Source organism: Besnoitia besnoiti (assembly GCF_002563875.1).
Source record: "Besnoitia besnoiti strain Bb-Ger1 chromosome Unknown contig00007, whole genome shotgun sequence".
NCBI lineage: Eukaryota > Apicomplexa > Conoidasida > Eucoccidiorida > Sarcocystidae > Besnoitia > Besnoitia besnoiti.
Window position 1 is genome coordinate 2,223,050 of NW_021703915.1, and position 273,919 is coordinate 2,496,968.

Sequence of the window (273,919 nt, forward strand, 5' to 3'; positions counted from 1 at the left end):
ACCGGGTGCTCGTCGTCCGGTGACGGTAGAAAGCAAGAGCCACGCGCGCCTGTGTACAACGGCCGCTCCAGAGCGTTAGCTGTTCTTCATTAATTGAGCCTTATCCGTCGTTATTGGCCAAGTGGACCTGATTTCTTCACTTTCCGGAATGGACCCAAGTAGGAATTTTGGAAAAGAAGGAGTGAAGGCGGGTGAAAGTTTTTTTTCACCCCGTAAAAGGAAAGCTGGTGGCGGTGCAATGGTTTGACTCGCCCCCGATTGTGTCATCTTCGAGGTAACCCCGCCGCGCTGCCATCGTCGCCCTTTCCTTTTATTTCACACACCGATTCCGCCTCGTCTTTCGCCAGGTTTTCTTATTTTTGTGCTTCCCGAACCAGACCTCTGCAGGTGCTTATCACTTCCTGGTTCGTTTTTGTCCTTATGAGCCTCGCGGATGACCCCGTCCCCCGGTAATCCCCTTCTCAACAGACTCGCGGTATCCGCAGCCCTTGTGTGGGCACGCAGCCTCTTCCTTAAAGTTTAGGTAGTAAAACCGTTTTGTCGACGTCTGCCTTTGGCCGCCGGCTCTTCTCGTCCGTTACTCCCTGTTCTCTTTGACGCAGCGATCCTTGGCGTGGAGCCTGATCTTCAACAGAACAGGGAAGCATGGAGGAGCTAAAGAAGCAGGCAGCCGATTTGCCCCGTCTCTTCCGAGACAGATGGGCGACAGGCCTCGGAGACTACTGTAGCCAGCGTCCTCTGTTAGTCGCTGGATTCCTCCTCCTCACTCTTGCGCAGGTTTTTGTGACTTTTTGGTTCCTTAAGCTTTTTCCCGCGCCCGTTCTGCTCACGTGGTGGCAACTCACTTCATCCCTGCTCTGCGCCTATATTCTTGGGGAGTTCGGTGATGCCTTCCACAAGTTCCGCTACTTCCCTCGCCTTGGCGCTCCGGACAAAGACACCTTCGTCCGCTTCCTGCCGTATTCTCTGTCGTACTGTCTGTTTCTGGTATTCTCGAACGCCCTTGTCGCGCACCTCCCGAACCCAATCTACCTTCCTCTAGCCGCGGCGTTTGCCGTGGGAACAAACCAGATCTTCCGCTTCTGTGGCTGCTCCGCGATTCAGGATGCGTCGCCTCTTCGCTGGGTTTCCACTTGTCTCTTGGTGCTTCCTCCCTTTGTCTGCTGTGCGGTATGGGGTTCGTCCTTCATCGTCTACGTCATTCTGTCCGCTTTTTCAACTATTCTCTTTAGATCGTGTTTCCTTCCCAAGGCTCTCCACCTTGCTGGCGGCCACGGGTCTGAATTGAACTTCTACCACAATCTCACAGGCGCGGCAGTTCTTCTCCTTCCTGCCTGGTTCCTCGGTGAGCTCTCTCCGGCTTTGTCATTCTCCTTCTTGCTGCAGTGGAGAAACTGGCAAATAGGAGGCTGCTGGGTGACTGTCTCTGTCCTCGCGTTTCTTCGAAACGTAGTCGGGAACCGCGTCATGCGCGAAGGGGGGGCAGAGGTGTGGCGCGCCACAGAGATCGTGGCTCTCGTCCTTGTTGGCTGTCTCTCCCCGTTCCTCGTCGAGCCTGTTCCCGGCTTTGCTGTCGTGGTCTCCTACGTGTGCGTGCTCTCTGGGCGGCTTCTCGGCAACCTCGAAGGGCTCGCAGAGGAGGAAAAACGAAGCCAGTTCCACCGCGCCCTCATCCACGGCGGCTCCTCGATCTGCCCAGGAGGAAAAGACAAACACCTGACCGATGAACCCGTCCTCTTTGTCCACTCCGATGGGCCGGCGACTTCGTTTGCGCAGGGCTCGCCGTCTGACGTCTGGCCTGATGACGAGGATCCGGAGGCCTACAGGGAGCGGCGCATGCGCTTGACGGATATTGTGCACGCCTACGTGACTCGTGTGAACCACGAGGATATCGACCTCATCCAAGACTTGGGCGGTGTTCAGACGATCTGTCACGGCCTCGGCTCCGACCTGTGCGATGGCCTTGCAATCGTCAAGGGTCTCACGTCCCGCGCACGGGGCTCGTTCGACAGCACCAGCACTGGCTCTCCGCGGTTCAGGTCTAGCCTCTTCTCACGAGACGGACGTGGAAACTGGAGACTCCTAGGGTCAGGTGCGTTCGGCGCGGGGTCATCGTCGGATGCTCTGGTGCACGGGCAGAGTGCTCGAGGGTCAGAGCAAGAAGAAGACGGAGGCATTCTCGCAGCTGCGAGCCGACAGTCGTGGCTCGGAGGCCTTCTCGGGCTGGGCTCCAAGGCTCCAGAGGATGGCGACCTCCTTCGGACCCAACAACGACGATACGGTGTCAACCGCCTCCCTCATCGTCCTCTCTCGTCTTTCTGGACACTGGTTTTGGAGGCAGCCAGCGACGCCACACTCAGGATCCTCATGGTCTGTGGGCTTCTGTCGATCGTGTTGGCGTTGCTTTTCTCGAGCGAACCAGAAATTGAAATGCTTGAGGGCGTGGCGATTTGGGTGGCTGTTCTTGTTGTTGTCATCGTTACTGCCGGGAACGACTGGATGAAGGAGCAACAGTTTGCTCAGCTGTCAGTGGTGAAGGACGACAAACGGTGCACGGTCATTCGCAACGGCCGAAAGGAACAGATCTCTGTCTTCCAGCTGGTCGTCGGCGATCTTATTCATTTGGAGGCTGGAGACGAGATTCCTGCAGACGCCATCGTCACCCAGTCCAACGAACTGAAGGTGGACGAAAGCTCGCTGACGGGAGAAAGCGACATGATCAGGAAAGAGGCCTTCAAACGGTGCCTAGAAGAAGCGGCTGTTGCCGATCGCAAGTCTGCGGCCCGCGGGACGCCGAAATGCGCCCGAGAGGAAGAGGCGCGAGCGGGATCTCCCGTGCCGCCGCTCCAACTGGACGAAGCAAAGGCAACCTCGCCTGCGGGAACCAGCCGCTCAGGAGGACCCGCGCCCCCATGGCACGACACTGAAGCTGCGAGCCATCACGAGGTTGCGTCTCCTGTTGTTCTTTCCGGCACGACCATCAGCACGGGAAGTGGCACGGCGCTTGTCATCGCCGTCGGACACTACTCGCAAGTTGGCCAGATGTTCCAGAAGCTGGCTTACGACGCAGAGCCCACGCCACTTCAGCGGAAGCTGAATGCGCTGGCGGAAGACATCGGCAACTTTGGCTTGATCAGCGCCATCCTCGCCTTCTTCGTTCTTCTCGCAGAGTTCTGGGTGATGTTCTTCCTGCAGGACTCTGCGAAACGCGAATCCGCCCTCGACGTCATCAACGACCATGTGGAGTTCTTCGTCACCGCCATCACCATGCTCGTCGTCGCGGTCCCCGAGGGCCTGCCTCTCGCCGTCACCATTTCCCTTGCCTACTCCATAGGCCAGATGCTGAGAGACCAGAACTACGTCAGGCGGCTGGCTGCGTGCGAGATTATGGGAGGCGCCAACGAGATCTGCAGCGACAAGACAGGAACTCTGACGAAGAACCAAATGACCGTCACGCAGTTCTGGAATGGCCAAAGTATCCTGCAGGTCCCCTCCTTCTCAGCCGCTTCTGCAGAGGGGTCTGCAGATTCGACGTCTCCGCGCGCCTTCCGGGAGATACTTGGCGACGGCAACGAGCACGAGGCTTCGACAACGCTTGCGTCTCTGCCGCCGTCTGCCGATTCCGTGACGGCTGCCTCATCTGTGCCTTCTCACCCGGCGAATGTCGCAGGCGCAGGGGGTTCAGCGAACGACCAGGAGGCCTTGGCGTGCCTCCAACACCACGATCTGAAGTGGGAAATTCTGATGCAAGCGATTGCATTGAACAGCACAGCGTTCTTAGTGTCTGAGGAAGTCCTCATCGCCGAGGGCACGGAGGAAGAATCCAAGAGAGTGACGCTCAAACACATTGGTTCCCCGACGGAATGCGCTCTGCTGGCCTTCCAGGATCAGCCTTGTGGCGGCGACTACGCCGCAACTCGCAGACAGTTGTTGGGCGAAGGTGAAACGCAGCTGGTTCAGCGCGAAGACTTCTCCAGTGACAGGAAAATGATGACGTCTGTAGTTCGTATTCCCCGGTCGTCTGCAGGGGGAGCTGACGACGCTAGCGGGTCGCGCGACATTCTACGAATATTCGTCAAGGGAGCCGGTGAGAGAGTGCTGCAGCAGTGCACGTCTTTGATGGTTGCCAACGGGGAGATCGAGCGGCTGACACCCGACAGGAAGGCTGAGATCGAGAAGACCGTCATCAACACCATGGCGTCCCAGGCTCTGCGCACCATCTGCCTGGCCTACCGAGATATTGATCCGGAGCTCGAGCCAGACTGGAAGGAGCGCTGCGCGCCTCCACAGCAATTTTTTCTCAAGGCAGAGACAAACTTGACGTGTTTAGGCATTGCAGGTATTGAGGACCCCGTGCGAGACGAAGTCCCAGGCGCCGTCTCGCAGTGCCAGAGAGCAGGCATCAAAGTGCGCATGGTCACTGGAGACAACATTATCACGGCGAAGGCCATCGCGAAGAGATGCCACATCTACCATGAGGACGCTGGCGGCATTGCCATGCTGGGGCCTGACTTCACTCGCGCCGTCGGCGGTGTCGTCTGTCAGTCGTGCCAGACTGAGATTTGCGGGTGCGCCACGGACGCGAAGACTGCTGAGGAGCAGAATCTGCCTTTGCGGGTTGATGTGATCCGCGACCTGGAAGCGTTCGATAAGATCTGGTCACGCCTGGAGGTCCTCGCCCGATCCCAGCCGAGCGACAAATACGCACTAGTCACGGCGTTGAAGCAGAAGGGCAGAGTTGTCGCCGTGACGGGCGATGGAACGAACGACGCCCCTGCGCTCAAAAAGGCCGATGTCGGTTTCGCTATGGGTCTGTCTGGAAAGGAGGTTGCGAAGCAGGCAGCAGATATCGTGATGCTCGACGACAACTTCACATGCATCGTCAAGGCTGTCAAGTGGGGTCGGAACATCTATGACAATATCCGCCGCTTCCTCCAGTTCCAGCTTACTGTGAACGCAGTGGCTGTCGTCCTGACTGTCGTCTGTGCTGCGGTCGAGAGAGAGGCGCCGCTCTCCGCTGTGCAAATGCTGTGGGTAAACCTTATCATGGATTCCTTCGCGTCCTTGGCCCTCGCCACCGAACGCCCTACAGAGGACCTCCTCAACAGAAAGCCGCAAGGCAGAGACAGCTACCTCATTTCGAGGTCGATGCTAACGAGTATAGTCGCGTCCGCCGTGTACCAACTCACCGTCATGCTCTCTCTCATTTTCTACGGCGAGCACTTCCTTCCTGAAACCAAGTGGGGTTTCCTCTCCGACGAGGAGCGGACGAACCTGGGCTTCTGCGAGTTCTCCGATTGCAATACGACTACATGTAAGACACCGCGAGCGACGAGAACTCGCCGCGCTAGAGGCTGAGATGCATCGTAGCCTGAGGGAAAGCTGACACTGGGGGAAAGGGCTCGCCAACTGTTCACGGTACAAGTAGGGGAAGGACGAGTCACGTGAGCATCACACCTGAGCCCCGTCCAGTGAATCGAAGGTGTTGGAGACTAGAACACACACCCAACAGCTTACAGGGGTTGGCCGTCAAACAGGGACCCGTAGACGAGACCTGGCTATCCCTGACGGGGCATCGTCTGCGTCCATTTCGGCTCTGCCCGTGCCCCTCTGTCTGTCAGGCCTCCTCTTCAATGCGAGATTGTCCTGACATTCTCGTTCCTCGTTCTGTCTCCTCGCCTGGAACTGGTGTGTCTCCGTTTTGCACAAGTGGCTTTCTCGCTCGAACATCGGAGACGCTTCTTTCTGGGTCGCGTGTGTTTCGTCTGCAGTTACGGGCACGCGAATGCTCTCAGGACGGCGGTACAAACTGTTTTCTACGGAGGACGACTACAAGCCCGAATGGCTACGCGAAGTGGGCCCCTCTCGCCACGGTACTTTCGTCTTCAACACCTTCGTCTTCATGCAGATTTTCAACATGGTCAACGCGAGAGACGTAGATGACAGCCAAATTGACAAGGGCACGTCGCTCCTGGGATCGATCGTCATGATGGTGAAGAACCCCCTTGGACTCGGCATCTGGCTGTTCATTCTCTTCGGGCAGATTCTGATGACCGAGTACGGCGGCCGACTTCTTGGCTGCAACGTTGAGGTAGGCAGTCACGGTTCGCCCCTAGTAGGAGCTCTGCCGCGTGTCTGGATTCCCTCAGGATGCGGGAGTACTGAAAGAGGCGAGCCGACGGAGCGTGCACCGCTGCGTGTTGCAACGCCACTGATGAACCAGCCAGCGATACGTGAAATCTAGCGTGCCGTGCCACTCTGTCTGAGTTGTGTTTCCTGATTTGGCGCATTAGAGCAGCATGACGTGCTGAAGAGCTGATCGTCGATTTATCTATAGAAATTCAAGAAATGCAGACTTCCGCGCGCACGTTTCCCAAGTAGTCTACGTCTCCCGTCGATACCGCAGTGAACGTCTAGTGGTGATGCACATCGGTGTTGAATTTTGGTGTTTTGATCACTTCTGGGTGGCGTTTCTTTTTTATAGGGTCTGAACGGTGAGCAATGGCTTCTCAGTCTGCTCATTGCCGTGGGCGGTCTGCTCTGGGGACGGTTGCCGCGGATATTTCCTGGGCTGTATAAACTCGCGCCCGAGCTGGGAAGTCGCGAGGAGACGCTTGAGGACACGCGCAGCATCGCCCTGGAGCTGAGAGGTCGCACGCCAGACAGAATCAATGAGAGACTCGGTCTGGCAAGCTACACGTTCGCGAAGAAATACGCTAAGAAGGCGCGGCTGATGACACTGAGCAGGCTCCGAAGAAGAAACCTGCAGTCCAGAGCGGGCGGCGGATCAAGAAGCATTTCGCCACCTTCAAGTGCGACACGCAGGGGCGAGAACGAGTCCGCGTGGCGCCAGCGAACCACGTCAGTCGCCTCTCCGGGGGCCGACCCCTGTCAGGGGGGCTCTGCCCTCATCGAGTTGCCGGTGTCTTCGCTGTAAAGTCACGAAAGTGAGGTGGTCTCTGAAGAGCGTGCCGTGCCCGTGGGCATGCGCAGCCGACCGGCACCAACGCCGTGATCTAAAAAGACGCGGGACAGGCGAGGAGCCGATGACGAGAACGGAAAACCAAACGCAAGGCGAGTATACAGGACACAACACGCAGTGGGAAGACGGATAGACTAGCGGTTAGGTCACAGAACCGTTGGCACTCCACGTTGTAAAGCCTTTTGTAGGTTTTGGAGGAAACTTGTTCACGGCCGTGTGAGTGTATGGCGTAAACGTATTTCTGGGTGTGTTTTTTGAGGCGGTCTAAGTGGTCAGACGCGATTCATCCCAGGCCACATATAGATGTGTACATATATTTTCACATTTTTTAGTAATACAGTGCATATGTGTGTAAGTAGATAGACAACGATGGGACCCTGTTTGCCTCTCGGTAGGAACTCAGGGGGCACTGCTCGACGAGGGCTAGCAACTGCGGAAGCGACAGCGAAACTCGTAGATATCCATAGCGATCTATATTTGTTTCGTTGTGCATACACTGGTAAAAGCTGAGGTTCAGTCTTTTTGCTGGCAAACGGGGCGACTTCTTTGCTGTATGACCTGAAGTGTTCTAGCGTTCTTCTCTGTCTCGATTATGCGAATTACCTGCCTAGCAGGGCGGTCCGGTGCCCTATCGATCGCGTCTCAGTTTCTCCGTTTTTTCGTCGGACGCGCGGCGAATAGCCGACGCCTCCCGTTTCATCTCGGCAAAATCTTTTTTTCGTTTTTATATTGTGTTGCAAAACTTCCCGTATCTACTGCATGGACAAAGAACAGCGATATCCGCGACGTTTCTCGTTTCTGGCGCCCCCCGCGGCGGCATCCGGGGGCACCGTTCCACTGTTCCCTGTTGAGTTGCTTACGGCAGCCACAATGCGCTGAAGCAAAACGCGCTAGCTACCGCTCCGCGAGCCGTTTGCACATGCACGTTTGCGCGGTCGACTTCGTGCTCGAATGTTTTCCCCTGTCTGCGTTCCTGTCCGCCAGCTACCCACATGTGTTCCCGAGAGCCCATGTGGTCCCGTTATATATGTGAACCCTGCTGTACATAATATATATATATATATACATACACATATATATATCGAAAGAGGGAGGAACGAATCTAGTATCCATCACAGTCAAACACCCAAAGTGTAGGGCACCCACACATAGGTAGCCACATCAGTAGTCGGCGCACTGCTTCGAGGCAAGCGAAATGAAGCGGCAGACATGGAAACATGGGGCAGGCTGCACGGCGAGGCGACGAACATCAAATTCTTTGCGAAGCTCCGGTTTTTAGGGGCGGCTTGCGTTCTGAAGCCGACACACACAGACATAGCCGGTCCACGGCGACAAGCGAAGACAACGGGTCTGACAGCCGGGAAACACAGGACAGAGGAAGTCTCGAAGAGAGAGGAAAAGACAGGAAATCAAGAAAATGGCGGCAGCCCAGATCTGGGAGGTAGGCATAGGGCTGCTTTCCAGAGTTGGTCTCTCAACCGTCAGTGAATGCCGCCCCACGGCGGCGCCACACTCGCCCCTCCCCACACTGATATACATGTATATATATATATATATATATATATATATTTATATATGTATATGATTCGTCAGTGACTCGATATGGGCACTGCGGGCACAAAGGCTTGAATCCGGCAGAGTAGTTCGCATGCGTCTTGAGAGCCTTCAGCTTGTATATGTCGCTATGTACAGCACATGGACGCAGCAGGACTACACACAAATCGCCCACTCGCCGCATCCTGGCCACGCGGGACCACAGATGCACTATGCAGGTAAGTGGATATTTTCATGTAGGCAAGCATTCTGTTGCAGATGTGCAGGCAATCCTGACTCAGGACGCGCTTCTTGTCGGTGGTGCACCCCGCATCACACGAGACGAGTTAAAACTTCTTGCTCATGTCTCTCAGCTGGCCGCCAGCTCGAGTGGTCTCCCCTCTACTCTGGAACTGAGAGCGGGTTGCGCTGCAGTTCTTCCTTGCGGAACTGCTTAATGAAGTTTACGATCTCCTCGGCCGTCAAGATTTTGCCCCCTGCGCTCTCGCCCTGCGACGGGTACACGTAGTAGCTCTGGTCGATCAGGTCCAGAATCGTCTGCGAGAGATAAGAAAGGAGACTTGCGACCTTCTGTTGGCACTTTCGCTTGCGGCGGCCGCTTTCGACAGCGGAAAGCTACTTCTCTGCATGCATATGCAACGCTGTTTTCAGGACTTCAGCCCCAACCCTGAATGTCTGGAACTTGCGCCCACGTGGAGGTACACCAAGACGTGCAGACGCGAGCAGCGGTTGCACCCACTCCTCAGCTATACGGCAAGCGTGCGCGCGTGGCCTGCGGCTATATATATATATATATATATATATATATATATAGTTATATATATAAATATATGTTCGTCTAGCCTTGTTGAAAAACGAGTAGCATGCATACCAGAATCGGGCGTTCTACACTTTGTTCTTTGCCGGCGGAAGCGGGGTCTTGGCGGCAAATTCTTCGAAGCGCGATCGAGCGCGGCGAGAGCTTTTTCGCCGTGAATAGACGAGGCAGCGGAGGGACGCTGCCATCGTTTTTCTGGCTCTGCACCACCTTCAGAGCTTCTTGAAGCGCCTGCGCAACAGATAACAGACTCGAAACGCCGCGCGTGCCCCAAGAGCGAGGGTGCAACTCGAAGCGTTTGATATTCGGGGTTCGCCGCTCCTCTCCACGAGGGGCCTCTCCTTTTTTCCCCGTCGGCCGAGGACGGAACAAAAGAACAAAGCCACATAACTTCGGCGTTTGCCCTCCATCCCCCGCTCGCTTGCGTTGACACAGCGATACCGGCGTTGTTCGCTTGCTGCGACGTGCGCCTTGGCGTTCGCGCTCTTCTCGCTTGACAAACCGCTCTCACCTGCTCTTGAGCCTCCTTTTCTTTGTCATCCAAATACTCCATGAAGAGAATCAGAGCAGGCTCATCCGCGATACCCTCGACGGTCTCACCCACGTCGTTGATCTCCTTCTCTTTCCACGGGAAGTCTCTGCCCTCAAGGTCTTCCATCAGGCTCGGCACGCCCCGTCGGGTCAAGACTTCGCCGTCCTTGGAAATCCAGACCAAAGTCGGAAGCGACCGGATATTCAGAGCTTCCTGAGTCGCCACACGCATAAACAGACCCCCAAAACATCTTCTTTCACCCGCGAGAGTGCCTTCGAGCACGCCATGCGTCCAAGAGTTGTGCGCATTAGTCTTCCACTATACACACATGTGGATGAAGCCGCACCATCGGCGTGCCACTTCAGTATCCGTAAACAACAGGGTGGAGAAAACTATGTCGCCGTCTCGATAACGTGCTTCGTCGCAGAATTTACGTACAACGACGTGCAAGGATACACGTGAGCACATGCAGGCACCCTACACGACAGAGGCCTTGACGATGCCAAATATACGTCCAAGCCTCCCGAGCCCCGAACACCGTTTCGTTGCTGCATGAAACACGAGTTCGACAAGCGGCATCTTGTCTCTCCAGCCCCGCGTGTCTCTTGCCTGGAGCATGGCCCGGCGGCTGGTGTCAGCGAAGGGAATGGCCAAGAAGCCCTCCATTTTCTTGAAATACTCCTCGAAGCTTTTCTCGTCGCGGTCGTTGCTGACAAACACCACCTCGACGTCCTTGCCTTGCTCTTTCAGAAGCTTCACGGAGTCGACCAACTTGGGCGTGAACGCCTGGCACGGGGGGCACCAGGAGGCGCTAAAGTAGATTCCGACGACTTTGTTGTCAAGTGCGTCCTGCGAACAGATAATCACCGAGGGCCATCGGGTGGCGTTCAACCTCCGGTTAGACGCGCGAGATCAGGATATCCCCAGAGAGTCTCCGCCCTTCTCGAACTCGAGATCTCCTCCTCCTCTCCCCCCGGCCCCCGCCCCCCGGCCCCCCCCCCCCCCCAAAAAAAACCGGAGAATGAGTTGGTTACAAAGCATTTTTTGAGACGTCTGACATCGTCTCGAAGGCGCTATCCCGTGAACCGGCTCCTGCTTGTCGTACCCCGCTGGCTTTGTTGCCTTCTCCGTCGACGAAGTCGTCACCGAGAAGCTCCCTCGGCGTCTGCTTTCTCCAGGGGAAGTCGCCGGGCCTCATAACCATGGACGCGTAGGCATGGGGATTCAAAACTCTCGCATCTTCGTCAAGCAGAACGACGTGAGGCAGCGTCGAGACGCGGAACTTCCGGTAAAGCTTCTGAATCACAGACTGCCCTGCCGCGTCGTCAAAAGGGAGAGCATACCTGCAGCCAGTTGCACGGAAACACGAAACACCCAACTGAAGGCCACAAAAACAAACTGGCAAAGACGCGAGTGCGGCGCGGGAGGCACACACGCCTTCCACCTGCGGCGATGCCCTCCACACAAAATCTCGCCCGCAGGCGGAAGCGACGAATGACCAGGCCCATACATACAAGCACGCGTGCTGTGCGCGCGATTCGCGGCGGCGTGCATGAAGAAAACAGAGTTCCTGCCGAGCATTCTGTGCGAGTGCATCGGTGTCTCATCCCCCCCCTTCTGTGCCGTCACTTCAGCCCAGAAGGTCACCGTAGCGGCGTCGGGCCTCGCGTCGACGCCCCTGTGTGCGTCTCGTACCACGGCATTTCTTTGAAGTGCTTGTCTGCATCACTGGGGTCTGCGTCGGCGGAGAGATAGACGACGTTCAGCTCTTGGCCGCGGTCTCGGCATCCCTCGACAATGGCCTCGAGGCGAGGCGTAAAGGGCTGGTATCCTCGCGCCTGAGCGGAACAACAGAAACGCGGTCACGCGGGAACACATATAAAAACCGCCTGAAAAATTCATATAAACACGCAGCTGCGAGCCGCCTCTGGCGGCAAATCAACTTTGAATCAAAGCCGCGTTGCGCGTACGTATATATGTACATCGACATGACGCAGCGACACAAACCGGGGCGATCCGCAGACAGCGCGGCACAAGTGAGCGATCCTCCGAGCATGGAAACGGAGTGGCAACAGATACGAACGGCATCGCAAGACACCAGAGAAATGTCAAACCGCGCGAGGAACTGCGAGGCAGCACCTAGCAACAGGTAGCGGACAGGCATCAGCAGAGATATCTGCACAACCCAATAACAGCGCGGGCACGAAGCGGCAGGATGAAGTAAAGACGTGAGAGATGAAGGGGTAGGTAGGAAGCGTGAAGAAGCGTCAGAGGCCAAAGGGCGTCACGCCCGGAATCTCTGAGCATAACACTGACGGGAAAAGGGCATGATAAGAGCGGCAAAGCGGCAGGCACTCCGGTGGTGGAAACACACACATTGGCACAACGAAGATACGGGCAGTTTCGTTGCGGGCGCAGCGCTTTGTTCGGATCAAAAAGGCCACACCTGGCGGAAATGCAAATCAGCTACAACAAAATCTGTATCGTGCAGGGCAGTATCCATACCCGCGTGACCCATGACTACTCCTTTAGCACCACCTAGAGTAAACAGTAGGATAAAACTAAAAGCACACGCATCCTCGGTTCCAGACCTTCAACGAGGCGCGGCAAAGCCTGCTCCAGCCATTCTTCGCCTCGCTCTCTACTCGCCGCGTACGCCCCGTTCTGCATGGGCGGTCCCCTTGCGGGCTCCGCTCGCCTCACCTGCAGCATCTCCTCGACGCCGCGACCCGAGAAGTAGAGAGCCGTCACGCTCCCAGGCTTGCCCAGCACGTCGCCCGTTGCGTCCTCCGTCACAGGCCCCACAGTCGACGACGGCGAAGACGCGGACGGCGAGACAGGCTCGTGGACACGCTCGCGCTTCAAGAGCACGTGGCCTAGCAGCTCTGTGAAGGGCGTCGGCGGGCGCTCCAGGCGCTGGCGACGACGGCGGCGCAGCACGTCGCGCGTGTATTTGAAGCCGAGAGTTCCTGACAACGGAACGCACGCGCCAGTCCGAGCATGGCGCCATCTGGCATGCGACACTGAGGACAGCCAACGCCATTGGATCGATCGCGAGGGAGGCCTCCGCGAGCGGAGCAAGGCGCCTCCAGACAGCGCGTTCGAAGCGGCACTGCCAAATCCTGAACGCGTCAATGCTGACAAGGAATAGAAGTGCGCAGCTGCTTTTACGCGCACGCCAGGCTGACACATACGCGTACAGATGTTCCAGCTGCGCGTACATATGTACACGAGACATGCACGTCCAGGGGTGGATACCATCCGCGTGGAGAAATTGGCAAAATGCAGCAGGCAAACAACCGGCGTGTCGCTCACCCAGGGCGACGACGCCGCTGAGACCGAGGATGATCTTGGCAGCGGGACAAGTCACTGCGGCCTTCATGCGTTGCCCGAAGCGGAGAGATCCTCCGTCGTCGCTGTCTTCGTCGTCGAAGGGAGAGTACGAGGAGGCGAACGACTTCTGGGAAGAGGCGAACGCCACGTCGCGAGGGGACGTCTCACTGGGAAACGAGAAACACACACCAGACGCAAGGCAAACGAAAGTGGAAATTGTCAGCAAACGAGCGCCGTCCACGTGGACGGCTCGCGCGGCGGGAGGTGTCCTCGTAACCAGGCATATGCATACACATATGCTAGTAAACGAATACACGTATCTATGTGCATGAGCAGGCTGTATCCGTAGATGCGCCCGCATTTCTGTCTCTGAAACCGCGTTCTCTGAACTTCTCCCATCTGCGCTGCCCGTGCGGAATCCAAGGATACAACGAGTGTCGACTGAGAGCACACCGGAAGGTCAGACTGTCGTTGAACACTTTCTGGATCATCCCGAGGGGAACGCAAAGCCTAAGGCGAAGCCAACGTGGCTGTGGATTTCTGTGGCCTCCATCTGGCGAACGGCAACACGCGGGCGAGCTCGATGCATGCGAAGGCTTACTGCCGATGCCGCTGAATGGCTCTCTCGACCGTTCTTTCCTCGCGGGCACTATCGCAAACCGGCTCTCCGTGCCTGCCAGTCGCGCAGGTCCTGAGCTCCTTCGCAGGCGCGCGGCCATGGCGTGCGCCTGGAGCAGACAGAGAAGAGGGCTGGGGTGCCGCGGGCGCAGACGCGGAGGAGGGGCTCGGCGCCACAGACGAGAAGAAGTGAGTCTCCTCGTCGTGCTCCCGCCAGCCCCGACCGTCGCGCTCGCCCTCGCCGCCCACGCGGAGGGCCTCGCGCCCCGCCTCCTCGCCTCGGCTCTCCTCGTTCTCAAAGAAGGACGAAAATGACGAAGAGGGCTCGAGCTGTGCAGATAGAGGCGCGCAGGCAAACAGAAACGGTGGTCAGGGAATTTCGCTCGCTGAGCAGGCGCGCTTGTTTTGGAAGACAGAAGACAGCGCTCGGTACAACAAGGGGGGGGGGGGGGGCAGAAAACACGCAAGAAAGCGAACTCGTTGCTACGTTCGCGTGCGCGCCTTAAAAGATGCACAAACAAAGGAAACTTGAGGAAAGCGAAAAATAAACGCACAAAGAGACACGAAGAGGGAGAGAGCCCCAGCACACACCACACGCAAAGGCGACTGTCTCGCACGGTCCCGGGTGAAGCGAGGGAGCGTCGCGCGTGGACGGAGCCAAGGAAGAGAGGAAAGAGATTGCCAGACGGCGGGAGAGGACAGAAGGAAGACGCGGAAGCCGAAACAGATAAGCAAAACAATCCATGGCGAGGGACAAAACACCAGAAAGAAGGATGGCAGGCGCGAACACAGCAGCCGAAGAAGCCAAAGTACATAAAGGGTCGCTGAGGTGAAGGAGCTAGGAAAGCTTAGCAAATCCGTGGGGGCGTAGGTTGTTTAGCGTGCAGTGATCGACAAAGCTGACCGAGGCAAGGGCAAGGATACGAAAGAATCCACGTGCTGGGAGCATGGGCAGGGAGAGGGCACAGGATGGGCTGCAGGACGTTTACGCACGAAAAAGACGAAGGGAAGGCGCCGGTGAAGGTACGGAGCAGACGCGAGAGCTGCAAGAGAGTTGGGTATTCAGATGCGTGTGGCTGTATGGAGTGTTCCTGCTGAAGGCGGGCGAACCTACCGCGACGGCTGACGCTGCGCAAAGACGAGGGAGGCTCTGTGGCACGAGCGAGTGTCGAGCCGCGGGCGTCAGAGAGAGAAGAGTGAGCAACAGGTAGACCGAGAACAGAGGCGAAGACATGGTCCTCGAAGAGGCAAGAAATGAAAACGAATGCGCAGACAGAGAGGGAGCTGCTCGCCGTGTGCAAGCCCCCACGGACGAAGCGGCTGGAAGGCGCGGCATGGTGAGAGAAGGGACGGGCAAGAGGAAGACAAGCTGAGGGGGAAACACAGACGATGGAAAACGCGGACACGCGCCGCCGAAAAGGAAAGGAGAGTGCGAGAAGACACGCGTGTGGAGAGACTGCGGACGCCGAGGTCAGGAAAAAGGCAAAGACAATCGACCGGACGGTCTCGACACTACGCGGCTACTCGTCCCTTGCAGAAGTGTCTTCTTTTTCCCGGGAAAAGTGTGTACAAACTAGGCGCGGGACGAATCGAGGTCTTAGAAGGGAGAGAAAGTCAAGAAGAGTTAGGCCCGCGAAAAGAAAAACGAGAAGACGCACACACCGTGTGCGCCGGCCTCCACCGGACAACGGTGCGTTGACGCTTGGAATTTTGCCGTAAACGCGGAAAACGCGCTCACACGCGGACATCCCCTCTGCGTTGCAGTAATCCGTGTGGTGGTGTCTCTCTTCGTCTCTCGTTGTCTCTTCCGCACGTTGTCTCTTCAGGGACTGCGGACGAGGCTGGGGGGTGGGATGCAGGAGCGACTGCGGGAGGGCGTGACGAGGAGACACCCGAGACGCGGAGCGCTCTCATCGAGAACTGTGTAGTCTCCAGTCTCTTCAAGTGGACTTGATCCGGAAAAAGCGAGGCAGTCTCGAATAGAGGAATGCAGACCACTTCGGTGGACGGAGCTTGCTTCGTCCAGAAAAGAGAGGAGGCGCGCGCTGTATTCGCAGCCGCGGTGCGAGGACGCGAGACAACCGAATTCCCGCACAAAGGGGGGCGCCTGCGCTTGCAATAATCGTCCCGACTGCTCTACTTTCTCCAAACTGGGGCTTCAATTTGTCATTTCCAACTCGTTCACACAGGCTCGATTTCACTCGAACGCGAGGCGGAGCCTAGAGAGAGACAGAGAGGCGATCCGCGTGGAGGGACACGGGTCATTTTTTTGAATCGCGGCAAGGTGGCAAGTCGGTCTCTGTCTGTCGTCTCGTGCACCTCCCTCAGAGACTTTTATTTATTTGGCCCCAGCGGGGGATAGTAGAAAACGCAGCTGCTGCGGTGCCGGCACAATCTCTGTAGCTCCTTCGTCGAAGAGATATCACACCCCCATTAGAGTCTCGGCATCGGTTCTCGAACGGACAGTTTCGGAACTGCTAGACGCCCCAGCTACGTTCCTTATCCTAAAAACGCTCTACACAGCGGTTTCATTCGTGTCTTCTTTCTCTCTTTCGACTCTACGAGTCTTCTCCGTCCCTGTTGCTATCGGCTTCGGCGTCTCGAAGCTCTCCGCCCCTCGACCTGCGCCGGAAAGCCTCCGGCCGAACGATATCCTTGCAGTGAGCCGTAAAAAACAAGAGCAGCGCAGCTTTGTCTTAGCCACCCCACGAGAAATGCACTCTCGGCGTCTGCATTCTATGGACAATCAATGCATGTGGCAGGGGCGCGGCGTTTCGCACGCGAAAAGAAACCGGAGCAATCCAACGTGGTGATCGGTTTCTTGAAAGTCTCCGTACAAGGCAGTGAACTCAGACTGCTTCATTCGAGGCTAAACACGCACAGCACGGGCGAGTTAAGACGAAAGGGGTGAGAAGAACGGCGTACCAGTGTGGATTCCACACTTCGCGAGCCTGCATTCCACAGCAAGGCTCCTCCACTCTGTTGAAGCGCGGAGCTCCACACTCAAGTAGCTGTGACTTAGCACTGGCTGAGTTGTACGCGGGCATTTAGCAGGCAGTGGAGGCGCCCGAAACCCTCTCGAGCTATGAATTTCTGTCTCGGCGTCAGTGAACGGTGGCTGCGAAGCGTGGGTGACAGATCCATAGTTTTGCGAGAATTCGTCGACAACACAAGTCGTCTGCTGGGGTTCCTGCGATCGCCGCGTGCCGCCCACACGTCTCTTCATTTATAAAAAGTCTCGAGTCGAATTGCAAGAGGGGGGCGTGGGCGTCCTCCTAGCAAGAACAGAAACAATACAAAAACGTAGTTCTCCACAGGCAGCGGAGCATTATTTCCTGCACGGTCGACTCACGGTTCCTTCGAAAACTCTTCCACCGGTAGTGCTAAGAGTAGCGCTTCGGTTCCCGTCGTTCCTGTCGTTTCCTGAGCCTGTCGGCTCAGTCAGAGATAGGTGAAGTCAAAAACGATTCCTTCTCCTCATAAAAAAGAAAACACGCAGTGGAGAAGCAACGCACGACCGAAGGAAGACACAGGCGATAACTCAGAAAAGGCTCCGCCCAGGCGCTAGGAAGAGACGACAGCAAGTCCGAAGACGACAGAGCAGCGAGCACAGAGAGGAGGCGTAGAGCTGAAGCGCAAGACGTCTTCACCGGAGTAAACAGCGATGCAAACGAAATCTGTTCCTGTTCGATTACTGCGCGACCACGACTTGGCCGCCTCGGGCGAGAATTTTCCTATTATTTCTTCGGTCCAGCAGAAGAATAGGAGGCAGCGGATGCAGCCCGCTGCGAGTCGCGAGAAACTGCAAATACACCGACTGGCTCCCTCCCGGCGCGATTCGACTGCAAACAAACACGCATACAAGCGTACATACATAGGCATCGAAACGCACGCGTCAACCGCGACTGTGACGCTGAAAATACGCTGCCCGTCCTCTGCGGTGCGAGGCGCTTTGCCAGTGGAGGCCAGTCGCTCCGCGAGGGGACGCACTGGCAAACATCAAGCGGTCTCCTCAGAGAGCTGTGATACAGGAGTTGTCTTGCATCAATCCCCCTCTCTGCGCAAGGCGCATGGACACTTGCCGCAAGTCTCTGCGCGTCTGTGCGCTGCTCCCTCTCCCTACTCCGGGTTGCGGCGTGCGGCTTACGTCGCCTGCACGACGGGCGCGCGTGGAAGGAGACAGAAGGGACGAAGGCGAGACCGCAGACATCCGCAGCGAGACAGACTGGTCGCAGAGAGGCAGAGAGGTGGCACGACTAATACGAAGAAAGCGAGATGCATGAGTGCCTACGCGGGCAGATGCATGGACGCGTACGTCGAGAGGAGCGCGTGACCGCCGCAGGGGAGGTCGCGATGAGGCGCCACACAAATGGAGCGGTGCGAAAACACGAGGCAGAGGGAGAAAAGGCAGCGATAAGAAGGACAGTCTGATGAAGCGCTAAAAAGAAAGCGTGGAAGGCCCTTACCCTAGTTCCTTCTTCGAACTGAGGGGAATGAGCGCCGGCGGCTCGTCGGCGGCGGTCTGGGCCTCGCGGTCTCCGGATGGAACCGCGTTGGGCGCCGCGTGGCTGTACATCCGCTGCGTTTGCTGCTGGTACTGGACGTCTCGCGGTAGGAGCGCGAGGAGGTCGACGTCAAAGTTCTCGTTGTTCACGACGGAGAGCACCGCCGTCACGAGGTTTTGGAGGCCTGGCGGCTCGGCGAAGCAGCTCAGCGTCACGTGCAGCGGCGTGCGCGTCGACAGCTGACACTCCGCACCGAACTGCGACCAGACGGCGGGACCGGAGGAGTCTTCGATGCGCCTGCAAAACAGTGCAGGCGAGAAAAAAGGAGCGCCACGCGAGGAGAGGCGGGAATCGCGCCGCAGTGCGGGTCACGCCGCGGTGCAAAAGGAAGGCGCACGCTTCCAGCGCGCCGCAAGAGGGACGCCGCGACCGGCAGCGCCCGCGCGGAGAAAAACTGAAAAAGCGGCGCTTCTCTGCACCAATGGACACTGCTCCCTGTCTGCAGAGAGCCGACGCAAAGCCCCCCCGAGAAAGATGGCGCGCCATTCAAACATCCGCTCCACATGTCCAGACGGGATGACGTGTGCGAGACTCAGCCGCCGCGTCTGCGTCGACGGACACGCTGAAAGTTGCGTGTCATCGCCAGCACTAGGGAACTGGATCACAACCTCGTAGCCGCCGCGACGTACCATTTTAGACAGAGCGGGAGGACAGTTTTGCCACTCTGGCCGTAGCGACTGTCTCGGCGTCCGGCGCCAGGGCCGCTCGTCCGCTGACTCCGACCCGCGCCCCCGTCGTGGCTGTCGCGCGCAGGGTCCCACTTGGGCGTTTGGTGAGAGAGAAAGGAGTCGTCGAGACGCAGGAGCACGCTGTACTGCTCGCCGGCGTGAAGGGTGACTGGCAGCTCTCCCTGTCGCAGGGGGAGCCAGCAGACAGAGGCGCATGCAGATTTGCACACGCATGGAGGCGCACTTTCAGACAGACGCTGAGTTCTCATTACCCGCGTAACGAGGGGTGCGTGGAGACCCCCTCCGTACGTGCTTCTGTGTCTTTCAAAATGCGCGACATACCTGGGCATGCGAGTTGACGCTGCGGAGAATGACGTTCTCAATCGTCAGCGGGACGTCGTCTGCGAAAACAGAGAGAAGTTTCTATTCGTAACAGGACACCCGTTCCATCATCGTGCAGAGTGGCTCGCCACAGCGGGAGAATACGCAAGATTTCGAAAAGGGCCTTTCCACGATTAGCACCCTCCAAACCGACAGTCAGTATGACTATTCATGCATTCATGCATAGACACATACACACACACATACGCGTATATATATATATATATATATATATATGTATGTATACGTATATGTATACCCGAAGAGGCAGGGATGGACGTGTGGTCTTCTCCACGTGACAAGTGGATAAAAACGACGGAGACTGTCGTATGTCATCGCGCACTCCACGGAACCTGCGCACATTTGTCTCCGTCCTTGGCTTCCCTCAAGACACACCGGCGGGACGTCAAGCTCAAGATGGCAGTCCGGACCCCGCAGAGCATGCGCAACATCCCGCACGCCCTGCGACAGAGACTAAGCCGAGGGAGGACACGAAACGTACCTGTGCTGTTTTCAATTTGAACATACATGAAGGAATCCATCAGGGCCGTGGTCACTTGGAGAGGACGATGGACGCTCAGCGGACAGAGGACGCGGTGCTCCACAGCGGTTCTCTGCAGCTTCGTTCTCGATGTGGGGTCCTGTTGAGGATGTCACAAAAAACTCGCGGCCATGAAAATCCGTCTTTGCATGCTTTTACCCCACCTGGCCACGTCCCAGTGCATGCACAGCTCCCCCTTTCCCTCCGTCTCCTTCTCGTCGCAAGCGCCGAAGAGCGCGCCCCGAGCGCGAGGCGAGACTTCGCATCTGCAGCGCTCGTTTTCTTCCCTCCACATCGGAAAACTCCTTCTCAGCTGCGGAAGACTCTGCAAGTCTAGATGCACATGTCTGGCTGCGAGAGAACGCTGCGCGACTCCCCCCTTCGCCGCGTCTCGGCTCGCGGCGACCTCCTGACTTACCCCGGCGGCTAGGGACGCGAGGGAGTGCACAAGCATCTCCATGGAGCGTCCGACGCGGTCGCCGAGCCCGTCGTCGCGGCTCGGTTTCTCGTCGGCCCCCACGGGCGGCGCCCACCAGGACTCAGTTCCTTCTTGCGTTCGACCGCTGCACGCGAAGCGCGCGCCGGTAAACGCCGAGGAGAACGGCAGACTGAGCAGGTCGAGCGTCGGCGCCGCCAGCTCGCTCTGCAGCGCCACCGTCGAGGCGGCGGTGAGACCTGAAGAGCCGAAAAAAAAGCGGAAAACGCGGCTTTGAGACCCACCTAACCCTCCTACAGACCGCACACTGGGACACAGAACTCCGGATACCGGAGCGAAAAGGTAGCGACGAAAAAGCGCAGCATCCATCTACGGGCGCGCCCCGTCGTCTGGGGCCGTACGGAGCCGTCGAAGTCGAGGAAGCACATCTCTGGCCGTCTCTTTTTTTCTCTGAAGCTCGCTCGGCCGTCCACGCAGCCCCAACAAGGGCGCCCCTGGCGGGGCAGCAGGCCCGCGTGGCTAGCTTCCGAGGCGAGCGTAGATGTTGGGCGGCCGGCGTGACGCCTTCATGCGTCGATGTGCACTCGAGAACCCGCCAAAGCGAGTGGACTTCCTGCGACTCACCGTGAGCTGCCGCCCACGCGCTGAAGGGAACTTGGATCGACTCGCGCATCGAGTCAATGAGGGAGAGCGGCGAAGGATCCACAGGCACGACGGAGAAGGACAGTTCGAGTGAAAGAGGCTTGCCCAGGTACTGCGGATTCACAGCTGCAGACATGAAAGAGCGAGGCGAGACGGCAATGCACAGCGGAGGCGCTGACGCCGCGCAAAAGAAAGAGCAAAAGGTTGTTGAATCGATACGAAAACATAAGAGCACCGCGGCCTGGGGGGGACGACCGCGGCCTCTCAAGCGGCAGGCGCGAGAGCGAACTCGACAAGCCCGAGGAGGTACTGGAAGAGACACGTAAATACACTAATATCCGCGAGGGCGCGAATCGAGCGGTGTTTGTGTTTGTTTTGCGTCCGCTTTCAACACTCGATCCTCGCGTAGCTCTGCTTTCAGGCTACGATTCGCCTCAGCATCCACCGATGCGTAGGCTCCCTTCTCTCCTGGTCCTTCTCTAAAGCTGCGCTCCGCCTCACAGTTTCCCCTTCTCCGTGCCTCGCGTGTCCGGTGTCGCTTCTCTCGTGCAGGCTGTCACCTCTGGCCCTGTCATGTGCGGCGGGCGGGCCTTCGCGTCTACCTCCTGTTTGACAGATGCGCGCAACTTACTCATGGGGATGCGAATGTCCACGATGAAGCAGAGGCGCTCGGCGCCAACTTGCCTAAGAACATCCTCGGAGATGTCAGCTCGTCCGAGCAGGGCAGTATCGATCCGCGAGAGCGAACTGGCGTCCCCTCCCGTCGACGCTGGGTCTGTTTCTTCTCGTTGTCGCTGTCGCTGCTCCCCTCCGTCCCTGTCTCGTGCGTGTGCCGACGTGGCAAATGCACTGGGAGAGAGGTGACACGCCCCTTTGGCATGCACGCGCGAAGGGGATCCCCGACGCTGTGCGGCAGGTCTTCCCGCCTCGAGGGGTTTTCCAGGCGCGGCGTCGACGTCCGCGGGCTCCTCGTAGGTGAACGGCACGATCTCGACGCTCACGGACTCCTGAGTGTCGATGGGGAACGCCTGGGCCTCCCAGAACTGGCACGAGAGCGCGGAGGGCTTGTTTTTTGCCGCCTGTGCAGATAAGGGTCGAAACCCGCGACCCGCAGGTGAACGAGAGCGGGCGGCGGAGAACACTGACGCAGAGAGGCTAGACAGCAGACAAAGAAGAGGGTTCTGTGCCCTCGAAGCAGCGACGCCCATTCGGCGTCCACGACACAGAAATCGACCTCAAGCAAACTGGAAAGCGCCGCGGAGCCTCGAGGAAAGGCCGAGGCAGGAGCCGCAAAAGAAAAGCCCAGCTGGGTATCACGGGAGAGATTACGGAAGGTGCCAGGGAAGGGGATCACGAACGCGGAAAGTACAGGAACAGATTGTCAAGAGCCGCGAAAAGGCAAAGGACACGCACAGCTGCCGGCACCCCCAGGCTTCACCTCTCGCTCGTTTCTTTTTTTCTCTGACCGGCTTCAGGTTGTCATCTGAATACGTACTCAGCTACCCCCACGCAAAAATAGGTGACCCCCGAGGCGCGTGTCAGGTCAACCGCGCAAAGGGCGGCGAGACCCGATTCCCACTTGCCTTTCCGCTAGAGCCTTTGGCATCGGCAGAGACGAGGTCGACAGTGGCTGAGAGAGAAGAGAACTTGCGGATCCATTCTTCCAGAGCAACGGGCCCAGCTCGGACGACGGCGTCTGTGGGCAGAACGACGGCCGCGAGGTGCAGGAGTTGGCCCTGAAGCACTTCTTGCGGCCTCCACTCCGGCACCTCTTTCAGTCGCCCTGTTCCGATAAGGTACTTGCACGCGGCGAGCACCTCGTCAGCGTCATCCTCTTCAGCGAAGCCGTCCGCCTTGCAGCCTTCGAGAAGCCAACGGCCCTCGCTGCCTTCGGGCCTGACGCCCGGCTCGCCCGAGGCCCGCCGGAACTCCCCTCGGCATCCGGGCTCGCAGTGCGCATCGGCGTCGCACCGTCTCGACAGCGGCGAAGCCGATCGTGCGCCGCCGTAACAAGGCGAGTGCGGCGAATACAGTTTGCGCCGCCGGCGAATGAGCCTGGCGGCAAGCAAGTCAGGGAGATAGATGACATACACGTCTGCGTCCTCGAAGCCAGAGCCTTTCCCCAGCCCGGGCTCGCGATCGGCGGACTCGGGCGCTGCTCCGCTGTCCTTCTGAAGATCCCCTGGAGTGGCGGCCGCAGCACTCGCTGCGGCGGGCCCGGCCCCGGCCCCCACCGCCCCAGCCCTGTGTCGCTCGGGCTCCACGTCCCGCTGGCCGCCCGCCGCCCCCGTCTCCGAGCCCTTGAGTGTCGGGCGGGGCGACGAACGGGGGGGCTGGCAAGGCGCGCGTTCTGGTCCGACGCCGCGGGCTCTCCTCGCCGCGGCGTCAACGCAGGAGAGGACTCCTCCCCCGGAGTCTGCCGCACGCTGCGAGGCGAGGACCGTGAAGACGTCACAGGACTTCTGGGACAGTGAGGAGACGTTGCTTGGCTGCTGAGCGGTGGTGACGTGGACGGGCGCTGGGGAGTTGACGAGGCACTTGGAGATGTTCTGCGGACGCAAACGGGCACAAAAGAGAGAGCCAGAATAGAGTGTATACGCGAGAACAGACAGAAACAGGGAGTATCTGTGGACGTAGTGTCTGGCCCCGCGTGCAGTGGAAGACCAGACAGCGGAGCACCCCGAGAGCAATGTTGAGCGTCGGTCTCCCCGCGTTTTTAGCAGGTCGATGAGAGCAAGCACGCTAACGCACGTCTCGAGAGAAAGTGAATCATTCATCGGCGCACACAGAGCCGCGGCGAGCCATCAGGCCTGAAAATACCTCAGTGCACGAACCGCCTACAGGGGCAGCCACACCGCGGAGGGGTATGTCGCCTCCACCTTTTTTGCCTCCTCACGGCGCTCATCTTAACACGTTTTCGGGATTTTGCGTATGTGCTCCGCGCGTGTCCCGTGAGTACGCGGTGTGTAACGGGCAGAAGGCCTACACGGGGGCCGTCTGAAGGTGAACACTGGAAAGAAGAGCCCACCGGACCAGAGAAACCACACGAGAGGGGAAGGAGCTCCAATGACGGCAACCGCGATGAAGAAGACGTGGAAGAAGCTCAACGAAGGCTTTGAATCGGCTTACCCTGCAGCGTTGCCTCTATTGTGTCCTGGAACAACTAGCGACCGATTTCTGTCCGCGTGAAATCCGCCTCCGCCGCTCGTTCCCTCGGGAAACGCGGGATATGCCATTGGGCAGACGGAAAAAGTCGAAGAAAAGACAGACGAGTTAGTCCTCAAAAATATGAAGCACTCCAAGGCATCTGAGATGCACACACAGAAGCACCTAGCTATGTACCTGTGCGGTGGACACGCGCTTAAAACTCTTGGAAGATGAGGAAGAACGCAGAATGTGATAGTGAGTCAAATTAGGTAGAGCCCCGCCAGTGCCGCTTGACGTTGCTCACAGACGGCTAATCGAGTGGCAAAAGTGGGGCTTCTACCCCGAATACAGAAGCGCAGTTGAGAAAAATCATGTCAGAAAAATGTAGAAGGACGAAAATCACGCTGACTGACTGATTTCATGTAATGACTTGATAGGCGCCGGGTGACAAGGAAAACCGCCTCCTAATGGCAGACGAAGCCAATGCGGCCACAAGCGAAAAATGAAGAACGCAGCGCGAACGCGTCAGCACAGGTCTGCGACATCATGTGCGTCAATGACGGCATAGCGATGGCTTTCGTGTGAAAGGTGCCTTATAGCGTCGTACGGCCAGCGCCGCAGCGATGAAGACACAGCATTAGTATCCATTTAGCTTGTTTTCCGCCACAGAGCAAGCGGCCTGTACCATCTCGAGGTGCGACTCCGTGGAGACGCAATTGAAAGAAGGGCAACAGAGGTGGGCATTGGCGTAGTCAAAGGGTCATTGTGGCATCGCCAAAAAGCACGGGCAACCGACAGTTCTGACGCTGACACGAAGTCTAAGCTGTCTCCGCATGCATGCATGCATGAGAAAACAGCCCAGACCCGAGCGCACGGCTGGAACAACAGAACCGAGCCGCCACGAGTTCATGGTACTCTTCCTCGTTCCCCCGCCTAGGGGAGCCTCTGTATCAAGCGCGTCGCATGTCTAGATCCCTTGGAGCGACAAATCCGTGAGGGTACAGGCAAAGCTTTTTCATCGCTGTCTTCACCGTAGATCGCCGGCACCCGCGGGCGGCAGTCCAGCCCCTTCCAAAGCACTAAAGACCTTCCGGTGACCTTCCCGTGTCCACTACATGGTTCCGCGATGAGCTCACAGGAAACCTGCGAGGTATGAGAGCGAGGACTTCCCTGAAACATATGGTGGCCTGCGCGGTGGCCGCTGACCGGGTATTCTGCGGTGGCTGAACCTGAGATTCCTGGTAAAATAAACGACACTGCGGGATAAACCAGCCGAAAATTCAGCCTGCTACGACTGTAATCAGGCTTCCAGGAGCCACGCAGTAGGTTTGCACACATAAACGTCTGCGTGTCTCGCCGTTCCTACAGATTAGTGCGAGCACATGTCACACCTAGCATGTCCAACCCGGAAGTCATTCGGTACGCTTGCGTTTTTGTGGACTCAACCTCCCTCCAGAGCGCGGGGAGATGGAACTCACTGTGGTGGTGTTCCGCGGTCGAGCGACAGACACACTGGTAGAGGTGCAAATCACGCAACTCCGTTTCAACACCCAGTCATCGCTCGGTTGCTCATGGCTGCACCACCTTGTGCTCAACATCGGTGCCCGAGTCAGCATAGCCGGCTCTGCTGTCCCTGTTTGGCCCTCGTGTCCTTCAGGGTGCCCGCATTGATAAGCTGAGCAGGCCTGAAACACTCTAGCGTTTTTCTGTTGCGCTCGGAGTGAACAGGCAGACCTTGGGGTCATCTCCGTGTCACCTGTGTGATGTGGACGGACTTTGTAGACAACGACGTGAAGGAGACGCAACACAGCCTAGGCTTGTCGACCTGTGTTACTGCCAAGTATTTTTAGGTTGCTGTGGGAGTGGACACCTCAGACGTGCCCCCGTTCCGGACTTTTGCAACATATCAAGCCGGGCAAGAAAGGGCCTAGGGTTACAGGGGAAATACCTATGCGGCAGAGCAGTGTTCCTCAATAAATGAGGACGGAGCTGAAAAAAGGAGTAGATATCGAACGAGCAGGTATTTCTGAGCGTCTTTGAAACATCCTATTCCCTGTGTGGCCCTTTCGACAGCGAGCTAGTCCAATCACGGCTGCACATGCCCCCCCCTTGACGGCCCAACGGCAGAGCAGGACGGAATGTCCGGCGCAGAGCCAGCGTATCGCACTTGAGCGCAGGTAGTTACAGAGTCATCTTGAGAGGCGAGCACTCCATTTCTTTCTGTTGTTCGCCTAGTGTGTTTCTCCGCCATTACTGATTCGTGTGAATCACGGGCGTGCCTCGTCTGCCGCGGTGGAGTGTTGTGCGATCGCAGATGCGGCACGGAGGGCAGCGTTCCGTAAGCATTCGATTCAGAAGCTAAATCGCGTTTGTGGGTCCAGTCCCATTTTTGTGCAGATGGCCTGACTTTCAAGTCATCGGTTAGTTGGCGTATGCGGCCGCGAACTAAATGAGCAATGAGAAAGCGTGGCCTGCATTCTGGCTTGGTGGGGCAAACGTGCGCCGTATCGAACATCCCGTTGATAAGAAAGATCAGTGCGGGAATATAGGTTTGAGCTGTAGCGTTTTGCGTGTCTTGCCTCATTATTCGTAGTTCCCCTTTGTATTTTGCCAGATACAGCGAATGCATACTGCAGAACAATACATCCGGACTCGCGGCTTCCCTCCCGTGTACTGGCTTCCATTCCCTGTTGTTGCAAGGATTATTCTTTGGTCAAATGTTTTATTTGTGGGACTCCTTGGTTGGTGCTTCTGAAACAAACTTCGAAATGAAAACTCTTTACGTTGCGGTTGGACTATCGTTGACTAGGGCGTCCGCCTACGTGCATGCTGATGATGACGCCGCACCTGTTTCGCAGTCCTCTCCACGTTTTACAAGCGACCTCACCGAAGATGCGCATGACGCGGAGGACGGACGGATCACCAGAAAGAACTCCATCATCTGCAAGTTTCTTCGGGTGCTGAGGGCAGGTGGTCTGCCGGCGGCGACATCCAACAGACTAGAAGATGGTGACGAGCTCGGTCCGGAGTTGGAGACCGTCTATGCCGCAGAGAGTGGACTCCCGCCTAGTGGCTACGGCGCAATCAAAGGTGCAGTTGAGGTTGCAATTGAGGCAATCGGTCCCCTCGGGGCCGCGGCTCTCAGTGGCACCATATGATGAAGAAACGCATTCCGGGCGAAGATGTGTCTCCCCATAAGCCTTCGACACGAGCGCTCGTCGACGCCTGGCTTCCTAGCTCACCTCGTGGGCTTCCCTGCAGCCAGCGGCGGCCCAGAATCGTTCATCTCATTCACACTGTCAATATCCATGACGTGCTGTGCCTCTCCTGTGCATTCGAGCTCATCTTCGGAGAGGGGCCTGAGTCGGAATCTTGGCGGAATGGCACTAACTGGCTGGTGTGCTATACCAGTTGGCAGACCGTGGCTGTATTCGCCTCTGCAGGGCACACTGTTATGATTGTCGCTTGCGCCCAACCGGACGTCGAGACTACAGCTCTTCCCCTCCCTTAAAGCAGTGGATTGGCTTTCAGAGCCATACACCTTCGAGGGTGCCTGCCTGCAAGTGTCCGTCCGTCCCCGCACGCCCATCCAGTTGTCCCGGTTTTGCAGCTAGGCACAACGATGCTGAATTTTATGAACACGAGGGCCATCACGCCTGCTTGCTCATGTGGGTTGCCCGTCTCAAGTATTGGTCCGTTTGCAGATTAAGGCGGCACGTGAGTTGCATCCAGAACGTCGTGAGACTGTTCGGGTGCCTGGTGGTGCCTGTGTTGTGGTGTGCAGCCTTTACGCCAGCGTATGCGGAACTGCCGGGAAGCTCAACTCTTGATGAATTTGAAACGCTCCAAAGGCGCTTCAACCCCAGTGAGAGGACTTTTTTTCGAATGGACTCACTGGAAGCTGGGGAGCGGTTAAAGTCGAAAGGCCAGCCGAGCCAATACCAGGCCCACCAGAATTTGTTAGTTTCGGGAGCTCTGAAGAACCACAGCGTGCCAGGCCTCCGAGGTGGCGGTGGGTAGGTTCTGGGCTTGCACACCTAAGCACGCTCGTTGTGCTCAGCGGCATACTCTGGTTCGCTGTGAAAGGCAGCAAAAGGTCAGGCATTATACAAAGCACCGGCGCGGCCTGGGATAAGAGGACGTGCGCTGTATCCGTAGGCGTCACGAGCGTGCGTGCGATAAAGCAAATCCTTGGAGCCGTCTCGCCGGGCTCCGAAAGGGTGAAAGTGATAGTCGAAACAGGGACTGGCGTCCTCGCATACATGGAGAAACCCCCGTTTATCGGCAGTGTGGTCCACCGCGTCCTTGGACGACATTTGGCAAGACGAGAACTCTTCGTCATTCCAGCAGGGAAGTGTGTCGTCAAACTTGACTCCGATGCACGCTACCTAGGCAAGATATCTCAGGATTCTGGTAAGGCAGCTTCCACGCGTAGTCGGAATATGAAGTCTTCCGCCTTTGTCGAAGACATCCTGCACCCCGTCCGCGGTGATGTCGTCTGCATTATTGTTCAGCAGATATATGTCCGGAGTGGGAAATCCTTCGTTCTGAGCCTCCTCTCGTGCTCTCTCTACAGCGATTCGTACTCGGTATGCGGCAAGGAAAGGCAGGGCTGAAGCAACTAGCACTTTCAGGGGACGCGCAGAGTTGAGGTTTGGGGTCGGATTCCTTCGTTCGCCATCCCCTCAACTCCAATGGCGCTTGGCGTGTCCTGGTTTCTCCCCCAGCGCTAGGCCCACACAGTGATGAGGTGATGATCCATCAGGCGATGAAGCAGACGCGTGCTGCAGCTAGACTTGATGGGGAGGAAGATACTTCAGAAATCACAGTCCAAGAACGGGTGAACACTCAGGGGGTCGATACATTTGGCATTGTTGGGGAAACACGCGGGGAGCGAGATGAGCTCTCCTATGGCTAGTCTCTCGTACAAAAACTGCGCCGTTTCGTTTGGACATCTAGTGAAGGTTCAGTATCTCCGGCTCCGTCTCGACACATGGTTTTGCCGTTGAGGATGTTTATTTGGGCATTGAGAGTGTCCGATCTGACAGCTGACAAACTGCGTGACTGTGTCCGTGACCGTCTCAGTTCTCTAGTGACGCGTTCTGCTGCGGAAACCATATTTTGAGAGTACGATGGAAGTGGGTATCATGTTGCCACCTGACTTACCGCGCCGTGTCGGTAGCCATAATCTGCACAGCCAACCGTCCGCCTCCGCGTCGCGCCACAAGACATGATATTGCAATTTTGACAAGGTATATCTAGCAGGCTGATGAACCAACCGTCCGCCTCCGCGTCGCGCCACAAGACATGATATTGCAATTTTGACAAGGTATATCTAGCAGGCTGATGAATACAGAAGTGTGGTCAGGCGGCCTACCAGAGGGATAGTATGACAACGCCAATCAAGCACTGTTTCACCAGAACGAATGTAGCGGGAGACGCTAAGTGTTAATGCAGGTGGCTGTCAAAGAGCTCTTGATGTCACGGAACCCGGCACTCGCACCTACAAAACTCTTTCTCCCAAGCCGCACGTGCGCCTCGGTTTTCAGTGGATATCGGGCACATGATGCTGCGGCCACTGTGTTGGGTGCCTTCTAGCCGACTGCCCCATGTCTATGATTGATCACAGTTAGCCGCCATCAGGGGCAAGTCCCGCCTCAGAAAGGAGGGCGTCAGCGTTCTCTGCGGGAGCCGACGGACGCGCTCTAGTGCGTACAGGAAATTGTGTAGCGTGCGTCTCTGCCGCGTCTCTGCCGCGTCGCGCGTGAGTTCGTCAGACGCTCACTGATTCTGGCCACGGGTCCCGCACCATGGTAGCAACACTCGTTATCGCTGCCCTTTTTGTGAGTCAATGCTATCGTGTTCCACGCGCGTCCAGTCGGGGAGATTCTGATGGAGACCGCTCGTGGTCAGCATGTACATGGCGTGAGTTTTGTTACATCGCTGGAATGGCAAGATCATCTGCGCCCTCTGTAGTCTGAAGGCGGCGCTTCGCCGTCTCCCGTTTATTTCGAATGTGTGAAGCGTTCGCATCGGTCAGAGCCCTCAGTGGTTACTCCGGCGAGACGGACGACACAATGCAGTTACAGCTGCCTCTCCGTTGCGGGCAGGCTGTCTTGGCTCTTGCCATTCTGCACGCTTGCAGAGATTGCGATGGTGCTCATGATCTGTTGCGAGTCCCCAGCACCGAGACACCACTGGGCGTTTCCAGCTCGACGGTACTTGAAGAAGACAAAGAGATTGCACAAAATCACGGTTTGGCGCACAAGTTTCGGCGTTATGTTAAAGAGGAGCATGTGACGAACAAAAGTGCTCCGTCGGATGCTGACGCTGAGGACGAAGGTGCTATCTATGATGCATTGCCGCTTCAGATCAAGCGCAGAGCCCCAAGCAACCATTCTCCAAGTCTACTGCATCTGGCAGTACCCCTCGGTACTGCGTTCTTTTCGGGAGCTGCCTTGAAGAGTAGCATTGTCGGAGATTCCCACCGTAAGAACGATGCCCTTTATTTATGGTTAAATACAATCGTAGCTGGTTAGCAGTATCTCCTGCGCACCGGGCGAGAAGGTAGCGTACTCAGTTTGTGTAAGATCCGCCGTGTCCCATACGGTGCGTTCAGATGCGTGGCCCTCCTTGCCTGGCACATTTTCCGGCGGGCCGGACTCAGGTGCCGACGGATGCGGTCTCTTGTGCCTCATGTCTGATACCGACATGACGGACGTACCGCAGGAACACAACGAACAAGAGGTTACGACAGGTGGAAGCCAAGGCCGCCAGTCAGGAAGTACTCGTTCTACATCCTCTTCGAGCACCGGTGAATCGACAGGAGCAAGCGCAGACAGCTTCGACTACGACTCTCCCTCTGTCAGCGTGTCTCCGGAATCAGCAGCTCAGGGCTTGTGGCGATTTGGCAGCGTGGCATTGAAATCAGCATCACTGGCTACTGGCTTCCTCGCGTTTGCCCTCGCAGCTGCGGCGGTTGGCCTGGGTGTGAGGCGTTCAAGTCTAGAGCGCCACCGGCATGGTCTGATTGGCCGCGGCACAGCAGCCTGGCATTCCAGGACCTGCTTCGTGTTCATTGACATCGACGCTGCCAGAACAACTGGTAGAATTTCCGGTAGGATTGTGCCAGGCTCCGCGCGTATCTCAGTAAGCAGGCTGTCCAACAGAGCGATCCTGCGATACCTGGAGAAACCTCATTTATTCGACAATGGCTTGCAAGGCATACTGAGACGAAGTATTAAGAGAGTTGAGGCATTTCAGATACCAAGTCAGTGTTACGCAGAGGCGAGCTTGTCTCCCGTCCCCAAGCGTAGAGGCAATCCACAGCCCGTAGTCACGACGAAGTCCGCTTACTTTCGGGAAATTGTAGCCAGGAATAACGCGCAGAAAGGCTCTGTTGTCGGAATGCTGATCCACTTGGATCGGTGCCCTGGATGGCAGTCGATCCCCAGGGATCCATCCATCGACGGCGATGAGGCACTTTTCATGAAGATCTTTTCTTCTCATCCGTTTTGTGCCGCCGGTTGGTGTGACGGCGTCCTGAAAGCTGCCGGGCCTCCGCATCCTGGAGTCCCACCTAGGGGCACGGTTCCGTGGATCATTTCGGTGGACACGTTCGGTCACGGCATACGACTTCTGGCGTCGGTAGGTGCAGTGGAAAACGGTAGCCGAAGTCGTCTGTACTTTCTTGTATCGGCCCCGCATATTGATAGGATTCGTTTGTTTATAGCCATTGGGAGCGGCCACCTGGCCATCACTGAAAACATCCCCACGGTTGAGGATTCTTGTAGCGCCGCTGGTGCTTTCTTCTCTGGAACTGAGCTGATGAGATACTCGATCATTCCTTTCGCAGACGCCGGGCAGCCAGCGCCATCCCACCCGACAGTATCTCGTGCAGACGTGGGTGACAGTAGCAGCCCTGATCTCAGCAACAACTCTGACGTTCATCAGTCTACAGTAGTAAGAGAGAACTGGTGGCGTAAGTGGCTGGCGGCTCTACAGGAGGCACAGGAACCGCATCCGTCGGAAGCCGAGGCGCAGCTGGCCGGCATCATTATTGAAATGCACCTGCAAAACATCGCGCGATTGCCAAAGGAAGTGCCATTAAGGAAAGAGGATACTCTTTTCGGCAATAGCAACTAAGTGTTACATAAATGATGCTGCATTCCGATCGCTCGATGTGTGCTCCCATCTGTATTTTTAAACGCAGTCGCCCCGATATCAACCACCCCAGGTTTGCCAATGTATTCGTGTTGCACAGAGACCATTATAGTTGTAATAAAGCTTTCGACGGCAAGCAAATTCGGCCAGCGGCTTGTTCATTTGTTCACAGCTTTGAATAATCGCAGGAATGAGAGAACAAAGTGACAACGTGTCGCATTAGCAATGGCGTTTAGCCGTTCCGGTGAGCAGTGCCGCCTGACGCGTACAACGTAGAGTAGACAGGCCACTGAACAGTGTCGTCGCAGACTGACAGCCAGTAATCAAAAAGAGTAGAAATACAAATCCAGAAGCGAGAGGTAGTGGCGACAAGTCAATTATCGCCACAAACCAAGTTTTGTGCTGCGTTGGCTGATGTGCCACCTGTTGTACTAGTTGCCGAGCATCAAAGCTCCTCGTCACAGTTCAAAGCCAAGTAATAACATTAGCTTTGTAGTCTGGGGTATTCGCGTCATGGCGAGACCGTTGTGGCAGCACACTACGTCCTACCATTCATGATATCTGAGTACGCGGCCAACTCGCTGCAGTCGACAAAGCGGTCTCTGCCGCGAGTTGACAGGATATCCGAGGGGTGGTCCCAGCAGCATCCATGCATCTCCTCTCAATGGACTCATATTCATTACGACGCCTCGTTGTGCGCTGAGTAAAAGATAATGTGTTTCTGAACGACTACAAGCGTACCGTCGAGGGTTCGCCAGTACCTCTAGTGCACCGTTTTGACGTAGCAACCCACATGCGGAACTCGCAGAACAAGGCGCTGCGATGAGAGTCGACGGCAAGCATCAGTGTGAAGGCAAATTGTTGCAAGAACTAGTTGGTGCTGAAAGTCCGTATAGAAAGCCGTCATGCATGTTTCCCGTCGCATAGCAGCGGCACCTGTACGGGTAGCAACTTACCTATTTCTTTCCCAGCTGGAGAGCTCTGCGCCCCGCTTGCTGCTGTTTTTGCGCCCCACAAAAAAGACAGCGTGTCCAGGCAAACTACAGAGAACTGCCGTCATTCGAACAGTCTTCGCAATACTGTGTGGCACATGGAGCAATTCTGGGGATTAAATACGGAGGTTGCAAGAGCGCCGTCGGGGTGAGCAGTTGCCCCTCGAGCTCTACCTGGCTGAACGTCACAGCAGCGAAGAGAAAGGCGGAAGTCCTTCTTCACAATTAGGGAGTAACGTGCTCGAATTTGTGGATTTTGGGGACGAAAATACTAGTGCATCAAAGCGGTCTATGTCTCCCTAGCTCTGACGTTGTGTTTTCGAGTCTGTGTGGTTCCTTGCATGCCGAAGAGGTGACGTTTTCAAGACACGGTGCTCCCGCTGTCGCCGGCGGCCCAGCGATCTACAAGCCGCCCGTGCCGAATCGGCAAACTGGCCCGTGGCAGCGCAAGAGCAAACCGTCAGGCTGGCTGCCACCTTTTCGCAAGTTACCATCTTTCCCAGAAGCCGTGTGGTGTCGTCTCGCAGAACATCCTTCCGGCAAATACCAGCTTCGCCAACTTGCTTTTGAAAGTGTCTGGCCGGCAACAGCCATTATGCCGCTGCTGCCGTCAGGCGCGAGAGGGCTCTGAGTCTCCTCATTGTCTCGTGGCGCATTGGTGAGTGCTGTTTTCGCTCTCTAAAATGTATAATCCCATCTTCATTTCCTTGTTTTTGTGGTGCGAAAAATGACAGTCCGATTGCGCCGAACGCTGCGCTCGAGCAGATCGAGCGCCCCTCTCTCCGGCCAGCCACTTGGCCAGCACATGAGCCGCTGCGTTTCGTTCAAGTCGCAGTGTCTCCTCCCTTCTTATGTTTATTTGCGTCGCTGCAGTCATCCACAGACCATCATTTTCGTTACTCTGGTTGTTTCGCCTCTTCTGGTGGCATTCTTCCTCCCTGAAAGCGCTTCGTATCTGGGAGCGGGGGCTAGCCCTACACGATCTCGGTTCCGACAAAGCACGGGACGCCTTGAGTCGTCTTTGTTTAGCGAGCGTTTCGGCCGGGCTTTCATCGAGCGCTCGGGAAGCTCTGAATCCGCGAGAGATAATCTCACGCCACCAGGAGATGTTGCGGAGACTACCCCGCTGACTGACGAGGGTGCCGATGCTGGTTCGTTGTTCAGCAGCCTTCAGGGGGACCGCCGGTCAGGTAATGCGGGAGCGGCGCTAGGTAGCGACAGTGCATCTCTTCGCCTTGGCTACGCACTTAGATTTATGCGTTGCAGCTTTCAATGGTGGAAGGATACTCCTGGAACAGAGAGGAAACAGGCTAAGTGTGATTGTTATTTGATATTGATAGTTGCTGTGACGGTTAACCGCCGCCCGTCATACGTTGGGTCCGTCGTTTTCGATTGCAGGCGTGATGACGCTCTTACAGCTATCTTGTTGCATGCACCTATTTTGCTCATCGCGTCTGTGCTCCATGCAGATGCGGACAACACGGAGGCACAAGTCGGCGTAGGGCCGAGAGCCCCTAGTCGCCGCTCAGTGATGAAGTCCCACATTGCTCTTGATCCAACCGCCAGTGGGAGAATACTCATGAGCGAAGAGATAGCGCGTGTAGCAGCTGAGGGACTGACTCGCCGCAAAGGCATAACGTTTTCTGCTGCATCTGTGGAGAGCCTCACCGGCGGAGCAGCTGTGGTGGACGCCGAGCCGGAGAGCGTCGTTCGTCAGGTGGAAGAGAGGGTGAAAACAAGCATCGCAGTGGAAAAAGAGGCTCCTTTATCTGAGGCAGCTGAGGGGTCGCCCTGCACGAAGGCAGCAGTGGAGGCTCGGCTTAAAGAAATCGGGTGTCCTTTACAGCTGTCGAACAGGCACTTCGCGCTTGACTACAAGTTGTAAGTGGGACACACATAGTCAACTCCCTATAGCGCTTCTGTAGTCTTCTGATATGTCATTTCTTGGTTTGGCCCCAAATCAGGCGCCGTGTTCCTGAATCGTGCGTAGGAGGAGGAGTTAGAATGTCTCTTTTCGCTGTTGGCTCGCTGTCACTTTAGGCTGGCCTCCCACGTCTTCTCTCAGGTAGAATCAGATTGAGGCCCTAAATCAGCGTGACGGTTTCCCGTGTAACACAGGAGTATAAGCGAATGTCCACGTCAGTATGTGGCAGTTGAGACAAGACTGCGGTCCCTGATGGCACTCGTGCGCCGTCAACGAAGTTCTCATGACGTATAATTTTGTCCTTTTCCTTGCCACGCTGGCCCCAATTTTTTTCCTGTTTCAGCGGCGTCCGCATCAAGGGCCGAGAGTTTAAAGAGGAGAAGGCGTCAAAATTTGCGTACCTGCCCCGAGCTGTTTCTGAAGCGCCGTCATACGAGCCTCTTCCAGGCCTCGTCCTTCTCGCGGACATAGATGAACCGGGAATCGGGTCTGACGTGCGTCTTCTCCACATTGTTGTTCGTCCTAGCGTATGCGAAGAGAAGGGAGCGAAGCGCTGCACTATCCCTTATCTTCTTCCACCAGTCCCCCTAGGTGAGTTTGTGCCGGCGAAAATCGGACTCATAGCATACTGTAAGAAAGTTGCTAGCACTGTCGCGTCCTGTGCGTGTGACTGAGGGGCCCTGAGCTCGATTGTGGGCGCTGTGGCTCAAGCGGGCAGAATCTCACCAATTTGGATTCAGCCAAGCTCTAGTTTGTGGTTCTTTGCCGATCCTCTGCCCGAAACTCCGCGTAAAGATGCCTATCAAGCGAGTCACGTGAAAATATAAAAAGCAAAAGCTTTTGGAAACATCAAAGCGCGCACCCAGACCATTAACAAATCTAAGAATATAACGGAAGTTTCCCGTCTTTTTCGCGTTTTTTGATACCGAGCGATTGAACGCGCCCCACACGAACTTCTACGGCGTTGCATTGCTTTCAGCGGAACCAGCGCATCGTATCTTGGCGTTAGGTTTCGACTCGCCGACAGGGAAGACTTTTAAAATTACCGAGGTGTTGAAGCTCATCCAAGAAAAACCCTTGGACCTCGATTTGCGGCGTAAGCGGTGACCCTGCTGGCGAACGTTGGTACCCGTAACGCGCCAAGTTTCGCCATCCACCTTGTGTTGTTCGTCAAGCCTAGCTTATTGTCGACAGCTTGCTGTGCCAACAGACTGGGAACACCGCTCGGCCATGCTGTACTTGCTCCTCTGTCAGCCCTGGCTGGGTTACTACCTCGCTTCTGGGTGTGCCAGTGCTACGAAAAGCGTTGCGAGTGGAATGATACACCTTCGTGGTCTGCAGTGGAGTAGTGCGCGATTCTCTTGTAGCAGCCCTGCAGTCTGATATGATGTGTGGCACAGAAGCGCCTGGTAATGGTAGCGTGCTTCCTCCTTGATTCCCAAGTCGAAACGGTAATCCGTGCTTGGATGGTGACATCCTACGCAAGTTGGATCCTTTTCCGCCTAGGTATATCTCTGTCTCGCCTTATTGAGGACAACCACGAGTTTTTTCAAGTCAAGAAGGGGATGATCGCGTCTCCCTCCTGGAATGTCTTCAAGGTAAGGTGGTCAATTCCGGAAAAGGAGTTGTGACGGCCAGTATGTGCCCGTGTGCTCGGCTCCAGGTTTTCTAGATATATTTGATACAAGCAACGCCCAGTAAAAACCTGCGTTTCGCATCCCCGATGTGTAGCCAGTGTCAAATGGGTTGTCAGATCAGCTGTGAAAACGTTGGCTACTGTTGATATAGACGACAGCTTCGAAACAAAGAACATATTCTGTGGATGGATGTGCGGTTTAGGTTTACAATGTCGGGCAGGCCGCTTCTTCTGGAGAAGCGACACAACGACTCCTCGACGTAGGAACGCCACTTATCGAAGTTCCTAAGAACGCTAGTCCTGCCGAGAAGCAAGCAGCAGCGGAGCTCGCAAAGATCCAGAATGCTGAAGTTGACGGCGTCTCAACCCCGGAGTTTGGCGGCTACTCTCCGGGGTCTGGCGGCCAACTCAAGCCCTCGACGATTTTCGGTTATGTGCTGGGAAGTCTACTCGTTATCGCTGTCTTCGTCGGGATTGTTGTTGTTACAGCTGACTGTGTGTCGGGAGCCACGAAAGCTTGATCGCGCGTTTCGCCTCTTCGGATAGTCGGTGTAACTTCAAATCTGTTTCGAAACGTTTAGTGCATAATGCTCATGTTTTTTGTTTTTTGCCAGTTAGACAGGCGACCGCATTGCCATGGGCAATTCTAGATCTCACAAGGGTATGCCCTGACAGAGGAGGACTCGCACACCCGGTTCGTCTTATTAAATTAGATATGTCTGAGGTGATGCGCTTCTCAGGAGACCCCGGAGTGTGTCTGATAGCACTGTCCTACAATTGGGAACGTTTCCGGGCGGTACTACACCGAGGCGTAATGCTTCTGTTCATCCTTCAAGAGCTTGCTAGCACAGTAATGCCTACCATCGATGTGGTTTCGCCTCCATTTAACTGTTGCAGTACGTCTTGTGACTGCAAAATCACAGGTCACCGACGGATAAAGGGGCGGGGCTATATAAAGATACTACTACTGTTGCTGTGGCTTCCTGCATGAATAGGTGAGTCGTAGAGATAGCCTGCTGCATGCTTTGGAAGGTCATTTTATAGTCCTACCCGCACGATGTAGACGAGTTACCACTGCAAACAAGAACTATCGGAAGGTGTTTCGACTACGTCGACGCCAATGCATCGTGCATGGCCCAGACATCTAGGCCCGGGCGTCGGCTTGCAGTTTCCTTCTTCTTGCATGCGGAGGTTCCGCATCTTCCAGTGGCAGTGGCAACAGTCCCCCTAGTAGGGCTTCCAGACAAAGCAGCTATTGTCGAACCTATGTAGCAGGGTGAGTAAGGCTGACGCGGAGGAGTGCCCCTTACAGCCGCTGCACAACCGTCCCGGGGGTTCGTGAGCCTGCTCGACAGCTGGCGTTGCCAGGGACACGTAAGAGTATCATTTGGAACAAAATGCTTCAGTGTCTAGCCTCTTGTGGCTTGTGGGGGTTCCTTTCACCGAATGGGAATCCAAAGTGGGCCAGAGATATGGCGCGCGGTCACTGGTTTTTGCCAGTTCGAAAAACAGCACAGGACATGACTGCAGTGGGCTTGCTCTGGCAGCAAAATCCAAGGTATACGCAGACGTGCCGCATGACATAGTGGTGTATGTTGGTTCGACTCTCCGATTGGTGACGGACGCGGGTTGCCAGCGCATCCTGCAGGATGCGCTGGCAACCCGCTGATATAATTTTCCAATGGCGCACACGCATACAAAAGGTTTAATATGGTTTTGGTCAGTTACTTCGGAGGCGAAAAATATGTCTAGCCTTCGGTAACGTGTGCATGCAAAGGGAGGTACGAACCTAAAGCAAGGTAAAACGTTGCTTAGCGAGAAATACTCGTGAGCGCAAAGACGGCGAAGCAGCGTACGCTACACACGCTGCTGCTGCACATGCGTTTTAAGACCATGCCTTCATCATGCAGCAATACTTTTTTACTCAGCAATACATCGCCGAGTAGTTAGAGTCACGACGCGGCGTGTGCGAAATGCGGAGGGTTGCTGCACTGGTGGCGCGCAATGCATCGCGAACTGTAGAATAAATGGTAGCAAAGGTTTTGCTCAAACGAACGGCGGAGCGCGTTTGCCAAGAACGTCGCCCTCTTTTCGAGATCTTGTCCACAATGCCAGGGAAGAAGAACCAAAGCGGTGTGATCGCTCGTCAGTCTGCACCTCTCAAGGCATCCCGGAAGAAGCGCGCGCACCCGTCATTGATGTTGAGTGTGCGTTGTATTGGCCTACTCTTGCAATTGACGAGGTTGCTGTCTGTCTGCGAGGCATCGGGAACCACGTGAGATTCAATGATCTGGCATCTGTCGTCTCTGCGCTGGGTTTGGTACCATACACACTTCCAAAGAACAAAGCGCGAGGAATCAGTAACTGATAGTTGTCTTTACAAGTTTCATGACACGTAACACAAAGGCTTGCCAAAGTGGGATCGCGTAGAGGTTTCGACTACTGGTTCACCACGTCATGCTTTATCGCCAGCCGTTCAGTGTCACAGCCGTGACGGGCGGCTCCGCGATCCGCTCAATCACCATGCGCCATTTGCATCCCTGCTCCATGAAGTTCCATTCATACAGCCGTCGACCGATAGCCTGGTTGGATGCGGCTTAAAAAATGAAAAAAAAGGCCGCCAGATACACGGATTGGGATTCTTCTGTCCACACAAAAGCTCGGGTTCCGCCGTCCCTGGGGTGTCCCCTTTGCTTTTTCGTAGGCTCGAACAACAAGGAACTTCTCGAAGCACGTCTCCGTCTGGAGAAACCGTCGCAGTCTTGATTGTTATGCTGATGGGTACGGCTCTCGCGACGTGGTGTAACTGGCAGCTGTGGTTTACTCGAAGACTCTACGCTGTTCCGAGGACCGAAGGTTCGCGTATTACTCGCCTCACGGGAGAATGGGCAGTCCAATAAACGAGACGCAACTACATAACCCTTTCCAAATCGGGGGGGGGGGGGGGGGGGGCGAAGGCATCAGAAGTTACGCCTTTTGTCGATAAATAAGACAGGCTCTTGCGAAGACCATGTCCCACTGTGGTCAACACAGGCACAACCATCGCCCTCACCGTTCCCTAGGAGCCCTCGCCGCTGGATCGGTCACGCAACTGCGTACAAAACCGCCAGTTTCGTTTTCCTTCGTTTGTGAAGCCCTGCTGACATGCGGGGGAGGTGTGGACCCGCGCCGCTCCTGCCAAATGCCCTGCACCACTGGGGGTGATCGCCTTGCCGACGGGCAGGACCGCAAGAGCACATCACAAGGCTAGCTCATGTGCGACAGACTACTAGCTATCACTACGCCTGGAAGCCGTAGCGACACCGGGGATTCACTCCAGCCTAGAAAAGGTGAAATGAAGTCTATATTCGAGAATACTAGAAAAAGCCCGCCGACGGCTCTGTATCTGACACGGGCGTGATGCGACGTGCCTACGACAAGAAACAAGTAGTAGACACCTCAGGGAGAGAAACCAGCTACACTGTGAGCGCCTCGATAGCGAGGCACTACCCCGAGGTGCCGGCTAATGCGAGCGGCTCGCGTCTGGCCTCTTTTCCACCCACACCACGCTCAACACTCTGTCTATTAGGTTCACCGTATGGGCGAGGCCCCGTCATCACGTGGGCTCCGTCCCGTTTTCCCTCCGCGCTATTTCCACATACACGATGGAGACGCATCGTGACTTAGTTGTTATTACTCGCACGTATTCTTCCCACCTGTGTCAATGCTCGCTACGGGCTAAGCTTTCTCGTGCGCGAAACGAACTACCCTGGCTCGTGCGGGTCACTGCATTACGGATTTACTCAAGGCAATGCCCCTCCGCCCTCCACCTTGCAGGGCAGCCCGTGCGGCGACCACCCGTGCATCACTTCAAGCCAAGCGACTGGAAGCAGCAGGTCTGCCAACAGAACGCCCTACGAGCATATCCAACTTGCTCTGCAAAGGTTATGCGCGTGCCTGTCCAAGTTTCGCTCACGGCCTTGCCGGAAGGCACGTGGGACGCGTGTGTCAGTGCTCGCTTTTACTTCTCTTCGTCGCCTTGCCTCGGAAAACGGCATGGCGCGGTACAGTTTGCCTTCGCAAGCGTGCCACGAATGCGCCTGCGGGAGGCCCGCGAGGAAAGGCCCAGCTTCCCAGAGTTGCTCGCAACCGCCAGCCACGTTGCCAGCTGGCCGTCAGGGTACACGGCACGCCGTCGCGCGCGAGCCTTGCCCAAGGACGCAGTGGAGCAGGTTTCCGGCAGTGCAGGGGAACGAATGTTACACGAGGAAGAAGACGGATAAGACCTTTCCTTGACGCAGTCCCAGTTGCTTTGCTCACACGAGTCTGTCTTTAAAGACAACACACAGGGAACGGCTCCCTCGGGCAGGGAGCATCTCGTCGGCTACACGCGGGCACGCCCAGCCAGTCAGAAAGGGGATCAGGTACTGCCGACACGGGACGCGGGCCACGCGAACGGGGGATGGACCCAGCATGCTTTCAAAAGAAGCCCTCATGACCTCTGGGCAAAGCTCCATGCAAGTCTTTGCTCTACGACAGGTATGTGTTCTTCGCAGGGTGGTAGTGGTGGAGGCTCCAGCCATTCTGGTACAGGTGACCGTTCTGCAGACAACATACAAAGGCGGCACGCACATGAAGCACGCCCTCACGACATTGTGCAACTCGCCAGTGCTGCGCGCGGATGCTCATCAGAGTGGTAGTCGGCCCAGTCCCCCGAGTTGCGCCCAGGTCTCTCTGGGAGTTCGGGGGGGGGCGGGGCGGTGGGCGGTCTCGGTTTTCGATGGCTGGTGCGCAGCAGCGAGCTCCTCTGCTCTCGAGCAAACGACACACGCTGAGTTCCGCTGCCCAGTTCCCCTTTCCGGCTCCCCCCCTCCCCCCCCTGTTCCCAGAGAACGCCTTCCATTCCGCACCGGCAAACGTGCGCCTGAAGGCGTTACTGTCTTCTGTCTTCTGCTTCACTGGAGTGCGCGCGCTGCACGCTCGCCGCACGACCCGTCCCTCCCAACCTTGACCAAGGCTCCGCGTTCGCACCCGAATCGTGAAGACCGAACGACAGGAGAAGAGCACACGGCGGTGGCGGCGCACTTCCCCAGTCACGAAAAAAAAGTCAGTACTTGCGTGTGCAAGTCACGGGAACCTCCCCGGCTCCGCCACACCACGAGAAGACCAGAAGCGCCGCTTGCTCAGCTTCAATGTTTTCGCGGGCGGCTACTGCCTGCCTCCCCGATATCCACATCATCCAGGTCGACGGGGAACGCGGCGCAGAGAGGGACCCGGAGGCTTCGGCGCATGGAAGCCAAGCGGGTCTCCGTTTCGGCGACTTGCCCACTTACTTCACTGTAGTATTTGTTGAGTTCCATCCTCGTGTGGATGATGGGGATGCCGACGAGCAGCGCGCACGTGGCAATCAGTGCCTTGGTCGGGTTCTTCTCAACTCCGGGCTTCACGTTCGTCGCTTGGTTGCAGATTTCCGTTTGATACTGGGTCGGCCGCGGGTTTTCCACCAGCATCTGGACAGTGCCGTCCGCGCCGGCCTTGCTGCTGAAAAAACGGCTTCTCAGAGCCGGGAATGAAGACGAAACGCCACTCCGAGCAGATCCAGAGACGCAGGGACGCATGAGCGCCCGGGCGGAAGCTGCCGCGACACCAGACAGCATTCTGTTTTACAAGTGGCAAAAACGAAACGTGGAATTGCAGCGAAAAGCGAAACTCCTCAGAGCTTCCCTTGCATGGACGCCCGAAACGACAACAGTTGGCGCGAGTCGAACTCACGCCGAATGCGCAGAATGACTGAGGATTCTTAACATGATACGAAACAAGAATGTGCTCCAAGTTTTCCGTGAGGACTGTCTAAACGCAAACTGGCTTTTCAAACAAAATGTGCCTGCATGCGCGAGAAAAAACCGCCTCAGAGGCCGTGGAACGTGCATTGTATGTCTCGCTTCTGTCGGCGTTTATTCGGCGCTGTTTTCTCTGCAGAACTAGACGTGCAGCGGCGGGCACGCCAGCGTCCAGCACCCAAGCTGCAACGACGACGTCGCTCCTTACTATTTTCCCATGCGAAATTTGCGTCTTTCACATTCATTTTCATTCGCTTTGGCACGGAGCGCCTCACAGTTCACTGAGCATCCTCTGGTCGTCAGATACCCACCTCGCTCCCTCGAAGGTGTTGCTAAGCTGCGCGTGCGTTTCGCGGCAGTGCCACGATGAAAACCGTAGATTTCCAGGGCTACGCATTTCGGAGAAGAGCAGGGGACATACAAGGCCTGAGAAGGGATACAGCACCTGATGTAAATAGAGGAGGAGGCGCACCCCCATAATGTGAAGACACTCCCTGGCGAGCCGCGCACAGCTGCCCTCAGTATTGTCACTGCCTGGCAGCGCATTCCTTGTCTACCGCTCGTCCTTTTCTTCTCTCTGTAGCCAGCCCGGCGGGACTGAAGATTCAGCATCACTCCGCTTTAGGACCCGTACAAGAAACAAGTCTCAGCTCAGCTGCAGCCTCTCCAGCGGCCCGAGTGAGAAAGTTGGGTCTGCGACTCTTTAGCAGAGTGTCACCGTACAAAGTCGACAAGGAAGCAGGAGGCAGTAGTCGATTTTCCTCCTGACGCCGAATAAGCACCCTGCTGCCACTGCGTAGCCGAGCTGGCTTTCTCTGCTGTGACAACCCGCCACACACGTTCTGAGCCCGCCCGCTGCTCTGCATTCCCACGCACACTCTCACGCACTGCTATGGCACGCTCACTTCTGACCTGGTGCACCGTAGAGCTCATAATGTCTGTGAGCGCGCCACCACAGAGATTCGCCTGAACCCCGCGCAGCTGGGTGAGTGACCAGTCTTCGCCGCCCTGCCCGCTCCGCGTCAATTTCTTTCTGAACCGCCTGCTTCTTCAAAGAGCGTGCTGTGTCTTCGCTGATGATGGCGTCATCCAGCGCTGAGACTGACCACCCGATGCGTTGAGTGGCTCGCGTGAATCGCAAGCAAACCCCGAAACCACAGGTGGCTCGCCCTCGGTCTCGCGGCGAAGCGAGCAGAACACTCGAGTCGTCGCTCTCAACGAAGCGGCTGGCGGACAGAGGTGACAGCGCAGCGTGTGTAGCTGAGTGTGAAAGTGTGTGGCGTCCTCGTGTGGCGCGCCGCGTGCGTCGTTGCCCCCGAGTTCCTCGCGTTCTCTGCGTGCCTCTTCTTAAGGGCCGACACGGCTTGACGTTTTACAACACCTGTCAAGAAGTTCTGCAGACTGCGGGCGTGAATGCGCTCGAGTGCAAGTCGCCACCACTGTTTCGCACTTTTCCCCGCCACTCTCCCAGCAGGCACCTTCCTCAAGTCATTCCCTCCTGAGCCTGCCCTCGCTACGGGCGAGAGCTCTTCGACGCGTCCACCTCTCAGGCAGACGCGCCAGGCCATCTAACGCAAGCGCAACAGAACCGCTCAGGGGCACTCGAGATCCAGATCTCACCGACGAGAGAGTGACCCTCCCTTCCACTGGCACACCCTTGCGCGTGCGTACATGTATCTAGAAGAAGAGAAAAGCGAGCGGTCTGCCTGAGACGTGCTCTTCGGCAGAGTCACCTCTTATCTGTGGAATGCTTTCAATTTGCAAGGACTCACCAGCCCTACTCGCTACACTGGCTCAGGCTGATACGCGCTCCACCGCCATACATCTGCTCTGGGCACGCACGGACCGTGTGCCGCAGCGGAGACTTGGCTGCTTCGCTCTCTCCCTATTCGTTTCGATGCGGAAGCGCTTTCGGCGTTCCTCTCTGGCGTCGCCGCTTGATCAGCTCGACAGCAGCCGCCAGCTTCGCGTTGGCCTCCTTCATCTGCCGCAGCACTGGCGACTTTGTTGCCGCTTCATTCCTGAATTTCCGCAGCACTTCCATGTCAATAATTCCTCCATTTGCGTTTCGGAGGGTCTGGAAGAGAGCCTGGGGCGAGAATGTGCCACCCGGAGGCTTCTCGTTTCTCTGTTCGGCCTCGAAAATCGCCGAGGGACCCGTGGAGTGCTCGGGCGGCACAGGCGCAGACGCCCGCTTCGCTGATTCATCATCATCGTCGTCGGAGATAGCGATTTCTTCCGGCTCGTCGTCCACGTAGATCGGCGCCGCGGAAGTTGTCTTTCTGCGTTTCTCTTCCGTGCGAGGCACGGTACTGGGCGGGAGGCGCCTTTTACCAGAGGCACCCGAGGGGGCTAGACCTCCTCGGTCGACCCGCCGAAGAGGCTCGGCAGACGAGGCAGACCTTGTGGCCTCTTCCGCGGGGGACGGCGACGGGCGCGGAGACGAACTCGCAGAGGAAGAGGAGGCGCGCGAGGCAGAGGCGGCGGACGGAGACACAGAGGAGGCGGAGGCTGAGGACGCCTGCGAAAGAACGGCCAAGGGAGACTGCGTGTGATCGGGCGGCCCAGAAGACGACGAAACAGAAGGCGGCGGCTGAGAGGCGGACGACCTCTGAGACGTCAGGCTCGCCTCGAGAGGCACCGTCACCTGCGTGTCCCCAGACGCGTTGCTGCGGGAAGAAAGAGATCCCGCAGAACCCCAGAGCGAGAGAGCCTGCGTTGCCGCGGATGGCAAGGAGACGTCCGAGCCAAGCTGAGATGCGTCGTGTTCGTCTCCGCGCCCTCGAGCTACCGTGCCCTCCCCAACTGAAGGGCCTGACACACGGCCGGGTTCGCCGCGCTCGTTCTCTTGAACCTGTCCATCAGGAGGGCCTCTTTCCTCGCTGCAGCTTCCTTTGGCTCGCGCTTCGCACGCTTCGCCTTCCGCTCGCCCTGCTCCTTTGAAGCCGCGTGCTTCTTCCTGGGACGCCCGCGCTTCGGCTGGAGCGTCCTCCGCGGCATTTCTGCTAGAACCCGCAGAGAGGCTGTCATAGGCACTCGGCGGACTGCCTTCCTCTCCGCTTGCGGCAGCTGCGGCACGCGCCGAGTCCGCTCCTCGGAGCAGGTCGAGGTTCGAGGCACTGCCGGCTTCGCGGTTTTTGCCGTCGCTTTGTTTCGTCGTCGCTACACTTGGCAACTCCGCGTCTCCTTCCCCATTTTCGCGGAGGTTCATGCTGCGCGCATCTTGGCAGAGGACGCTTCGCGCGGCTTCGCCGCCAGCCCCGTCTCGCAGTGCCTCATCCTTCTCTTCTCCGCTGCCACCCCCCTCGGTTGCCCGGGCGCTGTGTCCTACATGCTCGCTTCGCCAAGCCGCCAGCTCCCGTTCTTTTCCGCTGACGCTCGTCTGTGCCTCTGTGGCGCGGCCTCGCGCGCAACCCTGGCGCAGCGCGTCTTCACGCCTGGAAGAAGCAAACGAGGGGCTCGGCGAACAATCAGAGGAGAGCGACGATGAAAATCCACAGGCAGCGCGAGAGGTGGAAGAAGACTCAGGGAGGGGAGAGGAGCCAGACGGAGGAACCGCAGAGGAGAAAGAGGAAGGAGAAGACGACCACGGCAAAAAACCACGAGGCGCCGTGGCGCGCGACACCGCTGTCGGAGAGGAAGAAGGAGGACCAAGAGAAGGAGCGCCGCCAGACTCGGGCTCCTGCCGCGTTGGAAGGGACGAAGGCGCGCCGAACCGAGCCGCGGCGGCTGGGGCTGCGACAGGCCGGACAGCGGACGCCGCCCGAAGAGAGGAGACAGCAGTAACGCGAGCCGGGCTCGAGGAGACGGCGCTTGGAACTCCAGGCGACGCGGACGAAGCCGACCGAAACGAGGAGCAGGGCCGCAGCTGGCTTCTCGGGGCGTGGAGTGAGAAACCCCCAGCGTGGGCGAGAGAGCCTGAAAGAGTCGTCGGTTTAATCGCTGGCGTCCCGGCAGACATACGAAGCGAACTTCTCGCTGCGCCGAGCGGAGGCGAAGGCCCAAGAGGCGGCGGAAGCGACAGGGCGAGGCTCTGTTGCGGCAGCGGCGTGGAGACAAGAGGGTAGATGGCTGTGAGGAGGAGACAGGGAAGGGAAGAGGACAGCCCGCGCGCGATCCGTGGAGCCAGAAGGACTTCAAAGTAGCCCGCTGCAAACACACGCGTGCCGCACCGACAGGACAAAGGGGGCCGCTTAGAGAGCAAATGCACAGAGTGCCAGCCTGTGAAAGGTGCGCACGAAAACTGAAGGGGAGACACGCCGGAAGAGGAAGGGAAAACAGAACAGGAGAGGAGAGAGAAGAGCGCCAGCAGAAAAGAAAGTCGAGCCACAAGCACGCGACCACACACGGACGCGGAGAAGGTGCACGCTCTCCTTCCTCAACGTACATCTCAAGTTTCTCAGCTCGGCAAACAGATCGTCGATGTCCTCGGATGAGTAGAAGTCCCACGGAGCCCCAGTGCCCTTCCAGTTTCTCGCGATTAGCCACGACCAGAGGTCTTCGGTCTCCTGAGCCCTCGTTTTCCTTCTTCCCGCTTCGCCTTTCTTCTGCGCCTTATGGCGGCTCGAGCGCTCCAGGAGGACGCCGGAAGATGCGCTGTTCCCTTCTTCGTTCCTGCAGCTCCTCTCTCTAGCGTTCTCTCTTCCCTCCGTTGTGCCTGCACGGGCCTCTCCGCCAGGTCTTGCGGCAGACTCTGATCGGAGCGCGCAGCCCGTGGCCTCCTCTCCGAGTCGTCTCGCTTTCCTCTCTTTATCGCCTGTGACGCCCGCGCTGCCGGCGCCTCCTCCGTGGCGTCCGGCCCGTCTCACGTCCTCCGCGCCCCCCGCAGCTGCACCTTCTCCCACGGAGCGCCACGGCGGCGCTCGCAAAGGAAGCCGAGCTTCGCGGTAGCGACGACGCCCGACGCTCCGACGCGTCCGGCAAGACTTCCCGGTGCGCGCGGGCGGGGTCGGAGTAGGAGTCGGAGTCTGAGTCGGAGTCTGAGTCGGGGCGGCTTCACATGCCGAAGAACTGGAGCCCAGCGGCCACGGAGACTCAGCAGGAGACGGAGCCGCGCGCGGAGGCGGCGACGGGGACGCGCAGCCCCGTGAGGGGCGCGAAGTGGCGACACAAGCAGACGCAGAAGGTGGAGAGGGCGCACCAGAGACCGAGGCGCGAGAAGACGGGGGCTTGAGAGCTGCGAGAGCCGTGGACGCCCCGTCAGAGAGGAGAAGCAGAAGAATGTCGGGACGTAACTCGTGTCTGCAAACCTCCAAGAGGCGACACGGCAGGAATTCCGTGGGTCGAGACTGGACAGAAAAAGAAGTTGCTGGAAACGCGCGGACGCGCGAGCGCGACAGACTCAGAGCCGACGAAGAAGCAGAGGGAGCAGACGACGCGAAGCCAAAGGGAGAGTAGAACGAGACAGCCGAGGAGGCGGCGCAGAAAGGTGAAGCGCGAGACGAGAACGCAGGAGGCGCAGGAACAGGCGCCTCAGCGTACGAAGAAGGGACGGCGGTCAACGAACTCAGGGGAGGAGACGAGGACGCCGCCGCCGAAGAGGCTCGGAAGTCAGCGGACGACGCGCGGGGAGCGCCAGGAGAGACAGAAAGCGGGCGCCGCGTGGCGGAGTCCGCAGACGCGGGAGGAGCTGAGGAGGGCGGTGAGACGGACGCGACGGAGGCGAGGGACACCAAAGAGGAAGCCCTCAGAGGAGCCGAGGAAGAAGGACACGAAGGACACGAGCTACCAGAGGAGGGGTCGGAGGCGTTTTTCTCTGCATGCGAAGAGACAGGCAAGAGACTCAGTCGAGGTTCGAGTAAGGTCCTTGTCGGCGCGGCGCTCCGGCAGGCCAGAGGAGAAGAGAGATGCCTTCCTTCCTTCCTTCCTCGCTCTCCGTCGCACTGGACCGTCGCATCTCTGCCTCCTCCTCCTTCTCTTCCTCCCCCTCCTCTTGGGTTTGCCTCAGCGTCTGCTTCGTGTCTGCCTGCTTCTGCTCGACCTGCAGGCGGTGGGTCCTCTCTTTCTTCTTCCGCCGTGTATTTTGGGTCGGGTTCGTCTTCTGCCGAGGCGAACGCGTGCTCGCTCTCGAGGAGAAGCCTGTCTCGCAGTTCAATCAAGAGAAGGTCTTCGATCGCCTCTCGTATCCAGCCGCTCGTCGCCTTTCTCTCTTCCATCCTGTACGCGCGTTACCCGGCTCTGTACAGAAGGAATGACGAGGAGGAGCGCGCATCTTCCCTGGTGCCCAAGCCCCTGCTCATGCTTCATTCCCTTAGCCTCGAAGAGAGCGCCTATCCTTTGCCTTGTCTGCGCACGCCGGCGGTTTTGCACCCTCGCCTTCTTCGTTCGTCCTTCACAAAAACAGTCACAGCGTTAGTTTTCCAGTCTACATACCCCTCAAGAGCTTCGCTCTCAGCGCGACCCCTAAAGCCCCGCGCTTCCTCCTAGCCGCCGCTCTCTCTGTGCCGATTATTTCGCCGCTTCCAGTATGAATGCGACTTCCCCCCAAACAAGGAATGGAGGCCAGAATGGATGTAAGCGTTCCTGTCGCACCCAGGTGGTCTTCGAGAGAGCGGCTCTTCCCACGCCGCGGGTTGTCGCCCGCTCTTCGCAGCGCGCACACCACTGTCTCGCCCTTTCCATCGAAGTTCTCCTCGCCGTCGCAGCCCTGATTCAGGTGTTTGCGGTGAGCTCTTTGCTGAGAAAATGGACAGAACCTCGGCGCTGAGTGACAAGGCACACGAGTGGAGACTCCAAGGCGCCTCCGCTGCAGCAAGACACGCAACACCCGCCGCCCTGCGCGTCTGTTAGCCGCCGCATCTCCCTTCCGGGCCTGAGACCCCGATGAAGATTTCTCGACTGAGAGAAGATGAGCTCTTTCGTCGTTTACTTTGGAAGAAAAGCCGCTTCGCTCCAGGAACCAGGAGATGTGTGTCGCGGCTGGTGTGTCGCGGCTGGCTTCTTTGCTTTTCGGGCGTCCGCGAAAAGTGCTGGCCTCCGGAGGGGGGTGAGACTCGCCTGCTGAGTTGAGCCTTCACTCCGCGGCGTCTCTCTCGCCTCAGTTAGTAGAGCAGAGAAAACTTAAGAGCATGCAGCTCTCGACCTCTGGGTGCGAGACGAAGGAGGCGACCGCTGGAAGGATCGCAGCAAAACAGCGACAACGGCAAGCATCGCTGAGAGCGCGGCTGCGACGAGCACCGTTCCTTCTGCCTCGCAGTGACCTAGCGCAGCTGCTGTGCCGAGTCCGTCGCCTCGCGATCTCCACACGCGAGGTCCACGAGGCCGGAGAGAGGGAAATCTGTTTGACTCTGGGGAAAAATTGCAAAAACCTCGCCAATGCACGCCGGGCTCCTGGTTTCAGGGACTCTCTTTCTCTCCCCGGTGTGGCGGCACCCGCCAGCGGCCTTCTCCCACGCGGCAGCGAACGCGCGCTTCGTACGCTGTTCGGCGCAACCGATCCAGATGCGCAGGCAGCAGAGGCCGCCGCAGAGGCCGCCGCAGAGGCCGCCGCAGAGGCCGCCGCAGAGGCCTGCCCCTGGAGGAGTGCGAAAGCGTGAGTTTCGCTGGCAGAACGCGTAACTCGATGGAGTCTAGAGGCGTAAATCGGGGCAGAGGAACGCTGCAGCGAAGACGAGAGTCGCGCCCCTCGTCGTCTCTTCGCTCCCAGAGCGACACGCCGCACACTGGGGGTTGGAGAGCCAGCGAATCCGGGGAGAGAAAGAAAGCGAAAGTGTGTGGCACACAGGTGGGCACGTCAAGCGAGCGGAAGATCGGTGCCAGGAGAAGACGTGCGGCGAGTCTTCCTTTTCTGTTGTGTTCGTCTGCTGAGTGAATGGGCCGCTCAACGCCGATCACGGCTTCGCGCCAGTCTCGTGTGTCTTCTCTCTGCACGGGCGAAGAACTTGGGTTTTCTGTGACTTCTCTCCGGTGCCACACTTTCCCCGTGTTTGCTTTCTCGCCGTTTCGCCCCTTCGTGGTCGCTCTCCATCCGCCATCGGAGCCCCTCACCCGCACGTTTCCCCTCCGTTGCCTGCGTCCTCTTCTTGTCTCCACACCGTCGTCCGTCCTCCTCGTGTCTCTCGCAGCTCCGCGTTCGCCAAGCGTCTCCCTTCCTCTCTTTGACCCTTTCTCTGATTCTCCTCGTCTGGAGCTTCTGTCAGGCGCCTCGTCTCTTTCCGCCGTTCTGCCGGTCGCCCTGTTTTCTCCCTGCCTGTCTGTTTCGCCGCAGCATGGAGCCGCCGCGGAACTCCGGCGGGCAGGAAGGCTCGAGGCGGCGCACGACACCCTGCGGCGGCCGCGGAAGGCCCTCGAAGAGGCGGGAAGAGGACTCGGACTCCGTCGCGTCACTCGCCTCTACGCCCGGCTCGCCCCGAGGAGGCCGTGGCGCGTGGGTCGAGGCTCGCGCTGAGGCTCCGCGCTCCGCGTCGCCCTCGTCTCCGACCGCGGGCGAGACTCGCCGCCAGGCGCAGCCTGCCACGAAGGCACGGGGAGAGCGAGCGGCTGCGAGGGGGGACGAGCAGCTGTCGACCGCGGGCGCGAAGAGCAGGGCCGCGCGCGATCCAAGCCGGTCTGCAGGCAGCAGAGGCGCGGCGACCGCTGCCAGGCGCGGGAAGCCCGATTCGCAGTCTTTTGCCTCTGAGGACGACGAGGCAGGCAGCGAGGCAGGGGAGGACGACGAGGACGCGCGGAGCGCGACAGGCGAGAGAGCCAAGCTCGCCACGCGGGGCGATTCGCCGTCTGCACGCAGCTCCGACGCCGAGCACGCCTCCTCACTCTCCCTGCCAGCCGATGACAGGTTCCCCTCCCCGTATCCCTTCAAGCCTCCTGCCTCCTCCGCGCGGCGCGGCGCGCCTCCTCGCGCGCGCGCGTCCTCCGCGTCCAAGCCACCGGCGTCTCGGCGCATGCGTCAGCCTGCAGAAGACCGCGAGGCGAGCGTTGCGGCGGAGCGCGCGGAGAGCGAAACTCCGCGCTCCAGCTCTGCTGCGTCTTCTTCGACTCGGACGTCGCGCCGCACCCCCCCTGCAAGTGCCTCGGGCTCTGCGAGATCCGCGCCCGATGCAGCCGGGCTGTCCTCCGCCGCTGCAGCGGCCGCGTTTTCGTTTCCCGCCCCCCCTGAGGCGCCGCGCGGCTCCGAGACCCCACGGCTGCCTTCCTGGGTGGAGCACTACGTGTCGGTCTACTGGCGCTTCGCCTCGAGGGACTTGTCGCTCTCTGCGGCGCTGTCAAACATTCGCGGGCTGCTGCTGCAGGCCGCCGACGCCGCGGCGAGCGGCGAGCCACGCGACAGCGGAGACGCCAGCGAGGCGGCGGGCGCGGAGGGGGAGAGGCGCCGCGGCAAGAAAGGCCAAAAGGGAGCGGCGCGCAGCGCGCGAAAGGCGGAGGAAAGGAAGGAAGAGAAAGAAGAGGAAGAAAAAGAAACGGAGTGGACCGATTCGGCAGACGTCACGCCAGAGAGGCTGTTGGAAGTCGTCTTCCGCCAGGCCCTGCACCTGTGTCTGTCGCTACCGAAGCTGCCTGAGCGCGAGGGCGGGCGGCTGTGCGCCTTTTTCTACCGCACGCTGGCAAAGCTCGACGAGATGACCTTCGAAGAGCGACGGAAACGCGCCCACGGACTCGCGAGCCGAAGCGCGGCGGCTGGAAGGCCGAGCGAGCGCGACGGAGAGGGGGGGAACGGGGGGGAGACCCCGCGCACCTCGGGGGAGGAAGAAGAAGATCCGCGAGCCGCGCAGGAAGAGGCAGACAAAGCCACGCGGTACAGATTCGTCGAGGTAAGCAGGCGCAGCGCTGCAGTCTGACCCGGTTTGGCGTGATCAGAGTCGCCCGGCTGTTGGCCTGTCTTCTCGCTGTGCGGCACGGATCCCGTTTCTCGCGCGGTGCGCCCTGGATGGGGTCGCTCCTTCTTTCCTTGTTTTGGCGCCCTGTCTGCGGTTTCTCCTCTCTCCGGTCTGTCTGTCTGTGGTGCTCTTCTGCGGTCCAAGCGATCCACGTTCCCTGTGTTTTTCGCCTTGTTCTTCCTGCCGTCTGCCGCTACGCTCGCGTGCGCCTCCGCGCTCGACGCCGCGTCTGTCAGCTTCGTCGCCCCTCGCGCGGCCGGCAACCGCCGTTTGGCACCCCTCCGTCTGTTGCTTTCCTGCGGGTGAAGTTCATAAGTTGCGGCTCGTTCTTACCGTGACCTCACGCTTCCCTGCGTCAGCAGCTCGTCTGTCGGCTTCCGCACCGGCCGCTTGCGCAGAGGGCGCAGGCGGGCTGCGTCGCCTGCGCCACTCCTCCGCGAGGAGCCGTTTTAGGGCCTCGCGACTCACGCAGTCTGGTTTTTCGGCTCTGCGGACTTTCAGGCTCTGTGGTGTCGGCTGCTGCCTCAACTCCTCTGTCGCTCGCGCGCGGCGCGCGTCGGCGTGTGCTGCTTCCTGCTTCAACTCGTCGGTTGGGGCAGCGGCGTGGGCATCGAGGTTGCCGAGAGTCTCCAGCAGATGCACAGACAGATTCTTCTTCAGCTGCTCGGAAGAAGCAGAGAAGCTGCGACCCGGCGCATGGCGCTCCTTCTGCTCGAACACTTCCAAACACCGCAGGTCCGGCGCCGCAACGCCAACTCCTAGATGCATCTGTATACGTGTATGTATGTGCTTGTGTAGTTGTATTTACGTATGCAGATGCAGATGGATTGAGAAGACAGCCTTGCGTGTTCGCTTTTTGCTTCAGTGTGCCGCCTTTTTCTATGGAGTGCGCACAACGACCGTGTATACGGGACAGCATGCAGGAGGTGTCTCGAGCGGCCTCCGTCTGGCTGTTTCGCCTGTAATGCATGCTTCATACATGCGGCGATGTTCGTCTTCAAATGTCTCTCGGTGTTCACAGCTTGGCCTGCCCAGAGTTGTCACAGACTGTCTGTTGCGAGAGGGGTTCGTTTCCCAGCGGGGCAAGCTGTAGAGTCCTTTGCGGTCGTCTGCGTTGCTTCTGTTTTCAGCCGTCCTGCGTGGTGTGGCGCGCCTTCTTGGGGCACCTGACGGACGAGGCTCCGGCCGTGCGTCGCGCGGCAGTCTCTCGCGTTCTCCTTCTGCCTCTCTCTTCATTCGCCGAGTCTGAAAATCACTCGCCAGAGACGCTGGAGTTCGCGGCCTCGGTCGCGCAGCTTCTCGCGCGACGGGCGTTCGACGCTTCCGCCGACGTGCGCGCAGCGGTCTACCGCAGAGCTGCAAAGTGAGTCTGAAGTTCGTTCCTTCCTCCTTCACCTTCTCTCTGCTCTCGCGCGGACGAAGCAGAGATCTAAGCGAGGGAGAGAGCTTCTCGAGGCGCGTCGAGATGCCTTTGAAGGTCCATTCTGCCGCACATGCGCTGCAGGATGCCATTCTAGCGTATCTCACTGCGGACTCCCGGGGGGAGGGGGGGGGGAAGGGACGGGGGAGGAGAGAGAGAGAGAGTCGCCGTCAGCTTTTTTCATTTTTTATGGAGGAGGCACGGAGGGCAGAGCGTTCGCGCTTCCCGGGTCGCCGATGTTTGCGTGTTTTCGCAGCAATGACAACTCGTTCTCCGTCGAGCAGAAGAGCCTGTTGATCCTCACGGGCTTGAACGACAAGGCGAAGGGCGTTCGCGAGTTGTGCAGTCGCGCGCTGCGGCGCTGGGTGCAGCTTCGGCAGCCTCAGGAGGACGCTGAGAAGGAAAAGCCAGGCGATGGAGTCGAGGCGAAGCGCGCTGAGGGAGACGAGAAGGCGCGGGCGGCCCCAGCGCAAGCGGCGCTCCCGTCGTCGCCCGCCGGGGCGGAGGGCGAGAGCCGGGCGGCCTGCGATAAGGCGCCGGAAGGCGTCGGCAGCGGAGACGGCGCGGAGAGGGAGAGCGAGGCGAAGAGCGAAGGCGACGCGGAGTTCGTGGCGTTCGCTGAGTGCGGACTGCATCTTCTCGTTGACCAGCTCATGGACGGCATGCCCTTCAACGAAACGGCAATTGAAGTCCTCGTTAAAGAGCTCCTCGTGCGCTATCCTCTCGACTGCCGACTGGATCTCCTGCGCGCGATTCAGAGAGACGGCGGGAAAAACCTCTCCAAGCTGAGTGCATCCGGCCTCCTCATCCTCAGGGTATACATGCAGACAGTCGCGTCGGAAGAAGAGAGGTGAGGCAGAAAGTCATACACAGAATAAACACGAAAAAACTCGCGCATGCAGGCTTGTGAAACGCTGCGCCCTCGAGCCGCTATGCGCCGCATGATTGCCCCCTTCCCCGCCTTCTTTGAGACTGCGGAGCACGTGTCTATCCTCCGGCGTTTTTCTTCGTGCCCAAGCGCCTCTCCACTTGCGCGAGTCCTCTCTGTCGCCACCTCCGGTCCGTGTGGATACTGTTGGGCTGCGCTTTCCAAAGCTTCTCACGCTGCCGACGGGATCTTCTGCATCTCGAGGGCGCCGCCGTCAGCCTTGCCTCGCTTCGCCACGCTGTCTGCTTGCGGCCGCAGGTTTCGCGTTTGCTTGTTGACCAACTACGCGCCGCTGAGCTGCAGCACCAGAAAGCATCCATCCTCGAATTGGTAGCACAGCGTTGCAAAACATATTTCTTTAGGGTGTGCGGCTCTGCGCAGAGGTAACCTGGACGTTCCCGAGCTTCAGCAGTTGCTCGTCAAGCTGCTAGCCGCGTGCAGACATCGAGAAGCAGAGCAGAAGAAAGAGGCTTCTCACCTCGCAGCCTTCGCGCACAGCGACCCCGAAAAGGCGGCCAAGCTTGACCTCTTCCTGCAAGACAGCGACAAGGTGAGTGAAAGACGAACTCGTGCAAAAAGCGGCATTGCGCGATGTGGGCTTTCTTCTCAGTAGTTCGCTTGCACCGTCCCTTCTGGCGTGTCTGTGGCATCTCGCCTCGTTTCCTTCCTCCTGGCTCTCTCTCCTTTCTCTCTGTCTGCCGTTCGCAAAGCTCGACCCCCTTCGATAGAGTCTGCATGTCTCTCGCTCTCTCTGTCTCTGTGTCTTCCTATCTCCCTCTCTCGCGCTTGCACACACACCTGACACGCGTCCCTCCCTTCCAGCGTTTCCTTTCTCTCTCGTAGCTAGCGTGACCTGCTCAACTGATTTCGCTTCCGCCTTTTTTCTTTTTTCTTTTCTTTTCAGCACCTGCTGACGCTGAACGTGTGCTTGCGTCAGCTCCTTCTTCTCGCGTGCTTCGTGGACATCGCAGAGCAGCAGCAGGCGAGACTCCTCGACGAGGCATGCGAGCAGATTCTTCTCAAAGTCCCTCTCGGTGAGAATCGAAAAAAGTAATTGTGGTCGTAGCTCTCATACGCAAGCGTTCCCAGCTTTCCTCACCGAAATCGAACAACTAGGACACGCTCCGTGCAACGATATTCCCCCATGTATCTGTATCTGTATATCTGTATACATATATATATATATATATATATATATATATATATATATGTACATATCTATATATTGATATATATCTACATATACTGATAGATAGATATGAAATCAAATGCATATGCGTATTTGCGCGTGGGTACACGTGGGGCGTGCCTTCTTTCGGGCATGGTTTTCTAGAATAATTCATGTGTGTATGTGTAGATCGAATGAAGCCATTCTGGGGGTGCTGGCATGCATGCGTTCAAGTCTTTTTTTGACAGCTTTTCGGTCTACTTTTTTGTTTGTTTAGTCGACTGCGCACGCCTTTTGGCATTCAATCTGGATCCGTTGGAGACGCGCATCGCGCCGCTGTCCCCCGGCTTCGGCGGCTCGGCCTCGACGCCGAATTGCCTCTCGTCCTCCATCGGCAGTGCGCTTTGGCCAGGTAGGCGTTCGCTCGCGTGTCTCTGCCCTGGCGTCGTGTCTCTCCCGCTTGCCTAGTAGGAGCTGCGCAGGCAGACGGGCGCAGCTGGCTCCGCCTGCGCTTCTAAACCCTCACTTCGCCGTCTGCGGTTTGCGCGCTGCTCCCGCTCACGACCGTCGTGTCCAGTGCACTACCAGAGCGTAGTTAAGACTATAACTATTGTGGATGTAGAACCAGTTGAACACCACGTATTAACAAAACACAGCCAAACAGGGTAATCTGGTATCCTTCTGGGCGTGACGCTGGAACCGCGGTTTCGTGGCTTTCCACGCGAAACCCTACATCCGAATCCTGCGTGTGTGCTTCGCAGGCTACTGGCTGCGCTGCTCGGCGCTCGGGCCTGCGTACAGCTGCTCCGACGGCTTCAGCGCCTTCTGGAGGGCCGTGGCTTCACGCCGCAAAGCAAAGAGGCGCTTGCGCGGTCGCAAGAGCACGAAAGCGCTTTCTCAGCCCGAGTCTGCACGCTGATCGCCGAAGTCCGCGAACCGCTCGATGGTAACAGTTCAATCGGCAGCTGTGCAAAGCCCTGACCGCGTGATGCAGAGACACACGTGGCGCGGCCCTCGCGACAACCTCGCGGCTCTCGGCGTTAGTCTCTGTGACTCCGCGTGCGCCTTGGTTTCGAATTTCACCCCTTCAAGTCTCGGTTTCGGCTCCTCTTTGTGCCTTTATCTGCTCGTCCAAAGTGCATGTGCAAACATCGACGGGTATGCCCGCCTAGAAATCTCTCTCCGAATGATTGCTGTAAGGATCTCCCGGTGTGTTTTAGCATTCGTGTATCGCAGAAACCGTCTGCATGCCTCTCGTCCCGCTCCGTGGCTGCGTCGTTTTCCGCTTTACAGTTTCCTGCGAGGACGCGAACGTCATGGCGTCGCTGTGGACGAATGCGGAGGAGTTGGATCCGCTGACGCTTCCAGTGGGCGCCTCGACGATGCTGACGCTGCAGGAGCAACACGCAGCGCTGCTTCAGGAGCTCGCAGGTTTGCAGCAGAAGGCGCGGGACCTCTTTGAAGTGTCTTCGTCGTTCCGCGCGTCTCAGGACGCTGCCCTCGAGAACGACGGCAAAGGAAAAAAAAACGCGCGCGAAGAAGGCCAGGAAGGCCGCGCCCACATGGCGCAGGCTGTTCAACAACAAATCAGACTCACGCAAAAACAGTTCCAAAAGACTGCGGAACTCGCTCTTGTCCTCAACAACGAGCTGCACACAGTAGGGAACGGCACACGCAGCCGACTAGAAGGCCAGCGCGGCTCACGAGCCCATAAACCGGACCCCGATGCTTACATCCATAGATACATCTACATATATCTTATCTATATATATGTATCTGTGAAATGTTTCTGTCTTTTGTGTGTGTCTGTAGATTTTGTGTTCACGTGCGCGCTAAAATGCGATGCACCTATATGCGTATGTATGTACGTGCATATACCCATGTATAGTGTTGTGTATAAGGATACGCATGCGGTGCAAGTAAGGGGCGGGTTGGGCAGTTCTCGTACCATCTGTCTACGGGCTCCGCGTCACTTTTTTCTCTCGTGAGTTTTTCTTGGAGTCCTTCCCCTGCGTCGCGGCGCCTCCTTTGCTCTGCCCCTCTCTCTCTGCTTCGCTGCCTTCTCGCGGGGTGTGTATCTTGCTGGCGTGTTGTTTTTTCTGACTTTTTTTCTTAAGATCCGGGTGGTTTCGCTCTCGGCGGGCGGCCCTTTGGTCTCGGTTTTCATCTGCGTCTGTGTGCGGCTGCGGGCTCGTTGTTTCAGCGCTGGTTTCGAATTTCGTGCGTACTGGACGCGTTCTTCGCGCGGTCGCAGAGCAACTGCACCGTGGATCCTGCGCTTTCTGACATACCTTCCTCGACGCTGCTCCCGGCACTCGAGTTTTACTGCAACGGGGCGGAGGCCTTCTCCTTCTGCGTGACCGCTTGCTGCTGCGAGGCCTGCTGCTCCGCGGGCGGCGCGAGCCCCGCGCGCAAAGCTGAAGAAGAGGAAGACGAGGGGGAGAGCTTTTCCACGTGCTGGAAGGCTCGCGACCCCCGCCTGCAGGAGGCCGCGCTGCAGATTCGCGGGCGCGCGGCGCTCCACAGCGACCTCTGCGAGGTGGTAAGTCAGCGAGCGAGCAGCGCGAGCAGTCGCGCGTCGGAACAACGCAGACGAAACGAACGCGAAGCTGCGCCGCAGCAGCACGGACGGGCGCAGGGCGAGTGCCCATGGAAAGACAGGCTTTGCGAGTTTCCCGCAGGCAGGCTCACAGAGGACTACTGCGCGGCAATCGACGGGCAGGTGCACACATTAATCCCATCTCCGGCGGGGCTTCAGTGACAAGCGAGCCCTGAAGAAGTTATATTCATCGATCTCTCCGTCACGCCAGACCTATATACATACATACAAACATACATACATACATACATACATACATACATACGTACATACATACATACATACGTATACACACATACATAAATATATACATACATATACATACATATGTATGTATATGTATGTTTCCTGGCTTTTGGGCTTGGACTATGCGGCATGAGGCTCTTCTGTTCACTTCACGTGCGTCGTCGGGATGTGCGGACGCCTGTGTTCAGCTCGTGACCAAGTCGCTGGGCTGTTTCTGCCTCCTGAGCACGCGGCATTCCGAGGTTGCGAAGCAGCTCAAGGCCTATCACGTGTCCCTCCTCGCGAGTCTCGGCGAGCTGCAGGCGACGTCCTCCTTCCTGCATCAGCAGATTTCGCTGCAGCAGGCATGGCTCTTGGAGAGCCGCGAACGCCAGGAGAGACTCGCCCGACGCGAGCGCCGCCTGCTCCAACTCCTCTCTGAAGACGACGAGGCGCGCGCGCGCGAGGAGGAAGAAAAGATGAGGCCGAAGGAGGGTCGCCGGAGAAAACGCGAAAAGACGCAGGAGGAGCGATCGCGGGAACTCGACGAGGCCCGACGGGGGGTTGCCGAGGCAGCCGCAGCCAGCAGCGAGGTCTCAGAAGAATGCGAAAAAATCGCTGCGCAGATCCAAGAAGTGAGCCACACAGGCCTCGGCATTAACTCGCCCTGAAATGATTGGTTTCGCTCTACGGAAGGATGGCGACGGGCTCTCGTCGCCATGCATGTGGACAGGGGCACGCACCTCTCCCGCGGAGTGCGCGTTTCCCGTTTTCGCGTCGTCGTTCAGCAGTTTGTAGCGGTCCTGTCTGGCGTGATCTGGAGTGCGATGTGCTCTCCTGTTGCGTGTGTGGCGCTTCCTTCTTTTTTCGAGTCAACGAGCGTCGCCTCGCTTTGTATTTACATTGCCCCGTTGCTGCGTTTTTTGCTTTTCAGCTGGAGAGCGCCTTCACGTCGCACATGCTGCGCTGCGAGCTCTACGTCTGCTTCCTGGGCGACTTGCTGCTGTCGCACCCCGCGCTGCTTCAGAGTGAGGCCGCGCGCCAGGCGCCTCCCGCGTCGCAGGGCGAGGGCGCCGAAAAGTCTGCCTCTCTGCTGAATCTGCTTTGGCACATCGCGACGGGCGAGGAGGCCTCCACGAAGCAGCTGCAGAGCATGACCCTCGCGGTGCTGCTGAAGCTCCTCGTCCTCCCTTTGGCAGAGGATGAGCGCGACGCGGGCGGCGCGGAGCGAAATGAAGACAAGGCGCAGGTCGACGCGGCGCTCACGCAGCTGCAGCGCGTCGCGGCGGATCGCCTCAGAGTCCTGATGGAAGTCGTCTACCTGCAGCCGACTCTCGAGAGCGGCACGCGAGAAGTCATGAATTACGTAAGAGAGCGCCGCCGTCTGAGGGGGGGGAGGGAGGGAGGGAAGAGGTGGGAGGGGGGGGGGTGCGCATCCTCGCATGGACGCCTTCACGTGTGAGCGCCCCTGCACGCAGAAGAGCGAAAAATGCAGCTTCGGGCTGTTCAGCCACCCAGGCGCCTCGAACCAACGACGCGCGAGAGCCGCGCTCAGAATGGATTCTGACCTCTCGGTCGCCAGTGGCGTCGGCGACGCAGCGCATGCAGGAAACGCGGTCCCTGCAGGAACGCGCGAAAAGAGGAAGTCTAGCAAGTTTTCGCCGCCAGAGTTTCGCCGAGCAGCTCACGGGACTTGAGAGAGCGTGGTCGCCTCTGTCGATTCCAAAGCTGTGCATGCGTCTGCTAATATATACGTAGGCATTGTGCGTGCGAGTGCCTGATTCGGATCTCGTTTTGCGAGATTCTAAGTGACACAAACGAGAATGGAGAAGCTTTATGGCGGCGAAGACCCCAGTTTTCTCGCGGCAGACGAGCATCTCCTGCGTTTGAGGCACGCCAGCGCGTTAAGAGAAGGCGCTGCGTCTCGCAGTGCACCTGTAGACCTCAGTTCTCGTTGCCACCCTCCCTACCTCCCTCCCCCCCCCCCCCCCCGCCCCCCACCCTGCCCCTGCCTGGATGCCGCCCTTGTCGGGTCACGCGCTTGACGCGTGTTCAGTCGTTAGGTTTTCGTGTGTGATCCTTGCATCTGCCTCTGCGGTCTGTGGTGTTCGCAGGTTCATTCTTCGTCCGTGTGGGGTTACTCGGCAGACACGAAGTTGTTGTGCTTCACGATTTTGCAGTGCTTTGCGTCGCCACTTCTGCCCGCCCCGAGCGCGCGGACAGCCTTCGGCGCGCTCTTCGGGGCCTGTCGCCACCTTGCGGCTCACGGGCTTCGCGGAGTGTTTTCGCTGCACCTCACGCTGCAGCAAGAGCGACGGAAGACGCGCGACGTGGTCTCGGGCGCGGTCGCCGTCGCGGGGGGCGAAGAGGAGCTTCTTCGCTTCCTCGAGGAAGTGGCGGGCACGTCGCTCGCCTCGACTGCGTTCTGCCCCGACAGCGGCGCCCTCCTCCCTCCCCTAGCCAAGATGGGCAAAGACCTCAAGAAGCTCCTCCTCTTCATCGTCCGCGTCTTCCGCCACGCCTGCTTCGCGTTCGCCGTCGCCAGTCTCGGCGGGGACTGCGGCCTCGCGAGGAAGCGGCGCGACGCCGAGCGCCTTTCTTCCGCGCCGGCTGAGAGTGAAGCCGAGAAGGCTGGGGCGAGCGCGACGCGCGAGACGACCGAGGACGAAGGCACCCGAGAGGCGGGTGCGGAGAAGGAAGCCTGGAATCAAGCGAAGGAGTACGTCACACGGTACCTGGAGCTCTTGATTGTGCTTCTTCTCGTGGCGGAGGAGTACCGACGGCCTCTTCTCCTGCTGCAGGCGTCTTGGCGCTTCTTTGACCTGGTCAGCTTCGCGATCTCGGGATGGGTGGAGGCCCCTGGCGGGGCGGCCGAGCACGCTGGGCGCGCAGATGAACCGAAAGCCGAGAAGTTCAAGTCCCTTGTCGAGATTCACGCCGCGTGCGACGCACCAGGATGTCTCACGCTTCTCGTTGTCGTTCACCGCCTTCTCCGTAAGTGCTGGAGGCGCAGCCTTGTCCTCTAAGGTTGCGGAGTCTCTCGTGTTTCCTTCCTGGCGTTTGTGGGTCGATTCGCTCAAATGCGAGAATGCGTTGTGCAGGCGAGAATCTTTCTTGCCGTCTTCGTCTTGCGGTGGTGTCCCTCCCTCATTCCTTCTGTCGTTGCTCTGCAGCGCCCTCGCATCCGTTCTGCTCCGACCTTGCATTCGTGCGCCTGCGCCTCCTCTTGGAAGGCTAATGCGCGGGCCCTGAAGCGTAGCTGACACCGGGGGAGCGTGTGTGTGTGTGTCGCGGTTTCAGGCGATCTGCTTGAGTCCGTGCGCAGCGCCTCATGCGAGGCGTCGCTGCGCAGCGCGTCGAGCTGCCGGCAAGTCGAGAAGACTTTGTTTGACAGCCTTGAGAAGCTGCGCGCGACGCTCTTGGCTCTCGCAGCTGAGCACGCCGCGGAGCTCTCCCCCCTCGCTTGCGAATGCGAGGAGGCCGAGAGGCGCGCGCAGACGGACGACGAGGCGCCAGGCGCCGGCGAGCTCGAAGGCGCGGCGAAGAAGCGGAAGGAGGAGAAGATTGCGCGGCTAGTCAAGAGTCTCCTCGAGCGAGAGAGCTGCGCAGATCTCGCACAGAGAATGAAGGAAAGCCATCACTACGCGGTGCAGGAGCAAATAGCTGCAGAGAGCGAAACTGTAAGTCCCTGTCTGCTCCCGACTGTCTTATCTCTCAACCGGAGTCACCTTCAGAGTTCAAAGAACTATAGTGTCTTCGTTCATTCGCTTTCAGTTATACAGTTCTGGATCGTAATGCATGTGTATGGAGGCGATAGCTACTTATAGTGTGAAAATACGAGAAATTGCGTAGCCATGGTCTTGATGTTTTCAACGTCTGCCTTGCACGGAGCGACGCCTGGTTCTGCTTGTCCTGACTGTCAGGACGACATCTGTTTCTACCTGTCCTCAGGCTTTCGTATCTCCGTCTGCTTCGCGTTTCTTTCTGGCGTCGTTCCCTCCGCTTCCCTCCGGTCTCGCCTCTTGTCGTTTGTGAGTTCGCCTGAGTGTATCTCTCCCCTTCGCGTGCCGTTTTCCCTCGCTCGTGCCGCGGCATTGCGTCTGCTCCTCTCTCGCTCTTCAGTTTTGTGTCCATTTCGCTTGCGTCTACAGTGCCTCCGCCGTTTTGCCGCCTGTCTCTCACGCGTTGACGCCAGCTACGCTGTTTTTTTCGCGTCCTCAGTTCTCGTCCCCGTTTCTCACTTTCCCATTCGCGGCGCTCGACGCGCAGCTCGCCGCGCTGGCTGCGCAGGAGACGCTGCAGACGCGTCAGCGGAAGGTGGCGGCCCGCGAGCGACGTCTCGAGGAAGGCGACCTCGAGAGCTCGGAGGACGAAATCGAGGACGCGCCGGCGCGGAGAGTCTCCGCGCCGCGCAGATGCAAACAGGAGCCTAAGCCAACGCTCTCTGCGCACCCCCGGAGGCGAGGGAGACGCGAAAGCGAGGACGAAAGCGAGGCGACGTCGAGCGAAGACGAGGGATACCAAGAAGGCAGCGCCAGCAGCGGAGAGAGCCAGGAGGACGGGCGACGCCGAGACCGGCGAGCTGTGAGGGAGAAATCGCCGGCAAAAAAGCACAGCAAAAAGGCCAAGTAAGTGCACGATCGACGGAAAAAGAAGACGCAGACGTGCTTGCAAAACTGTTTGTCTAGCAGGGACCCTTAAAAAGGCCCCCGCGTATTTCTCGACACATATATGTACATATATAGATGTAGGTAGTGAGGCAGACTACAGGCGGCGAGACACGCTCGTCTGAGCTCTCTGTGTGCTTGGTAGGTCTCGCACTATTCGCCTGTCTAAAAGTATACAATCGAGTAGGCGTTTTCTCTTGAGGTTCGATCACGTTTGCGCCAGGCAGCAGAGACTCAGTGCACTGACGGGGGAACAGGCCGCGATCGACGGGCGTTTCTAGCTTTTCTACTGTCGGTGGACTCAGGAGAGACGGCGGGCGAACCGCGGCAGACGACAGCGAAGGGGCAAAGCGAACAGCAGCTGCGCGGCGAGTGAAGCTCGAGAGGCTGTAAGCGAAATGAAGCGTCGTTTCGGCTCACGTTGGCTCAGAAGAGCGGTGCGTATGCCCCTGGCTGAGGCGCCTAGGTCTCTCTGTGTGCTGCGATTCCTTATGTCAACGCCTCGTAGGCAAACACACGGAGACGAGGGCAGGACATCAATGCCGCCGCGTCTCCGACCCTGTGCACATATGCTGTCGCTCGATGTGACGCCCTAACTGGCTCTCTCTTCTCTCCTATCCCTCTGTGTAGAGGTCTGTCGTTCTTCGGGGGGAGGGGGAGGGGGGAAACACAACGGATGCCCTGATGACTTGCCCTTGGCTGTCGGTGCACCTGTGAGGCTTCACTGCGTCTTACCTACTCCCGCGCGCGCCTCGGGACGGATAGCCGCGATGAGTTTTTTTTTCGTTTTAAGTAGGTTTTGTCTGTCGGTATCTCCGTCGACTTCACTCGTCCCGTGTGGCGTCATGGCTCTTCAGGGTTCATTCTCTTGCGAACGGTCTTTCTTTTTTTTTGAGTGTTCGTTTCGTCTGCGCAAGCGTACATCGTAGTCGAGTCGCTGCTTTTTTCGCTGTTTTGCGCAGGTCCAGTTCATCGGCGGAGAGTGCGAGTGGCGCACGTCTGCGGAGAGGCAGGAAGCGGGAAGGTGAGAAAGGGCGCAAATAGAAAGCTTGGTTTCGTGTTTCATGTTTATTACACGCCTATCTCTGCGCTGGCAAAGAGGAGACTCTGAGCGGTGCTTGCGCGACGATCAAACCATCTTAGTCGCTAGAGACTGTGAATTCAGTCTTCAGATCGAGGAGAACCGATGCTCTGTGTGCTGCAGTCCTGGTAGCCCGCGTCCGCGAGCACTCACTACGAGCTTCCCGAATAAAGCGTGTGGTACTGTCAGTTTCTCGATGCCCGCACGTGACTGCGTATCGGCGCATATTTCGTCGACTCTTCATTATTATCGCAAACGGGCCGCTTCCGGGGAAAGGGGGGGGGGGGGGGTTGGGGAAGGAAGCGCTGTGATCGCCTTGTAGAAACCTGGATGCAGAAGCAAACAGGTGTGAGTTGGAAAAGTTATATTTTGTTCCGTATAGCGTTGCAGAAGTCGCGTTTTGTCGAAGTTTTCTGTCGCAGAGGACGAAGAGAGCTTCCGCTCGGCCTATTCGTGGAGGAACGACGGCGACGACAGCGTCTCGGAGCGCGAGTGAGGCGAGCGAGAGCGCGCAAAAGCTGATGCAGAGCGGACGCCGCGGAGGCGAAGCAGGCAAGAGAGACGAGGCAATGAGCATCCGAAGATAGAAAAGCAGAGAGAATCGCAAGAGAGCTGTGAAATCCTGCGCAGAATGCTGATGCGACGGGGGCGGGTTGGTAGAGGATGCACGAGTTCCGAGGAGAAAAGTGAAGAGAAAATGAAGTTATGGAGTGTGGCTCCTGTCCTCGGGGGTTTTCGGAGGCGCATGCCAGCCGCCGGGGTTCCGTTCAGTTTTAGTAGCTTTATGTGAAAGTTTGCAGTGTTACCGCCTACACTTGAGCTTGCGCGTGATAGCTGTGGGCGGCAACATGATGCAAGTGGGCGGCGGGGTGGCGCACCACTGTCAGCAGGGTATTTTCACCACAGGTTTTCATATATCACGTAAATTTAAGAAAAACATGCACATTTTGTGCAGGCGTGTCCGCGAGCATGTCCTTGCTATGCAATCTTGGCACCGACTGGACGAACCGCTTGGTAAATCTACTTGTGGGCTCTCGGGTCGCTCATGCGACCCAGAGTTAGCAGCGGAGGACAAAAGGGAGAAAGGCCCGAGCTCGTAGAGCTCGCTTCTTGCCTCACTCTGAGCCAAGGCGTACACAGATTCTGGTGCTTCACTCGCCAATCCAGCTGCCTGACCAGCCTAGAAAAACGTCACTTCAAGCATCAAGCTGTTAGCGGCCAATTGCCTCTCAGACGTTGCGGGCGCGCGCGAAACGTTGGTCCTCCCCCCACCCCTCCCCATACAAAAAAGTGTACGATATCGCTTCCTGATAGTTAGGCAACTGTGCAGACTGCATGCGCGAGATACTCCTGGGCCGTGGCTTCTACTGTGCTGTGCCTCTACGCGAAGGAGTTTAGGGCTCTCCTCCACGGCCCCGCATCCGCGTTCCCACGTGCAAACTAGACGGAATATTTACTGCATGTATTTCTTACGCACTTCTGCGTGGGGGTGAAGCAGGCAGCACTTGCGGGCGTGCAAAAGCGGCTCGCCTGCTTCCCAGGTGTTTCCTTTTCTCAACTTCCACTCTTTGAACAAAACAAATGCATCCGTGTTTACATATATATATATATATATATATATATATATATATAAGGCCGTGCAATGCGCGCGTATGTGTCCATATATATACATGTAGAGAGAGAGCGAGATGTCTGTTTGCTTTGTGTTCTCAGTGTGTGTAAGTGGCTCGGGCGTGGTATTGAGCGGTCTCAACCCAGAGTAGAGGCTGAGAAGGCAAAGCCTGCGAATGAGGCCGATCCAGAAAGCTAACGTCGCAGATTTGCCGCTGTCTCCTCCAAACTGTGTTGCCACAGCAGAAGAGAAGTCGAAGCAGGGGAAGAGGACGAGGACCCGAAGACAAGAGTCGCGAAAAAGGAGCAAAAACGCAGAGAACGAGACGCCAGGAAATTGAATGGAGCCCAGAAAACGTGGTGTACAGACGATACAAGAGAGGCACATCCCGACGAGAACAGATAGAGAAGGCGAAAGAGAAGTAACGATACATGGCGCATTAAAAATGAATTGCGCCTCACGAAGCGCCAGTGCGTACGGAGTCAACAGAGACAGCAGACCACGGTATCGAGACGGATAGAGACTGGTCGGAAGAATTCTTACAGAAATATACATTTCCAGGGAGAGGAAAGGAGACGCTCGGGCATTTGACGCGGAAGAGAGAGAGGAGCACCCAAGAAACGAGCTGATTCCCTTCAAACGCACTGCAGCACACGGGAATCTGCAAGCACCCCGCATGCACACAAAAGGTCAAAATCGATTTGTCTGCTTCATTTCTTCACGCAGAACCCGCCTTCATCAAAAAAGGGCATGCAAAGACGCTATGCAATTACACGCAGAGAGGCGCGGACCCCGACGGGCATGCATATATGCATGCGCATGAATATACGTCGTCCTTCCCAATACAACGTAGACGCACATGCGTGTATCTACATACATGTACATGTATGCACGTATGTATATATACATGCACGTATCAATATGTGCGCTGCAGAGCTCTCTACTCCCACTAGTCTTGTATTTGCGAGTTTTAGTTCCCACTCGGCTTGTGGAGGCGTCGCTGGCCGCCTGCATAGGAGAACTCCACGTGCTGGTGCAGGTAGAGACTGGAGAGAACGAGGGAATGCAAAAACATCTAGCAAAAGCAGAAGAGAAGGCAAGTGGCAAGAGTGAGGTACGCACCGAGAAGGATCGCAGGGAACTCCAAAAGCCAGATAAGCCACGCAGCGAAACAACACAACACAGACACGACCGCCGGTAGTCACATGAAGCTGAGCATCGGGTTGGCATACTGCATCGGCCGCGTAGCGGGATGCGGTACGGCGTCGAACTGTGTGTACTGGGGGGTTAGTGTCTTGCCATCGAGCCTGAAAAACAAAACCAAACGATGTCCAAAAGCATCACGTTTCATAAGTATATACAAATATATATATATATATATGTGAATATATATATATATGTGCATGAATGAGATAGGAGGCACCTACCGCCAGATGGCTGAACTGCAATCTGCGATGCCTGCAGTGGCTCCGCGGAGGCGAAGCACATAGCAGAGAGGCACCCGGGCCTGCGGCTTTATGCGTCGCATCAAAGCAAAGCGCGTGTGCATGTATGGACTGAGAGAGCCTCGCATGATGGAATGCACAGATGAATCCCTTTGCGCGCTGAGCAGCTGCATACAGTGAACGCAGCTATGCAAGTTTTGAATACGGGACGCATGCGCAGCTTTGCATGCGGCGTATGCTTCTGCATCGTGGAAAGGAGCTTGACACTTCGCTGCTCACTTGATGAAAGCCCCCTTGTTTTTCATCTGGTCGCAGTAGTTCGGCGCGCTAAAGACAGTCACCTGCAGGGTAAGCATCAACACGGAGCCTCGGACGTCGGCCCCGTTCACTCATCGCGTAAAATGTAACGACGGGCGAACCTCAAAAAAACCAAAAGACGTGATGCGTCAACGTTTTCCCTTTATGCCTCGTGCCCCTTGACATGCTGCTCTCTCCGCGTTCTTTCGAAGCCCGCGCGCAGGCCCCCCCCCCCCCCCCCTCCCCTCCCCCTTCCCCCCACCCCGACGCGGTGCTTGACAACTCGCATGCCGACACCCCCACAGAGGAGAAAGACCTGTCTACATCTGCACAGCTATATATATATATATATGGATATACGTAGAAGAATACGCAAGCAGGCGCCCAATCCATCACAGAGGCCGTCTGGTCTCGGGATGTGCATGTAGAGTGGAGTCTGGTCTGCAAGCAGCGTGCGCAGGACGTGGAGAGCGGTGGCGGCGAGCCGATCCGGAGTGAACCGTAGAACGCACCAGCTGTCCGCCGTGGCAGACTTCGTAGCCCTCATCCTTCATCTCGTGGGAGCGGATGACCAACTTCAAGTTGTTCTGCTTCAAAAACGCCGCTGTCACGTCGGGGCCGAACTGGCAGGCGACGCCGCGCTTCGACGGCGAGCGCCCAGGCACGGGCGACGGGTCAGACCACAGCAGATCTGTCATCAAACCTGAACGCGCTCAGCCAACCCGCAGAACGACAGACTGCGCGACCGACACTAGTCAACAAACACGCACATGTCAAAACGCCTTGCTTGCCGCCACAAATCCAGAGTCCCATATGCATATAGATATGAATGTATAGATATGTATATATATACCTAAACCCTAATATATGCATATATATATATACATATCTGTACATGCATATCTATATGCATACATGCCTATCAAGATATGTATCTACGTATCTATCTATATACATACATATATATATATATATATATACGTATATATGCTGAAACGAGGGCCCTGACATGGTTGGGGAGACTTTCCTGAGGGAGCGGCTGCGCTTTGCAGCCGTCCTGCCGCCCGCTCGGCGATCCCATCGCGCACGGCCAGGTGAACTCCTGTGCATCTGTCTGCACAGCTAGCGCCTTGCGCATCTCTGCGTCTGCGTCCACGCACAATCTCTCGCGCGTGTGCAGACTACGTGGGCAGAGGTGAGAAAGGGATGGCGAGCTTCGCGTACCTCCATCAGGGGGCTCGCGGTCTCGGTCGATCTTTTGGATGTCGTCGAGAGTGATGTTGTCGCTGCTGAGCAAACCTCCGTGGACGACAAAGACGGCATCGTTCAGCACAAACGCCAGAGGCAGGAGGCGGAAAGACTGAAGAGAGCAGGCAGACACGCTTGCCGTCACGCGTACAGACGCGGCATCGACTCAGCCTCTACAGGCGGATGTGGAGGCGTCTGCGGCCGCGGGCGAGTCTTGATATCCATGGAAGTTCCGCTGCTTCACCCACGCATGCGGTCAGGCATGAATCGCTGCTTTGGGCAACATAGAAAATATATTCACGCGCAGACGCTCGCGCCGCCTGTAGAGACAACCCTGTCACATCGTTTCCTTGGCAGGACAAGCCCTTGGTGCGCAGTCGCCTCCGCGCGCGCGGAGTTCGCGGAGGGGCAAAAGGGCCTTCGGGCCCCTGCGCTGGCGTCCTCCGTACCTCGCAGAACAGATTGTAGAGGCGCTCATCATACTTGGCGATGACCTCTCCGCGGAAGCCGTAGAGTCTGTTCATCTCGAAGGTTTCATGGTTGCCTCGCGTCAGGTGGAAGTGTTGCGGGTAGGCCAGCTTCGCGGCGTAGAGAAGCAAGATGCACTGAGTAAAGCGCAGCAAAAAAAGAGAGAAGGAATCGTCCGTGCGTCCTCAGTGCGCTTCTCTAAAAAAACCAGCCGGCAAGGGGGGAGCCACGCGTGCAGCCCCTCCTGCCGCGACGGTCGTCAGAACGGACAGCGAAAACCATTGCATAGTGAGAGCGAAAGGAACGCCTGGGGGGCGACACTGCGCACGAGCTCCGATCACACGCCGAGCCGCCGGCACTCAGAGAAGGAGAGGCCTGCGCATGCAAAGCCCTCCACCGAAGACGCGACACCGACGCGAAGAACGATGACTCTTCCTTCAGGGTTTGAACCTGCGGTAGATAAATACATCCTGAATGACTGTAGCTTAGCGGCTAAATGTCAACGGGTCGCTAGGGTGCGTAAGACGCGAATCAAGAGGGGGGTTTTTAAGCTGCTGCGCGATACCTCGACGGAAAAAGATCCGCGGTCGACGAAGTCGCCGTTGAAGAGGTACGGGTTGTCTTTCGACGGCATCCCGTTGATGTCGAAAATGTTGCACAAGTCGTAGTACTGTCCGTGGATATCCCCACAAACTGTGATGCGCTCGTCTTCGGGAATAGTGATGCGCTCGAGGCTCTGCAGCTTGCTCAGCATCGAGATCACGTCCAACACAATGCGGTAGGCGAACTGCTTGTGCAGGCGCTTCCCAGTGTCCTTCAGGTACTCCTTCAGAGACGCGACGAACTCTGAAAGGTCCGCCCCCCCCGCGCTGCTCGGTTCTTCCTTCGAGCTGTACACGGGGCCGTCGTAGCTCTTCTCCACCGGGAAGAGAGACTCGACGCCTTCCTTCCGCACCGCTTCCGACGCGCGCATCGTCTTCTCCGTCTCAATTGCCGCCGCGAAAGCCTCCAGACGAATCTGTTTCTTGCACTCGTTCAAACGACTTATTGCACTCGGATCAGGACTCGCCGACAAAGCAATCACCCGCTCGAAATCTAAAACACGCAGCGAAAGCCAGACACCAGCAGAGACGCCTCTCATGCGCAGACGCATGAGAGCCAGAGGGCTGGTCGCACCGCCACCGCAAGCTGACGAAGCTCCAAAGAAAACAGTTGAGCGTTTACGGTTTGCGCGGAACCGATTACAGCGCAGGCACAGGAACAAATTCCCAAAAGGCTCCCAATGTCCCACAAGCGCTGGTCTAGACGAGACGCTCGCGGGAGCCCTCGCGAGAGAGACGCTCAGCCTCGAAAGAGAAGGGCGTGGTCGCAGAGGCGTTCGCACAGGAAGATGGAAACTGCAAACAGGTCGGAGGCCCCCACGACGGTTGCCGGCAACAGGGCAGCCTAGTCTGTGCACAGTAGAAGGCGCCTCCTAGTTAGATGCATGGCAGGGGAATTTGAGGCTGGTCTTGCAGTTGAGGCACGACGGCCAGTTCTGTCTTCCGGTGAAAACGCCCCGAGTAGCAGGCTTCTCGTCTGGATCTGAGAGAGCAGTCCGCCTGAGAGGCGAAGCTCCACGGACGGGGCATCGTCTTTTCGAAGCGCTGGCGCTCCCTGCCTCGACGCCAAAGAGCTGAGATTTACCTTTCTGCGCCTTCTTATAGCGAGAGAGACAGCAGTACGCGCAGCCGCGTCTGTAGTACGCCTTCGCAAAGAGCGGATTCATCTGAATCACGCGCTCCGCGTCAACCACAGCAGAGCCTGACAAGCACGCAGCGCACAAAGCCGAAGATGAGCGAGCCGCAGTTGCACGTGCATGCGCCGATGCGCCTAGAGATCCTGCAGGCCGGAATGAGTCTGAGCACTTAGGAATGCATGTATATGTATGTAGACCGCGGACCGAGCTGTGGATGCGCCTTCGCAAATCGCACGTATGTCAGCAGCTGCGCAGGATCGCACATTTCATTCCTTCCTTCCGCAATCGGATGTTCAGAGACAAGTGTCATAAAAAGTTAGAATAGATTTATGGGTGGGAACATATATCTATATATATGGAATGACGGAGATCTACCTGATGGTGCAACCACAATTACGAGGCTTCCCGAAGCCCTACTTTTCCTGGGACTGGCCTTTCCAGTTTTCTTGCTGTCGGTTTCTTTTCAGCTGCGACGCATTGCTCTCTTGCCCAGCCCTACATGCCTTCCCCCCCTCTCTGCCCCGGTACCGCCTCCGGGACGCCCTGTGTGCAGGCCCCGTCTTTCAGGTCTTCACCTTCCACTCTTCGCGTGCTTCGCTTTCTTCTGTTCATGTCTCCCGAGCTCCCTTACGCACATGCCGACGAGCCCTCCCCCTTCCCCTCCTCCCCCGCGCCCCCCCCCTTACATACATATATACATATACATATATGCATGTATAGACATCCACGCGTATAGGCATAAAAGCATACATATATATACATATACATGCAGATGTGCAGATACATGCATGGGAAGTCAGCACATATACGGCCCACGCACACGGCGTTTCGTGCACTGGTAGTTTGGCGGCCGGCGCCGCGCTCTCTTCCGCTCTCGCAGGGCCCTCGGTCCGTCGCTCGGCTTTTCTCTGTCGCAGACTTACCGTAGTTCTCGAGTTTGATTTGGCAGAAGGCTCGGTTGCAGAGGAGCACCTGGAGTGCCTGTTTCGCGTCGGCGGTGAGCGTGTTGTCGCAGAGGAGGTCGATGGCCGCGGTGTATTTTTCGACTGCAAGGTGGAAGAGCTGGTTTTTGAAGTGTGTGTTTCCCTCCGCCTTCAGTTTTTCTGCTTCCTGGAGCATGTCATCGTAGCACTCCTCCATGGCGGCCTCTTCCTCCTGAGTCTGGCTCTCCTCTCGCCGCGCCCGCTCCAGCACGAGTGTCTTCTGCTGGTCAAGCTTCGTCACCTCGCGCGCCGACGGCAGCGCGCCCTTTCCCGTCTTGACGTCCGCCGCTTCTCCCGCGGCGCCCGCAGAGACGCGCGGCTCGACCTCCGCGGCTGTGCGGCTTGTGTCGTCCTCCATCTTGCCTGACTTACCTCGCTCCTCGGCGCTAGGGTCTAGCTCTGCTCAAAGTAAAACACGCGGAAGCAGCCTCTCCAGCGCCTTGATTGCAGGCCGAAAGAGGAGACAACGGGTCTAGTCAAGAGACCAACGAAGAGACACGCGTCGTGAGAAGCTGAAGGGCACCGCCTGTACCCCACACGCTCTGCCCAGTCGCCGGTAGACTCGAAGACACACGTGACAAGTCGGAAAGCTAGCAGGCCCGAGTTCCAGGCAAGCCAAGACCCGTGCGATCTCCGCGGACGCCTCACACGTCTCGGTTAGGAAAGCCGCCACCGAGCGCAGAGCCTGGCTCGAGAGCAACAGAAGTGCGAAGGGCGGCAAAAGTGAGCCGCGAAGCGTCGCCTTGAACAAGCGAGGAGAAACACGAGACGCACAGACGCGGACTCAGAAATCACACGAAACAGAAGAGAAAAAAGGGGGAAAACACTGGTGGAAAGACGGAAGAGGCCGACGGCTACCCTGGACGCCGCGGGTCCAGGTCAGGCTCGGGGAGACAGCAGGAAAGAGATGCAAGCCCTCAACTAGGCGCCTGTAAGCGAGCATCGGCGTAGCGGACAGGAGAAGACAATGAAGCAGGAGCAACGCTTGGCAGTTCGCACCAAACTTCCCGCAGTCCCACGCAGAAGAGACAGTCGTGACGACGAGTGGCACGCACCGGCGGTCGAGGCTCACCCTCACACGAAAAGAGCCAACGCAGAGCCCGCGAGAGGTTGGCAGCAAGGGAAAAAACAGGAGAAAGTGGATGTGAGGACGCGTGTTCGGCGGGGAACGCTGAGCTCAGAGCAGAAGGGAAAGGACCGCGTGTGGAGAAAACGGGGCGTGACGAAATTCGATGTATTTACTTCGACCCCCACACCGCGAAGGCAAAATCCGTTATTCTCCTCGCTGGAGGGAAAATGTGCAAAGTCCACCAGCCCCTGTTGATATCTTTGAGTTTTTGTCGCCTGTGCGATTCCTGCAGAAGGAAATGGACCGCAGCAAGTGGAGAAAAGAGCAACAGAGACAGAAGAAGAAAACGCGCATGCGTGCTTGGCGGAGCGAGAGGCCCTGCTGGACAGGGAAGAGAAGGGAAGTGCTCCAAAGGAAAACAGAGAAGGGCGACGGAAAAAGCAAGAAGGATCGGAAAGGAAAGACGGCAGATAGGCACGCAGGCGCCCGGCAAAGTGCTTCACTCGCTCTCTTTTTTCTCCTCTCGCCTACTTCTTTTGTACTCTTTTCGCTTTGTTGGACCAGCGACAGCGAGACACGCTGGCAACTCCTTCGTCTCCCACCTACTTTTCTCGGTGCAGAGCGACAACGTCTGCATCCAGCTTCTAATGGGAATGCCGCGCTCTGAAATCCGAAGGTATAGCCAACAAGGTATAAGTACTCGTCGAGTGCCCGGTAGAGGACGCCAGAAAAACGCACGACACTCACGAATCATGAGCCCAACTAGGTGATCACTCGCCCGTGTTGGTATCACGGAGAGACACCGGGACCGTGGTGGTACGCAGATGCATCTGCATTAAGGAAGAGTCACATCCGGGCTTTCTCGTTTGAGGGACGTAGCCTTACGCGATCTGGCAATTTGATTTTTCAAAGGCGTTTGCACCTCGGAATTTAGGAGCATGCCCTCGCTGGAACTCCAGCAGCTGGTTGCCGTAGAAGAAGCTCCCGGGCATGAGCTCCTTCATGTGAAAGGAGTAATCTTCTCTTGCGCCAACCTCACGTTCGTCTGCACGTCGTTAATGTACCCCGCCATGCCATCGAGGGTTGTCGGTCCATTCAAGGGAGCAGTCATGGATAAGGCGACACTCCGCCAGAAGAATGGAGCTGTGCGTGTTGCTGGTGGGGAGCGCGGCCACAAACACGGGAGAGTGGAAGTGTACCTGTGTATAGCTGCATCGATTCAAGCGGTAATCTCCCTGTCTCCGTTGTACCGCATGGCCAGTACGCCTACTACGGCGTGCAGTCCTCTACGGTGTGGGTGCAGTCACTCGACGCAGAACAACACCGGGAGAAACGCTGACGCCCGCTTCATCCCTCGGTCGCGAGGCTGATACACTGTTGTTAATCGTCGCGATGGAAGCGCTTTTTCGGTGTACGGATACCTCGAGTCGGCAGCTGCAGGAGATACGAAGACAGCATCGGACGGACATACCCTCTAACTGAACCCTGGATGCGGACTTGCCACCGCTAACCCAATTTTCGGCACGGGGCACAAGTGCTATGTGTGGGCAGGCCAGAAAAGTCATGACCACACTATAGGATGACAGCAGGAGGAACTCCTTTTTATACAGTGGCTCATGAACGCACTGACACCCCCCGCAGCTGCCGCTGTACGCACTTAGCTTGTCAAGTAGTCTACGCGCATGGCTCCTGCCCTCGTCTGCGATGTCCTCTCAGGTCTTTACACGTTTGCGGGCACTCGCACCGCGTACACGCTGGGGTCTGTGGAAGCTCCCGCCAGGTACGAAGGTACGGAATTCAGCTGGGAGAGGTGACCAGATGCACACACGAGACGATGCGCGATGTGCGCATTCCGACACGGTTGCCACGCACCGTTCGGTAAATAGGGATACGTACGACACCATTTCGTCGACGATAAATGGTATAGCAGCTGCATGTTGAGTTAACCAAGTTGCCTTGTCGACGTCTCGTCTGTGCTCAACTCTACGCAGAGTGCCGTAGCAATATTATGAAAACCGCTAGAACGAACTATGAAAGCGGCCTGCCGGTTGTACGGTGGAAACAACGGCTAGAAATGCAACTGAGCGCATCACGAACGCGAGGCGGAGCCCATGTGGCTGCTGGCAGCATCTTCGGCGGAATCCTACAGCTCGCCGTCACAGCCTCTCTCTGAACGCAGACCACCTCCACTGATGCTTCCTCCTCTGAGAGCTTCCAATGGCTCCACAGTTACAGCAATAGGGCAGATTAAACCAGCCTACGTTCGCTCCCGAATGTCACAAAGTGGGGGGAGGGGCGCGGCGGACGCTTTGGTTTGAATAACAGCTCGGAAGTCTGTACAATGGATCTGCCTGACAGGAGCATCCAAAAATATCGGCCGCCGCGGTGCCGACTGCGGGGCGTCGCTTGTGCTGTCGGCGCATCCTTCTGTGCTACCTGGTGTCGACTCTAGACGCCGAAGCTCAGTGTATTGAGTGCGGGTATGTCCCCGGGTTAGTGCTCCGATTTCTATGGTGAATACCTCTGGCATGTGTTGCATGACACGTCTCTTTTTTGCTGGTTGATGGCGGCAGGCGTGGCGCGTTTTACTGGGCAGAATGATTGAGTTGGCTGTCCTCCCTGCGAAGGCGAGGAAACGTCCGTCATTTTGGCTGCATCGCGTGAGGAAGGGCTTCCAGAGGCATGCAGGCTCTTTCCGTCGAGCCTTGAACAGACAGGATGACACCTTGAGCGGGGGTTTCGAGGCCTGCGATCTGCCCCTCCATCTCTCGATAAGAATCTCTTGGTCCCCCCCGTGGAGGCCAGTCAGTCTGTTCAGCACTGCAACGGGATGCAAAACTCATCGCGGCGCAGTGGCGTTTTTGCTCGCCTGACTACTACAGGAGAGCGAAGTGTGGGAGCGGGTGCAACTGTCGGTGTGGACGGGTGACCCGCGTCCGCAGCGGACGAGGCAACCGCGCAGCTCCACCGCATGGTGATGGAGTCTCCATTGCTCCCACCCGTAATAGACTTCTGTGTTCCCAGTCGACCCGTCGTGAATAGTTTCCGACAATTTTGGTTTGCTCCAGGTGAGCTACCCACACAGTCGAGGAGGTGTCCGCTGCCTTCTAGGCCGAAGCTGCTGATTCTCATAGCGTCTCGTATGCCTCGCTGAAGCAGGCTGAGGAATCCCGGAAAGTTGCTGAGAACGCAGACCCAAGCGCCTCATTCAGCACACGACGTCGTCAGTAGCTTGCCCTGCGCCGCGGCCACGTATGGGCGGCCTGGCTCTTGCTTCCTTACCCCTCTTCGTGGCATCTTTGCACAAATACCCGGGTTGCCTTGAGGCTCCCGAACAACGGGAGAACTATCAACACAGGAGCCTTCGACGCAGACTCGCTGATGCGGCCAACAGGACCCCAATGCGCTCTGCGCAGGTTCCCTCGCTGCAGACTTCCACGACGACGCAGATTCACATCACAGTTCTGAGACACTCAGCAACCTTGCCGCGTTTTATAAATTAAAATGTAAAGAACTGTCTAAAAATTACAAAGGATTCCTTCTCAAATGTTAAAAAAATGCACTGTTCGATGTAAACATTTTGAAACATATTATTTAATCCAATTAAATAGGAAAAAGTGAAACAATTATATTTAGGTGATCCAAAAACTAATAGATTTCTAGTAAAAGTTTCATTTGTCTTTGAATTTGAAAATTTGAGTGGTAAAAAAATCGTCCCTTGAGTCCTACCTTTCAGGGGACGGGCCAACGCGGAACCTGCAGCGACGTCTCCAAACAGTAAACGTCGTCAACGAGGCCATCGTATCGATGAGGAACATCGAGGAGTCGTTGCGTAGTCCGACTTATTCAGGACCTGGTCATCCTCCAGAGAGCATTCAAGCGCTCTTTGGAGAGGACGAGGCTCACCTTGGACAGACTCTTCAAAACATGCAGCAAGCTTTCGCAGACATGGAGGCCACCTCTGTTCTCATCAGATCTCCGGCCTACTGGGGCCAAATGCGAAAAACGGTGTTCGGGGACGTTGCTCACGAAGGTTCATCAAGCCCTGTGTTCAGTTGAAAATGCACTCGAAGACGGTTCATCTCCTTCAGGTGAATTGAAGGACGCCGGTGTGCAGGTTGAGATTACGCAGGTCGGTGAGAAGCTCGGAAGTCTGCTCAGTGACGACGAAGGATTCGGTTTCCTCGACTCTGATGATTAGACGAACAATCCACCCAAGAAAGAACTATTTGTTGGTTCACTTCCAACACGTTTTTGCAAGTATACGGCACTTCGACTCTGGCCTTTGTTTTTGATCGTCCACATTGATATTTCTTTTTCGATTCGATCGGTTCCGCTTTGGTTGGTCATGGAAAGTTTCCTCGAGATATTTGAAGTGGGTGTCTGATCAATTTTTGTCCCTCTTTCGAGTGTCCTAGATGCGATGGCAGCATAATCCATTCCTGGTTCGATGGCCTGCGGTGGCATCATTTCGTTTCTAGGAGTCCTCGCTCATTTTGCGGTATCTTGCAAACACCCCCAATTAAAGAAAGAGACAGCGCTAGAGAGGAGAAAGGACTCGAGTGGAGCCGGTCCAACAGCATGGCTTTTCCGCTTGTATAGGCGGCGTTTTTTTGTGATTTTGGGATGATTGGTTTTACAGTTACGTTGACAAGGCCTTGGATTCGTGGTCCCGTGCTGGCATCGATCAAGGTTTTTTTTGTTGTTCCGTGTGACCTGAATATGGTATCCGGTCTGCGTCTGGGTTTACATTTTCCTTGTTTTCAACTACTATTCTGGCATTTGGTTCACCTTTAAACGTCTCATTTCAATTTTTGGACTGCACCCGAACTCACAGCTTCCCGACAGACAAAAAAACTACCCCACGCGACCAACTTCACTTTGTTGCTCTAGCCACGTAGATTTGTAGTAAAGCAGGTTTTCACATAAATATTGATCTAATATAAATGGATTATAAGCTAAAGTTATATATATGATTTAAACAATCGAAGACGCCGTCCTTGTTTCCTAGATTCAACAACACCCTTCGTGATAAAAGATCATGAGCTTTCATTTGGAAAGTTTTGCTATTCGATAGCGTTAGACGCATTTATTTTATTGGACTATCAAATGCGGGGAATGTTAGAAGTAACTTGTCTATGCATATTCATTGAAGCCATGACGAGGAATGCCCCGATTTCACTGTATCTTCAGTTGTATGACATTCCCTGATTAATGGAGCCTTCGTGGAACCACTATTTCCTCAGCGCTCTTGTCGTTTACGGCCCAATGTGTTCTCTTTTAGCATGGGGCTTCTGAGGCGTGTATTGTTCTGCTGGCACGAATTGAGTTCTGTGATGAGCCAGACGCGTAGCGATGATGGTGTTCACTGTGCACCGTACTGGGACGAAGGCACGCATCACCACAGAGGACTTTCTGCGGCTTCGCCGTGGTGCAGCGACGGGAAAAGCGGATTCGGCGTCGTTATGGGGGTTGAGCAACTCGCGTCTGTGCCCCAGTGTCTTGCTCAGAAACCCGCGATGTGGACCACGTCGCTTCTCTCTGATGCAGGGGTGCGCGCGGTTCTGAGGGGGCTCTCGTAGAAGCCCGCCATGCAGAGGAAAACTGACGGCGGTGTGGGTGTTTTAGTGCCTCTCTGTGCACGTGCTAATTTTCGAATTCATGAGGTTTCAGAACTCACAAAGGTCCCCACGAGTGAAAAGGCGCATCAAACCCTGAAACGGACGACACCGCATCAGCGCTCGTGCCCAAATTTGTCGCGAGAACGATGTGGCTTGGACGCGGCGTGAGCTCGACTCGCCCTCCAGCCTGTGGAGCTGGCGTTTGCTGCTGGAGTGCTTGTGTTTTGTATTTCTGCGTCATTCTAACGTCAGTCCTGTGTGAATCAGACCAGCATGAATCACCCCATCCCACCGTTCCAGCGAAGGTGCAGCCGCTTTCAGAGCCCGCCGCCGGCGCCGCCATCAAAGAAGATTCCTTGGCGGACTCCAGCGCTTCAACACTGAAGCCGGTGCCGGGCGGGTATGAGGAGCGTCGACGATCTATTCGAATCGGTGCAGCTATACAGTCTAGCAAGGTCTTGAAGCTCTTTCTCGCTTGCATATGTCTCTTTGCTGCTTCGTTGTTGCGGTTTTCGAAGTGCGTAGCGGGAGCTGGCAATGGTGCCGACGGACCGTTAACTCAGGGCAGTAGGCGACGAAGACTTGCAGCTGGCGGGCCACCCGATGGCCACGAACATTCGCTCGAGGAAGAGTGTAAACAACTCACTACTGGTGGTCTGTCTGGAGGTGCGCAGTCCACAGCTTCAAATGCAACAGGCGGAGAGCCATCCTCGACGTCAGAGGGTGGTACGCCGATATATTCTGCAGGCGAGCAGGGAGCTGGTTCGGTTGCCCTTCCCGACCTCGACAACGATGAACCGACTAGGGAGATGCTTGACTTGCTCGAGGACGCAGAAAAGGCAGCAGATGTGGTGGGTGATTTGACAAATATCACCCAAGCCTTACAGAGCGTACTGTACGGACCTGAAGATATACCTCTGGATTTGGTTCTATCCACTTCGGCAGAGCAAGCAGGTTTGCTGAGAGACGCGCTTAATCGACTTTCTGCCCTGCTTCCCTCTCTGCAACGTATTTTCACATTGCTCGCTGACCCCGGCAACAGGGGCCATCCAAGAGAGAAGCTGTTCGCCCGGGCTGAATTCGACATGAAGCTGCTCTCAAGGGCGCTGTACGATGCACTCGCGGATGCACGCGTGTATACACATCTAGCTCGTCCGCCACTCGGCACCCCGGGAGTAAACACTCTTTCCGAAACGCTTCAGGAGGTTGAGATGTTGGACCGGGCCACGGAGACTCTCTCTACCCTTTTGCATCTCGCCGCTTCTGGCTTCGGATCGGCACCATCGGATCATTCTGACAACGAGTGACCCAGTCAGTCAGTTCACGAACTTGTACCTTCGCGAAGCAGCCGAAGCCTGAGCTACTCGGTCGCTCTCCTGGAGACCTCATGCTCTCGTGGCTCGCCGGAGGGCGTTCACCACGGATCTTCTTTTAGCGCGGCTCAGCTGCATTTACAGTCGTACAACTAACTGCCTTGTCGCGACGCATTCTGTCACCGAAGACACTAAGCTGTGCGCCACGTGGGCGATCCCGACCTCGGCAGTTTTGGCGTGCTGGTTCGCCTGGCTTCCTCGTAGCTGGCTTCCACGTCTTCTGGAAGGCCAACGGCAAACCACCGACTTTGAGGACTATAGCGGGGTTGCATGCGGTGGTCGCTGCGACTTGGCGACGGATGAATTGTCGTCAGTCGTGCTGCACCACACACTCTCGCCACCCGTCCCCTCCCCCCAACCTCCACCCCCAGTCCCCGCCCGGAGAGAGGGGTCTCTCCCAGCGCAGATGTCACTCCCCCTTCCACCGTGCACGCTCCCGCCTCCAGCCGCGCGCGGTTGCGTGACACGGAGATGGGACAGCGTTGCACACTGGAGCACCCAATCCATCTTGCCGAAGACAGCCAGCCATTGGGCTGGGGTGATACTGCGTGCTGGGGAGTTGCGCCATGCTTTCCCTGATATTACTACCCCCTCAGAGAGGCATACCGACGAGCCCTTTTTTTTTTTGATTGCTGTAGCGATTTGGTTCCCGGAATGGCATGGCCCGCGAGCCACGCCCCGTCGCCCCATGCGTTCGACAGACGGCGAGCCACGCACTTTTCCAACGGTTTGGGCATGTGTCTTTTTTTTGTGAGTTGGCTGGCGGTATGTCCGCTGGTGTTTTCACAGGGATCCCTTGTCCCTGCTAATTCTGGTGATAAGCAGGTCGCGGTTGAGGGGGCTGGTGGTGTTCATGTCTCGGAGGAAGTTCCCGTCGCCGGGACAGATGCGTCGGAGGGGTCGCGGGTTTCTGTCCATGAAAAGCAGCAGACAGCTGCTGCGGGCGTCGTCGGCCGCCGGAAGGTTTTTGTGGCGGCTGCGTTGGTTGCGTCGATTTCTTTCATGGCAGCTGTTCTTCTGTACAAGTATGTGAGGTGCGTGAAGGACCGGAAGGCGCGGCGAGCGTCGGGGTTGTTGCGGCGTCGCCTCGCGGCGGCGGGCGAAGGGGAGAGTCCTGATGACGATGATGTGAAGAAGGCTTGTGCAGCGGCCGTAGTTTGGGGCTTCGGTAGTGAGGAAGAGGCGGGTGCGGCCGGGGGAGGTGAAGAGGATGATGGCGGAGATGGGAGTACTGCGACTCTGGTGAAACGTGTAGAGTTGGTCCGAGTAGCACTAGAGAGCACGTTACCGGACGGCGAGTCCCCTATGTCGCCGGCAGCTGCAGTCGAGGCACTTGAGGCACTAGTACTAAATATGGAAGATATTGTGGAAGCTCTCGAGCAGCTAGTTTATCTGCTGGAGGCTGGGGTTTCGCAAGTTGCTGCTGGCGGCGGCAGCCACGATTGGTCAGAGGGTGCCAGCGGCCCTACTGCTGATTTGGCGGCCAACATCAGTGAGCTGACCGGGGCACTTACAAGACTTGCCGAAGTATATGACCGCTGCCGCGACACGTATGCGGAAATAACTGGCCTCACACTTCGAAGCTTTCCACTTTTCGAGCACCGAGCCAGCCTTCTTAACGGGGCCCGCCAGCTGCACATTACAGTATACCAAGGCTCTGGTGACGCGGGTTCTACCTCCGACGCCGAGTAGCAACGCTTGTGAATTTTCCCGCAAGACGCGGATACAAGGACAGAAGCGAGAGTTGGGAGTGTGGGCCGATTTCTTTTGCCTGGCATCCGAGTTGCGCCCAAATGCCTCAGTCCAGGCGGTGTGCCAACGGTGAACGAGAGAGCCGCGACCCTTCGGCGGCGACTGACACCGGGACGGCTTTCCTCGGGATGCTCGGATGAGCGATAGGCATGCCTCTTCCGACGGTGGAAGGAAGCCCCCTCTTGGGTGGCTGTGCGCGCCATACCGATTGGTAAATGCATTTTGCTGAAGAAACACGCGAGGCGACCGGCTGCCACGACTCTGCTTTGACTGCCTTATATCGGCTTTTTACATCGGTCCAGTCTCGCCCGCGACGGTGAAGCGTGTGGGGCTTGACCGGCGGAGGTTTGGGAGGGCCAGGCGTCGTTTTTGAAAAGGCGCGTGTTCTGTTGCGGCGCGGACATCAGGAACAAGCAATCCCTGCAGAAGCAGTTTGTTGTGCGGTGTACCGGAGTCTGCTCCGAGGTCGTTGAGCGAGGCGCAAGTGTCGCCAGCGACCTAGGCGGAGAACACCGTCACGGCGCTGAACGAAGGTTGTCCTCGACCTGTTTCTGAGTGTCCGAGTTGGATGCGATTTGTCAGGGCGTGTGCTGGAGCCCGCTGTTTCAGGAGCCAGTGTGCTGTATTTTGTTTTTTTGGTGACTGACCAGCGATGCGTCAATCTTGCTCGCCGCCGGTTTGAGCAACCATGTGTTTGTGGGCATGCCTCTGGTGGCAGGCAGGAAATGTTGCTTGGTGGTTTCACTCCACTTGGTGCGTGAAACTGACAACGCCTGCTGCATAGCAGATGTGTGACTCTGATTCCGAGCTCTGTGAGGCGCTCTGTTTCTGGGAGATAAGCAGTTGATTTGATTGGCTGTGGCATGGGACCGGCGCTGCGGTTGCAGCCGCAGGCGTTGAGCGACCAGTGACACTTTGCCGTTCTTTGCCTGGAGGTTTGTTACGTTCCGTACAGTTGTAGGTAGAAGGTATGTTAGAGACTTGGGCAGCAAGTATGCAATGTTCGAGGTCAGCCTAGTATAGGTGCAGCCAGCGACGGCCGGCGTCGGGCGTGTATCATACTGGGGAGGTCGATTGGAGCGCGCGGCTGCGATGGCAGGCCAGCTACTCGTGAGGACGCTGAGGCGGAAGATGGTGCATCGGATTTTTTGTGGCACACAGATATGTGTAGCGACGGCACGCTGCTACAATAGGCTAGGCACGATGCACGAGATCTGTAGATGCTGCGTGGAGAGGATGCGGGCACTTGTGCTTGAGGGGGCGGACTCTCTCGCGCGATTCAGGATTTGTGTATGGATTCGAGCGCTTGCGACACCTGAGGAAGAGACATACCGTTCAAGAGCGTCCGGATATTCTCCGTTTTTCATGGAGGTAGGCTATAGGGCTTTGCCAGAGGGCAGCAACCTCATGCTTTCTAGATTTCCAACGGCTAGCGGTGAATGTGCGGGCTTCGTGACATGGATTGAGATGTAGCAGCGTCTAGGGACTGCAGCCACCACGTCTTCCGACGTTTATGTTGATAGGGCTTTTGTCCTTTCCAGAGATATCCTTTGTCGCGTGTTCAAGGGCCCACGAGTGCTCGTCGCTGAGTCTGCTGGAACCTCAGACTCGTTGAGTAATATTTCAGGACTGCGGGCCAGCTCGGCCGTTAGCCTTGCACGGGATCGCGAGCCTTGCAGGGCCTACGGAGCTTCCACGCTACGCCAGACCATGTCGCACATGCACCTGGCTGAAAAAGCTCGACGCCTGAACATGCGCACACGTCAAAGAAGTGACGTTTATGTGAAACTGTTCTTAGGAACGTGAACAGACAGGTGAGGATTGACGGCAACAGCGAAAGTATATGCAGCGACTACTGGAGAGGTGGCTAAAACGTGTGTGCTCCGCCACATATTCTTACGTAAACAGTACGACAGACAGGCTCACGCAGCTCAACCCCCACCGGAGCTGGTCTTGTGAGGTGCGCGAAGGCTGAGCCCGATTTGTGTTCAGTCTGCCCATCCGCTACTCAACTCCCAACCGTGTGAACATGGGAACTGTTGCAGCGGAGAATGAGCAGCGGTCTTGTGCTGCGACCAGGTGGCGGAGAAATGACTGTCAGTCATGCCGTGCTGCCCCCGCCGGCGTCCCCGTCCTGGTGCGCGGTTCCGATGCCGATGGGGTATCACAATTCATCTCCCGGAAGACAGCCGGTGATTGGGCTGGGGTGATACTGCGTGCTGGGGAGTTGCGCCATGCTTTCCCTGATATTACTACCCCCTCAGAGAGGCATACCGACGAGCCCTTTTTTTTTTTTTTGATTGCTGTAGCGATTTGGTTCCCGGAATGGCATGGCCCGCGAGCCACGCCCCGTCGCCCCATGCGTTCGACAGACGGCGAGCCACGCACTTTTCCAACGGTTTGGGCATGTGTCTTTTTTTTGTGAGTTGGCTGGCGGTATGTCCGCTGGTGTTTTCACAGGGATCCCTTGTCCCTGCTAATTCTGGTGATAAGCAGGTCGCAGTTGAGTGGGCTGATGGTGTTCATGTCTCGGAGGAAGTTCCCGTCGCCGGGACAGATGCGACGGGGGGGTCGCGGGTTTCTGTCCATGGAAAGCAGCAGACAGCTGCTGCGGGCGTCGTCGGCCGCCGGAAGGTTTTTGTGGCGGCTGCGTTGGTTGCGTCGATTTCTCTCGTGGCAGCTGTTCTTCTGTACAAGTATGTGAGGTGCGTGAAGGACCGGAAGGCGCGGCGAGCGTCGGGGTTGTTGCGGGATCGCCTCGCGGCGGCGGGCGAAGGGGAGAGTCTTGATGACGATGATGTGAAGAAGGCTTGTGCAGCGGCCGTAGTTTGGGGCTTCGGTAGTGGGGAGGACGAGGGTCTCGATGAAGGTGCATCGCATGCTTATAAGTCTTCACTGCAAGGAGCTGAATCGCCCGAGGCTCCAGCGGGCGGCTCCTTGTCGACTGGGCCAACTTGGGACTGGAAGCCGCATCCAGAGTCTGAGGACGAACCCGAAGGCCCTGAGGAACCGCCTGACGCCTCGGAAGCCCTACACGGAGGGGGAAACGGCGGAAAACATGTGAAGTCCCCCGGCAAGCCGGATCCGGAGGAGCCTCCCGAAGGTGCAGAGGGGGGGCAGGGAACCCCTGTCGGAGAGGGTGAGGGCGGTGCCACAGATGGTGAAGGAGAATTGCATATTTTGGCTATAGACGACGAGCCGAAGAACATCCGCAATGTTGTAGAGGATTTGAAGGTTATCAGAACTGCGCTAGAAAACGTTATGCCTCGCCAGGGGAGGGCCTTTTCAAGTGAGCTGTTCACGAGTGTGTTTGAAAAACAAATGGGCCTTCTGACTAAAGTTGTGGACCATGCGACGGAATTGGCCCTTTCGCTGGAAGAAGCGTTTATATTTTCGACTGAGGTTATAGTTGTAGGCGACGACTCCGGAGTGAGGCTTGGGAAAGCTAGAGCCGCCCTGATGAACCTTGTTGAGATGCTGTACGACGCGCTCAATTTGACGGGTCGGGTTTTCCAGAGGGCGAGCATGGTGCGACAGCATGTAGCGCACGACGAGTTCATTGTTGGGGGATTCCTGTTGTCTCGTATCAGTAACCTGGGGAGAGGATTATGGTCTTTGCAATACAGCGATAGTGAAGGAGAGAGCTCAGATGAGGAGAGCAATGACAATGACTGATTCCGTCGATGAAGTTTGACGGGGCTAGGGCTTGCGTTTGAATTCAGCAGATTATGTTCCATATATGGCGCACCTGGTCCTCACTGTGAGCGAGGGTGTCGGCCTCATGGTTTCGTGAATGCCTAACGGAGTCTCGGGAAGTTCCTTTGCTTCCAGACGGGTTTTCGCGTCGGGAGGTTCGTGCGTAGCGGAGCCTAACAAGTGGCATTCAGCAGTTGCTCTGTCTGAGAGCCTCAAGACGGCACCAGTAAACTATCCTGCGAAATGAATTGCCGTCGTGCTGCAGGTTTTGAGGTCAGCGGTGTAGCACCGCCGTCCGCAGAAGACACCCTACCACGATGATACCGGGTCGGGACGACGCAAACTCAATCGATGACGAATGACCATATGCAGAAGAAAGCTTCAGGATTATGACGAAGGATTTCGGCGATGTGAGACTCACGCGCGCGCTATTGCCTCACAGTTGACGCATTAGCCGCTGCCGCACCGTCAAGCAAGAGGTTCAGGGCCACCGCACCTGCTACCCCCGCCCCTTCGCCCCCTGTCGCGGACCTCTGTCCGCAACCGGGCCCCCAAGAGATTGACGCTGATGTGTGCGCAGCCATGGCTCATGTGAGTTAGTAGATTTGACATGGCGCGGGCCACACTGAGGTGGCTAACTGTGCTCGGTACGATGTACTCTCCGTTCTGTCGAAGTCACCGTGGACAGTTCAAAGTCCGTGTCGACGTATTGTCCGTTCATTCAACACCGTCCTCACGGTACCGGACAGTTAACTGTGGAGAGAGCGGCTTCCGAGCGTTTAGATTACGTGATCAGGTGTTTTTGCGAAACATGATGAAACGCATGCTCAACTGCACTCCGGGCGTCGCCGCTTTAACCTGGGCGCGGTGAGCCAGGCACTGCATAGCTGATAGAAGCTACCAACAGACGGAGGTTGGAAAGCCCTGCGGTTCGCAAGGAGAGCGTTTTCTTCAACACACCTGACATGATGCGGTTGGAACACAGACAGCAGCAATGCTCTACAGGAAATCGTAGCTACCACAGAGTGAGAGAGAGGGCTGGGTACGGGCCACGCGACAACTATTAGCTTCGAGGTCCCGTTCTTCTAGCACAGGCATCATAGAGAGCCCACGTGTCCGTGTTGCTACATTGTTGCCTACAAGACACATACGGTAGAGAAAAAAAAGCGGTAGTTCGCTCATCAGCTCTGTCTTGTGTCAGTCAAGTAATGCCTGGAGCTTCAGCACATCTGTATCCTGTGCCTGGAAACATCCCTGGCCATGTCATGGCACTTCAAATGGAGTTCTCTGCTTGCGGTTTCACGGACAAGTGCTCCGTCAGGGACAAACTCTTTTGTGGACCTGTGCGTGCCACCAGCGGCGCCTAGTCGTCCGGCACCTACCTCACCTGTACCCTTTGCATACACACGAGGGGACACACGGAGATTTCGATTACTCCACGAAACAGAACAGATGCAAGTCTACCAGCATAGCTTTGTGTTCCGTACGGCCGTAGGCTTCCATCTTCAGCGACATCTGTCTAGCAGATTTAATTAATTGCGTCTACAGCTGAGCAGTTCGACAAAAGAGAGAGAACTGAACGTTCTCTATAAGGAGTACTTCGCCGCATGCGTGTGGCGAACGGAGTAGCGGATTCCGTGGAGCCAGCAATACTAACAAGACGCGCAGCTGGAGGGTACAAGCCACGACCAGTTAGAAGCTTGTCTGCGCTCTTTGCAGTGTAGTGCCCTGAGTACTCACTTCCAGGGCGACGATCGCACATATTGAACTCTCATGTATTTGTGACGCACACGTGCGCCGTCATGTACCCTCGGAACAATATCGCAAATACTTGAGTAGGGATATGCAAGCAGCTGTCAGTCGAGGGAGTTGGCGAGAGACTCCTTTCCCAAGAGGGCCTCACTGAACAGTCGACAGACGCATTTTCGCGCCGGACAATCTATTAATGCAGCACGCGCTCCGCGGCGTGGCTTTCCTTCGGAACCTACGCTTTTCAGCCTTATGTACCACTAATTGTATGGCTGTGCCATTGATTCTCTTCTGGTGTAGCTGCTGTGTGTGTGAAAGTCTCGGCGACGTCAAAAGGAACCAGCGCTGGTGGTGCCCTCCCGCCGCAGAAGCCCTTTTTTTTGAAGGCGAGTATAAAAAGAGAAGTGGGGAGCGGCAAATGGACGAGGGAAGGAAGTGGGGGGAGCCCGGGTAGGATGCCGCCGCAGCAGCGTATCCAGGCCCGAAGACATTATCGGCGACGGCGATCCCCCCCTCAACGAGCGGACGGCAGCGTCGCTTGCTTGCATACTCCCAGGAAAGTGAACCTTAGTAAAATAAGCTTTTAAAAGCCATGCAAGCCCTGTACCCAGTCGTGATGTCTTTGCAGCCAGCCAGTGCCACGGAGAGAATGTGACCCGGTAGGGGCGTGCCTTCACGGAAACTACCGGGCAAGACACGATGGGGAAACATCGGCAACGCCTTCTATCTGACCGCTATTTTTGCATGCTGCTCTGCTGCATCTCCTTTGATTCTGTCGAGAGCGACACGAGATGGGATCCTCGGGTCGGTGAGGCAAAGGAAACCTACAGACGTTCGCTCTCGCTGTGGGCCGCGCCTGTCGTACAGACACGAAAGACAGGTTGCAAAGCCGGAACCCTCAGCTGAGGCGGCGCCCGTAGCAGTCAAGACCGATGTCTCGCAACTCAGGTGCATTTGACTGACATGACCGTCTGGGGGCGTCTGTCTTCGTAAGGCAGGTTTCCTGGCCCTTCCCTGTTCCAGTCGTGCCGTGCTCGTAGCACTGCCGGCCCTCGCCGGCCTGCTGAGAGGCAACGCTGCATGAAGAAGGATCGTATCCGCGACTTCGTTCAGGAACCCGGGCGAGGCTGGCGGGCTGCGTGCGTCGAGCTATTGCGATTCCAGACGCGCTGTGGGACCGTGAATATAGCGGATGTAACATAAGACAAGGAAGGTCGCAGGGTTCCGGCCTAAAAGTGCGTGTACCGTTATGACGTCTCAGCTAGAAAAGTAGCACTGGAGGTACGCGCGCGCCCATGCTGCCCCCCTAGGAGGAATTCCAAATGCTTTTCACTCTCAGAGTTCGCAAGTCATGTGGAATATGTTGCAGGGTCCTTTTAATTAAGTTTGGCGGGAAGGGGTGCCGAAATGCCCTGTTTCGGGGCGGCAGAGCGGTTTGCAAAGACCCACAGGTATTGCTACAGGTCGGTCAGCTGCGCGGCCCTCCGGCCTGTGTGGATGCCCCCTAACGGCAAGCTCTGCCGAAACTGTGAATGCCGGTTACTGCGGTCGTGTTCCGGTCAGTAAATATTCAGACGTATACCAGGAGCTTGTCAGTTGCATCTGTGCGGCGGAAGAAAGCCCTCCCTGAGTCCAAGTCACGCTGGCTACTTGTGGTTTTTTGGTTTTTTACCGTGCTGGTGTCACGAACTTCCCCATGACATACCACACGAACATCGATGGCTCCACGATTGCTCATCCGGCGACTGCATGGAGATAAATATCTTCTCATGCCAGTTAATGCGTACCTGTAATATATTGTGCGTGCATGGGGACGGTTGTTTTGTATACTGTACCTCACTTCGCCCGCTTGGGCCAGCGGGTGACGAGGGTTCGAGAACACCTTGACTCGCCACCGCTTCAATCCTGAGAAGACGGCGGTAAACTGATAAAGCTTCCGTGGAATGCGTTTTGACACGCGAAGAGATACACAGACACACTGCACTCTGGACGTTGTGGCACCGCCTTGGCCTGTCCGATTCACCACGCAACGGACCTATCGGCTACGCAACGTCACTCACGCCGCTGCTCTGGTCGCTGTGTGGAGAATGACTCGAGCCGCGGTAGCCAGCAACGTCAGAGCGAATCACTTGGGAGGGGGGGATGGCGGCAGCGAAAGTTTGGAATCTCAGATGCGCGTCCGTTTATTATCGTCTGCTCTGTTCTTCATCTACTTTGGACAGCGCCAGTTTTCCCAAGAACTAACGCGATCTCCTATTTTCTAGTACCATTAGGTTCTGTGTTGTTAACTCAAAGTTTGTCGCCTTCTTAATGTTACTCTACGGAATACACGGATCGGATTCTTGTTGGCCTGGCACCTGTTTAGTAACTGGATGAACGCTTTTTACGCCTGGTATGCATGGATAATACTCGACTCTTCTATAGTTTAACCGCTACTGCTGATGGCATCATATCGTGTATCGGTTTCTACAGTCTCTTATACATGGAGAAACGCGGGATAATATGCAACCGTGAGTGTGTAGAGGAACTTACATGATAGGTTGTCTCCGTTCGCCAAAGTGCAATAACGCTGTCTTCCGTACCACGTTGGTGGACACCGGGGGTGGCATGCAGTCGCACCTTGACATCGGAAAAAGGTGGCAAGAATTAGCAAAGGTGAATTTGCGCGCGAATACGTAGACATGCAGCCGTACTCCTCGCTCCCCACACCGTGGAACCCGCGACGCTCAACAGGGACCGGTGGAACACTGTCTCCATGGACATGATGGCTGGACGATACTTCCCTGTTTCCGAGGTGTTTCAACGCGCGTGCCGGCAGAACACGACCCTAGACGTCTGGAGAGTCTGTCGTGCAAGCCAACGATGTGGCTTCGGCACGAGCTTTGTCTCGGTCCTGAATGATGGCTGCCAAGTTGACAACACACGCGGCACTAACTTGCGAGCAATGCAGGCCGTCATGCAGCCGAGCCGCAAGGTTTCTCTCAGGGCTGACGAGCTGGAGGAACGGATTGGCGCCGCCGGGTGCGAGGTGATGCAAGAGACACGTGCAGACACTAGCACCGTTGTTGGCATCGCGGCGCCTGCAGCTTTCCACGCGCCCCGGTTCACGAGGTCGGCGCCCCAGCCGACCCGCGGAGATCCCCCTGAGCTCTGACCGCACCGGTGCACCCGCCCTTCGCTCTCTGCAGGACTGGTCGCAAGGGGTGGCGGCAGGGGGAACCCGTGGACGCAGACGTGTCACTTATACGTATACTGACTCATACATGAAACTTCCAAGTTTTTTCAACGCCCAGGAATGCGCTGCAGCTGGCTGGTAGTCAGTAGTATGTTTCGTCGTGGATGTCTGTGCGCTACGCTGCAAGAATGGGGCATACCCCATTCTTGCAGCATACCGTTCCGTTTGTCCTTCCACATCCCGTACACCAAGTCGGGTGCGGGGTCGCAGAGTGTCTTGTTGCTCTGTGTCACCGCCAGTGGGACGCAAAGAGGTTTCTGATCCGCCGACGCCAGACCCTTTTGAGTATCCTGCTGCCTTCTGTCGTTCTGCTGGTATTTCCGCTCTGCAAGTTTTCGCAGAGCGTAGGTGCGCGGACTGGTAGAAGCACGGGGCGCGCTGAACAGAGCCATCTGCGACGGAGACTCGCCGCTGGTGGTGCAAACGACGGCCGTCCGGAGGACCCCATCGCCACTTGTGCAGATTTACTCCGTGGTGGCTACGAAGGTGCGTCTGAGCCTCCGTCTGGAGAGGAGCAAAATCCCGAGTCGCCATCCAATCCTGTGGACTCGGAAGACACTCCGGAGGCTCCACAACCAAAGACGGAGGAGGACCCACCCACCGTTCAGCTGGATGCCGTCACGGATGAGCTTCCTGGCGTGCCAGGGCTCGTCGATCAGTTGGAGGACACCAAAGCGCGGCTGAAAAGGGAGTTGCAGGGCAGCTACCCTATTCTGGAAACACTGGTGATCTGGGAAATCATCGAGACGCAGGCCACAAGGTTACCGACCCTTTTGAAAGAGGTTGGCTTGACGGTGAGCCCCCTTGAACAGGGTCTTTCGCTTGTGACCGACCCCTCCGCTGTCGCTGCCGCGCGAGAGGCCCGAATCGCTCGCAGCAAAGCCCTCATTCTCTCTCGGATAAAGAGATTGTATTCCTCGTGCTCTGAGCTCCCCAACATTCTCCGGAAAGCTCGCCTGCTTCACCATATCGGGGGCCGCGACGAATTCCCAGAAGTGCCGGAGGGAGCTATTTCCCAAGATACCATGAAGGAGATGACGGATGTCCTCAAGAAGCTGCTCGTCGCCGGGTCGCGTTCGAAGCCCATGCAATCTGGCGACTCCCACTGGATTTGTGGAGTTTTTTTTTGAATCTTTCGTGCTACACAAGAGGTAGACAACGGCTTGGTGCCACGTCCAGCCACTCTTCCGAGGTAGCACGACGAAGCTGTGCACCACTTCAGATTTCTCATGACGACCTGCCCTACCCTTCAAATCGACGACGGCGTCACGTGTCCGGTGCACTTTTCAACGGTGATAACTACATAAGGGTTGCGTGGAGGCCAAAACTTGAGCAGTCTCATTCTGTGCATGTGATGTTAGACCCACGTTCCGGCGCAGTGGGATCTACATTGAAGCGGTGCCTGTGGGAGCGTCGGCAGGCATGCCTGCCAATCTAATACCTTTGTTTTTCTCCGACGGCGATGCGAGGGCTCACGCGTGTGGACCGACGCTCGGGTAAGTCCCGTCTCGGTTTGTGAAGGGATTTTCTCTTGAATGTGATCTTCGGCGTGAGAGTGTGATTCACTTCTCGTCTCCTCGCGGAATATTACGTTTCAACATGAGGTTGAGATTGTGCACGAAATCGAATGCGCAAGCTGTTACGCTCCTCCCCTGACTGTGTGGGTAAAGAACAATCATCAGGTGCCTTTACACCGTCTTTTTCCCGGGAGTTGGAGAGAAATAATTTTCCCTTTCGTCCGGGCTTCAAAGCACAAGCGATTATTTTTTTTTCTAACGCGCCAGTGAAGACAGGCCGCAAGGCGCTGCGTGCCGGATCCTCTTCTCAACGTGATGCTGGTTCCGAAGTGCTTCGCACGGAGATGACTGCGAAGCGTGGCAACGAAGGCATCTGCCTCCGTTGAAAGCATTTCGTTTGAGGAACGGGCATGCTCCACCGCGTAGAATCGAGCGCCACATCACCTGAGCAGAGCGAGCAACCGCAGCTGAACTTCTTGAGTCTCGACGTTTGCCTTTTGTGTGACGCACACATCCGTAATTTGCTACATCCGTGAGCGCCAGCTGCCTCCGACTAACCCACTGCCGCCGTCACCATTTAAAGTTCCCCTGTGCCCGAGTCGCACAAGTAGCAGTCTCGCCGCAATTCCCTCGTTCAGGTTCAGTGTGTATGCAGGATTTCACCAGACACACTCACGATGAGCATCTCGCAGGCCGGGCCGTCCCGCTTCAGTCTCCGCACACACACAAGGGAGGGGGTGGAGGGGTAGAGTTCGACCGAGATGAGATGCAAGGAAAAGAGTCTGGGAAAATGCAGTTGACGCCATACAGCTTCAACTTTTGCTAGACGGAGAGACTTCCGACCCGTACAAACATCGGCTTATCACTGCGCTTTGACGCCCAGGTACAGCGCGACCCGTTTCCGCACTCCTTCCCATTGTGTTGCCACGCATTTCGGTATGCCGTTGAGTGTTGTTAGCGCCTTTCGTCAACTCTCTGGCTTCTCTGCATCCTCCAGCGGTGGCTGAGCAGTTTCACACGACCTCGGTAGCCTTGCGCATGCATGCTTCGCGGAAACGACTCCGACACGACAGACGGATGTCGCCGTGAGCGGCAAAGCGCATCTCTACTTGGAGAGGGCGTGGGCGTGCTCATGCATGCGAACGGCGGTTTTCGTTTTTGCAGGTCGTCTCTCTCGCCTCCGCCGCATCCACTGGCGTTCGCGTTTTTCCTGAGCCCACGTCGTTTCCCGACAGTTCTTCTCGGCGCAAACGAAACCCCGACATCCCCTCCGGTTCGACTTCTGTGGCCCCCCACTCCTCGCTGATTTTCTTGGTGCCGTCGCTGGTTGCCCTTTGAGGTTACCCGTCCCGCACAACGTCTCACCCTTTCGTTTGCTTCTGCTTGTTCACTTTCCAGTTTGTTCCAGCTTTCGTCGCCCCGTGAGCGCCGTTTTCCTGCATGTGGCCTCGTGTCTCGTTTTCGCCGCCAGGCGCGTCTCCTCGTCGCCCCTCATTGGCCGTCAGATTGTCTTTCTCATTGCAAGGTCCCTCTCCGCCGACTCCGAGTATTTTGACCGGACCTCTCGTTATAGGTTCTTTTACACCTCGAACTTCCGTACAGACATCTGCGCCGCTGTTTAATTCGCTAAGACTGGACGCCGCGCGGTCTCCCCGCCTGTTTTTCTCTGGGCCAAAGAACTCTGCGAGCGACGACGCACGAAGCACAGACGAAAAAGTCGACGCCGCGCCTTGCGTAGTGTGTATATACACCGCAGCTGCCTGCTCGTTGTGCGAAAAAGCGGTCTTCCACGTTCGTCGCATTCTGCGTGGATTGTCGATCCCTTTTGTCTTCATCGACGCTCGGTCCTCGAACGCGAAAGCTGCTTCCCCTCCTCTCTCCGGCGGCGCAGACGTTCCAAGTTTCCTTTCTGTCGGTTTTTCTTCTTCTGAACCTGGCACTGAGGTGCTTTCCGGTGGACTCGCGAAGGCCCAGGAGACCGCGAACTGCTCACTTTTTTCTGCGTTGTCTTCCACGGACAGGAACTGGGTGCCGCCCACTTTTGCGTGTTGTCGTGTCGCCTCACAGGGAGACTGCCCACCAGCTGTGGCGTCCGCGTCGGGGAGTGGGCTTCCCACGGTCGTAGGCCTCGTGATCAGTTTAGACTGCCTTCCGTTCTTTTTTACGGCGTGTCTCAAGCGCGCCGGAGGACCTACTACCACTGCGTGTCGCTGTTTGGACGCACACACGTTTCCGCATCTCAGAGGCGAAGGCCTTCGCCTTCGAGAGCTTCTTCCTGTGATTGCCGTCGACGGACGCGTGGTGTCATCGCTTCAGCTGGACGCGCGGGCGATCCGCACCGCCATCGAGGCTTCGGTCGCTGGGCAAGCGAGCTCTTCGTCGCCAGAGGCGCCTCCGAGTGTGTGACGTCTCCACCCCTCGCCCCAGGAGGCGTTTTACTGCCTCTTCTCGACTCCTGCGGAATTCGCCTGCTTTCCGTGGGAGCCTGACGGAGCCGCCACTGGGGTCATCCGCACCCGTCTTTCTCGAGGCGGGCGTTGGAGGCCTTGTCTTTGCTTCACAGAGCCCGCAGACAACCTCTCTCCTCTTGGGTTGCGCGCCTTCTGTGGGGACCCCTTGGGGCGTCCTTCTCGGCTTCGCGCGCTGGTCTCTCTCGTTTGCGCCGAGGGTGTGCCCTGGGCTGTGCTCGCCCTGTGCCGCACTCTTCTTCTCAGACGACCTTCCCGCTGTTGCGTTGTTTCCTCTCTCCTTTTTCTCGCAATCCCGCTCGAGGCCGTCGGCGCCTTTCGCGAGTCTGTCTCGCGGCTCGCCTTCATTTTTTCTTTTTGTGAACCGAGTTTCCGCCATGCCGCCCAGGCACGACGTCACTCGCGAGCCCTGCCCCGGGCGCATCTTGGAGGATCTCGGCGGCGCGTTCGGGATGGGCGCGCTTGGTGGGTTCCTCTGGCATTTTGCGAAGGGATGGCGCAACTCGCCCAAGTACGAGAAGTTCGCGGGGGGGATGCTCTCCGGCTCGATGAAGTCGCCCCTCGTCGGCTCGTCCTTCGCCGTGTGGGGCGGCCTCTACGCGACATTTGACTGCTCGCTCATCTACCTCCGCGGCGGAAAAGAAGACAGCTGGAATCCCGTCCTTAGCGGCGCGCTCACTGGTGGCGCACTGAGCATGCGAAGCGGATGGCGCAGCTGCATGAAAAACGCGGCGATCGGCGGCGTTCTCCTCGGCATCATTGAAGTCGTACAACTGGTAAGAAAACTATGCTTTCCCGCTCAGTTAGACGCCCCCCCGCTTACACTTGAGAGGAAACACTCCTACCGCGCCTGCGTCCGCATGGACGCATGCAAGGCTCTCTGTGTGCGCAGGAGCCTTGCTCTTCCGCAGCGACGCGGACATGCGCCTGGTTCACGTGCGTGGGCGGATTTCCTCTGGCGAATCCATCCAAGGGGCATTAGCGCGTCGTCTCTACGGGGAGATGTGCAGCACAGGGCATACCAGTATCCATCTTTTGGAGTCTGCCGCGCATATGCATCGGGAAAGGAGCAATGTAAGCTGGACTGCCACAGTTTACACGTGGGCAGTAGCGGCACTGAGCGCTCAGTTTTAGTGTTCTATCCTCCTTCGGCTTTTTTCTCCCGCACCGTGGGGCACCTGCCTGCTCTGCCTGTGTTGCATTCCGCGTGGCGTGGGGTCTGTGCTGTCTCTGCGCGGTCAGGCCTTTCAGCGTTCCACGGGCGAAGGCCCGACGCCCCGTCAGCAGTATCGCCAGTACTTGGAGATGGAGCAGGCGGAGCGACGCGCAGCGGAGGCGGGCTCGAGGTCGCCGTCTTTCTTTGGCGGACTCTTCTCTCCTTCCTCGTCTTCGTCCTCATCGTCGTCTTCATCCTCTTCTTCATCGTCATCCTCTTCTTCGGCCGCTGCTTCATCGTCGTCTCCCGCGTCAGGTGGCAGCTTGCGGTCCTCGGAGTTCCTCACGGAGCGCACGGGCGTCTCCTCCGCGTAGGCGAGCATGGCGGGGGGAGGGAGGGGGGCGGGCGGGGCTGGCGCAAGCAGAGGCAGAGGATCCTGTGAGCAGAAGAGCCGGAGCGACCGGCCTGTTTTGTGCGTGGCTTCGCGAGGGCGGCAAGGCAGCGGAGAACTGGGCGATAGAGACGGCACACGCGACGCGCGATGACACGCCAGAGCGAACCTGGACACAAGCAAAAACGAGACGGAAGTCGTTCCGCCCCCCACAGACAGCCTATGCCTGCTCCTGTCTTCTCTGGAGAGCGTGGGACTGCGGGCGAACTGACTTTTAACGCCGCACGCACCTCCGCCAGCGCAGGATTCTTTGCGGGGCCTCGTCTCCCCTCTCGCCTACGAGACGTGCCGTGAGGCCGACAGTAGACGCGGAACGCGCTCGCGATTCGTCCTGGGGGACGGGCGACTGTCTCCGTACGCTGCTGGCGCAGTTGCCCAGAAGCGTGTTTGCGTTTTGTTTGTCTGTGAGCAGGTGTGCTTACGTACGCACGCCTGAATTGATGCGTACTATCCAGCGCAGTGTATGCAGATGGCTGCGCATTCCGGCTGTTGAGTACGGAATCGTTTTCCTTTTTGAGTAGAACTGCTCTTCTCACTTTTTGCTTTTTTTTTCAATTCCTGGAACTCGTCGCACTCAGCAGGCCGGTACGACGCTGTCTTCAGACCGAATTGTATTCCGAAACAACGGAGCGAGAGCCTGCGTGCGTCTACCTAGCCTATATATACATGTATATGCCTATATATAAATATGCATACATTTCTATATATACAGTATGTTTAAGGTGAAGGTAGAGGAGACTGCCAGAGAGGACGAACAGCTGTGCTTCTCTGGCCTGCTTGGCAGCGCAAGTAGATGGGTCAGACTCGCGGAAGAGGAAGCTCTGAACTAAGAATCTGTCCTCCTGGACGCATCTTTACACATATTGAGCTTCCCAGCACACTAAATCGGTCTATCTGTAGCTACCACTCTATGTCACATATCGGTTTTGGCAGATTCGGACTCCTTTTACGGACAACAGAAGACCCGGAGCACCAGCGGTCGACTCGAGAGTTTAAGGGATTCCCACACACATGCATCAGCGCACCTGCCAAACATAGACTTTGTCGCTATCTGACTTCGCCGACGCATGCTGCAAGGGCCGCCGCCAGGGGCGTGCTTCCGTTGCCCTCTCTGTTGAAGAGGAGGGAAACAAATGGCAGCCGGCTGCACCATGCGCGAAGCGTTCACACACTCGGTGAACAGACTTCGCAGTCAATATGCATACACGTCGCCGCCGATGGGCCTCCTCTCAGGGCGCTAGGAGAGCCCACGTGATTACGGCTGATTAGTCTAGTATTATTTTTCGCTTAGGGTGCGAGAGGCCCCGGGTTCAATTCCCGAAACAGGCCATTTGCCCCGCTACGCAGTTAACCTGCTTTGACGGCCGCCAGAGAATGTCGCCAACTCCCAGCCCGCCTCAACGCTGAAATTGCACTGGAACCCCTGATGGCGTCGCCGATGGCGCTGAGGCGCACACGCGGCTACTGGACTATCTGCACGCTCACAAATGCATCCCGTCACATACACGCCACGAGCCTAGGTGACTAATATACATATATATATATGTATATCTATATATATCTATATATATATATAGCAAAAGTAATTCAGCATTAGAGCAAATTCAAGTATATCTCGGTCAGTGCTGTCGTCTTGTCGGAGCCGTTCGTCCAGGGCTGCCTTCCACAGCTGTCATTAGCGCGGCCGGCTACGGAGGCGACGTTCGGAAGCGGCGGGGGGAGCAGCTGCCCTGCAGACAGCGCGCTTCGCTTTGAGAGGCGTGGCAAAGCAACAGGATCAAGCTAAGCTCCGTCAGAGTCAGAGTGCATGTGCACAGGAAGCTGACAGAGTTCAGAAGAGCGACCCTGACTTCCTCCTCGACAAGAACCGCCAAAGACGAACACCGCGGACACGCGTGGAAACACCCGCGCCATTTGACAAACCCTTGCATCCTCTCACTGTCAAAACTTTCTCCCTCACTCTCCAAGCGCAGAGCGCTCCGCACGGGGCCGCGCACGCAGAGTCAAAGACTGCATTATGAACAACGCCCGATCCCCACCCCCCAAACAGCCCGCGCCATCCTGACCCTGCCCCGCTTCACCAAACGTACCACGCGCGTGCACAGAGAATCTCAGTTTGAACAGCCGTGTGCATATCGCTGCGGAGTAAGAATCAGACGCTTTGCTGTCGCAAAATGCCCCACGCGCAGGCCATACAGAAATAAGTTCGTTGCCGCCTGGCGAACTCTTTTCTTCCCGGGTACAAATAAATAAATGTATGCATGCGTTTAGTTGTGCAACGCACACAGTGAATTCATTCGTCGTCCTCGGCGCTGTCGATTGAGGCGTCTGACTCGGTGTCTTCTTCGCTTGAGTCCGAAATGGCATATTTCCTCGGCGTCGCAGCTGCGCGTCTCTGCGGCCTACTGGAAGAGAGGGGCGACGCTACGCTGCTGTTCTCTGCGGACAAAATAGCCACGAGCGAAGAGTGGAGACAGAACGCGAACAGGCAGAAGCACAAACTACAAACTTGAAGACGAAATATATATATATATATATATATATATATACATGCGTACACGTGGAAATGTGTGTCAACAAGCGGAGGCCCGCAATACACAGATACATATATATACATATAAATACGTGTATATGTACTTTTTTACTTTATGTGAAGTTTTATCTACTCGACATGCGGCCTCAGAGGAGGCTCGAGCAAGAACGGTATGAGAACGAGAAAAGTTCGTTGTGACCAGGCGCGTGCGTAAAGGGTATTTCTGAGCCTCGGGCGGATTGCTTACCTGATTTTTCATCGTCGCTGCTTGCTCTCTTCTTCTTGGACGCGGCTCGTTGCTTCGCAGCTGGCTTTCGCGGAGTTGACGACTTCTTTTTCGCAGGCGAGTCCACTTCGCTTTTCGCGTCGTCGTCAGAGGAGAGAACAAGCGCCTTCTTGCGGGTGCGCTCGCCTTTTCGGCTGTCCTCTTCGGAGTCTGAAGCGACTTTCTTTCGCTTCTTCTCCCGCACACTCTCCTGACTCGCCAACGCGCTCTGACGTCCGCTCTCCGCGGCCGCCGCGGCCGCTGAGGACGCGGAGCCCCCTGCAGATTTCGCAGGCGACGCGTCGTCCTCGGAAGCCAGAAAGAGCGACTTTCCTGCTTGGCTGCGGCTGCTGCAGGCAGGAAAAGACATCCGGAAAGCAGACAACGTCGTGCGTGACGCGGTGCGCGCGAGGCACCGAACTGCCCAAAGCCTCTGCTTCCCATGCACGCAGAAGCCGACGCCTGTTGCAGCCAGTGCAATCCCCACTCCACCCGCTGCCTCCCTCGCTCTCCACCTCTCGCTGGCTCCCCCTCTCGCTGGCTCCCCCTCTCTCGCAGAATCGACGCACCTTGCAGAGGTCGCTCCGCCGGCGGCGACGTTCTCGCAGTTTGTCGCCAGCGCGTCCGGCTTCTCAGACGCGCTCGCGGGCTTTGCGATCTTCGACCCAAAGATCTCTTCCAGAGTGAGTTGCTTCTTCGTCCCTCCGACGCTCAAGAGAGAGCTCGTTGACGAACCCAGCTTCAGCCGCTCCAGCAGCGAGAGAGGCTTCGCGATGACAGGCGCCGGGACCGGCGCAGAGACTGACGAAGACCGGGGCGGGTCTGAACAGCAGAGAGCATGCATCAACTAGAGACGGGTGTCCGCGTGAACCCTCTCACAGTATCGACTGGATATACATATGCATACATACGTCCATATCTGCATTCTCATAACCGCATACGAACGCCGAGCCGTCGGGAACGCCCGCCTCAATCTCGGCTTTGAGAGGACATGCGTAGTCCTGGACCTCTGCAGGCCGGAACGAGAAAGAGCTTCAGCCACGCGTCTACCTCTATCTATATAAGAAGATAGAAAGCTCTACATATACATACATATACATATATATACAAGTATTTGTTGGCCGGGGCAGGTTCACGCTTTGACTGGCGGCTGCGCGTCCTTTTTCCTCTTGTAGCGGGACTCCCCGCCGCGCACCTTTCCTTCGATTACCTTCTTTCATCGTCTCTGCCTTCCACGTCGCAGGGACGTTGCCGCTCTCGCTCGCGCGGAGACTGCCTGCCTCGGTCTTTTGGCCTTCCGCTTTCTCGTCTTTCTTGTTGAGATCGGCTGTCGCCGAGGAGGCCGTGTCCAGCTCGTTGTGTCGCGTTGACGCGGGCGTATTGACGCCGCTGGGAGACCTGCTTGCAGCGCTCGACACGCCCCGGTTCGGAGGACTCACTTTGCTGCCGCCCTTCGCCTTCTTGGGCGGCGTGTACGTGTCTTCGTCGCTCTCTTCGCCGCTATCATCCGCGCTCTCCTCTTCGCTCGAGGACTCAGACGAGATGCTTTCTTCACTCGAGTCACTCTGCACACGGGCGCGCCGCGAGATGCACCAAAATTAAGCTCTAACGAGATGTTGAATACCAGCAATGCAAGAAGCCACACCGGCGCAGGGAGCACAAGAGCCACGCGAAACGGGAACGGAACGCCCGGCGAGACTCGAAGAATGAGAAAACGAAAAAAATCGGTGGAAGCCAATGCCGCGACTTGCACTGGCAGCGCAGACGCCTCCACGGAACATGGCGGCAAGCGACTTGACACAGGATCTCAGGTGAAAAAAAAGGAGCTCCGCAGAGCCCAAAGAGAGGGCTTCGGAACGGCAGTCTCTCGTCTGGTTTCTGCTCCCTCCTCTCCAACCCACCCTAACCCCCCCCTTCCCCCCGCCTCCACCCCGTCCCCTCACTGCCTTCTTTGCCCTCAGCGCCCCTGTTGGATCTTTTCCGCTTACGTGTCTCTTTTTCTTTCTCGGCGCTGCCTTGCCGCCTCGAGGCGCCGCCTTTCCTTTCTTCTTCGCCATCAGCGCCGCCTGGCCCCCGCGCGCCTTCTTCTGGAACTTTCTGCCTTCTTGCAACAACATCTCGTCGATTTCGTCCTGAGCAGAAAATAAAAAAAGGCGTCTCTCCAAGACTTCGCCTTGCCAGCGGGCACGACACGACCCTAGGGTCGGCGTCCTCATTCGGAAAAAACTAAAAAAAAGAGCCACAGGCCGGGAAGCTGGTCCTGAGCAGTCAGCAGCCAAAGAACATCTTTGACACGATCGAAACAAGAAGAAAAATCAGAGGTGACCCAGGATACAGGAAGAGCAGACGCCCGCCGCACAGCCCGAAGTCGAGAAGCTGAACCCCATCGAAAAAAACCAAAGTGCGCCGCATGCAGTACCTGCTTATCCAGCGCCACAAGCAACGCATCGAGGTCGCGCTTCCAGAGCGTCTGCACCGAGGTTCGCTTCAAATCCTCGAGCTCCACTTCCTTCTCCCGCATCTCTCCACGCAGGTCCTCCACCTGAAAAAGCCGCGAGGAGCGACGCGACAAAATGCATGACAATGACAGGCCGACAACGATGCTGATGCTAGGAGAGCGACAAAACGAGCGCGGCGGGTTCACACGCCGAAAAGCAGCCAGAAAAGCACTCGAGACGGATCGCTCACTTTCTCCAAGGTGAGACTCCACAGCGCCATTCCGAGGAGGTAGTCGTAGTCCTTCGCAGTGCAGCCCGCGACTATTTCCTCCTCACCCTCTTCGTCGGCGCCCTCCTAAGGAAAAACCGCAAAAATAAACGACCGTAGTTAACGCCGTCTGTCTTAAATTGAGCGCTGGCGTGCGTCTCGACGGGCTACGGCAAAGGGTGACCGCCAAACGACGAGACTCCGATGACTAAAAAAAGACAGACGCGACTCGAAGCGCACAAAACACCATGGACAGAAACGGAGCTCATCACAGACAGAGGCATCAGACCTCCGCCGGTAGCATCCGCGTTTCTGCATACATTTTTCAACGACGTGAAACACAAACGAATGCCCAGAGCCACATTCCGAGATACGCCGAGCAGCTGAAAGACGAACGCGGAAAACCGCAAAGAGACACACCGCGAGAGCCTCGTCGTCGATAGTGGCGTCTCGCTTCAGCGCTGCGCGGATCTCGGCCTCCGCCGCGTCCTCGATTTCCTTCATTGGATCGTAGCCCTGAAAAAAAAGGAAAAACTCTAGGAAGCACTTGCCGCGGCACAGCGACAGAGCACGGGCCGGCTGCAGGCCACCAGGCGAAGCACAGCTGTCAAACGCGAGTCTGTACGTGCGCGTCGATACCGCCACGGGATCTCGCTCTGTACTTTTCGAGAACGCGTTTTTCACCGATAGATATAATGCAGATGTGAGTGAGGCGTTGCATTCTGCAGGATGTCAGACTTGAGAGGGCGCGCGAAAGAAAGAAAACGGCTTCTCGCGTTGCTCTCTTCAAGACTCCGCCGCGCACAGGGACTACATGAAACAGAGCGCGCGTCTGTCTCGTGCATCCGCGCGTAAACAGATATTTGTTCCGTGACTATAATCACGGCGACATCGACTGCTCATGGATTTAGGGTCGAAGACTGCCTGGCGTGCACACCGTTTTAGATTCGGTGATCTTATTGCTCACTCAAATTGACTAAACAGAGACATTATAGTTTCTGAAATGCTGAGATGACCGGACGTGGAAATCGTGTCACATCCTTGCCGCTGCAGGCGTCTTTTTTTGTGAGCGAGTTCATGCCACTCTTACCTTGGAGAAGAGCTCCTCAACAAGCACGTTCTTCCTCTTGTTGCTGACAACCAACTCGCCGCTGATGACGGCGAGGATGAAGCGCAGACGATTGCTCAGGATGCGCCGCGCCTTCTCCAGCATCGCCAGACAATACGCTTTGCGACGCTGCGAAAAGAAAGAAAACAGGAAACGTGAGAGACTCCTCGAACGTATGTTGGCTGACATGACACTCAGCCAACAAACTTGTGCTTCCCTATTCTTGCGTATCAGACACACGAGTAGGCAGCAGTGCATGCGCGAACACACACAGAAACGCACCTACTTACACATATATATACATATATGTATGCGTAACTGTGTGTGGGAAGCGTGAAGATCTGGCACGCACCGGCAGAGAAAAAATACTGGAGATCGCGGCAGCCTGCAGCCCCGGGGTCTAGGCGCCTTCTTTTGAGAGGCGGGGCGCGGGTTCAGGCACTACGCAGTTGATACAGAATTGAGCTTCAGGTTCCTTTGGCGATGCAGCTGAACATAATTTATCCCTTCAGTAGAACAGCACAGCTCAGCGGCATCGCCGCTTACATTGTAGAACTCGAGCCGCACGGGGGCGAACTCCTTGATGATTTCGAGCTCGTTCGCGTATCGCTGCACGCGGCCGAGGGGATCGAAGAGCGTCAGGTTGGTTGTGCTCAGCGAAGTCTTCAGCTTGAAGTACTTTTCGAGGCCCTCTCGCACGGGCCGGTCCAGGCGATCTGAGCAGCAAGCAAAGAAAAAGGAGTCAAACCCTAAATCCTCGAGAGCGAGAGGGCGAGAAAAGAGAGAAGTGCGCAGAGGCGCCATGCGCCTCTTCCTTCTCCCTCTGCGCCTCCCCCGCTGCAAAGGACCAACGCTCGCTCGCCCCGTCAATGCATGCAACTGACCTCTGGCGACCGCTCAGAAAAAAAGAGCCCGAACGACTTTTTCTCGCCAGAAAAAACGCGGCGTAAAACACACAGGAAAGGCCACCCCGGCGCAAGCTGCCAGTCAAAAATATAGAAGTAAATATCTGACAAAAAAACAAAAAGGGGTGCGAGGCGCTTCGAAGAGGTCGCCTACCCTCCGAAACTTTGACGGTGAAGTGTATTTCCTCGTGCGAGCTGCAGTCGCGGTAGTCCGCAATCAGCGTGTCTCTCTTCTCAGCCGTCGGCAGTTGCTCCTCCAGCCATTCCTTGTAATCCTGAAAAACACAGGACACGTGCGCGAACGAGGCGGGTCGAGGGTATTCCAGGCGAAACCGCCATCCAAAACTACGCACAGCCAAGATATACTCACAGATATATAAATATATATTTATGCATGCATGCGTAGACATACATGCGTCATACGTTTTCAGGGCACGGATCGCGGCCCCCAGTTGCACAGAGTTGCTTGACCTCTCGATAGCCTGCTCTGCACTCTGAGGCGCACCGCGCTCGCCACCCTCCTCCGAGTGTCGTTGTCCACCTCTCTATAAATGTAAATGTGTATATATTCATATTTTTGTAAATAGATATGTCGACTATACAGCAGGCATTGAAAAAGCCAGTATTCTCGTCCCACCTACATATATATGTATATAAATGTAAGTAGTATATTTATCCACATATATGCAGATATATATGTCGATTATGCAGCAGGCATTGAGAATATCAGCGCGCGAAAGTACCTGCGTCCAGCGCTTGATGGGGAGTTCAGTGATCTGATACGCGTCGTCGGCGCATTTTTCAATGAGGCCGCTGGTTTCGAACCCCGTTCCTGCAGCGTTCGCCTCGATGCGGCCTTTGAAGCCTCTATACCACGGCGACATGCGCTGCATCTCTTCGCCGTCGATGTACCTGAACGCCGCGCGACACAGCACGCCACACGCCCTCCTTTGAATGCCGAAAAGGAAACGCGAGAGGCGGCGGGGCGCGCCGTCGCCGATGCCCAAAGGCAACAGGAAGCGAAGGAAGAAAGCTTGACAACAAGAGCGAACACGCCCTCCACAAGCTCGCTCAAGCGACGTCATATATATATATATATAAGTATGAATATGAATATGCACGCAAGCCGAGCCGAAAGGACTGGACGGGGAACAAGCTCATATATATATATATATATATATATTTGTATAGACATGTGTACGAGAGAGGTTGCGTTCTTCTCGGCAGGCTTTTTTCTTTGTGTACGCTTTTACCTCTTCAAGTTTGCGATGATGTCTCGAGGATTGTAGTTGGGCACGAAGGACGACCAACCCGTTCCGATGCCTTCGCTGCCGTTGACCAAGACTGTGGGAATGACTGGCACGTACATTTTCGGCTCGATTCGCTGCCCCTCTTCGTACTCGTACTCTAGCTAAAAAAATGGAAAACAGAAGAAGCGAAACCGCGTGAGCGCAGCGAGCCGAGCGAGGAAGCCACTCGCTGCAAGGCCGTGGAGGCGCGCCCGCTGGATATCCTCCTTCCAGGAGCGTTAGACGAGCAAAGAGAAGAGGCGGGCTGTGGAGCCGCGAAAGAAGGCGGTGCACCCGCCTCCGCCGCCCTGACTCTGAGGAGAAGAGCGAGTGGAACCCGCGCAGCGCGCGTTTTCCACCTTTTTCGAAAAAAAGGTAGATCGCAGACTTACAATGGGGTCGTCGGCCTCGTGGAAGACAAGGCGCGTGTAGAAGGCAAGCTTCGTGAAGATGTAACGTGCCGCTGAAGCGTCCTTCCCGCCTTCTTTGCGCGAGCCGAACTGGCCTGAGGAGACCGCATGCAGATGCAAAAACGTGGAGGCGCTGCGGAAGGAAACTTGCGCTTCCGCCTCTTCGAGGCCGCGCCCAGAAGCCCGCGCTCCAGCGATGCATGCAGACCCATCTATTGAGCGACACGACAGCGACGCAGTTCAGCGCCGAAACAACGCAGCCCGAGGCTGCAGCTGAATGCCTCGCGATGCATCGCCCACGGCGCTGTCTACAACCCCCGCGCAACGAGGAGAGGCCTCACCGTTCACGGGAACTCCACTCGCCGCAAACGCGCCTGCCGCCGAAGCACCGAGTTCCCAGTAACGCTTCCACCCCACATATATATAAAATTTCAGAGAGATAGATAGGTACGTGTACGTACGCAAGTGTGCACACATCTGTTTACGTATATATATATATATATATACACATCCGTAGCATATATATACATATATCCACGTATAGCTACTTATATACATGTGGGATGCAAGGATGGGCGAGGCGGTGGATTTTCGCGCGTTTCTAGACTGACCAACGGGTTCAAGGAAGTTCAGGTTGTTGCTGCCGACGAAGCGCTGCGCCATCGTGACGATCGTCTGCTGCAAGCTAGCTTCGCCGTGGTGATACGCGCTGACTTCAGACACGTATCCGGCGAGCTGCGCAACTTTCAGTTCGTGTTTCATGTTCTTCTTGATGCACGCGAACAAAACTTTCCGCTGCCCTGGCTTCCAGCCATCAACCTGCACCACACGCAGGCCACAGCGGGTCGTGGGCGTCAAAGAGGCCCTCGGCGCCGCCAACGAGGCTACCGCCGAGAAAAAAAAAGCAAGCACACACACAGCGTCTGCAACCCAAAGGGGACTGGAAAGCGAGGAAACCCGCTGCCGGTCTGCGCAGAGAGAGAGACGCCATTGCCTCCGGAAAAAACCCGCTCTGTGCGAAAAAACCAGAGAGCACGAGACGCGCTCCTGTGCATCGCCACAACCCCAAATTGACGCACACACAATATCCGCACACTCATGTATATGCATATATATATGTATATATATATGTATGTCTTAACATGTATATTTATATGTATGAATAGCAGAGTGCGGAGAAGAGGCGCTCCTTTTGCAGCGGTCCCGTGGCACTGCGTCCCGCGAACTGGCGGACGCGCGAAGGCAACGTGTGCTCTTGGATTTTATGCAAAAAATTTGGAAAAATATGGACAAAACGTGGAACTACCAGACGTCCTCTACGCGCGGGCATGTGCATGTCTGCGGTGGGCACTGGAGACTGGCGTCACCCGACCCGTCGTTCGCGGTCCTACCAGCTGTGGAATCGATCGCTCGGTGTCGTAGCGCGAGAAAAGAATGAGTTCCTTATTCACAAAGTCCGCGTAGGACAGACTCGAGGCGTTGTGGTCGACATACGTGCCCTCGCGGTAGCTTTGCAGCCAGCGCTTGCGGTCCTCCGCGCGGCGCTTGTTGAACGCCATGTCGATCAACTCGCCGTCGTGTTGCCCTGAGACCGCGTTCGCAGCAACGACGCGCGCGCAGAAATCGGCGACGCAGCTAAAGAACGAAAGCAGAGAAGGCCGCGGGCCTGCGCCTCGGGGCTGACGGCCGTCCGCCTCGGGCACGGTTTCGCGCGGGTCAAAAATCGAAAAAAACAGAGACACTCGCGACCGCCGTGAGACCCCGACAGCACCCCCGCAACATGCCTGCCGGCGCGCACGCAAATGACGACAGCAGGAAGACACACTCCGAGAGAAAACGGGAGTGAAGGGGGAGAGACAGAAGTGTCGGAGGCGAAATGTGGAGGCTGCGGAGGCAAGGGGTAGGAGACTGGAAAAGAAAACTCACCTGACCAGACGAAGTCGATCTGATGCTTCGCCAAGTCGTTGAAATACTCCTTGAACTCGCGATCCGTGGAAGTACCCAGACCCTGAGAAAAATCGAAAATCTCATCTGCAGAGCGACACATGTGCCACCGGCTGCGCGCTAAGCACCAGAGCCGACTAGGCGCCCGCCGAAGGCAGAGTTTAACCAGAGTGTGGGATGACGCGGATAGGGACAAGGATTCAGGCAGAGGCATAAAAAGCAGGCGATGACTCGAGAAGCACACAGACATACATGTCCGTATATATATACATATATACCGACGCTTGCACTCGCCAGCTCGTGACCCCCGCGTGGACGTCTACAGCGGCCAGCTAGAGCCAAAGAGGAAAATAAGTATTGAAAGCGGCACTCGACACGAGCTTCGATATCGACCTTCACCAAATGCCCCGTTTCCTTTTAATCGGAGTCGAGGCGCCTTTGTCAAACGAGACTTGGTCGCAAATGTCCCTCTTCGTCCGGTGCAAAACTGTGGTGCGGCTGCTCATGTGATATTGATGGCATCGTTGCTCTTTTACAGCAAAAACTGGTGTCTGCATGCAAATGAAATGGAGTCTCTTTCTCTGCAGGGAAAGCACGCGAGACTCACTTTGTAGTACTTAATCTTCCAGCCGGTCGTGTTGCAGGATCGCTTCCACTGCTCGTACTCGGGAATCGTATAGAAAGCTTTTTCCACGTTGTTTTTCGAAACCTGCAGAGCAAGGAGCGCGAAGCGTTTTTGAAACAAAAGGCGAAACAGCACAGGGACAGGCAGCTGAAAGCCACTGCAACAGAGAAAAAATGCGAACCCAAGAAAGGGAGCGGCATACACAGGCGAAGGCCGAAGGCACTGAAGGGCGGCGAAAGAACAAGGGAAAAACTAGCGATCAAAGAACTCACGAAAGCCGCATGCAGCTGGGAGAAAGAACGCTGTGGAAGACCCAGAACTCAAACTCGCTGATGGAACACAACCCGACGAGCGAAAACGTTGAAAACTCGAAAGAGGCTGCGGCCAGAGCGGACGGCGCCTAGGAAACCCCAACAGGAAAAGGTGAGATGAAGGCAGCGCGCTGCCGAAGCAAGAAGGGGAAAAAGGACACGTTTTTTACATTTTCGAGTCTGATTTTTTTCTCTATACCTTCACGATGGGTGTCACGAATTCCTTGAGAAAGCCGCGACACTTGAGCAGCTGCGGCCAGTAGTGATGCATCATGTTGATCAGCAGCCCCTTAATATGGGAGCCGTCGTGGTCCTGAAAAAGCAAAAAAACAACAATGCTCCATTTCTCCCTGCCGCCATGTGCACGCATAACCATTCGTAGACATATATACAGACAGACACATAAATAGATACATGCAGTTATTCCTTTCAGCCTTTCTTTGTTTCATCTGTTTGCATGTAAACAAAAAAAAGACAAACCGCATCTCTCGTTCGGCCTCCACTCCCGCTCATCGCCGTCACCATGCAGCTGAGATGTTTCTTCTTCTACCTCCGAGACAGGCAGTTGCACGTACGGCTCATCATCACTGCTTGTCGATTATTCTCGCTCTCTGACTTCATCCGCCTCGCATCCTTCCCGTTCTTCAGTGTCTCTTCGATATTGGCTGTCGGTGTGTCGTTGCGTTTTTTTTTTCGCGTTTCGCGTTTCAGTCGCCTCTAGTCACCTGATCAGTCATGATCATCAGCGAGCCGTAGCGGAGGCCGCGCGCGTCTTCCGTGCGGTCGTTCACTTGGAGCCCGACGATCTTCAAAATATTCTGAATTTCTTTGTTCTCCGCGAGTTGCTTGAACGAGGCGTCGCGAACGTTTAAGAGCTTTCCCTGTACAAGAAAAAGAGAGGCAGCGCCTATTAGCAGCAGAATGCGAGCCCAGAGGAGAATTCTGCATCTCACAGGCGATGCATTTCCAAGCGGGTGGTTTCATACTCATCGGGGTGAGACGCACACGCGGCCGCCCCCCCAAAAACAGAGACAGCACCAGACAGGCGAAGCCTTGTTATCCACACACACCCCCGCAGCTTTACACGTATACAACTCTAGCTGTCTATCTTCCTATATAGAAATGCATACAGCAGCGCGAGGGATAGAGAGGGGGTTATTTGACTTGACATCAGGGTCGATGTCGATGCCTCGAAGTGTATGCGGGCTTCGGGGGTAGGCACGATGGCGGGGATGCCAACCAGATTTCTTCCCCTCGTCTGCGTGGTGGCCTTCAGGGCCAGCGCATGCGCGGAGGAAGAAAATTCAAATTGACGGCGCAGAAAGTCCAGGGTCCCCTTACTCTGAGAGGAAAGACTCCGAATCGGTCTCGGCCGACGACTGACAGCCCCGCCAGGCAGGACGTTTTGGCACTGTCTCCCTCGGTGAGAATCAGAGTGCACTCCTGCGAGTGCCTCCCGCCTGCATCGTTCGCGTCTTCGAGCTTCGGAATGCCCGCGAGGCGCTCGCGACCCTTCGTCTTCCCCACCTTCATCTGCTTGCGCAGCTCCACCTGAGGCGCCCACGCAACGTAGACAGGAGCGCGTGCGCCGCCAGAAAGAGAGCGAGGCCTGGGGCCGAAGCGCCGCCAGGAAAGAGCGAGGACCCAAGATGGAGGATCTGAGATTCGTGTGAGGCGCGCTCGCAGGCAGCGAACCGCAGAGAGCATGCACACAAGAAGAGAAAGAAATCGCCGGAAAATCGAGGCGGACGCAGAGCAGAGACAGAAGGCTTCAAAGGCCTTCTCCCCGCCGAGGCGCGCAGGTGACTCACTTGTTGCTTCGTCTGTGCCCACATGACTACGTTCTCTACGATTGCGGATTTGACGACGCCGCTGATCGTCTTGTCCGCGAGGGCGCATTTGCTGCCAAACCTCGCGGGCTTGGTTGTGAGCGTCTCCTTCGTCTGGGAATCGAACGCGGGATTGACGATCAAGCACGAGACGAAGATCCACAGGTGCTGCCTGAACGCGCGCGCCCGCAACGCCTACACAGCGTGGAGCAAAACCCACCAGAGGCCTCCAGGCACGCAGAAAACCCGTCCTCCCTCTGGACGGGCGCCATCAGGAGCCCCCAAGCGATAGACTATGCGCATGCATCCAAGGGCCATCCACGCCTGCATACGTACGCGCACGTGATGCATGTACAAAAACAGATATACTTATGCACATGCGTATGCGTGTTGTTTTCGGTGTGAGACTGCAGCGGCTTGACCAATGGAGGACGAAGCTATGACGCAATGCCGCACTTGACGTGAGCAGATTTGATTTCCATCCCTCCACGGTTTTTCGCGTTCGCCTTCTTCACAATCGCCGCGAGGAGCGGCTCGAGGACGTGAGACACGTGGGTGCCGCCCTTCGTCGTGCAGATGCTGTTGACGAACGAAACCTGTTGGAACTGGCCGCCGTCTAAAAAAGATAATAAAGAAATAGGCAGCAGAGACCCCCCTGAAGTGGAGCAAAAGGAAAGGAGAGGCGAGACGCGGCGGAGGAACGGAGTCGTGTCTCGCTCTGGGCGACGACGCGGCCGCGGTGCCCGCCTCCAACTATCAGTGCCTCTTCGAAGCGAATCCGCATCCCTTCCCCGACCGCAGGTCCTAAGCTGTAAGCAGCCTCTTTTTGCTTTTGAACTCCGCGATGCGTTTTTCGAGATGCGTTTGTTGAAATGATATCGACGGACAGGCTGTGGAGCCGGGCGGACGCTCTTGCCTCTCGAGCCCTGCGCCCGCAGAGGAAGGCTGCAGCCTTCCACGGTCTCTTCGCACTCCCTCCGGCAGGTGAAGAGAGGCGCGCGCATGCGTATGCGGGACCGCACCTGTTGAGGAGATGACGACCTCCCAGCGCCACTGTTTGTCGTGGATTTTGATGACTTTTTTCTCGACGCCGTTTTCGCCGTTCCCTTCGTTGTCCTCGCCTGCACCTGCGTCGTCTCCGCCCTTCTTGGTGCGTTTCTTCGTAGCCTTGCCGCGTTTTTTCTTCTTTTCTCCGCCCCACTCTCCGTCGTCGTCGTCCGAGTCCACGTCGTAGTCTTCCTCGTCGCTCTTGTTCGCCTCCTCGGCGCGACTCCCCTTCTTCCCGCCGGTGCCGAGATACAAATCGACGTATTCGGTAAACGAGTTGATGCCAATTCGCGTGCCGTTCAGGAAGACCTTGACGCCCGATGTTCCCGCTAGATCGTACGCGCGCTTCCGCAGCAGACACAGCACGTCGTCGTCCAGTCTGAAAGGAAAAGAATGCAGAAAAACACTCGCAGTTTGTGTTCAAACGTCCACACATGCGCACATATACACACACATAGACAACAGCCGCGTAAGGCATGGAGCTGGGGCGGAGCGAAAGGAATGCAGACGCGGATGAGAACGCCTCGCGAAACAAGCGAAAACTGAGGAACGAAAAAAAGGAGGACGCACCCAGTCATGCCGAACTTGGTGAAGTCGGGGACGAAGGAAATCTTGACAAAGTCTGTGCCGCTGAAGGCGGAAATCTCTGGCTCGCTCTTCTGCCCCATATTCCGCGTCCAAGTCATCTTGAACTTCCTGAAAAAAACACGCACGCGCGTAGGGGCGACTCCTTCGCACATACACCTACATATACATACATCAAAATAAGTAAACATATGAATGTAGATGCTAATAGGTGGATCTGTAGGTATGACTTTACGGACACATGTCTGTTGTGCATGCGTAGAGAATGGCTGAAGTAGCGACACTTCAGATGCCCCTGATGACGAGGCGCGTGTATATATATATATATATATATATATATGCATACAAATATATTCAGATCAAGCACTGCTGATACACACGAACTCCTGCAGAGACACCCCGCGGAAGGTGCGTCACGAGGTTTCTCCTCGGCTTGGAAGAGATCTTCGCTTCACAGCGAAACGAAAACATACAACGATACCACAACTCTGCTGACACAGATACGAGGCATACCCATGTCGATACATCCATGGCGCGAGTGAGACAGACAGAGATCCCCACCTGGGTAACACGCTGTCGGAGCGTGCTTGACAGACACAGATACACACGCTCAGAAATGCATGCGAATGCTTGACTCGATTCGACAGCTTCGCTTGGACGCGGAGTCACAAGGCGGAAGAGTCTGCGTCCACGGCGCTCACTTTTTCCTCTCTCCGTCTCCGCACTCGACTGAGAACTCGCGGCTGAAGATGTTAGTCAGCTTGGCACCGTAGCCGTTGCGCCCGCCCGTCACTCTGCACTCGCTGTCGTCGTAGTTGTCACTCGTGAGCAGCTGCCCAAAAATCATCTCAGGGACGTAAACTTGGTGCTCCTGGTGAATCGCTACCGGAATCCCTGAACGAAACCGCGCGCCGCATCCACAACCAGCACATACATACATTTGCACACATACATACATATATTTACAGAGGGCATACATACATACATACATACACTCGTCCTTCGATATATTTTCAAAAATGATACTTGCATGTATATATATACATGCATACATATATCTACGAAGTGCCTACATACACATACATACATATATACATTCTAACATGCATACACACACATCCGTGTATTTACATATATGCATATGCATACATACATTCGTGCCTCCATGTGTATTTACAAAAAACTATATACATATATATCGGTGTGCATGGGAACGTGTTGCCGCGTCGGCGGGTCAGGAGCGCCGCGCTGTTATTGGCGCACGACGTGGCTCGCGCCTGAGTGGAGTTTTCGCTGCAGCGGCTCCGCGCAGTTGGGGCGTTCGCCGACCGCTGTCGCCTGCGGGGCCTCACCTTCGCCATCGTTCCAAATGGAAATGCGTCCTGTGGCTTTATTGATGTCGATTTTGATCGCCGACATGCGCCGCGCGCCGGGCTTGAGCGTCTTGCCCTGATGCTCTTCGGACTCGCGCGCCTTCACGTCCGCGGCGTTAACCAGAATTTCATCTGCAGCGGAAAACAGCCACCGCGCGAAAAGGGCGGCAAAACGTCAGATGCGACCACAACGAAAGACTCTCAGCTTGAGCAGAACTGAAGTTTCTTGCACTGAAGTCAGCATACTCAATAGAGAGGTGTGTTCAGCGCCGCGGTCCTGTCCCGCGGCCGCCGCCGCCGCAGGGACAAGACGCCGAACGCAGACAAGCAGCGAGCGCAGGAATCCGACGCCAAGGACGCGCCTTCATATATAGATACGTACAAACATGCATGCATACATATACACCTACATATATATATATATATATATTTGCATACACACGTGCATAGAGACGTACAGTTACACACAAATATACTCACATACCCACATGCATTTGTCCTTTCAAACATGCTGGACATGCGCAAACCAGAAAGCGGAAGCGAATGCTAGCACGCATCTGTTGGTACAGGGACGCTGTGCATCAGTCGAGAAGCACGCAGGTCTTGCGATGCGCAGGAACCTACAGGCCCCACTGCGATGGCGCAGAGGGGACACAACAGCGCTATATCCACATAAATATATATATATATATATATATATATATATATATATATATATATATATATATATATGCATGCAGGTTTTTGAGGCTTTCGCAGAGAGCGGTCGAAGAAGCGTTTCCTGCAGGAGACGAGGCCCCGCACGACTCGCAGGCAGGGGAGGAGAGGACGTTGACATACCGACGATTTTATACAAGCCTGGGACGTAGTTGATGGTTTTGTACGTCATGCGCTCCTGGCCTTCCTCCATCACCCAGAGCGCCTGCGTGTGGACTTCTGTGCTGCCGATGTAGGTGTCAGGCCGCAGCAGAATATGCTCGAGCTGCGACTTCTTTTGGTACCTCTGCAAACACGCGAAAAAGGCGACAGAAAAAACGACTCCTCCATCCCGAGGATTCTGCCGCGGAACGCTTTCCAAGGCACCCAAGACGCGGCCCCGCACGCGAAAGGTGCCAGTCGAAGAGAAGTTTCTGCCCGTCGGCGCGCAAAGAGAGAAACAAGTTTTCTGCGACGAGTCGCAGAGCGTGCGAGGTGCATGGAACGAGGAGTGCGCATGCCGACGACAGACGCACTGCGAGGAGAGGAAACAGCGGAGAAGTGCGCCGAGGCCGAAAAAACACGTAGAGCAGCGATGCAGCGAGCCGAATTGAGAGACGCGGCGGGGCTCGGCGCTGCTCTGCGTACCTGCTCGATAGTTTTGTTTTTGGCGCCTCCCCCCGCCTTCTTCCCATTCGCGCGCTTCGGGGACGGCGAGCGCGAAGGCGAGGACTGGAAATCCTCATCTTCCGAAGAGGACATGGTGACGCGAGGTGGATACCGGAAACGAGAAGAAAAGGAGCGGCGGTCTCAGAGCAACGCAGCTCAAGCGGCTCCTCCGCGTCTCGCGAGAGAAACCGAACTCTCCAGAAAGGGACACAGAAACAGAGGCTACTCTTGACAAGAAGCATTCGCCAGCGGGCTAGCGATATCCACTCTGAAGCAAAGAAAGAACTCTGCAGACCGATGAGATCGAGTTCGGCGGTCCGCCACGCGCCACTGCGCAGACAAGACGCGGCCTGGTTGCCCGCGTGCGCCTTCGAGGCTGGCGCGCCGCACCGAGCACTCAGGAACGATTATAGACAGAAGCGAACGAGGCGACTAAGAGGGAGTGGCGAGCGTGGACTGAAGAAAGAAAAAAGCGCAGTTGAAGCGGAAGAGGCACGCGTCCCCAGCGCTCCGCCGCGGGTGAATCGCTTTCACCGGCGGCGCTGAGGCCTCAGCGCTCGAGTGCGCAGGAACAGCTGCTCGCTAACAAACAAAAAGGATTCTTGGGAAAACGCGTTAGGAGACGCGACGGAAGTGCGGACGAAGAGAGCCGGGGCGGTTCCACGGTTTGGGTCTGTCCGCCGCCACGTGAGACCGACTCGAGACGTCGCGGAGTACGCACACTGCCTATCGAAAGGAAAGTACCTCCGACTCCAAAAGACAGAACGACAACCTGAGGACTCTGAAAAGAGGAAGACGTCAGACGCCGACGCGGTGGTCGGAACGGATACAGAGACGTGAAGCGGTTTCCGACCGCAGCGAGCCGCTGCGCAGACCTTGAGTTTTGTCCACGTCCGCTGCGAGGTGGCTCAAGAGCCGCTTAGTTTCCTTCAGCATGACTGAACGATACTCGATGGAGGAAACCGGAGCAGACATGCAATGCAAACGCCCCTGAAAACGCGTACGCGCTTCGGCTGGCTCTTGCGAGTCTCGCCGAGTCAAGCAGCTGCGCACTACGGAGGAGTACGGCTTTCCGTCGACGTGAAATTGCCTCGCACACGACAGTATTTCTTGCTCCAACAAGCGGAGGAAGCTCTGCCTGAGGGGAAGGGAATGGCGGGAAGAAAAAAAAATCGTGGCGGGGACGCCTTTCTTCGGTTCGGTCGCGTTCGGGCTGACGATAAAATGCCAATGCCCCCGATGTCGCATGCACACTAGGAAGGAGGGGGGGTGGACGAAGGCGGGAAGGCAGCAGAAGCATGAAGACAGGGTGTCTCGATGGCTGCTCAGCCGCCAGAGCCGCAGCGGCGACACTCGAAGCAATTTTCTTCCCATTCTCCCGCTGCCGCCCCCCCGGTAGCCGGGCTGCATCGCCACGATGTGACAGAACTTGGGAAATTTGTCTTCACTCCCGCTGGATTCCATTTTTTCCTCTTCCAGACCTGGCGAGACATCCACACAGCCCCGCCAACTCTTCTGGGATATCGCCGAGCAGAAAGCACAGAACGGACTCAAAGACGACGCACACAGAGGCTGCACAGCTGCACTGGTAAATAGAGGCAGCCGGAATTGCTGCCTCAGAATGTAGCCAGACCGCAGATTTCGCTCGCAAAGTGTCAGCGCGCGTGTGCGCCTGCCATGATCGTGGCAACGCGGAGATGAACATGGGTTTCGCGCCGACGTAGTCCCTTTGGCTCACGGGGAATTTTCATATATACCATTTTACGTCTCCAGCTTCATGTGTGGCGCTTCTGTGTGTGGGGAAACGCCTAGGTGTCCTCCCTAGCGTTTTCGTTGGCGGCAGGCCATCTGGCTATTTCCTGTATCAGCTAAGCCAGCACTGCGGCGCGTCACATAGCGGCGGTCAGGACGCTCGGCAGAGAAAGGCGAGGTTACATAGGTGTACCCAAGGAAGGCAACTCGAGAACGTCCTACAACAGCCTCAGCATTCCGAGCGGCACTGCACCAACCCGAAAACTCAAAAAACGGGCACTCGGCGCTTCCACACCCCGTCCAACCCGCACCGGCAAAAACGGCTGCCAGTATCAAAGGCGTAGCCTGAACAGGATGACCGCGCTGCGATAGCGGGCCGTCAGTTGCGGCAGAACTCAACGTCTCAGATGGCTGTGCATGCTGCCTTGCCTGCGTGCTGCAGCTACAGCAGGCGCTGGCGGAGGATTATCTTCTGCACACGGAGGTTAGCTCCACTGTTCCGATGTCCGCACATGACTCGCACAGCGGTCAACCTGCTGCAGAGCCCGCCCTATTCTTTCTTGTACTAACCGGAGTGTCTCTCCGCTGTATGCATAAGCGCTTTAGTTCTGTGCTCTTCCCTCTAACCCATTCGCCCCCCCCCCTCTCTTCCCTGCAGCCACTGCGGCGCTATCGGGTGATGCAGGCTGCACAGATGGGTGCTCTCTCGGAATTGAACCTTCGGCCCGCCTCCGCTTCATCTGCTCGTGAAAAACGGGGCACACGTGCAGGTCCTGCTTCGCGTAGGTAGCGGTAGCACTATTAAGAACGGATGCACAGACAGCCGCGGAAGTATCTCGCGCTCGTTCGTAGTCCCTACCTTTACGTGCAAGATCGTGCATTTACGGAAGCCGCTATTGATTTCTCTGCGTCTGGTGCCTGTAATCGCCCCCGCTCTAAAAATAGCCTATCCGTTACTGGCGCCTCAGTAGAATTCTCTTTTTATTCCACCACCTCTAGCTCGGCATGGAGTAGTGCCCAAAGTATTTCTACCAAAGGCTTTTACATGTCATTCTATATTTTTATGTTAGTACGCGTTATTGTCAATTGTAGAAAAAAATTAAACGAACACAAATATATACTTAAACGAAAGCAATTCAGAACATGCAAGTTGCCTGTGCCTGATCAGTGCGGCCGGCAAGGCAACCATGATCCCACCTTTCAAGATTTGGGACTACGTGAAATAGACTGCTTGTCTTTGTACGGATAACTAGCTGCTGCAGCACACACAGGCAAATCGAACTCACGTGTGCATGCAGCGAGCAGCATGACGCTCTGTGATCCAGAAGAAATCTGCAGACAGCCTCTGTGTAGCGGTGTGCAGTTGGCATACAACCGGTAAGTGCTACTGTAACGACCCTTCATGTCTTATGTACTTCCTCTCGTGCCGCCACAGTGTCTCATTTTGGTCTACGAATCGAGTCTGTGGTGTGGCAACAGTTATCAATGGTGCCAGACAGGTTTGCCAGCGAGCCGTCTAAAGCCGTGTACGTCTCGGACGTTTTTATAGAAAGGGAGTCTATGGTATATCCTGAGTAGACACTTCGTCGGACGAGCGGTGGACTCCACAGTTATCCCGCCGGGCTCTAACATCACGGCATACACCGACACCTGTTGTACTTTTTACATTCGCTGCAGTAGCAAGGCCTGTGGCTCACTCACATGCCCGCCACGAACACTGCACACACGTAAACGCACTGCGCACTGATCTGCGGATCTGGGGCGCAACTGCCCGAAAAACCGTAAAATCACTATGGGATACCAGTAGGACACACCGACGTACAGTCCACGTACGAGATGAGTCGGCACTCCCCCACACGGGAACAGCCGACTGCGGAGTGCGTATCTCAAGGGGAAAGTGCAAGCGCCAGGGTGGCGGCTTCGAGCGCCTGCTCAGCCTGGCCAATCGTCCTAGCTGCCAAAACGCGCTCCTCCTCGGACTTGGGAGACTCCTCTAGGACGCTGATCCTGTTTCTTTGATCTTCCGAGATGGCCGCAATAAGGATGGCGGACTGCTGAAACCTGTCGCTGAGGTCCGTGAGTTGCTCGGCGACGGTTTTGAAGTGGTGCAGCTCCCCGACGGTCTGAACCATTTCTGCTACAAGTTCAGAAGTTGCCTCGATGCGGGCGCTCAATCGGCTGACGAGCAGGGACTGCTTCGTTAGCTCCTCGGTCCCGCCTTGGAGCAGCGTAATGAGTTGGCCGACATTGCGAGGCCTGGCCTCCGCCGTCAGCATTCGGCCTGGCGCTGCCGCGTGGACTGGGACCCAGCGCGCGAGTGAAAGTACTACAACGAAGATCGACAAGGCGCTCCTCATTGTGTGCAGTTGAGCCTTGAGAGACACGAACACTGTGTGAAGGGCAGACAAAGATCCAATCTCCTCACGCAGGGATGCAAAGACAAAGCGCAGAAACATAGATTCTGTCTAGTGCCTACTCGTGTTTCGCGTCCGCCACTGTTCTGGACAGAAGGCAACACTGTTCACAAATTATGCGGGCAACTTCCAGTCGCTCGCGTCTCCAAGGCGTGTGGGCTCCGCAGCCATGATGGAGGGAGTGTCCACCGCGCAAGCGCTGCGCGTCTCAGCCATCGAAGCGCCCCGGACTAGGCACTCCGCGCCAGAGGGTCAGTGGACCTGCGCTCAAGCGTTTGCCTCCCAGAAGCCTAACACACAGAACTGGAGGGATGGGCCTTCGGCGACCATTTACAAGGCGAAGATGCCGGTCCCCGGCGGTCACCCGAAATACCGCGAGTGGACTCAACCCTACCTGCGAGTGGCAGACACGTGTGCACTCCGCCTTCCATCCAGCTCGGATGTCTCTTGTGTCATGTGGGGTTCGCACATTTGAGAGCTACGTCGGTTCCAAGTCGGCACTAAAGCACCTGTCAGCTACGATGCGTCCGTCGGCGCAAGCTCAACGAAATGTATTGTCTACGCCAACTGCGCTGGCGAGTTGGCGACTCACTTCGCCTACTTGACGCTAGACACAGGAAACATTCACTCACCCTGTGCACCCCCCTTCATTTCTTACGGAGGTTGACAGTGTGCTGCATCATTTGCGGGTAGCCTGCTACTGTACCACCCAACGAAGAATAGGCTAGTCCCGCGGCTCCCACGTCAACTAACGCATGCATCACCTCGACTGTGCAAGAGGGCAACCGCGCTTCGCACCAGCTTTGGCCCCGCCGCCACACCGGTTCCCAGAACTCGTGAATGGCTACCGACAACGGTTGTGTCCAAATTCTTGCACACACGTTTTTCCAGTTAGGAGTACCCCCCACGTTCGGCTCTCGAGGAGTTTGGCGCCAAATGCATCAAGCTTGACCGGCAGCGCCGGCCGCTTCAACCCCACTGCATTGCGACACCTGAGCGCCGCGTTCACACTCTTGCCGTCTGCGTCAGAAACCGCTCTGGAACGAACGCTTCAAGCAGTGGGCACAACAGCGAGAGTGGGACGATGGTGGCGGTGCTTTACAACACAGACTCGTTCAGTTCCTGGAGTTGTGTCTACGTGCCACAGGCTCTGCAAGGAGCTCCACGCAAGGGTGGTCTGATCCTAAGTACGCAGTGAGCTAACTAGATACAAGGAACTTGACAAGCCCGATGATGTGCATCTTCTAGAGAAGGGGAAGAGATACGGACGATAGACAGACGATAGCGAGGATAGACAAACGGCGCGCTGTTCAGTTATAACATAGCAACCTTCGATTTCAACTCGCGTGGAATAGGGCCACTGGTTCGTGCGGCAGGGACTCGGACCAGCAAGCCGTTAGACGACGTTGCGGGGACCGAGCACTTCACAGTTCTGAGACATTTGCCGCCACACAAACCACTGCGTACGAAAACAGCATGCCCGCCTGCTTGCTCCTCATTAATGAGATACGCAGGTCTCGTATGCGGCGCTTGGGGTCAGGCATTTCTCCGCGCTGCGCATTTATGGAAGTAGACCCGCGCGCACTGCATATTAATCCTTACTAGGCACCGATGCGACGAAACACCGCCCATTCTTTAGAAACCTGTATCGCAAAACGTGTCACGCTCTGGCTGCCAGGCGCATTCAACGTAGTAACTCTCTGCGAGGGCATCTCGCCAGTCACGCTGTAGCATTAGAACCAGACAGGGGCCGCTCCGACCATTCTGGTTCGAGCCCCGTAAGGGGCGCAGTGCGCGTCGGTTCGTCGTTTCACCCAATGTTGTCGATGTACGTCTTCCCCAGAATCGGGCAGCTGTTCGGAAGGTGGGAATAGCGGAGGTCCGCAACATTTGTGAGGACCGAACCTGCGCGGCTTGTTCATCTTTACCATGTCGCTGTGTGACCGCGGTGTGAACGTGTTCACTGGCGGCGATGACGCGACATATAGACCATCTAAGTCATTCGCGTTGCACGCGCGTCCTGCCCGAAGAAAACGGTCGAATGCGTTTCACCTGACAAGCAACTGTCTGCGTGGATGACAGTTCCCGTCCCGGCGATGTCGCGGGTTCGTAAAGATCCAAGATTCACACTCAACAACTACGTTTTCTGCTACTTGCGACACATGGCGTGAAAGAGTCCGTAGATACTACTGGACGCACCATGCGGACAGAGCCAACAAGCGAGAAAGCACACGACCTGACTCTTTACTTGCGGCGTGTTTCCCAGCACGTCCCGCCTGGTGCTCCGCTAAACACGGCATTCCCCTCTTGCCCACTATCGCATTCCGGCCGATCACATCGCCAAGACGCGTCACGAGGTCTCTCGCAGCGAAACGCGCTGTGCGGCATGCACGAAGACAAGTTTGCGTCTGCGTGTATGGTGAACCGATGGAAGTCCCTCTTGAGCAAGCCGCGGGAAGCGGATCCCCGCAGCCGGCGGCGCAGAGCTGCGCTTCTCAGCCGTGAAAACCGGGTACCCCCCTTCAAATGAAACTGTGCTCTTAGACTGCCGCAGACTCACCTGCGCGCCCCTCGGAGGTCTCTTCACCGGCATTTCGAAGCCTGTCGCTCAGTAGCAATTCTGTTTCATGGGACTCCACTGCCTGCTGGCCTCAAGAGCAGCTGGCATGGTAGTGCGACCCCCAGGATGTCGAGAAGAAAGACGCACGCCAGGGGTGGACCTTCGGGCCACCGCGGCGGCCGGGGCCTGGGCGCGGCTTTGCGCGAGCCTTCCGCTCTGCCGCGGAGAACACAGAGAAGGCGAAAGAGGCGGCGACGCCGCTTTCTGGCTCACACACAAGAGCTGAACTAGGTGCCGAACCCTGTCGTCGCGCTCTGAGCAGCCCGCGACCAATTGCTGCAGAGGACAGACGCACACACACGACAAACCGCATGTGAAGCTTCGCCTCTGCCTCCGCGGTCTCCAGGCCTTGCTGCAGACCTCGGGACGTGGCGTGCTCATGCCGCATGCGAGTGCATACCTACAGCTGTCTAACAAAGAGCCGTGAGGGCCTGCAATCCCCCGCGTTTTTCCGCCACGCGCAACGGCATTGCATTGGCTTTCTCCTTAAGAGTCTCCACAGCCCCTCAGCTCCGCCCCCGCCCACCCCGCGGCCCCCTTGCCCGCGACCTGTGGCGGCCTGCCGTCCAGGCGTCAGACGCACAGAATCGCGCCGGAGAGAGCGACCGCGCGGCAGACGGGACGCCCATCCATCGAATGGGGAGTCGACGGGACGCCCATCCACCGGAGGGGGAGTAGACGGGACGCACCTCCACGAGACTCTGGAGCTTCGCTTGTACAGGCAAAAGCGTCGGCGCGGACCGCCCCAGCTCGTGCTGCATCCGCTGCAGCAGCTTCTTCGCATTCTTTTCCACGGCGTTCATCGACACCTGCGAGAAAAAAGGAAGGGATCAAAGCCAACGCACGGGGCGGAGCTCGCGCGATAAAGACAAACCGCGCGCTGCCGTGTCACTCCACTGGCTCCAGCCGGTCGGGCAGCGGTGAGGGAGACCGCAGTGTCGCCGGGGGCAGCCGCGGGAGAGGAGAAGCGCGGCGGGAACCCCAGGGAGGGCAACAGAGGCTCAGAAGACGACGCCGCCGGAGAGTGCGCCGAGGCGCGCGCACTAGGCCGCCCGACGACCCCAGAAAAGCCCCTGGGAATGCCACAGCCCCGATAAAGCCGACGTCCGAAGGGAGAGACGGAGACCTCGTCCATCAACGCATCGTTACGAGAACGCCAGATCCTCGGCTGCCTCGGCACATAAGCTCCTTCATTCTAAACACCGATTCCGGGTGCCGCCGACGCCACATCACGCAGGCCGAAACAAAGTCCGCGGGCTGAGATTCGGTGTAGGCACTGTGTTTTTCGCACTTTGCCTCGCTGTCTCTGGCCTGCCGGCATGCTTACAGGTGACTGCAACGCGCGCGTCACTGCCTCAGCTTGCTTCTTGTCTGTTGCGCCCTCACGGCGGCTCCGCGCGCTGCTTCCGTCTCGCAGGAGTCTGCCTCCGCTCTCTGTTCCTCTACCCGCTCTCCGCGTTTCAGCACCGCAGAGTTTTCCAGCCCTGGCGCCTCGAGGAGGCGACCCCGCTCTGCATGTCCACTGCAGACCGCCCTGAGAGAAACACCAGACACGCCCATACGCGCCAAGGTTTCAGACACACGTGAAAAACATGAGAAAAACATGAATCCACAAAGGCGCAAACTCGGCGGGTTCCTCTTGCGAAAAACGCGAGGATGCGCCGCTGTCCGAACGAAGCCTAACGCCGGCCGATACAGTTCTGTGCATGCAAGTATATATGCGGTCGCGCTCCCCAAATGTATTGCATGGGCAAATACAATGCCTTGCATACATATTTATATGCATATTCATGCATCGGGACAACTATCCCGATGGCTGGAAGTGAGGCGTGTTGCGTCGCCGCTGTGATTAAGCTTCTTCACGCAGAAGTTTCCTGACGTGCTCGCCTGGGCGGGCTCTAGCGACGTGTCAAGCTCAACTGCGAGAGCGTCTCCGCACACACTGAAGTCCAGAACCTACGCACTGTTCACAACGCGCTACATGACTCCACGCCGCGAAAAGTACTTTTCTACATGTTGCATTCGTCGCTGCGACACGAGGCATCCATCCACGATTCGCTTCAAGGAACAGCGAACCATTTGGCGCTGGCGTTGTAGCCGCGCAGCAACTCAAAATGTATTCAACTGAGGGCGAACAGCGGGACCCTTCGTGGCAAACACACATGCGATTACGCAGAGAGGCCCTTTCTATCCTGACTCGCCTCCATATTGACGGCTTTTCTTTGCGACGTACGCGCGTCGCCGTCATCGCTCTCAAGAAATCCGTTTTCCCTGGAGATGCCTCCCACTGTGCTTCGGCGCGTCTTTTCGTTTTTTCCCTGCCTCTGCTTACTGCCTCTCCACTCAGACGCGTCTGGGCGCTGTGGCAACTCGCTTCCAGATGGCGCTGGGCTGTCGGCCTGCTTCCCTGGCGTGTCGCTGCGAGGGCGCCTGTCCGCGGACACAGCGACAGCGGCCTGCCTGCGGTTCTCATCGCGAGAAGTCTAGCACGATGAGTTCCGTCCTCTGCGGGCGTCGTGACGCGCCTCGCACGCGGCGAAGAAGATAGCGAGCGCGCGCGCGAGAGAGACGTCTCCGGTCTCACTGAGGCGACTGGCTTCTCGACTTCGCAGCTTCGTCTTCTCTCAAACAAAGTGACAGCCCCCGAGCCCCCGTAGCGCAGAGGCGAGGCGTGTCGGCAGTTTTGCCTCCCTGTCTCGCGAAGCTTCTCAGCTTTCAAAACGCCTCTCGGCGTGCGCAGAGAGTCCTCAGTCTCTTCGGCCTCCTCGCCCCCGGCCGCCCTCGAGGTCGACCCCGCCGCCGGTTGTGCCTTCCGGAGACTCGGCGAGACCGCAGCCTCCCTCGTGTCTTCTCGCGCCGCACACCTGACTGAAGGAACGTAGGAGGCGGCCTCTGCAGTCGCCGTCTCCGCCGAGGCCGCCCCATTACGCCGCGCCATCGACTTGTAAAGCAGCAACAGGTTTTGAGGCATGTGCTTGTAGAGTCTCCTCTCGTCTTCCTGAGAGAGGCCTGTCAACGCCGTTGGTCTCTGGCCTGCGTCCTGGCTCGTCCCCTCCGAGGCGAAGCCTTGCGAGACTCGCCCTCGCCCCAGAGACAGCCGCGGCGGCTCGGTGTCTCCGCATGTTATCTCTGGTCTGCCCTCCAACGCGTTTGCCTCCATTCGCGAGGGCGCGAGAGACTGCTGGGCGTCCCGCCGGCGTTTCAGCTCGCCGGCGCGGACTTCTCTGCGTCGCACAGCCTCTGCGCGCTCTGCCGCTGCGGTCGCTTCGCGGACGTCTCTCGCCCGCGTCGGCGAGACGCGCCTGGAGTCTGCGCCGTCCTCGTGCCGCCTGCGGCGCGCGGAGGGGCTGCAGGCGAGGCAGCCGTCCAGGCGGGTCGAGTACGCGTAGGGCGAGGAAGGACTCGCCGACGACGACGCCGATGCCAATGCAAGAGACGTCGTGTGGGTGGCCTCGCGGAACGGCCGAAGTCTCTCATGCGACAACGCCGCGGGCGAGGCTTGCACCGGCGAGTCCGAGGGGGTGCTGGGGAGGCAGGCGACGCACTGAGAGTGCGGAGGGCCGTGTCGCGAGAGGAAGGCGGCTAGCGCTGCGAACTCGCTCGGGTCCCGCCGCCGGGGAGTCGCTCCGGCGTCGTGCGCCGCCTGCAGACTGCGCAGCCGCCCCTCTCGCGCCTGGCGGAGGTCTCTGCAGCAGGCGCGCTCGCGCGGGGGGCGTTTACGGCTGAGGGTGGGAGGAGGCGAACCGGGACCTTGGAGCGACCGCGCCTCGGACGAGCCGCCTGCAGGGAGAGACTGCGAGCGTCGGACTCGCCCTCGTCTGGCGGCGTCGCCCCCCGCGCCTGCCTTGTCGCGTTCGCGTGAGTTGCCGCCTTTGCGCGGTGTTTCCGCAGTGGCGGAGCCGTGTCCGGAGGCCGCCCCACACGAGGAGGCCGCGGAGGCTGGGGGAGCTCCGCGCCGCAGCCCACGGGACAGGTCGCGCGCCGCCGTGCGCGGCGCAACGAGGAGCGTCTTCACAGCCGGACGGGCGTCACGCGCAAGGGCAGCCACGGCCGACGACGGCGTCCGCGGCGACTCGCGCGACGCCTTCCCCGCCTGCGGCCCTGCCGGCGCCACCTGGCGCCCCGCGCGTTCTGCGGGGGCGCGCGCGCGCAGTGGAGACGGATCCGGCGAACGGGAAAGGCCGCGCGAAGGAGACACGCGGGAGGGACGAAGCGCAAGCGTCGCCGAGGGCGTCCGCGGGGAAGGAAGCGCAGAAGGGGAGAGACAGCCGGGCGAAGCGACCGGAGGGTTCCTTGAGGGCGTGCATCGCTGCCGCAGCGCCCGCAGAGCATCTCGGCTCTGAAGGCCGAAATGAGCACAAAGCGCGAAGAAGAGACACACAAGAAAGGGCGAAATGAAGCACCGTCCGCGCGACATGCGGACACGGGCGCAGGGGTACTAATTAAAAATGCAAAAAAGTCTTCGTGCATTCAGCAGTTCAAAAAACGGGTACCTACGTGCCCGCCTCAGCCTGTCTGCAACGCGAAAGGAAGCCGCGGTAGCAGTCCTCCTCATCACCTGTTTTGCCGTCCTGTCTGCCTGGGCGGAGGGTGCCGCGTCTAGAGTGGTCGATCGGAGGGCTAAACCCTAGGCCCTAAGCAAGCCATTGACGCAAACATGAGGCGCAGCACACCGGAGAACCGTCCCCGTTTCTGCCAGTACCTGCTCGAGAGCTTGCTCGTATCCGTCGATCTGTTCCATTCTCTGAAACGCATCTTCTTCGCCTGCTTCGCTCTGCGACGTCTCGCGGCTCTGGCTGTGACCAGCGAGGGCACGCCGAAGCAGCCCGCGAAGGCGAACGATCTCTAGCTGAAGGTCAGCCTCTCGCACCCGCAGCAGCGTCTCCTCTTCTCGAAGAATGTCTGCTTGCCCCCGCCCGCGCGCTCGTCCCGTCCTGCGCGGATCGCTGGCGAGTCTCGGGTGAGACGCCTCGGCGTCTTCTTTCGCTCTGAGACCCCGCCCCGGTGTCTCCTTCTCCGCAAACGCTGCCGCGAGTCTCCTGCCACCCGCTTGTCCGCGGCTCCACTCACTCGCTTCCGCGGGCTCGCGACGCGCGCGTGCTCGCTTCTCTGAAGTCGCGCCGCGCAGCTTTCCCTCCTTTTGGCCGCGCGTTCGCCTGCCGGTCGCCGCGTCCGACGCTTCGTGAGCGCGACCCTCCTCGAAGGCGTCGGCGGCGAGCCTGGCGCCCTTCGCGGCTCTCGCGAGCCGCTCAGAAGGCGAGACCCAGGGCTGGACGTCCTCGGCTGCCGGAGCCAGGTCCCTTTGCGCAGCGTAGAAAGAGGAGGAACGCAATGCGAGCGGATCTATACAGCCAGCTCCTGCAAGATGCGCGAGTGGCGACGACAAACGCCTTCCTCGTCCGTGGCGTCCTCTCTCAAAAAGCTCGCCGGCAGCTCGCGGCCGCGCTGGGGAGTCTTCCACAGAGCCGAGGGCGTCTGCAGGAGGCCGCGCGAGTTCGACCCGCTGAGGTGTACGTACGCCGCGAAGCGCGCGACTCTGCGGGGACTGATGCCGAGGAATCGGCGAACGAGTCAGCCCTTCACGCGACGCAGTGCAAGACGAGGACGAAAGCGAGGCAGAAGACGACGAGACAGAGGAACACAGCGCCGAGTCGAGTCCCGCCGGCGCGGCTCGAGGTCGCGCTCCGCAGGGCAAGAGGGGCTTCGCAGAGAGGTACTTAGGCAGGATTTGACTCTTGTTTTCCTGTCTGTCTGCGTTGGCTGCTTTCCTTTCCTCTTCCGGAACCGTCTCCTCTGTGTAGGGAGACGACAACGTAGACTTGCGCCTCCTCGTTCGGCGTCTCTCCGCGCCCTCTTCGCCCAACGCACTTTCGTCCTCTGCGGCACTTTGCGATCCCGCGCGCTCTCTCCTCTCGCCGTTTCTCGAGGCACCGGTGCCTGGCGGCGTCTCAGAGTCTGCTTCTCTCTCGCCATTCTGCAGCTGCATCACCAGCTCGCGCTTCCGCTGCGAGGAGGCGACTGAGAGAAACACTCGCCAGCGCCCGCCGTCTGCGGCGGCGCAGAGTCTCTCTGCCCCTGCTTCCCCTCCATTCGCGTTGTGCGCTTCAAGCCTGGCTGCCTCTGCCACGCATTCACTCACCGCCGGCGAGTGTAGGCGCCTGTGAAGTTCCTCCGAGACAGCTGTGGGTTCCTTTCCGCGCTCGCGAGAGGCGGCTGCCTGAGGCTGGTCGCGAGCGGAAGCGTGAAAAGAAATCGAGGGAGACGCGGAAGAGGACGCGAAGCGAGCCACGCAGGCAGAGGAAGAGGGACCCAGCAGCTCGCGGTGCAGCGGAGACGCGGAGGCCTGCTGAGGCCGCAGGGGGCGAGCGGGGGCAGACGAAGCTGAAGCCGCGAGCAGGCGGCGCTGCGTCTCAGATCGAGAGGAAGGATAGAACGGAGAAGGCAGACGAGAGCGCGAAAGAGACTTCGACGCGGTCGCGAGGCCGGGGCCCGCGGCGACCCCCTGCACGGCCTGCGACTGAGCCGAGGCTGCAGGAGCTTCGCGCCGCGGCCGGCCTGGCGCGGCGGATCCCTCTCGACGTGCGCCAACAGACGAACGCGTAGATGGATCGAGAGGCGAGACCGCGCCGGAGGACGCAGACGAACCGACAGAAGAGGAGGCGCCGGCGCGCGGAGACGAGACGTGCGTCTTCCCCCGTGAGGCTGCCAGGCTTGAGGAGGCGGCACGCCTAACGGCGGAGGATCTCTGCGCGCGGCTCTCCTTGAGACTGCCTTCTCCACAGCGCGGCGGCGAGAGGCGCCTCGGGGTTCGCCCAAGACGCGCGAGGCGCTCGCTGATCCAAGTGCCCTTCTCGGCAGCTTGCGCGCGAGGGCGGGGAAGAGGACGCAGAGACAGCGAGGCGCGCAAGGCGACGGCGCTCGACGGCCTCGACGCCGAGGCCGCCGAAGCCGATGACCCTCCAGCGGCCGGCAGCCTTCCTCGCCTGCGGCTGCTGCGCGCGGCGAGGGGCGCCGCCGAGACCAGCTCGCCCCGCTGAAGGGAGGCGAGAGGCGAAGAGGCGGACTTCCTAAGTGCCGCGGCCAGCACTTCTCTGTTTGAGTCACTGGCAGGTTGCCCCCCCGCGGAGGAGGAAGCAGGCGTCGGCGCGCGCCGGCGCGAAGCGGCAGGAAGCGCGGAGGCGGACGGCGCGGCGGAGGTCTCTTCGTTCACAGCCACTGCGTGCACAGAAGTCCAGGAAGGTGGCGCCAGCGCCGAAGCGGCTCCGCGCGCGGACACGAAGGAAGTCCACGGCGGAACTCGGTGCCGCGCTTCGCGCAGGAAGCACCGCGTTGGAGCCCCGCGGCACGGCTGCCCTTTCGCCGCCTCGTCACGTTCCTTCGCAGAGAGAGGCTGCCACGGCCCGCGCGAACCCAGCGAAGAGGAAAGAGACGAGAGCGTGCGAGGTGCCAGTCCGGTCTGCTTGACGACCGAATGCGAAGGCGGGTGGGAGTGGCGAGCTGCGTCCGCCGCGGCGGCTGCCTGGTCGGCGCCTCGGCCTTCTCCTCGGGTTCCCCCGTCTTCCCCAGCGTCGCAGTCTGAGCAGCTGCCGGCGCCTCCCGCATCAGCAACGCAGCTCTGGCGTTCCTCAGGCACGAGCTCGACTCTCTCTCTCTCGTATGCCTGGCGTTCCTTCGCCTCGCGCTTCGCTGTCCGCGCTTCGCGACCCCCCACCCACTCGCGCTCCAGCCCGTTTTCGCCTTCCACCTCTCGCCTTCGCCGCGTCTGCCAGCCGAGGGCGAGCGCCACGCCCTCTCCACTTACGGGTCGCAGCAGCGCCTCACGCGCATCCTCCGCCAGCGGGCGCGTTCCCCGTTCGCCGCCACTCGGGGCTGCCGCCTCGCTTGTCGCGCGGGCGCTTGCGTCTCTTGCGTCAGTCCCCCTCGCGCGCGGCGACTCGGGAGGTCTTCCTCCGCAGCCGCGGCGAGGGCGCAGAGGGGGAGAGGAACGCAGCGCGGACTGTGGAGTGCGGCGCGCTGCAGCGTGTCGAGGAGCGCGACGGTGTCACATGACGGCTCGCAGATGTGAGACGGCAGGACGGCGAGCGCGAAGGTCTTCGCCCGTCGCGCCAGGAGCGGGGCGAGAAGCTCCTCGGCGAAGGACAGACGCCCCGGCGACGCTGCGAGAGCGAGAGACGCGGACGGCGCTGCGGCGGGCGCCTGCGCGCAGCGCGAACTGTGCGCGTAGACCGACGCGGAGGGCGCCGGAGGAGGTTCCGCGGCAAGAGGCAGATCAAGGTAGCGGCGAAGCAGCGCCAGCAGCGCCCGGCTCGCGCGACTAGAAGCGGCCTCAGCGGGCGGACGCGAAGACCAACGAGAAGACGAGCACGTCAGGCGCGCGCAGGAGGCTCCCGCAAGAAGAAAATTTGAGGCGCTCGAAGGCTGGGGCGTCGCGGGTGCAGGCTTGGCGGGAGGCGCGTCCCGTCCAGCGAGCGCAGCTCGCTCCTGGACGTGTTCGCCGGCTACAGGCGCGACCAGATGCAGCAGAGAGAGCGTCGCGTGGGCGGGCGCGGGCGCCGCAGGCTCCGGCAAAGAGACGACTTGCACGCGAACGCATCTGCACACGAGAAAAAGCAAAGCGCCTGCAGACACCGGCTCTCGGAGAGGCTGCAAACGGGACTTTCCCGACGCACAGACAAGTCGCACGTCCGCCCCTTACCCCCCTCTGGGCCTGCTGGTTTGGCACCACGCGAGCATTTAGGCTTAGAAGTCGATTAGAGGACTCAATAAAATCTGAACTGCAAGCAATCTATGCGTCACACCCCGCAACGCAGTGTGTGCAGGGTAACATTTATTCTTTCACACATACGGATGAGAGACGCATCTGCGTCGTCCCTCTCTACCGCGCCGTCGTGTAGTGTTTGTGACCACACCGGCAACTGCGGCTAAGTTCCTTAATTAGTTTCTGCTCATCCTGACTTTCTCGCCTTTTTCGGCTTTTCTGGATTTGAGACGTCTCTCTTCTGGACCCAAACTGCCGGTCTTACAGAAGTGTCTCCCGCTCCTGAGCTTCGTCGCTTTCCTGAGGCACACGGCCTGCCGCATCCGAGCGCCTGTCCGCGGTCCGATCGTGTGGTGCGTCTTCTTGCTCCTTTTGAGAAGACAAACTCTGAGAAAGAAGCGAGCTCAAGCGCCGTCCTGCTCCACGCAGCAAGGTCTTCGCCTCGCGAGACGTCCGGACGAAAGTCGTGAGGAGACGGTTGGAGACACCTCGCCCCTTCGAGGGGCCCTCTGTGGGGTCGCAGTCTGGCTCCGACGCAGGAGAAGAAGAACAGGGCGAGGGCGAGGGCGAGGACGAAGAAGACGCAGCGCCGTGGAGAGACGAGTCGAAGGAGGAAGGCTGAGGGGTCAGCCTCGCAAAGCACGCGAGGCAAGAAGGCCTGACCGCCGCAGAGAGCAGAGACGCGGCCGCAGAAGACGCTCTCAGCGACGAAGGAGCGGCGAGCAGGTCCACGACACGTGTATTCGAAATCAAGAAGATGGAGAGCCCGAAAGCGAGATCTGCGGCGTCCTCTTGAGCGCGCGCCTTCGCTTTAAAGAGCCGCGACACGATTTTCTCAGAGAGCCCCGCTCGCGCGCGCTGCAGCGTGCCTGGTGGAGGGGGACGTTCTGTGCCCTCGCGCGATTCGCGCTCGCAGCCCCCCTTCGCGCCTGCTGTGGACGCGTCGGGTGGCGTGCCTTCGAAGCGGGTCAAGAGCGATGGCAGACACGCATCAGCGTGGCGCCACGAGCGCGGAGGAAACGCCTGCGAAGGTACCCTTGACGCGGAAAGGCTTGAGGAGCCAGAAGAGTCCTCTCTCTGGACTCGGCTCGCCTCTTCGCCTGCGGCCCCCACGGCCCCCAGAGCGCGCGTCTGGCCGTCCAAGCCGGTGTCTCTGTCTCTTCCATCTAGAAGAAAGACAGTGGCGTGGAGGCGGTCGGTCACAAGCCATTCGACGACGCGCTCAATCAACTTTTCTTCTCCTTCGGGTTCTGTCCCAGAGCGAGATCCTTCTTTCCCTTCGGCGGCCGGGACTGGGGCCTGCGACCCTGCTCGCCTGCGCCCCTTCGCCTTTTCCTGCCCTCGCTTCTCTCCGGGGACGCCCCCGTGAGCCACCGAACTGACTCGCCAAGTCCGCAGCGCGCGAAAGACGCTCGCGTGACTCAGCTCTTGCGACGTGCGCCTTTCTGCAGCCATGAGCGCCTCGCCGACTCCGCTCTGCGCGCCGCCTTCGGGGGAGTTCGCGTCAGTTCCCAACCCTGTGCCTAGCGTTTTCTCCGCGCCCGTGGAGCTGGCCTCGACGAGGTGTACGTACACCCGGCGGCGCGCGCGCTGCGTCGACGACGGAGATGCCGCAGAGCACAAGGGAGAGAAGCGATCTGCCGCAGGAAAAGCGGAGAGCGGCGACGCGGAGAAGGCAGACGAAAGAGGAGACCCAGCGGATGAAGCTGAGGGCTCTGCAAGAGGCGGCAAGCAGCGGCTAGGGACGAACGCCAAGAGTGCTGAAGACGGCGGAGGAAAAGAAGAAAAGGGAGATGCTGCCAAAACAGCGTCGCCGCGCATGGGCAGGGCGCTGCGCTCCGGAGGCGGGACCCGCGTCGGGTGTATGTACACGTGGCTCTCGAAGAACCCCAGACGCGCGGAAGATGGAGGCGGGAAACTTTCGAAAGAGGGCGGAAAAGCAGATGGAAGCGCGACCGCGTCGCCGTAAGGCGTGGAGGGAGGACAGGCCCTACCCGCAGGCAGGAGACGCGCGTTCTTCTGTTTCACTGACTGTCTCTCTTCACGGCGAGTCGGCGCGTCTGCTGCCGGAGTCGACGGGAAGTGTGCGGCGTTGGAGAGCGGCTGGCAGCGTAGGGAAGAAGCGCGACAAGAGCGAGAAGAGGAACAGGAGACGTTTCGTGCCTCGCGAGACCCCACGGCCCCATGCTGCTCGCCCGCGTCCGCAGGCACTTTGCCCTCTGCAGAAAGCGCAGAAAGCTCTCGAGAGAGGCCGTCCCCTGGGCGACAGCCTAGGCGTCCAACCGCCACGTGCGGAGACACAGAAGGCGAGGACGACGAGGAGGAACGAGGCGAAGAGAAGCGCGAACGGGGAGTGTCTGACGACAGACACGCCGAAGCGGATCTCGAGCGAGAAGCCAACTCAGGCACGGCCGCGGAACTGGAGGACATACGCCACTCGTGAAGCCCCGAGGAAGCAGAGACACGCGGAGACGACAAACGGCGAGGAACGCCAGACCGCGCACACCAAGAGGGGAGTGCCGGTGGGGGGTCGGCGGAGGGAGACAACAGCGAAGACGAAAACGCCTCCTCCGAAAGATGAGAAGATGGACAGAAGGCCGGAGTTGCGTTTGCGCTTGAACCGAGTCCGCGGAGCAACCTCCTGTCGCGTCTCGAACCAAGCACCTCAGCGGAGGCGTGAGCAGATTCGTGCGTGTCCGCGGTTTCCACTTGCTTCCTTGCTTTCGTCCGCCTTCGCTGAGCCTCCAGCGCCCCGTGCTCACCCCGCGCCACGAGCGAATACGCGGAGGCAGGACGTGAGGCGGACGAAGCAGAGAACGACGGCCCGAAGGCTAAAGACAGCGGCGCCGGGAACGCGACCGGAGTCGACGTAGAAGGCAGACAAAAAGGAGGGCTTGCATCCTCCTCGCTGCCTTGCTCTGGCGGTGGCGGGCTGCCTTCCCCCCCCGTCGCGTGCCCTGAGCCTCCGCGTTCGCTGCTCCTTTCCGTCGCCGTCTCGCTTCCAGAAACGCGCGACTCAGCGGCCGGCCGCGGCGAAGCTCCACTTCTTCTTCTTGTGAGGGAGAAGCATCTGACAGCCGAGATGAAGCGGGGCGCGACGAACACGGAGAGGGCGGAGCCCGCGGAGGCGAGCGGCGTTTGCCCCTTACGTGCTCGTGTCTCCTTTTTTCTCTCTCTCGCGAACGAGGCAGCCCTCGCCACGGCTGCATAGGGGAGGTCGTCGCGTCCTCCGCGCTCGGCTCGTCGGTCCCCAGACGGCAGCTCTTGAGCCGGGCTTCATGCTCTTCCTCGCCCTCCTCATCCTCTCCATCGTCTTCTGCCGCGGGGCGGGATGCGCCTCGCGCTTCAGTCGGTCCGCGGCCTTCCTTCCGGCGAACGCTGAAGCCTTCTTCATGTGTTCCTGAGGTGTTTGATTCCGCAGAAGGCGCAGATCGGGAAGCCAAGAAAGAGAGAGACGGCGTGCACAAGGCGGGGCTGCTTCTGTCGTTCTTTTCCCTGCCTGCGCATGCGTGTGAGGACGCGGAGAAGACTTTTGGCGTGAGGCGGCGACGGCATCGCGCGTGGTCTGCGCTGCGCCTTTCGAGGGAAGAAGCGGAAGAAGACGAAGAAGAAGAGAAAGCGCCGAGAGGCTCGCGCCGCTCTGGAGACCGCACGCGGCTGAGCCACGGCGGCGATGGCCTGCTCATGGCGCAGGTCTCAGGGCTTGAAAAACCGAAAAAAGAACTAAAATTGGGAAAACTCGCTGACACCCCCCCCCCCGACAGAAAAGGAGCCCGCCCTGGATGCCGCTTCCGGAAGAGCGAGGCTGGAAACTAACGGCGAGGAGAGAGATCGATCAAGAATGAGGGGAACGCGAAGACGAGGAATGTGCGACCAGAACGAGGAGATGGGGTACCTCGATTAACGAAGAGGCGAGGAGTCCCGAAGGGAGCCAACGAAACAGAAAATGAAGACTGAGGTGTGCGCAAAAAGCATGAATTAGCCTGTACCTGGATATCCTCTCTATGCATCTGCCTCCTCCTCACATCTGCAGCTGACTAGCATCGCCGCTAGAGTCGAAGTCTCCCTCGGGTAGCTCTCCTTCGGATGCACTTATACTTAAGACTACGCGGGGGAACCCGTTTTTGGCAATGCCGGAGTGACATTTCGCGGAAAAGCTGCAGAGAGAGAAACCGCCTCTCGCCTCTCCCTTCGCGTTTCACGAGAGCTTGAGGCAACGCACGATGGAAGGTTGGATCGCTATTGGTCGCTCGCTTTCCGTGTTCTGCTCTATTCTTTCTCTTGGCTCTCCGCTTTTCCGAACGCAGGCCGCCATGGCCTGGGTCAGCGTTAAAACTTCGGCATCCGCTTTGCTGCCTCGGCCGTCTCCTTGCAGACGGCAACTGGGCGATGCCGTGGAGCCATGCACCCTGCATCTGGTAGAGTTGGGCGCAGTTTTATCCTCCGGCGGGCTTTCTTGCACGCCGCCGAGGCTGCTAACTCCCACAGTGCCTCGCAGGCAGGCGCCTACATGTAAACCTGTTTTGCAGGTCATGCGAGGCCGCCGCCTCGCTCTCGCGCTCCCTGCAGACCGAGGAAAAGTACAAGCTGCTCTAGCCAAGCGTAGAGGAACTGCCTTGCAGAAAAGATGCAGACGTGGGCGCTTCTAGCCACGCTCGGATTTTTCTGTCTATTCGAAGGGAGGCATGCGAACTCATACTGGCGAATGCATCACCAGAAACGAAAGCTGTTAGAGCCTGCACCTCCAGATACAACTACACAGATACAGAGATTTATGGGTTTTACATGCTCACATAGATACCTAGTTTTTTTATATACGTATAGACTGTTTTATATCTATATAAACACATGGCTGCGCTTTGTTTCTTCTGCGGAGTCCGCAAAAGCTACAGGTCACTACTGTCCTGGGCGCCTGCGCTGGCCTCTCAGCTGACAGAAAGGAAGAGACAGAATCTGCATTTGCCGCAACTGGAGTCGCAAGACCACTGTTCATACGCTCCAGCCACTGTGGACTGAGTTTCGTTTGTTTTCTGTGACCGGCGTTTATCTGCATGGCCTTTCTGGTTTTCTGCAGCTTGTGAGAGGGACGTAATAACCGCTCCAAAAGAAAACTGCGGGGAACCGCCTTTCGTGCCGACGCGATTCATGCAGGCCGGAGGCGCGCCTTCGACTTGGAAAAAGATAACGGCGGTGTGCTCAGGCATTCTTGCAGTCGTTTACCGACTTCCGCCTTGCGCGGTGGCCACCGCTTGATCGGAGCAAGGGCGGGGAAAACGGCATTGCGTAAATGTGATTTCTTCCGAGCACGCGACTTTTCACGGGAAAATTCAAAAAAAAGCATAGATGCACAGAGTGCGATGCACACAGACCCGCCGCTGGGGGTTCTTCGCGAAGACAAGGGGGCAACGCGGGCGAGAGCATCGCGCAAGACGAGGAGAATCCAATAGAGCACCGCGGCACATTCGAGGCAGCTCCGCGAGAAGGCGAGATGCGGATCAACTTGCACGGAATACAGAGCGAGTATACAAACGTTTAAGTGGGGAGATCTGAGCAAGATCAGCGTCTTCCTCAGGGAGAAAAATGAGTTTGTGTGGCAGCAGGGCGTTAGTTTCCGGGGCTGACCGCGGTGTATATACACCGGAAATAATGGAGCTAGCTATGGCTCGTTCACTTTTTCGCTCTCTCACCTGAAAGGTATTGCGTAGGGATGCTGGGAAGCGACTCAATTCCGTAACATGCGAGAGCTGCCGGCTTTCTAGAGCGCAGCCAAGCTCTTCTTTCAACTGAGGTATTTTCCGCTCCCGTCGGCTGCGCAACGCTGAGTCGCCCCAGCCTTGCCTCTGCTCACCGCCAGCCTCCTGCCGCTGTTTCCTGTAACCTAGTGCTCCAACATGCAGCTCCCTCACGCACTCATAACTCAAGAGATACAGAGGCTCCGAAATAAACGAGCTGTCTGCCTCCGGAAGCTCAGGATTTTTCGGGGTTGTCTGGGGAACAATCCCGTGGCCGCGGCCTCGTTCTCACGACGCCACGCACGCATGCAATACTTAATTCTGTCGTTAAGATCATTGGTTGAGAATGCCAGGAATTCAAACTTCTCAGAGGGACAACTCTTGAGCCCGTGTGGAAAGACGGAAGAAGATAGACTTGCAGTTGAAGAAGAGGCTTTTTTTCCACCATCGCAATGTGAAGGCGCCTTCACCGGTAGCACTCTGCCCCAGAATCAACGGAATTACATTCTGGAAGAAGGCGAAAGGGGTACAGAATTAAAAGTCTTTTTACTAAGAAACAATGCAGCGGAGGCATCGAATTCCTTTCTCCAGGTCAGCACCTCAAAGGATGACGGCACACAGAGACAAAACGGCTGGCGAGACAGGATTGACTCTCGCGAGACTGAGCGAGGCAACGCTGGCGCGCGGTGCACCGCATCGCACGAAGGGAAGACAGTCAGTCATCGGACTTTTTTCTCGCTGGCCGCCCCCGGGGTTGAAGGCGTTTTTTCCGTTTTTTTCAGGGCAAGACGAAGAGTCACCGGTGAAAGATCAAAGGCAGCTCGTGGAGGGACAGGAAAGGGGACTGGAGATAGACTGGCGACCTTCGCATGTGCTCAGTTTCCGTTTGGATAAGTGAGTGCAGCTTGGCGCTGCACAGAGACACCGACACAGGCGATCTTTTGTTTCGGCGTTCGGCGCGCAAGATCTGACTGTCCCTCTTTTTTACCGGCTCTACGTATTCTAATCTGGTGAACGCGTATCCGCTCCCTTCCTCTCTCTGCATGCCTTTTCACACTCAAGCAACCCTCGGTGAATGAACCTGGTTCGGCGTCGCCTTTTGCAGCCGCTTGGTTTTCCATTCTCGTTCTGAACAGTCTCCTATTTTGTTTCCCTTTCCCCCACTCGTCTGGGGTTGGTCTTTGCTTGCTTTCAGCTTCTTCCTCCGCGCTTTTGCGAGAGCTCCCCTCTGGGGACTCCCGTCGCCCCTCCTCTCATCCCTTGGTTCAGGGCCGCCTCTCGTCTCTTTAGGTTGACTCGTTCTGTCTGAAACCTTCCCCTACACTCTGGATCTTTTTCTTCTCCACTCGTCCTTCAATCTTGATCTCTGGACTCCGCTTCAAGACTCTGCTGCGTCGTCCTTCGCCTTCGTTTGCTATCCGTTTGACCTGCGGCGCCGCTCTGCCTGTGCTCGCCCTTTTGCCGTTTTTCTGCGTAGTTTTTTCCTCTTTTCCTCCTGCAAAATGGCTCTATTCTGTCCCACTTGCCACAACATGCTGCTGGTGCGGCAGGAGCGCACGATGCAGTTCCACTGCCGCACATGCCCCTACGTTTTCAACATCAAGGAAAAACTGACCAGAAAAATGCCCCTAACCCCGAAAAAGGCTGACGAGCCTCTCAACGAACAGCAAGAAGCCGCATTCGGCGCCAAGGCTCCCGGTACGTTCTTCTGTCACTTTGCCGCATTTCCTCACAACGTCTCAAGCTTTGACACTTTGCAGAGGTGGATGATGCATCCATCCGCTCCCTCTGTGTCTTCTTCGTTGTCCGCTGTCTCTTTGGTTTCCTTCACTTCATTCCCCTTTGCCGCGTCCTAGGTAAATCTAATCATATTGCCATGTGAAGCGATGCGGCGGCTGAGGCAGAGTGGCGTTGTTGTCAGTTTTTCCGTCTTTATTTTCGGGCGGTCTGGGGCGGAAGAGGCCGCAATCTACGGCACAGGGGAGAGCAGAGACACTTTGAGACTGTGCATGTTTGTGTCACCCTCTCGTGGCGTTCCCTCTGCGGCCAAATTCGGCCGGCCTCCATTTCTGATTTTTTTTCTTTTTTGTGTTTCCGCAGCATCCTGCCCGAGCTGTTCGCACACTGAGGCGTATTTCTACGAGATTCAGATCCGGTCTGCAGACGAGCCCATGACCGCGTTTTACTGCTGCTGCAGCTGCCGGTTTCGCTGGAGAGAGAATTAAACAAGCCTTAGAAGATGCGAAAAAAAGACAAGGAGACCGCACAGGTAGCTGCCGAGGCCACCGCCATGTGCAGCTAAGAAAAAGAGGACGTCGACCGATTTTATTAGATGTCAGAATCTCATTTTCGCGCTCAGGTGGACTACGGCGGTTCGCGGCAACTGTGGGGTAGTTTTTATTGTTTTTACATTTTGTCTTCGGCCTGCTCCTTGAGTATTTTCTGTCTCTCCCTGAACATCCCCCCTCTGCGCTGACTCTCTCTTGAAGGGGTGCCGGGCGTCGTCTCGTCTCCGGCGCCGCTATTTGCGTCTTGTTTTAGCTTTCGCTTCAGTCTGGGCTGCCTTTCTGTATCATTCTCTCTTGTCTTCTCTTTTACTCGTTTTACCATCCTGAGCTAGCCTTCTGTAACCCGTTGCCCCGAAGGCCTCAAATGTCGATACCGCCTTTGCGCGACGCGATCTTTTCTCACAGGCGTCGTTCTGCGACTGTCCGCGTCGTTTCACGCGTGCTCCTTCACGCTCTCGTTTTTTAGTCAATTCCGTGTCAGGTTCCCAATGAGGTAGGTTTGAGACTGTTTCCTGCTTTGTTCCGGTTTTTCTCTTGTTTCTTAGAAAATGCAATCGCGCAGAGAGCCAACGTGCACAGGTTCGTTTTCATGTCGCTGCAAAAGGAATGTTAAGGTGTGCGCGTGTCCCCCGCAACCTGCTTTCAAACGAAAGTCTGAGGGATGCGCTGCTGTTGCTACATCGAGCCGACCAGCGAGGAAAGGGAGAGGCCTCGTCTCGGCGGAAGAGCAGAGAACGCATTTCGAACTTCGAGGACGTGTTAAGGCACCGCGTACATCAACTGCAACTGCGCGCTGTTGCCCAAGCAGCGGTAGCGCGATTAGCCCAGATTGCTTTAGCCGAAAAAGTATATATATATGAAGGAGTCGTGGCAGTCCACATGACTCCACCTGTTGCGCCTGGTATAGCAGAGCACTTATGTCCGCAGTCACAGATCTCCCAGTCAAACATCTGCACACAGCTGATGTCAACTAGGTTCCAACGGATATGCGCTTCTCTGTTCTTGTCTGTCGGCTAAGGTTTGACTCATTACACCAGCCTGAGATCACAGAACTACTTACGGCAAGGTTGAGCATGGACTCTTGTCGAAACACTTTGCACCAACGCCAGTCGAAGTCTCTACCCTACCTTTTACCAGCAACTGTACGGAACGTAGAAAACCTCCGGGCAGAGAACTTGGTTTTCTGTTTGTGTTTATACACGGCCTGGTATGTCGGCACACTTCAGTATTTACCGGTGAACGTAGAGGAGCTCTTGCAGCTTCCTCATACCTTTTGTCTTGGGGAGAGCATGGAGCAGGGACTGCCTGTCGCATTCACTCTGGCAGAGGTGGCGCGCTGCGCAGCCACTGGCGAAAATTGTTCGTTTTAACTCCAGGTGCGTGAAACTTCGCCTTCATAGTGCCGACTGGAGCGGGATAAAATTAAAGCACTCATCAGATTGAAAGGCAGTTTGAAGAGCAGATGAGCCTCACTGCGTGCACACACTATGCCAGCAAGCACGCAACATTGATGTGAACCCAAATACGAAAAGAAATGTGTATCTATTTATCTACCTATATCTATTCAAATCTATATGTATCTATCTATATTTATCTATCTATGTATACGTATATTTCGCGGCTGGTTAGTGCATATTCCCTTTAAGGCGCGGAGACAAGCGCGCGCGAGAACTTGTTTGCCTGGATGTCTGTTCAGTTGCACACGCGAAGTTCAGGGAAAAGCCTCGACCTGCATGCTAGACGTTTTCGTCCTCGCGTCCGAACGCTTTCTTAATAGAAAAAACACCGCACAGCGGCAGCCCTCCCAGAAGCAACCGCCGCGGCGAAACGCTACGGCAAACAAAACGCCTTGAAGTAGCCTCTGGTGAACTCCGCCTCGCAAACCCATGAATATTGAGATATATTCTTTTTCCCTTTTCTCCCGTGTATCAAGCGATACTAAAGGGATTCTTCAAGCGTCTTAACAACATAACATTTATACCGCATTTATGCTGTACATGCATATTTCTACAAAGATGTATATATATATATATATAGGTATATATGCATGTATGTAATCTCACAAGTCGATAGGCCGCCTCCCTTGTGTCGTCTTGCGTAGCCACGGTGCAGAGACGCATATACAAATACATGTATATATACCAACAAATAAATTAGTATATGTATGCACATGCGCAGCGAGTCCTTCATACCTAAAGACGACTTCTGTGGAGTCTCCTCAGATGTGATCGCGTGTTCATTCATCTCCGAAGAGGTCGTCATCGTCGCCTGCTTCCGGCTCCTGGGCTTCATTTTCACTGAAACAGTCACTGCCTTTGATTTTCTTTGCTGAGGTCGCCTCCGCCCCCTTCTCGGCAACTTCTTCGCTCTTCGCCAGTTCCTCCGTTCTCTCTGCGTAGGGCATCGCCTGGTCTCCGGCGGCTCCTGCAAGCTCCTCTTCTTCAAGCCTCCGCCTCTCCGCCTCCGCCGCCTCAGCCCGTCGCCGTTCCTCCTCGCCGTTCTTTCGCGCCTCCTCTTCTTCGCGCGCGCGCTTTAGCTTGTTCTCTTCGTCGAGTATTCGCCGCGCCTCCTCGCGCCTCAGTTGCTCAGCCGCGGCCTCCGTGCGAACGTAGAGACAGAGGGACTTGTCTGCGGCCAACGAGACGACGAAGACGCCGCAGGCCGACGCCGCCACGCCGCACACAAAGTCGGAGTGCGCGTGGACGCACGAGGCTATTTCGTCGCCCGCCTCGCCGAGTCCCGTCACGCACTTCACCTGATACAAATCCGCGGGCGAGTTGGCCCCTGCCTCTGTCTCCTTCTCGGCAGAGCCCCCCAGCGGAGCCGCGAGCGAGGCGGAAAGATCCGCGCGCGAAGAGCAGAAGGCCGAAGCGAACGAAGACGGGAAGCCAAACGTGTTGCACGCAGCGACCGTCAGGTGGCCGCGACGAGAGAAGGGACGGAGACAGAGAAGCGAGCGGACGTCGGCTGATAAAAAAACAAACGCACAACCAGGCCTTCGACAAACTGTCTGGGCGTGCAAACCCAAAACAAAGTCTCGAAGGCACAGGAAAAACGCCTCGCCAGCAGAGACGCACGCTTCCCTTCCTGCAATGCCACAGCCGCTCTCCTCTATATGGAAAGGGGGGACGCTCATTTGACTCGCTTCTTCAGCTGATCTACAGATGAACTAACTCGCGTTTCTGTCGAAGCAAGCGCTCGCGTTTTTGTTCACGCAGGCACCGCGAAGCCCCGCGTAGCCACAGGGCGACAGAGTCGTCCAGAGACACAAAGCCGCAAATGCAGTTAGGCGCAACCAGATCCGGAGACTCCAACGCGCGATCGAGGCGCCCCTGCGTACAAATCGCGTGTGGACGTGTAGCATGCAGCGCGGAGAAGGCTTCGACGCGCGGGCGAGGTATGCACCCGCGAGAGGTCACACGACAACTGCGCACAGAGATCGCATGGAGGCACCGGAGGCATGTGTCACGAAAGCCTGGTGCGGCCACCGGTCTCGTGCACCGCTTACCGACGCCAGTGCCGCTGGCGACTTTGCAGAGGACGATGCTGCGCATCTGAAGCGTGGGTAGAGGCGCTGGCGCCGAAGACGAAGGGAGGAGGACAGGGTTGAGTTGAACGAGCCGCACGAAACCGTCCACACACCCCACGCAGAGGTGCAGCGGCCCGCGGTGGCCCTGTCGACGTGGTCGCCAAGCCAGCGACGTCATCTACAAAACGCAGAAAAAGAAAAGAGTCCGCACGCAAGGAGGCAGGCATGCACGAGATACCAGAAGAAAACGCTGTATCCATACGTATCTCCCTCTCTATATATATGTATTTATATTCGTATATGTACATATGTACTTATACAGTGATATACTTATTTAGACACCTATGTATACTATACATTTATATACTTATTTATGGATTTATATATATATATATATATTTATATATGATTCAGCTGCTAACGCTCAGACGGCACGCACGTCGGGTGTCGCTTCCAAAAGGGCTGGCTTCGAGCAGGCGCGACAAGCCCGGGCACCCACGAGTCACCGCGGAGGGAGAAGGCGAACGTTTTTAGAAACTCTCACCTCCACGGGAGCGGCCTCGCTGAGTTGGACGACGACCGTCGCGAGGTTCTGCAGGAAGGCGGGATGCACATGCGGCGCAGGCCTTTTCCCGTCATCGCCGTCTTCGTCTCCTTCCTTGTCCTTCAGACTCTCGCCTCCGGCGGCGGCTTTCGCGCGGGCCTCTTGGTAGGCGCGCTCGGCCTCCTCGGCTGCGGCCTTGAGTCTCTGTTTTTCTCGGTCCTTCTCCGCCGCCACGACGTCACCGTCCGGGCGCTGGGCTCCACCGCCGGCGTCTCCCTGCGGCTCCTGGCAAGCAGTCTCTGCAGCCGCGGCGGCTTCGTCCCGCCGGCGCCGCAGGGCCTTGAGCGAGAGCCGCAGTGTCTCCTTCTGGTCCCACGCGTGCAGGTGCGCCTCGTGCTGGCGGCGCAGGTGAATCATCAGCTCGTCGGGAATCAGAATGAGCGCGATACAGCCGCACGCGCCGTCGCCCGCCGCGATCCAGCGGGCCGAAGAGGGCGGGGTGCCCTGTGGCTGAGAGGCGGCTTGCGAGCTCGGGAGAGGCTGCGGAAATCGGTGCGGATCCATGGCGACGGTGGAGATACTCGAGAGGAGAAGCGGCGCGCGCGAGGCGTGCGAAGGATGCGCCGACCGCGACGGCGAGAAAAGCAGAGAGGGAAACTCTGCAAGTCGTTGCCCGCTCTCGCAGTGGTAAAGGCCGAGCGGCGCGCGAGGCGCAGAGGCCTTTTCGCGCCCTAGGACGTCCACAGAGAGCGGCAGGCCGCTCCCCGCCGCGACCATGACACCGTCAGGGAGGAACTCGACGCAGCTCACGTTAGCGGGCGTGTCTGCGCCGCCGAGGACGGCAAGGGGCTTGGGCGTCACGCGCAGAAGCGAGCTGACCGACGCAGGCAGCGAAGGCGACGCAGAGGACGGAGACGCCGCCAGACCCGACGTCGGCGAGACGGCGGGCGTCGCGAACACGTTCGCGAGCCAGGAAGGCAGCGAAGAGGAGGAGCTCAACGAGGCGAAGGGAGCGAGAGACATTTGCGGCGGAAGGCGCTGGGATAGAGACGCCAGGGCGGCAGGACTCACGTCCCAAATGTAGCAAATCCTGAACACACCAAGAGGCAACAAGCACACATCTCACGTGCATGCGCCGATGGAATGCCGATGTGCACACCGTGAACCCTGATTAAAACACTCGATGAATACTCTTATGTGGTGAAGAGCCACATATGCGGACTCGCGAAGCCCCGAGTCTGCAAAACGACAAACAATGCGTGAAACGGAGTGACGAAGCAAGAATCCCGGGTACGGTCAACGGCGGCACGAATGCCACAGACCCGCAGACACACCTTTCTGCTTGGCGGCTCCACACATCTACGTCGACAGGCTCTCGCTCGCGCTTTCACACAGCGACAAAATCGCGCCTGCACCTCCAGTGTGTCAAACGCTCAAGTCATAGAGGCGTGCATCTACCGTCATTCGCAAAAACGGGGGGACACATCTACGCGCATGTGTATACAAAGACTCAGAAAACCTTCTTGCGCCGTGTGTTGGACGGCCGCAGTTCTCCTGGTGTCTAGGGCAGTCTGTATTTCCACGTCGTGTGCTTCTCTAGGCGCGTCGCCGGCCTCCGTTTCTCTGTGCTTTGTACACATTTTCGTGGTTTCGGTGGCTCACGCGAGCGGGCCTCTCACCCGGCTTGTGTGACGGCGGCGAGTCTGTCCTTGGTGCAGTTCAGCTTCACCTGAACGACGGGCAACGCCATCTGCGCGAATACGCCTACGAATTCCCAGGCACTCTCATCGCCGCGCGTTGGGGGCAGCAGCGACGTCGGGAAAGCGGGTTTAGGGCCGCCGTTCTCCTTCTGGGCGACGAGGGCCTTCTCGAAGTCCTGCATGCGCTCTGCGAAGGCCTTCAGCGCGTGCGGCGGGATCTTCCAGACGCAGATCGTCCCCGAGATGCTCCCGCCCCCCACGAAGACGTGAGAGTCTGAGCAGCACACGCTGTGGCATCGCTCCGGGTGGGCGCCCGAAGGGAGGTCGGCAGCGACCACCAGAGGCGGCCAGAGCGAGGAAGAGGCCGAAGAGGGAGAAGCGGAAGACCCCGCATTCTGCGTGGTGACGGCGACGCGAGCTGAGGAAGGAGCGGAACTCTCCGGACGGAGGTCTCCTGCCGCCGGCGCGGCGTGCTGGCCGCTTGGCGCGGTAGCGACTGCGGCGGCTGGAGACATGGGGAGAGCGCCTTCGCGTTTCTCGGCTCCTCACGCCGTTCGCAATGTGCGCCTCTTCTCTTCAAAAGCAAGGAGCGACAAAACACCCCTTGCGAGGCGCAGCCACTTCCTGTCGACCGCGAGTTTACTCTGCCGTCGCTGGGCACAGGTCTGAGAAGGGCAGTCCGACGAAGGACGCGCAGGCTCCGCCGAGTCCGCGGAATCGAAGACACGACTCACGAAAGTGAGACAGACACAGACAAACGGGCGTTTTCGCAGAAGGCCATGAGCAAAGTCCTCCAGAAGACGATACAGCGTGGGGGCGAGGGTACGTCGCTGCTGCTGGCGCCCGAAGGAGAGGACGAAACAGATAAAATGCACCTCTCTCAGATGTCCGCTGATGTTACCACCAAAGAGAGAGAAAAAAAAAGCCGGCGTCTTGTTTACCCGCGATTCGAGCCTCCATATGCAGATTGAGTATGAAGCCGTCAAGCGCAGAGACACTCGACGCATCGTTACCCCGACATATCTGCATGCGAACCAGAAGAGTGAGTCTTTTCTGACAGCTGGAGGGCCTGCTCCGCTGACCCGCTGCCGCTGACAGTGAACAACCCACGCTCATTTAACGTCGAACTGACTTGATATCCTGCTTTTTGACGGAAGGTTCGAGTCCAAAAGTCTCTGTTCTGAGTTCGCAAATCCGTCCATACCTCCTGTCGGCCGTGGCAGACGAGGCTGGCGCCGCCTCCGCTCTTACGCATCCGCGATTCCTCAGTCCGTTGGAGACCAGCGAGGCTGCGGAACCATTTAGGGAGGCCGATTTGCTTGGCTACACGAACAAAGTCGCTGCTGTTCTCGAACTTCCTGACTCTTCGCTTCGTACGCAGTCTCCGGAACCCAATGGGGACAGTCGCGGACCGGGTGACTAAGTCTTGAGAGCTGGTCAGAGTGCGTCGTTCTACGCTAGTGCGCTCGCCCCCCTATGAGAGACTCTGTTTCCGGCGATACAGCCACACTGCCTGAAAGCTTTGCCCCGGGCATGTAGGGACCTACTGGAGAAGCGTGGAGGCATAGATGCGGGTGACTGTCAGATAAATATGGATGTCGCTGCAGCACGAGTTACAAGGCGTCACTGATTGACCTTTCTCACCGCCGCAGGGCGATCGCGGGGGAAACTTGAGACTGTGTTGAGCGAGCAAGAAACAGAAGGTTCATTTCCGTGTCGAAATCACGCTTCCCCCTTGCCTTCCACTACTAAGGCAAGACTACGTGGGTAGCCTCTACAAGGGGCTGTATGCGTCTGCCGTCCCAGCTGTATTGTTTCTCGTCGCCTCCTTACTTGCACGACGCCTCAGCCACCCTGGCCTCCATCGTTTGGAGCAACAAGCAGCCGTGATCCGCTTGACACATCACCGAATACTCAGGACCGTCACAGTTTCAGTTGACATCCCGCATGTTGCTTGGTGGACTCATCACTGCCGCGTGGGTCGGCCGTCGCATTCGACTGGTTCCTCTGCAAATGCTGAGCGGGTGACTAAATGCTGTCGTACACATGTTACGTGAAGTGTAATAGAGGGTACTAAAGCGGGATTCCACAATAAATTCACCACTCACTTCCTAGATGCCCGGAGAGACTCTATCACGTGTGTAGCAAAGGCATGAATGTATAGACTTGCAATCTGGCTTATTTCTCGGCACATCCTCTGGTATTTGCCTGCAAAAGCCTGGTGTAGGTAAGCCGCAAGCTGACGCTGAAGTGCCTGCGGCGCTCGGTCCTTTGGTATTTCCCCTATAGAGCGGCGAATTTCTGCAAGGACGCGGCGGAACAGCTTGCGAATTCCCCAGCGGCAGAGGCGTCGACTGAGACAGCCGATATGAGCGAGCCAGTACTCTATGTTTGATGGTAGTGCGCAAAACGAAACAGACAAGCTCTGTGATGAAGATGGATGCCGCGTGGAGAGCTTCCTTTCCTGCCCTGAAGCCAGGTGTTGAACAATTTGTCGCTTTCTAGGGTGCTGTGCACTCCATCGAGGACAGCGTGCAGCAAGGTCTCATGACTTATGTCGTGAGCTGCACAGCCTTCGAGTTCGCTCATCAGCCCGAATATCAGTGTAACAAGCCATATATCTTCCCCTTGCAGTGCTGGGAGCGCCACCTCAGAAGACCGTGCCGTCAATCTAGCTCAACGGTTAAGAGAACTATCCGTAAGGATGTGAAGTCTTTCTTCTCCAAGATCTTATGAAGCTTACTCTGGCAGTCCGTCTGAGACGAGACAACATGCCCTTGCACAGACGCTCCTCGTCCGGCCCTCGGACCCTGAACTTTTCAGAACACTGGGATACAGCATCATGTTCGCGATTCGACGACTCTACCCCGCAGTGTCCCTCCTTGCGTGCCTGGGCCTCAGCTTCGCGGCGCGTTTGTTCGAGATCCCACTGCTGTTGACGCTGCTGTGCTTCTTTCAGACGTCTCTGCAGAGGGCTGCCTTCATACCGCCAGCACGGGTTGCCGAGGCTCTCGTCAAAGAAAGAAACACGCTGTGGAGATGAGAGCCTGCCGGAGAAGGACCCGCAGTGCAATGTGAGGACAGACAGCTTTCTGTGTTGGCATCGATCACGGTTTTGCGCATGAAGCACCGTGCATTCGTAGGCCGGAACGAACGCACGAAACGAACGCAGCGCATGCAGCCAAGATGAGAGCGGGACGTATTTGACTGTTTTCGTGCATTCTCTGAGAGGCGGCGGTGCGAAAGCCCTCCTCGTAGCACCATGTGGACGTTGCGACACCAGTTTTCGAGGGCTTGGTTAGTCCCGGCGAAGAGCGATGGACAGACGGACAATGCGCCGAGCGGTTGCGCCTCGAATTTAGTCAGTAGGCAGTGATATTCACAGACGCTCCAATTCTCGCACGCATTCGGTGACAGCCGTTGCAGCCGGGGACTTCGACAACGGCTGACGCGCCGGTCACCCTGGCGACACCAGCAGGCGGGGACTGACAAACGCCTGTCTGGCAGCGTCCTCTATGTTCACACGAGTTCGATTTATTCTCTCTCGAGAGGAAACACAGGTTGGAGCAGCGCTCAAACCCGGCGAAAGCGCCGACAGACAAGAAACTTAGTTCAAACTGCATGATCGCGTATGCCAAGGTGATCCGGTGGCTAGATGCTGCAAGACACTGAGCCGGACACACGCCCCCGGCGACTGTAATCTCTGTTGGACTCTGCACACGACACAATGAATGCGTCTCATTGTGTCGTGTGGAGAGTCCACGCTCGCACACGCATGGCGCCACCCAACGTCAGCATTGAGATAGCGGCTTGCGGATACCGTGCTTGCTGCTAGTTTTCAGGTGCCTCCCTGCCCTGCAAAAAAGAAATCACGATGGATCCGCGAAACCGGAAATGGCCTCCAGAGGATACCATGTGTGTATTGGAGAAGGCAGTCTGCTGAAAAAGTTTATGCGCTACAACGAGAAGACATTTCCGTCCTTGCTGGCCGCGTGCCGGTAATGATGTCCAGATAAACAAACGCGGACTCCAGCAGGCAGGAATCTTGAGCTGTCAGAACCCGCCGCCGGTATAACTCGGATGAGAGCCCAGTCATAGCCGGCCTCATTTGAATCATGCAATAGTGCGACGAGTTGTTTATGTTATGCCCTAGGCACGCCACACCCCGTGGCATCAAGTTGCCTTCCCGTTTTAGGAACTCGCCAGTGCACGCGCCGTGGAGGAGGCTAGCGTTTCAGCCACCATCCTCTCCTATAGTTCCACTGATAGTTGTAGCACTGACGACGCTTTTCCGCTCTATCATAGTGAAGGTGCGCAGATCCAGAAACAAAGGGATTCCTGTGTTTCCGGTGCTTTACAGATTGCCTCTGTATACCAGTGGCGTCCAAGGACTTGAGCAGAAGTAGAGTAAGAACTAGCGCACGTTCAAGGTGGCATCTGACGCACTGCACCACCATTCCTCAAAATATGACATTCTGAGGGGCACGGCAAACCCTATCGGATACGAAGCGTGCGTGTATGTAGGGGTCATCCACGCCACCCGAGATACATGAAGACTTGGGTCTACAGAAAGCATGCATCGCAGAGAGACGACTCTGTAGGACACGTGAGGCAAAAACGCGAGAGCTAGAGGACGAAACTCATCACGGGGCCGGAGCCTGGCATGGACGTGAACAATACGGTTTTCTCCTTGAGTCGCCAGCCGCAAGGCACTTCTGTTCGCCCACCTCACAATGAGCTAGAAACCTATTTCATCACCTCCGCCTGACGGCCCTGAGGCGCCCGATTCAGAGACCGTACAAGAGATTTCCTCAAGTCTTTCCCGGCTGTAGTTCCCTCGTCCTGCGGTGGCGACGTCGCACCACGGTTGGTAAACGATGGATGTCCTCAACACGAATGGTGGAATCAACACACGAACACCACTTTCAGGCTCACTGCAGAGAGGGACTTCCGCAGGGCGTGCGTAGGTTCAGGTCACGACAGGGAGTTCGGCAGGCACGCCAAATTTCTCGGGCAAACCATACGCCACAGCGAGGGGTAACATGAAGTAACCGCGAACGCAGTGGGCGCTAAACGTGGACCCCCCCAAGTAAAATGGATTTTAAATTCAGTGTGAGAGAGGGGGGGGGTTCCATATTTCGGTTTTCAGTTCCTACGGATGTCGCAGAACACGCCTACTTGCTTCCTCTTCATCCGCCGTCGGTGCAGTTGGTGGTTCCACTACTTCGTCGACAGGTTCTCACAGACCCCTGGATAGACCTCTTACGATTGTCTGCCTCGGACCAGTGACTACTTCCCAAGTCCTCTTTAAGGTGACATCAGCACCGCTACGGTGTTATCTCCCCGTTCACATCTGCGGCTAGACCCCACGCGGAACACTGCAGACATATTGTTTCTGTACATGTGTGTTCGACGCGCAAGGCCTTCTTTATCCAGTTACGCCTAGCAGGACTTGCTGCTCCCCTCTGGCACCCAGGCAGTCCCCAAATCTTCCTCCTCCTAGGCAAGCCACCTGACATCCACTGCGAACCTATTACGATTATGTAACCTTTCTAACCTCACCGGCTGTCGACCTGCCGAGGCCCCCCCCGGCCCTAAGAGGCAAACGCCGCACAGCGATGAGTAACCCCGACAACTCTGGGCCGAAGGCACCAGGCGCATGGCCACGAAGGCAGAACCAACGTTTCCAGCGCAGAGCGCCTACGGGGTGGAGAAGACGATCTATCGGAGGCGTAGGCCTACAAGGATACTTTCAGTCTCGTGCTGCCATAGAAACGGCGACTGGGCGCCGTTTGAAGAGGAAGCATCAACTACACGAGATACGGAAACCAGAAGTTCGTATAGGAATCAGTGAGCCAGAAGCGGCTTTCTATGCAGGAGAAGGAGCGTTTCAGCACCTAAACTCGAGGCGAACTTCATGGGTGATGTTGCTGCCTCGGCTCCTCGCAGAGTGTAGAATGGAGCCTGAGTGTGCATCGCCGTACGCGCATTTTTTGAAGTAAAGACAACCGACTCAAAACCCGAAATGAAATCCAAGAATTTGTGACAGGCCTCGTGTCTTGTAGCGCCACGTGGTATGTGCTCGCGACAGCTGTGCCGTTGATAATTCGATTTTATGCATGCTCACTTGCATGCTCTTCACGCGAATCGACACAGACGATTGCCCAACGAAAAACGCAACTTTGTCCCACTTGCATGCTAACAAGCCTTTTTTCTAAGGCAAAAACAACCAAGCAGTGAAGCAGAGGGGCACGGGGATCAACAGAAGCGCCATGTTGCGAAGCTCATCAGCACGAAGACTGCGTGCGAGGGAACTGCCGCATGCCTAAGCCTTCGAGGCTTGCCTTTATTAAGTCGTCTGCTGGCTTTCAAAGAGGATGCACCAAACTCTTCACTGTCTTCCACCCGGATTTCCTGCGAGCTTCGCGTTTTAGTGCCCTCTGGCCTGGCCTCAGAGATCTCCGCATCCTCTTTTTTCTGCGCTTGCCGCGCGCAGCTCCTGAGCGGCGGGCTGCGGGCAGTCGGCGGCGCTCTCACGACAGGCTCAGCTGACCATGGCTTTGCAAACGCGAATCCCACAACTTGCATGTCTTCAGCCTCCTCCTTTCTTTCGATTTCCCACCTTGCCCCTCTCCCGACTGCTCAGTGACTTCTCGCTTCAAGCGCAGGCCTTCGCGGAAAATGAGGCAGTCTGGAAGCGGCGCTGCATTAGCGCCGTGCCCTCAAGCGTGCGCGCCTTTGGCGCCACCGTTCCTGCCCCCTTTGCTTCGCGTTCCAACGCCTGAACTCATCTTTCTTCAGGGCTGCTCTCTCGAGAACGAAGACGCCTTTTCTACTCCAACGGCCACAAGCCAAACAGCCGCGGTAGCAGCTGAGCTTCTTCGCTCGTGGCAAGCGCTCTGCGCAGCCACGCCCCAGCCACGTCGAGGCATGTCAAAGAACACAAACGAGACACATCCATCTGCCTCTCGCGAACGCTGCGCGACGGACTCTCCAGCTTCAAGCCTTCCTCCAGCAGCCGCGAGGGGATACGGAGGTGGAAGGAACCCCGAGGAGCGAGGAGACGCGCGCGGCGGCCCTGTAGAGGCTGACGCGCAACCCCCGCAGGGAGATGTAGCTGCGGCAGAAGGCGGAGGCGCGAAGGGAGGATCGAGTGCGAGCGAAGAGAAGATGACCGTCGCGCGACTCTCTCACTCCGTCGCGCGATGCTCAGCCTTTTTCCTTTCGCGGCGATGCACGCCGCGACGGAGAGACGACGTGGACTCGCGAGGGCGCTCTAATGCAGATCTCGCCAATTTGCCGATTCTTTGCGCTGCCCGTCTCGTCATTCCGTCTTCAGAGAAGACCCACCTACGAGTCGACGGCGCGCGCCACGAGTCAGCTGCCTCTCAGACTCTGCCGTCGCCGTCTCCGACCGGGGCCTCGGCGTCTCCACCGGCCTCCTGTCCCACTCGGACCGCGGCGCCGAATCCCTCGGCGCCGAATCTCTTGGCGTTCTCGGCGAGCGCTTCAGGATTCGTGCTCGACGTGCTCCACTGCCGACTCGACGCCTTGTTCGCGACGGCGGACGCGACTGCGATGGCCTCTGCGGACGCAGTCAATAAACCTCTCAAGGAGGCGAACACGGCGTCGGCGGCGTGCGCCGCGGCTCGGCGCGGAGGAGACCCTGTGACGCCCAAGCAGTACCGGCTCGAGCGCCGGTACTGCTTGGGCGCCTCTCTGCTGTCTCGAGCGCTCGCGAACTGTTTTTACCGTCCGCTGCGCATGCAGGGCCTTCGGCTCAGACGCCAGACAGCTCCGCAGGGCGGGGGCTGCGGGGGCTGCGGCGGCTGGGCGGGCGAGGCGCAGGCGGCGGGGCGGCCAGGGGGACGCGGACGAGGCGACGCCGCGCCGCCCGAGGCACCCGCGTCCCTCGCGCTGGGCGACGAGGCGCCGAGCCTCGAAGAACAGACTCAGGCCGCCGCCTGGCGGCGCCCCCACGGGGACCGGGAGGGCGGTGGCACGGTGGCAGGCGAGCCGCGCTTCTGCTACTACGTGCGCGGCCTGCACAACCTGCGCCTGCCTCAGTGGCGGCAGGCTACGGCGGTGCTGGGCTCAGCTCTCGCACACGCAGCGGAAACCGCGGCGAACTGGGGCGGCGTCCGCGACGTGCGAGGCGGGCTGAGAAGCGGAGACGGGGTCTGCCGCCGACAGGCCGCGTGCCACCGCTGCGGCGAGGGAGACGAGGAAGCGAGGCGCGCACTCGGAGGAGAGGCAGAGAAGGAAGACGCAACCGGAGAACGGGAGGACGCGCACCGAGGCAGGGTGGACGAGGCTACCGGCGGCGCAGAAGACGTCAGTGAAGCGCAGCGAGGCGCACACGAGGCGAAAAGCCCGGAGAGCAGAGCCACAGCAGACAGCTTGCGGTTTTTACTGGTGCTCGAGTGGGCGGCGGCAGACGAAAGGGCGCGGCTGGGCGACAGAGACAACCGCAGACTGCCGCGGCCCATGGGGAGACACGCTAGGCAACGGATGAAACTGCTGGAGGAGGTCGAGACTTGGGCGCGCTCGGCAAACGCGGCCTTCCATCCTACTGTTATCGTCAGCCTCGTTTTTGAAGTCGGGGCTTCGAGGGACTCGACCGCAGAGGACTCCAGAAAACGTGAAGATGGAGTTTTGGCTGCGAGTGCCGACGCGGTGCTCGAAGGCGAAGGCGACAACGCCCCCTACCGCGAGCCGAACATACCGGGAAGCCCAGAGAAAGGCGATTCGCTTCTCGTGCGGCTGCCGCGCGGGAGTGACGCGGGGGTCTCACGGCAGACGATGTTATTCGTGTGCGGCCGCGACTTCTTGCCTTGCCCTCCTGCCACTCACGCGGCGCCAACCATCACCTCGGCATCTGCTGCCTCGCCGAGCGTCGGCCTTCTGGGGGGTCCGCTGCGGGACTTCGCACAGCAGGTTGAAGAGCTCGTCTACCTCCCTCTTCTGCTGCGGTCGCGGCTCGCGTCCCCTCCCGCCTCGGGCGACGCGACCGAAAAGTCCCTCGCTCCTGTTCCAGCACAGGAACAGGAGCTCCTGCGAGAGTGCGAGGCGCTGCTTCGCGACACCCGCGGCTTCCTGCCTCCTCCACCTCGCCTTCTGCTGCACAGCTGCGGCCGCTCGAGGCGAGCGAACCCGCTGGTCGGCGCTACCGCCGAGGCACGCATCGGAGCAGCTTCGCCTGGGTCGAGCCTTCGTCATCCCTCGGCGCCGGGACACCAAGCGCCAGCTGCCTCGTCGCACGCGTCTCCGGTCGGCGCGCCGCTCGCGTGCCCAAAGGCGGCGGGTGCGAGCCCGCACCTGTCGCCTCAGGCGCTGCTGCAGCTGGTCGCCGAGAAGTACGCGGCGTCCATCCAGACCTTCCTGATTCCTGTGAGCGCCGTCGCGTCGCCCTACGTCGGGCAAACGGAGGAGAAGCTCCGCAGGCTTCTTCAGACTGCCGCGCGCGCGTCGCCCTCCGTCTTGGTGCTTCTCGGCATCGACCAGTTGGCGCGGAAACGCGGGCGCAAAGAGCCCAAGGCCGCCCCCGGCGCGGGGGCGGGCAGCGACGGCGAGGGCGCGCGAGGCGGCGTCTCTCTTCTAAAGGGACATGCGGCGGCAGACGGGCTCAGGACGGGGGGCGCGGGGGGTCGCGCAGACGGCGGCGGAGGGACGCGCGGCTCCAAAGAGAGCCTCAGGGACGACGGAGGCCGAGAGTCTCCAGCTGTGTCCGCGTCGGGCGAGCAGAGACGCGCCAGAGGGGGCGGAGGAGATCGCGGCGGCGGCGGGAGATCGAGTGCGTTTCAGAGGAGACTGCTCGCGTCCCTGTTGGTCTCCCTCGACGAGATCGAAGACGCGCGGAGACGCCAGGAACAGCGCGCGCGAGACGAGGACGAGGGCGAGGACGCCGCAGGGGACTGGGGGCGCGGCCGCGGAGGCGCAACGTGCGCTGAGCCTGCGAGGGTTCATGCCGCGGGCTGGCTGGAGCTCAGGGACAGGCCAGCGCAGAGCCACGCCAGCAGAGGGCGAGCGGACACCCACGCAGGAATGGCAATCATCGGCGTCGCCGCGGGGCCGCCATGTGCCCTCGATGAAGCGATCGTGCGAGCGGGGAGACTCGACAACTGGCTGGCATGGCCGGCGTGAAGCGGAACAGCCGCGGAGACAGCCAGCCGCGAGAGCGGGGAGTCCGACGCGGAAACGAAGCTAGGGCAGAAGGCTTGCAACGCAGGTCGCGAGGTCTCCGCACGCGAGGCCGTTAACCGCGATTTAGAGACAGAAACAGAATCTGACCATGGGGGGTCCATCGCGAAGCGCGGAAAGGGACACGCGCGCCAGATTCTACAACGCAGTTTTTTTCTTTCTTGCTCACGCGCCCGCAGCTTACAGCAGTTGCAAAAAGACTACAGACTGAGTCACGGGGCTTGGCGCCGCTGCTCAGGCCCGCGGGGACGACCAGCGACTCCTGCCGCAAGCGTTTTCCCACAGCGCACTGAATATTAATTTTGTTATTTGAGCTCAGTGCTACGGCTCGGCGCCCGAAACCGTAATCTTCATGATGATAGGCTCCGCTCTTGACACGCGCATTTCCTCCGCTAGCAACATCACTCTCCCGCTGCGAGCCGAGCCTCTTCGCCATGAGTCGATTCGCCTAACGCGACCTATCTGGTTACCGGCTGAGAACTTTTTGGTTTAGTTACTCTGAGAGTTGTCTAGCTCTTCGGAACATGAGACACATGAAGAGACTACGACGCTATTAGCAGCTGCGAGTGATTCAGAGCGCTGCGAAGCCCGTTGCGTTTGCTGATGACGATTGAGTGCTTGGAAGACACCTCTTGAGAGTAATTCCGTAATTTGAACACCGAGGCGAGCATAGGTCTCTCTGTGAAGCCACGCGCTAAGCCTGTTAAGACGGAAAGTCTGGCACCCAAACAGTGCGGTCTGACAAGGTGAAAGGCATGTGAAGGAGGCCCTGACACACTCTCAGTTGCGTTTCATCGTTTGTTCGTTTGGGTGTGCCGTTCCTGGTCAACGCGGCAAGGGTTGTAGACTGCGGACACCAACGGGCCCTTTCCACACATGCATTGAGATTTGAAGCGCAGTCTCCCTTCAGTACTTGGCAGAGACAGCCGCGTATTCTAGAGTCATAAAACTGCGATGGAACGTTTCCTGCGCACGGTTTTCCTGTGCTTCAGCACATACAGCAGAATCCAGATGGCACCATACGCGCTCGCCAGAGAGCTTCGCCGGCGTCTCAGAGAGGAAGACGACCCTCGCAGAGGCAGCCTAGAGGCGCGGCAGGCTCGCGAGCGCTTTCAACGCATGCCGTGACTCTTTTCCGAGCAGACAGAGGTGACTTTACTCGAGACTCAAACGTCTTCCTGACGCACGTCTGCTAGGCAGCCTGAGGCCGACATGCACACGCAGTGTGCGAGTGACCACCAGCGGGAAACCAGAAGAGAAATCGGACTCACCAGTAGATTTCCACTCGTCAGGCGTATTGGCTGAAGCCGCGAAAATGACCGCAGCGAATCTCGCGCTGCAAGATCGGCACAGCGCATGCATGCTTCCGGACCGCGGCGGACTTTCTCAGGACGGACGCTTGAGGCTCTAGGCAAAAAAAAGAACTCCAACTAACTGAAGGAGCGTTGCTCACCGTGTGTATGCATAGGTGAAAAGAGGTGTCTATTCTGTCTGCTTCATTCCGCAGCGGGCAGGGTGTTTCTGTAAAAAGAAAGTGCATGCACAGCGTCTAAGCGAAATCGAAGCAAAGATGCATCCTGGATACTGACACCGGTTGACAATTCACTCAGCCGAAAGCCACTCTGTAGCCCTCGGCGGAGAGGCGTTTTGTTTTGTGTTCAATCGTGCGAGGCGCATCGACCTCGCGTGTCTCTTTTTTTCGTCGTCAGTCTCCATGTTCACTGAAACACGCGCATGCGTGTCTCCTCTGCGGTCGCCTTCGGCTCTCTCCTTTTCTTCCCTTCCCTTTTCTTCCCTTCCCTTTTCTCCCCTTCCCTTCTCTCTGTCTCTTTTCTTCGCCTCTCTGACTTCGCTCGAGTACTCTCCTGTCGCTTCCTGGCTTTGCGTTCCCTGTATTCTCTTTTACACGCCCCTTTTTCTTCGCTTCGAGGGCCTCGGCTCAGCCCAATCGAGCCTCGCGGCAGTCTGGCGGCCGAGAGCGAGCTTGCCCCAGGTCTGCTTACCTCCTGCTTCCGCACAGCGTACTCCAGCTCTCAACACACTACGCAGCAGTCGCCTTCCTCGTCTTTCAGGCCAATCCCTTCACTCTCGGCGAGCCTTGCTATTTTCTCGCGTTTTTCTTCTCCTGATTCTGGCTGGTCGACCGCCGCAGCGACCTGCGCCCGCCGAAGGCCCTCTTTTTCCGCACCCGCTCGCCACGCTGGCATCCATCGACAGAAGACATTCTTTTTCTTCTGCTCCTTCTGTTCGCCTATCTTTGTCGCCTCCTCCTTCCAGTCCCGGTCTTCGAGCTGGTTGGCGAGGTGCCGCTCTTGTGTCTCCGCGTAGTCGCTGCGGGCCTCGGAGCTGCTCGCTTGCCTGCCTCGGGTCTGACGCGTCGCCCTTCTCTTCTCCTGTCTCGTTTCTTCTTCTGCATCTCTGCGCGACACAACGATTCACTGCCGCTCGGCATCGACTCGCGTGGAGGCGGAAGTCTGTCCTTCTTTCTCCTCACAGCGGGTGTCGCCCTCGGGGTCTGAGGATGACCGCGGCGCGGGCCCTCGCGCCGCGGTCGGAACCCGACGGGCGTCTCTCAGATCCCCAGGTCTCGTCGCAGCCTTCCTCGCTGTCTGCGACAAGCTGCACGCCCCGCGAGGCCCTGCCGACAGGCGACGCTTCCTCATCACTCCGCTCATCTCCACGTTCTCGCGCGAACTTCAGTTTATCTCCTCCCCCGGCCCTCGCTGCATCTGATTCGGCGTCTTTAGCGGCTCCCGCAGAGTTCGCCGCGCCCTCTGCGAGCCCGCCCCCGTCGTCGCTCGTCGTGGAATCCCTGCCAGTCGACGCGGCTGAGGCCGCTGCAGGCCTCCGCCGCTTCCTGCGCGGCTGCTTCGCGCAGGCCCTGGTGGAGGCTCGCCGCGATCGCCAGGCCTCCGCGCCGACTGCCGCCGCCTCCCCAGCCGCTCGGTCTGCGGCGCCCACGGCGGTGTCTCACTCCGCGGCCTCAGGGGCTGCGAGCGACGAGTCACCGAGGCTGCAGACGCCCGCCCCCCGGCAGGCCTTCGAGGAGGATGCCACGCGCGCGCTGGCGGAGTGCGTGTTAGACGCGACGAGCCTCGCGCGTCTGCACGCGAGGCTCCAAAGCTTCGCGCGGGCGCGCGCGAGCGAGACGCTGCGCCAGACCGTCGAGCTGCATCGCGACAGCGTAGTGCAGCGCGTGCGCCAACTGGGCTCGTTGATTGTCGATCTCGGCAGCACCTACGACGAACTTCACATACACGCCGAGGAGGCTGGGCACGAGGCCGCCTCCGCGCGAGACGGGGACGAAGGCGAGGGCGGCGCCGGCGCGACAGCCTGCTGTCAGCGCGACGCGTCTGCTTCTGAAAACGCGGCAGGATCCGAAGGCGTCGCGCGGCTTGGCTGGCCTCGACGCGCCGCAGACGCCGACGCAGACGTTGAGCTGGAAGACGGGGGCGGCTCGGGGGATGCGCCTGCGGAGGGCTCTCCGGCGCGGAAGCACGCGAAGCTGGAGCGTGTCTCCGTTGCGTTCTCCGAGGAGGGCAAGATGTCCCTCGAGGAGGCTGTGGCGCTGCTCGTGGAGCAGCCGTGGTATCTCTGCCGCGAGTTTCGGCTTATATACGAAGACGCGAACCTCCTCATCGTCGCCAAGCCCTTCGACGTGCGCGTCGACGTCCCACTGAGACGCGACGGTGAAGGCAGCTTTTCTGCGGGCGGCGCGACTGGAGGTGAGGGAGACTCAACGACTCTCGCGGAGGCGCAGGGTGCACAGACGCAGGAGACGGTTGCGAAGGAGCAGGCCGGCGGCGCGAGTGCGCAGCTGCCTGGGGCCTGGGAGCGGCGCTTTGGGACGGAGTTTACCGTTGCGGACTGGTACCGCCGCCACTGGGAGAGGCGGCGTGCGCGGGGAGTCGCGCAGGGACACACTGACCAAACGCCTGCCGCGGAAGGCTGCACAGTGCGCCTCTGCCACCAGCTCGGTAAGGCGGCAGAAACTCGCAGTGCGTGCATGCGCCTCTGCATATCCCTGCATTCGACTGCGTACACACACATATATATATGCCGTTTCGCGTCTGTATACACCGGTTGTCCTGGTGACTCTGTATTGCCATATATATATAATTATATGTAGGTGTATGGGCGTTTCAGAATCCGTGTTCATGATGCACATGGATGCTTTTTTGTCTGCGCATATACGTCAGTACACGACATGATGCCGTCACGTAGACTGTCTGCAGTTGTTTGAGTCTGTCTGTGCGCCCCGCCGGTTGTTCGCTCGATCCTCATTCTCAGGAGATTTCCTTTGGGGCCTTCTGCAGACTACGCGACCTCCGGTTTGCTCATGCTCGCGCACAACCAACGAACGGCGCGGATCGTTCAGACGCTGCTGCAGAGGCGGGAAATTCGCAAGGAATACTTGGCGCTGGTGTACGGACACCCGGCGTGGACAGAACTCGAAGTCCACACGATGATCGCGCCGCACGCGACTCACGCGTTCAAAATGATGGTGAGTTGTGCGTCAGAGTTTAGCTCCGCTGTGTCTCGTAGACCTGAACTACGAAAAGTCTCGATGAGGTCGGAGCTGTAATCACCGCAGTCGGCGCCATGCAGAAGAAACGCGCTGCAAGACGAGGGACACGCTTCTTCTAGAGGCAGGAGGGAGTTGAGGATCGTCCGTCCTGTGTGTTGGCATGCCGTCCCGGGTGTGCTGGGACCTGAAATTTACGCTGGCCTCACGCGCGTTTGCGTCGGTTTCGTACTCCTCTGATTTCTGTTCCACAGGCCACCAACGAGCAGGGCGAGGCTCTCAAGCCTCTGGCGCCGGAGGCCTTCTCGCCGTCGAGCTCGGCGTTCATCTGCAGGCACGGAGAGGTCACTCCTGTCTACGTATTGGGCCTCTCGTCGCCGGAAGGCGCGGCGTCGCGCGCCGCGCCTTCGTCTGCCGGCGGCCGCCAGCTGCCGCTTTCCACCGTGCGCGGTGGCGAGGCCGCGACTCGGTCGGGAACGCAGGGGCGGCGCTCCAGCTCTCGCGAGCGTGGAGGCAAATGCGCGGTCAGCCGCATTCGGGTGCTGCGCAAAGGCTATCTCCATAATCTCCCAGGTAGGCTGTTTCCCTCTGGCGAGACTATCCAGTGCCACGCCATGAAGACCTTGCGTCAGAAGAGCTCGTGGCGCCTCCAGTGCGCATCTACACCCCCCCCCCCCTGCGCACCCCTCCTCCCGCGGGTCGCCTGACGAGGGCATTACTCTCGCGCGGCCGGGGATGTGAGAAGGCTACGAAAATTCTCTCTAAGGAGCCGCACAGCGCCGCCGAGCGGCACGCTTGTCCACGCAGAATGGTTCGAGGTCAGTGCGCTGCCTCGGAGGACTCCAGCCTTTTCGGTTCGCTGGGCTGCGGGCGACGGGAACGGCGACAGAGACGCGACTCGAGGTGTGTGCGTGTCTCTCTTGTCTTCAGAGCCGCTGGCAGGGGCTCCAGGCTCTCTTGTGAAACTCTCACTCCTCACAGGTGCGCCCGGAGTGGAGGCAACTCTTCCGGAAAACCTTTTGGCGTTCGCTGTGTTTCGTATCGCGCTTCGACGTCGCCATAAGCCCCGACTTTGTGCCCCTGAGTGCTGCCGCGCACGGCAGTCTGTTTCGCTGTATCGAGTTAGCGTACGGGTTCCTCTGCACACGCTTCGCACTTTCTGCAGCGGCCCCTTCTGCGGCGTTTCCGCCGGCTGTTGCCGCCACGCGTCTGTCTGAATTGCTTTTCTGCGGCTGCTTCAGGGCGCCGTCATCAGCTGCGGGTACACTGCGAACACGTGGGCCACTCCATCGTCGGCGACGCGGCCTACGGCTGCGGAGACCGGACGCCTTTTCGAATGTTCCTGCACGCTACGTCTCTCCAGTTTCGGTCTGGGGCGTCGTGGGCGCCTCTCGCGGCCTCTGCGGGCGCGGAACTTTTTTCAGAGTTCTCCAAGGCGTCGGCGTTTCCCGCTGGACGGACTCCGGTCTCGGCGGACGGCGCGCAGAAGCGCCAAGGCGGGCGGCGAGGCAGACGGGAAGAAGTGGACTTTCTGCAGTCTCTCAAGAGCTCGGTGTTCTTCGACGACCCACAGTTCAGCTTCTTCCTGCGCCCTGAAGAAGCTCCCCCAGGCAGTGAACAGCATGTGGAGCCCGATGCAAGTGGCGGCAGGGGGCAGTGAGGGCCTATTTGATTTCGACTTGACGCGCAGTCGTCGGCGATGTGAGGGGAGGGAACCCTCCGCGTGTGTCAATGAAGCGGCCGTTGCGGGCAAGAACCCGTGAAACGCGGCGGGGGGGAAGGGGGGGACTCGCCGCGGCAATTTTTCTGAATCGTCATGTTTGTGTCAGGCCCTAGTTAGGCGGTGTCAGTGCGGCAGCTTGTGAATAGATGAGTCCAGCTGCGGCATCACCCCTCCAGCAATGAGGACTCTTCCGCTGCCGCACAACACGCGCACTGTGCAGGTAGCCAGCGAGAGTGAGCGCGACACACGAGGGGCTGAACCCAGCAGTTGTATGCAGAAAGAAAACTGTAGGGTATAAACACGTCAAACAGCTTCTCGCGAGCATGTCGAGCGGCGTCTCTGCTGCGCTTTAGGTGCTGCGGCACGTGGCTGCCACCAGCGGCGTCGCCTTTTCGCGGGCGCCGCAGAAGGCGAATGACCTCAAATGGGTTCAGAGTAGAAGCGACAGACTCTGGCTTCGCAGCAGCATGCTGCGTGAGCGCTTAAGCAACGAGCGATTAGCCAAAGCCAAGCTCTCTCCACGAAGAAGATACTGTCTTGTACGACCGCCGCGCCGAGCTTGGCAGCAGAACTCGGTAGTTGACGACCCTCGAAGAGATTACGAAAGCAATCCAAGACGGCGACAGAATATTTAAATAGCCCCGTATGGACGCATATGCAGACTTTCGGCGTAAAATGGCTTCGATTAAGATCTACAACATCTCTACAGACTCCGGCGCTTCTCGCGTAACGAATAATCTGAAACTGAGAGCCCTCTCACACGAGTCCCCGCAAAGGGCACCGCTAACAAGTTTCCACGACACAGTCGCCAGCTTTTTTCTCTCGGCGACTCGTTAAGTGCACAGCGGAAGAGATTTTTCGGTGGAATCTTTTGTTCTCCCAACGGCATGCCTCCTTGTCCGCCCTGATTATTCGCGAAGCGTCTCTTCTCAAGAATTTCTAGGCTCTCCCTTGATTCCAAGCGACACGGACTTACGTACACCGTCTTCGTCCACACAGAGAAGTTGCAGCCGCTACCAGCCTTTGTTCTTTGAGGCCGCACCACTGTTTATCGAAACTGTGGCGACAGCATGCCGCGCCGCTCTAATCCAGACTGCCTCAGAGAGTAAGTGCGCACAGCTGCGACTATGCGCCTTTTGGAAAATCGCTCAGTCTCTGTGCGATTCAGACCGCAAAACGCTTTGGACTCGTGAGATCACTTTGAGGCCCAGTTGCCTCGCTTTCAAACATGCTTTGCCTCTAAACTGCTACGGCCAGGTAACACCCAAGGCTGCGCAAATCCTCCATGTATTTACACACATATTTATATATATATATATCTCTCTCTCTCTATATATATATATCTGTCGCATGTGCGCCGAATTCATCTTCCCTACAGAGAAGAGAGCTAGGTTAATGAGCGAGGAGATAAATACTAACTAACCAGCGGTTTTGGACGGATCAAAACAGAGCACACAAAATTGTGTGCATCTGCACAGCTGAGTCGAAGCGCCTGAGCAGATCCGCGAGTTTCCAGTCCGCAACGCAAGTCGAGAGAGGTGCGGCGCCACTCTCTGCAGCTTCGCCGCGGTCGCTTTGGCGAGTCACGACGGGGCCTATCACGCAAAAGTGACTCAAGGAAAATTCATTGAGAGGTTACGAAAGCTCATCTGTCCATCCACAACAGACCTTGAGAGGCCTGCAACCTTCAACGTATGATCAGCGGCGTCCGCCTGCCGTCTCCTATTTGAGGCAGACTTATTGTTTAAACATTACAAATATGAAGCTGTTCTCGCCTAAAAATCCTCGGAAATACTGGGAAGTCCAATTCTTGAAACTCAGTGAGATTTTCTGATCCATCCGTCCCGACGCCCTCCATAGTTTTTTCTCAGTCCCAACGCATGCAATCGGGGTGAAAATACTTCGACTATCTCGAAACTTTGTCTTGTTTCTTTCGGGTCTCCCCCTTTTTCTCTCCCCTCTCACTCCTTTTCTTGCCTCAGCTCCGCCTATGACTTCTTGCTTGTGAGGAGTTTTGTCCTTCACTTTCTCGTTCACTCTCTCTGCGTCACTGCGCTTCTCAGGTCCATGCTGTGCCTTTCCAACGCAACAACTGCTAAAGGGACTCGTCTTGACGTTTCTTCTGCTCTTCCCCGGTCTTTTTTTTGTTTAGATCCTCCAAAATCACTTGAACTGGACACTCTCTCGTCGAATTAGCCTGGTTCAGTTTTTATTATGTTTGCGCCGCCTCTCGCTTGGATCCCCGGACTCTCTCGTTTTTCTTCCGGTTTTTTCTGTTTTCCGCGCAGAAGCTCGCCTGTGTAAACAGCCGCTAGAGTCGACATTGTATTAATTGCGTAGGGGGACCTTCTTTCCCTTTGTCTTCTGCGTCCGCCTAGCCTCTCCTTGTGCTGCCATCGCCATCGGCAGCCCCTGCGCATGCGCCTATATTTGTACCCGAAACTTGGTCTCTTTTTCACAACAACTAGCGAAGAAAAAGCCTGCAAAAGGCGGCTGCTGGCCGTTCCCCCTGGGGCCTCCTCGTCCACTCACGAACGCGGAAAATGGCTCTGTGGCAGTGAATAACGGTGAAGACGAATGGTGGATAGAACCTCTTCACTAACTCGGGCGGTCTTTCTGATCCGCGTCCAGCTGTCAACGCCTTCTTCGTCTGTCAGTCTCTCAAGTCATCTGTCCGTCTGTCTGTCTCTTTTCCATTTCAACCTCGTCTGATCCTCCACTCGTTTTTCTTTGGCGCCTCCTGGCCTGCCGAGTGTCCTTTGTCTCCCTCGTCGCTCGCCGTCACCTCGCTGGAGTCTCTTCTGTAGGCATTCGTTTTTTTTTCTTCCGTGGCGGTCCTCACGTGCGTCTGCGTCTTCGGTCAAGTCTCCCCATCAGTTTGTTTTTTTTTCTGACTCGTCTCATCCGCCTCTCTGTGCGTCTGGTGCTGTGCACTCTTCGTCTTCTGAGGCGACTACGTCCGCTTGCCCGGTGAGCTCGATCTCCACTTCGCTTTCCTCAAAATGGATGCGCTGGAGCGTTTGAGCGTGATCTCGCGCATCACCACGGAACTCCACAATCACTGGGGTGTCAGCGACCGCGACCTCGCTGAGTTCGTGGTGCATCTCGGCGAAGAGGCCTCGTCGCTTGAGGAGTTCCGTGAGCAGCTCCAGGAGAACGGCGCGGCCGTCTCCTCTTCGCTCGCCGTCTCGCTCTACACTACCATTCAAAAACTCTCGCAAAAGAAACGCGCGACCTCAAAAAACAGCCTCATCGAGCCCCCCGTCGCCGCACGCCCCGTGGCGTCCTCTTCCTCTTCTTCATCCTCCTCCTCGTCTTCTTCTTCCTCTGACGCTTCTTTGCCGAACTTCTCTGCGGTCGGGCCTGACCACGTGCTGACGGAGAAGGAGCAGAAGTTTCCAGGCTTGTGTCGCCCGAACGACTTCTCGCGTCCTGAGCTCCAGCTCGAGCGCCCGGATGAGCATGCGCCGCTCTCTGAACGCGCGCAGCGCCTTCTGCACGCGGAGAAGGATGAGAGGGAACTGCTGAAGGAGCAGAAAGAGGCGCTGAAGCGCGGAAAGGACTCGGGCTTTGCGCCTCTCACCGCAGGAACGGGCGCCAACAGCATTCCCCTCGGTGGCGCGAAGGCCTCCGAGGCTGGCGAGCGGCCTAAAGGCAAGGCGCCGGCGCACTACTACGGCAAGAAAGGACCGATGGTACGCTACGCGATCTACGAGGGCATCGTAGAGAAAGTCGTCGAATTCGGCGCCTTCGTGCGTCTCGAATTCGAAGACGGCCGCCGACAGGGCCTTCTTCATGTCGCCGACATGGTAAAGGCAGATGGAAGATCGATGCAGCCACAGTAAGTCGCACTTCCGCCTCGCTTCCTCTCTGGTGAGGACGCGGGCGTTTGGGTTTGCTTTCGCCTTCCTCCTCTCTCCATCTGAATCCCTTGTTGCAGCTCTTGCGTTCTTCGAATGTGCTGAGACTGCTCGTGTCTTGACTCCTCTCTCTCGGGTTCCTTCTTCGCCGGCTGCGTAGTCTGCGCCCGTCCTCTCTGTCTCCAGCCTTTTCGCTATTCATGCGTTGTTTTTGTCGCGTTTGTTGAAACACTCGCTTCGCTTACCTCGTGTTGGTCATTCGCTGATCTTTGTCTCCCTTTTCCTCGGGGGAGGGGGGGGGGGTCGGTGGGAGGCAGGCGGATCTGCGTGACACACCGCGGCTACTCTGTGCTTTTCACTTTCCTCCCGAACCCATCTTTTTTCCACTCTCTGTCGTCGAGTTTTCTCTCTATTTACACACCTTCGCGCAAATATATATTTATCTATCTATTTCTTATGTATAGTTATGTATATGTGCATTGCTAGGCGCCTGCGTATGTGCGAGCGGAAGCCAGGTTGGCTCTCGGTGGCGTTGCACTTTTGATTTCAGGGATATTGTCAGCCGCAATATGGCCGTCAAGGTGAAGATTTTGGGAATTGCGGGTACAAAGATCTCGCTGTCTATGCGCGAAGTCGATCAAGAGACGGGAGAAGACCTCAAACCGCGGGGCGAATTCGCCAAGCAGGAAGGTAAAGACCCAAGCGAAAAAAAATCCAAAACACCGCTTCTCTCGGGTCGATCTTGCTATACATATTCGTCCTCTACGACTCCGTCTCTTTCAGTTGATATATGAATATATGTATATATATGTGTGACTCACAAATGCATGTAAATGTGTACGTAGCACATCGTGCCGCTCATCTCTATCAAGAGGGCAGTAGCTCGGTATCGTAATCTCGTCGCACTTTGCCTTGATTCGCTTCGCGTTGTGCGCGGGCATGTCGCCATTTTTCGAGTTTGATTTCTGTGCTTTTCCGCCGCAGAGGAAGCTTCAGAGGCGAAGAAGGTCCGCGTTGACGAGGAGGCGGAGGAACGTGAGAGGCAGGGCATTGGCCGCCTGACGGGCATTCGAATCGACTCGAAAGACAACCAAGCGGAGTCGCTGTACTGCCGCAAGCGCAAGTAAGCTCTGCTGCACCGGCAAGACACGCAGGGACAGCTGCATGCGCCTCTCAGGAGCTCGCTCTCGCTTTGGCGCGGCGGCAGCACGGAGCTCGAGAGTTGGCGCCGGCGCGCCTAGGCAACGACGAGCGGCTCTCGCACGCTGCTGCCAGGGGAGTTCAGCCATGCGAAGGCCAGGTAGTGTGCGTCGTTCTGAAGTGAAGCGAGCCGGAGGCGTTGCGCGACTGAGTCTGAGTGTGTGTCGTGAGGCCGGGTTCTCAAGCGCAGGAGATCTGCGCCTTTCCAGTCGCCGGCAGCTCGGATCGCATACTAAGCGTCCACAGTTTTTCCGAGGGGTCGGGCTTCCTCTCATCGCAGAGGTTTTCTCTCCTTTCATGCGGCTGGTCGCGACCCCTGCGTGTACCCCTTAGGCTGATGAGCGACTTCGATAAGTGGGAGGCGCAGCAGCTGCTCCACAGCGGGCTGTTGTCTCGCGAGGAGCATCCTTTGTTCGACGACGAGCTGGGGATTCTGCCGCAGACCGAAGTCGAGGAAGACGTGGAAATTGAGATTCGCGAAGACGAGGCGCTGTTCCTACGCGGGCAGACTACCCGAACCGGTATGCAACTGAGCCCAGTGAAGATCGTCGCCAACCCTGACGGCTCACTCGCGCGCGCAGCAGCCACCGCGACTGCGCTGGCGAAGGAGAGAAGAGAAATCCGCAGCGCGCAGGAGGCGGCAATCCTCGACTCCATCCCCAAGGACATGAGCAGACCGTGGGAAGACCCTGCGCCGGGGCCTGGAGAACGAACAATCGCGCAGGCGCTCAAGGTACAACACACTTTAAGCCCACACACATCTACACATATGCACATATGTATAGATGTATATATCTACGTGTATGTATGCATGCATGTAGGTATGTATATGTGTATGTGTGTATACAGGCAGGATTATGAGCTGTATGTGTGTCGGTGTATAGTTGTCTAAATACGCCTCGTGCCTTGCATGAGTCTGTTTTTTTTCCCTGCGAGGGTTCACGCATTTGCGTAGATGCAGTGTGCAGAGTACCCCTACGTATGCCTTCGAGAGTAAGCATAGATATACCAGTTTTTCTCGCGGGCAACCGGTATCAAGACGACTCGGTTGGATGCTGCGCGGCAGCATCAGAGGTCGTCGCGGCTCCACTTCGAGTTGCACAATGCCGCTTTTTTCCATGTTGGGTATTCGCTGTGGTCAGGGCCTGGGGCAAACGAGCTACGAGATGCCCGAGTGGAAGAAAATGTACATCGGCAAGAGTGTCAGCTTCGGTCAAAAGAGCAACAAAAGCATCGCTGAACAGAGGCAGAGTCTGCCGATCTACCGCCTCAAAGAGCCGCTCATCAAGGCGATCAAAGACAACCAAGTCCTCATCGTCATTGGAGAAACAGGAAGCGGTACGCGCACCCATCCTGAAGACACATTTACCTAGGTTTTTAGAATTCGTGCGTCTTCTTCGTTCCTCGCATCCATCTGCAGGCGAGGGTGTGCCTCGCTGTGCGCGCGGGTCTGTCGCCCGGTTGCTTCCGGCGCTTGCGTCTAGTGTTTGTTCGCGCGCTCACCGCATCGTGTGTTGCTTCTCGCGTTTTCGTTCAGGCAAAACGACGCAGATGACCCAGTACGTGGCGGAGGCGGGATTGATAAGCCCGGGGACGATGATTGGATGCACGCAGCCGCGGCGTGTGGCGGCGATTTCGGTCGCGAAGCGTGTCGCGGAGGAGTTTGGCTGTCGCGTGGGGCAGGAGGTCGGCTACAACATCCGCTTCGAAGACTGCACCAGCGCAGACACCATCATCAAATACATGACAGACGGCATGCTTCTGCGAGAGGCACTGATGGATGCTTCCCTCAAGAGATACTCCATGGTCATGCTCGACGAGGCTCACGAACGCACCATCAGCACAGACGTCCTCTTCGGTCTCCTCAAGGTACGCCGGCAAGAGTCAGCCAGTCCCTGAAGACTAGAAAGAAGCAAGAGCCGAGATGCGTACCCGTCTATATATATATATATATATATATATATATATACATGCATGCATGCGTACATACATATTTGTCTATGGACATATGTAAATATTGTGAGGCGTGGAACTCGACACGCGACTACGCGCTGTGCAAGAAAACCCGGCTCTGATCACGTATATACGTGCATCTATATATGCATGTAGATATACCAATTAGTGTGTATGTGCGGTTTTTTTTACTCGACTGTGAGGGCGTCGCGCGTAGGGACATGATCTATCCTCTTGACGCGGAGGGCGCAACGCCTGAATGAGCGGCGCATTCGTTGTTGATTCATATGAGATATTCCGCCTCGCGTTGGAGTCCAGCGGCTTGGATCCTGGAGCAACGCGCCTCTCGCCGCCTGCGTTTGCGAGAGAGGCTAAGTCGACGCGGGAAAGGAATCTCGCAGGCGGCAGATGACGCAGCGGCGAAAGACTGCTTCTGCGACAGATACCCGCCACACACTCACACGCCCGGATTTGCTTCTGCAGGCATCTGTACTCCACTGCATCCACATATATATATATATATATATATATTTATTGAAATCTTTACAAATGCGCATATATATATTTACGTGCGTACATGTTCACAGCCGGGAGCGTATTGCTTCAGAATAATACGCCGCACGCAGATACGTTCATATATCTGTATACGTGTATATACATGCCTACATATATATATATATATATATATGTATAAGTATATATGAGTGGGTGTGCCTGTTCTTTAGGATTGCTGTCGGCGTCGGCGGGACTTCAAGCTGATTGTTACGTCCGCGACATTAGACGCGGAGAAGTTTTCGAATTACTTTTTCAACTCACACATTTTCACGATTCCAGGGCGCACGTTCCCCGTCGAGATACTGTACACGAAGGAGCCCGAGGCAGACTATGTGGAGGCGTCGCTGATCACGGTGCTGCAGATTCACCTCTGTGAGGCGCCGGGAGACATTTTGCTCTTCTTGACAGGGCAGGAGGAAATCGATACAGCGTGCCAGACGCTGCACGAGCGCATGCAGAAGCTCGAAAGCACCAATCCGCCGCCGCTTATCATTCTGCCGGTCTACTCCGCGCTGCCCTCTGAGATGCAGACGATGATCTTCGACCCCGCCCCCGCCGGATGCCGCAAATGCGTCGTCGCAACCAACATCGCAGAGGCCTCGCTCACCATCGACGGTAAGAAATAGAAAAAAACACCAAGAAACCCCGGAAAGGCGCCGACAGGCGGCGAGACGCAGCAGACAAACAAAGAAAGAACGAAAGAGAGAGAGAGAGAAAGAAAGAAAGAGAGAGAATCGATTCCGCTCGACGGAAGGAGGGGTGCAGAGCGCGCGGAGCCAGGAGCTCGAGGCGAAGGTGAAGATCGGCAGGGCGGCGCGACGCGATACACGCGCGCGCGGCCGGCTGCGGCTCGCTCCCGGCGGTGTTTGGGATGTTGTTCCGCCGTGCTTCGTGCGGCTGTTTAGGAATCTACTTTGTCATCGACCCGGGTTTCGCCAAAATGAAAATGTACAGTCCCAAGACCGGCATGGACAGCCTCGTCGTCGCGCCGATCAGCCAGGCGAACGCGCGACAGAGAGCAGGCCGCGCCGGGCGCACAGGTGCGTCGCTTCTCCACTGCTCCATCACCTGCTTCGTGGGCTGGTCCATCTCTGTCTGTATACATATCTATATCTGTAGGCATATGCATATGCGTGCATGCATGCATGGGTATATATATATATATATATATATATGTATATATGTATTCTGCCTGTGTCTCTGGGGGCATTTGTCCTTTTGGCCTTCGTCTCGCTCGCGGCGGCCTGCGCCTTGTAAAACACGTTTTTCGTTTTTTTCGATCTCTTTGGTCTCCAGGACCCGGGAAATGCTACAGGCTGTACACCGAGCAGGCGTATCGCTGTGAAATGCTGCCGACCGCAGTGCCTGAGATTCAGCGCACGAACTTGGAGAATACTGTGCTGCTTCTGAAGGCCATGGGTGTGAACGACATGCTCAACTTTGACTTCATGGATCCGCCGCCCGTCCAGGTACCTTTTTGAAGAAGTGACGTGTCCACCCGTGCGAGCCGGTAGCCGGAATGAGCGTGTGCCGATGCCTGCTTTAGGCTCTCGGGGCTCGGGCCGGTGTTCACTCTGCATTTGGCACCTCTGCAGATGTACATAGAGATACACACATATAGGGGCATATATATATACCGATATGCACATATAAAAATGCATAGAGACAAAATTCTGTACGATTTTCTCCGCCCTCGCGAGTAATGCTGTTCTATGGCGCTTCTCCCCTTCGCGCAGCGTTTGGCGGCAAAAGGGGCGCTGTCCACACACGCAAGCACTATCCGGCGCATGTAGCCCCGCAGATATGTTTGTTTGCATCTGTATCTGCACCACCTTCATAATTCGCCAGATCTACAGCTATCCATCTCTACATCTGTTGTTTTCTCTTTATATATATATATATATATATATATATATATATATATATATATATATATATCTGCCTCTATGTCTGCGTATCTGCTTCTACATCTATGTGTCATTCCTTACGTCTATGACTATCTCTATGCGTCGATTTATGTATGGGAAACGTTGCATTAATCCAGAAAAGCTAGTGAGGAAGTGTATTAGTGCGTTACACATCAATAATTCTTTGGAATAATCTACACTTAATGGAGAAAATGTTCTTAAAATCTAATGAATTTTAGCAAACTTTGTAGACTTGTCTTTAATATAACTCGATAAAATGATGCGTGCGCGGCTGTGGCCTGGTTCCGTAGACGCTGATCAACGCCCTGGAGAGTCTGTACGAGTTGGGTGCGCTGGACGACGAGGGCCTGTTGACGCGCCTCGGTCGGAAGATGGCGGAGTTCCCGATGGAGCCACAGCTAAGCAAAATGCTTCTCGCGAGCGTAGACCTCAAGTGCAGCGACGAAATCATCACAATCGTTTCCATGCTCAGCGTGCAAAACGTCTTCTACCGACCAAAGGTAACCCGAAGTGCAAACCCTCACTGCATGCATATATATATATATATATATCTGTATATTGTCTGAATATGTATATATATGCATATGTATATGTATATGCATACCTGGAGATTTTCCAGAAAAAAGCCGGTGCGCGTTTGCGGTTGTGTGGCATCACGCAGAGCGAGGCACTTGCGTGCATTTGCATCTCTGGCGTATATGCTTCGGGTGCATCCCCCTCACACGACAGAAAACCTTGCAGACGCTGTGGACACGAGAAGGGCAAATGCGTGTGCATGCACATGTATCTATAAGTCTGAGTGTGCGCGCAATTCCGCGTGTATTTGCCCCGTTTTTGAGACTGGGGACGTGAGGGTGGCGCGCGCGGAGGTGCGGCTGCTGCTCTCAGGACAAGCAAGCTATGTCAGACCAGCGCAAGAGCTGCTTCCATCAGCCCGAAGGCGATCACGTCACATACCTCGAAATCTACAGAGGCTGGCAGCGCAACCGCTTCTCGAACTCTTGGTGCTTCGAAAACTTCGTCCAGGTACGCGAATTTCACACACATACTTATACATATACATCTACTCATTCGCACTTAAATATGTACATATATTCATACATGTATGTATGCCTGCACGGCTGTGCATGCGGCGTGGCACAAATTCGAAGGAATCCTCAAACATCTGCAGATACCGCGTGCATCGTGTACGTATATATTTTCATAAAAAACATGGATGTGTACATAGGTTTATTTGCACAGACACGCTTAGAGCCCAGAGAATAAATCTCCAGGTCTGATCTACGCTTTATAGAGCTGCGATTTGTAGTGCGCGCGCGAAGAAACAACAAGTACGATGAAAGAGGCACGAAGTTCGGCCGTCCCGTCGCATTCGGGTAGCGTGCCCAGGCATCAGATTTGCCTCGAGGTGCTTTCGCTTTTTTGCAGAGTCGAGCGCTGCGACGCGCACAGGACGTCCGCAAACAACTCATCACAATCATGGACAGATACAAACTCGACATCATCTCCGCAGGCAAAGACTACAACCGAATTCGTAGGCGAAGTGCACGAGTCGACTCGCGCAGTTCCCCTCAGCATATACATCTATCTATCTATATCTATCTATATCTATCTATATCTATCTATATCTATCTATATCTATCTGTATCTATCTGTATCTATCTATATCTATCTATATCTATGTATATCTGTCTGTATCTATCTATATCTATCTATATCTACCTATCTGTCTATATCTATCTATATCTATCTCTATCTATGTCTATCTATATCTATCTATATTTATCTATATCTGTCTATATCTATCTATATCTATCTATATCTACCTATCTGTCTATATCTATCTATATCTATCTCTATGTCTATCTATGTGTATCTCTATCTATCTCTATCTATCTATATCCATCTATATATTCATCTATCTATATCTATCTGTGTCTGCGGATATTCATATCTGTATGTATATATCGCGGTAGCCCGAGGTGATGCTTGTACGGAGTGAGCGCGCCGCTCATCGAGCATCGACATAGAGATTTGAGCCATGCCTGCAGAGATGAAAGTGTCTCTGGGCGCCGCGTGTTTGTCTGTACTGTTCTTGCGAGGCGTGGGTGACCGTTGTTTGTCAGTCGTTGGATGGGCTGCCATTCTCCGCGGTCCAGTGCATTTTTTCGTCATCGCCTCGACTCTGTCTCCCGCATCTTCACCGTCTTTTTTCCTTCGTTTCTTCATCTCAGGCCGCTGCATCTGCGCAGGGTACTTCAGACACGCCTGCCGCCGCGACCCGCAAGAGGGATATCGGACGTTGGTGGACCACACGCAGGTCTTCCTGCATCCGTCCAGCGCGCTCTACAACCGACACCCTGAGTGGCTCATCTACCATGAGCTCGTGTTGACAACTAGGGAGTACTTGCGCGACTGCTGCACAATTGAGCCGCAGTGGCTTGTCGAAGTCGCGCCCAAGCTTTTCAAACTCGTACGGACTCCGCATTCGCGACCCCCGCACTCTGCTCGCCATCGCGCGGGCCTGCGCGCACATGCCAGACGCAGGCGTTTCCCGTGCGGAGCGAGCGCTTCCCTAGACACACATGCATGCACACACATATATACCGAAATATATGTAGATTGTACTGTGCTCTATAATTATAGTGTCATATATATATATATATATGTATATATATATATACGTAGTGTTATATATATATATATATATATATATATATATATATAAACGGCGTTATATATATTTAGTGTGATATATGTATGTATAGATGCGTATATGTGCGCATGCGGGAGCTGTTTGTTTAGGCCACGCAGGTTTTCTCGATGCGGCAGGACAGCGTGTTCAGCGTTTAAACGCGACTCACCAGCGCTTCGACGCAACATTGTGCGATGGATTGACCCGTGGACGGGCTAGGCGTCTTGGATGTGCGCGGCGTTACCCCTTTCGTTACGTGTCTGTCTTCGTTTCTCAGGCCGACCAGCAGCGTCTGTCGAGGCGCAAGATGCGCGAGAGAATTGAGCCGCTGTACGATCGCTTCGCCGAGCCTAACGCATGGCGTCTGTCGAAGCGCAAAGGCTGAGCGGCGCCGTCAAGAAGGCAGCCAAATGCTGGAGGAAGGTCACACAGCAAGCAGCACCATGCCGCGAGGAATATGCACGTGGGATCGAAAGGGGAAGAGAGAGAGAGGCGCAGAGGGGGCAGAAGAGAGAAAAAGGAAGCGGAAAAACAGAGAGGCCTCAGACTTTCGTCGAAAAGGCCATGGCGTTCGACTATTTTCCCGTCGTCCCCGGGCGAGGGCGTCGCATGCATATATACATCAGGAGGTGCGGAGGAACTGCATGTGGAGCGGGCTGGAGCGGGTTGCGAGCCTGCAGCGCGTCGCGCACTGCCTTTTTGTTTCGTTTCTCACACAGTGGCTTCCAGTGGACGTCCCGGCGTCCTGCGCGGCTCGTACAGGACGCTCGCGGCGTTCTTCGTATGGCTGTCGCTCCGCTTTCACGTGCGATATTCGTGGCAGTGTTTTCGTGCGTGTGACTGGACTGAAAGCAGCCTGTGGGCCTCTGAGTCCATTCGTCCAACGAAATTGACTCAAAGACGCCTCTGCGGCAGCAGTTGCCGAGCCCGAGCCGATATCAGAAGGCTCGAGGAGATCTAGGGTTTAGGGCTTAGCTGTAGACTGTGGTGATCGCAGAAAGCCATTAGGGAAGATCGATAGGCAGCGCCCAGCTGAGTAAGAGCGACTGACGTCACAAGCTAGCGACTGGCGTCCGGGCCCGGGCGACGACAACTGGCTAAAACTCAGATCCCAGAGGGACGTGCTGAGAGTGGAGAAAACCTGGGAAGAAATCTGTTGCACATAAATTATTCTTCACGGATAAATGCCACAGCACGCTGCAGACGTACGACTCGAGGCGCGCGCACGCAGAGACGCGCGCAAGTCAAGGAACGACACGGACGGTGTTGCAGTATGACTCGATGCGCCTGCGAGGTCTCTGCGCGCGCCTAGATACGGGGAAAAACTCTTTAAAAATACACAGCAGCCAATACGGCGGATGCTCCACAGGCCTTCGCCCGCAGAGAGCGCTCCGCCGGTTGCGGGCGGTGCTCACACACTTCGATCTGTCTCGGCGGCTGGCCCTGTCCCCAGCGACTCCCAGGCGAAGCACACAAGCGCGCTCGCCCACCTGCTGAGGTGCCCGCGAAAAACAGAAAGACGCAGCAGCCGCCCCAATTCTCCACTCCGAAACTATAACTTTTCGCATGGAAGAATTCAGCGCAACTCGGTCGCCACTCCCGCAGAGCCGATGGAGACACACCACTCCGGATCGCTCGACAGGCCACCTGTACGCGATTCACGTGTCACACCACCTTGCAAAATTGAAAAAATTCCCAAAAATTCAGAAAAACATCACATTCATGCACCTACAAAGATACTGTTCTCCCCCCCTCCCTGCGCGGGCCTTGCCGTGCCCTTCAGAGAGACAGGACCGGAATTCGCTTTGAGAAATACAACATTCTGCCGCTCGGTGCCTTTGCGCGATTGCCGCTACGCGTTGACCCTACGCTCGCGTGGCTCAGCCGACCGGTGTGAAACACAAATCCTGCCTAGAGTTCAGAGGCCCTCGCTTTGGAGGCAGCCGCCTGCGCTCATTGCTCAGATAATCCCCCCCTGCAAAGGCCCCCCCCCCCGCCTTCAGATCGCCAGATCTGGTCAGCGCAGTTGTTCGTTCAGAAGACGCTACGCGCCCTCTGCGCTTTGGACTGCTTTCTCCCGAAGCCCGCGAAGGCAATCTAATAGGTAACACAGTCCACGGGAATCAAGAACTTTCACTGATTTATGAAACTGATTCATGAACTGGAAGATCTCCCTGGGCCTCTTTCAGAGGAACCGCACCTCTCCAGCGCGGAGCAAGACGAGAAAAAAAAAAAAAACAGCGCCGCATACGCGACGACATACGCGCCGCTGCTTGGCTTCGCGAGATTCGTCAAGCGACTGACATCGCGCCATCCAGCATTCCCTGCTCCTCTTCTGGCGGGGCGGGGAAGGAAAACACGTCGCGCGGCCGCTGACCGCTACAACGCCCCGTCACGACCTATCCATGCAGCAGCACGTAGATGTCACGTGAACGCATCGCTGAAACACAGGAGATCATGCAGATCGCTTCGCAGCCCTAGGACATTCCTGCTCACTTGCCTGTCTCTTGCCCTCGCGCCTGACACGCCCCGAGAAAAGCGTTGTCGGCCTGCGGGACCTCGCCCTGCAGATCCGAGCTCTACCCGCACGGGAGCGCCCGTCTCCTTGAAAGACGCACCTTCCTTTCTTCACCCAGCGTGTCTTTCGGCACGCAGAGCGGCAGAGGCATCAGCCACTGCAAGGCCCAGATCCCAAGACGATTAAGCCGAGCCGAATGCGCATGCGTGCAGCAGCTCAGCCTTCTCCTCGTTCACGCGCTGACTCGCCAGCCACTGGCTGTACTGCTGCCGGTCGACCGGGCACATTTCCACGCACCTGCACACAAGAAATCGACCAAGCAAGAGCCCAGACGCACAGTGAGAGGCATCGCCAGCCTTCGTTCCATACCAAAAAAGCCGAATTTTAGGGGGTGGACAGACACGCCGAAGGAACTCGGAGCGTTGCAGATGGTCTCTCGCCTCGCCGGCGTGCGGCACTCGCGCGTCAGGCTCCGCTTCGCCTCAGCGACTCCGTCAGGATGTTGAGGACTCCGTCCTCCTGATTACCTCCCCTTTGAGTTTTCGTTTCGTTTCTGAACTCTGTTGAGGACCCCTCGGGGTGCTCTCTGTTGCCCTCTGCTGCGGCTCACCTGAAGAAGCGTTCGCGATCAAACACGCCAGTCTCGTCGTCATCAGGGCGCGCCTTCCGGCTGAGAATCACGAGGCAGCCCTCGAATGAGTTCGCCAGCAGCTCGGCCTCGTAGTACTTGAGCAGCCCAAGCGCGACTTGAAACGTGAAGCCCTACAGGAACGCAATGCAAAGCTCAGGGAGAGGGACTTCGTCACGCGACCGCCAGCGACAAGAAGCGAGTCCTGAAGACGCACTCGCGGTCTTGAAGTGAGCGAGAGTCACCTACGCGCGCGAAGCCGTGAGACCGCTGCGCGGCGAGACACGCGCTGACCCTCGGCTGAAAAGGCTGCTGCCCCAAATGTGCATCCACTCGCATGCGCTGGTCACGACTGAACGCTGAAGACAGAGAGAGCTGACGAGTCAGACTGCGCAAGGAGAGATTCCATCGAGACACATGGCTGCCAGGCCCGCGGACACACCTCGCCGAGGAGAAGAATTGCATCCCACGCGACGCAGAGCGTGTGGAAGGGCAGGGCGTGCGCGAAGAGCGTTTCGAACCACTGGAGCAGATACAAGTCAGGCTGAACCTGGAGGCCCCTGAGGTGGTGATACAGCGGCGGCAGGCGGCAGCGGAGAACCGCTTCGAAGAACTCGAATTTGAACGCGATGGAGCGCCGATTCGCGTGCAGCGCGGGCGCGTAGAAATCCAGCAAATGCAGACTCGGAAGCAGATTCACGAAGGCTGTAAAGGCCGCCGGCAGCCCCATGTAGCACAGCAGTACAGACGCGAGGCAGTCCATCCCGCGAACCACGCCCACGTCGGGCCTGCGGAAAAAAAGACACACACCACACACATGCGCAGCTCGCTGTCATACACCTTTCTCCGCTGTGTCTCTCTCGATGAGAGCTCGTACGCGCGAATGTAAGCAGATGAAGAGACATGCAGATCCCCGCGGACCGGCACCTCTCCTGCGCGCCTGCTGGGAGGGACGTGCACTGCATGCGCCAGAGAACAGCAAAAAAAAGCACAGGCTACGTATTACCTCTCTCTCTTCCATATATATATATATATATGCATACACATACTATATATATGTAGCCTTAGATATATACTCGTATGTGTAATGCTGGCCGCACGTGTAGAAATGAAATCTGTGAAGTGGTGTCGACGGCGCGTTACCTGTAGAGTGCGTAAGCCTGGAGAAGCCGCTCGACGCCTTCTCCGATGGTCAGTGCGTCCTCAGGCGCGACCAGCCGCGCGCGCCGGCGGCTGCTGATCTGCGCCCTTACTCGGCTTCGCTGTCCTTCTCCACTCCGCGCATATCCTCCCCCGCGAGACTCGGGGCCCTCCGCCCCGTTTTCTTCCGCGCGCTCGCTGCGGCGCGCCTTCTCATCCCGCCTGCGTAGCTCCTCGCCCACCGGAGCGTCGGACGCTGCCCCGCACTTCTCTCCTCCATCTTCACCCTCACGCTGAAGGTCGCTGCGAGGCCTTGTCTCCTGGTCGCGGTCGGCGAGCGCCGCGGCGCCAGCTCCTGAGCTCGTGGGGTCTGCCGCTTCTCCGCCAGCCCTGGCCACGCCGTCCCCGCCGCCGTGCGCCTCGCCTTCTTCGAGCGAGCCGGAGGGGTCTCCGCGGGCGCTTCGCAGGCCGCCAGGGATCGCCTTCGTCGCGCGCGGCGTGGGAGGGAAGCTCGAGGTCACAGCAGCTCGCGAGCTGTCCCCACCTCCACACGCCCGCGACCGCGTGGCGTTCGCTTCCGCCGCCACCGCTGCCGGGTCGTCTTCGTCTTCCCCCGCGCATCCCTCGCCTGCGCCCGCGGCGTCCACGGAGGCCTCGAACTGGCAGGAGATGAGCAGCTTGGGGCCTTCGCCGACTTGCTTGTCCGCGAGGTACCAGACGCCTGGTCCAGTATACGCCGAGGCCGCCGGCGCAAAGTGCCCGTAACACGGCTCCGTCTCCCAGGCCGCGCACGGGTCGCCGCACGGCGAGGCGGGCTGCGTCTGGCCCGGCGCGCCCCGTTTGCCGGTCGACGGAGGAGGCGCCGATGAGACAGACGACGCGGCGGAGACCTCAAGAGGCGCAGAGCGGCTCTGGCGAGACTTGCTGTCGGCGGAGGACAGCGTCGAGCTGCTGTTGGCTGTCCACCGGGGGGTCTCGAGCGGATGTGCGCTTTGCGGAGACGCTGTGTCGGCTGGCGGGCTCGAGAGAGGACGGCGGCAAGCCTCCGCTCGCGAGCTCCGCTTGCCGCCGTCCTCTCTCGAGCTCGCCTCGACAGCGCGATGGCAGGGCTCCCTGCGGGCGCCGCTGCCGGCGTTCTCAACGCCTGGATCTGCGCCGAGGTCGCTCGCCTCGATGGCGGGCGGGTCGCGGTGCCTCTCCGCCGGCGAGCAGCTCTGCGCCTGCCGCGCGTCGGCCGGCGCAAGGCCCCCCCAGCTGCCCCTACTTCGCCGGCTGTCTCTGTGCGACCGGTGGTGTCTCCGCGGGTGCGACAGGCGGACGAAAGACGCCAGGAGACCCGGCGAGACGCGCTGCTCGTTCCCAATGGCGAGGCCCCACAGAGTGCCTCGAATTTCGCCTGGGAGGCCCTGGAGCCAGAGGTCGACGAGAGTCGAGGAAACAGCTGTCTCTAGTCTGCGACCGCGGTCGAGCGTGAACCGAGCTCCAAAGAACTGCGGGAGCCACATGCGCCAGAAGCGACGCCCCCGGTGAGGGGTTTCGCCGCGCAGCCCTGCAGTGCCTCTCTGGCTGAGGCTGCGATGCGAAGCGAACGACGAGGCGACAGACGCTTTGTCTGTCACCGCGCGTTTCCACAGGACCCCAACGGTGGGCACCGACCAGCGCCGAAGCTCTGCGCCCGCGAGGGAGTCGATGCCCTTCGACACCAAGGTCTGGGGCGGCTGGCTTCCGGCGCTTCCGCCCGTCTCGTCGGGGCTCCGAACAAAGAGACCCTGAGCAGGGGGTGCTCCGGGGACGCCTGCACATGCGCCGCAGGCTCCGGTGACCACAAACCCCGGGGACAAAAGGCCCGTTTCCAGACTGGGCCCCGCGACGCCGACCGCGGGCCCCTTGGGATCGAAAAAGCCCACGCCGAGCACTGCGGCCCCCGGACCGTCTCCGCTCAGTCCACCGGCGCCCGCGACGGAGTCCTCGTCTAGGTTGCAGGGAGCCCCTGGCGAGGAGGAAGTCGGGCCGAGACACCCCGAGCTGGCTGGCCCGGAGGTCTGTGAGGCCTCGCGCTGGAGAGTCGGCGACAGCTTGCGGAAGATGAACGAGGACGCGGAGAGCGACACGGCGTGGCTGCCTTCACCTCGAGAGTTGCTGGAGCCCGATTTCTCCTTTGTGTGGCGGCCGAATATCCAGGCGAGACCTGAGAAGACGCCGAACGTCTTGTCGTCCTTCACAAACGGCTTCGGCCTCTCATCTCCTCCCCGCTTCCTCCGCTCACTCTTGCCCCCCTCCCCGCCGTCTTGAAGCTGAGAGCTGCTGTCTCTCAGGTTCCGCCCTGGCCACAGCGAGGGCTCCGACCCCAGTCGGCCCGAGAGCCGGCCCGCGAGCAGATAGCGGAAGAAGAAGGACTTGTGAGAAACGCTGGCCCCGCGGCGCGAGCACGGCTCTGACCCTCGCCGCGACCGGGCTCCGCCCGCGCCTGCGCTCTGGGAAGCCCACGAGACTTGCGAGTGCGGCGCGACGTTTTCCTTCTCGAGCGATGCGACGGGCGCCTCCTCGTCAGAGGGCTGGGCGGGCGCCTCTGTCTCCGCGCCGACTGGGGCACAGGCCCCGCCCGCCTGCCACGCCTTGGAGTCCGCTGGAAAACCCTGGGTCGAATTCGCGGCCGCGGTCGCTGGGACGCCAACAGTTGCTGCGTACTCGAGAACGAGGACCTGCGAACAGGCTTCCTCGGAGAAAGGAGGAAGCGTTGAACAGTCTTCTCGCTCGCCTTCACTCCCCTCTTCACGGACTTCCAGATGATGCCGACCACAACACGCAGGAACCCCAGCCTTGCCGTCAGCTGCGCCACACGCGCAGGGGCCTGTTGTGGCGGGCGCGTCGCCGGGGGAGCCGCCGCCGCTCTTCTGTCCCTTCCGGAGGCCTCTACCCTCGGCGCCGGTCTTGGCGCCTGCGCCGCCCACGCCCCACCACGCCCGCAAGGCGGCGAAGAAGGGACCGGGCGCCGCGCGCGAGGCCCTGTTTCCTCCGCTCCACGCGGGGGTGACCGCCGAGTTGTCGCAGCCCCGCAGCCCGTCGCGTCGGGCGTCGGCCGTGCGCCAACGCGCGGCGGGCTCGCTGAGGGCGACGTGCCCCGCGTCCCGAGGCGGCCCACCCAGACCCCTCCCCCAAGCTCCCCCGTCGAGGTCCGCGCCGCCGCCGGGCGCGTAGCCCCGGAGGGCGCTGCTGCCCCCTGATAGCTTCGAGCTGAAGCCTCGCAGTGCGCCATCGCCTCGCAGCGAAACGGGCACATGCCTCCACGAGCCGTGCCGAGAGGAGAGAGACGCGGAGGAGCCAAAGACCGGAACCGCGCTGCGCGCCACCTGCGGAATCGCTTCACACGTCCAGCACTTGTCCCAGTAGGGCAGAATCAGCTCCCGCCAGAGCGCGAGACGGCGCGCGGCCTCGACTTGGCGCTCTTTTCTTCGGCGCGCCGCAGCAGCCTCTGTCTGAGCGAGGGCGTGCTCGCGCTGGAGAAGGAGCTCGCGGCGAATCTGTTGCTCGGCGATTTTCGCATGGAAAAACGAGAGCCAGAGAGAGAGGGGCGCAGCTCCGCCTCCAGGAGCGGACGGGCCGGCTCCGCCAAAGCTGTATGCCCTGCCCGCGAGAGGCGACGAGGAGGCGAAGAGGGAAAACGAGGCGACCTCGGCGGGCGCAACGAGGTCGAGCGAACGCGACACAAAGTGCAGGGAGAAACTGCGCTGCTCCATTTCCTCGGAGAGCTCAAACAACTTGAAGGTCCGGGTGTACGTACACCCCAAGGTGATGTCCAGGAGGTCGTCGAGGTGTAGACAGCGCGCGTCTTTTTTCCTCGGGCCGCCAGTCGCCGCCCCCCGTTTCGGGTCGCACCAGTACAGAATCTTCCGCTCGCTGTCGATCGAGAAGAGCCGCTGCTTCATTCGTCCGTTGCGGCACAACTTCAGGAAGACTGTTCCGGTCTCCAGAGGAGCAAACGCATGCGAGTACGGCGAAGAGCAGAAAATGCCGCGGCAGAGCCCGGCGCTCGCCGGGTCCGCGGTCATCGACCCGAAGGTCGGCAGCGTCGAGACGGCCGACGCCGAGGTGCGAGCCAGTTCAGCAGCGGCCCCCACAGACGCTGGCAGAGACACAGACTCCATGTTCGCGCCTAGATCAGCCGCCTCCGCAGACACGACGCCCTCAGGCTGGGTTGGCGATCCCCGGTGACCCAGCACCACCGCGGGAGTGGCCCCGGTCTCCATCGCCGCGAGAGACATATCTGGCGCGCACCCCCCAGGTGCTGGACTCAGAGGAGGCGCGTCGACACACAGAACATCGAGCGCCTTGAGACGAAAGGAATCTGCGAGGGCAGCGGCGTCCTCTGGCCGCAGCGCCGCGCACGGATCGCGACCTAGAACAGCCATTCCTGCACCCGAAGCAAGGGCCTGGGCAGACCTTGGGCGTGACAGAGGAAGTTGCGCCGCGCCGAGCGCAGGGCTGCAGGCAGCCGACGACACACCCGACGGCGAAGAGCCCGAGCAGCGACCCCTCTGCGACGAGCCCGTTCCGGACGCCGGAGACGGAGGCGGCTGCGGCGATGCAGGGGACGACAGACAGGCCGCGGGCGACCAGGACAAGGCGCCGGGCGACGCCGGCGGTTGCCCCGGCGAGCCCATGACCGGAGAGGGCGAGACTCCACCAGTCAAGGCGGCGGGGCCCTGGGCGCTCTCCGGGGCCTGCGGAGACATGATCCGGCCTGCGGGCGCTCGGGGGACACCAGTCGAGGGTCCTTTTTGCCCACCGCAGCTCTCGCCTGCGTGTGGCGGCCCAGACGGGAAGGAACCGACAGCCAACGTTGCCGTTTCTGCCTCGCGCGCTTCCAGCGCAGCACACCGCGCGTCGCCCTGCTGGGCGAGGGTCTCTTGGGGCAGTCCCCGCCGTCCGCATGCTGCACCCACGCCGTTCACAGGGGAGCCCGTCTGCGGGCTGGGGCAGGTGAGGGGGAAGGCAGCGAAGGACGCGTTCGTAGGACTGGCTGCCGCCGACGCGGAGGAAGGCGAGGCGTCTGTGGGCAACGTCTCGAGAACCGGAAAGAAGGGCATCTCGGCGCACGCCGCGAGCTTGGGCAATCGGCCTTCGTCGCGCCTCTCGCCGGCGTGCGCAGTCGCCCCGGACTCGCGCGACAGCGCCGCAAAGGCGATTTCCCCGTGCTCAGAGACGCGCGGCGACGCAATCTCCGCCGGCACCCGCGACAGCGAATGCCAGGAGAGCGAGTGCGAGCGCGCGACGGAGAGATTCACGCGCCGCCCAGGTGAGGGGAAGAAGGAGCCGACGGAGTACGTCTTGCCGGTCGCGGTGCGCGCGCGGACGGACTCACGGACAGGCAGAAACGCAGGCCCGCCACCCGCCGCGTAGCGCAGCACGCGGGGGTCGCGGCTCAACCGGCGGTACACCTGAGACCCGCAGAAAGACGGCAAGAGGGGAATGCAGCCGGGCGACAGACACGCACGTACCGAAAAAAAGAAAGAACCACAGCTCTCCACCGCAAGGATCACATAGCCACCTCTGCACGTGCCCCGCCGGTGGAAGAAGACCTGACGCGCAACCGTGAGAACAAGGGATACGCCATATTTATATGTAGAGAGACAGAGATAGATTCAGAGATAGAAAAATAGAAACAGACAAATAGATAAGACATAGACAGATAAAAATAGACGGTAGATAGATATAGATAGACAGATGGACATTCATACCCTTTCTGGTGTGCATCCGAAAAGCGCACAGGCGGCTGAAGCTTCGTCGGCGCTTGCTACGAGACGCGTTATTATTTACGGCCGTCTCCCTCACCCCGGCGCCTCCAGCTTTCTTGCTGGATCTTCTCCGTTTTTCTTACTCGGTCGGTGTCAGATATGTGGAGTTTGAACTGCTCGGCGACGACGCGGTCGTAGATCGCATCAAGCATTTTGTCGGTGAGGACGGATGTGTCTGCTTCGCCGCGTCCGCGGGTCATGCGGCGCCACTCCTCCTTTGTGATTTTCTTCTTCACGTTGCTGTTGTGGCGGTCAGTGTGCAGCACGAGGATCGCGTAGGCGAGGAAGTGTGCGGTCTCTGCGTCGATCCGCTGCTCCGGGTTCTGCTGTACGTACACCTCGGCCAGCGGATACAGCACGCGATAGAGCTGCTGAGACTCCCCGGGCGGGATGAAGCGGCTGAAAACCAGCCGCAGCGCCACGTCCAGGCTCAGGCCTTGCACGTCGAAGAGCGAAGAAAACGTACGGAGGATGGCAGCGTTGAACGGTGAAGGATCGCCCAGAACCGCACCGACCTAAACAGAACGACACATCCGCCGCATACTTGCCTTCAGACGCGTCTCCTCTCCTGCACTCGCTATCGAACTACCGAGTCGTCGAACCACATCTACTCATATATACATATATGTTCGTAGAAATATATACGTACACATATGTATAAATATTTATCCCTCGTGGTCCTGCGAGGGAGAGTGGAGACAGGCGAGGAAAGGCTCCGAAGAGTCTGTCGTCTGAGAAGAGGAAAAAATTGATTAAGTGCGCCACACCGGCCTCGGTCTGTGGCTGCAGTCGCGCGCCTCATGCCCGATGAGTTACTCTTGCCCCCTCACATGTTCATAGATATCCTCATTAGCATGTGTATATGTAATATGTGAGTATGCATGACATTATACACAGGACACCTGGCGTCGTGTATCGATAGAGGAGTATCCACCCTCACGGTTCGCGCACTCACTCCTCCTCCTCATCCTCCCCCCCCCCCCCCCCCCTGTCGCAGCATTTGCATTCGTCACCTTTTGCTTGTCGAGCCCCGGGGTTTCGAAGAGGAAGTGCGCAATGGCGTCTGTGTCGGTCGTCTCGAGAAAGCCCTTCTCCTCGAGGGCGGCGAGTGCGGCCTCGAGGCCATGTTGGTTGAACAGCAGCACGGCTTTGTCGAGACAGGCGCGCAGCTGCGCCTCCTGGCGGAGCTTTTCTGTCATGGCGAAGTGGGAAAAGTTTCCGCCGCACGCCTCACTCCCCTCCCCCCCCGCGGCGGTCCTGCCTCGCTTCCAGTGCCGCCGCGCCCCTGCCCTGGTCGGAGCATATTCGGACGCGCTGCACTGCGCGTGTCCCCGCCGACAAGCGGAGGAAGAGATGACTGAGCGCCGCGCGAGGGACTCACTCTTGCTCGCGAACGACGACGATGTCGAAAGCCCGAAGCTGCCGCGACTGACCTTGCGGCTCGCGTACGCGCCTCTCTCCTCGCCCGCAGGAAGGTCCGCGCGCGACGACGCGGCGAACGCGGGCAAAAGCGGTGACGACGACGAGACCGCCAGCGGCCGCGCCGCGGAGGCCGACAGCCAGAACTTCTTTCGCCGCTCGCCTTTACTCGAGGTCCCAAAGAGCGATCCCACCTCCTCGTAAGGCCAGCCCTGCTCAAACAAGGGGCGCGACGCCGCGAACCGCGGCGCACAGGAAGGAGGAAACACAGCAGTAGGCGAGCAGGCGTCGCAGTCCTCGTCGTCCTCGAAGGAAGACGAGAACGAATCTTCCTCCTCCAGGCGACCGGAGACGATTTGACTGCGGAAGGGACCCGGACGGCGGTCGCTGCGCCAGCCGACGACCTCGCGTTTCCGCGCGCGCGAGACACCCACGCGCAGCGAGCCAGCCGCCGCAGCCTGCTTGCCTGACACACCGCCCGACCGCAGGCGCCGAGGGAGGCGCGCACGCGTTTTTGCGCGCTCAGGAGAGGACTCGAAGGACGACGATGAACAGGCGCGAGACGAAGGCGTGCGCGATCGTCGCGACTCTCGCCGCGAGGAGCGGCGCTTCTTCGCGCTCGCGTCGCGGAAGTGCGACACCGCCTCCGAGGCCGCGGGCCCCGTCACGGAGCCTGAAAAGGCCGGCCGCGACGAGCTGCGCTGCCGCGAGAGGGAACGGACCTCGCGCAAGCTGCGCGTTCGCTCTCGGCTGCGCGCGCGTTGCGCCTCGCGAATCGCTTCCTCGCGCGCGCCCGCCGCTCGATTGCGTCGGCTTTCATCCTGAGAGCTTTCGCCGCCGCAGGCGCCGCTCCGCCGCCTCTGCGTCTCCCTCCTCTCCCTCTTGCCGTCCCCCCCCCGCGCCGACCCCCCGCTGTCTTCTCTGCTTCTCTCAGTGTCTCCGTCTCTCTCTTCGGCGGGCCAGCCCCCGCGCGCAGGCGCAACCAGCGCGTCGAGGTCGTCGGCGCCAGCCAGCCAGTCAACCCGCGCCTCTGCGGAGCTCCCTTCGCACGGTCTTGGGCTGGCTGCGCCCGCGCCGGCAAAATCCTGCGACGCAGATCGGTACGCCGCACGGAGGCCTCTAGAGTGTCGCCGCCTTGCGCTCGCGCGTCTTTGCTCGTCGCCGGCGAGTCCAGCCCCGTCACTTCGCCGCTCGGAGGAAGACTGGCGACTCCACATCGAGAGCCGCGAAGGAAGGCGAGCATGCACGCGCCGGCCTCCGCCGTCCTCCCCCGCGCAGGAGGCGGCGACCCGTTCTGAACCTCGCTCGTTCGATGACGAAGCCAAGCCGCCACGCGAAGAACAAGAGCGGTGGCGCCAAGAGGACGCCGTCTGCAGACGGGCCTGCGGCGGCGAAGAGCCCCCGTAGCTTCTCCGCACAGTGGGCGCCGCTGCAGAGACGCGAGCAGACGTCCGCGACGAGACAGACTGGACTGAGTACGCGGAGGATACAGACGAAAGGCGAGAGAGGGGCGAGGACGACCAGCAAGCGCCGCTCTGTCGCGAAGAATGGCCTGAGCGGCGGCTGTCTCTTTGGCGTCCGGAAGCCGCGAGCTGCTCGCCCTCGGCGTGCCGAGAGGCCCGCGTTCCGGCGGCATGAGAGCGACCTCCTGCGGAATCCCCCCCTTCCGCGCGCCTCAAGTCGCGAAATGAAGAGACAGAAGACTGCCGCTTAGCAGTTCCTCGCGAGCGTGCGCCGTAGTGCCCGTCTCCGCGAGAACAGTCTGCGTGCGCGTCAGTCTCTCCGTCGGAGGAAGTCAGGAAAACTTCTCTTCTGTCGCTCTTGCCGCGCGACACGCTCGCGGGCGCGCGCTCCGATCCAGCCGGGACTCGCGCATCCTGGTCCGCGCGCCAGGGGCCCAAATAAGAAACCCCCGGCTCGGCGGCCTCAGGGAAGTTCTCGTCGCAGCTGCCGCCTGTGCTGCTGCGCTTGTGGCGCTGCATGCCACAGGCGCCTCCCGCGCGCGCCGCAGACGCAAGGAAGGCAGGATCTCGCTCGGCGCCGGCGGCCCCCGCGAGGCCGTCCCCGCCTCCGCTCTCGCCGCCAACAAAGCTCCGCGGAGATGCAGAGGAGGCAAGCCCAGCTGGCGGCGACGGAGAGGGGGGGAGCGAGGCGGCCGCGAGGGCGGGCTGCTTCGCGCCCAGAGGAGGTAAAATGCTGGAGGTTTTTCGCGCTGTCTGCTTCAGAGAATCCTGAGAGATCCCGAGAGGCTCCGCGACGCGACCTGGCGAAACAGACGACCTGCCCGGCGAGCCCCGACGGCGATGAAAGCGCGCTGCGTAGGGAGCCATCGCAGCCGAGGCGACAAGGGGGTGCGGTTGACGAGAGGAAGCAGAGGACGCTCAAAAAAGACAAAAAAGGCTCAACAAAGCATGCTTGTTCGTTGAGAGTGATGACGCTGAGGAAGATAAGCAGAGAACAGGAGAGCGCGCCCCGGATAGGGGCGAGAGTCGACCGACCTGGTGCCGCGGAGGTGGATGCTTCAGAGGAACTCGGATCTAAAGGATCCTGTGAGACGCCGCCACCTCATTCTGCAGGCGTCCACTGAGACTCTCGCGTCGCAGTCCGCTCCCCCCTCGCTCGCCTCCTCAGAGTAGCCTTCAAATTCGAGACGAGAAAGTCTTTTTCTTTTTAACGGAACTTAGGAGCGGAGGCAGAAGCGCACCACCAGTTTTACACGTACCTAGAAACTACTGTGCATCGACCTCAGCCCCGGGGCCACACGCAGAGAAGGGCTGCAGATGGATTCAGCAACCTGCCTCTGGAGTTTCGCGGTATGAGCCTTGATAGGAGAGCGGTTCTGGGAGCGAAAGGCCAAGAGCATGGATGACAAACACTCAACGGGTGCGCACAGAAAACGTGTCCGCTACAACATCCAACTCGTGAACCGCCCTTGAGGTGTACATACACCGGAAATCTACACGTACACCCGGCGGCTTGCGCACACCGGCGAATGAATGGAAAAATAATCCGAGGAAGACTCTTAGGGCGGAAAGAAAGGGCAGATTTACGGCTTCCTGGGAGATGCGCGGGATCAACCGCTCCTTCCCCTATTCCTTCAGGGCCTTGGCAAGATATAGTCTCAGTCCGTGGTCAGAAAGGCGTCGAGATTGTCCGTTATGCGCGGTAACCCCGCCCCAGACTGACGAAAAAGCTACACATACGCATCGAGTCCCAGAGGCACAAATCACGCGTCCAGGACCAGGCCCGGGTCAAGCAAACGCGAGTCATGGTGAAGAAGACAAGAAGTCGCCCCCTTTTGCCATTGGACATCGAAGTTCTTTCCAGAATGTCCGGTTCTCTTTCGGCGCATTGCCGCACCCTGCTGTCACCGCTCGTAAAAAACGAGCGCTTTCTCCCGTACCTTCGTCAAATAACGGGGGAGAGAGCGGTGGAAGGGAGGCGACTGAACAGTTACGGAAAAAGAAAAAAACGACACGAAAGCTGCGCAAAAAATTCACAGAATTGCCATTCTCGGAACCAACTCGAGAACCTCCGGAGCGGACGGTGTCCTCGTCCCGGCGAGCATGCTGAGAGGATTGTCTTCGGGAAGACAGAAACATAGGCTCTGGTCAAGCTTGGATTCAGACAGACGCACGAACCGTGCGGACGAAGGAGAAAGACGACGTAGAAGAGCCTGGGAGAAGAGGAGAAAGCGGATGAACCTTTGCAGCGAAAATCGCGAGCGAAAAGAAGCGGGCCTGCCGAGGAGGCGTACGCTGGGCAACCGCGCGGTTTGGATGTCGCCGACACCTTACTGCTGGCTCGCTGGAAATTGCAAAAGAAAAATCGCCACAGAAAACACGTAAGAAGACTTCCTTACCCTTACACACACTTCACTTTAGGCTCCCTGCCTCCAGGACGCCGTCTCCTCCGCCATGCCCGACTCTCCACGAAAATGCTCCACAGCCTCTGACGCCTGCGCGACTCTTGCGCAATTGTTAGCACTCTCGCTGACCAGTCCCGCTCACGGCCGCAGCAAGCGAAGCGACGCAAGGACTCCGACGCCTGCAGAGCCCTTTTTTCTACGCGCGTCTGCCCTCTCAGAATGTGAACAGATCCGCCTTCGAGAGGATTATCTCCTCATTGGGCGCACAAGCTGTTGATTTCTTGCTCGCCGCGTCCACGGGCGATGCATCGTCGATCCTTCACGAAGACGCCTCAGTACGCCGTGCGATGCGTCTACGCACGCTGCAGCACGATTCTCTTCAACAATTCACTCTTGACAGATAATTGGTGAGATGCGACGCCGCAGGACCCAGAGAGCAGAGTATCCTTGACCGAACCTAGGAAATTCCACCAGCGACACTTGACACGCCCGAGAGGTTCCACCACATGAGCTCTTGACCGATGCACGGCGGGCGCACGGGCGGTCGCATGCGCGCCTCCTCTCCGCGAGCCGCTGGGTCGCCGAAAAACCGAGAATCCTCTCAAAAGTGGAGACACAAAACAATTCCTCGCTCCGAAAACGACAGAGGAGCTAGAGGAAATCTGCAGATGAACGGCCGAGGAGTGGGGCCTGAGATTGCCGCGAAGGGTGTCTCAGAGAGCGAGGTAGAAGGCAAGCGCGCGCCCAGGAGACAGAGGGCGGGTTGCTGAGCCGCCTCCAGGGCCCGGCGCTCGCTCGAAAAGCCTGAAAATGAGGGGAAATCGACAGAGAAAGAGAAACAGAGCGAAAGTTAGGGTGAAGCAAGAGACACAACAGGGCGGGCTGCTAGCGTGAAACACGCAAGCGTGCGCACATGCAACCAAAGAAAAAAGGCAGGATGTGAAAAACGCGAGAAGACACAGGGCGGCACATACCGACAGGAACCGCCTCAGGTGTCTACAAAGTCTGCCCTAGTAGGCTAAAACGTCGTGGCAGCCTCTTTAGCAGGGCCTTTCTTTAAGCTGTACTTATTTGGTGGAGGCTGTTTTTTTCTCCTCGCAGCTCGGTGTGCTGCTGGTCTCCTAATGGCGAGCGCCGCGCCGCCTCGCAAGCTGAAGTGAAGAAGCGGGCGCCTATGCAACCGAAGCTCCCTCCCGTAAAAGTGTTTTTCTTCTCCCATCTGCGAATTGTCAGCTTACACCGACGATCCGGATAGGTCGTCTGGAGCTCAGCTTCCGTTTCTATCAACCACATTCACTTTAATGTTGCCTCAAGCCGCTCGACTTCGGCGCGCTCCACTTTCTTCCGCGGTGTTTCCAGTCGTCTCTCTGCTCCCGAATCTCTCTCGAGGATCGAGGTCGCCCAAGCGCCCGGGGCCTGCGCTGGCGGCGAAGAGCGCCTAGGCCTTGAGGCTCTCTCCCCTCGCTTGCTTGCCTCGCACGACTTTCGCTTCTTCTAACGGTTTTCTTGTTCCCGAGGCTACGCACGTGCTGCCAGTCCCGTGGCACCGTCTGTAAAAACCAGCTCTCCAATGCCTCACCCGAGATTCCTCCGCTGAGCCAAACCTGTCAACGATGACAGCCGGCGCGACGCCCAATCCAGCAGAGGCCGTCGCCGCCGAGGTAGGTTCGTTCTCTCAGCGTGCCTCAGCATTCCTGTGTCTCCTTCCTGAAGCCGCTGGGCAGATAAAATATGCGGCCTTCTCCTTCGACAGGCGCTTTGCTTCGGCGGATCGGGATCTGTCTCTCCTTTCTTGTGCTAACGAGAGAGGCTTCGAGGTGTCAGGCTCTAATCAGGCGCGGGGGCGGAAGGGAGGGGGGGTCTGTTCTCTGCGTCTTCGGATAGCGGGCGAGTCGTCGGGTGTGTGGATTTCCTCTGTCATTTCAGACGTGTGCCGCACCTCGTGGGACACTGTTTTTGTGGTTTTCTATGCGTGTTGCGTGCCCGTTCCGGTGCAGCTGGTCAGCTCACTGTTGCGCCGGGACCGCGCGTCTGACTCCTCACCTGCCCAGGAAACTCGAGAGAGGCCTCGTCGCCGCCACCAGCTTGCATGCCTACTCCACGCTTCGTCGTTGCTGTCGGCGACTTGCAGCGCGTGCTCAGCCGCGCCAGAAAACCGCACGACGTTCTCCTCGTTGAGCAGCGCCTCTGCGGAAGACGCGGGAGGCCGGCTGGGTTTTGACGCAGGCCTGGCGGTCGGCGCGGGGGCGCGAGGGTCTGCCGACTTGGCTCAGAACGTGATGTCCTTTACGCAGTTCCTTGCATCGTGTGCAGTTCGAAGGTCCGGTCTTTTTCAACTGGAACGAGAGTCTGCGGCGGCCTCCACGTCGCCTCGAAACGCCTCGCCCGCAAGTGCAGTTGTGCCCGCGTCTGCGGGGGAGCCCGGGAGCGATTCGGAGGGGGAGGAGGTCGACGAGGATGCGCGCGACCTGCTGCACGTTCTGCAGATCTCCGAGTGGCCTGCGTCGCTCTGCGTCTCGCCCGTGCGCTGCGCTGAACGGGGGCGAGAGGTCAGTCGTGCGACACCTGCCGCGGGGCTGAACGGCGCTGCGAATCCGCTCGAAAAGAAGCGAAGACTTTCGCGGCCAGAGGCCCTCAGCTCCCCCGGGCGGTCTCCAGGTCCCGGCGGCCTTTGCGGCGCGCCGCCGGTCTGCGGCGAACGCCTCGCAAATCTGATTTTGCGTGGAGTCGAGGAGGGGGAGGAGGCAGACTCGGATGCGTGGCTCGCAGGTTTTGAGGACGGCGCCTATTTGAAGCGCCTCGTCTCGCCCGTGCCACTGGCCATCGACCGCTACCTCGTCTGGCATCCGGTGGTGCCTCCGCGCGCCTCCGCGCAGGAGGCTGCGACGGAGGAGGCGCGAGCGAGACTCGAGGAAGAAAAGGAGATCTTCGAGTCGCAGAGAGGGACGTTTCGGCGGGAGATCGAGAGCTCCCGTCACAGCAATCAGACGCTTCAGAAGGAGAACGCGCGCCTCGCCGCAGAGCTCGAGAGGCTACAGCGGCAACTTCACCTCTGCACGCAAGAAAAGGAGCAAATCCTTCGCGAAGCATCTCGAGCTGCAGGCTCGCGGCGGTCCGTGCCCTCCGCGTCCTCCTCCTCTTCCCTGCCCGCAGGCCGCCAGGAGCATCAAAAGGAGTCGGCGGCTTCTGCCTCCGCACCCGCTACCTCCGGTAAGCTGCTTGCTGGGAACTGAGACATCACATGCGACGTCTTTCTTCATACTAAAATCTGTCGTGGTTTATGACATCTCTACTGTTTGGTTTTCCAGTGCAGAGGTCAGGCGGATCGAGCTGCCAGAGGGGGCGGCCTCCGTTCCGCTGTGCTGTGCGCGCCTCAGCCTCCGGGACGTTCTGTCTCCTTGCGCCCCTGACTTTTTGTCTCTCTCTGCGTTTCGTTTCCGGGTTCCGCGTATGGGCCTCGGCGTCGCTGCGGTTCCATTTTGATTCTGTGCAAGTGACTCGTTTACTTCGATGCCTGTTGGCTGTTGCCTCCTCTCGGCCTCTCAGCCAGGCGCACAGCTCTCTAGCCACTGTCCTCCGCTCCCAATCCCCGCCCCTCCCCATCGCCCCCCCTCCCCCCCCCCCCCCCCCCCCCCCCGATCCCCCCTCGCCCCTCTTCGCTTGGGTGAGGATGTGCGAAAGTGACATTTTTCAGGAGGCATGTGCGCCAGTTTTTTTTTGGCAGGTGGCGGTTTCGCTTCGGGCCGGCAGCTTCTCAAGACTCGTCGCGACCGCGGCCTCCTTAGCGCAGACGACGAGGCCGCGCTTGAGGCGCTCGAAGAGGAGCGACGCGTAAGCGACTGGACACGAAGGCTGAGAAGAGAGGAAGACCCGGGTACTCTAGCACCTAGAGAGTCTGCCGATATGTGCGCCGCATACGCTCGTCGAATACACGGAATCGCAAACGCAGCAGGCGGCCACAAACTCGGCCGGAAAGTGTTGGGGCGAGACGCCTGCTGCGGCGATTGAGGGGGAGAGTCTGGCGGAGGCGCGGCGCGCTGCGGGCATCCAAAGAAAATGAACTCTTGCCCTGGCGGGACAGAGCCCGTAGAGGGGCGGGTTCGTGTTACCAAGCCCCATGGCATCCTATCGATCGACTCGCACGCGGAGGAGACGCGCCGGCGTAGGGCGCCTGTCGCTTTCAGGGTTTAGGGTATAGGCTACTGCCGCGGCCGCGGCCGCGTCCAGCTTCTCTGTGTCTCTTGACGTGGTCACGCAGTTCGGTGCGGCCCCTGCCCGCGTGGCTTGGGTGTGTTACTCTCAGAAGGCGCCGAAAGCGAAAGCGCGAAGCAGCGACAGCCCGGCGTCGCGCGACGCCGGCGAGGGTCTTCCCCCCGGTGTGGACGATTACGAGGTAAGCGGGGCTTCAGAAGAGGCACTGATCTCCGCGACCGCGGCCGGCGCTCGCGGGTCTTCTGGCTGTCTGCGCGAGCCCGGGCATAGCCGAGGCACGGATCTTTTTCCAGTGGATGAATACGAAAATCCTGCAGACCTAAACCTAAACCGTTGCGGCCAGGCGACGCTCCGTCGCCGCGGATGGCGCAGGCAGACGATCTATCACGGCGCAGTGCTTCGAGGTATCTGCGCATGCATAGCTGCCTCCACGCTCGAGCTCTGCGCGCGGCGCTCCACTGCGCCTCTCTCTCTCTCTGTGTCTCTCTTTTTCGGTTTTTCGTCGTCGTCGCGCGACCTGCGCCGGTGCCTCTAACTCTCCCCTTGAGCGCTGCCCGCTGCACCGGATGCTGTGACCTGAGGTTTTTCGGCCGTTTTAGTTTTCTCTTTCGCTCTCTGCTCAGGCTCTGCTCGCAGGAGGTGACATCCGACCAGACATCATTCAGTGGGTCTTAAGTATGAGGCTCGCGCGCACGCCCCGCCACCCGGGGCAGGCGCCAAACTCCGCGGCGGCTCTGGTATGCAGAGAAGCCATGTCGAAGCTTCACACATCTGTATTTGATATAATTTTATATATTAGTGCATGGGGGCCAGGGGGTCAGATGCAGGTGTATATCTTCATCAAAGAGTATATGTAGACAGCTTCCACTTCGGTTTCGCTCCGCTCCTCTGTGAGCGCCCGAAGCCGGCAAGCTCCGCCTGGCGCCGCACTTCGGGTTGGCTTTCTGGCTTCTGCGTGTTTTTAGAATTCGTGCGCGGCAGAGACACGTGTGCGCGTGTGCCCGGCCTCATGTCAAATCTGCAATTCCGGTGGACTCAGATATGTTCTGTCAGTCGTTCAAGCCTGGCGGTGCGTGGTCGACTGCCGGCGCCAGGCCGCCAATGCCGAGACTCTTTCCTTTTTCTTTCATTCTTTCCTTTACCTGTCTTATCCCTCTTCCACTCACCTGTAGGTTGCCGTCTTGTCGAGACACGCCAAGTCACCGTTTGTTCAGTAGTCCGCTGTGATCAGTCTCCTACTGGAGCCATTCGCTTCGTTGTGTTTGGCGAGAACCGTGCAGCACTGAATCCATCGCATGTTTCGCCGTTGCTTGGATGTCTTCAGAGCATCAACGAGATTGCCGGTCTGCATCGGGTGAAAAAGCTCCTGACGTAAGTCTCCTGCAGGCGTCTACTTTACTGAATCCAACATGCCTCAGCCCAGGGTCGCATGTGCAACTGACGTGGGAATTGCAAAGAAGCCGCAGGTGGCGACTTGGAAGCCTCCGCCTCGCGGGACCCGAGGGCGTCCGCGTATTTGACACGCTTACGGATTGCGAGTCCTTACTTCTGTACGTAATTCCCCTCATATCCATACATGTATATATAGATATGTGTGTATCTGCTTATAATATTCACACAGAGCGGCAGGCACGCTGCTGCGCACTTGGCTGGCTGAGTAAATATATTCATATATAATATAATATAATATAATATAATATAATATAATATAATATAATATAATATAATATAATATAATATAATATAATATAATATAATATAATATAATATAATATAATATAATATAATATAATATAATATAATATAATATAATATAATATAATATAATATAATATAATATAATATAATATAATATAATATAATATAATATAATATAATATAATATAATATAATATAATATAATATAATATAATATAATATAATATAATATAATATAATATAATATAATATAATATAATATAATATAATATAATATAATATAATATAATATAATATAATATAATATAATATAATATGGTGTTTTCGTTATTCGCTTAATACAGCAGGCTCCGAGTGTGTCATCCTTTTTTTCAGCGACAAGATTATAAACCCGATCCTGCGGCCCGAGCTCCACGTGGGGCTTCACCAGGCTCCGCGAGGAATTTTGCTGTTCGGGCCGCCAGGTACTGGCAAGGTACGCGTTTTTCTGACTTTGTTCTGCTTTCCTCTTTGCTGTCTCCTTTGGTTGGCGGTCTTTCTGGATCTGAGGAAGGCTGCGGGCACCGGCGGCCGGCATGTCGGCGGCATTTCGAGTCACGCGTTCAATTTGAAGCAGGCCGGAAGCGGGAGGACGGGTGGATTGGAATTCCCCATCGCACTCATGTGATCGTCTTGGTTTTCCGCATTCGCCGGTCGTTGTCCTCCTCGCGGTTTAGAGCGCAGATTTTAGATCGCCCTCGTGTTACAAACGCTGAGGTAGCTACGTGTTCTGCCGGTTTTGTGTTCAATTTTGCGACACTAAGGAGCTGCATGCGTGTGGGGTGTCCGCGTCGATTCCGTTCGTGTACTGCATTCGCCTGCTGCGCGGTCCGCGTTCTCTTCGTCTGTCTTTTCAAGTGTCGCGCTGAGTTGTCTCAACCAAAGGGGGACGACGGGGCTGTGCCGTTCCTAGTCCGCGCGGCTCGATCTCAGCCTGTGCGCCACCTCGTTCTAGGCACGGGATCGCCTGCCGCGCGATGAGTTTCATCGCGTTGACCCGCTGTGTCGTGTTTCCTCGGCGCAGACTACCCTGGCGAAGTGGATGGCCGCTTGCTCGGGCGCGAGCTTCTTCGAAGTGACGCCCTCCTCCATCATCAGCAAGTTCCACGGCGAGACAGAGACGCTCATCAAGGCACTCTTCAAAGGTCCGGCACCTCGCTGGACGGCGGGGGAGGAGGGGGAGGGGAGAAATGCAGGCGAGAGGTCGGTCTCGGGCTTTTGTCGACTTCGATCCTCTTGAGTCGCTCCACGCAGCTCGACGGCAGCATTTCGTATGCGTGCCCGCAAATAAGTTTTTGTGTCGGTATATATTTTTATTGTGCGCATGTGGGTTCTCGACGCCGGCGCGCTCAGGGGATGTTTCTCTTGTCGCGGAGCTTCTCTGCAGGTTTGAGGAGGCCAACAGATGCCGGCAGCCGTTTTCTTCAAGCGCTTGAATTGAGTGTATCGAAACGTGCTGTCTGTGTGGATGACCTGCGACGGCTGTGCATGCCTCCGGCGACAGGTGCCTCGAACTCTAACCCTTTTTTGTGGATTTTGGCTGCATGCATATCGTCAGTGGCTGAGGCAGACAGCCCGTCGCTGGTGTTCATCGACGAGATCGACTCGCTGCTGGGCAAGCGAAGAGAGGTAAAGCCTTGGGCCGGCCACGCTCGGATTCGCAGATTCTGACCGCATGCAGGACATGTTGAGCAGGGCCAGGCAACACGCGGGGGCAGTCCAAAGAGCATCCTCTCACGTGAGCGAAAAGGCAAAGGACCTGAGAAGTCGTTGCCTTGCGCAGGGCGTGCCCCCCACCCCCCGGCCCTCTCAGGCTGCGCGGCGCGCCCGCAGGACGACACTACTTGTTTCGGAAGATTCCTCTCCGCAGCCAGATTCAGGTACGAGCGCTCTACGGACTCCCTGTGACGTCCGCGTTATTCGCGTGTTGTGACTTTCTTCAGAAAGAAGATGACACAGGCATCCGCATGAAGAATCAACTTTTGCAAATGATGGTGAGCGACGGCCCAGGTCTCTGATGCTCGTGTGCGTCCGCAGCGGACGTGCGTAAAGAATGTCTAAACACGGGAAGCTGGAGCGAGGACTTTTCTTCTGTGGGCTCTGGATATGGCGCGAGAGCGGTCACCAGAGGGGGCAGACAAGAAGATTAGAGGCGCCTGGATTCATCTGAGACGCCGGTAGAGACTCGCGTTGGCGCGCAGATCCTTGCGCACATACGTCTACATCTGCGATGGCGGAGGGTGCAATGCGCGTGCATCGACGCTACCGGAGACAGAAGATGAAATCTACAGAAACGTCGCTGCATCCTGGCCCCAGGTCTGAATCGGCAAGCTGATGACGGGCAGGTTGGCCTCTAGAGGTCGGCAGGCGGCTCAGTCGTTTGCAATCATCTTGACCTCCGATTCAATTTACATGCTTGGTGTATATGACCTTTCGTTTTAAATCGTGAAATGTCTCTGGCATGCAGGATGGCGTGAGCAGCTGCTCTGCGGACAAAGTCCTCGTTGTCGTCGGCGCGACTAACCGCCCAGACATGCTCGACGAGGTAACACCGTGGTCGCTGCTTCTTTTTTCGCAGTTTTTTTCTTCTATCCTCTGCAGGTCTGTGTCGGTCTGTCTAGTTCCATATTTTCTCAATCGTGTGTGCGCGTATCGCTGCTGCGCTTCTGTGCGTATGTATCCGCATCCTGAAATCCGACTTTCTTGCTGGGGCCTGTGGAAGTCATTGTGAACCACTCAGGGCGTGTAAATGGGGTCGCAGTCTTCTCGACCCGTTCGGCGAGTGCCTTGTCACCCAAAATTAGGGTTTATGGCTTACGGGTTTTGTTGTCATCTCGCTTTCCGTTGTGTTTGATTTTACTGCCAGTCTGATGGTGTCTTTTCAACGTTGCGTCATCGCCCTTTCCCCATGTTTGATGCTTCCAGGCGGCCATTCGACGACTCTCCAAGCGCGTCCTCGTTCCGCTTCCAGATTTGGAGGCACGCCGCGTGTTAATCAAGTATATCTTCTTCTCTCACGTCGAAACGGTTTTCTTCGCTTCTCATGCTTCGGCGATCGCGAGATTTCCGCCAGCGGGTCTTAGAGTAGACCTCTCTCGCGCGTGGAGTTTGGCGCGTCGCGCGTTTCGTTTCGCTCCTTTCGGTTTGCTCGCCGTGCACCCAAGCGCGCTCTGCTTGTTCTTCTACCTTCTCCTCCAGTTCTGTACGGGTCTCAATGCTGCGTCTCTTCCTCTTCGCCTTGCGCAGCTATCACACAGCGTCACGCTCTCTCTCTATGTGGGCTTTTTCGTTTGACTGTCTCTTCTTTCGCTCTCTGACCACCTCAGGCCCCAGCTGTCTCTCGTTGCCAGTCAGATCGTTTTCATGAGCGTCCTTCTAGTCGTCCCACTTGACTCAGGGTGCGTCTCGGTGCGGCTGTGGCTGACTTGCGCGCCTGCAGGAGCGTCCTCGACAAGCAATCCACTGGGGGCTGCACTCTGTCGGATCAGGTGAGAACTCTCGCGGGACCTTGTTTCACCTTTCCTGTTGCCCAATCTGTTTGTCGACTCCTTTTTACGTGCCGCGGTCGCTCGAGAATGAGCTATGCGGATTTGCAGGGCGTTGCCTCCCGTCGATGCAGCGACTGGTTCATCTTTCGAGTCTCCAGATGGGGGGGGAGGGGGCGGCTGAAGGCCAGTCTCGGTGTGGCGCCCCTGCAACCCTCGCCATCCGCCGGTGCGGCTGTTGCTCTGGCGACTATTCTCAGGAGCTTGGGGACCTTGCGGCGCGACTGGAGAACTGGAACGGCAGCGACATTCGCAGTCTCTGCGTCTCAGCCTCTGAGCGAAGCTACGACGAAACCGTCGCCAGGTTCGGCGGCATCCAGAACGTCCCCAGTCGAGACGACTTCCGCCCCATCTCGTATGCCGATTTCCTTGGCGCTCTCGAAGAGGTACCCACATCTTCCACGTGCACATACAAACAAACCTCTATATACATGTATATATCTATCTACACCTATTTTTTCATGCATGCATATACATGCATTTGCGTGCATGGTCATGTGCATGAGTGCTGCGTGCGGGCAGTGACGTTTTTTAGGCACCTGGAGTCAGCTGAATCGCGTCGCGTCAGCGCTGCGATATTGCGTTTGCGTCTTTCTGGCTTGAGGTGGGTTCCGATGGCGGCTTGGAGCAGGTTCTGCGGCTCGCCCTGCGTAGATTGTCGGTCGCTGTGTTGGGATCCTTATCGTCGCTTGCTTTGTGCGCTTCGTGGGTTCTCAGGTGCGGCCCTCCTGCACGTCAGAAGAAAGTCTGAAGTTTTTTGACGAGTGGGCGAAGACTCACGGCGCTCTTTGACGGGGGTCAGCTCTTCCGAGTGTCTGGGTCTTCATTGTAGGCGACTGGTGTGTGTGGTTCGCTAGGGCCTCCTGCCGCCGCACTGAAGGTCCTTGCGTTGCTTCCCTGGCGCGCGTGGGCTCGAGTCTGGTTCCCACGCTGGTAACTCATGTTGATTTACTCTTCTGTAGTTGAAAAGTTAAGCGACTGGCTCGTGGGTGAGAGGAGACATGGCCACGGAGCCCGGCGTGCTGACACGATGCAGAACACAGCAGCAGCACCAGAAGCCGAATATCACACTGACGACAAACTTGTGGCTGCTGTGTCACGGGGAGACGCACGGCTGAAACACACGACTGACACGCGGTACCGCGCACCCCCGCACCTGGACTGGAAATCGACTGCTAGCAGTAAGCAGTCTCTAGCCCTCCCTTTGCAGTTCTGGTACTTCCACGGCTACATCCCAAAGTGCATGCTACAGCGTTAGCCGGACGCTCTCTGGGCGCGACCGGTAGTCGCTCGCATCCCTTGTCTGGTTTCTTCTGTCAGGCGAGCGAAGGCGAGGGCTCAGAATGTTCAGCTCTGAAGGTCGCCCCCACTGCTATGAAACGGATGCCGTCGCTATTCCGTCTGTGAGGCGCTCCCGGGTGCCCAGGCGCAGCGGCGGCTTCAAAAGTAGTGCGGGTTGCAGAGCGCGTGCTAACGCGCCAGTGTGCCACCGATCCACACACACGTAGAGTGTCGTGTCTACGTGTCTAGTTGCTTAGGCACAGAAAGGCGTGGCATGGGAGTGCTTGCATACCGCCCGAGTTTCTTTGCTGACACGGCGTGCTGTTTCACAGCGGTTGTTTTTCAGTCGGCGAAGGCATCAACGCGACAACGCAGCAGAGGTTAGTTGACTCACCGACAGGTTGCGGTAACTAAGGAGAGAGAGCTACGTGGGGTTGTGCGTTTCCCCCCTGCACAGATATGCCTCCGAGGAACGGAAAAGCAGCCAGCACTGCACATCAGCACAAACACGCTTCGGCGCCCACATCTTTTGACGCTTTCTACGCATAAGCCAGATGCTCCTTCGTCTTTCCCGCATCCATCTGTGCTCCATTGCCGACCCGCGACCGATCTCACGTCCTCACCTTAGCAGCTTCTTGCCAGTGGGGAACTGCGTTCGAGCTCGATATTTGCGCTGGAGCCTCTGTTGCATCTGCAGGAGGGAAAAACTAACTCTCTGTACTAAGATGGGCTATCTTCTGTTCCGGGGCACGCCGGGCGGTTTACTTCGCTGCTGCTGTCTGCGGGACGCTCTTCGCCGAGCGCGTCTGCGGGCGAGATACAGGTTCATCAAGCCGTAGGCGAGGGCAGTCGCCCCAACAGCCCCCACAACTGGACCGCCAGCCTCTCGGGCCTGCGCCTCAGCCTCCGTCTCGTCTAAGGCGCCTCCGCGGTTCAGTACGTAACCCAGCAAGACCGCCAATGCTCCGACAACCGACGAGACAGCTCCTACATCGGTTTGCGTGTCCGGACTCCACTTGTGAGGCTTGGAGCAAGGGACTCTCAGTTCGTCCTCGTCGAGGTCGTCTACAGAAGATTCTTTTTTTCGACGTTTCGTGCACCGTGCGGGCGTGGCGTGGACGCACAGCCCGCAGCACAGCAAGACCAAAAACGCCGAAACTTTCATCCTAAGCACGCTGTGCTCCGACAGGGGCACGCGGAAACCCAAACATAAACTGATAACATGCGATGCACGCCGTTCAGCTAGCGTAGGAAAAAACCTGACACGGTGGCGTGCTGCCGTCAGGAGCGTCACGTTCACGGAGGCCACATTTGCGCAGCGTGGAACGACGTCACTGGCTGGGGATGCACACGAGTGAATCTCTCGCTCACACGGAGGTGCAGCATGTCGCGCGACCAACTCCTGTGTGAATTCAGCAACAGCAAAATCAAGATGTGCATCGGATTCTCGATCCAGATTACTATTTTTTGGTACGCAGCGGCCACATACAGCAGTTACGACATAAACGGGAAGCCAGCATATTACTGCGGACAGTGTGACGTGTACACGTGCAGAAATAGGCCAGGCGACTACAGCAGGAAGCAGTTTGGTAGTAGCAGTGCATGCCTGTGCTTGTGTGTGTCGCGGAGCTGGCCTCACGCCGCCCCTCGCTGGTCGTTGCCGGGGTGGGTAGACACGAAGTCTGGAGGATGCGAATTATATGTACAACTCCAATCCAGAGCAGCAGGTTTCATCACTAATTACTCCGCGGGACTGCCTCTACCTGTGAACGTCGGGACTCCCGCTGCCAGGTCACGATGAAATGCATTGTGGAACAGCAGGCTTTAGGAACTGCTTAACACCAAAATGAGCGTGGCGTGACACTTCTTCCGCCGGCTCGTCGGGGAGATGTAAAGTTGGCGTTGCTTGAAGAATACAGCTCAGCTGTGATCACATCATGCATCGTTTAATCGCAGGCCTCGGCTAGACATGCAGTTGATGGAAGGAAGGGACGACTCGGCCGCGCCTTAGGCAGACGGCTAAGAGCCGGAACATAAATTGTGGCGACTTTTGGGAAAAGGCACTGTGTAGCAAATGATGCTGCGCAGTTCGTGCACAAGCAACGACAGGCGTGGATCCAACGACAAAAGGCCAATCAGGGAACGTTTTTTAGCCTAACCGCAAGGCAAGACACCTACCGTCCTGAATTGCGGTCGTGAGGCCTTGTGACAGACGCTCCTCGTCCGTGCGTTTCCCATACAGTTTAAAATGGTAAACAAGCGGTCTGTATCCTGCGCTGTACGGTGCATCTTGCTAATTCCTTGCAAGCTGTTGCTATGCTGGTCAGGCGGCGTAATGGCCGGGAGGGGGCTCCTGATGATTGGCGAGCGAATTAATGCCGTCCGTCACCAAGGCTGTACCGCTGTTCGGGATGAACCAGGTGCAAATGTTGTGTAAAGGGGGTGCGCCTCCGATAGCTTCGAGTTGCAAGGGCTTTGCACCGGACCAGGAACGCACTTTCCAAAGACAACACAAGTTTGAATAAGGGTAGCGCTCGTAAGAAGCGAATTTGAACCGCTGACCTTGGGGATCATGAGCCCGACGAGCTACAACCTGCTCTATCCGGCTTAATATTAACGAAGTGCAACTCGAACCTCCACCTCAAGGCCAGCTCCAGGTGGCAAACGGACAACTAACAGCCAGTCGAGTGTCTTGCGTGGCTGATCCATAAATACGTCATGCTGAAGCGCCCTTTTCTGGAGGGCTGCCAAGGAGATGTGTCCTCGCACGGCTTTGACGCGGCGGCCACGGGAAGAGCCGCTTGGTCAACCGAAACAGCACATCGAAACACACCATGTTCGGCGGACACAGATAACGGGGGAGGCCTGTGTAGTTCGAGTGCACTTCCGTACGAAGTACACATTCGCAGGGTCCATCTTCAGCCATAGGCGGGCTGTGTCTCTCGAGTAAAAGCCAGGGTTGCTGCAGGACGTGCTGTTCATCTCTAGGCGCTCCGATAGCTGGTTCTGGCTAAACCCGTCTGCAGCAACGGCACTCACAGCGGTGGTGCTCACGCGAATATGAGCGTAGGTTCAGATATTCGCTCGCTGCATGTTGCCTGCGGGCCACTTTGTACCCCAAAGGTATGCGCTGGTCCTGGGATCCCCGATGTCTCCGCCTGCTGCGGTTCCAAAGTCCTCAGCCAACGCGGCTGCGGACCTCGGCTGCGGCGCCGGGTAATAAGCCGGCCGCCGGGAGTCCGGAAATGCATATGCGATACGCCTTGGCAAATGAAGCCACAGCTGGTTAACCCCGGTCTTTTCAGACTCCAGCAGAGCGCCGACACAGTCGTCACCTTCACACGCCATGCGCCTATTTTTTCTACATAGTCAGCTTTCCAGTATAAACTCGACTGCCAGGCGCATCGACATACTGTCAGTGTGCGGACCAAGAGTGCGGCGGCCAGTCACGGGGGTTGACAAGCGTGAGCACAAGGTACGCAGCCGAATCCGCCTCGTGGTGTATAAGCTGCACCAGGCACCTTGAGATCCTGTCGCTGCTTGTCTATTCACTGGCTGTGACCGCAGAGGTCGCCGCCAAAAGTTCTACCGGTTTTGGAGCGAGGCCTCCGCTGCATGAGCTCCCAATGTGTAGATCCGAGGGAGCCGGGGACGCCCCAGTGATGGCCTGAGCAAACAGAAAACTGAATGCGGATGGAGAAGCGTGGGGGGGGAACGCTGGCATAACTTCCGTGATCGGTCTACCGCACGCTTTGAAGGACGGGCCTGATAAATGAGTGCGAAGACGTGAGGCAGCGCTCAGCGCCAGGTCCGTCGCCACATTGAGCGCACACCACTCAACTCGTGGAAGGACTTGTAAAAGACAAAAAGCAACACCTCTACATGACTGTCTACAGTCACTGCTGAGGTCGATACGCGGAACGCGTGGCGTTCGAAAAAATGTCTCGAACAGTCTGAGCTGCACATCACACCTTTCAGCGAAAAGTGCGGCACCACAAATCTTACACACACGCTGTGCTGGCGCGCTCGAGCCTGCTTGCCGACTCACCAGGAGGTCCTCCAACAACCGGCGTTGCCGAGCTACCTCTTCGTCGCCAGTCTCTGTGAGTTCACCTGTCGCTGGGCGCCAGTCCGAAAGGCACAGAAAGAGAAGGGATTGCCACCCTCTCCTTCTGAGAGCCTCTGGCAGGTCGCCGACATCAAAGAACAGGAAGCGTTTCGCGAGACGAAAGGCCTCGGCGTTCCTGTGGAACTCCCGCGTTAAGTACATGCTGAGAGATTCCGAGGGGCTCTGGTCCGGGAAGGCGATTGGGCAGGCCTTCGCCGTTCGATCCCGCCGCTCGGTTATCGACGGCGGACACACAATGATGCCGCACGTCATCCGCTCAGCGCCGCCGCTGAACCCGGCGGAGGCCCGCGACGCAACAGCAGCGGAGCAAGACGCCGCCGGCGAGCCGGTCGCTGGCAACGGCAGATCGAGCGAGATAGCCAGAGGCAGCGCGTCGGGTACCTCGGGCCACAGCGCATGGCGGACTCCTAGTCTGCGTGGACAGAGTCAGACGATCAGGCGAAACTGCCGTGTGATACAAGCTCGAGTCTCCTGCCGACGCACGGCAGGCAGGTACCGTAGTCCATACAGACGGCCCCGAGGAGGTGACGCCCTGGGATTCCAGGAAACGCCACTCGCCACAGACACGCGCCGGCGTCATGGACACGCCGCGTCCTCGCGCATGCGATGTCCCCCCACACGGACACAGCAGCTTACTCGTGGAGCCTCTGGCTAACGTCGAGCACTGCCGCTTCGCAGGACCTCTTGAACGGCGAAAACAGCTTCTCGATTTCCCGCTGCGACACGCGCGAGATATGAGACAGCGGGTTGCTTCCGCGGTCGCTCGCGAGATGAGACACGCGCCATCTGTGAGCCTCGTCGCCCTCCTTCCTCAGAATATCCGTCACCTGCAACCGCGGCGCCGCAGAAAGTGAGAGAGAGCGACCTGTGATGTGCATTGTCCCGCAAAAGAGTTTCGTGTGCAAACGGCTACCTAGTGGCTGCGACGGCGAGCCGACTTCCACCAGGCCTCTTCAAGCTGAGCTGCAGCTGGCCGCGCGCAAGAAGCGGCGTATTATCCACTACTCTAGTTGCCTAGATGATGCACGTGTGCTTTCGTCATCGCTCCACTTGAGGCGCTCAGACGTATATACATTCACGAGAGAATAGCTTGCATTGCCAGCGGCACGCGCCAGCCCAAAACCGCACAAGACGTCCGCGGCCACGTGACGCTCGGCTGCAATAATTACATCGATGCGATTCGGCAGAAAAAACAACGTGCATATATATACGAGCAAGCTACCCAGCAGCCGGCTCCCCCCCTCTCCGCGCCGGCCCTAGGAGACCCAGCGGATGCCAAAGCGACCAGGTAGCAGGCGGGGGAGCATTCTTTTCTAAGCCAGCGTACAGTCCATGCGGTGAGCGTCGCGAGTTTGTCAACGAGCACCAGCGAGCCATCGCGCGTGGTGATGTGCTCCAGCAAGCTGTCAAAGGCGGTCGGGTTCCGCGAGTGGACGCCGAGCAGCGTGAAGGCGCCGATGGCGTCGAGCAGAACGCCGTGCGGCAGCATCTTCAGGACCGACTCGCCGACCGGCTGCCGCGGGCGCTTGTCCATTAGAACGTGAAAAACCTGCGCGGCAAAAAGCAGATGAAGCGGAACGCAGAACACGAATACCACCTACACAAAACGCCACACCGCGCACATCCTGACGCTGAAGACCAACCGGAACGCAGAGCGATCCATCCCTCTTGCACAGCGCCCTCGCCAGCGTCTAGCGGCTCACGCCGGTCACGCGAGTCTTGTGGCGTTTTGCATGAGCGACATTCGTGAAAAGGGGCCGTACCAGGCCGACGAGCTGCGGGTCGCTGCGCCCTGTCAACCGAACCGAGTTCGCAACAAGCAGAATGCCCGCGCGAGCCCAGCGGAGGAGCCACGAGTGCCTGATGCGCTCGGCGGCGCTCGAGCGGACGACAGGCAGAAGCCCCAGAGACGGCGCGACGAATCCGCGTTGTTCGCGCAGGAACAACGTCGGCGCGAGAGGTGACGCGGGCGCGGAGACACCGGCGGGGGGACAGGAGCTGCGCGGAGACGTCGTCGAAGCCGAATGTCTCTCCACAAGCATGTCCGTGAACAGCGGGTGCGAGTGGCGCACGTAGAAGGCCGCCAGCAGGTCCCAGGCTTCTGCGAGCACACGCCGAACATGCGCAAATCACGCGACACCCACGCTGAGAAGGCCGACGGCGATATGCCCTTCTCGATGGCTACTTAACGTCTGGTCGGGGCGTCCTCAGGTGCCCCCTGAGAGAGGCGATAGACCACGGCCGGAATGAGATGACAACGCCAGACTTTCCACGGGTCGCCGATACTTCCGTCAGACGCTGCGTCGAGCTCCGCAGCTGCTGCTCTGCGCGCGTTCGGGATATATTCTCTCGCCGCTTGGCTTTTTGAAACGGCGGCGCAACTGAATGGGAGCAGTGCTTGCGGGTTCGCTCGCGCTCACCTGGGTCAGCCCAGGAGCAGGCTCGGAATGAGGTGGCGACATTCAGCATCGTCTGCAGATCAATCTGTTGCGAAACGACGACGTAAGGTTCTGCCTTCCTATTTGAGTTTGACGCCAAGCCGTCGGCTTCGGCGTCCGCAGCGTTTTCGCGGTCGGCGCCGCGCAGGACCGCCAAATGCAGGCGTGCGGCAACTCTGAAAAACTGGCTCTTGATCTCCTCGGGGATGTCAGCCATCTTCGAGGCCGCGTAGAGAATCTGCGACAGAAGCAGCTGGTTCTCGCTCTCCAGCAGAGCTGGACGGCGCGTGGCCTGCGATATCCCCACATACAGAGTGCTGCCGGAGCGAAAAGATATCGAAAAAAGGAATGAAAGAGTTAGCCAAACCGGGATACACGAGGCGACCGGAAGGCCTGAAGCGAAGCTACAAGGGAAACCGGGTAATATGCAGTTCAACCTGGCTACAGCAAAAGCCAGAGGCTGCAGCTGCGGCCACGAAAATAGATTTGTGCATTTCCGTGGCGATGAGAACCGGGAGCGTGAGTGAAGACAACGTACGCATCTGTTGCATGTCTGTGGCAAGACACAGGTGAATAGATCTGCGGAAATCTGTGTCATGCTCAGGAAACGGACGCAAATCTATCCATTCGTGCACACAAGAAGAATACACGCCGGCCCTGATGGAGAGAGCGAAGGCCCTGCAGGCCGACCCGCTTGCCTGACGTGTGCCCTTATCTCCGTCAGACGCGAACAGACATACACAAATAATGCAAATATATATGTATAACTACACATACGGAGAGCGCGGACATGTGTGAGCCGCGGACAGCCGAGTCGCTTAATGCAACAGCCTTGGCTCCCACCTTCAGCTCGTTCAGGAACGGCAGCATTTCGGCGGCGTCTTTGGCCAAGCTGTGCAGGAAGGCGGCGTGAAGGAAACGAAGTAACTGCGGCGTCGTCATTTTTCCCGGATCCTGTAGGCGCATGTCTCGTCGCAGGCAGCGAAAACCAATGCTAAACAGCATCACGGATGCCGGCCTCGACGCGCCCACCTAGACCTGAATCGAGCGCAAGCTTTCAGCAGCGCACCCAAATGCTGAACGACACACAGAAGGACTCTGACGGCGCTGGACTTCAGACTCAAGTGACCCGGCAGCACAGAGGCGTCTATGTGTGGCGCGTACGTGAGACTTTACGAGATTCCAACAAATCCACCGAAGCGAGCCTGCGGCGCGTCGCTGATGCGGAAACGAATGGATGTAGGTCCCGGGAATCCCTTCTAGCATCACGTGGAGAACCTGCGCACAGACAGACGGCAAACACCAGAAGCCACACCAACACGGCGGTACTGAGCTTTACTCAGATCTTAGTCACAAGTAAAAGTTGCAACGATTTAGCTCGCAGTACAGGCGTCCATACGCGTCAAGACTTGTATTCCCGAGGGCTTGGAGAATCACCCACGCGCTTGAGTACTCCATACGCAGGCCACCCCAGGATCTCCGCGGCAGCTTGGGACGCGGCGAAGCAAGACATCCGCACGTGTAAGGCCTTTGCAACGCAGGCGATCCCATGCGAAGGCGTGCGCATGCATCCAGCTTGCATCTCATTGATGCGCGTTTCCGCGCGTTCGCGTACGTCGTCTATCTCTCTGGCGAGCGCCGGCGTTTGCAGGCGAGAGCGGATGTGAGCGAAGACCGCCGCATGCAAGTCGAGAATGGGCCCGTATCGCTCCTTCTGTCGGCGCACGCGCGCGGCTTCACTGCCCAAGAGCCGCGAGTCATTCCAAATCTTCTTGCGCCGCCCCCCGCCGGCTTCGAGCGTCTCGGCATGCGTGCGCGTCATCCACGGAGCCTCTGGAACCGCAGCGTCGAGCGCAGGCGACGCGCCTTGCCACCCTGCATGCGCCGCATCTGCGGCGGGGGGTGGGGGAAGCTCTTGCCCAGTAGCAAGCTGCTCGTCCTCTGAGCCTCCTGGGCGCCGTCCGCCCCTCTGGAGGGTCGCCGAGACGGGGCTGTCGTCGTCGGGCTCTCGGCGTGGGGCGTCGGCGAGCCCGCGCATGGCACGCTGCTCCTTCGCCCGAATCAGGCGGCGGAGTGCAGCTTGCAACGAGGCCAGCAGCGCCAGAGGAACTTGGCTGAGATGATGCGAGACCCAGGGAACGGAGTTCTGCAAAGGAGCGACAGGAGACGCGCAGCGGGGACCGCGAGAGCACGCGGTGAAGGCGTCGCTCGCCTACGCGCTACAGCATGGCCGCGCTCGTCGGCGACCATCAGGGTGTGGACTCGGTAGGCTTCAGGTATGCGAAGGGACCCGGCGAGCGTACTTGTCGATATTATCGCCCGTGCATCTATCTATCAATCGACTCCTCTAGATATATCTCTATCTCTCTACCCAAACGCATACGACTGTATCACTGTGCGACCTGCGGTGCTCGTGGTCGACGGCATGTGGCCTTTCCCGGTATAAGGCGGAATATCGCCGCCGTCTCAACCTGACTGACATGTAAAATCTGCTCCGCGAGGGCGACGTCGGCATCTGCAGCCTTGGTTAGGGCGACAAAGGCCTTCAGCGCGACAATCCAAGAGGCGTCGCCTCGTTCGCGCTCGGCGCGCGACGAGCTCTCTAGGGCCCCCGGGCCTCCACACGACGCGCGCCCGTGCTGCGCCGAATGATAAGCCGCGTCTGGGGACAGCAGGGAGTGCGGAAGGTGCTCGCGGAGCTGGAGGACGGGCGCCTCATGATCTACCAGCGCCAGCAGACCGTCTAGAGTCCAGCTACGCGAGAGAAAGGATACACGGAACAAGAAGAAAGGAAATGTGAAAACGCAGATTCTATACGCTCACATGACAGGCACCGATGCTATCATACAGGCAATATAAACCATATACATATATATACGTATATATATGAATGAATAGTTGTCGATATTTGGGGGGGCGTCACCTCGGGGTCGACGCCAGGGAGCGTACAAGGCACGACGGGACATGCTCATTCTACGCACAGCTACAGATGGACTGCAAAGTTTGGTGAGCCCGAAGTCGCCAGATACGATTTTCAGGGCGACTCAGATCTCAGCGCACTCGTGTTTCCACGCATGCAAAAGGAGCTGCAAATACGCCCTAGTATATATCCATCTATTTTGCTTGGTAAGGGTTCTACGCCCCGCCAAGTGCTGGCGACAGGATCGCCGGACTGCGGAGATTACCTCAATCGTGTGCGTTGCAAGTAGCATCTCGGAGCAAATATGCCACATTCACAAAGACCAGGAGGTCACTGCGTGACACACATACGCATGGGCGCCCATGCATGCGGGCGTACAACTCCGAAACAGAAATAAATAAGAATGTACGCATGCGTAGATGCATGGTTCCATGCACACGCGTATGCACGCATGCAAACACTGCTGACCTGAGGTGCGTGTTCAGCGCAAGTCGAGAGAGATTCTCTGGGGCGAGAAGAACTTCAAGGGCCTCCACCGAACACACCCGGCAAAGCGCCGCGTAGCGGCACATGGAGGCGCATGTGAAGAGCTCCGCCTGCGCGCAGCCGCATAGGAACTGGCATTCCAGAACCCGCCAATCACCCACGCGGCGGCCCATCTGCAAGTGGCGCAGGCGACCACTGAAGACAGAAACGCAAGACACTGCTGACGGCGACCGCAAACAAGTGGCAGAGCCTCGAGAACACGTCAGAGAGACCGCCCACGCGGCGCGAGCGTGCCCAGCCAGTTTTGGCGCATGCGCGAAAATTGGGGCGACGAAAAAGCCACAAAAGCACGCCGCGGGGAGGAGTGTTTGCTGCATAGCTGCCAAACGCGACTCTCCCTCAGCCTTCACGGAGCTTAGTATAAAACGGTAGAGTTCCGCTGCAACTGTGGAAGAAGGCGACAGTCAACAATACACGCCTCTACACGTAAATCCATGTCCATGTGGGTGATGAGCCGACTAGCGCAGCGTTCACATACAGAACGTAGCACCTCTATACCCGCATGCAGGCCCATCCGACGTATGCGACGACGCCCCCCCCCGGCCCCCCCCCCCCCCCCCCACCCCCACTGTCGAACGCAGAGTACCCTCTGTGGTGTAGGGCTGTCGCATTCCCAATGACGCCCGGTCATAGCGGACGCGCGAGTGCACTCCGGCGGCGCGTTTCCTTCTTCGAGCGAAGCGAGGCATGCGTGACTCACCTCCGAGAGGCGAGCGTGTGCAGCGTCCTCGTGTCTCTCCATGAGATGCCGAAACGAGAGAAGAAACGCCACGCGGAAGTGCCCCTGGAGCTGAAGCGTGGCCGCACTCCACAAGAGGCGAAGCAGTGTTTGGTCTTTCGGCCCCTCCTCGCTTTCCACTTTCGGCTGCCGACCGTCCAGCGCGGGTGCTGGCGCCACTCCCGAGCCAGACGACGGTGCAAAGAGGTAGCGCGAGAACTCGAGCAACGTCACCGCGATAAAGTCCGCGAACGGCGCGCGGTAAAAATCAAAGGCAAGCGAACTCTCTGCCATGGCACCTGCAAGCCCGTACAGGCAAGACGAATCCACGCGGAAGTGACGTCTACAATCGTATATTCACGAGCTTACAGTCAGGTATATAGATATATATATTTGCGAAACAAACAGAAGCTGCCTAGGCAATTGCTTCCGCGAAACCAAGGACATGCCAAGGCGTGTAGAGATGCGCGACTTACGCAGAATGTGGACGCGGACCGGAAACGCCAGACGCCCCTCTCCGTGCAGCGGCGGAATCTCGTCTTCCAGAGGCGTTCCAAACCTCGCCGCGGCCGCCTCGCTCCCGCAATCGCCGGGGGACAGCGCAGCAGGCGAAGCCGCTGTCTCTCCGCTGTCGTCCCGACTGGCTCCGGTCCCCGACCCTCCAAGGCCCCATTCCTCTCCGTGGGCGCTGGACAGCCCTCCTGGCTGCCGGCGGTGGAAGTCGTTTACGAGGAGAACTAGGCGCCGGACGAACGCGGCGAAGGAGGGAGAGGGCGGCTGCAGAGCGTTTGTGCGCGCCTCAATCTCCCTTCTGAGGCACGACAGCTCATGTCCGCGCCCCTTGATGGCCTCGGAGTAGTCGCCCGCCGTCGCCGTAGGGCTGAGGAGAAGGTCGGCGGCACAAGCGCTTTCGCCAAGGCCTCCTTCAGACGCGCTTGGCGGCTCTTCCTGATCTTCTCCTCCGCGGTCGCCGCGGACGGCGTCCTCACTCGCAGAGGATGGAAATGGGAGCGCCGGTGACGTGCCTCGCCTCGTCTTCGCTTCGCGTGTCTCCCTGCGCAGGCTCGTTTCAGCCGCCCCCCGGTCAACTGCGAGTTGGGTCAGCCTCGCGCGTGCCTCGCGTCTCTCCGCTCTCTCAGATACCGTTTCGTCCTGCCCGCCTTCCTCCCCCGCTTCCAGCACCGAGCCAATGGCCGCCAGCTGCGCGTGCGACGCGCTGAGCAGCTCTGCGAGCGAAGACGTCGGCGCCAGCACAGACGCAAACACAGACGACACCTGCGGAGCCGGCAGCGGCCGCAAGCTCTGCGGCTGAGGCACGAATGCCGAAGATTCTGGCACCGATGAACTCCGGGAAGAAGGGAGCGGGGCGGTGATGCATTCAGCATCGGACGAGGGCGACGGAGAGAACGGCGGCCGAGGCAGCGAGACGCGAGAGCGAGGCGGCCACGGGCGTAATGCAGAAGGAGACGAATCCGCCGAGGAAACCGCGAAACGCTCTTCTTCTGCGTCTGGCCTGCCCTGCAGGACTCCGCCGGGAAGCCACGGAAGAGCCTTGGACCCAGATGCAGAAAATACAGAAGAAGAGACGCTGCGAAGGGCGGAGAACGCTGGTGAGGAACACGAGACGTCTGGAGGCAGCGAAGAAGAAGGCGTTACGGTCGTGGGGTGCTGACTCAAGAAGCTGGCGGAGGAGGACAATGCCGCCGATAGAGCACCCGGATCTCGCAGGACACGCGGGTTCGAGCCTTGAATGGAATCGTTGACCTCCACCGCACTTCCGAGTTCTTTGTCTGCGGTTTTCGACTGCCACAGTCGCCCTAAACTCCGTTTTATGCGGCTGCCTCGCTCTTCTGAGCCTGGGCACTTCGCGGCGCACTTCTTCTTCGGATTCGACTCCTCGCCTCTCTCGGTTTCCTCGACGGCATCCTCTACTTCCTCGAGGAAAAAGAGAACTGCCTCAGGGGACGCAGAGGCAACGCCCTCGCCCTGTGATGCCCTTTTCGAGGCTCCGTGCTGCTGCCGTTCTTCGTTTGCGACGACGCGGTCGCTCTGCGGCGCTTCGAGCCTGACTGCACTTTTACCGCATGCAGTCGATAGACCGGCCTGCGGGAGTGTTCCCCAGGTCAGCGAAAACCCCGGAGCCTGGCGCCTGTCCTGAAGAGCACTGGCGACCCTAAAGCTCGGGAGCGGCTTTTCAGATTCGCGGACTCGCATGTGCGCGCAGAGTCGGGTCCTGTTGGCGGCGGAGGCAATCCGACGCGAGACGCCGAGCGCCTCGAAAGACGACAGCCCCGAGTCTGAGGCAGTCGACACCGGCGGACAGCTGGCGAGAATCTGGTGAGACGGCGCAAAAGACCGCACAGACGGCGGCGCAGACAGACATGTCAGCAACCGCAAGGAGAGCGGGGCGGAGGAAGAAGAAGACCTAGGAAGCGCTAGAAGACCACTCGGCGTATCGGCCTTTCCGCCGAGTTGGCGAGACGAAGAAGCAAGCTGCGGAGCTCCGCATGGCGGCCCCAGCACCGCCACGCAGGACGCCTCTGCTGAAGCACCCACGTCAGAAAGGATGAGCCATGCCGGAGGGGCTCTTTGTCGAATGGAGCGCCCCAGCAGGCTCCTGTGTGCGCGATTTTGGGCTTCGCGGCCGACAGCAGTAAGCGAAGAGGCGACAGGAGGGACAACGGAGACAGAATGCTGCGGCGAAGAGGCGACAGGAGGGACAACGGAGACAGAATGCTGCGGCGAAGAGGCGACAGGAGGGACAACGGAGACAGAATGCTGCGGCGAAGAGGCGACAGGAGGGACAACAGGGACAGAGTGCTGCGGCGAAGAGGCGACAGGAGGGACAACGGAGACAGAATGCTGCGGCGAAGAGGCGACAGGAGGGACAACGGAGACAGAATGCTGCGGCGAAGAGGCGACAGGAGGGACAACAGGGACAGAGTGCTGCGGCGAAGAGGCGACAGGAGGGACAACGGAGACAGAATGCTGCGGCGAAGAGGCGACAGGAGGGACAACAGGGACAGAGTGCTGCGGCGAAGAGGCGACAGGAGGGACAACGGAGACAGAATGCTGCGGCGAAGAGGCGACAGGAGGGACAACGGAGACAGAATGCTGCGGCGAAGAGGCGACAGGAGGGACAACGGAGACAGAATGCTGCGGCGGCGACCACACCGAACAAGGCGAAGAAAAGCGCCTTCGAAGGGCTCCCCCAGCAGACAAAGACGAGAGAGGCACGGGCGCCGCCAGCGCAGAGTACAGGCGGCCCGAAGACGAGGGGGGCGCCTGCGCGGCACAAGCCGAAGACTTCGGCACTGCCGCGCCTCGCAGATCGACTGGTGTCTTAGCGCGAGAGGACAGACAGGAAGACGGCCGCGAAGAGGTAGGCGGCGGTGAAGCCTCAGGGCGCTTCAGACAGAGCGGACAGAAGACCGACGGCCAAGAAAAGAAAGACGGTGGAAAACGCCCTGCAGCTCCAGGCGGGAATGACGTTTGATTGCGCATGCTTGAAGGTGCTGCCGACCCGCGCGTGTGCGCGAGTCACGACAAAACATCGGGCGTGTGCGCGGCGGACGCGTAGGTGAGCAGGAGGCAACGGAATGAAAAGTCGATTCCCAGGAAGGAAGAAGATAGCCGCTGTGATACCTGCGGTCTGCACCGAACAGCCGTTCCACGCGGCCAAGGCGTTTGCTGAAGACCCAGAGAAAGAACGAAGGAGAGAGACGGGTCCTGCGGACGATCAGGCCGCCCTCAGTGCGTCAATCGTCCTTTTTTCCTTTAACAGACTTCGCCTTTTCGTCTTTCTTTCGTGTCTTTCGGGCAACTTGGGCCCTTGGCGGCCTCCCGGAGGAGACACAGGAGACAGGCGCAGCTTAGGGCAGGCCGCCGCGCGGTTCAAAATTTCGTTAGCAAGCCTACAGCCGCTCGGAGCGTCCGCAGCGGCTCACTGCAGATGACGTAGCTGTAGTGGACTTCAGAGAAGGCACTCCGCAGCGGCTTCTTCTGTTAGCCAGAAGCACAGCTGCTGTGCGCACTCCAGCTGTTCGCTGCATGCGCCGCACAGCATCTTTTTGAGCAAAATCCCGTTGGTCAAAGTTGTTCGCGACCAAAGCGCGAACGACGTTCACTGGAGCTGCACACCGCAGGTACACTGCCTTCTCTAGACTGAAATGGGCACTTTAAGATCAGATGCAGCGCGTCATGCGCAAGAAAATTCGCGCGGGCTCGCTGGATGCCTCGTGACGTCTCGGCTCAATACAGTCCTGAGGAGCCCAACGGAGGGCATGCACGCAGTGCTACGGCGGATCCTGCGCGATGACAAGGAGACCTCTCAAAACTCTCTCAGCCTCTCGAGTCTTTCAGTTTTCATTCACTGGCCGTTCGCTGCCCAACTCGCAGATGTGCAGCAGAAGTTGCGAGCCCTAATGTGATCTTCTCGTCCCGCAGCGGCGACGAATGCCACCCTCCAGTGAAACAGCTTCACTCGTCTGGCAAGAAGTTCTGACGGAGGGACACGAACGGCGCAGGGTGACTCTACTCGACGCAACCCACGACCGGCGGCGCTGAGACGGCTGCGCGCGTCGGGCGTTTCATTTTTCTAAGCGCCATTTTGTCAATGGCATCCTTTCGCTCCTAAACGCGCCATACGCCTTGCCTTCACGCGTCGCCTCTCGTCTCAGGCGTTCATTGGGCCCGTTAGAGCGTTTGACTCGTGTGAGTGCTCCCCAAACAGAATGCATCTACGGTCTAGGCATCCATTTTGCCGTCTTCGTGAAGCCCTCGTATCGCGCCCGTAAAAGATTCCGTTGCGGAATCTAGCTCATCCAACTCATTCTCACGGCTTACAGGCCACACGAAATGTGGCATGCAATGTGGTAGCTGACTATTGTCTTCTGGAACATGATCTACACCCTAGGCGGATCTAGCCAACGTAGGGGAACGGCAACTCAAGAGCGCGTGTAAATGTGCATTCCTCAGAGAGGTGCGTGATGTGTGTGGAGTCTCTTCGGGGGACGGTGATGGCGGTTGGTGACAATTCTGCGCTTCGGACTGCATATACACAACTTCATCACAAGAGTTTTGGCGCAGATCCTCGCCACGCTCAACAAAAACAAAAGAATGTTTCCCTTTGCCTAGTGCTTCTCATACAGGTCCCATGAAATGCTCAACAGCTGTTCACGGTCCTGCGTGCTCGCGCTGTCTGCCACTGTCCCTTTCTCTCAAAGGTCGCTTATTTGTGTGGCTTATCGCGCTGTGGTGCTGCCGGACGAGCGGGGCGAACTGGTTTGCCGCTTCCCGCAGATCGCGTCTCGCGATGCCGCTCCACCAGCGCGCTCAATGCTCTGGGCCATGTCTGCAGTTTTGGTATCTTCCACACGGTAAACGGCGTTTTCGAACGCCTCTTCATCTTCTTTCTGGAAATCCCCATCTTCAGTGACGTGCGTGGTCACCTCGTGAACCGACTGGCTCTTCCCGACTTCGCCGCTACCCTCCATGTGGTCCTTTGCCAGCGCCGCCGACGCTTCTGTATCCTCTTGTGCGTCGGAGTTTTCGCTTTGCGCCTCAAAGACATCCTCCGTCTCTGCAACGGCCGTGAGGCGCGCCGCCGGTTCGGGACTAGCATGGGAAACCGCGGCCTCAGGAGGCGCGCTCGTTGCGGTAGCGTCTGCCGCACTATGCGTCGCCGGCTTTGCAGTTGTCTCCGCTGTGAATCGACTTCCTTCTTCATCCGTCGTGAGTCTGCCGATAGTCCGCGGGTCTGTGTCTGCTGCACACGCTTGCCCCCTCGAGGGCTCTTCGGCGCTGGAGCCTCTGTCAGCGCCCCGGGCGTCGCGTTCAGAGCTGCCTTCATTCGACTCAGGTATCGAGTCATCGGGCGCTGCGCTGTACGTACACCCGCGCTCGGCGCGCTCACCGGACAGCGATGGCGTGTCAGTGACTCCCGTTCCCTCGGAAGACGCGTGAGAGTCCGCGCCGGACGGCGTGTCGCCTCGGGTTTCTTGCGACTCCGGGCGCTGGCGGCCTTCGAGAGCCTCCAGCCGCGTCTTCTCTGCTCGCAAAAAGTGCTCCTGAGCCTCGAGTTGTTGGAAGCGCCGCACGTGGAACTGCTGAACGAACGCAATTTCACGCAGTCGCGCATGCAAAGAAAGCGGCAGGCCGTCCGCCGCGAGGCCCTCTACGGGGACGCTTTTCGAACGGCTGCTCGCCTCATTCTGCGTCAGAATCGTGTCGAGCTGTGCAGGCCCCGTACACCAGCACCAAGCGGGAAACAGACAGTCCTCGTTCCGCAGTTGCTCATCTCTCAGCCACCAGCGCGGCTGGGCCTTCTCCATGGGCACGTCCTGGAGCAACACACCATGACGCGGTCGACACAGCGGAACCTCTGCACAGATTCTGGCGTCTGTCGAGGCGGTTGCTAGACTTTCTGAAGGCTACCTTGCGTCGCTAGTGACACCTCCTAGTGTCCAGACAGCTAGTACTGCCATTAATCAAGGTTTCAGCACGCAGAGTCGAACAAAAAGAAATGCACACACCCTGGCATACAGTCTAAGACTGTGCTGCTGCGCCAGGGGCGTTCAGTCTTTGGTAGGGACGCGTCATTGCATGGATAGACTCGGCCACGTTCGAAACGCAAAAGCAAGGCACGCAGCCTCGCAGAGCGACAATGTCGGGTAACGCTAGGACAGCATCAAAGGGCACCATGACGAAGAATCTACGGGAGACGAAGCGGAACCGTTCTAATGATTCACGCCGTCGTCTACAGAAGGCGCTCGTTCCTTCAGAACTGCGCACGATGGCTGCTGCGCCTCTCTACGGTTGACCGCTCTCTATCGATCTTAGTCCCGCCCAAATATGCCACCGAAAAGAAAGAGGAACTACCACACCGGCGGGCGCTACCGAAACAGGCACCCCACGATAGACTGTCTCGCGCTCTTACCTTACAGAGGCCCAGAATTCTGCAGAACACAAAGGGATCCATTTCGGAAACCAGAGCTGTCCAGCGCTGAAACTGTGACGCTCCCCCCAACACTGGAACGCCCTTTCAAAGCAGAAGAGCCTAACTCGCCCTCCTCCGCCGCCCCCCTCAACAGATAGCGGAAAGCACTGCGCGTGGAGTGGCGAGTGTGTGTCGCTCCAGACTGTGCCTATAGAGTCCAGCGGAGCCTTCAAATAAACGACCTTGCTGAAAAAGAGCCGTTGACTTGGGACTCAGCCGTTGTTCGCGGTACAAAAAAATGAGTGACTCTCCTGTATTAGACACGCAGTGCCTTATGGAGACTACAAGGGAGACGCCAACGCATCGAGAAAGCAGCACAGTATGGCCCCATTACCGGAGATGAAATGCCAAGCGGGCACAAAACACAGCACAGATGCGAAGACTGCGACAGCCCAACCCGTCAAAGGGCTTGGTGGAAGGAGGCGCGTTCAGATCGCAGCACCATCAACCGCTAAACAGGAAAAACAGTCAGACAACGTCAGACATCGGCAAAACAGAAGGCCAACAACTGCGCATGCGAGCGTAGAGTCGGTGCGGCTGCTGCCACAGACCGTAGCAGGCGGGCAAGCTCGTTTTGCGTCCACTGTCCTCCCCCCCTTGGCCCGGAGGAACTTCCGTGGAACTACACGTGAAGGACCACGTACAGCAGAGAATCGGATAAACCAGCAGTATGTCGCCTTACTAACAAAATGAATGGAGCAGAGCGACGAGGGCGACCACGTTTAGCGGCTTCAGGTCTCAACCGCGGGGTTGTGGTGTGCGGCAACCTGAACTGGATGTGGGGTGATGAACAACATCCCATCGTCTAACGGTTGAGCCCTGTAGATCCTCTTGCGCAAAGTATTTCTCTTCTAAAAGCTTCAGATAGATGGCTTGTAAAGACTCCGGCAGGCGGTCACTCAATTTACCTCGACCCAATATCCACCTCATCGCCAAGCGCCGCCTGCCGCGTTTCGCTACCTGTTCTGCGTTCCTCCGTCACGCAGGTTGCAGAACATTGGAAATCACCGATGAATGTCGGGCTGCATATGCCAGAGGCCTCAGCTATAAAGGCTCACTCCTCCAGAGAAAATAATTCTTATGTCCGCTTGTGTTTAGCACTCAGATAATTCCAGCACCCCTGTTTTCACGGCTCCGATCTGTGAGCAATGTCGCACTGCGCGGGTGATGGCTGTCGAGATTTTGTTCGAGACTCTGATGCCACCGCCCTTGCCTCGAGCAATTTCCATCGGTCGGTTTGTCCCAGAAGGCACACTAACCCTGGAGTTCTGGTTCAGCAGAGAGAACCAGTTATAAGCCATGGTTGGAGGTGGGTCCACGTAGCTCAGGCCGGCGGAAGGCAGGAAAGAAGAGCCCAGCCAACTAGCTTAGAGGTCTAAACAGGAGGATTCTTCCGCCTTATATGAGTGAAGACGAATCTCAGGATTACGGCGGCCAACTGTGTCGCACCTCGGAAAAGGCTGTCGTACACACGAATATCCCGAAGTTTTCCAACAGGACCTTTGCCCCGGTCCAGCTGATTTATTGCCGGTATCGAAAGGAGTCCTTTTTTCGTTTTATCCCCCCTGACTGTCTTGCTCGATAAGAGTTATGAGTGACCTGTGTAGGCCGCCTTGTTGCGGCGCTGCGTACATGCGCCGGTACGTCACCGTGTGACTAATGACGTATTTATGCAAAATTCTCGGCAGAGACACACTTTCACGGCAGCAGCAGTGTCTGCGTTCTTTTCTTTGTCGTTCCATTGTTCCCAAAACTCCCGTTTGTGTGGACACCTGCTTTCACAATACGTAAAAGCTGCGGGCACCGTCCCGTTATACTATATAGATCACTCGGCTTCTCGTACTTTGAGCTAACTAAAGGGAAGTGTGTTTCAAGGAAAAGGGGTGTTTAGCCGGGGTCGGTGCCAGACATGCGACCGTCCTCGATCTGGGGGTTTTGCAGGTCCGAGTTCTTCACCCACAGTCATTGAAAGGTGGCAGACACCAGGTGTGTTATTGTGTTGCACAGAAAGCCTTTGCTGAGCTTTCGCCTCTGTAGCGCTAGACGGCTTGAGGGCGCCACTGTCGTATAGTACGTTCCATCACCAGCACCAAACAGCGAATCAGCTGAGATATGACCCTTTCCTGACCACGCTCGGTGCTAACTCCCACGCGGAGCGCGAGCCTCAAACTTGCGCAGTCCACGGTGTGCGCGCTTGAGGATACTTTACACCACTCGCATTCCGTCACGCGATGAGGAGCACAGCCGCAGTCTCAGGGCCAGCCAGTCAATGCAAGCTGGTAACATTTACTCATCCCCAGTCGCTGATATCATGACGACAGCTGACCGGTGGCATCCGTCACCCCTTGCACCCGCCTGTACACCGAACCCGAGCGTAAGACTAGAAATGTTCTGCCAGCCGTTGCAGAGTCTACTGATTTGAGGCAAATGCCTTCCTACCAGAAAAGGCGGTTCCTCTGGTTTTCTCCATCTACTCCGCGTTTTTCTGTGCCGTGCATCCTTCGCGTCATTTCACAGACCCTCAGCTAATTGATACGTTTCAACGTGCCGCAGGATGAAAGAAGAGTGCGGTCGCATGCGGAGCAGCCGCAGCTCTGGCAGACTGCAAGGCATGCAGTGTGTGTTTTGTTCAACTGCATCTTGCGTGCGCCTCTGCTCATGCTTCTTTCTTCCGCATGTCTACTCTTCCGTCTCTCCCCTTCTTGCAAGAAGGTTCTTGATACAAGGCAGAAAAAATGGTCGTCGGACATGGCGGACGATCTCCCTGCTGTCTTCCGTCTTTTCCGAAGAAGGATTGCCGCTTTTTCCTTCCTAGCTGATACGCAAAATAGAAGAGCCGCGAAAAGGAGTTCTGAACCTCGAATTCGCAAGATACACTACTCATCCGCCTCTAGAGTCGACGACTGTTGTCAGTTTTCTTCTCCGAGCGGGTGTTTTTCGCATTTGCCATTTCGTCCACTCCCTCTTCTTTGCTCAGGCGGAGAGGAACCAGGGCGGGGCTTCCCATTTCTCATGTGCCGCAACAGAGAATGTGGCAACCGCAAGCCGACATCGCAGGCTCATCTTGAGGACAGCAGTGCTAGACATCGTTCCACTCAACGCTTTAAGGTCCATCCCTTGTTCGGGACTTCGTACCGGCTGCGGTGCTGTAGCAGATATCAATCCCTTAGATAGGGAGCTCGTCTGCCTTCTGACGCTCTGAACGGCGGCATCGTGCAGCGCCTTCCCTGCTTTTTTTTTTCGCGTCGAGATTCTGTCACAGACCATTGTGTGACCCTCGCACGATGGCAATTCCCTGCCGTCGCGGCGAACCTCAGGAAAGGTGTCATTGCTGGAGGGTTATACTATTTTGACTACTTTATCCCTGCGTATGAAGTGACCTGGGGAGAGCCGCGTCCTCGGTGGGCGTACATCCGTACCCCCTTGACAGCGTCCATTCTGATAAAGTTTTTCTTCGCGATCCAGCCTGTCATCCACGTTTTATTTCTTGTAAACGCCCTGCACGACGTCTTCCTTCCTCGCTCTGCCTGGCAGGCCTCTTCCCGTTGACTGTGTCAGCTTCTTTCGACCCGCCTCGCAGATCCCTGCGCACTGTCTTCGCGTGGCTTCTTCTGAGCCCGTTGTCGCGTCGGGGTGTCCCCTCGCGTCACTTCCTTCATGCGCCTGTCGCGTTGCCGCCATGGCTTCTGCGGACTCAGCCTACTCGGCCGCCCCTTCCCCGTTCCCTCCCTGCGAGTGCCCAGCGGCCGCGACGCAGACTTCTTCCTCTTCGGCTGCTGCGGCTCTTTCCGCCGCGGCTGAGGAGGAGCTTGAGGCGCTCAAGGCGATCTACGGAGAGGAAGCTGTTCGCTTCCATTCCTGTTGTCGCCTCGTTCAAGTTCAGACGGAGACGACGCGGTCGCGTGTGCAGCAAGGCTCGAGCTCTCTGCTGGGGTTGCACTGCGGGCGCGATTGCGACGAAGCAGCCGGTGACGAAGACGACGAGACCTCTTTCTGGTTTCTAGTTCAGCTCTTTCTCCCTGCCGGGTTCCTTGAACCCGACTTTGTCGCCCCTGTCTGCGTCGTCAACACGCCGTGGGAACAGGATCGCGCGGCGTCGCTGCGCATGCAAAACGAGTTGCTGGCGCTCCAGGGAGACGGCGAGCAGAAGGCCTCTGTGGGTCATCCAGGTCTCTTTGACTTCGTCGAATGCGTGCGCAGCTGCCTCCCCCTTCCCCCGTGCCCGAGCAGGAGCGATGAACAGGACTGCGTGGAGCGCTTGGAGGGAGCCTTCGAGGCTGAGGTCAAACGCGACGACGCGTCACAGGGCGCCGCGAGCAATGGTCGCGCAGCAACCGAGCCTCCGTCTCCGGAGGCGGACACGGCCTCCGCCGCACGCCGCGAGGCGGCGTCTCCCTCCGCCTTCGCGGGAGTCGGCACTGCGCTCTACACTGGACCAACCGTGACCGTCCACAAGAGCCGCTTCGTCGGCGTCTGCGCGACAGTGTACTCTCTGGATGGAGTCCGCGCGTTGTATCGACACGTGCGTGAGATGCACTACGGCGCCACACACGTGATCATGGCCTTCTCCATTCGGCAGCGGCGACCGCGCGTTGCCTCGAAAAGAAGAGAGCGCTGCCAGGCTCGACCGGCGCCGTCGGCGGAGGACGCCAGCCGTGACCAGGCATGCATCTCCTCAGCGAAGACCCGCGACGGCGAGCGAAGCCGCACAGAAGCCTGCAGCGGCGCCCGGGCGCCCCCCGAGTGGAACGACGCACCTAGCTGCACTCGGTTCAAGCGAAACAAAGGTAAGGAGCGCGAGAAGAAGCCGGCCGAGAAGGAGAAGGCGACAGAGGCCGAGGTAGACGAGGAGGAATTCATAGACAACTGCGATCACGATTCGGACGGAGAAACCGGCGCAGGACGTAAGCTCCAGCAACTCCTCTACAACCTGAAAGCGCGCAACGTCTTCCTCGTAGTCACCCGCTGGTACGGGGGCGTCCTCTTAGGTATGACATCACAAGCGGCTTGCTCGCATCGCTGTGGCTGCTTTCTCGCTTCCATCCGCATGTGAAAACACACCCTTTCGTGCACGCCTTCCTGCAGGCAGCGCGGTTCTCTCCTCGTGACTTCCTGCCGCAGTGGGTGCGCGCCCAGATTCCTTGAGAGCCCTCGCGCCAGTCTCACTCACGCCTCGAACTCACAGAGTTTCCACAGAGGCGCGGGCAGTGGATGTGGACACTTGACGCGGTGCATCGGCCTTTTTTTGGCATCAGGGCGCGGTTGTTGCCTCAGAGGGGATCACTCTACGCACGGTGCTACCGAACAGACTAGCATCGGAGGAGCAGTCTCGCTGTGGTGATGCTTGATGTGTCCGAGTCGCCATTTCCGTTGTTTGCTGTGAGTGAAGAAGCGGAATGAAGACTAGATGCACGCCTGTCTGCGGCGTCAAGGCATCGCGTGTGGGGCACGGACCTCTGCTGCAGCATCCGAGCTCTGCTTCAACAGCCACACTGCATTTCGGTGCGCATCTGTGTGTGACCTAGCGCTGCCCTGACCACTGTGTTATCCTGGCTGATCGCTATCTCTTCTCTATCCTTCGGTTGTATTGGCTGCAGACAGCTGCAGGTACACGTTTCGACGCCAGCCGTGACATGTCTTTTTTCCCTTTCTCGCTGGCTTGCTGGCTTTCTGCCCCCGTCGGCAACGTCCTGGCGCGAGGCCCTGGCGACGATCGCGAGCTCTTTCGGGGTTCCTCTACGATCGACCCTGTTTGTTTCCGCCGAGTCTCATCTGGCCTTTTCAGGGATTGCTGTTTCTGCGTTCAGGCCCGGATCGCTTCCGCATTATCGCAAGCGTCGGTCGCCAGGCGCTGGACGCCAGCGGCGTCCTCGAACCCGCTGTGCTTGACGGCGTCAAACGCGAAAGTCACAAGAAAAAGATTTCCGGGTTCAGGGCATAAGTCCAAAACGGAGCGGGGGGCGCCACAGGCATGCACCACTCAGGTCTGTTTCAATGGGGGGGCGGGGAAGGGGGGGGACGCTGTCTCACGCTTTGTGGTTTCTGCCGGTCTGAGAAGACATGAGAGGGGCGTGAAGTGTACCGCAACAAGAGGCCCTGCCTATTTTCCTGTGCGTGATCGTGAATACCCCGATGATTCTCGAAGGAGGTCTCCCAAATCTCAGCCTTCCAAGGACGCGAATACGCAGAGTTGCAGCGGTCGGGGAAGGGTTCTCATTCCTACTCACAGGCCTCTACTTTGTCAGGTTGCCTGTTTTTTGATTCGTTGAGGGCGTCCATGTGCTCCAACTACGTCTAAACTCGATAGAGAAACGTCGCGACCGTCGGCGGAGTCCAAGCCACCTCCCTGTCTCGATGGACTGAGGAATGTATCGATACCGAATCCAGCCACAGTGGAGTACGCTGAATAATGCGAAGACACGATCCACTCACCTGGGTAACGTATGCTCGCATGTGTCCGCTGTCAACGGAAATATGGCCTGCTGACTGGCAAGGACAAAAAGGCGGCAAGCAACTGCTAAATGGTTATGCCGCCTTATCTACAAGCCCGCAGAGCGACCGCTAGGGAGTCGAATCGCGCACACGCTCCGCAGTCGCGACAGCAACCATGTCGCGAAGCTCCAACTGTTCGCAGTTTCCACACGCGGTGCTTGTGAACGATTCGTTGAAACAATAGGGAGTCAAGATACAGCTGCTGGGGCGTCCGCGAACCGTAAGAGGCATGACAGACTTTAGTCCGCAGAAATGGCTACAACGATCTACGACGCGGTGCACGGTCGCTGACTGCGAGCTCTAGACACCTGGGGGTCGCCAGCCCAGCGGCAGACCCCCGCAGAAAAATGGCAAACAAAAGGGAATGCAGGCCGCAGCGAGGCCACTAGGACAGACGGGCGAGTCGAGTTGGACACGAAAGACCCCCGCACCGACCCTTCTTCCACTTCCCCCTGCGCAACATACCGCGGACCTCCATCGCTCGACTCTCAACCGAAGTCGACGCACCCTCACGCTAACTGAACATCGCCTCACTCAACTGGCGTCAAACAACGGTACTTCTCTACCGACGTCCCGCCCACAGACGCCCTGAAGACGTTGTCATACGAAAAGAGCTACTGAGATAATAAGTTTGACTGCAGCGGCGCAACAACTCCACAGACGCGCTTCCGTCGATTAGCCAAAATAATGAAATTCTGGCTATGCCAAAGCACAAAAGCGGAATGACGCCCATCCGCGTGTGCTGTTTTGCATTCAGTCACAGGAGAGGAAGCGAGCGGCAAAAGAAAAAACAATGCGGCGTCAATCGTCGCTGCCGCGACGCGTCGCGTCCGCGTTCGAAAGAGGCCTCTGGCTGTCTACCTTGACAGATGCGAAGCTTCAGATAGTCCCGAAGTAGCTGAAAAGGTACACACACGCAGAAACTTGAGGTCAAATTCATGCGCCAGCATTCCCTCACCGCGTTCGGATTTCCAAACGGGAGAATCGCGCACAGGAAGGAGCGAAGAAAACATCCACAAGATGATCTGCATCTAGACGTGTTAAGATCGTGTCCTTTCCTGGTTCTCCTTCACTGCACGTCAAAAAAGCAGGGTGACAAGTTCCCGACTTGTCAGCCGCGAGTGCTCACGAGACTTCCACTACCGCGCCACCTACATCTACACAGCAATCACCTCCAGGATGAGCCGGCGACGCTCTTCTCTCGAACACTCGTTTATGTCTAAACCCCCTGAGCACGAGAAAGACAGCTCTTCATTCACGAGTTGAACTGAACCAACAGTGCTTGCTCGGCACGCGAGGTCGAGACACAGCACACATTTTTTCTTTTTTTTGAAGACGACCGCTACTGCACGCCTCGCTGCCGTGCCGGGCGAAATGCATGCAGCGGCGCTCCACTCACCGGTCGCCGAAGTCGCCGATGCCTGGTACAATGTAGTGCTTCTGGTTCAGGGACGTGTCGACCCTGCACGTTCACGCAGAAATGCAGACCGACAGCCAGTGAGAGACCACGAGCGGACTCGGAGGCCGAATAAAACGTGCGACACACGACAGACAGTTCAGTTGACTTATCTGTCGGCACTCTTAAACGCGCCAAGGAACACGGCGCCGCTACAGCATTGGCACACGCAGCAAGAATCCGGTATGAGCATCGGCCGACGGAATAAAAAAACAGGAAAAGCGGAGGACATGGGGGGAGCGGGAAGAAGCTCCCCAGGCGGAGCCTCAGCAGACGACGTGAGCAACCGAGGCTGAACGAATGCAACAGCGGAAAGCCGTGCTGTTTCCGCCATTGTTTAATCGAGGCCGTACGTCGCACGACGCGCTTCGCAAAGCGTCCTTTCGCGAAGTAGCAGAGCCTCCCCCTGCCTCAATGTTGTCGCCACACGACCAGGTTTTCCTTTTCTCTACGTCTCTCCGGCGCGCATGCAGCCCTTACGCAGCAGTGACCATGCAGACGTGCGGGTGCTCGTTGAAGATGCGCTCAATGCCCTGCGGTGCAGCCAAGATGTTGACAAAAATGATTCGCTCCTCCTTGACGCCGTGCTTCAGGAGAACGTCGATCGCTTTGCAGGCGGTGCCGGCTGTCGCGCACATGGGATCCAGCAGCATCACCCAGCGGTCGCTGATGTCCGCGGGGAGCTTCTCGTAGAAGAGCTGAAAAAGGATGCGCACACACGCAGCAGCGAATCACTGAAACGCCGCCAAACGCCAGAGAGTGGCTGCCTGCGGGTTACCCCTAACCCCTTCTGTCGCACGGACTCGAGAAGTCGCCGCTTCGCCTAGGTATTCCCCCACAGGCGCCTCACCGCCCGTCTCCCATGGAGCGCCGCGTCCTGCTGCTCCACACAGCCGCTCGTTTTTTGCAAGCAGACGCTCACGCGCCACACGAGATCGGAATTCTTAAGAAGGGAGGCGACGCGACTCGCAGGCGGAGTGGACGTACCTCGGGCAAGGCGTTGTCTTCGTTCCTCTGGATCAAGATTTTGCCGATGCGGCAGCCGCGGCATACCGCCCGCAAGCTACTCTCCATCGACTCACCCGCGCGGACGATCGACACGCCGCAGATCTTGGAAGAAAACGAGACGCCCTGATATTTCGCGCCGAGAGGAGTGAAGATCTCTTTCTTCTCAAAAGGCAGCTCTGAAAAGAGAAGCGAAGGCCCGAAAACAAAACGCGCTCCACGCAAGAAAAAAACGCCGAAGAGCGAGAACAGACACAAAGCGCGCACGCCTCACGCACACCATACACGGCATATACCGCGGGACAATCCGCACAGATACACGCACATGCAGGATGCGGCGCGCAGACAGCGACATGGAAGAGCCTCATCCTTTCCGTGCAAATGAGTGCATGAAATGCATATAGACAGATAGGTAGGTAGATAGATACGCGTGCCCTTTACGATGCGGTTCACCGTGGGAGGGCCATCTGACGCTTGCTGCCTTCTCCAGGGTGGCCGTCTGCTCGCTTGAGCTTTACTACGAAAGTGACCTGCGCCGCCGACGAATGCGCAGCACATCTCGTCTGCGCCCGCGCGCTCGGTTTCACGCGCTGTGGAAATGCCACAGAGAATCAAAACGCCGCCAGGACTGCGCCGCGTTTTCTGTTCCCGACGTACCGTTCAAGGCTTCCTCGATGAGCAAACGGATCAGACGGTCGGCGTAGAATACTGCAGCGCAAAGGCGACTCAAGAGAGGAGAGACAAATCGAGTTCATCTGAGTGTCCTGCGCGCCCCTGTATACACTCCTCAGGGCTACAGGGTCAGCGCCCGCGACGCAGTTGTCAAGAGACGCGTTTGACGCCTCCAGATCTAGTGCGCGGACATGACAGGCGCAGGGCCTCGACTCCCGCAGACGAAGTGGAGGCGACATCGCGCGAGAATTCCCGCCTGAGATGCGTCCCGAAGATCGTGAGTCGATCCGACATAGACGCCTCATGCGCCGAGGGCAGAGGGGTAGGCAGCACAGCTGCTCTCACGACCTACCGAACTCTTCCTTCGGGGTCTCTTTGTCTGAAGCATTAACCGCAGCACACACAAACCCAATGAATCACTAATTCATCGCGACGTCGCCCAGGGCAGAGTCACGACCGAGACACGAGGAAGCACGAGGGTCGGCGCGGTGCACAACCATGAAAACAGCTTTTCTCGCTGGTGCTCTTGTTCATGACCTGCCCCCGCCGGATTCAGCTGGTCAGATGGACGCGCTGCCTCGACGTTGCCTTCTGTGAAGCCTACCGAATGAAAACTGACTATTTTTCTGCCAGTCTTGTTCTTCAGAATCCGTCCTCCTGCCTAGCGTTGCGCCCCCAAGCCCTTCCCATCCATGCGGCGTCTCCAGCATCTTTTTTCTTGGTGGCGCGCGCGCCGCTTCTCCGTTGCGATTCAGGCTCAGGCCATTCTGTGCGCAGCCCGTTCAGAGCTCGCACTTCAGTCTATTCAGTCGAAAACTCACCTCTGATGATAGTCATCATCGCGCGCAGCTGAGCGGTCTGCTTCATGAGCACGACGTTGGGAAACCTGGGAAAAACAGGGAACAGACGACCCAGGCCTGACGCGCCACCCTTTCCCGCCAGATGGAGCCCAGTCTCAGGCAGAAACGCGCGGTTCGCTTCGGCAGGAAACAACACATTTCCTTCGGGTCACACATTCAAGCGGCGATGCCAAGCTCGCAAACAAACGCCCCCTGTAAGCCCCGTTGCCGCCTTTGCAACGGGCGAGGCCAGTCGGACACTCTGTCGAAATGTAGTCGATATGTGTGTATGTATGCATGTACATATGTATATGTATGTACGTATATACATATATAGAATGTATATGTACAGTGCACACCGTTTCTGAGTCGCTGAATGGTTCAGAGAGCGTACAGGCGATGCACCGCACGATGCACGGGGAGGTCAGTTGTCTTTCGAAGGCAGGGACCGGCGCCCTGGACATTTCGTCGTGCTTTCAAGCACGACGAAATGTCCAAAGAGAGTTGTCCTGACCGTCTTCTGCCGTGGCGGTGTGCGCGGTTCCGCAACCGCGCACAGAGAAGGGACACCGCTGATGCAGCACGAAACGCGAGGAAGATCACATGCTGGGTGCGCCGCCGAGGGCGCAGCGATGCAGTTGAGAATCTCGATCTGTGTTTCACGATGACGCGGCTAAAGCGGCCGGCTCACCTGCTCATGATATCTTCGAGAATTTTTTCTTCATTCTCGTTCCTGGTGTAGCGGCAGTCGGTGAGGACAGGGCCCGTGGAGACGAGCGAAGTCGGAGACTGTGTCATTTTGAAGCAGAGACGAGGGAATCGGGGCAGAGAGTCGCAGAGAGTGAGCCGGAGAAACGTGCGGGTGCCGAGATAAAGTTGGTCTCGCAGGCGTCGATCATAAGCGTCAGCGCCGTGGCGAGGAGAGACCAAAAAATGTATATTGACAACAGCAGAACTACCCCACAAGGAAGGGATACGGAGAATACGCCATTAATTCCGTCCTGCGAACAGAGCCCAGCTTTCCTTCGCTTCCTTGGCGGTAATCCGTCTCTCGCTCCCAGTGTGCATGTGGCGCACACGTGACGGGGTTTTGACGGCTCGCTCTGCCAGAAGGGCTCTTTTTTTTTTCTTTCTTCTCCGCAACGTACTTGAGGGGGGCTGCAGTGTTGAGAATGGGCAGGGACCCGCTTTTTCCGGCGTGACGCAGCGCTTTCGCTCCATAGCAAACGCAGCATGCACGCGAAAGCAGATTCGCGATCACGGAAAGAAGACAACACCGGCAGACACCGAGGGCGATGTCGCGCATAGAAGTTTAGGCCTTCTGCTTTCGACCCAACGAGAGTACCACGTGAGGACGGGGTTCTGGCACCGCGGAGTACCTGGATTTTGTAAAAACGGGCACGGGGTTGCACCGGGACGCATCCCAGACGTTTCACGCTGCCCGAAGCTACGACCACCAAAAACGAGCAGCAGGGTACGCTGCAGGAGAGGGTCCTCTGTGTAGAGGATCTTGTAAACCTCTTAGGATGCCATCATCCACGTCGCGATGAGATGTTTTTAGATCCGCGAATGGACACGCGATTTTGGTGGAAGAGGGGGACTGAGATCTGACACAGAGGGGGACGCTGTGACGGCCATGTGCGACGTGCGATGTGGTACGGGGGTCAGTCACAGAAAAACAGGAAGCGGGGTCACATGCCTAGAGACAGCTCCGTGCGCTCCAAATACTTCGAAGAGGTTGGACGTCTGACGTGCCTCAACCCGATGAGCGGGGGCTAGTCGCTACAGTGCTGGTATGTATGTACGAGACTGCCCGCCTGCGGGAGGACGGAGAAAAGGAAGTGCAAAACGACAGAAAACTCCGCCGCAAGTCAGTACGTGTTCAACGCCCTGCTGGTGACCTCTCTCTCGTCCTCGTCTACCTCTGACGGCCCACGACTCCAACAAAGAGATCGCCTTTGCCGCATGCGCCTCGTCACACAGATCCTCAGCAGATGTGCGCTTCCTAGAGAATCTCTACATGTTTGGGGTTTAAGCCAGCCGCTAGGCGCAACTGCCCGCCCCGTTTTTCATGTCTCTTCACACGGCGGAGCCGCCTCCACCGCATTCTCGCTCAATTGTGCGCGGCTGACCCCCTCGCCTCAGTACTCCTCTCGCGCCCAGGGGTTCCGCGGGTGTTGCAGCAGAATCGCGACATCCAACGGCTTCTAGGAGCCGAGCGGCTGTTTGAGCGCCCTCCGCGAGGCCGCCACTCGCGAGAGCAAAGAAAACTCGAAATAGTGATCCATTCGCGTGCGCTGGCCGCGTTTCGAGTTCATTGGAGGAAGCAAAAAATCCTCTCACGGCAGGCCGCGGAGGCCGGAACTGGCATTTAACAAGCTCAGCGAATCTGGTCGCGAAGAGACGAAGCAAGACTCATGGTTGCATTTACAAGAACCGCACGAAAAACATAAAAAACTGGGACCACATGCGGACAGAAGAAGAAGCACGACACGAAGGAACACCGAGGACGCCGGTTAACGCACATTAGGCGACGCACGTGTATTCCCTGTGCCGCAGCGAAACGGGAAAAACGAGAATCCACGGAACGCAGCGCAAAAAAGCTTTTCGCGCGACAGTCGCCCCAAAGCAGTGATCTCACTCGCTTCATTTTGCCCCTTTCGTCCCAATTATATATATATATATATATGTATAAACATGCATATGGGAGAGGCAACAATGCATGCGGAGAGAGCATATGTATATATTCCCATACAGCAGAAACACACGCCTGCTGCATGTTGTCGTCAGCTTCTTGGGCGCCTCTCTGCGCTGTGCAGCCCTAGAGATTGTCGAGCGTAGTGCTCCCTGGTGGGGCCAGCTTCTTGTACCTGTGCGCACAGAGCAAGTCCGATTTCCGCACAGATTACACTCACTCCCACGCACTCGTTCCACGAGGAGACAGGGCAGGAACACCGAGCGGGACGCCGCGACTTCTGGAAACAGGAAAAAAAGACCTGACCACAGAAAACTGAGGGCGCCGGCCACACAAAACGCGCATGAGGCCACGAGGCATGCAACGCCGCCATCTGCTTCAGCTCCCGGCATACTTCCTAGTAACCCAGTAACGAAAGCTCGGAGAACCTGAATTCTCCAGCAGGCTAGAAGGGCTGCTCGGCCTCAGCCTACAGAGCCACGACGCGCGAAATGCGCATCCAACAGACGCAAAGTAAGCGCAGGATGCCGCCCTCGCCACGCCGGCACTCAGCGGTGTCGCCGACTCACGCTGCTCGGAGTTTTCGTGAGAGCTTCGAGTCGTCGTCTCGCATGGCTATCCGCACCTGCGCACACCGAGAGACTGCCACGAGAAAAGCAAGTATTGGCCGTGGAGAGCACGCCCCACTGAAGGACGTGCAAAGAAGAGATGCGACGAGCACGGCTCTGGAACGTCTCCGCCACGCCGAAACGAAGGATGCCTGCCGCTCCATTTGCTTAGCCTGCTCTTGCTGATATTCGCGCCTTTGCAAGCCATATTTGAGTACAAAAGACCCCAACCATCGACGCAAGTCGTGGGCCCGCTGAGACTCACGAAGTTGAAATTCGAGTAGAGCCGGGTCAACGCGAAACCGGCAAACCACGCAGCTGCGGGACAACAGACAGGCGAAGGAGAGGGTGGAGATGACGCGATGCCAGCTCCGACGTTTCTCTTCCTATTTTCGACAGCAGCTCAGACGCCGAATGCGTGTGCGGCAGCTCAGTCCAAGCCGGGGGGTGGGGCGGGGGTTTCAACCGAAGGCGAAAATGGCAAACGGCACAAAAAAACGGAAAGAGACAAGTCCATACCCACGGTCGAGAGACAGGCGCCGAAGGGGCCTCAACCGCGGAGAGACAGAAAAACCCTCAGCTGCAGGAAGGGTTCGACGCAAGCGCACTTGCGGGTCAATCGCTCTACGCCATGCTACACGCGTATACGTCTTTGTGTGCGGGCGCCCATATGTTCAAAAAAACGAGTAAATACATGTATATAGAGAAGGCCGGACGCACTCAACGTTTCTCGGGGTTGGCCGCTTACGAAGAACAATTGACGCGGGCTTCCAAATCGGGCCGTTCTTGAACACGCCGGTTGCTCGGATGATGAGTGCAGCGCCAGTGCCCGCCGCCAAGCCTGCTGCCTGCGGCCGCTGCGTCAAGGGGTCGCACAGAACGACGTACAGCGAAACAAACTGAAACACAACGCGCAAGAGGTTCGGATCTATCCCCGTCGTCGAGCTATGTCGGCGCAGCCTGCGTATGCGCCGCTGCAGCGCGACGCGCAGAGCTCAGAAATCCTCAGGCGAGGCCGCCCGGACGCGCCCAGCATCAGTGAGAAGGAAAAGCGTGCAGCAGACAATATTCAGTCGGCGCCGACCGAGGATGGAGACGCATGTGAGACTCTCGGCACGCCAAGAGCAAGCCAGACGCAGCTCGATTGCCAGATGCGGCGCCACTAGACATCATGAGCAGTGAAATCCGCGTAACATGTGCTGCATATCTGTCCTCTTCATATTGTGAGAATGGCGATTTCCTGCTGTCTTGGTTTGTCACTGGGGGCTGTCGAATCGGGCCTCTGGTCTAGACCACCATCCTGTGCGACGCAGCGAGGAGCGAGCACGAACCGCGCTGAGGCAATTGCAGACTCGAGACGAAGGAGGGATGACAGTTAGGAAGCCGCAAAGCCGCTTACCAAGTCTCGGCCGTGGTCTGCGGCAGCTCTGAGCTGCTCCATCGTCATTAGCTCTCCGCCGGCGTCAATGGTGTCTACCAGCATGTGGAGCACCTGCGCATCATCAACGTAGGAGCGAAAACAACAAATGCAGCTTCGAAAGAAGCCCGTCAATCTTTGGGCGCGTATGCACAGCCTTACGGCTTCTGCTCAGCTCGCTGCAGGCAGCTGGGTCGGCTCCCAGTGGCGGTCCCACGTCCGCGACCACGAGGGCCTTCGACGCGAAAATCGAGATGAATCAGCACGCGAGGGAGCCAAGAGACCGGAGGGCCCCCAGAGCGTGTCTAGTTCAGCCTGTGCGGCGTGACAGGCCTTTGACACGCGCTACTCGTGAGGGGAGTCGAGTATGGGGGAGAGAGGTGCAACAAGGCAACATGTGGGATGGCAGCGCCACAAAAGCCATCGAACAGCGGCAGAAATCCTCCAATGCGCACACGCCCAGAAAGCAAGCTCCGCCCACAGGGAGGACATGCCTCCGGAGCAAGCAGAGTGAGACGTGAGGACAGGCCCGGCACTACGGGGGAGTTTCAAGCCTGGGATTGCATCCGCCCCTTCACGTCGGCAAGATGGAAGCCAGCGCGCAAATAGGGGCTCCACCAGCCTACCTGAGTCACTGCGCTCGCTTCCCTGCATGCTGTCCTACGAACACAGCGCAGCAGCCCAAAGCGTAGATGGTGGGGTAACGACAGGACCAAAAAACCGCAGGGAGGGCTGCGCGATAGGATTGAGGGTAATGGGGAAGAGCTGCAACGGGGCGCGCCACACGAAAAAGTGACGATGGCAAAGGAAAAGGGAGGGCGCCGAAGAGAGGCGAAGAATTTAAGAGAGTGTCGGGCGATTTGGCAGGGAGGTTCCGAGGCGCTCGGGTGTACGTCTCTCATGCGACTTTCCAAGTGGCATCGCTGGTTGATGCTATGTAGCCCCGAGCGGATCGTTTTCAGAGCCTGCTTCCCTCACCAAATATCTGAATAGAACCTCTGCACGCCTGTAAAAACGGAGGAAGGAGTGTCAGTTGCCATGGTGTCGGCTGCCGCCGACTAGCCCGGTGAGTAATGGAAAATAGAAAAGGGCGCAGTGAACTGATATGATATCACGTATACAGGAGAACCGAGCTAAAACGGAACTTCTGTTGGTTTTGCAGGAGGCACATCTGACTCGAGGCACGGAACGGTTGCTCTTTCACAGAGACACACACGCTCTAGATATTACGAGCCAGACGAAATGACAGCCATATTCCGGCCTGGTGTGGCAGAACACCTCCGTAGGTTCCAGGTATCCCCGCAAAGAAACTTCGGGAAAACAAACGCATTGGCAAATAATTCGTGGGTGTGCGGCGGCCTTCTCCTTACCCTCTCGATGCAATACGTGTTCTCTAGTGTGTGCCGGCGCGGGATGGATGGCCTGGCACTCGAAAAAACGCTCCGCATGCACTGCAGGGGCAGCCCCGTGGAACATGACAACACTAGACCACAAATGGCCAGAAAGGCGCAGCATGTGTTTGAATCTGCATTCCCCTGTGTCATTTCGATAGTGAATTCAGCTTGCTCCAGTCAATAGGAGGGACACGGCCGACATACCTGCAGCGTGGCAGGAAGATTGCTCGGCGACACTCTCAAGCGAGCGCTCTCACGTACAGCGTGCCGTGCAAAGTTCCTTTTGCCGCGAGGACGGAACGACGGCAGAGGGACAAGCAAACTCTCTGTACAGATTATGGAGGGCGCCAAGCATAATGGGCGTGCCACCGCAGTGCCAGAATTCGTGTCCAACGAGACCAACGTGTCGGCTTTGGGCTGCCACGCCCAAAGCCGACACGTTGGTCGAACTCTGGGCGCTGTAGGCACCCTCGTCCTCCGAGTAGCGTGCGCCGGGCGTCTGGATCGGGCAATTCGTGTATGAGGGAACCCCCCGACAGATGTTGCAGTGTGTTTCTTGGATCGCTGAAGGGAGAGCTTCTGCCGAGGAAGAGGGGTCAAGGCCTGCCGCGCAACCACGTACTAGGTTTCGTTTTGTCTCGCTCATGTCATCAGCCAACGCGGAAATCGCCGTCGCGGGAACAGTACTGTGTGCCTCGCAGCACTGTACGCGAAGGAGGTTACCAGCACTATGTCCGATAGGTGGATTTCCGGAAGAGCTGCGAGAAGCTGGCGACGATCTCTTAGAGGCTAGATGCCGGGGGTGTCCCAGTGCCAGCTCGATAACGTAACCTACGGGAGGGTATCAGCGGTCATGCCATCTCATCACCGCAGATGGTTGATAGATGGTATTCTAACACACGTATGACATTGAATATGTCCCTCTCCCCGACATGGTTCCGTCTACGATCGTCGCCGGCTTTCCCAGCTGCCATACACGTCCGGCCTTAAACGTTGGCTCTCAAAACTATCATCAGGGTGCTACCTTCGTCAAGCCCAGTTGGGTCAACTGGCACGGGTTCCTCTTGACTGTTCGCGAGTCGTCTCCATGGCATCTCCAGAAAGAGAAAGCCTTCGTCTGAGTGCTCCGAAAGGGGTTGTGGACAAGGCGTCGATCATTTTGTGATCCTGCCTAAAACATAAGTGACGTGCATGTTTCACGGTGACGCTTCCTACTCGGTGGTCTTGTCCCCATGCAAAAAGCTATTTCACGTGAGCACTATCGGCCCTCGCACATTCCTACAAAAAACGCCACTGATGCTGCAACATGCTAGACAGTAGGGCCGTGCAGACATAAGTGGTCTCATGCTCCTGAACTAGGGAATATAGGCAAACTTGAAATGGGTGTACTCATATAAGCAATTGGATGGAATTAGTAGGGGTGCTCTCGAGACGTGGTCGTGCTGCAGCCAGCAAACGCGACTTTGAACGCGCGCTCTTAGCCAATTCCGCACGGGCAAACTTGCCAGGCAATCTACTGACACATCTGAAATTTGCCAACTTTCACGTAGTAGGCGGCGTCCCGTCGGCCTGCGCAGAGAAGAGAAACGCCTGCGCACATACGGCTATCGAAGCTTCATTGATGCGTCACATAGTATTCCAGCGCCCCAATGTTTATCTGAGACAAAACGGCTGGGTCTGTGTCAGTGGGAAACATGTGAACGCACGACCGGACCGGTAGCCCCCCGTCTTGCCCCACGGTTTAGGCTGCAGCTCCTTGACTTCCCGTCTCATCTGTATCCACAAAGGACTGTGCCTGAACGACTATACCCCGGTAGAGAGATTCGTCTGGGTACGCCGTCAAGTTACACAGCCCGCAGCAGCCGTGGGGCAACGGGCAACATGCGTGTTTTATGATCCTACAGCACACGGGTCTTTTTTGACACACGTGCGAGAGGAGATACCCGTCTTCACACCAGCATAAGCCTGTTGACCTATATGCTAAGCTCCCTTCCGCTGAAGCAGTGGCGTGTAAGCCCACATCCTACTCATGAAATAAATACCCCCTCAGAGCATGTGTCGACGCATATCCTCGGGGCTTGCATGTGGCTGCCGCGGTCAGCGCGTGTCAAGGAGGGACAGCTACATTAATTCATATTGACAGCCCCTCTAAAATCCACATCTCGCCTATATGTTCCGTCAGTCTAACCAGCTGCTTGGCGGGGTTAACTGTGCACGTGTGCCGGTACGAGGCGCGTTTGTGGGGCAGTGGCACCGCAGGCCTCGATTGTAAGCCTACTGGGTAGTCGGCATGATACGGGCTCAGTCGAGACAGATGTTACACTAGCACCGCTTGCACGTCGTTTGCTTTGAAGCTAGGCATCAGGCCATGTGTTGCCTGTCGCGCTTCAACAGTTCCAACCGATCATCAGATGCTGTTTAGATCACGCCGTGGCATTCGAAAGACTATTCACGCGCGACTAAGCGTCCAAATCCCCTTGCGATGAGGCCGTCCACACAATGGAGCATGAACGCAGAAAGGAACAGCAAACACGGAGGTACTTTTCGGACACTCTACGGGGTGTCCAGAGCCGATTTGTGGGACGTTACGATCATGAAGGTTGTGTAGCGCGCCAGAACCTGCATAATTCGTGCGCCCGGTTCGCCTGCAAGGAGGACTGTCCGGAAATCCGCCGCCTCTTGCAGGAGGTTTTGTATGAGGCATGCGGGAGCCAAAGCGCTGACGCAACTCATACAGAACGCTGTGGGAAAGAACTGCTTGAGTTCTTCGGCAACGACACAATCTCATCTCCGGATAGCCTCGAATTTCTCGAGGATCTCATCGATGAGAGCTATCAGTGTATCGTGGTCGAAGACACCAACGGAGGCATCGTCGGCTTCGCAGCATTTAACCACTCTCCCCGTCTGCTAACATCTGAAATTCAGAATGAAGCGACGCATTCATCAGTGTTACATAGTTGGCCTGAGTGGCTACAGGCAACTTACTACGACAATAGAAGATCACGACTCCAAAGTGACACCAGTATTCAAAATAAGGTCGCCGCACACGGTCGGAGGCGCTCGCCGTACGGCAGCGAAGACTCGTCTGTCATCCTGCCTTCGGAAGTGCCAGATATTACCCCGAGTAACACACTGTGGATAAATTTCCTCACATACAAATCGACTACTGCGAGTGCTGTGCTTGCAACTCTCGCCGAGGCTATGTTCGCTTCGGCCTTTGATCTGCAGAACCTTCTCATTTTCAACAGGTAAGGCGGGAAGTATCCGACGAAGACGTCGGGACACGAAGCTGGCGGGGAGCCCGGTCGGGTTCAGCCATGGGATTTACGAGTGCTGCTCAGAGATGATCCAGCTCTGGTGCACTGCCCTATGGAGATCCCTTCACATCTTTTTCCCGCCTCAGCTTGACATGGTTATGAACTAGGCGCTCGATGTCGCCACGAAATACATAGATATGACTGCCCGGGCATATGAAGCGGAGGGCTGCGCCCGAACAGCGAGTTGGCGGGTAGAGCTTTTTCGTCACCAATAAATGCCCCTAGAAATCCCCACTGTGTAATGTATGTCATGGTTCAGCGAGTTATTGAGTCTCTCTGGGTGACCCGTCGATGTCTTGCAGGCCTCGCGTTCGCAAACCACTACCAAATCTCTTCGACATCTTCCCCGCTGTTGTATACGCCGGGGTCACTGAACACAAGGATAGCCCACGAGTGCATGCCTGCACGCGCAGCCACTTCATACGGCCCTTAAAGATAAGAAAGGCGAAGGTTGAGGACTACGATGATCTTGTCAAAGTCTTCGATTCAGCTACTGAACTCCGGTCTGGGCACTACGGGGAGTTCTTTCTTGCTGAGTTGATAGGTGGTGAGTTCGCTGCGTTGCAGCGTTTGAACTGGCTACACGCCTTTCGCTTCACTACCAAATTATCAAAAGAGTGGCCCCACCCGGTCACAAAATTAACGCATCTGTCCCGAGTTACCACCTCTAAAGGGCTCCACATTACAAAAGAAGCTGCCGGCGCTTTGCCTGCGGATCAAGCTGAATGGGGGAGAAAAAAGGGCTTGTTAGCCCGTACGCGGGCTGCTGCGCTCCTGACTGTCAGCTGAACTGCCCCTTTCAGAGGCGTGCTGATGCAAGTCGAGTAAAGCATGCGTATGTCACTTTGAACGTTTGCCTCGAGGCATCCAGCTTCCGCACTGGGCCGAGCGGTTTTGTCTCGCAGGGCAAGATGACCGCAACACGTGCTTGGCTGCGGAAGCTGAGGGACTCGCGGTCGGGATGGCTGCATTTACAACTGAGGTTGACATCAATTTACTGAATAACTGCTTCGAACTCGAGAACTACGATTTCTTAGTCGACCGCGAATACATGAATAAAATCAGGACCACACGGGTAATCCCACCTCATACACGTGTGCCTGCCTGAATTCGCATCCACTGTGTGATCGCGCCTGAGTAAGAACTGTGGCGACGATTATTCAGTCTGGTTTCCGTCGCAGTGATGCATCCAAATTCCAGCCGCTGGATGAAGCGACAATCAGCGCCACAGGGGCACTCTCTACGGCCACCAGCGACGAGCCTAATACTGTCGAAGTTTTTCTGCTTGTTGACCTCTCCAGACATTCATGAAGCATCGAGGAAGCTCACTTCTCCCAGGTGGAGGCACGCCTGGTGGTAAGAGCTCACCACCGCAGAGAGCCATTCCTCCGTCACAGAATAAGACCAACTGCGTGGCGAGGAAGATAAAGTATGCGTATATTCACTTCCGTCCCTGGCCCACGTTCTACTTGTACAGAAGGCTCGTGCCAACAGTCCAGGCACGCATGATGCACAGCTGGAGCGTTCCCTGGTTGCCTCTGGATTTAACACCATCAAGCTAGTACTTAGTGGAGGATACATTGTCCAACCAAGACCACTGCCAAACTCGGAGCAAATACTTTGAGTCAACAACGCAGAACCTAATGGTGCTAGAAAATAGGAGACCTGGCCTCCCAAAGGTTGTGCGAATGGGCCAGCACTTATTGGGGCTCTGTTCTGCAGTGATGTCCACACCATCTGGGTATTTAGACGTACCAAGTCAATCCACAAGCTCTTTGCGAGTGTGCATGAAAGTTCACCGAATTGCTTGCCGGTTCAGCCCGTGTTTTCTGTCTCCTGTCCCTGCGTATTTGGCATGAACGGCATATGATGGAAGACACTGGAACGGTTTAACCACAATTTGAACCACACGTTTGTGGATGCGGGGTGGGCACCGGGGTGGTTCCTGTGAGTGCGTCCACATGCTGTTTCTGTGTGTAGCTCACGAGTCGTCATATGCGGCTAATGCTGGCGATTTGTTGCAAGATACGATGGGGAGGTTCCCTGGTAAGCAGATATTCCGTATATTCGCTGAATTGTCCGTGGCAGGTTCGCTCAAACGCAGACAGCTACGAATGCTCACTAATCCCCACTTCCAAGCGGGAATCCCGTCTGGGGCACTCCCGACCAGCCGATGGTTTAGCTCCCATACGGAGTCATCGCACAGTTTGTGATCTGGGTCCCCCTCTCCAAGCAGTGGCGAAGGCCTGAATGAGAGCGGGTGAATCGTCCAACTTGTTTGCGGTTGCACGACAGCAGTTTTCGTGTGCACTGGTATATCCAGTCCCCCAGCAACAGCAGGAGGTTGGTAAAACGCATCAGTCGGGGAAAGTTCATGCAACCTCGGGGCCACCTTGACATATATCCCCGAACACACTAATGAGTTGAACTCTGCAGGGCTCTCAGGTTGGATCCTGCTATCCTGGGCACTGAGAACAGTCTTTAAAGATAAACCCAGGCGTGCTGCATGACTCGGTAGGGCTGGCCGTTGGCGTGGTTACCTGCAGGCGGCTTCCAGGCATTAGTGAGTGCTGTGCCCCACACCGAAGAAGGTCTGCTGCCAGTCATTGGTCTACTTCAGTGTCTAAAAAAGGTGAGTCGGTCGCTGTGGTCGCCGTGAGCCATTTCAGTCGCGCATCACTCATTCAAGAGCGTTGTATTTTCTTTGTCTGCCTCCTGCAAACGACGCTTTTGTTTTCATGCGGAACGGTTTGTCCACTCAACCTGCTCCGAGGCGTCGCACGAGGCCCTAGGTTCGTGTCAGTCCTGCCTGCCGGTTGTTTGGAGAGCACCGCCTCTTGCAGACTAGGGCAATAGCTTCGGACCAGGGAGCAATGTCCGATTTTCCCCTCAGCATGTTCCATATTTCCACGAGCTAAACCAAGTCCTAGACACCAAGGAGGCCGTGATGTTGATCCTCTGGCAGGTAAACAGGCGCAACGTACGGCGCGATGTGGCGGGGACCCAGGGGCAGTAGGATCTCCCTCCTCGGCATGGGCGTCTCCTTTGGCATTCGTATTCTGCATTCAAGCGGCTAAGCGGAGGGAGCCATGAGGGATTCGATGGAAGTGCAGATGCGGTGGTGCCTTGTTCGTGGGACCACTCTCAGCGGCTATCCATACTTGCCACCCCCACGGAGGTGCCATGTTTTTATGCCAGACTGGAATACTTGTCTCTGCAGTCTGTTCCCGTTGTTGCAGCGTTACCCTTCACCTCCGCCATTGTAATCATGCCCTGCAGGCTCATTTCACTGACTCCGCCTTGCGATCAGCGTCTGCAATAACGCCGGGTCAAGCTCTTTCAGCGTTCTCCCTCTTCATGAAAGTCGATTGTCTTGAGGTATGCGCTCGTGCTTACGGCGCAGTTTTAGTGGCCTTGGGTGCCTTTCACGTGAACTTATCTAGAGCGAGAAGGTGCCCAAAGGCGCGGTGGCCTCAGTACTTGAAGTGGTTTGCCAAACAAGGGATCTAATCTGTGCAGAGGCCAAGCCCGCGGCCCCACACGCTCAAGCCCGTCTGAAGCAGGCACTCTGTCCATCTGAGGACTCATGTCATGACAGACGCCTCATGCGTAGTTGGTAAACGGTCAGTTTGCAATTTCTTGATGTTGTTCAAACCGCAGCGGCAACGGGTGTCTACGTTTCTGCTGGAAAAATGGAAAGCCCTCGCGGCCTCGTTTGCCAAGGCCGACTCCATCCCCGGCGCTGGAGGCGGCTATGGAGACATTCCTGCGCACAGGGTTGGTAGGAACTCGAGCGTCGGTCATTTCAACCCAATGTACGGAAAGAGTCAGCACAGGCGGAGTTCGCTGGCCTCCACGGAGAGACGGAGAAGCACTCGAACAGGTATGGGCGGCACAACGTTACGGGGCACCCGCAGGGGCCGTCGGCCGAGACTGCAGTGGCTGATAGACCGCCCGCTGGACAATTGCGGTGGCAGTACAATCTATCGTGATGCATTCCCCTCTGCGATAGCACCTGCTAGAGGGGGAATCCGTTGTCTTCTGTGAAGCACCCTCCTCTTTTCCTCTGCTTTATCGTCCTCAGTGGCAGGAGAAAGCGTTACTGGAGACACGGAGAGAGATGCATATGACTCTACTATCAAAGTGCACCAGTTCTGCGAACTTCTATTGACGCATCCGGATATCAAGATGCCGCCTGTAAGGGTAAAGGTCAGAGTGTGTCGAGGTTGGCTAACCTGACAACCACGATTACCGCTGCGACGTGCCTCATCGTCCCTCATCTGAGCGGCAGCGTTTGCAAGCTAGCACTGCGTGGGCACTGAGATTTTTCTCTTCGATGCTTCGATTGAAGAGATGCCAGTTGGAGGTGTCTGCCTTCTGAAGACTCATTCCAAGCAAGCAGAGCATCGAGGGCGCCGCGTCCATGTACCTCCTTCCTGCACGTTAGGTTTGGCATTGTTGATTCGTTGCTGACTGCGATTCGCGCGTTTGCAGGACGATGTCTCGGAGCTCCTCATGGCCCTTCACTGGTGGGCGGACGTCCCGATCTACCATCCGGCTTCCGATATCGCGAGAGAAAGGCTTAAAGTGCGCAGAAAATCAAAGCCCGCTTCCGTAGAAAACGCAAGTTCTCATGAGATGCAGTCCACACCTTCTTGAAAAAGGAGAACCTGGCAGATTATGGACTTGCTGGTGACAGGTGTTCTCTCCTCGGTTGCAGAGTGCACTCCAGCGCCTCTCTCGGGCAGCCCTGGAGCACTTGTCGATGACTTACGGGACATCGGGTTGGCTTCAGAAGCTACCCATAGAACACAAGAACGCCTTCGCCATCAACATCTTTGGGCTGGACAAGCAGGTGGGTTCGGCCAGCGTGTGCCTCTCTCAAACGCTTATTGACCCTTCACACATGCCACGCTGCGAATATCTCTTTTTTTCCTTCCTCTGGGTTGTCGCGGCCGTCCTGAGGCACCGCGGTGCCGCAACTTCCCCGGTGGCCGTGGGGTACGAGGTTGCATGCGACTACAGTTCCCCCTGTTCAGTGTTTGGTCCCGTACGAAAACGTGTTTGCCGTGGCTCGCAGGTTCTGGGTTTGACGTCGGTTGAGGGAGCTCCAGGTTCTGCCGCAGTGGAGCTGAACCGTGCCCACGGCTAACGATTCGATGCCTTCATCGCCGTGTCTGTCTGCCGCGCCACACCGATATGACACGGGAACAAGTGTCACGAATTCAGCTGACCGAATACTCGGCAATGTGCTTTTCGCGCAGTGGCACTCCCAGGCCCTCGAGCTCATTTTGCCTGCATTTTCGGTTTTCAAAGACAAGGACTACTGCGTCGTCCTTCAGCCCTCGTCTGCGCCTGTGCTTCCCTTCATGCGCTACTTTAGTCCGGAGAAGAAGAAGCTGACCAGCTCCTTCAACCAGCTGCTTTTCCTTCTCCATCGACAGACACTCCTAACCACGCCTCTGTTCAGGTATCAAGTAGAGGAGCCGGGCCCTTAACAGGCGTTTGTGCGCCCTCAGGCGCTTGCGCCTTTCTCGACACGCGGTGGAAGAAAGTGTTAGACCCCAGAGCAAATGATGTCTGTAGCTGAAGACGCCATTTTCTCGTGTTCTACGCTCAGCCGTTCTCAACTGTGCGCTCAGTCGGCCGGAGGCCGGCGGCCACGCCATAGCAAGACTCCGCTGGCAGCGGCGATTCCGGTACTTCTCTCATCGCCGTGGAAACAATGAAAACTGTCTGACTGCTTCTTCAGCCGGATAGGTACTTGGCCGGTTAAAGGCTTTGCTCTGAAGCGAATCACGAAGACGCACGCATGTTTCCCCTAGATCGCAGGATCTGTGCCCCTTCGTCGTACGGGCACTCGTGTGCCGTTATGCTGCGTGAAAGAGACGCCGCTGTTGCTGTGTCCTTCGAAGGCAGATGCGAAACAGTGACGTGGGAGCGGTCCTGGAGAAGACCGCCAGCGTCGGACTTCGACTGAGTCAGGAAGCTCTCATGAGTGCCGTGGATGACCCGAACGGGAATGGCTCTGATGGAGCAGCGAGCAACTGCGACGATGCCGTGGGCGACGACAGCTCATCGTCGCAGATGGATGATGCAGAAGGCTCCGAAGACGACAACGACTGTACGGCTCTAACGCGGAAGCTTCCCACCCGGCGTTACGCCAGTTCAGGAACATGGAGGGCTCCAGAATCATCGCAGTCATATGACCGCCACTTGCACACGTGCCTTGAGAGAACGACTGTAGCAGTCCAGTGGCACCCGTCCTGCCGGAAAGATGCCTTACGCGGCGAAGGATTTATTAGACTAATCGCACCTCTCACCCAGTGCATATCTCTAGGAATGCATGGGGCGTATCAGCGTGGCGTCACGCTCACATGCGTTACAAAAAGCAGCGCGCGGCTGCATGTGAGGAAAGCTCAGATTTTGAGAAGACAGTTCACTGGCTGGGGGGACGTTGTTGTCAGTGGCCTGGCTGCGTTGTCATGATGCTCATAGCTGGTTTATGGGTGTTAAACGGTTTAGCCTCTCACTCGCGCAGCCTAAGGAAGCTGTGTCACTCGACTGCGTCTTCATCGCACGGGCGAAAACCCTACGAAGGGTGCTCCCCGCGAGTCTACGTTGAAAACGACGCGCAGATGCAAAGTTCAATGAACGCCACAATTGTGGTTGAGACCTGAGTTACCAGATGTTCTGTGCCTGTCGTTCGTCAAGCAGCGGGACCGAATTCCGCAACGCCGACACTCTCCCGGAAAAACAGCGAGAATGGTGATCAGCCCGCCGACTCGTTCGTCGTCGTGGGAACGGCATGCGGTGAGGTCATCGCGATTGCTGAGATTCGAAGTGTTCGCGCCCCGGAGCTGCAAGATATGATGCTGAAGTATGACATTGAGCCGTACTTGCTGCACCACCAGAAGCAGAAAATACAGGAAGTGCGCGAGTTACTCGACGACCGGCGCGCCAAGAGAGAGGCCAGATGCAAGCTGCGGAGACTCGTGGAGGCGTCAATCGAAGAAATCGAACGCGATGAGCAGATCGACGACAAACTCAGCTACGATGCCTTCGGGGGCCACGTTGTTATCAAGATATGCCTGCTTGACTCTGCCTTCCAGTACTATGAGTCTCTATTTCTCAGAGAAATCATGCGGTGAGAAGAGTCTGCGCCACGCTGCGTGGCGGAAACGACTCGCTTGCAAGCATGCGAATTCAAGCTGCTTCCTGATAGGCAAGCAAATTGTGTAGAAGTTCGCCGCTACCTAACGAGCTCTAGTCTATTCGATTCGAGTCAGCTACGATGATATGAATTGTCGGGCGAGTGCAGAGGTATCGCACACTGACGAGCTATGCTCACTGTGATATGTGTGTCGGCAGTGACACGGCCGCCACAATAGCTTCCGCTTTTCCTCGTTTCTCTCCTCATAACGGAAGTCACGTATCATTTTTAGAGCTTCCTGTCACCTGTGCAGAGACACCGCGAACCGGGGTCGCTAACGTGTGGCGTGCAGGTTAGCCCGCGCGAAGCTGCTTCACATGGTTGTGGAGCCGAATGACTACGTGTCGCCGGCTTTCTACCAATTCTTCCCGGTGAAGCCGAAGGCGATATCCGCCGTAAAATACCTCGACACAATCGCCGCGAACCACGGATACTTTGCCTGTCCGACAAAGGCTGCAGGTCGACCTGGGCAGGACGCCACCCCAGAGAGAATTAAGGCGTCCGTCCTCGGCCGGCGAAGCACAGTGCATCAGGCCTTGCAGTTCTTCAAAAAGCATGAGGCAAGTGCCCCGGACTCACCCATAATCACGCGGGCTCACCGGCCGTCGCTGGAGCCAGAGATGCCTGCTGTATACCCCTCGTCATCACTTTCCGTCATCACTCTCTGTCATCACCCTCCGTCATCACTCTCTGTTATCACTCCTCCCTCCCCCTCCCCCTGGTGATCGTAGTTCAGGCAGCAAACCGAAGCGAGCGCCATTTGAGTAGGTTCGTTTTCGGGGTGTGTTTCCAGGCCGTCTCTCATCTGGTCTGCCGCCCGTCGTTTCTCTCGTCCTACCCCTTCACCTTCTTTGCCCGCATCATTGTCGTGGGCTTCTCGGCGACGGCGTACTCCTTCTTGAAAAATTTGCTGTTTGCGAATCGGACCTTCCACTTCAAAGACATCACCCTGCTTGCCCCTGGAGGCCTTCCGTAGGTCACCGGCGGGTCCCGTAGGAGCTGCCTCGGTGATCGACCCCGAGAATCGAGCTCAGTTGCGGCGTCCGCGTGTGTCTCCAGCACCCAGGCGTTGTGCCTCGGGAGGGCTTGTGGAACAAGCGAGTTCCCCGCCACTCCACGGTCAGCGCTGAGTCCATTCCGAACGCCTCACCATCAGTCTAAAGCGGATGCAAACGCGCTCTAGATGCCAGTACCCACCGGACACATCGTTCCGCACCTTCGCAGCAGAGTCGCGGATCCCAGGGTAACGCAGTTGCGTTCTCGATCACTGTCGCAAGCCGACAGCATCGGGAGCCCTCCTGAAACAGCGTTATCTTCTGATTCTTGGCTGGTGCCCGGCGGGGGGCGCGTATCTCGGTTCGCTCCCTGGGCATCATTCATGATGCAGGTCAATCTGGGTCAGTGTTGGGGTTAGTCGCGTGGACGTAACCTCGTTTGCTGAGCAAGTCGCGTCATTTATGCACGGCGTGTGGCCTTTTTTACGGTTTTCTTGCAGGCTGCTCAATCGCGTGACGAAGCCGCTTCTCTCGCAGAGTACGACCGACTACGATGAGGCCTCAGAAATACGGTACGCAGCCCACGGCCGCATGAGCGACTCTTTGTCGCCCTGCCTCCGTCCTGTTACGCGTAACTTAGCTACTACTACTCGCAGGCTGTAAAGACACACGGCAAATCCTCCTCTCCTCTTTCTGTTGCATCCTTTTTCTCGCAGGAGGTTGCTCCTGGATCTGAGGGTGCGAATCGTGAACAGACGCATTCACCGCATCGACCGCCGAAACAAGTTGATCCACCTCGGCGCCGCCGGCTCGCTGTACTCAGGCCCAGGCAGCCCTTCCAGTTCGGTGGGCGTGTGTGAAGACGGGAGCGTGCAAACGGCGCCACCGCCAGAAACCAGCGGGAGACAGCCCCTCTCTGAAGAAGGGGGCCTGAACAGCATCGTGCTTCCTTACGACTTCCTCATCCTAACGACTGGCATGCAAGACGCTGCGCTCCAGTCGATCGGCGTGAGAAGTTGGGGGCTACCCGAGACACCCCCCGCAGGGACAGACGCGGCCGCAGCCGCCCCCCGAGAGGAACTGACTTTGGATGGAAACAGGGGGATAGCCGACTCCGGGTACCCCCGTCAGAGGCGAGTCAACGGCTGCATCTCCTCGGCGGACCCGCGGCTCTACCACCTGCTCGACGAAGACGGTAAGGCCTCTCCTGTGACCTACCGGAGCTGCCAGGGCGAAGGGACGCTCTTGCTTGTGAAGACGATTCGCGAAATCCGAGGGCGAGGCCAGTTTGTGACTGGGAATCGCCGCAGCTTCGGATGTGCAGGGTAGTCGTTTTACTTCGCCGTTTGGCTCATGACCCCTGTCGAGAAGCCTCGAGAAACTGCGCTGAAAGGAGTATCGTCCCGTGGGGGGGGGGGGGCGAGGGCAGGAAATGCGCCGTGTAAGTGCGCGGCAGCTCCTTTTTTTTGCAGAAGGAGACACGTGTTTTGAACCTGGAAAGTGCGTGTTCAGGCCCGTACCTCGTTCCTTTGCGATGGAACCCACTGACCTCCGTCGTCGTCTACGGCCGCTCCTTGGATGCATACTGCCTGGTTCACGGCCTGCTTAGCAGGGATGTGCCTGCGCAGAAGATCACGATCATTCTCCCTCCCAGGTACACCGACTCCCGCAGAGACAGAGGCCACGACTGCGTCCCGCACATTTACGCCTGGCTCGTCTGCCTCTAAAGATAGCGGTGTTTTCTCTGCTCCACATGTCATTTTCTGCAGCAGTGGACAGCGTCGTTCTAGCGCAGCTGGGGAGCTTGTACGCCCATTCGGCTAACAGACTGTTCTCAGAGGTGTCGCGGTGTGTCTCCGCCAGGCAGTCAAGCGGTGCAGTGAATTGGGCGGCCTGCTGGACGCAGAAACCCTGATGCTCGACTCTCATTTGGTGTGTGAGTCTGTTGCGGACGGCGGCAGGTTTTTCAAAAGCAGCATCTTATGCGTTCCCGTTGCGCACTCTCAGGTCGTCGACAACGGCTTCCAGTACGCAACTCTCAACCGACAAACAGTCCCACGGCGGGGATCCTGAAAAGCACCTCGTCGCCCGTTCGGAGTTTTCAGTTTCTCAGCTCGAACTCAGCGAACTCGTTTGGTGCTCGGGGCGGGAAGTGAGAGTACTCTCCTGAGGACTGGACTTCTCTATACCGGCTGATGCGATGCAGAGCCTCCAGTCTTTTGGCGTGCGGAGACCTGCGTTTTCTGGCCCCCTTGACTAGCGAGAGCTGTTTATGCTGTCCGGGTCTCAAAGCCCTCTCGTCTGCTTCACGATTCGTGTCTTCGTCCGCCGACTTCGCCCGACACTAAGAGTCTGTCACATCCTCCTTTTACTTCCCCTACGCAGCGCTGCAGGATCCAGACGACGAGATGCTTCCAGTCTCGGAATTTGCCGAAGGCGAGCCGATGGAAGTGAAGTGTCATGACCTCCTTGCGAACCTCGGTGTGACGCTGCTGGAGGGGTACACTCTGCGGGGCGTGGTGCCCGATAGTCGCGGCAGGCTGAAGTCAATTCTTCTGGAACACCCAGCCGCAGAAGGGGTACTCCAAACTTTGCACTACCGTTCGTGTTCACCACTAGCCTGCAGACAGAACGCCGGCGAGGTCCTCTGTACTGGAGCACCTTTGGCTGAACCGCGGAAATGTATATCAGTGAAGATGAAATGTCCACTATAAACTGCAGTTTCATTAGTGTAAAGTGGTAGTCCTAAGTATTCCGTGCAGACGTAGCCGCGCTGATCTAAGAAGATTCAAGACGGAAACCACTCCACTCTCTGCCATCGTCGGGGGCCCCTGCCCTATCTGTCCGAGTATACCGCTACATATACATATACACATAAATGTATGTATACATATGTATATTTATGTTTCGTTTCCATAATGCAGACGCTATATGTCGCGTCTTGCAAAGACCGGCAATGACACATGAGGCAGAGTAGAGCCGCCTCAGCCCTGCCCGCCGTCAGGAGTTTTCATCCTCCAAACACGCAGGATATGAAGACACGAAGGATCGCTTACACCGTGCCTCCCTGTCTCTCCTTGCGTAGCCAAACGTGGAGATCGCGACCCTGTCTCGCGGGGATCTACCAAGGCATGGTAAATATGGTGAAACCGTGAAATCTGCAATCGAAGTTCCGGTTGCGGGTGTGCGTGCCGTGGGCGTGTCGTAAGTTAACTCGAGACGTTCCACGTAATGTCTGAACCTAACCTAGCTTTACCTTCTATGCTATTATGTTCACCAAATATGTTTCGTCGGGTTGTCAAACTTTTTATGCGACCCGGGCGGTGCAGAGCGAGCGCAGCGGCTCGGAGTTTGCGTCGAGCGCCGTCTCGCCGCACGCAGTCGTGGCCTTCAAAGAGGAGGATGAAGCATTCCATTCCAGGCGAAGCTTCATGGAAGAGCTTGCCGACGATTGGCAGTCTGGCGGCTGTAAGAGAAAACCGTGAGACTGTGACACACCGTGCCACAGACAGCTGCGCCGTTTGGTTTTTCAGCCTCTCAGGGAGACCTCCTGCCGCCGCCTCGCAGTTGTGTCCCCAGCTGGCGTCCACCTCACGTCAGCTTTGTGCGCCGAGTTCCCGCTGAGGCGCTAGAGTCAACATGCGGCGCGAAGCCGTGACCCCTCATCCCAATACTCGGTCCAGTCGCTTGTAGCGCGGCAGTGCCTCCACGGCACTGCACTCGCCTTCGCCGTCGCCCATATATGCTTATCTTCTTGTCGTCGAGCGCGCCACGCGGGTCTGTTCTTTGGCTTTACCAGGCGCGCTGACACGCGGCAGCCACCTCGAGCCGTTCACCGCTCCACCGGCGGCCTCGCCCTTTCGGCCGTTGATACAGGAGAACGTGCCTCTGTCTCGCCTCCAAGCCCTCGCGTGTCGAGTCCTCATCACTGCGGACAAACGCAACGTCGACGGCGACGTGTTTGAGGCCGTCCACGAGAGCGGCTTGGTCTACGACGGCCGCCTTATCGTCAACCGGAGATTCCAGGTGCGTTGTCCTGCGGAGGAAGCGAAGCTGCCCGCGCGGTGCCACAGCTGGAGTAAGCATGCGCAGAAGAATCCACGCTGCAACATATCTCTAGCGTCGAAGACAAGTGCCTGGTAGAAGAGACACATAGGGACGGCAAATCACTCGCAAGCGGTCGCGGGCTCACCCTGAAAAAGAAAACAGGCGGTCCTTCGTAGCTTGTGGGCTCCTCTTCAATTACAGGTGCGGTGTCTGCTCGCTCGTTGGTTTTTTTTTTATGTCCCCCGCGCCAGACAAGCGACCCGGATATCTACGGAGGCGGCTCTCTCTGCGAGTTTTCTCGCGAGTATCGACCGACGCGGCAAACGAGTTTGAAGCAGGATCACTACAGTGGAAGGGAGGTGAGCAGCTCTACGAAAGAGGGCGGAGGTCCTGGTGGGAGGGGCCCAGGGATACGCAGGGCTAGCGTGCATGTATTGAGTTTCCTTCGAATGGGGACGAGCCTGGCTGGGAGCCCAGTCATTTCTAAGGAACGTGCTCGCGCCTTCTCGTTGTCTGTCTCTCCGACCCAGCTGCTGTCGCGCCTCTAGCCGCCTGTGTCCCCAACGCGTCTGGTGTGTGTCTGGGGTTGGGGTTTAGGGTCTGCGCTTCTGCACATGCTGCTGGTCTTCTCTGCCGTGTGCGTCTCTTTGCAGATTGGCTTTTATCTCGCCGCCTCCCTCATTCGGCGACTCAATCCTCTCTTTCTCTGTACTTCTCATCCCGCGGCGTCTTCACCTTTCTTCGGCGAGCGTCTCCTGGACAGGCGGATCCTAAGGCCGCCCAAAGAACTGCTGGTTCCTTTTGCGTCAGTGAGTCGATCACCTGCGGCTGACACCACCGGAGGAAGAAGCGGGAGATCCAGGGAAGCGATTCATTTCATCCCCGAGTCGCCGGCGCAGACGCCAGCCCCGGGGGCCGCGCGCGTGTCCTCACGAGCGACTCTGCAACGCAGAATTTTCGAATCAACTGTTGGCACCTTGTTCGCTTGTTTGGTTGCCTCTTTGCATGCGACGAAGCACTGTAGCACACAATGGGCTCTGCCTTCTGGGAATCAGGCCCTACAGGCCGTCCACCTCCGAATCGCGGAGGTTGGTCTGTCGACGAGGCTTGTCTCTCTCTTCTGCATCTCTGTCTTCCGCGCCTTCTTTCCTCTAGGGATTCCTCGCCTGGTCTGTTCGTCTCTGTGTGCCGTGGGTGCGATGTCGCTTGCGGGCCGCAGGCAGGAGGTCTGTTTGCTACCCCCGCAGTCGGGGAGCTGCAGGCCTACCTCAACTACGATCCAGCCAGTAGTCGAGAAAGCGACGGGCGGAATCGACTCGCTTGCCTCCCGCGGTTTTCGTTCCCTCTCTGCGTGCAAGGCGTCCTACCTGGAGCCCTCAACTTTTACCGCCTCTCACTGTGCAGTGGCTGTCTCTCCAAGTACGTCCACCGAATCTGATGGGTATTGCAGGCCTGGTGACTTAGACTGGGAGTCTTATTGGCGTGCGGACGCTTCTCTGGGTTCGTAGATACTTTGAGTAACTCACCAACCCTAAGTCGGAAGGGAGCTACTAGATACAAGGCAAACCCGACAGGGGAGGGCGGGCTGCCAAAAGGGGCCCTCGCATCGCACGAAATTCACTGCGCTCAACGAATAGAGTCGGGAAATCCAGCGCCGGCCCCCACAGAGCCCCCCAGCCGCGGTTCCACTTTCGAAGCTGGGCAGAGATGCGCGCACGAGATACACGGATGTCAGGGCCGCGTGTATCAAGCTGTGGCTTCATACACCCGCCTCCGCGCCGACACTGGTGCGCGCAAACCGACTGCCTCACGGCTGGAATACGCCGGTGATTCAGAGCCTTCGAACTCCTTTCCAGCTTGTCTTGTACAATGTGCAGGACCCTAAACGCCAAACGAGAGCGCTGGTGCGTGCTGCTTCCCTTTCTGTCTTCTCAGGCGCACGTGTTGGCCGTCTCGTCAGGCATCCACAGCAGACCCTCGCTCGCGCACCTCTGGCAGCGGCCTCACTTCTCACATGGATGCGTCTGACCGTCCCTCTTCAGGCCGCTCTTCTCTGGGACGCCCGCCTTCAGATTCCTTCTCTCGCGCGCGGCCTTCCGCCCCGGCGTCTGCCAGCGCGCTGCCGATTCAGCAGCCGCGCGAGGGCGCGTCGACTCAGGCTCCACAAACGTTCAGGGATGATGGACTTCGCGAGGAAGGAGGGCGAGACGTCGTGGAAGCAGCTACGTGTGTGGCAACCGACACGCTGGCACACAGCTGGGGTGACTGGATCGACTCGAATGCCGGCGACGCACAGAGATGGAGGCATCTGCTGTCCATCGACGGCCAGGTCACGCAGATTGAACTCGATGAGCTTCAACGCGTGCGCCAGTTCAAGTACCTCGGTAGGCGCGTGCGCATGCACACTGGACAAAAGACACTAAGCGGAAGAGGCCCCTTGTAACCATTTTTGCACCTTCAATCGATGGCGGGTTCTGGCGTGTCCGATGTCTTTGCGGCAGGGCCAACGCGGCTGCGGCTGGACACGTTTTTCTTCCTCATGGGCTTGCCGATCAGCTTCTTCAACCGCGTTCAAGAAAAGAGGAAGGCTGGAGATAGCGAAGACTTGATGGCTTTCTTCAGCGAGGAGGAACGCTGGTTTGAAGCTCTTCTTCACTCACGGTAATCACCAAACTCTCGCGGGCAGGCGCTCGAAGGTGTCTCTGGAGGGTCGCCGCCAACACTCTGGGTGTGGATGTGGCGTGATCTTTGCCTTGGCGCTTTTCGAACGACGTTTCTGGTGAGTGATTTGATACAGAATTGATTTCTCCGCTGGTGTCCGGTGCCGCAGAATGGCGGCCTTCCTGAGACGCCAGAAAAGCCGCCTCGCTCAGGATGAACGCATCAAGAAATACGTCCACGCAACAATTGAGGTAAGTTTGGTCTGTAGCAAGCCCGCGTGTGATATCCGCTTCGAAAGCATGGACATTCCGGCAGACGAAATGGGGTCACACAGAGACGCTCCCGCCGCTCAGTGTTGAACTCTTATATGATGCTGAAGGATATCATATCGTTTTGTTACTCGAGATATCGTATTTACTGCGCGATACCTTCTAGCGCTGGCGTAGAGGTGTATTAACTGTCTGAGTAAGAGAGTGCCAGACGGCAACGAAGCTGAAGGATACAGGAAAACCCACAAACTGAGATGTATGCCGAAAGACTTGTGGCTGATTCCGCCTTCAGAAGCTTCCGACTCCTCTCGTCTTGTCATTCTGATTCCGCTTGAATTCTTTGCTTCCGCGTCTCATGCTGCAGTCGCTCCGCGAGAAACGAGAGGCTGTCTGCGACTCGCCTTCCGCCCTGCAGCAACATGGAGCCGGCGATCTGTCTCAACGTGAAGGCGACAACTCCTTTTCTGTGTTGGAATCCGTTGACTCGTTTCCGAGCATAACGCTGGCGACTCAGCCAGCAAACACAGAAAAACAAGAGAGCATTGGATCGCACCAGGGCCCCGAGAGCTCACCGCCCATCTCCTCCTCCGGATTCTTCCCAACGGGAGAGTCTCTTTCGAAACAGAGGCAGTTCGAGCAAGTCCACCTGGCGGCAGGTCGCCTGGACGACTTCCACCGATGCGTAGACAAAGATTTGAAGCGAAGCATACAGGCAGAGCTTATTGATTTTCTTCGAGAGCACAGAGAAGAGCTAGATGCCTTTTACATACCACCGAAGGCGACCTACACTTGAGTACGCGAAAGAGGCGCCCGGGGGATGAATTTCAACTGGAGCGAAGTACTCGCCTTTTGTCCCTTTGAAAAAAAAACAGATGTCGTAATACTCAAGATGATTCCGCACTCGAACACGTGGCAGTATCTAGTGTACCTAACGCACTGCGAGCCTGAAAGGCAGGCGATAGACAGAGGAGTATCAACGGTCATGTAGGGCGGAAGCCCTGTGCGGAATGACGACTGTAGACAGCGCAGCTGGCGCCAAGGAACGAGCAAGCCTCACAGACAGACGTGAAAAGACGAGGCAAACAAGCCTTTAGGCAGACGTCTACCTTTTTGTGCGAGTGGACAAACTATGCGGGGTTACGTTACCCGCTGGACAATGAACTGGCGGGCCTCATCCATCAGATTTACCTGTTCCTCTTTCTAAGCTGTACAAGGCTCTGAAGCACTTAGATTGTACTCTGCTGTGTCGCGATCCTGTGCCTGAGTTAGGGTAACTGGCCGTTGCCTACTTGGTGCTGCCTACAGCAATACGAGTCTCCCCTCGCGGCAATTTACTTGAAACGAGCTCCTGCGCCTCAGCGTCTGCTGCGCCCATGCTAGCACTTCCCTACTCACTCGTCACACTAGTATCTACGCTTCATTGGCTGTGCTTGGCTGTCTCATCGTTTTGAATTGCTCTAGAGTAGTTAGAGCCGTCCCTTCACGCCTAGTAAGACGCCCGCATACACTGTGCGCAGACTGAGGACATTAGATCCGTAATGCTGGCCTGCTAAACGGCATCTGTCTGCTTGCAAGCATGCATCAGTTGGTAACAGGACATCAGTAGGCAACGCGCAATACATGAGCGTCTGAGGAGACTTGCAGCTGCGCAGACCAGGCTGGAGCGACATCCCTTCGGCAGTATTCTGGCCGCGCGAGCAGCGCAGCTGATATCCGCATGGCTGCAGTGGCCTGCGAGGGTGCCACTGGACTGCGTGACGCGGCGTGAATTGAAGAGTCACAAAGCTTCAATAGCGCGAGCACACACCGACGGAGCGGCGAACGGAAATGTTATCACCCGATTAACCGTATTCATGAGAGAAAAGGCAGACACAACTCCTTATGCAACTGTAAACTGCCGCGCCACCAAAACGCCAGACATCCACGCTCTGACTGCGTGAGCATTCTTTTCAAAAAACAAACGAGGTCACCGTCTGCAGTGCTACTGCGTTCCACCTCCTTGTCTTTGCCCCACACAGTTTTGAGCTCCCGCGTGCCTTCTCCGCTGCAAGCAGCGCCACCTTCTTGCTCCTCGCCTTTCTCCGGTTCTCGCGCAGCATCTGTAGCCGTGCCCGAGACTGCCCATCATTCCTCAACCTGTTGCTCACAACTACAGTTCCGAAATCCACCCTCACACACTCCCTAACCGGTCGCACCCGCACCTCCCTTAGTCGCCACGGCAGTCGACTTCGCAGTCATCCAATAAGCCCCAAACCAGACCCTAAAGCTGCTGTGCTTTACGGCATCAACACGTCCTTTGCCGCCCTCCATCGGCAATTGACTACGGCAGTTTAGTGGCGAGCGCCCGCACTGCGCACCTCGGCCACTGCCCGCTTAGGGCCAGCGCATTGCTGGCACTCAGCAGCGCTGGCTGAAGCGATCTCCTTTGAAGTCATACTTAGGCCGCAGCAGCGTGAGTGCGCGTCCTCCGCTACCTTCGTCGCGCCCCGGGCGTTCGCCCAGTTGCTTTCGCTTCTTTAAAAGAGCCTGGAACTTCGGATCGAGGCACTTTTCTTTCCACAGCGCAACGATACCCTTGGCCATCTTGCGGGGCGAAAGGTTCTTCTCCGCGGCAATTTTTTCCCATTCCGTCACAAGAGCCGGGACTCGCTGACGCAGGATGCCTGCGTGGATCGCGTGTAGGGGCTGTGCGGAATCCGGAACGAAATCTGCGCAAAAAACCAAAGGAAACGAAACGCACATTGACGCGCGTCGGTGCGAACTACGGCTTGCACGCAGTACGCTCGCTCGGTGGGCGGCCGCCTGGCGCGGAGAACAGGACGACCAACATACAGACGCCGAGCTACGAAACAGACCAGGGGCGGGAAGGAGTATACTACACAGATCTGAACACGGCAAGTGGAACGCGCTGACGCCGGCAATGCCTCCGGCGATTCACTGCCTGTAACCGAACGAAAGAGACGGCACTTACTGAGCGCGCGCGCCACAGAGCGGAGGCGGAAAACCCTTGCAAAAATCGCTTGAAGGCAAGCAGCTGGAAGTAGCAGAAGGACGAGACCCTAAGCGAGCCAAAGGAGGCACACGGGGGCATTCAGAGAGCGTGATGCGCGGCCCCTTGTAAGGCGCAGCACTGGAACGATGAAGTGAAATGGGATGCTCAGTAATGTGTGGGGGCCCTCTACACAGCATCTGTGTACTACAAGACGCGAAGCGTATCTGTCGCGTCAGCTGAGCATGCCTTGACCCTCTCACGCCTTCTAGGAAGCACGTCGTTGAGGACACGGCGATACGCGCAGAGGCGAAAAAGACAAAAACAGAACGACACGTATGCCTGCACCCACAGGTACGAATATACGAGAATCCAAAAAGACGCTACGACTCATACTAGTGGGTCTGGGATTTAGGATTCCGCTCTCTCACACGCGAACACGAATCGGTTCTCACGCGATAACGCTGCCCTCCCCTCCTCTCCCCCCCCCCCCCCCCCCCCCGCAAGGCTGAAACCGAGCGAAGCCGCGGTGCCTGCTGCCCCTGTTCCTGGCGTGTGTCTGGCCTACCCCTGGGAAAGACGTGCCCATGAATGTGGCGTAGGCGAGCATGAGGACAGAAGGCAACACGCGGGCGGCGGCCGGACTCAGGGGTCCCGTCGCCTTGGCTGGGCTGAGTTTCTTGAGCTTGTCTGACACCATCCATCCTGCCTAAGGCGAGAAATGGGACAACAGCCGCACCCAACAGCAGCAGTACTACCGAAGCGGAAAAGCGTGCGTCTATCCGGTTGCTGCAGAGCTCACGAGGGAGCGCTCGCCATCGCCAAAGTCACGTTTGTCAAGTGTGCCGCCCGCGGCAACACAGGGTCTCGCTACCCCGTCCACGGCACAATAGAGCATTTTTGCCTGCAAATAAAAGATTACCCCGACTAAGGACACGCGCGGCGAGTGGAGGCTGAGTGGGCGCCTCGTCTCGTGCAGACGTTTTGCGATTTTTCTGCCAAACAACCTCTCCCGCGTGTCTGCTGGGAAGCGCCAACAACCGCCCAGCCGCTCCGCGGCGTGTTGCGGGTTCGATCCCTGACTTACGATGAGAATGGAAAGACCCCCAAAGATCGTCAAGAAGGTCGTCGCGAGAGTCGGGTCGGGGAGCGCCAGGGTCTCAAACCAGCCCGGATGCTCGGAGATGAAGGCGGGGAACTCGTCGATGCGGACAGCCATGTTTCTGAACGAAACGCGACAGAGTCACCCGTCTCTTGTCTACATCCGCAACCTACACATCACACGTTCCAGTTTATGGCCTATTTAGCGCCTGCCGATACACAGTTGACAGATCCACGGCCAGTGACGGCGCACTCGAGAGGGCGGTGCCCAGCAAGCCTAGAATCAAAGCAGCCTGTCTCTCAGCTCCCTTTTGCGGGCTGCAGAGGACGACGCCCCGCTGAGCAGTCGGTTTACTCTATTCAAAGTGCAAAGAGGCGTTGTCCCTCCCGCAATAGCAGTATTTTCGAGTGTCTTTGACTCTCCACGGAAGAAGGAAGACGTTAGTCTGAACTAAGCGACGGCAAAAAGGCAGGACAGCGTTACCAAGACAGAAGACGATCGGGGCTTACCGAAGTGCGTAGGAAAAAAGACTGACAGTGATACCGGTGAACAGCATTTGCACGGATGACATCGGGAAGACCGAGAGGTTGTGAGCCTCAATGAACTTCCGCACCTTCGCTCTCTCCTTCATGAACTCCGGCGACCCCAGCTGCACAGAATAGGCGAAAAAAGAGGTAGGCGGCGGATGTGCACGCTGAAGGGGGAGAATCATGTACACGCACAAAGGCACGCCGCAGAAAAACTATTCTCGCATGAATACAGAAACACGCGCATGCACATACACGCATAATTATATATATATATATATATATATATATATATCCCTAAACCCTAATATATATATATATATATATATATATATATATATATATATATGGCAGAGAAACTCTTCTCGCATAAGCCCAGTAGCCTGCGCATTCAAATACGTAAACATATATATATATATATATATATATATGGTAACAGGTGCGTTTTGATACAACGAGTGGAATCTTCTCAAAAGTGAGAGCTCCGTAAGGCTACAGCCGCAGATCCGCGCTCTCCCTCGAAGTCGACACACTCCAGTTTTCTGTTTCTCCTTCAGCATTTTGTTCAGCTCCATGAACTCTGCACCGTGAAGCCCGCGAAGGCGAATGTCTCTCTCCTGCTCACAGGCAGAAAAGACAAGAAAACTCGCAAGATCCAATCGAGCCACGGCGACAGCAATGCCCCGAAGAAATAGCAGGATTGCATGCAGCGGCGGGGCACGTTTTCGCGTAGACGAAAAGACGAGACATGGACGCGATGACCGCCAGCAAACGACAGCACGGAGACGAAGAGAGCAACACTTCGAGAGTGATTTCGCGTCTTCACTCAAGGCGGGGAAAGATCCTTGCAAGCGTGGTGACATTTCAGGAAGAAACCGGGGAGTGAAAAGAAATGACACCAGCAAATATCCCAAGAAACAATTTGCATATAAGGATGTATGATTGCGTGTGACCTTTTTTCATGTTGGGGTATTCTCAGAGTGCCGAGCGAACACCCGCCAGCAGCACAAGGATGTGCGCGAGGAGGCGCAGAGAAGCTGAACTTCCACTACGCTCACTCGACCTACCGCAGCAACGGCAAAAGGGAGCGTGAGCAGCCGCAACGAGCAACCGATGACGGGCAGCGCAGCCGCCCTGTATCAGAGAGAAAGGAGAAAACGGGAATAAAGCGCGGAACCGGATCAGTTGCGACTATATTGCAAACTCGATGCGGGGGAAAATACTCCTGCTTCACTCTTCAGGCAGCACCCGTCCGAAACGGTGGCTCAGGTGTACCCAGAAGAGAAGTCAAAAATCAATACAAATTCGGCGGAGGCGTGCACTGATGATCGCATGTCTCAGAAGTTGAATTCACGCCAGCAGCTGTGTGTGGCAACAGACCTACGTCTGCCACAAACCGGCGTCCGACTTGCGAAGACTTCCGCAGCATCCATCTACACGTCAATATATAAATGTACAACAAAAATACATATATAAAGACTTAAATATATGCATATGTATTGACGGACGCCCGCGCTGTGCGCAAAGCTGCATCGCAAACAGTGGCGCGAATCCACACCCGTGAGTGTGGAATGCAGCCATTTACGGATGCACATCATTACGCATGCAAACGGCCATATATATATATATATATATATATATATATATATATATATATATATATGAGGGGAGCACCATGTTTGGCGGCGCCAGTCTGGCAGGCATACCAGGGCAGGCCTAGGAAGTCCTTGGAGAGAAGGAGCCAGTCTGTAGCGCAGTTGACGGCTGACCCTTCGGAGAGCCATTTATCGGTCTGCAGAAAAAACCCGATTCAGCAGAAAACGAAAGACCCCGCGAGCGTGGGAACACACGCGACCAGCGAACCGGCGACGACAGCATCCATGCGTTGCCGCGCGCCGCTGCTCGCTCGCTGGTGTTCAAGCGCTTAACGCGCGGGAAGCCGGAAAGAAGGTGACGCAGAAAGAAGCGCGCAGGCCTCTGCGAGTCTCCTCTGTTTCTGCCGAGAGAGAAGAGAAGAAGCCGCACTCCGGTTGACCAACTATGTCACGAACGACGCCGTCCGCGTCTGCGTGAGCCACCCCGCTCTTCGCCTCGTGGAGAGCGCCGGCAAAGATAGCGACGCGGTCGCGAGCGAGCCCCATGACGCCATCCAGTCGTTTCCGAAGCTTCCCTGCGAGAGCGAGAAGCGAGAAGTGCGACAGAAGAACGACTACGGCGGACTCACGTGATCTTTGATGCGCTCGTATAGGACAGCCGCGTAGGAGCCATCCAAAGGCCCTGTGGCGTTTGGCGGGTCGACGAAGAGAAACGAAGCACGGAGACGCTCCCCGGCCTCCGCAAGGGTCGCTTGTCGTGCCTCGCCGCCTTCCTCTGCAACGCTCTCAGGCGACGACGAGGACTCGGAAGCGGGCGACGAAGGCAGCGTTGACGGGGTCGACGCAGCGGCAGGGCTCGCGGCAGCGGAAGCGGCGTACGCGCCCGTCCGCCACGGCAGAAAAGAGAGAAAAGACGACTCTGAAGAAGATTCAGCCGAGGGAAGCGACGCCCTCGCCACTTCCTCCTGTGATGGGGTCTGCCTGCTCACAGCCGCGGCGGGCGCCGAGTCTCTACCAGGCCCGCGGAAGGACATGAACGAGCGCGAAGCGAAGAGAGCTGCCGCTGAAGACTGGAGACGGGAAGACCTCGAGAGAGAGGAAGGCGACGAGAGTGGAGACACGGCACCGAAGGAGAGCAGGGAAGCAGAGGCGTACGCCTTAGTAGAGGCAGGACGGCGCGAGGCAGGAGCCGCGGACAGAGACGAAAGAGACAAAGCTGAGAGCAGGACGACACATCGCGAAGGAGCCCAACAAGTTGCCGCGCACGCCGTCGCCTTCGAGGATCCGCATACCTCAGCCGAGGCAGCCAGGGCTGCAGGCGAAGCCCGAGAGAGAGAAGCACGCACGCCGCGGAAGAGAGAGGCGCGGCAGACAGTCAAACCTTCAGAGGAGCGGGCAGGGAGAGAAGGACACGGCAGCGGAGACCCGCACAGGTCGGAGAAGGCGGGCATAGAGGCGGAGACAGTCGATCTGGAGTTGAAGGCTGAAGAAGAGAGAGAAGGGACGAGCGGACGAAGGGGTAGCACGCCCTCAAACTTCCTTGCCCCGTGCTCACTTCTCCCCAAGAGCCTTGCCGCCCGCCAAAGTCTGACTTCGCGCGGCGTCATCGTCGAACTGCCGCGAACCGGAGAGAAAGGAACAGCTGAAACGGGCGACCCGCGCGGCGCCCTCTCAAGAGCTGAGGCCGCCAGCGATGGAAAGGAGACACAAAGGACGACAGAACGCAGCAAGGAAGGCAGACGGCGGCAAAGAGAGGCGGCAAACTGCATTCAATGTGGCGGCGGAGATAGGTGAAAAGAAATGCAACGAAGCAGACAGAGGCAGAAGCTCTAATGGTGGGCGTCCTGAACACACCCCGAGGGATCTACAAATGCAGAGGAAGCATACAAACTCGGGGAGAGAAAGAGGGCCAAAACTACCACTGGAGGACGAAGACAAATGGAGAGAGAAAAGAAACCGAGACCGAGGAGGGAATAGACACCTCTGCGTGACGCGCGGCGAATAGAGCAAGCGCGGTTTGTCAGGACGGCTCCGCGAAGAGAGGAAAGTGCCAACAGAGAAGCAAACTGCACAGGAGGGTGAGACAGCTCGTCGGTCTCTGGCCCTCCAGGGTTGCTGTCGTTGGACTGAAGCTGCTGACTCTGTTTTTCGCTCAGTCTCAAATGCTGGCAACGCGGAACTTTCGCTGCCTAGTGAAGGAGCGAGAGGAGCCCTGCTCTCGAAAGAGATGTGCAGAGCAGAGACATACGTCCGTTCGACGTTTCCCCCTCCTCTTTTCTCTCTCTTCGTCCCTACACACGCAGGCGCTTTATTCGCCAGACACGGGCCTTTTGTGTGAGGATCGAAGCCCGCGCCATGTCGAGTCTGTCAGACATGGAAAAAATCGCAGAGCGGGAAAAGCTTGACGCTGAGTCAGCACTCTGCGCGAGGATTGCGACTGTACTCGCCCTCTCGTCTTCCCAGCTCGCCTTCTTCCCGAGCGCGACAGGCAGGCGTCTCTCTGCCGTCCAGCGACCTCCAGCGAGAAGTCGCCTTCTTCACCCAGCCCTAGACGGTGACTGACGCGGCAGCGGCAGCATCTCGACGCCGAGCGTGTCCCAGCTCGCTCGAAAATCTCTCTCCGCAAGTCGCCGCGAACTGCTTAAACGTTCACTCGCCGTTAACGGTTGCCCTAGCCAGACAGAGGCCGACCCCAGCTTTCTCTCCGTGAGAGCCTAGGCGCCTCACTCCGCGGCGCGCGGGCTGGAAGGGCGAGCCGCCGCCTTATAGACGACAGGAGAGGCAGCTGCCGGCGGCGCGGGGGCAAAAACCACGCGAGTCTGGCATTCCGAGGTGTCTCGCGCGGCGCCCTTCCCGACTGCGACACAAACACCACGGCAGCGTCGTTTTGGCCTCCGCTCGCGTCGTGCGCCTGCCTCTCTGTTTCTTCTGCGGGCTGGAAGGTCGAAACTGCCAAGGGTGCAGCGATGCAAAGAGCCTAGGGTGCCTGTCGAGCTTGGCGCGCAGCGGGGGACGTGCTTGCGTCGGAACCTTTAGAGCCGGTGGCGAGCTGAAGCAGGCTCGGCAGTCGAGAGCTCGCCCTCGCCTGTACATGCATCGACTTGCGTGGTTCGTCTCCGCGTCGTCGCTGCCGAATGCGGCGCACTTTGGCGAGGTTTCCCCGTTGCAAGAGCGGGGAACGTGAAGCGGAGCCGCGCCAGGCGAAGGAAAGCTGTACGCGCTGGCGTCTCGCTCTAAAGCTCCCGGCGGCGGAGACTCTGTGAGCAGCACATGCGTGGAGAGCGACTGCGAGAACGAAAGGAGGCGCGGAGGCGTGACACTGGACAGAGACGGATGCATGTTTGAGCTCTTTTCGCTTCTTCCCGTCCCGCTCTCTCCAGCCTCGCCGCAGGCTCTTCCTTCTGCGCGGTCAGCGAGGCGGGAGAAGCTCAAATTTCCGTGTAGGCGCTGCGCGGGGGACGCCGTCTCTGGTTTTCCGCGAGTCTGCCGGCGCGCGAACCCGCTGCGGGGAACAATACGCGTGTCACTGTCGGTCCCGTCACACTCCGTCCTATCGACTCGTTGTCCGTGGTCGATCGCTCTGGAGCGTCCTCGGCGAGTGAAAACAGCTAAAACATCTCTTCAGCCGCCCGCCTTGTCTCGCCTCTGCTGACCCCGGTGGCGCCGGTGCGCTTGGCACCTCCTTCAGGACGCGTCGGATGCCGCGTCGAAATTCTCCGCGACCCTTCAGGCGCTGATTTTTCGCGCTATGCGGCAACTGCGGTCTGCAGGCTTTTCCGCGGAGGACGGCGCCCGAATGCCGCAACGGGCGAGTCCCAGTAGTCGATGAGGCGAAGAACGGCGCCGCCTGTCCGTTCTGCAGGCCACGGGAGGCTCAGACGCGTCTCATCAGAAGACACAAACGCGACTTTTTGAGACAAGGTGTGTCTCTCTCTGCGTAGATCTCTAGCAGCGGCGTTCTACAGGCCGCCCTCTACTCTTTCTCATGACTGCGTTTGGCACTTTCAAGTGCTCGCTTCCTTCCACCGCCAAACCTTCTCGAGTGCGGCATCCATCATGCTACCGACCCCCGGTCAACAACAAGCGCTCTCTTCTCCCCCCGATTATTGTTCCGTGGCTGGCACCTTTCGCATCTTCTTCACCCCCCTCCCCCTTCCCACCCCGCTCCCCCTCATTCGCCGCTCGGCGCAGCCTTCTCTGTCACGGCCCTTCCCGCTCTCTCTCGGCAGAGTCCGCGGGATGAGGCTCAGGGAGTGAGCGGCGGCGCGCTTCGGTGTGTCAACTCGATCACTCCGCCGTCTCTGTGTGTCCCGCTCATCTCCGTTTGGTGCGCTGCAGGACAGGTGCCGGCACGCGTGGGTGGGTCGGCTGAGTAAGAAGAGAGCGGGGGCCGCGGGCGGAGCTCAGTCGCGTGTGCGCGTCTCCCTCCGATGATGTCGCGGAGTCGGTTTTTGGCGGCGCGTCGGCGCGCGTCGTGCTTGTTTGTGCTCTGCTCTTCACTGCTTCTCGCTCAGCTTTCTGCGCGGTTTCGGACTCTGCTTCTTCTCCATGCCGCGCCTCCCTTGTCGCCGGCCGTCCGCGGCGCGGGCGAGGAGGCGGCAGCTCGCCCGCGCCCGACTTTCGGGCCTTTCGCCGCGGACGGCGGCTCAGGCGTTTCGGCCTGGAGGCGCGTCGGCGCCGAGTTCAACGGCGTGCTGGTCTTGACCGACATCGACGACACGCTGTGGTCATCGGGGAACTGGCGGCTCGCCGGCAAGTCGCTCGGCGGCATCGACGGAGACCTCTCGCGAGGACAAACGTACCCAGGCATCGGGGCGCTCTACTTTCTCCTCTCCTCGGGCCCCCACGTGACCGCGGCTCCAGTCAACATGATGCTGCCGACGTGTCCAACGCGCTTAGCGTCGCCGCTCTGGGAGACTTGCCCCGTGACGGACTACCGCTCGTGGGTATTGCGCACGCTGGCGGCCGCGTCTGCGACTTCGGCGTCGTCGCCCTTCGCGCTGTCTGCCCCCCCCGCGTCGCCGCCGCCTCCGCCGCCTGTCGACGACGATAAGCCGCCTCCGCCGCCCGTCGACGACGGTAAGCCGCCGCCTCCGCCGCCCGTTGACGACGATAAGCCGCCGCCTCCGCCGCGCGTCGTCGACGATAACCCGCCGCCTCCGCCGCGCGTCGACGACGATAAGCCGCCCCTTCCGCCGCGCGTCGGCCTGCTCACCGCGCGGGCGTCGACGTCGGCGATGCGAACTTTCACCCGCCCAGCGTCTTTCTACGGCGCCGTGGAGACGGCGCTGATTCACGGCGCGCGACAGGTCTACGGCCCTGGCGTCGAGGGCTGGGGCCGTGTCCGCTTCGAGAACAGCATGGAGCTCTTCCGCGACGTGATCGGCGGGCAGCACTCGCGCGGTCGCGGAAAGATCTCCGGATTCAAGGAGGCGCTCGCCAGATTCCCAGACGTCACGCCCATATTCTCCGGCGACACCGGCGAGAAGGACGTCGAGGCCGCCGCCGGCATGGCGCTCTACGCCCAGAACAAACTCGCCGCCGTCTTCGTCCACGTGGTTATCGGAGCGACGGAAGACGAAGAGGAGGCAGAATTCGAGGAGGGCCACAATGTGAGATTGACCCCGTTTACTCTCAGGTAGAGTCTTTTTTTCTGTAGGGGGGGGGGAGAGGGGTGCGGCAGACTCTGGAGAGCGCACAGAGAGTGAGGCTGGTGCCCGGCGGTGGGTCTCACTTCCCGCGTGAAGAGGCGTCGCGATCCATCCTCGCGTGTACAGCGTCGTCGCCGCCCCACCTTTTAACCCTTAAAAAAACCCTCCCTTCTTCCTCTTGCGAGGGGACCGCACACATGCTGCGGCAGCTTCACGCCCGGCGTCGACGAGTTGTTCTCTTGTGACATGTCGACAGGCTGTGTCAGTCAGCCCTAGCGCTGTGGGCGTTTCGTGATTCGCGTGTGTCTTGCTGTGTCTGCTGGTCGGCCTTCTCAGATTCAACGGTCGGCGCATTCCCTCGCTTCGGCTGGTCGCGGACGTGTCTGTTTTGCTGCATCCGGGAGACCCCCAGCCTACCTCCTTCGCGTCGCTTTCCGACACGCACCTGTATGCGGCGGGGATGGGTGTGGCGGGCGTCTTCAAGCCCCTGATGGTGGCTTACGCGCGCGACGACAGGCGCCAAAGACTGAAGCTCGACGACCCCACGAACCGCCGAGCGATGCAGGAGGAAGAGACGCTGCTCCGAAAGTACGTGGGGCTGCCGATCTTCTTCCTCAAGTACGGGCAACTCGACATCCAGCGACGCTTCGGGCTGAAGCGGCAAACGACTCGAAACCCGCTGCGGAAGCTCTACAAAAAGCTCTCCAGCGGCCTCAAGAAAGGCGTGTCCAAGGTCGTCTCGCTGCAGTGGACTGAGGAAGAAGGTACGTGGCCCGTCGGCTGGCGGCATGTGGCTCAGCCAGCGAGAGGCGAGAGCAGACTCGGGTTTCGCGGAGTGCGGTCGCCTGAGCTGCCTTTGCACGAGGCAGCCACGGAGAACAAAACGCCCTCAAAGCCTGCAGAACGCCTGCGGCGGCCGTCAGGTTCAGATGGAGGACTGCGAGTGCGGCGGAGTCAAAACCGCCTGTGGAAGGAGGGTTTTTGTCGCGCGTTGTCAAGCTGCACCGGAGACCGGTGGTCCATGCACGTGATCAGAAGACCCTCTTTGGGGCTGGAGCCAGAAAGCAGAGAGGGGCGGTGAACGGCGCGATCAGTCAAAACTAGTGGGGCGGAGACGAATTTATCTATCAGGGGCTGGGAGAGTTGATAACGCATTGCTCAAACCGAAACACATTCTCGCCTTGCACGTCTCCATCGAATGTCGAGGCAGCTTGTCGGGCAGTCGTTCGTGCAGGCGGGAAATCAGGCGGATCCCACGTTGCCTCCGTTTGAGATCTCTGCATCTGTCGCCAAGCGGCGGTGACGCAGCTGGAAGGAGTCACTGCGCCGCCTCGAATTTGCAAGGTTGCGCTGTCAGCTGTTTAGGTGTCGCGTGGGGTGTTGCGTCTGTGCAGAACTGCGAGGCTACATCGATCTCTCGGACGTGCCTTCCAGCGGGAATTTTTCTCAAGCGGACGATCTGGGTGTTCCCTTCATCCCCTACAGAACAGCGTTGGGGGCGGGCATCTCTGCGTTTGTTTTGGAGATGCTGACGCTGCAAGATTTAGTCAACTTGGCGGTGGCGGCGATTCGGGACTACCGTTCTCTGGGCCCAGCTGAGGCGTGTGCCCAGAAGGAGGTGCTGGACGATTTGTTTTTCGACCTGCACTACATGCAGGATCTTGCCGGGGATGCGCTGCGGAGGGCTCGCCTTGAGAACCGCGCGATTTTCGAGGACGGTGTCGAGGCGATTCGCACGTTTCGTAGTCAGAGCAAGAAGTTCTGCATTCCGATGGGGCCGTCGCTGTCCTGGGCTCTCGGCGAAGACGTCGGAGCGTGCCTCGCGCTCTTCCACGGCCCCACGGCTCCGCAGAGTGCGGCGGGCGCGAGTGGCGCGTATGCGCGTGGAGCTGTCGAGCTCGCCGCGATTCTTCCCGCCGTCGCGCCTCTTGCGCGAGCTGCATGCACCTTCATGGACCAGATGAAGTACTGGAAGAGTGCAGGTGGAGATGAGCTGGAAGTTCTCAGTCTAAAATTCTCTCTGGCGCTCAATCAGGCAGTCGAACTTAGCAATGACGACGACATCAGCGCCCGCCAGAGCTCGGTCCCCAGTCGCGAATCCTCTACTAGGGCCGGAGCCGATCTAAATGTCCCCGACGCACGTCCCCCGTCTCTCTCGGACTCAGGATTTTCATCTTATCCGCTCGTGCAGGAGGACCCTTCGTTCAATTCGAGCGCTGTCGCAGCGTCGCCGATGCCGCTGCTCCGTCCGAGCTCGGGAACAGTCAATGTAGATGACAGTTGGTCTCTGTCTCCCGGCCTGCAGTTGGCGGAGCGAAGCGGCTCGTCCTCAGCGGGCTTGGCCAGACCGCGGGCTTCTGCGTCGTCTACAAACGACCGTCGGAGGCCCTTGGAAGGCGCGGGGACGCGAGCGCAGCCGCTTGTGGGTTATGCCGGTCTTGCGGCGTCGCTGGCTCCCTCGCCCGCAGCGGAGCGCAGGCCTGAGACACTCGCTGTGTCGAAAGCTTCAACTGTAGCCGATAGCGACCTGGGGGACGACGAGCCTGACGCTTCCTTGTTTGAGCGGAGGTCGCCGACCTCCGTGCCGGTTCGAAACTTCTACATCGGTGCGACGCCGCCCGACGTCAGCGTGTCGCCGCGAGACTTGAGAGGCGATATGGGGGGTAAGGATCTCTCTCCGGACGCGGCAGCGACCTCGTCACTGTCGCCCAGCGCAGTCGCGTCAATCAATGAGTGCCCGTACCCATCCGTTCGCAAGTTGCTTCTTGTGATGCGCCCAATCTGCGAGAAGCAGCAGAAGAACTACGGACTCGCCGCACCCTGCGCTGTCATGTCGCGCCTTCTGTACGACGACGGCGTGCTGGATATCTTCGCCGAGGTCGCCGCGTGGATGGAGCGAGGCGCAAAGACGCCTCTCTACCTCCCGAAATTGCATCTGACTTTGGATCCTGAGCACTACCGACTCGGTGAGGATGCGAAGGCACGTGTCGGTAAACCCTAAACCGTTTGTCGTTTGTGCTCACTAACACTTCCTTTCAACTTTCCGCCTTTGGCGCCGTTAGTTATGTACCGTCCGTGGATGCGAACGAGGCTGCCGGCGCGCCGCCGATGCCAGGCACAGGCACACATATGCCTGGATGTATGTATGTTAAAGACGCAGGGGAATGCACGTAGGGTCGGTTCCGAGTGTGTGCGTATATGACGAGGCAGACTCACCAGACAGCCGGAGGTAGCTTGCGATGACGGGGTGTGGTGATGGAGTGCGTTCGCGTCACGCGATGTGCGTCTGTCTTTTTCAGGTACGCTGATGAGGAAGGAGAACAGCAGCTTCCGGAATTTGAGAAGCGTGTTGACACGTGGAAGGGGGCACCACGCGTACAACTTGATAGAGCTAAAGCGGCGTCACCGGGTATTTATGCTGGCATATTCTGCATTCGTTCATCGCGCATGCAATCCGTTTGCGGCATGAGAAATGTAACGCGACGTGCGTTTCCTCCGCGCGTCCGGTTCACCGGCGGGCGGAGTCTTGTATAGACACGCAAATGATCAGATGTGCCGTCTGTACCTTCCGTAGGCGTTCGTGTGTGTATATGCGTGACTCACAATGCGTCAGGCAAAGAATGGGAGCGTGCAGTCGTCCCTGTTGTGCCGCGGATGCGATTCGTGTTCGATTTTGATCCGCAGTCCTGCGTGTGCGGCATCATGGCTGTCTCCGTGATCCCCGAGGAGCAGCCGAGATCCCCGCGTGCCATAGCTTTCGTGCGTCCTGATCACGCGGAATAGGAAGGGATTTTTCATCAACGTCCGCGTTTTTGTCTGGTGACCCCTCTGGTGTGATGGTGTGAGTTTTCTGCTGGTTGCTGGGGATACAGCGCATCACGGAGGGGTTCGCGTCGAGTCGCCAGCTGCCTGGCGCCTCGTCGTAGAGGCCTGGCAAAAGGGGAGAGAATACAGCGCTGGCCAAGTGTTGGTGGCAGCAGTGAAGAGTCTGCGGGCTCCGCTCGTTTTTGCGCGAGCTGTCGATGGTCCGGTGGACGTGACAATGTCTTTCGGATCGAGGTCGGACGGGTGCCCAGAAGACTTGCGTTGTGGGGGAACGCGCAACGGAGAGAAAGGGCTTTTTTGCGCCACGTTTCCCCGTTTCGCGCTCTGTGATACGCGTCGCACGACTTTAAGGCGGACGCACAAACAAACTGAGATACACCTACAAACAGAGACGGATAAATTTGTGTGGGGACTCGAATATTCGTTATGTAGAGATCGGTACGAACGGAAATTCTTTCTTTTTCAAACAACGTCGTGGGGCGCGCGAGGACGCGCACGGAGGGGTCAGCTCGTGCTCCATTGAGAGCTGAGAGAGTGTGCATTTTTTTCTTGTTCTAGTAATATATATTTTTCCTCTTCCTGACAGTTCCGCAATGCCCTTTCAGCAGTCGTCGACGCCTGGGCTGCTACTCGGAGTCTCGTAGGCGGATGCGCGCATGCTCTTACGGCTAGGCGATCCCATAGCGCCGTGGTAGAACGCCGGTCGCTTTTTCAGGTGGCGAGGCCGGATAAATTTTTTTTTTACGTGACTGCGTTTCTCCCTCGCCCTCTCGATCTGCAATTTGATTCGACGCCTGGATCCATCAGGGAGGGACGAAGGGAGGGAGTCAAGGCTGTGTTGCCCCTCGCGCTCGTGTGGAGACAGGCACAACCGCGCGCGAGGAGGATGTCATTGGTGCGTGCAGGAGATCGAAATCAAGATGCGTTTGGGCGGTTGAGTTGCAGTTCGACTGCGGAGTAGAACGGGTTGATGGGACCCGGTTGCATCTGGCGTGTCATGCTGCCTTTTAAAGCATGCGCTGAAGCCTCCATTATTTCATGCGCCGCACAGCGTGCGCGCGAGTGGTGGCGGAGATTACTGTGGCATCCGAGGGAGGGGGGTGGCAGGAGGCGTCGACTACCGAAACTCAGAAGGCGATTTAGCCACGCGTTTGAGGGGCTCGGCGCGGGCCGCCGGTGAGGCGCGGCGGGCCTTGTTTCGGGCTTCGTGGCGCCCGTAGATCGGCGTCTTCGTCGAAGAGGGAAAGCGACGAGCTCACCTACGATGCTGGAGAACGTGCAACACTGAGGCGATATTCCCCGGTGCTTCAGCGCTTTTTGAGGAATCCGACGAGTCCTTGTAGCCCATGGCCGCGCGTGTTCATTGCACGGGGCTGCCAGGTATGCCCAGGCGTGATGCACAACGCCCTGCTCCCTCAGCGTCAGCGTGCGTGAAACCCCCCGCTTGTCACGAGCTTGCAACCGCGTACGCGTGAACTAAACCCGTATCGACGTCTCTCAATGAGATGTTCCAGTGTGGCGGGGTGGCTGACAGCGGCATGTTCACTGTCGCTCGCCCTCCATCTGTCGTGGCATTGCTACCGTCGCCATACCGCTTCGCTTGTTCTTTCGGCAGAAGTGCAAATCGCGGGTAATGCAGGGTCGCGCGAAAGCCGTTTTCAATGTATAAAGGAACTCTGTCATATTCAGATACATGCAAACAACGTGCGGCTAGACGACCACGCGTTCGGACAGGGGAATGCAGAAAGGCTGGTTTTTGGTGGGAAGCTCGGCGGCTTTGGGGCAGTGGCCTTGGTCGTAGTCACACGCGCACTGCTGTCGCTCTCGCCTGGCGCCGGCGGCGCAGATGTCTCAAGACGCGGCATGCCACAAAGTTTTGGCGATGCTCACAAAAAGCCTCTCATTAGTTGTGAAGAGGGGCGCCGGTTGGTTTTTAAGACGCAGAGGAGCGAAGCGACGGCAATTAGTGGACAGACGTGCTAAGGAAACAGGAGCAAGTTGAAGTGATGTATCTATCAAGGTAGCCCAGAGCGCCAGCACACCCCCCCCTTCTCTTCTTTGGTGAGACTCAGAGGCGAGGCGGAGTGTGCCGCCCTCTACGGTTTAGGTCGTTTCTCAATGGTAAGAATATCGCGTACGTTGGAGGCTCTGTCCTCAATCGTCAGCGCCACAGAGACCTCTAGTGCGTCTTCTTCAGCGTCGTGGTTCTCTTCACAGTCTACCTTCATGTCACCTCTCGTCGCGGCGGCTTGGTACTTCTCTTGCTGTCTCCGCTCTCTTTCCTCTGTCTCAGCCTTTCGCAAAAAGTGCAGGAAAGGCAACGTGCCGCCACCGATCCCGAAGTAGTACCTAGGAACAGAAACGCAGGAACCCTAGAGAGGCCATTTGCAAAGGCGACCAAACAAAAATAGTCCTGACGGCTTTCCGGGTCCCTATCTCTGATATTCCTGAAGCTTTATATGAAATAGTTTTGAACTGAAGATGGAGTTAAATATTCCTTCTTCCTGAATAATATAGATAAATAGAGGTAGCCAGCAGAGAAATGTATTTGTAAAAGTTGGGGAACTCTTCGAAAATAAAACCCCTGTCCCTGCGGGTGCTGAGCGGCTGAGGCAGTCGAGGCGTGCGTGGATCGCGCCTGTTTTGTGCGACTGCGCAACTTCGTTACCGATTCGTTACGTTACTTACAACCGTCAAGCATGGACAAGAAACATCCAAGGGCTGTCTCTCAGAGAGTATCGTGTGGACACGCGTCTGAGGCCGAATGCGTGCGATGCGCAACGTACCGCTTGCCAGCAATGAGCGCTTTGCCGGTGCCTCGCTTCAGCAGTTTTTTGAGAAGCTGCCGCAGCGTTTCGAAGAGCTGCGGTCTGTAGATGCATTCAGAGGCGACGATCCAGTCGAACTGGTGCTGAGTCGCGCCTGGCAGGCTGCCGCTCACGTCGCCCGTTGGCAGCGCCGCCGCGGAGCCCGCGACGGCCCCACGCGAGCACGCACACTTGCAGGAGCAGCACAGAGACGGAAAAGCTTCCCAGGAGGCGGGGAGAAGGAGGCAGTTCGCAGGTAAGTTCGCGCACCCTTCGGGCAGCGGCGGCGCCGATGCGTCTGGTGCGTTCGCGGACGGCGGACGCTTCGCGAGCGCGCAAAGGCGCATTCTGTGGCTCTCCGCCGCGGCTGGAGGCCTGGCTGGGTCTTGGGCGGCGTGCGGGCGCCGGCTCAGAGAAAGGTTGAGAGCCACCGTCGGGCCTGTGACGCCCGCAAGCACCTCGGCGTTCAAGTCCTGGAAGACGACTGCGCCCGCGCCCCTCTGAAGCATCAGAAGGCCTACCAGACCGTGGCCGCAGCCTGATGCCAGGTGCACACGCGCCAAAGGCAACTGCCAGCTAGCCGCGTTCGACTCCGGCTCAGATCACGAAAGCAGACACATGGATGCCCCGAGGACGCGGCTGACTCCACGCTGCAGCACGCGTGTAGCCCGGAAGCAGTTCAGTCTAGGCGTCAACACACGGGCACACTTCACCGTCAGCCGAGATGCGTCTGGAGGTAGATACGTTTTGCTCCCCCATGGTGAGTAGCCTATCGACACATAGACAGATAAAATAGATGGATACATAGACAGACAGAGATAGACAGAGATGGATAGGCAGAAATCGATAGACAGAGATAGATAGACATACACAGAGAGAGACAGACATAGATAGATATAGATATAAGTAGATATAAACAGACTGATGTATCTGAGTCGTGGGTGCGCTTACCGAGGTCAAGCACATGTTGGGCTGCGACGTCTTCCTGTTTTAGTTTCAAGATGAACTGCACGAGGTCCCAGGAGCATTCCCACACAGAGAGGCCGCCTTCGTATTCCCCTTCTCTCACCTGAGAGCAAAGCCGTGCCAGGACGCGCGCAGCGCGGAGAGTAGTGGCAAAGAGGGCGCACGCCGGATGCTGACGGCCCTTTCTGGCAGCCAAGACACATGCGGCGTCCAGGCCTCCGCTGCGGCGCCTTCACACCTTCACATCAGACCCCCTCCACAAACAAGTCTCAGGCGTGGACGGGCAAGGCGCGGAAGGCGGAAGCCGCACAGGCATTGAAGCCGAAAAAACATCTAAACAGCCGCGGCGGGACGAAAGCCCCCGTCCTCCGCCGAGAGACAGTCACGCCTTCGACGGCGTCCCCCTTTCCCTTGAAGGACTTCATGGGCGGGGGCGACGCGTTTGCACACGCGTACCTTGCGAAAAAGGGCCTCGTCCTTTTTCGCAAGGTCGATTCATTATGCCTTACGTCCTGCATCGCGCAGTTGCGGTCGTCACCGTTGCCTGAGGCTGCGGCCTCGGTGCTCGCCACGCTCCCGCGCAACGTGTGCACAGTCCATCCGGGCTCTGCAGCAGCCGCGTCTGTCTGCTTTCCGCTTCCGGTGCGCGTCGGGCGCGGGGCGAGTAGTCCGCTGGGTGCCGCCGCGAGTTGAGGAGCACAAGAGAGAGGACAGGACGAGCTCTGCGAAGCGGCCTCGGTCGCGGAGGACGCAGGCAAACGGCGAACCGGGCCCTGTAGAGGGACGTGGTAAGAGACGAGAGACCTTGCCGTGGGGCCGCAGAGCGGCGCCGGGAGCGAAGGTGCCGCCGTGGCCATGATGAGAGAGAGACACCAGGCGAAACTGGAGGCGCAGCGACGCCTTAGGGTTCACCGTTTCTGAGCCAGAGGCTATGTCGCGGACTGGCGCGGAAAAGCAGCCTCTAGAGGCTCGTGGGAAACTCGAGAGGAAGAGGATGGGAGTCGTCCACGCGCAGGGCTTTTGAGCGCCGCATGCTGTCTGCAGAAAATCCTTCAGAGGCGCGTCTGCTGCACGGTAGAGAAGGAAAAAAGAAGCCGAAGCCGCCCGTACCAGCCAACCTCCCTCACCGCACTGGATCTACTTCACCAGTCGGCGCCGGTGTAAACCTCGAGAAAAGAAGGAATGAGGCACGAGCGAGCAGAGGTGTGAAAACTCTCCAGATCCTCTCGACTTCGATGGTGTTCGTCTGCATGCAGCCCCCCTTTGCGCGCGCAGCTCAGGTTTTCACTTTATCATCGTTTCTCTATCCAAGTACGCAGAAATAGTAAAGCCCCTGCCATAAGTGTAACAGCTTCTTCGCAGGGTTTCATTTTGATCCATTTGTCGGTATTTCGCTTCCCTTCCAGTCTCCTTTTCCCCAACTGCCGCGACCGCGCATGCGTAACGGTGGATGTCGGTTTTTCGTTGTTTTCGCGTCGTACTCAACTCGTTTCTCGGCGACCTTCGTCCCTCGCTTGCCTAGAGTATGCCCCTCGAGGCTCTCCACCTCTCGTCAAGCTTCTTTTGTCTTTGTTTAGTGCACAGCTCACCTTCTCGGCTCTCTGGAGGCTGTGACTTCCGGCCGTGCGGGCTTTACATCCCCGCCTCTTTCTCTCTCTCTTTGTGTGCCCCGGAGTTCCGGAGCCCTGTCGGCTTCAGCTCATCTATTTTGCTCAGGCTCTCCTCCTCTTCGCCTGAACGTCTACATTCCTCTTCTCCCGCGTCGGCGCATCGGCGCGCTTGCCGGGACGAGGCACTTGAGAGGCCTCTCGGCGCGCGTGGGAACAAGGTGGCTTCCCAGCAATCCCGCCGAGTTTAAAGGCGCGCTGGCGGTGACAGACGAAGAAGGGCGGGGAGACAGTGAAGGTGGTTTCATCTCTTTGCGGTATCTGCGAGCTTCGATGTAGCTGAAGTCTTCTAGCCGCTGAAATCTCCGTTGACCACACATCGTCCGCTGCCTCCTCGTCCCTCGTCTCCGCCTTCGCTCTCCGCATCATCCCGTCTTCATCTCTTGTTGGGTGTCCTCAATCTCGTCTCTTCGGGTACAGCTGCTCACTGTCCTGCCGCGTCCCGCGTGCGTCGCCGCTGTCCGCTGGTGTGTCTAGCCGCCTCCTTTTCGAAGCGCTTCTTTGTGCACTGTTGTCGCCCTACCCTCCCCGCGCCCCTCGGCATCTGTCGTCGCCCCTCGATTGCCTCCTCCGCCGCGCCCGTCGCCTCGGATGGCCTCGCCAGCCGCTGCGGGTCGCGGGAGCCGCGCGGCCGCCCCGCCGGTCTCCGCGCCTCCGGTCTTTCTCCCTGGAGATCCGCTTCTGCGTCTGCTGCCGACTGCTGCGTCGCGCGCCGAGACAAAGCGCGCCGTCGAGCGTCTCGCGCAGGTGGAGCAGGCCTTCGACTTTGCGTCCTCCGCAGCGAGTGTCGCGCGCGCGGCCTCGGCAGCCGCAGGCCACGAACTCACCGCCTCTGCGCCCTGCGCGTTCGTCGAGAGTCTGCCGCACTTCCCCTATGGGATGGGGTACATTCAGAGCCGACAGAAGCGCTACGAGCCCGTCGTCGGCGACGTCGTCGTCGGGATCGTCTCTGGAAAGAAGGACGAAGCTTACACAGTGAGCGAGGCGAGGCGAGGCTGGGAGACACAGACCAGGCGCCAG

General features: G+C 57.8%; 37 protein-coding genes across 37 annotated transcripts in view; 19 read left to right on the forward strand and 18 right to left on the reverse strand.

Annotated features, from left to right (window-relative positions):
• Positions 1 to 645: 645 nt before the first annotated feature.
• Positions 646 to 6,937, forward strand: BESB_073250 (plasma membrane-type Ca(2+)-ATPase A1 PMCAA1; the record flags this gene model as incomplete). Its single annotated transcript, XM_029365698.1, has 3 exons — positions 646 to 5,314; positions 5,772 to 6,091; positions 6,485 to 6,937. The coding sequence occupies 3 exons, from the start codon at positions 646 to 648 to the stop codon at positions 6,935 to 6,937; spliced, it is 5,442 nt and encodes a 1,813-aa protein (XP_029218182.1).
• A 1,980-nt stretch (positions 6,938 to 8,917) lies between these two features.
• Positions 8,918 to 15,070, reverse strand: BESB_073260 (apicoplast-associated thioredoxin family protein Atrx1; the record flags this gene model as incomplete). The annotated part of the gene is made up of 10 exons (XM_029365699.1): positions 8,918 to 9,073; positions 9,408 to 9,584; positions 9,865 to 10,098; positions 10,495 to 10,734; positions 10,991 to 11,228; positions 11,581 to 11,723; positions 12,589 to 12,854; positions 13,201 to 13,385; positions 13,820 to 14,166; positions 14,951 to 15,070. The coding sequence occupies 10 exons, from the start codon at positions 15,068 to 15,070 to the stop codon at positions 8,918 to 8,920; spliced, it is 2,106 nt and encodes a 701-aa protein (XP_029218183.1).
• A 2,457-nt stretch (positions 15,071 to 17,527) lies between these two features.
• On the reverse strand, positions 17,528 to 23,974 carry BESB_073270 (uncharacterized protein; the record flags this gene model as incomplete). The annotated part of the gene is made up of 10 exons (XM_029365700.1): positions 17,528 to 17,678; positions 18,303 to 18,638; positions 19,031 to 19,251; positions 19,412 to 19,470; positions 19,953 to 20,091; positions 20,410 to 20,666; positions 21,052 to 21,195; positions 21,701 to 22,148; positions 22,653 to 23,618; positions 23,966 to 23,974. The coding sequence occupies 10 exons, from the start codon at positions 23,972 to 23,974 to the stop codon at positions 17,528 to 17,530; spliced, it is 2,730 nt and encodes a 909-aa protein (XP_029218184.1).
• Positions 23,975 to 26,933: 2,959 nt separating this feature from the next.
• On the forward strand, positions 26,934 to 27,374 carry BESB_073280 (uncharacterized protein; the record flags this gene model as incomplete). Its single annotated transcript, XM_029365701.1, has 1 exon — positions 26,934 to 27,374. One exon carries the CDS (start codon positions 26,934 to 26,936, stop codon positions 27,372 to 27,374), a length of 441 nt encoding a protein of 146 aa, XP_029218185.1.
• Positions 27,375 to 30,230: 2,856 nt separating this feature from the next.
• Positions 30,231 to 32,361, forward strand: BESB_073290 (uncharacterized protein; the record flags this gene model as incomplete). Its single annotated transcript, XM_029365702.1, has 2 exons — positions 30,231 to 30,705; positions 30,836 to 32,361. 2 exons carry the CDS (start codon positions 30,231 to 30,233, stop codon positions 32,359 to 32,361), a joined length of 2,001 nt encoding a protein of 666 aa, XP_029218186.1.
• Positions 32,362 to 34,098: 1,737 nt separating this feature from the next.
• BESB_073300 (uncharacterized protein) lies at positions 34,099 to 37,452 on the forward strand (the record flags this gene model as incomplete). Its single annotated transcript, XM_029365703.1, has 6 exons — positions 34,099 to 34,561; positions 34,790 to 35,252; positions 35,639 to 35,886; positions 36,275 to 36,391; positions 36,802 to 36,893; positions 37,135 to 37,452. 6 exons carry the CDS (start codon positions 34,099 to 34,101, stop codon positions 37,450 to 37,452), a joined length of 1,701 nt encoding a protein of 566 aa, XP_029218187.1.
• Positions 37,453 to 42,099: 4,647 nt separating this feature from the next.
• On the reverse strand, positions 42,100 to 42,567 carry BESB_073310 (uncharacterized protein; the record flags this gene model as incomplete). Its single annotated transcript, XM_029365704.1, has 1 exon — positions 42,100 to 42,567. One exon carries the CDS (start codon positions 42,565 to 42,567, stop codon positions 42,100 to 42,102), a length of 468 nt encoding a protein of 155 aa, XP_029218188.1.
• A 2,068-nt stretch (positions 42,568 to 44,635) lies between these two features.
• Positions 44,636 to 48,905, reverse strand: BESB_073320 (uncharacterized protein; the record flags this gene model as incomplete). Its single annotated transcript, XM_029365705.1, has 2 exons — positions 44,636 to 46,899; positions 47,138 to 48,905. The coding sequence occupies 2 exons, from the start codon at positions 48,903 to 48,905 to the stop codon at positions 44,636 to 44,638; spliced, it is 4,032 nt and encodes a 1,343-aa protein (XP_029218189.1).
• A 311-nt stretch (positions 48,906 to 49,216) lies between these two features.
• Positions 49,217 to 50,285, forward strand: BESB_073330 (uncharacterized protein; the record flags this gene model as incomplete). Its single annotated transcript, XM_029365706.1, has 2 exons — positions 49,217 to 49,414; positions 49,791 to 50,285. The coding sequence occupies 2 exons, from the start codon at positions 49,217 to 49,219 to the stop codon at positions 50,283 to 50,285; spliced, it is 693 nt and encodes a 230-aa protein (XP_029218190.1).
• A 672-nt stretch (positions 50,286 to 50,957) lies between these two features.
• Positions 50,958 to 65,146, forward strand: BESB_073340 (uncharacterized protein; the record flags this gene model as incomplete). The annotated part of the gene is made up of 18 exons (XM_029365707.1): positions 50,958 to 52,496; positions 53,064 to 53,297; positions 53,693 to 53,925; positions 54,239 to 54,832; positions 55,292 to 55,460; positions 55,815 to 55,960; positions 56,356 to 56,490; positions 56,840 to 57,024; positions 57,372 to 57,736; positions 58,282 to 58,620; positions 59,112 to 59,537; positions 59,837 to 60,268; positions 61,017 to 61,896; positions 62,203 to 62,582; positions 63,124 to 63,530; positions 63,875 to 63,958; positions 64,532 to 64,593; positions 65,073 to 65,146. The coding sequence occupies 18 exons, from the start codon at positions 50,958 to 50,960 to the stop codon at positions 65,144 to 65,146; spliced, it is 6,684 nt and encodes a 2,227-aa protein (XP_029218191.1).
• A 2,317-nt stretch (positions 65,147 to 67,463) lies between these two features.
• On the reverse strand, positions 67,464 to 72,799 carry BESB_073350 (serine/threonine protein phosphatase; the record flags this gene model as incomplete). The annotated part of the gene is made up of 8 exons (XM_029365708.1): positions 67,464 to 67,569; positions 67,987 to 68,048; positions 68,517 to 68,707; positions 69,229 to 69,364; positions 69,702 to 69,857; positions 70,286 to 70,815; positions 71,407 to 71,523; positions 72,382 to 72,799. 8 exons carry the CDS (start codon positions 72,797 to 72,799, stop codon positions 67,464 to 67,466), a joined length of 1,716 nt encoding a protein of 571 aa, XP_029218192.1.
• Positions 72,800 to 74,448: 1,649 nt separating this feature from the next.
• On the forward strand, positions 74,449 to 82,196 carry BESB_073360 (uncharacterized protein; the record flags this gene model as incomplete). The annotated part of the gene is made up of 6 exons (XM_029365709.1): positions 74,449 to 74,770; positions 75,227 to 75,298; positions 76,453 to 76,578; positions 77,247 to 77,543; positions 79,384 to 80,306; positions 81,294 to 82,196. The coding sequence occupies 6 exons, from the start codon at positions 74,449 to 74,451 to the stop codon at positions 82,194 to 82,196; spliced, it is 2,643 nt and encodes an 880-aa protein (XP_029218193.1).
• Positions 82,197 to 84,662: 2,466 nt separating this feature from the next.
• On the forward strand, positions 84,663 to 85,931 carry BESB_073370 (uncharacterized protein; the record flags this gene model as incomplete). Its single annotated transcript, XM_029365710.1, has 1 exon — positions 84,663 to 85,931. One exon carries the CDS (start codon positions 84,663 to 84,665, stop codon positions 85,929 to 85,931), a length of 1,269 nt encoding a protein of 422 aa, XP_029218194.1.
• A 4,714-nt stretch (positions 85,932 to 90,645) lies between these two features.
• BESB_073380 (uncharacterized protein) lies at positions 90,646 to 92,066 on the forward strand (the record flags this gene model as incomplete). The annotated part of the gene is made up of 2 exons (XM_029365711.1): positions 90,646 to 90,729; positions 91,278 to 92,066. 2 exons carry the CDS (start codon positions 90,646 to 90,648, stop codon positions 92,064 to 92,066), a joined length of 873 nt encoding a protein of 290 aa, XP_029218195.1.
• Positions 92,067 to 95,298: 3,232 nt separating this feature from the next.
• BESB_073390 (putative TIM17 protein) lies at positions 95,299 to 96,451 on the forward strand (the record flags this gene model as incomplete). Its single annotated transcript, XM_029365712.1, has 2 exons — positions 95,299 to 95,697; positions 96,164 to 96,451. The coding sequence occupies 2 exons, from the start codon at positions 95,299 to 95,301 to the stop codon at positions 96,449 to 96,451; spliced, it is 687 nt and encodes a 228-aa protein (XP_029218196.1).
• A 2,370-nt stretch (positions 96,452 to 98,821) lies between these two features.
• On the reverse strand, positions 98,822 to 114,916 carry BESB_073400 (putative DNA topoisomerase 2; the record flags this gene model as incomplete). Its single annotated transcript, XM_029365713.1, has 30 exons — positions 98,822 to 98,967; positions 99,309 to 99,676; positions 99,896 to 100,148; positions 100,234 to 100,335; positions 100,537 to 100,891; positions 101,315 to 101,458; positions 101,746 to 101,868; positions 102,015 to 102,119; positions 102,453 to 102,548; positions 103,123 to 103,269; positions 103,687 to 103,856; positions 104,200 to 104,320; positions 104,789 to 104,957; positions 105,299 to 105,456; positions 105,727 to 105,839; positions 106,356 to 106,563; positions 107,136 to 107,329; positions 107,671 to 107,752; positions 108,296 to 108,397; positions 108,824 to 108,937; positions 109,350 to 109,505; positions 109,966 to 110,175; positions 110,436 to 110,625; positions 110,910 to 111,069; positions 111,476 to 111,879; positions 112,071 to 112,196; positions 112,787 to 112,979; positions 113,438 to 113,590; positions 114,299 to 114,461; positions 114,803 to 114,916. 30 exons carry the CDS (start codon positions 114,914 to 114,916, stop codon positions 98,822 to 98,824), a joined length of 5,139 nt encoding a protein of 1,712 aa, XP_029218197.1.
• Positions 114,917 to 118,461: 3,545 nt separating this feature from the next.
• BESB_073410 (uncharacterized protein) lies at positions 118,462 to 118,851 on the reverse strand (the record flags this gene model as incomplete). Its single annotated transcript, XM_029365714.1, has 1 exon — positions 118,462 to 118,851. The coding sequence occupies one exon, from the start codon at positions 118,849 to 118,851 to the stop codon at positions 118,462 to 118,464; it is 390 nt and encodes a 129-aa protein (XP_029218198.1).
• Positions 118,852 to 121,597: 2,746 nt separating this feature from the next.
• On the reverse strand, positions 121,598 to 126,026 carry BESB_073420 (uncharacterized protein; the record flags this gene model as incomplete). Its single annotated transcript, XM_029365715.1, has 4 exons — positions 121,598 to 121,885; positions 122,299 to 122,418; positions 122,937 to 123,143; positions 123,942 to 126,026. The coding sequence occupies 4 exons, from the start codon at positions 126,024 to 126,026 to the stop codon at positions 121,598 to 121,600; spliced, it is 2,700 nt and encodes an 899-aa protein (XP_029218199.1).
• Positions 126,027 to 126,236: 210 nt separating this feature from the next.
• Positions 126,237 to 133,761, reverse strand: BESB_073430 (uncharacterized protein; the record flags this gene model as incomplete). Its single annotated transcript, XM_029365716.1, has 5 exons — positions 126,237 to 127,613; positions 127,749 to 128,642; positions 129,431 to 130,202; positions 130,633 to 133,437; positions 133,517 to 133,761. The coding sequence occupies 5 exons, from the start codon at positions 133,759 to 133,761 to the stop codon at positions 126,237 to 126,239; spliced, it is 6,093 nt and encodes a 2,030-aa protein (XP_029218200.1).
• Positions 133,762 to 137,601: 3,840 nt separating this feature from the next.
• On the forward strand, positions 137,602 to 138,324 carry BESB_073440 (DNA-directed RNA polymerase III RPC11; the record flags this gene model as incomplete). Its single annotated transcript, XM_029365717.1, has 2 exons — positions 137,602 to 137,797; positions 138,200 to 138,324. 2 exons carry the CDS (start codon positions 137,602 to 137,604, stop codon positions 138,322 to 138,324), a joined length of 321 nt encoding a protein of 106 aa, XP_029218201.1.
• Positions 138,325 to 140,623: 2,299 nt separating this feature from the next.
• Positions 140,624 to 144,675, reverse strand: BESB_073450 (uncharacterized protein; the record flags this gene model as incomplete). The annotated part of the gene is made up of 4 exons (XM_029365718.1): positions 140,624 to 141,354; positions 141,896 to 142,094; positions 142,461 to 143,550; positions 144,140 to 144,675. The coding sequence occupies 4 exons, from the start codon at positions 144,673 to 144,675 to the stop codon at positions 140,624 to 140,626; spliced, it is 2,556 nt and encodes an 851-aa protein (XP_029218202.1).
• A 6,166-nt stretch (positions 144,676 to 150,841) lies between these two features.
• On the forward strand, positions 150,842 to 154,303 carry BESB_073460 (uncharacterized protein; the record flags this gene model as incomplete). Its single annotated transcript, XM_029365719.1, has 1 exon — positions 150,842 to 154,303. One exon carries the CDS (start codon positions 150,842 to 150,844, stop codon positions 154,301 to 154,303), a length of 3,462 nt encoding a protein of 1,153 aa, XP_029218203.1.
• Positions 154,304 to 156,881: 2,578 nt separating this feature from the next.
• Positions 156,882 to 160,545, forward strand: BESB_073470 (uncharacterized protein; the record flags this gene model as incomplete). Its single annotated transcript, XM_029365720.1, has 5 exons — positions 156,882 to 158,337; positions 158,677 to 158,864; positions 159,140 to 159,458; positions 159,816 to 159,866; positions 160,127 to 160,545. The coding sequence occupies 5 exons, from the start codon at positions 156,882 to 156,884 to the stop codon at positions 160,543 to 160,545; spliced, it is 2,433 nt and encodes an 810-aa protein (XP_029218204.1).
• Positions 160,546 to 163,610: 3,065 nt separating this feature from the next.
• BESB_073480 (putative pre-mRNA-splicing factor ATP-dependent RNA helicase) lies at positions 163,611 to 173,184 on the forward strand (the record flags this gene model as incomplete). The annotated part of the gene is made up of 14 exons (XM_029365721.1): positions 163,611 to 164,449; positions 165,019 to 165,158; positions 165,453 to 165,591; positions 166,002 to 166,401; positions 166,811 to 167,006; positions 167,206 to 167,537; positions 168,347 to 168,791; positions 169,082 to 169,216; positions 169,473 to 169,645; positions 170,395 to 170,604; positions 170,993 to 171,130; positions 171,533 to 171,638; positions 172,339 to 172,577; positions 173,077 to 173,184. The coding sequence occupies 14 exons, from the start codon at positions 163,611 to 163,613 to the stop codon at positions 173,182 to 173,184; spliced, it is 3,600 nt and encodes a 1,199-aa protein (XP_029218205.1).
• Positions 173,185 to 175,499: 2,315 nt separating this feature from the next.
• Positions 175,500 to 186,629, reverse strand: BESB_073490 (uncharacterized protein; the record flags this gene model as incomplete). Its single annotated transcript, XM_029365722.1, has 6 exons — positions 175,500 to 175,614; positions 175,928 to 176,079; positions 176,388 to 176,733; positions 177,089 to 182,523; positions 182,964 to 183,395; positions 183,894 to 186,629. 6 exons carry the CDS (start codon positions 186,627 to 186,629, stop codon positions 175,500 to 175,502), a joined length of 9,216 nt encoding a protein of 3,071 aa, XP_029218206.1.
• Positions 186,630 to 189,780: 3,151 nt separating this feature from the next.
• BESB_073500 (uncharacterized protein) lies at positions 189,781 to 198,453 on the forward strand (the record flags this gene model as incomplete). The annotated part of the gene is made up of 14 exons (XM_029365723.1): positions 189,781 to 191,377; positions 191,892 to 191,998; positions 192,366 to 192,560; positions 193,003 to 193,116; positions 193,704 to 193,750; positions 194,453 to 194,552; positions 195,141 to 195,261; positions 195,675 to 195,745; positions 196,060 to 196,110; positions 196,584 to 196,661; positions 197,042 to 197,115; positions 197,556 to 197,604; positions 197,862 to 198,047; positions 198,379 to 198,453. 14 exons carry the CDS (start codon positions 189,781 to 189,783, stop codon positions 198,451 to 198,453), a joined length of 2,865 nt encoding a protein of 954 aa, XP_029218207.1.
• Positions 198,454 to 199,672: 1,219 nt separating this feature from the next.
• On the reverse strand, positions 199,673 to 200,107 carry BESB_073510 (uncharacterized protein; the record flags this gene model as incomplete). The annotated part of the gene is made up of 1 exon (XM_029365724.1): positions 199,673 to 200,107. One exon carries the CDS (start codon positions 200,105 to 200,107, stop codon positions 199,673 to 199,675), a length of 435 nt encoding a protein of 144 aa, XP_029218208.1.
• Positions 200,108 to 202,486: 2,379 nt separating this feature from the next.
• On the reverse strand, positions 202,487 to 213,197 carry BESB_073520 (uncharacterized protein; the record flags this gene model as incomplete). The annotated part of the gene is made up of 13 exons (XM_029365725.1): positions 202,487 to 202,609; positions 202,991 to 203,483; positions 203,708 to 203,898; positions 204,399 to 204,620; positions 204,835 to 205,172; positions 205,492 to 205,801; positions 206,353 to 206,463; positions 206,674 to 206,787; positions 207,125 to 207,655; positions 207,990 to 208,263; positions 208,898 to 209,025; positions 209,676 to 209,992; positions 210,170 to 213,197. The coding sequence occupies 13 exons, from the start codon at positions 213,195 to 213,197 to the stop codon at positions 202,487 to 202,489; spliced, it is 6,180 nt and encodes a 2,059-aa protein (XP_029218209.1).
• Positions 213,198 to 214,936: 1,739 nt separating this feature from the next.
• Positions 214,937 to 216,672, reverse strand: BESB_073530 (uncharacterized protein; the record flags this gene model as incomplete). Its single annotated transcript, XM_029365726.1, has 2 exons — positions 214,937 to 216,034; positions 216,631 to 216,672. The coding sequence occupies 2 exons, from the start codon at positions 216,670 to 216,672 to the stop codon at positions 214,937 to 214,939; spliced, it is 1,140 nt and encodes a 379-aa protein (XP_029218210.1).
• Positions 216,673 to 220,369: 3,697 nt separating this feature from the next.
• On the forward strand, positions 220,370 to 222,631 carry BESB_073540 (putative IMPACT; the record flags this gene model as incomplete). Its single annotated transcript, XM_029365727.1, has 2 exons — positions 220,370 to 221,678; positions 222,498 to 222,631. 2 exons carry the CDS (start codon positions 220,370 to 220,372, stop codon positions 222,629 to 222,631), a joined length of 1,443 nt encoding a protein of 480 aa, XP_029218211.1.
• Positions 222,632 to 224,061: 1,430 nt separating this feature from the next.
• BESB_073550 (putative uracil phosphoribosyltransferase FUR1) lies at positions 224,062 to 227,952 on the reverse strand (the record flags this gene model as incomplete). Its single annotated transcript, XM_029365728.1, has 9 exons — positions 224,062 to 224,080; positions 224,582 to 224,644; positions 225,119 to 225,336; positions 225,626 to 225,822; positions 226,301 to 226,351; positions 226,668 to 226,694; positions 227,137 to 227,232; positions 227,549 to 227,610; positions 227,846 to 227,952. The coding sequence occupies 9 exons, from the start codon at positions 227,950 to 227,952 to the stop codon at positions 224,062 to 224,064; spliced, it is 840 nt and encodes a 279-aa protein (XP_029218212.1).
• Positions 227,953 to 229,975: 2,023 nt separating this feature from the next.
• Positions 229,976 to 232,914, reverse strand: BESB_073560 (uncharacterized protein; the record flags this gene model as incomplete). The annotated part of the gene is made up of 7 exons (XM_029365729.1): positions 229,976 to 230,024; positions 230,419 to 230,474; positions 230,723 to 230,775; positions 231,206 to 231,314; positions 231,857 to 231,949; positions 232,501 to 232,534; positions 232,853 to 232,914. 7 exons carry the CDS (start codon positions 232,912 to 232,914, stop codon positions 229,976 to 229,978), a joined length of 456 nt encoding a protein of 151 aa, XP_029218213.1.
• A 2,853-nt stretch (positions 232,915 to 235,767) lies between these two features.
• Positions 235,768 to 252,563, forward strand: BESB_073570 (uncharacterized protein; the record flags this gene model as incomplete). Its single annotated transcript, XM_029365730.1, has 27 exons — positions 235,768 to 236,516; positions 236,888 to 237,132; positions 237,491 to 237,660; positions 239,479 to 239,550; positions 239,865 to 239,963; positions 240,246 to 240,366; positions 240,676 to 240,782; positions 241,080 to 241,172; positions 241,306 to 241,440; positions 241,850 to 242,055; positions 242,501 to 242,709; positions 243,303 to 243,732; positions 244,091 to 244,451; positions 244,592 to 244,770; positions 245,294 to 245,365; positions 245,510 to 245,988; positions 246,306 to 246,447; positions 246,801 to 246,945; positions 247,187 to 247,372; positions 248,123 to 248,261; positions 248,713 to 248,819; positions 249,494 to 249,653; positions 250,064 to 250,243; positions 250,883 to 251,224; positions 251,342 to 251,501; positions 251,671 to 251,752; positions 252,135 to 252,563. 27 exons carry the CDS (start codon positions 235,768 to 235,770, stop codon positions 252,561 to 252,563), a joined length of 5,799 nt encoding a protein of 1,932 aa, XP_029218214.1.
• A 1,604-nt stretch (positions 252,564 to 254,167) lies between these two features.
• On the reverse strand, positions 254,168 to 259,590 carry BESB_073580 (uncharacterized protein; the record flags this gene model as incomplete). The annotated part of the gene is made up of 9 exons (XM_029365731.1): positions 254,168 to 254,478; positions 254,742 to 254,829; positions 255,328 to 255,468; positions 255,847 to 255,982; positions 256,371 to 256,510; positions 256,922 to 257,005; positions 257,456 to 257,522; positions 258,095 to 258,180; positions 258,613 to 259,590. 9 exons carry the CDS (start codon positions 259,588 to 259,590, stop codon positions 254,168 to 254,170), a joined length of 2,031 nt encoding a protein of 676 aa, XP_029218215.1.
• A 2,826-nt stretch (positions 259,591 to 262,416) lies between these two features.
• Positions 262,417 to 267,417, forward strand: BESB_073590 (uncharacterized protein; the record flags this gene model as incomplete). The annotated part of the gene is made up of 5 exons (XM_029365732.1): positions 262,417 to 263,621; positions 263,971 to 264,398; positions 265,029 to 266,600; positions 266,934 to 267,043; positions 267,319 to 267,417. 5 exons carry the CDS (start codon positions 262,417 to 262,419, stop codon positions 267,415 to 267,417), a joined length of 3,414 nt encoding a protein of 1,137 aa, XP_029218216.1.
• Positions 267,418 to 269,555: 2,138 nt separating this feature from the next.
• BESB_073600 (uncharacterized protein) lies at positions 269,556 to 272,089 on the reverse strand (the record flags this gene model as incomplete). Its single annotated transcript, XM_029365733.1, has 4 exons — positions 269,556 to 269,808; positions 270,246 to 270,804; positions 271,218 to 271,335; positions 271,742 to 272,089. 4 exons carry the CDS (start codon positions 272,087 to 272,089, stop codon positions 269,556 to 269,558), a joined length of 1,278 nt encoding a protein of 425 aa, XP_029218217.1.
• A 1,401-nt stretch (positions 272,090 to 273,490) lies between these two features.
• BESB_073610 (putative exosomal 3'-5' exoribonuclease complex subunit) overlaps positions 273,491 to 273,919 on the forward strand; it is a gene marked incomplete at both ends in the record, with an annotated part of 1,878 nt that continues 1,449 nt past the window's right edge. The window contains one exon of the mRNA XM_029365734.1: positions 273,491 to 273,874. Coding sequence (XP_029218218.1) covers positions 273,491 to 273,874 — 384 coding nt within the window. The remainder of the gene's footprint in view (positions 273,875 to 273,919) is intronic.